The 237,131-nt window shown below is 49.2% G+C and overlaps 2 protein-coding genes across 4 annotated transcripts in view; both read left to right on the top strand.

The window, feature by feature from the left end:
• LOC115096239 overlaps positions 1–14,413 on the top strand; it is a 55,730-nt gene extending 41,317 nt beyond the window's left edge. Inside the window, exons 9-11 of the mRNA XM_029610748.1 lie at positions 6,636–6,714; positions 11,991–12,100; positions 14,309–14,413. Of these exons, the coding sequence (XP_029466608.1) occupies positions 6,636–6,714; positions 11,991–12,100; positions 14,309–14,413 (294 nt within the window). The remainder of the gene's footprint in view (positions 1–6,635; positions 6,715–11,990; positions 12,101–14,308) is intronic.
• A 97,134-nt stretch (positions 14,414–111,547) lies between these two features.
• LOC115096026 lies at positions 111,548–235,896 on the top strand. Of its 3 annotated transcripts, XM_029610494.1 has the most exons (13): positions 111,548–111,624; positions 128,471–128,652; positions 131,089–131,204; positions 141,744–141,912; positions 165,950–166,030; positions 170,715–170,807; positions 213,195–213,302; positions 215,045–215,197; positions 217,529–217,654; positions 219,643–219,820; positions 226,492–226,593; positions 234,899–234,965; positions 235,599–235,896. In XM_029610494.1, exons 2-13 carry the CDS (start codon positions 128,572–128,574, stop codon positions 235,615–235,617), a joined length of 1,293 nt encoding a protein of 430 aa, XP_029466354.1. In that variant the 5' UTR covers positions 111,548–111,624; positions 128,471–128,571; the 3' UTR covers positions 235,618–235,896. The 3 variants fall into 3 exon arrangements, with proteins under 3 accessions (XP_029466354.1, XP_029466355.1, XP_029466356.1); XM_029610495.1 differs by lacking the exon at positions 219,643–219,820 and having other exon boundaries at positions 226,460–226,593; XM_029610496.1 differs by lacking the exons at positions 219,643–219,820; positions 226,492–226,593.
• Positions 235,897–237,131: the final 1,235 nt, after the last annotated feature.

Consider the following 237,131-nt stretch of genomic DNA (forward strand, 5'->3'; position numbering starts at 1 on the left):
AGGATGCATCGCCTCAGGTTATTGATAACGCCGGGGCAGGATGCGCCGCCTCAGGTTATTGATAACGCCGGGACAGGATGCATCGCCTCAGGTTATTGATAACGCCGAGGCAGGATGCGTCGCCTCAGGTTATTGATAACGCCGGGACAGGATGCGCCGCCTCAGGTTATTGATAACGCCGGGGCAGGATGCGTCGCCTCAGGTTATTGATAACGCCGGGACACGATGCATCGCCTCAGGTTATTGATAACGCCGGGACAGGATGTGCCGCCTCAGGTTATCGATAATGCCGGGGCACCTCAGGTTATTGATAACGCCGGGACACGATGCGTCGCCTCAGGTTATTGATAACGCCGGGACAGGATGTGCCGCCTCAGGGTATGGATAACGCCGGGGCAGGATGCGCTGCCTCAGGTTATTGATAACGCCGGGACACGATGCATCGCCTCTGGTTATTGATAATGCCGGGACAGGATGCGCCGCCTCAGGTTATTGATAACGCCGGGACACGATGCGTCACCTCAGGTTATTGATAACGCCCTGACAGGATGTGCCCCCTCAGGGTATGGATAACACCGGGGCAGGATGCGCCGCCTCAGGTTATTGATAACGCCGGGACACGATGCGTCGCCTCAGGTTATTGATAACGCCGGGACAGGATGCGTCGCCTCAGGTTATTGATAACGCCGGGACACGATGCGTCGCCTCAGGTTATTGATAACGCCGGGACAGGATGTGCCGCCTCAGGTTATTCATATCGCCGGGACACGATGCATCGCCTCAGGTTATTGATAACGCCGGGACAGGATGTGCCGCCTCAGGTTATTGATAACGCCGGGGCACCTCAGGTTATTGATAACGCCGGGACAGGATGCGCCGCCTCAGGTTATTGATAACGCCGGGGCACCTCAGGTTATTGATAACGCCGGGACAGGACGCCCCGCCTCAGGTTATTGATAACGCCGGGACAGGATGCGCCGCCTCAGGTTATTGATAACGCCGGGACAGGACGCCCCGCCTCAGGTTATTGATAACGCCAGGACAGGACGCCCCGCCTCAGGTTATTGATAACACCGGGACAGGACGCCCCGCCTCAGGTTATTGATAACGCCAGGACAGGACGCCCCGCCTCAGGTTATTGATAACGCCGGGACAGGACGCCCCGCCTCAGGTTATTGATAATGCCAGGACAGGACGCCCCGCCTCAGGTTATTGATAACGCCGGGACAGGACGCCCCGCCTCAGGTTATTGATAACGCCGGGACAGGACACCCCGCCTCAGGTTATTGATAAAGCCGGGACAGGATGCGCCGCCTCAGGTTATTGATAAAGCCGGGACAGGACGCCCCGCCTCAGGTTATTGATAACGCCGGGACAGGATGCGCCGCCTCAGGTTATTGATAACGCCGGGACAGGACGCCCCTCCTCAGGTTATTGATAACGCCAGGACAGGATGCCCCGCCTCAGGTTATTGATAACACCGGGACAGGACGCCCCGCCTCAGGTTATTGATAACGCCAGGACAGGACGCCCCGCCTCAGGTTATTGATAACGCCGGGACAGGACGCCCTGCCTCAGGTTATTGATAATGCCAGGACAGGACGCCCCGCCTCAGGTTATTGATAACGCCGGGACAGGATGCGCCGCCTCAGGTTATTGATAAAGCCGGGACAGGATGCGCCGCCTCAGGTTATTGATAACGCCGGGGCAGGATGCGCCGCCTCAGGTTATTGATAAAGCCGGGACAGGATGCGTCGCCTCAGGTTATTGATAACGCCGGGGCACCTCAGGTTATTGATAACGCCGGGGCAGGATGCGTCGCCTCAGGTTATTGATAACGCCGGGGCACCTCAGGTTATTGATAACGCCGGGGCAGGATGCGCCTCCTCAGGTTATCGATAACGCCGGGACAGGATGCGCCTCCTCAGGTTATTGATAACGCCGGGGCAGGATGCGTCGCCTCAGGTTATCGATAACGCCGGGACAGGATGCGCCGCCTCAGGTTATCGATAACGCCGGGGCAGGATGCGCCTCCTCAGGTTATCGATAACGCCGGGACAGGATGCGCCGCCTCAGGTTATCGATAACGCCGGGGCAGGATGCGCCGCCTCAGGTTATTGATAAAGCCGGGACAGGATGCGTCGCCTCAGGTTATTGATAACGCCGGGTCAGGATGCGCCACCTAAGGTTATTGATAACGCCGGGACAGGATGCGCCGCCTCAGGTTATTGATAACGCTGGGGCAGGATGTGTCGCCTCAGGTTATTGATAACGCCGGGGCACCTCAGGTTATTGATAACGCCGGGGCAGGATGCGTCGCCTCAGGTTATTGATAACGCCGGGGAACCTCAGGTTATTGATAACGCCGGGGCAGGATGCGCCTCCTCAGGTTATCGATAACGCCGGGGCAGGATGCGCCTCCTCAGGTTATCGATAACGCCGGGGCAGGATGCGTCGCCTCAGGTTATCGATAACGCCGGGGCAGGATGCGCCGCCTCAGGTTATCGATAACGCCGGGACAGGATGCGCCGCCTCAGGTTATCGATAACGCCGGGGCAGGATGCGCCTCCTCAGGTTATCGATAACGCCGGGACAGGATGCGCCGCCTCAGGTTATCGATAACGCCGGGGCAGGATGCGCCTCCTCAGGTTATCGATAACGCCGGGACAGGATGCGCCTCCTCAGGTTATCGATAACGCCGGGGCAGGATGCGTCGCCTCAGGTTATCGATAACGCCGGGGCAGGATGCGCCTCCTCAGGTTATCGATAACGCCGGGGCAGGATGCGTCGCCTCAGGTTATCGATAACGCCGGGGCAGGATGCGTCGCCTCAGGTTATCGATAACGCCGGGGCAGGATGCGCCGCCTCAGGTTATCGATAACGCCGGGGCAGGATGCGCCGCCTCAGGTTATTGATAACGCCGGGGCACCTCAGGTTATTGATAACAGCGGGACAGGATGCGCCGCCTCAGGTTATTGATAACGCCGGGGCAGGATGCGCCGCCTCAGGTTATTGATAACGCCGGGGCAGGATGCGCCGCCTCAGGTTATTGATAACGCCGGGACAGGATGCATCGCCTCAGGTTATTGATAACGCCGGGGCAGGATGCGCCGCCTCAGGTTATTGATAACGCCGGGACAGGATGCATCGCCTCAGGTTATTGATAACGCCGGGGCAGGATGCGTCGCCTCAGGTTATTGATAACGCCGGGACAGGATGCGCCGCCTCAGGTTATTGATAACGCCGGGGCAGGATGCGTCGCCTCAGGTTATTGATAACGCCGGGACACGATGCATCGCCTCAGGTTATTGATAACGCCGGGACAGGATGTGCCGCCTCAGGTTATCGATAATGCCGGGGCACCTCAGGTTATTGATAACGCCGGGACACGATGCGTCGCCTCAGGTTATTGATAACGCCGGGACAGGATGTGCCGCCTCAGGGTATGGATAACGCCGGGGCAGGATGCGCTGCCTCAGGTTATTGATAACGCCGGGACACGATGCATCGCCTCTGGTTATTGATAATGCCGGGACAGGATGCGCCGCCTCAGGTTATTGATAACGCCGGGACACGATGCGTCACCTCAGGTTATTGATAACGCCCTGACAGGATGTGCCCCCTCAGGGTATGGATAACACCGGGGCAGGATGCGCCGCCTCAGGTTATTGATAACGCCGGGACACGATGCGTCGCCTCAGGTTATTGATAACGCCGGGACAGGATGCGTCGCCTCAGGTTATTGATAACGCCGGGACACGATGCGTCGCCTCAGGTTATTGATAACGCCGGGACAGGATGTGCCGCCTCAGGTTATTCATATCGCCGGGACACGATGCATCGCCTCAGGTTATTGATAACGCCGGGACAGGATGTGCCGCCTCAGGTTATTGATAACGCCGGGGCACCTCAGGTTATTGATAACGCCGGGACAGGATGCGCCGCCTCAGGTTATTGATAACGCCGGGGCACCTCAGGTTATTGATAACGCCGGGACAGGACGCCCCGCCTCAGGTTATTGATAACGCCGGGACAGGATGCGCCGCCTCAGGTTATTGATAACGCCGGGACAGGACGCCCCGCCTCAGGTTATTGATAACGCCAGGACAGGATGCCCCGCCTCAGGTTATTGATAACACCGGGACAGGACGCCCCGCCTCAGGTTATTGATAACGCCAGGACAGGACGCCCCGCCTCAGGTTATTGATAACGCCGGGACAGGACGCCCCGCCTCAGGTTATTGATAATGCCAGGACAGGACGCCCCGCCTCAGGTTATTGATAACGCCGGGACAGGACGCCCCGCCTCAGGTTATTGATAACGCCGGGACAGGACACCCCGCCTCAGGTTATTGATAAAGCCGGGACAGGATGCGCCGCCTCAGGTTATTGATAAAGCCGGGACAGGACGCCCCGCCTCAGGTTATTGATAACGCCGGGACAGGATGCGCCGCCCCAGGTTATTGATAACGCCGGGACAGGACGCCCCTCCTCAGGTTATTGATAACGCCAGGACAGGATGCCCCGCCTCAGGTTATTGATAACACCGGGACAGGACGCCCCGCCTCAGGTTATTGATAACGCCAGGACAGGACGCCCCGCCTCAGGTTATTGATAACGCCGGGACAGGACGCCCCGCCTCAGGTTATTGATAACGCCAGGACAGGACGCCCCGCCTCAGGTTATTGATAACGCCGGGACAGGACGCCCCGCCTCAGGTTATTGATAACGCCGGGACAGGACGCCCCGCCTCAGGTTATTGATAAAGCCGGGACAGGATGCGCCGCCTCAGGTTATTGATAAAGCTGGGACAGGACGCCCCGCCTCAGGTTATTGATAACGCCGGGACAGGACGCCCCGCCTCAGGTTATTGATAACACCGGGACAGGACGCCCCGCCTCAGGTTATTGATAAAGCCGGGACAGGATGCGCCGCCTCAGGTTATTGATAACGCCGGGACAGGTTTCCCGCCTCAGGTTATTGATAACGCCGGGTCAGGATGCGCCGCCTCAGGTTATCGGTAACGCCGGGACTGGATGTGCCGCCTCAGGTTATTGATAACAGCGGGACAGGATGTGCCGCTTCACCCTTTGCGGTTCCCAGTTTGCCTGGGTGCAGCAAGTGATGGGCTGAGGAGGAGTCGGCTGTTCGTACCCGCGACTGGAGAGGCTTCGGAGAGATGGCGCTTACCTTATTGAGGAGGCAGGTTTAACAGCAGTGGATGCGGTGAAATCTCTGGGCGTCAGCCTATGCTCATATTAGCCTAGTTAGGCTGTTCAGGCCACTATTGAGTTTTCAAGCTTTAAAGTCCGTGGTCTATGCTTTGGCAATAGCCGTAATTGATGGGTACAGCGCTATCTACTGGAGCTTAGTTGGGGCCATCACCGGTCGTCTACAAGAGATGCAGAGTATGGGAGCTGGAGTAACCGTGGGCCGTTGAACACTGACCCTGGCGGATCCGCAGCTCGTGAAGCTGCAGGGGCTTTTACCTGTCTAACTGCGACGCAGGTTTAAGATTCTGGCGTCAGCATGTAAGCTTTTCAGAGGGCCTTGACCCCCCACGCCCCGCACATGAGTTAATCGATGGCGGGTGGGCTAGGCCATGATATCAGCGTCAGCTTCCTTCGGTGAAGGCGCTCGGCACAGGGCCTGAGGAACAATTTTACCACTGCAAGTGAGTGCGCGTTAGAGAGAAAGGAAGAACTTGGCGAATGGTCTCAGAGGAGGGTGGGACAGGGCCTGTTTTCCATTCTGAATGTTTCATGCCCGCTGCAGTCACTGTAAAGTACAACAGGCGGGCCTCAGGGGAACCTCGCTATCGGGTCTATACATTCATATTTATTTTTGTTATTTGGATGATTTTGTGGTTTTAGGTTTGTCCGTCGCTTTGGACGATTCTTTTGGAACCTGGAAGGTGATTAGTACAAGTTATTAAATAAAATCAATAAAAAGTAACCCTGCAAGTTTGCACTTGCAAAGTGAAAATGCCCTGGGGAGTGGCGTGGGGGAGGGGGTTCTTTTGAAAATCCAGGCCAGTGGCGCATGGCAGGGGCTTGGTATCCTGCTTCCAAGCAGCTGCAGATGTGCATCTGGACAGAACATCTGGGGGCTTTCACAATGCAAGCCCCGCATGTACTGTCCGTCCCTGACCTAATCCCACGGTTAAAGGTACCCGCGCTGTGAACCTGTACTGACTCTGTGCGTGTGGGAGGGGAGGGGCCGTTCTCAGGGATCCCGTGAAGCACTCTTTTACCTGCCGGAATGACCTTTCACTCCAGCAGCGTGAGACCTATCCAGAGATGACGTGGTTCCCGTCTTCGGACGTGGCCAGGAGCGCTCACGTCCAGCATCGTCTTTGGACACGTCTTATGCTGATCCAGAGAAAGGTATCCGAGCGTGCAGTGGACGGATGGAGGCAGCTCCTGGACCCCCCTCTGCACGGCACCACAGAGCCCAGCTGATAACCCATCAGCTCTGACTGGTACCGGGCCGGGCTGCCACGTCTGCCCATCCTTTCCTCTTCTGAAGGGGCCATGAAGAGCTAGGACCGCTCTCCAGAAAGGACGCAGAATAAGAAAGGCGATCGAGGTTCTTTTCCGCAAGCTTTTGTAAAACGGCTGTTCAATTTCCTTTCAGGCCCACGTCGTTTCATCCCTGGAGGTTACAGAGCACCTTTATCAACAGCTCCTGCAAGTTCAGAACCAGGCCATGGACGGTAAGGGACTCGCAGTTCTGTCCAGATTTTCTTTTCTTCTCTTCTGGATATTGCTGCAGACCTTTGTGCTATGCCCGCTGCTCCCTGCAGTAGTCAGAGCGCTGGGCTAGGAGCCAGGGGCTTTATCAGTTGGAATGCAGCAGCCATCTTGGGCTCCAGTTGTGTGAATGAATGCAAGAAGTGCTGGTCCTGCCCAGATGCTCGTGCGATGCCTCGGTATCGTTACCTGGAGAGGATGTTAGTGGCTCAGTGGGAGCAAGACTGAACCAGTTGCTCGGCCATCAGGAGGAACTTAGGAGAGAGTTGGTACCAATGACCTGCTCAACCATGGTCTTCCAGGGCCATTAGAGGTCCCAAGATGCGTGTCTGAAGAGTAAAGAGGTCAACCCTTGTGACATGGCTGACACTCCAATTGCAAACTAATGAAGGCCCTCGCTAGTGGAATACATTTCCCTAACGGGTTTTGTGGTAGAGATTGTATCGCACATGCTTTAGTGTACACTGCAGCCCCTCAGTGACCCTGCTACATCAGCCAAGGAAACAGCTACCCAACTCACACCTAGAGGCAAAAACCTCATTGTAATCAATTGTGTTATGTAGAAATAAGATGAGAACTTTTCATTGGACTAACGATACATTTGCTACTTGATTTGGGGATTTCTATTCCTTTCATTGTTGGTTCAGTAAGAAATGAGATTAGACGGATAGATTGTGAATATGGAAGAGACTTATAGAAGTAAATTATAGGTTGGGATTGCACCAGCAGCAGAAGCAGCGTTTCCCGAGCCAGCGCTGGAATGCCCCCTAGTCAGTCAGGTTTTTGGGATGTCCATGAGGTAGATCGGCCAGTGCTGCCTCCTTCGCTTCAGGTCTCTCTCGTGCTTAATTCACTGCAGTTATCCTGAAAACCTGGCGGGCTAGGAGATGCTCCAGGACTGGCGAGAGAAACGATGCTTTACAGCAATCCCTGCAGGCCTGCACAGACCTGTAAGTGCCGAGAGCACCGGTCCAATATATTTATGCACACGATGTCACCTTAGACATCCAATCAGATTGCCTTACAGTCTGAGTCAACAAGCTTAAAATGTGGCCTCATTTGCAGGCCGATACAGTAAAAGTCGCGGGAGAGCGGGCGAGCGCCCACTCTCCCGGCACGCGCACAGGCCACCCTCCTGTGCGCGCGATTCAGTATTTAAATTAGGGCCCACGGTAAAAAGAGGCGCTAGGGACACTAGCGCGTCCCTAGCGCCTCTTTTTGGACAGGAGCGGCGGCTGTCAGCGGCAGGGCCGCCATCAGGGCAGTATTCTTGGGCCTGCAGTATGGGGCCCCAGGATCTACTGCCACATATGGGGGCCCGCAGCCGCCAGGCGGCAGGTGCGCTTGGGGGATGTATTAGTTCATGGCAAAGAGGCCCACTGAGGCTCTCTCCGACAGTCTGTCGCCCAGGGGCCTACTGAAACCTGGAGCCGGCCCTGGGTGCGGGCCCCAGAGAAGGGAGAGAATCAATGCTATGCGTGTCTTTTAGACACGCATAGCATTGATTTACAGAGCACCGCAGACAGAGACTCGTCCACTGAATGCTTGTGGCCCAGACATTTTGGCTGTATGGGGCCTCAAAATTCCTGATGGCGGCCCTGGTCAGCGGGTTTGACAGCCGATGCTCAATTTTGCCGTCATTGGTTCTCGAGCCTGCTGACAGCCACAGGTACGGAAAACGGACACCGGCAAAATTGAGCGTCCGGTTTTCAACCCGCGAGCCGCGGGCCAATTTAAAATTTTTTTTTTTTAATTATTTTTAACTTTAGGGACCTCCGACTTAATATCGCCATGATATTAAGTCGGAGGGTGCACAGAAAAGCAGTTTTTACTGCTTTTCTGTGCACTTTCCCGGTGCCGAGAGAAATTAACGCCTACCTTTGGGTAGGCGCTAATTTCTGAAAGTAAAATGTGCGGCTTGGCTGCACATTTTACTTACTGAATCGCGCGGGAATACCTAATAGGGCCATCAACATGCATTTGTATGTTGCGAGCGCTATTAATTTCTGGGGGGTTGGACACGTGTTTTTGACGCGCTATTACCCCTTACTGTATAACGGGTAAAGCTAGTGCGTCGAAAATGCGCATCCAAACGCGGGTTAACAGTGCGCTCCACCGGAGTGCACTGTACTGTATCAGCCTGTTGGAGGGGTGCAGCCAGGCTCCCCCTTGGATTTTCACTGATAAACTGAGACCCCATGATGCTCCCTTGGTAGAGTCCCCGAGCAGCGGAAAACTATAGGTTTGACACCCCCCCCCCCCCGTGCATGGAGAGATGGAGAGTTCCCAGCTCCTCCTGGACTCTACCGAGAGATGCTCATCCCTTCTCAGTACCAGAGCCGGTTGTAAGCTCTCACGCCCTGCCCGTGTTAAGATAAACCTCTAGAGAAGCAGTGGGTGACATTCCTGAGGAGGAGACGCGGCACACTTACAGCCAGGTTCCTCTGGCAATCACTTCACAGGGAAGAGGAGTGACTTGCCTGGGGTCATACAGCAACTCCGTGGCAGAGCCAGGATTAGAACTGCAGTACACAGAGATACCATGATTTGTCCAAGGTCACACACAAAGTCAGTGTCAGAGCTGGGATTAAAACTAAGGTACAAGGAGACAACATGGCACAGAGCGATAAAGTGACTCACCCAGGGTCACGCAGAGAGTCAGTGACAGAGCTGGGATTAGAACTGAGGCACAGGGAGATAAAGTGACTCACCCAGGGTCACACAGAGAGGCAGTGACAGAGCTGGGATTAGAACTGAGGCACAGGGAGATAAAGTGACTCACCCAGGGTCACACAGAGAGGCAGTGACAGAGCTGGGATTAGAGCTCAGACACAGGGAGATAAAGTGACTCACCCAGGGTCACACAGAGAGTCAGTGACAGAGCCGGTATTAGAGCTGAGGCACAGGGAGATAAAGTGACTCACCCAGGGTCACACAGAGAGACAGTGACAGAGCCGGGATTAGAGCTCAGACACAGGGAGATAAACTGACTCACTCAGGGTCACACAGAGAGGCAGTGACAGAGCTGGGATTAGAGCTGAGGCACAGGGAGATAAAGTGACTCACCCAGGGTCACACAGAGAGTCAGTGACAGAGCTGAGATTAGAGCTGAGGCACAGGGGGATAAAGTGACTCACCCTGGATCACACAGAGAGACAGTGACAGAGCCGGGATTAGAGCTCAGACACAGGGAGATAAAGTGACTCACCCAGGGTCACACAGAGAGTCAGTGACAGAGCCAGGATTAGAGCTGAGGCACAGGGAGATAAAGTGACTCACTCAGGGTCACACAGAGAGGCAGTGACAGAGCTGGGATTAGAGCTGAGGCACAGGGAGATAAAGTGACTTACCCAGGGTCACACAGAGAGTCAGTGACAGAGCTGGGATTAGAGTTGAGGCACAGGGGGATAAAGTGACTCACCCTGGATCACACAGAGAGACAGTGACAGAGCCAGGATTAGAGCTCAGACACAGGGAGATAAAGTGACTCCCCCAGGGTCACACAGAGAGTCAGTGACAGAGCCGGATTAGAGCTGAGGCACAGGGAGATAAAGTGACTCACTCAGGATCACACAGAGAGACAGTGACAGAGCTGGGATTAGAGCTGAGGCACAGAGAGATAAAATGACTCGCCCAGGGTCATGCAGAGAGTCAGTGATAGAGCTGGGATTAGAACTGAGGTACAAGGAGACAACATGGCACAGAGCGATAAAGTGACTCACCCAGGGTCACACAGAGAGTCAGTGAGAGAGCCGGGATTAGAGCTCAGATACAGGGAGATAAAGTGACTCACCCAGGGTCACACAGAGAGACAGTGACAGTGCTGGGATTAGAGCTGAGGCACAGGGAGATAAAGTGACTCACCCAGGGTCACACAGAGAGACAGTGACAGAGCTGGGATTAGAACTGAGGCACAGGGAGATAAAGTGATTCACTCAGGATCACACAGAGAGACAGTGACAGAGCTGGGATTAGAGCTGAGGCACAGGGAGATAAAGTGACTCACCCAGGTTCACACAGAGAGTCAGTGACAGAGCTGGGATTAGAGCTGAGGCACAGGGAGATAATGTGACTCACCCTGGATTACACAGAGAGGCAGTGACAGAGCCGGGATTAGAGCTCAGATACAGGGAGATAAAGTGACTCACCTTGGATCACACAGAGAGGCAGTGACAGAGCCGGGATTAGAGCTCAGATACAGGGAGATAAAGTGATTCACTCAGGATCACACAGAGAGTCAGGGACAGAGCTGGGATTAGAGCTGAGGCACAGGGAGATAAAGTGACTCACCCTGGATTACACAGAGAGGCAGTGACAGAGCTGGGATTAGAGCTGAGGCACAGGGAGATAAAGTGACTCACCCAGGGGTCACACACAGAGTCAGGACAGAGCTGGGATTAGAACTCAAGCACAGGGAGATAAAGTGACTCACCCTGGATTACACAGAGAAGCAGTGACAGAGCCGGGATTAGAGCTCAGATACAGGGAGATAAAGTGACTCACCCAGGGTCACACAGAGTCAGTGACAGAGCTGGGATTAGAGCTCAGATACAGGGAGATAAAGTGACTCACTCAGGATCACACAGAGAGTCAGGGACAGAGCTGGGATTAGAGCTGAGGCACAGGGAGATAAAGTGACTCACCCTGGATTACACAGAGAGGCAGTGACAGAGCCGGGATTAGAGCTCAGATACAGGGAGATAAAGTGACTCGCCCAGGGGTCACCCAGAGTCTGTGATAGCGTAGTTGCTTGAATTCAGAACTGCCGGGAGCTGCCTTGCCTTTTGCATGCAGGTCAGCGCTCTCATCAGCAGCGTAAACACCCGTCCTTCAGAGTGTGAAGTCTGCCAGCACCGGCGGAATCAGCTCTCAGTGCTAAGGAGCTGATAACACAATTTATGGAGTGCAAACAGTAACAATTCAGTGAGAGGGGAGCCTGAGGAAAGTGATCTGGGCTTTGAGTGGCAGTGGCTGCTGGGGGAGGCCTGCAGCTGGCCAGCAGGAGCCGGGCAGTGGCGAGAGCCCTGCTGAATAGGAAAGGATCATTACTGTCACGAAAGAAAAGTGCTGCTGCGCACGAGCCCAATTAAGGCGGCCTCTCTAGCAACGTATTAATTAGTTAATCAGTGTAATGATGGTGTTGGTGCAGGTCCTTGTTAAGCCCATTAGAGATGTAACAGCGCCGCAGACAGGGAAACCCTGTGCTGGAACTACCCGGAGCTCTCTCTTGTCCTGATAGACTTTGACACCTGCGTGGAAGGCCACGCGAGGTCTCAGCTGTCCGCGCGCAGCCCGGGAGACGCGCAGTCCGGGGAGGAGAAGCTCGAGCTGCACGCCTTGGAGAAGCAGGTACGACATTTCACGCCAGGGCCCCCCTCCCCCCCCCATCCTGAGACTCAAGGGCTGGGTTAGGCTGATGTAAGGGGGGGGGGGGGCTGGAGGCTGAGAAGGTCGCGCAGACGATAGAGAGAGAGGGAGCCGGAGTGGCTGAAGGCGGTAAAGGCTCTGCAGAAGGAAGCAACGCATCCAATATTCACTCTAATTTTTAAAGGGCTTCGAGCACAAAGTTTCTTTTTGTGCAGCTTTTTATGAGCTGCGTTGAAATGTGTGTGCTGTGAGGCAGCAGAATGCAGATAAAGCCGGGATTTCTTGCGCGTGCTGTGTTTTGCAGTGAGTGCAGGGTTCATGACCTCTGTGTGCGCGCACCCACCTGCACAGCTTAGAGGGATGAATGCACTGCATACGATAAAGGTGGTGGAGGCACTTGAGGCTTTGGGATAGGATAGAGGCAGGAGAGACGATGGAAATGTGAGGCAGTAAGGAGATTGTGGAGGCAGAGAAAAAGATGGTGGAACATGGTGAGCACGGTGGAGACGGCACAGATAGTGGAGACGGATTTATTTGTTTATTTATGTAAATAATTTCTATTCCGCTGATCCACAAATCTCAATGGATTATATGATAACCCACATAGTAGACATACAGTGTTGCAAGGCTTACGCAAACAAAAAAACTTGAGAATGTAAAATAAACTAAATAAACAAAGCAAACATCATATATCAAAATCAAGCCAAGACAACAAAAGCACCAAGAACTTCAAGTCTATGGCCTCAAGACGTTTTAGGGGAGGTTTCATGAGGGGAGCTAGGAATATATGATAGTCCCAAGGTATTGAAGTTATTGACCAGAAGCTAAGAATTTTGATACTAAAGAGTGGAAAAAGATTGAAGCTCCAGAATGCATGTGCAGAAAATCTCAGGCATTCTCAGACTTTTGCTGAGCTCTGAGATGATGGTGGCAGTCGAAGCAGCATGAGATAGTAGCGACAGAGGAGATGATGGAGGGATTCGAAGCAGCATGAGACAGTAGCGACAGAGGAGATGATGGAGGGATTCGAAGCAGCATGAGACAGCGACGCAGGAGATGATGGAGGCAGTCGAAGCAGCATCAGATAGTAGCGGCAGAGGAGATGATGGAGGCAGTCGAAGCAACATAAGTTAGTAACGGCAGAGGAGATGATGGAGGCAGTCGAAGCAGCATCAGATAGCGGCAGAGGAGATGATGGAGGCAGTCGAAGCAGCATCAGATAGTAGCGGCAGAGGAGATGATGCAGGCAGTCGAAGCAGCATCAGATAGTAGCGGCAGAGGAGATGATGCAGGCAGTCGAAGCAGCATCAGATAGTAGCGGCAGAGGAGATGATGCAGGCAGTCGAAGCAGCATCAGATAGTAGCGGCAGAGGAGATGATGCAGGCAGTCGAAGCAGCATCAGATAGTAGTGACACAGGAGATGATGGAGACAGTCGAAGCAGCATGAGATAGCAGCGACAGAGCAGATGATGGAGGTGGTTGATGATCTGGATTACTGGCACACAATTCTAGTCACATTGTCATGGCGTTCGTGATTCCCTCCAGGAAGTCAGTTTTCAGCACTATGAATAAACAACACAGAGGGGCGTCGGTTTTCATTACTGCAGCCGGCCGGTTATGAAAACCGACGCTGAGCATTTTTTTTCCTTTTTTTTTTTAACTTTAAAAAAAGTACAGAAAAGCAGTTTTTTCTGTACTTTTTTTCAGTGCGTTCAGCTATTAATGCCTGCTCCAGGCAAGCGTTAATACCTTAGCGATAAATGTGCGTCTGAGACACACATTTATTTTTTTTGCATTTGGAGTGAATGAGTAATAGCCTCATTTACATGCATTTGCATGAGATGAGCGCTATCTCATTCACTCCATGTCGGACGCGCGTTAAATAGGCGCTAATCCCCCTATTGCATTAGGGGGTGGATTAGCGCCTATTTAAGCCATGTCCGACAGTGGGTTATACAGTGCTCTCGGCTGAGTGCATCTTATTGCATCGGCCCCAGAGACAGTAAGGCTCTCCAGAGTGGACTTCCAGCCTATCCCATCCTTCATTCTAACGACAGTAATTATGGCACAACAGTTCAATATCCTTTAGGCCTGAATTGCTTGGTATTAACATCTTTACGGAAGGGTAAATTAAGAGCCAAGGTGTTTCTTTTTTTTAATTGCTCTGGCAGTTTCCTCCTGCTCCTTAGGGCTTCCAGATCAATCAGAATCGCTTCCCAACAGGCTACGGCATCGTCGCCATTCATTTGCAGCTTCCCGGGGTGGGGGAGGGGTGGGTGGTCCCCATGCTATAGCCCCTCCCATCCGGCCCCAGCTGTCGCCGTGACAGTTCTTGACCAGGGACCGTGGACCGCGGCTCCTTCTGGAAGCCCAGAACTGAGAACAGCACTTATCCAGCTGTGCGATGCCCCTGAACACCTGGTTACGGTTAGCGGGTGCCGCTTAGCCGGTCAGGGGCTGGGATTAGGCGGATGAGGGAGGAGTTGACTTGGGCCGGATAAAATAACCGGCTAACTTGATATTCAGAGTTAGCCGGCTGATTTACACGGCCAGCTCTGGTCAGGACAAAAAAAAACCTGTCCCGACCAGAGTTATGTATGACCGGGTGTACTGATCGGCGCGGCTGCGCCCCTGAACGTGCAGCGCTAGTTACCCCGCTAAGTATAACGGGCTAACTCGCAGGGCCACACGGCGGCTGAATGCGGACCTCTAAGCACCTCTGCTGTGCGACAGCCAAGACTCGCTCCCGGCATCCCCCCACCCTGCCAGTCGGCCTGAAGAGCAAAAGCTGGGCCTTCTGCATGGCAGAGTTAAGCAAATCATGAACCTTTAAGGTGCATATTAAAGAAGTCCGCTTGCCCGGAGCCGCAGCCGAGCCTGGCATTTGGTGCACGTTTTGGCGTTAAGTTCCTCCGAGGTGAGCCTGGTAAAGGGAAGGATGCCCAGCACGGCCCACTGTGACCCTGTGGGGGGACGACAACTCGCCGCTTCCTCTGAAAATCCGGGACAGATGTTGTCGACCCTGACTGTGGCGTGAAATCCCGGACCTTGTTTATCTCAGTACGTGGGCCTGTCAGCACTCATCCAGCTGATGCTTCTCTCGCTCAGAGCCCGGCTCTGCTTCTCTTTAGAGGAGGTTATTAAACCTAATACTTTTTATGAAAAGCAGACCTGCAGGGAAGATTGCTTCTTTTGTCTACTTCTTTTCATCTTGTGACATTTCCAGGACTGAAAGCCAGTTGTGTTCCTTAAAATGAAAAGGGGATGAATGAATGAATGTTTCCAGCGAGTGCTAGAACCAGGCTCCAGGAAAAGACGTTGGCGTGACCGGTTCTTTCCACAGTGAGACAGTTATTGGCAGCAGATAAAGACAAAAGTGGTTCACCCAGCCTGCCTAGCGAGTTGCTTAGGGTAGAAGCCTCCGCTAACTTTACATGAAACATGCCTTCATTTCCATCCTCTGCTTGGCCAACGCCTTCTTGAGCTCCATTTACCGTTCTTGCCTTTACCACCTCTTCCGGTAGGGCCTTTCATGCATCCACCACCCTTTCCGTGAATAAATAGCTCCTGGTATGGTTCCTGAGCCTTCCACGTCGGAGTTTCATGTCCTGACCTTTACAGCTTCCTTTCCATCAGAAGAGGTTTGATTTTTGCACATCATTAATTCCTTTCGGGTATTTGAAAGTCTTGTATCGTATCTCCTATGTCTCACCTCTTCTCCGGGAAATACACTTTTAGGTCCTCCACTCTCCTCTCATAAGTCTTTCGATGCAGACCCCACACCATTTTGGTTGCCTTTCTCTGGACCGCTTCCATCCTGTTCTTCTCCTTTTTGAGATATGAACACAGCATTCCAAGGGAGGCCCTGTACATGGGCATTATCACCTTTTTCCTGCTGGCTATGTCTCTCTCTATGAAACCCAGCATCCCTCTGGTCTTAGCCACTACCTCGTCACATTGCTTTACTGCCTTCAGATTGCCAGACACTATCACCCCTTGTTTTCTCTCATGATCACTGCACATCTTTCATCCCCCATTGGGTACAGTTACTTTGGATTGCCATACCCCAAATGCATCACTCTGCACTTTGGTATTTTCTCACAGGACAAGCAGGATGGTAGTCCTCACATATGGGTGACATCACAGGATGGAGCCCAATCACGGAACAATTTTGTCAAAGTTTCTAGAACTTTGACTGGCACCCTACTGGGCATGCCCAGGATGGCACTAACCCCTTCAGTCTTCTTTTTTCCACGCAGCAGTAGCCACACGGTTAAGGAGCTCTTGGATATTCCTGACAGGAATTTTTCCTCACAGAATTACTTCAAACTTTCATACCCCACAGGGGTCCCCCTCTTGAATTTTTACTTCCGTGGTACTCCGGTAAGTTTTTTTACCCAGTTCCGGTCGATTCTCGTTGAGTTTGGCCCTCATGGCCTACTGGCCGTCGACCGCACCGCGGCTCAATTTTTTTCAAAGGCCATGGCGTCGGGGTTCCGTCGGTGCCCTGACTGCACTTGCACCATGTCCATCACAGACCCGCATAAAGTCTGTGTAATGTGCCTAGGGTGTGAGCATGATGTCCTGACTTGCACCAAATGTGCCTTAATGACACCAAAAGGTCGCAAAGCCAGAATGGAGAAAATGGGACTTCTCTTTCGGTCTCAAACTCCGATGCCATCCATAGCTTCGATGTCGTCCGAACCGGCACCATCCACATCATGCCAGCATAGGGCACCAGCCGGTGACCGTCCAGCGTCAATGACTTCCCGGCCATAAACTACCTCTGTTCCCCCTCAGGACCGAGGGGATCGATGAGAGAAACATTGACATCAGCACCGAAACCCTCGGACCATCGATGAAGGCAAACCATCGACCTCGCCATCGTCCGAACTGCCATCTAAGAAGCCCCGTCCAGAAAAGGCATCGAACCTTTCTGAGACCGGGTCACCGAGGCAACCCTCACCCGGAAGGGTAATGGGAGCCGCGACTCCGCCTTTAACGGTGGTCCCTCCGGCTATGCCTCTGCCTCCTTCTCCCCTTCCAGAGCCAGGCTGCTCGCTCCAGGTCTCCGTGAACAGCTGGACCGGATGATTCAGAAGGCCAACGACAAAGCGATGCACAGATTCCAGGTTCCTCCGATGCCGAACCTGGTGCTGAGTGTGGAACCGATCACTGACCCTATTCCAGCAGCGCTGGCACCGCTGCTTTCGAGAATGGAAGCGCTTATAGCCACTTTTCCACCAAGGGATCTGGGGTCACCAATGGATCCGGCGCCCTCTCCTCTTCCACTGTCATTGGGAGGAGAAACACCGTTCCATCTGCCTCCATCAGGAGTCCTGCCAATGCCTAAACCATCGACGTCTTTGATGCCATTACTACCATCGGTGCCGCCGACTCGTCCATCAATGCCCTCGATGCCGATATCGGTGCCCCCGGTAACTCCCTCCATGCCTTCGGAGCCTAGACCGGAAGCTTCGGGAATACCTTCGTCCCGTCCCTCTCAGGTTCCTAGAGGGACTTGAGCTGATCCTTATGACACCTGGACTGACGATTCCTCACCAGACACTGATGATTTACCATCATCACCCTCTCCTACTGAAAGCAGGAAGCATTCTCCTCCGGAGGACTTGTCCTTCATCAATTTTGTGAAGGAAATGTTGGAGTTGGTTCCTTTCCAACTACAGATAGAGCAAGATGATAGACATCAGATGATGGAGCTGTTACAATTTCTGGATGCTCCCAAAGAAATCACCTCCATCCCTATCCATCAAGTTCTTTTGGATCTTCTGAAAAAAAATTGGGAACACCCTGGGTCGGTAGCACCAGTCAACAGGAAAGCAGACACCACATATTTGGTCCAGTCAGCTCCAGGGTTCCAAAAACCTCAATTGAATCACCAGTCCGTAGTTGTTGAATCTGCCCAAAAGAGGGCACGTTGTTCAAAGCCCCATTCTTCCTTTCCTCCAGGCAAGGAGCAGAACTTCCTGGATGCCATTGGTCGGAGTGTCTTCCAGGAATCATTGCTTATCTCTCGGATCACATCTTACCAACTTTATATGACCCAGTACAACAGGGTCCTCTTCAAGCAAATACAAGAATTTGCAGAGTCCCTGCCTCAGCAATTCCAGGAATAGCTACAAACCCTGGTTCACAAAGGTTTTGAAGCGGGGAAACATGAAATAAGGTCCTCTTATGACATCTTCGACACCGCTTTCAGGGTTTCGGCAGCTGCTATTTCTGCAAGAAGATGGGCCTGGCTTAAGTCTTCGGACTTACGTCCTGAAGTCCAGGACAGATTATCCGATCTGCCTTGCATTGGAGACAAATCTGTTTGGGGAACAGATCCAACAAACAGTGGCGCAGCTCAAAGATCATCATGAGACTCTTCGCCAACTCTCTCTGATGCCTTCTGAATACCCGGCCAAGCAACCATTCAGGAAGGACTCCAAAAAGTCGTTCTATCGTCAAAAGAAGTCCTATCCACCATCGTCTAGAGGTCGCTCCACAAAGCCTTTCCAAAAGGCCCAGACTCGTCAACATCCTAAACAAAAACCGCAAGCATCTCCTCAGCCGGGCCCTGCTTCCGGTTTTTGACTCCTGAATAGAGAGCAGCAGCCAGCTTCCACTGCCGCATGTACCAGTGGGCGGTCGATTGTGCCACTTTAACAACATGTGGCACACAATCACCTCAGACCAGTGGGTCCTTGCCATAATTTCTCAAGGTTATCACTTGAACTTTCTCTCCATCCCACCAGATTCCCCACCTCGGCTGAAGTGGGGAACATCAGACCATTCACTACTGGACCAGGAAGTCTCTCTCCTCCTTCGATCCAGAGCAATCGAACCAGTGCCCTACTCCCAAAAAGTCAGGCGGCGTTCGTCCAATTCTGGACCTACGTACCCTGAAGAAGTACCTCCAACGAGAAAAGTTCAAAATGGTAACCTTGGGTTCCCTCGTTCCTCTTCTGCAAAGAGGGGACTGGCTCTGCTCTCTAGACCTCCAGGACGCTTACACGCACATAGCCATCACTCTGTCTCATCGCAGATTTCTGAGATTCCTGGTAGGCCCAAAGCACTATCAGTACCGAGTGCTCCCGTTTGGCCTAGCATCTGCTCCACGAGTCTTCACCAAGTGTCTCGTAGTGATAGCAGCCTTCCTAAGGACCCAAGGTGTTCACGTCTCGACGATTGGTTAATCAGGGTTCCCACTCAGCAAGCGGCTCGGTCGTCCCTACGTCTTACCTTACACACTCTGATCTCTCTAAGATTTCTCGTCAATTACACAAAATCTTGCTTAGTCCCATCTCAAACTTTGTCATTCATAGGGGCAGACTTGGACACCTTCAAAGCAAAGGCATTTCTGCCTAGACAGCGAGCTCTCATTCTCACGTCTCTTGCACACCAGCTACAGTCTCAAGAATGCTCAACTGCACGCCATTTCCTCATCCTGCTGGGGCACATGGCGTCCTCGGTGCATGTTACCCCGATGGCCCGCTTGGCCATGAGAGTCATGCAGTGGACTCTACGGTCACAATGGACTCAATCCGTTCAACCACTGTCAACCATTGTCCACATCACCGACCCACTTCGTCAGTCTCTGGCTTGGTGGAAAAATCAGACTAATCTCCTCCAAGGCCTACCTTTCCAGACTCGAAATCCTCAAATAACCCTTACCACCGATGCTTCCAACCTCGGCTGGGGAGCACATGTTGCCAATTTGCAAACTCAAGGGACTTGGTCTCCAGAGGAAGCCAAACACCAAATAAATTTCCTGGAGCTAAGAGCAATCAGATATGCTCTCAGGGTGTTTCAGGATCGCCTTTCCAACCAGGTCATCCTGATCCAGAGGACAACCAGGTGGCCATGTGGTACATCAACAAACAGGGAGGGACGGGCTCCTACCTCCTATGTCAAGAAGCTGCACAGATATGGGCGGAAGCCCTCTCCCACTAGATGTACCTCAGGGCCACCTACTTGCCGGGAGTGAACAATGTGTTAGCGGACAAGCTGAGTCGCACCTTTCAGCCGCACAAGTGGTCCCTCAACCCCACAGTAGCGGAGTCAATATTCCAACGTTGAGGTTACCCTCACATAGACCTCAAAACCGCAAAGTAGAGAACTTTTGCTCTCTCACTCGCAGCCAACACTCACTACCAAGAGATGCATTCTCCCTTTCATGGGCAACCGGTCTCCTATATGCATTCCCTCCACTTCCACTTCTCTCCAAGACTCTCGTGTAGTTACGTCAGGACAAGGGAACCATGATCCTGGTAGCCGCTCACTGGCCACGCCAAGTGTGGTGTCCGATTCTTCAGGACCTCTCCATTCACAGGCACATTCCCCTGGGGAAGGACCCGCTTCTAATCACTCAGAACGACGGGTGCCTATGTCACCCCAATCTTCAGGCCTTGTCCCTGACTGCCTGGATGTTGAAAGGTTGATTCTTCAGCCACTCAACCTTTCGGAGCCAGTTTCCCGTGTCCTGATTGCTTCACGGAAGCCTTCCATGAGAAAATCTTATTTTTACAAATGGAACAGGTTTAAGTCATGGTGTTCCTCACTATCACTTGATCCTTTTACCTGTTCCACCACGAAGTTTCTAGACTATCTCTGGCACTTATCAGGGTCAGGTCCAAAAACTTCTTCTATCAGAATGCATGTCAGTGCGGTGGCCGCCTTCCATAAAGGTATTGGGGATGTTCCTATATCAGTACAACCCCTTGTAACACGTTTTTTGAAGGGCTTGCTTCACTGCGCCCTCCGGCCCCTTCTTGGGACCTTAATCTGGTTTTGGGTCGGCTCATAAAGCCACCATTCAAGCCTCTCCAATCCTGTGATCTTTGATATCTCACATGGAAAGTGATTTTTCTTTTGGCAATCACTTCCACCCGCAGAGTTAGTGAATTACAGGCCCTAGTTACCTATCTGCCTTACACTAAACTTCTGCAGGACCTGGCAGTACTCCACACTCACCCTTAAGTTCTTGCCTAAGGTAGTATCAGACTTTCATCTCAATCAATCCATTATACTACCTACCTTCTTTCCCATGCCCCATTCCAATCCAGGAGAGCAGGCTCTGCATACCCTTGACTGTAAACGGGCTCTAGCATTCTACCTTGACCGTACAGCCGCCCACAGGGAAAGCACTCAACTGTTTGTTTCCTTTGCTTCCATCAGATTGGGTAAACCTGTGGGTAAGCAGACTCTCTCCTCCTGGTTGGCGGACTGCATCTCCTTTTGCTATCAGCAAGCAGGCATTCCACTTCAAGACCGTGTTAAAGCACACTCTATGAGGACCATGGCGACTTCAGAAGCGCACCTATGCTCGGTGCCGCTTCCTGACATTTGCAGGGCTGCTACCTGGAGTTCTTTCCATACCTTTACCGCCCATTATTGTTTGGACAAGGCTGGAAGACAAGATTCCATCTTCGGCCAATCTGTCTTGCGCAACCTTTTTCCAACATGACGTACCAACACCCGCCTGCCCGTTAGGGTTCAGGATGCCCTCTCCCAAATTCCACCCCAGTTGTTGTGCCTGTTGCACGCCTTTGGGTACATTTGGTGCACACTCGGACATCCTCAGCTCGGTTCTCACCCATATGTGAGGATTACCATCCTGCTTGTCCTGTGAGACAGCAAATGTTGCTTACCTGTAACAGGGGTTATCACAGGACAGCAGGATGTTAGTCCTCACGAAACCCGCCCGCCGCCCCGCGGTGTTGGGTTCGTTACGTTTTTCTTATTTTATTTTTCGGCACTGCCTGTAGCTTTTAAACAAGACTGAAGGGGGACCCCTGCTGGCTGCAGGGTTAGTGCCATGCTGGGCATGCCCAGTAGGGGCCAGTCAAGTTCTGGAAACTTTGACAGAAGTTTTCCGTGATTGGGCTCCATCCTGTGATGTCACCCATATGTGAGGACTAACATCCTGCTGTCCTGTGAGATCACCTGTTACAGGTAAGCAACATTTGCTTTATCCCAGCTGCCAAACCTTCAAGCACTTCTCGAGCTTTTTTAGATTGCTTCTCGTTTTCTCTACTCCTTCAGGTGTGTCCATTCTGTTGCAGATCTTCATGTCATTGACTTTAACTTTTAATCTCTTGGCGGTATTGCTCACAAACATATTGAACAGAACCGGTCACAGGACTGAACAGAGTCCTTGATGATGCAGTGCCTCCAAGAAGGATTCTCTTGAACAGACACTGCGTGCACTACCTTCTGTGTATGCAGATATTTCTCATGCATATTCATTAGGAACTTCCTGAAAATCCGACTGGCTGGGGAGGGCCTGAAGGACTAGTTTGACCATCTCTGGTCTAAGGGAAAGAGTCCAGGTTGATGGGTTCTCTCCAGGGAAGGTTCCATGGTGACATGGTGCTTGCTATCTATTTTATTAAATGAAGACAGCTGAGTTCAAGGATTTTTTGCAGCTAAAATTGTATAACAGTTTTCCCACGCTGCTGTGCATTCACTCTCCAAAAGGTAGCAGTGAGTAAGGTGCATTGCCTGATGGATAACCTTGATATATATATTCCAGAAAGGACTTGGTCATGGCTCAAATACAGGGTTGATTTGAATACTTTACTATTTAAATCCTTTTTCCAAAAACCACAGAAACCTGTAATATGATGTCAGATAAAGTACCTAAAGCTCTTCCAGTCTGCCCAGTTTCATTCCTGCTACAATGCCACAGATTCCAGATAACTTCTGGCTTTCATCTCACTTCTTCACAACTAGTTGCACTGGAGAAGGTACAGAGAAGGGCGACCAAAATGATAAAGGGGATGGAACAGCTCCCCTATGAGGAAAGACTAAAGAGGTTAGGGCTGTTCAGCTTGGAGAAGAGATGACTGAGGGGGGATATGATAGAGGTGTTTAAGATCATGAGATGTCTAGAACGGGTAGATGTGAATTGGTTATTTACTCTTTCGGATAATAGAAGGACTAGGGGGCACTCCATGAAGTTAGCAAGCAGCACATTTAAAACTAATCGGAGAAAATTCTTTTTCACTCAACGCACAATTAAACTCTGGAATTTGTTGCCAGAGGATGTAGTTAGTGTAGCTGGGTTCAAAAAAGGTTTGGATAAGTTCTTGGAGGAGAAGTCCATTAATGGCTATTAATCAAGTTTCCTTAGGGAATAGCCACTGCTATTAATTGCATCAGTAGCATGGGATCTTCTTAGTGTTTGGGTACTTGTCAGGTTCTTGTGGCCTGGATTGGCCACTGTTGGAAACAGGATGCTGGGCTTGATGGACCCTTGGTCTGACCCAGTATGGCATGTTCTTATGTTGTTAGGGATCCTCTGTGCTCATCCCAGGCTTTCCGGAATTCTGTTACTGTTTTTATCTCTACCACCTGCACTGGGAGGTTATTCCATGAATCCACTTCCCCTTCCATGAAGAAATATTTTCTGATTTTCCTCCTGAGTCCGCCTTCCTGGAGCTTCATACTGGGACCTCTTGTATTAGTGCATTCTTTCTTCTGAAAAATGTTGCTACTTGTGCCTTATTTATACCTTTGCAGTAACGTTTGTAACGTTTCTAAGGTATCCTCCCTGTCTCTCCTCTCCTCTAGCACATACATATTTAAGACCTTAAGTCCCATCTCCAGCATGGCTATCCTTAGGGAGGCACAATCTGCAGAAAACACAATATCCTATGTGAGATGCTAGCGAAGAGCCATGCAGAGGCATTATCACCTCCTTTTTCTACCGGCTTTTCTCTCGCTATGCACCCTAACACATCCCTCTGGCTCTGGCTTGCGGCTCCTGCCTTACCATTCTGTTCATCTACCTTGAGATCATCAGATCTGATGACACTGAAGTCCCTGCTGGGATCTCACTCATTATCAAACAATGCCTCCTTGAATATCTGCAGCCCAAGTGCACGACTCTGCAATGTTTTGCCTTGCATCTTGATCGCCAAGCACTCAGCCAAGCTCCTCACGCCTCCTCAGGTCAGTTCACATTCTGTCTACTTCCTCTGCGGGTGCCCTCTCTGTAGCAGATCTTAGTATCACCTGCCAAAAGGTAAAACTTTTCTTACCCACCCCTCAGCATGTTGTTATATTAAATGAGAGCATCCATACGACAAAACCTAAACAATATACAAACAAAGCAAAAATGCTACAAAAAATATGTATTACAATAATTATACAATGGTGCTCACAGCATTTATATGATATACATTATCATCGCAATACATAAACCTTACATTTCATCATATATACAATATATAATGTACTAAACGTGATGAGATTTACAACACACCAAATACCATTTGTAACACCTCTATTTCATAAAATCCCACATCAAATCACTCATACCACTTAGAAAACACACATACACCATACACGCATATCAATAAAAATATAAAACAAACACTACACTAAAGGTAGTTTGCACACTGAAGATATGTTCACACAAGAACCCCTTCACGCTAAAGGAACTCCAACAAGGGACCTTCCTCAGGGAGAGATATCAACTACAAAAAGAAATACACACTATCATTACCACACCATTCACTAAACATAGCTTGTCATAACTCACTATCATGAAATTACCTCTAGAATTTCAAACCATATCTTACTGTTCAAATGCCACGGTAAGTCAAACATTCATTGTGGATCCTACATACTCTTAATGGTATTTCTAAGAAAACACGACCTCCAACTCACATCTAAAAATTAAAATAATTAAGAAATCAAAAAACTAATAAGCAATAACAATAAAATGTCTATACAAAAATAAAGAGACAATGTCTCAAGATTGAGAAAGTGTAAGAATATCAATTAAGAACAACTACACGGAATATTTTTGGAGTGGGGATTATACAAAAATATGGAGCATATTCTGGACCTACTGCCACAGGAAGTAAGATAGGCACAAAATTCTTGCCAAATGCCAACTGAATTAAATAAGAGGAGTTCTTAACCAAATATAAATGTCAATACCGCGTAACGGCCTGCCCTATATGCAGCACCTTGCACTTGTCCACATTAAATTTCATCTGCCATTTAGATGCCCAATCTTCCAGTCTTGCAAGGTCCTCCTGTAATGTATCACAATCCGCTTGTGATTTAACTTCTCTGAATAATTTTGTATCATCTGCCAATTTGATAACTTCACTCGTCGTATTCCTTTCCAGATCATTTATAAATATATTGAAAAACACCGGTCCAAGTACAGATCCCTGAGGCACTCCACTGTTTACCCTTTTCCACTGAGAAAATTGCCTATTTAATCCTACTTTTCCTGTCTTTTAGCCAGTTTCCAATCCACGAAAGGACATCACCACCTATCCCATGACTTTTTACTTTTCCTAGAAGCCTCTCATGAGGAACTTTGTCAAACGCCTTCTGAAAATCCAAATACACTACATCTACCGGTTCACCTTTATCCACATGTTTATTAACCCCTTCAAAAAATGAAGTAGATGTTAGGCAAGACTTCCCTTGGGTAAATCCATGTTGACTGTGTCCCATTAAATCATGTCTTTCTATATGCTCTACGATTTTGATCTTTGGAACACTTTCCACTATTTTTCCCGGCACTGAAGTTAATCTCACTGGTCTATAGTTACCTGGATCGCCCCTGGAACCTTTTTTAAATATTGGGGTTACATTAGCTAGGTACAAGGGATGATTTTAATGATGGGTTACATCATAGGCAGAACAGGGTAGGGCTTTCAGCTTGTGGAAGAGATGACTGACAATAAATATGATAGAGCTTTTTAAAATTACATGTGGTGTGGAAGAAATTAATAAGGAGCAATTATTTACCTTTTCAAATCATACGACGGCCTAGGGGATAAACTAACTGGTGACAGATTTTAAAACCAATGTAAGAAAGTGTTTGTTTTTTTTCAGTCACGCACAAGCCATGGAATGAGTTGTTGGAGGACCTCATCACGGCCGATAGTAGTTGTAGCGGAGTTTAAGAAAGGTTTAGGCCCATAAATAATGTTTGGCCAGGCAGACGTGGGGGTTTCTAGCACTTACTTCTGGAACCTTCCTATTTGTTCTGCCTTGTGCTTGGAAGTGGCCTGGACTGGCCAGGGTCAGAGAAAGGCTGCGTGGCACGAAGACAGTGCCGGCCTGACCCAGGATGCCTTGTAATTTCCAACCACCTCGTGAGGAGGAACTCAGCCCCGCTGTTAGACCCCTCAGCAGCAAAGATCCTCCTCAAACCTCTCCGAGTTCCTGCATCGCATCTCGCCCCGTAGCTTTGCCCAGGTGCAGTTCTGCGAGCTCCGACCCTGAAGTACAGCACCAGCGGGGGCAGGAGCGAGGGAGCGGAGGAAGACCTGCAGGCAGGTTAGGGTGCAGGGTCACGGGGCGGGGGAAGGGATTCTTATTAGGGCCTCCCGGGTTTGGTTTAGTGCATGCTAAGAAAATGTGTGAAATAAAATTAAACCCTTCCCTGAAGCAAATGTCGTGCCCCTGTCTCCAGGCGACCCCTTCAGGAGATTGGAGCGGGAAGAGCCCCCAGCCCCCCAGCCGCACACACTTCTACATTTCTTATAGATCCTGAGGTCTGGGGGGCTCCTGCAGCTTCTCCAGTGAAGGAGCAGGGGAGAGATGCGCAGTGTCTCGGTGCATCCATGGAAAGACATGGGGGCGATGCGGGGCAGCTCGAACCCGGCAATTCCTGCGCACCGGGGCCTTGTGTGGGGCCCCGAGGCAGAGGAGGGAAGTGGAGAGCAGAGGAAAGAAAGAAGACGACGAGAGCGTTTGCCTCCCCTGGAGGTAGTGAAGGGGAAGGGAGCGGGGGGGGGGGGGGGGGGGCGGGGCTGGATGATAGTTATTTATTTCGGGAGGCTTGCATAACTGCCTCGCCGGTCCCAGAGGCTCAGAGCAAAGTCGCAGCATCCCACGAGTTGTGGTCATTGCTTGTGCACCCTCGGGTTGGAGGTTCCTGTGATGCCAGCACTCAGCCGAGTTCGGAGCTTTTACTGTCCTGTCTCGTCTTTTGCCCCCACTCCCCCCCCAGCTCAGAGCGAAGAAGGCCCGTTTTCCGCAGGTCGATGGCCGAGATCTCTGCGGAGGCTGGCACTCTTGCAGCAGAACCAACAAGATTCTGAAGCAGCAGCTGAGGCGTTGAGGGCAAGAGCCAAGGAGGGGTGAGTGCCAGTGGGGGTGGGTACAAGCTAATCCCTCTCCCGATCTGACTCAGACTGGGACTGGGAGGGCTGAAGTTCAGAAGATAATTGTGCAGGCCGAGAACAAATTTCAAAGCCACTTCTACAGCTGAAACCGCGCTTTATCTGTGGTGCCAGGGTCTTTGAAAATTGCCCCCTCTCATAAAGACGTGCGTCCAAGCTGGGCCCCCATATTTTTTTTGTAGCGCTCTCCCGGGCCCCCGATGCTATGTTCAAATGAGCTGGTGCGTTAAAAGGGACGCGTTAGGGCGAAGTTGTGCGACCCCCAGCGCGCAAATGCATCGGGCGCCCAGGCGAGGCGTCTGTGCGCTTACGGGCGCACAAAAAAGAATTAATGTAACGGATCAATCACAAAAAAACCCCCCTCCTTTTCTGGACGCAGAATAAACACGCACAATAGCAAGGGGGCGAAATCGGCCTGGAGCGCGTATATTCTGCGTCCAGAAAAGGAGGGGGTTTTTTTGTAATCGATCCATTTCATTATTTCTTCTTCGTTAACCACCAAAAGCAATAGATCTAGCGTTCTCCGTGGAGGAACCCCAGAGAACAGGATTTGGGATTTTTTTTCATAAGCCCCGTGACTCGCGGAACGATTTAACGCCAGCTCCGGAGCCGACGTTACATTTTCAGCATTAAAAAGTGCGCATTGGGTGCCCGGGGGATTTTACTGCATTGGGGGCAGTAGCTAATAGCCCCGTCTAGGTGGGGAATTACGTGTGATGAGCGCTATCAGCCTCGCGGTGATTTGGGTGCGCGCTTTGCACGTGCCGATTCCCCTTATTGCGTATCCAGCCACTCGTTAACCTTCACGCTAGGCTGGGTGCACTTTATTGAATCGGCCCCTCTGTGTGCGCTTCAGCTGATGAGCGTGGTGGGGAAAGGAGCTGTTTCCAGGGCTTTATTTCACGTGCATAACCTTACCCGGGAAAAAATATCCCACACAAAAAGCAGCTGCAAAGATGCCAGGCACTTTGTTGTTTTTTTTTTAAATGAATATGTTCTTTATTGACCATTTGTACACTGTAATAAACATATTACAGTCACCATGGTAAATAACAATGGTCAAAAACGTGTTTATAAATGTTTGTAACACCCCCTCTTCATGTTCATAGTGGCCTTTCCATTGAATACAAGAAAATACAATAACCATAATATATTTATTTATTTATTTATGTATTTATTACTTTTCTATACCGAAGTTCAAATAACAGAGTTAATTATCACTCCGGTTTACATTGCAACCATAAAAAAAACAGTGACAAAGTTGTCTTACATAGAATATACAGTTAAATGACTAAATGCATAAATAAAAGGTGTATGTATAGACTTAGCTTTTGGGTACTTGCCAGGTTCTTATGGCCTGGATTGGCCTCTGTTGGAGACAGGATGCTGGACTTCATGGACCCTTGGTCTGACCCAGTATGGCAGGTTCTTATGTTCTTAATGCTTTTTCATTTTCTGCTGCTGCTCTGTGAGAAAATTAGAAAGTTGCTAAACACCCCCTGTCATGCCGTTGGTATAGAATCTACCATTAACTCCCTCCATTACGTATCTGAATTCTGTAAGCGTGTCCTCGTGTATCTCCATACAGAGTGAAAAGCATCTGGTACTGGGTACAGAGCCTCTGGATCGCAGTAGGGATTGTGGGAGGTAAATGTTGTTTCCAAGCCTTTGCAAGTTTCCCTCCTTGCTGCTATAAAGATTTGGGAGCAAACTTTTTGGGAATGAATGTCAAGGCCTGGGATTGGAATATTTAACAGAGCGTATCTGGGATTCATATTTCCAACACCATCTATTAACTTGGCTAGCCACATATAAATCTGTTTCCAAAAAGGAGTCACCTTCGGACAGTGCCACCAGATATGTATAAAATCACAATTCCTCCAGCACATATTCGAGGGCATTGGAAACATGATATGGAGTTTAACTGGGGTGAGATCAGTGGCGTAGCCAGAATTGAGTTTTTGGGTGGGGTCAAAGTTAACAGGGGTGGGCTGTAGGCATGCAGGTCTGAGACCTACATGTTGTATTCTTATTGATAAATAATGCCATATACTGCACCCTAGAATGGCTTTCTAAGTAATTTGCAACAGCCATTATGCATTATGCGTGAAACTTTAAAAAATGTTACCTCAATTATTTCAAGCACTTACCAGCATTAAAAATTTCTTATTAATCAGAAATTATTTTATATTTATTGCAGTTTATAAATGCACAAGTATAGAAAACAATCATGTAATAAAACAAAAATTAATGTATTTTTTCATGAACCGTCTTTGCAGAAAACCAGAAATCTTCATAAATATATTAAAATATAATTAATCATCAGAACATGTGCAGCGCAGAGCTAGGGCAATTCACATTACCACTAACATGAAAAAAAAAATTTCAAATTCTGGTGTCACCTCAGCAAAAAATAACCCTCCACTGCTATTTTGTGAAGTAACACAAACTCCTGCAAAGAAAGAGGCATCTAGAACCTTTCCATACCATACAGTCACAGCACTGACCCTCAGGACTCAAATAACAGCAACCTTATGGAAAAGCAGCAATGCAAATATTGCACCAGGCCCTAGAACATTAATACATCACCTACTGGGGTAACAGAACAAGCTGGACTGCTACTACAGAGAAACTACACGCTAGCAGAAATACTGCACTTCAGTTACACACACAGGCAAAACTGAGACTGGCCCTTACCTAATATAGAAATAAGAGACTACAAATTAGAAACAGAAACATGCAGATAAAACCAAAATAGAAAGCCTGAGAAACTAAAGTTTCTGAACAGTGGAATACTGAACAAAAAGTATAAGACACACACATTCCCAAAGATGGCATATTCCAATGGCTAAAATCTCAAAATATTTTCTTTTTTTACCTTTGTTGTCTGATCTTTGTATTTTTCTAATCAGTTGGTCCTGGTCTCTTTTTCCTATTTTTTCCCTTGTCGCTCATTTCCTAATTCCTTTTCAGTGTCTTTCTTCTACTACTGTCTTCTTCCTTTCCACACACATACACGCTTTCTCTCACAGACTCCCTCACACACTCAAGCTCTCGCTCTCATATGCTCTCCCCCCCTCACACACACAAGCTCACATTCTCTGCAGACACACATACAAGCTCTCACTTTCTCACCCCTCCCCATGCTTACATTCTTTTGCACACACACGCACATTCCAAGGCACCCATTCTCACACCCACCACATACAAGCTCTCACTTTCTCACCCCTCCCCATGCTTACATTCTTTTGCACACACACGCACATCCAGGCACCCATTCTCACCCACACACTCAAACCCAGACTCCCATTCTCACCCACAAATCAATGCTTGTATTCTCATCCACATACACACATTCAAACTCCCATTCTCACCTACACACACACACACACACACATTCAAGCTTCCATTCTCACCCCCCCACACACACACACATTCAAGCACCCATTCTCACCCACACACACAAACCCAGACTCCCATTCCTATCCACACTCCCATTCTCACCCGCACATACACATATTCAAGCTCCCACTATCACCCACTCACAAACCCAGATTCCCATTCTCACACACACATACACACATTTAAGGTCCCATTCTCACCCACAAACCGATGCTCCTTTTCTCACCCACATACACATATTCAAGTTCCCCTTCACACCCACACATACACATATTCAAGTTCCCATTCTCACCCACACATACACACATTCAAGCTCCCATTCTCACCCATATATACACATATTCAAGCTCCCATTCTCACCCTCACACTCAAACCCAGACTCCCATTCTCATCCACACATACACATATTCAAGCTCCCATTCTCACCCATATATACACACACTCAAGCTCCCATTCTCACCCATATATACACACATTCAAGCTCCCATTCTCACCCACACACTCAAACCCAGACTTTCATTCTCATCCACACATACACATATTCAAGCTTCCATTCTCATCCACACATACACATATTCAAGCTTCCATTCTCATCCACACATACACACATTCAAGCTTCCATTCTCACCCACACATACACACACTCAAGCTCCCATTCTCACCCAAATGTACACACATTCAAGCTCCCATTCTCACCCACACACTCAAACCCAGACTCCCATTCTCATCCACAAACCATTGCTCCTATTCTCACCCACATATTCAAATTCCCATTCACACCCACACATACACATATTCAAGTTCCCATTCACAAACCCAGACTTCCATTCTCACCCACATTCACATTCTCACCCACATATTCAAGCTCCCATTCTCATCCACTCACAAATCCAGACTCCCATTCTCACCCACACATACACACATTTAAGGTCCCATTCTCACCAACACATACACATATTCAAGCTCCCACTCTCACTCACACACACAAACCCAGGCTCCCATTCTCACCCACACATACACATTCAAGCCCATACACAGCTTCTGTTTCCTCCCCCTCCTATATTGGAAGTGACACCTTGCATCTTATCCGAATGTTCACAATAATTTTCAAGCATGGATTTAGATAGAGATTTCGCTTTAATCAAGGACAGTAAGAAGTGTTTAACCTGGGCGTATGCTAAGACGTTCCCCGAATCTAGAGCGTATGTATCTGACAAAACTGCTCAGTTATTATACAGTTGTCTTTTAATAGTTGCCCTACCTGAATAAGACCGTGAGCTGTCCAATCTTTAAAGTGGGAAGGTCCCATACCCCTGGGGAAACTTGTGTTATGAAATCATTGAGAAAGGTGGAAGTAGTTAAAGGGTCCCCCTAATTCAGCTTTCCATTGCGTCCATACTAAGTATTGCCTAATGCCGGTGATATGCACGCCAGCGGCCTTATTGTGTGTCTGGGCTGCCAAAGGATCGCTTGCAGCGGCATTGTCCCTACCTGCCGGGCACTTTTTCTTAGGCAATTTTCAAAGGGAGAAGTTTTGCCTTTGAAAACTGTGGCAAACTGCGCAGGCAGAAATCCGCAGATTTCGCGCCTCTGTGGGCGGTTTGAGAATTGCCCTGCAGTGGAAAGTGCGAGGAAGCTTTGCTCGGCGCGAAACGAGCGTTCCCAACCGCTTACCCTGGAGACCTGGAAGCATCTGAGGATCTCAAGGTAGAGAAACGGTGTGAGCCGGCGGTGGCCGGAGCCAGAGAGACGCTGGGATGCGTAGGAGGAAAGGGGAAGGTGCAGGCCACACCTGGAGTATCCTGGGTGCCGGACCTCCGAAAGGCGCCTGTCCCCAGAGGAGAGGAGAGAGATGGGGCCTGAGGAACAGCGAAGAAGCTCTAAGGGGGACAGATGTGGGAATAACGGCAGAAAAATGCTTCTTCACATGAAGGGCGGCGCATGCATGGAACAGCGTCCGGGGAGGTCATGGAGAGGATCCTTATCTGTGAAAAGGTGAGGATGTCAGCTGTGGCACCCGCCCTCATGTTTCTGCGTAAGGCTGTCGTCTGTAGGGCTTTAAAGAGGCAGCGTCAAACGCGATGCCACTCACCCCTGCTGGAATGTCCCGGAGGAATCAGCCATGGGGGATCCTTAGATCATTCACGCTCAGATTGAACGGCTGTCGTGTCCTCTATTTTCTACTGATCTCGTCCGCTGGTGCGGAATGTAAGAAAGAAAAAAGGGGTGGAATAAGAACAATAAACAGGCAGACCAGCTTTTAAACAGGAAAAGGCGAGTATTTGTTATACGGTGTGTGTGTTCTTGTGAAATGTAAACGCTGCACAGCCTGAATGGTTCCTGATCACTGGGCGATGGACAATTGGGCAGTCACCTTTACATGCGCCCGAGGCAGCCTTTCTTCTGCTTATTATACGGCGCACTAAACCAGGACCCTCACATCCGTCCAAGGCAGCCTTTCTTCATCTTAATATACGGCGCACTAAACCAGGACCTTCACGTCCGCCCAAGGCAGCCTTTCTTCTGCTTATTACACGGCACACTAAACCAGGACCCTCACGTCCGTCCACAGCAGCCTTTCTTCTGCTTATTATACGGCGCACTAAACCAGGACCCTCACATCCATCCACGGCAATCTTTCTTCTGCTTATTACACGGCGCACTAAACCAGGACCCTCACATCCATCCACGGCAGCCTTTCTTCTGCTTATTACACGGCGAACTAAACCAGGACCCTCACATCCGTCCAAGGCAATCTTTCTTCTGCTTATTACACGGTGCACTAAACCAGGAACCTCACATCCATCCACGGCAGCCTTTCTTCTGCTTATTACACGGCGAACTAAACCAGGACCCTCACATCCGTCCAAGGCAGCCTTTCTTCTGCTTATCACACGGCGCACTAAACCAGGACCCTCACATCCGTCCAAGGCAGCCTTTCTTCTGCTTATCACACGGCACACTAAACCAGGACCCTCACATCCATCCATGGCAGCCTTTCTTCTGCTTATTACACGGCGCACTAAACCAGGACCTCACATCCGTCCAAGGCAGCCTTTCTTCTGCTTATCACACGGCGCACTAAACCAGGACCCTCACATCCATCCACAGCAGCCTTTCTTCTGCTTATTACACGGCGCACTAAGCCAGGACCCTCACATCCGTCCAAGGCAATCTTTCTTCTGCTTATTACATGGCGCACTAAACCAGGACCCTCGCATGCGCCCAAGGCAGCCTTTCTTCTGCTTATTGCACGGCGCACTAAACCAGGACCCTCACATCCATCCACGGCAGCCTTTCTTCTGCTTAATATAAGGCACATTAAACCAGGACCCTTCCATCCGCCCAAGGCAGCCATTTTTCTGCTTATTACACAGCACATTAAACCAGGACTCTGAGGATTCAGTACCCAGTACAAACAGCAATATGAGGAAATTATCAAATAGAGAGCAAGGCTTCCATTTACTGCCAGCCATGACCATGTTTTCCAGGGGAGTAGACCACAAACTCATTTCACTTAGGTCACACAACATCTTTCAGATGATAAGGACTTTCAGCACCATTAACTCAACCTGTCTTTTATACCCGTGATAGAGGTAATCCATGGACTCATCCAGTCCTAGAGGTGACAGGCTCTGTATCCCTGCACCCATCCCCTGATCCCTCCAATCCTAGAGGTGACAGGCTCTGTATCCCTGCGCCCATCCCCTGATCCCTCCAGTCCTAGAGGTGACAGGCTCTCTATCCCTGCTCCCATCCCCTGATCCCTCCAGTCCTAGAGGTGACAGGATCTGTATCCCTGCTCCCATCCCCTGATCCCTCCAGTCCTAGAGGTGATAGGCTCCGTATCCCTACGCCCATCCCCTGATCCCTCCAGGCCTAGAGGTGACAGGCTCTGTATCCCTGCTCCCATTCCCTGATCCCTCCAGTCCTAGAGGTGACAGGCTCTGTATCCCTGCACCCATCCCCTGATCCCTCCAGTCCTAGAGATGACAGGCTCTGTATCCCTGCACCCATCCCCTGATCCCTCAAGTCCTAGAGGTGACAGGCTCTGTATCCCTGCTCCCATCCCCTGATCCCTCCAGTCCTAGAGGTGACAGGCTCTGTATCCCTGCGCCCATCCCCTGATCCCTCCAGTCCTAGAGGTGACAGGCTCTGTATCCCTGCTCCCATTCCCTGATCCCTCCAGTCCTAGAGGTGACAGGCTCTGTATCCCTGCACCCGTCCCCTGATCCCTCCAGTCCTACAGGTGACAGGCTCTGTATCCCTGCTCCCATCCCCTGATCCCTCCAGTCCTACAGGTGACATCCTCTGTATCCCTGCTCCCATCCCCTGATCCCTCCAGTCCTACAGGTGACAGGCTCTGTATCCCTGCTCCCATCCCCTGATCCCTCCAGTCCTAGAGGTGACAGGCTCTGTATCCCTGCTCCCATCCCCTGATCCCTCCAGTCCTAGAGGTGACAGGCTCTGTATCCCTGCTCCCATCCCCTGATCCCTCCAGTCCTAGAGGTGACAGGCTCTGTATCCCTGCTCCCATCCCCTGATCCCTCCAGTCCTAGAGGTGACAGGCTCTGTATCCCTGCACCCATCCCCTGATCCCTCCAGTCCTAGAGGTGACAGGCTCTGTATCCCTGCTCCCATCCCCTGATCCCACCAGTACTAGAGGTGACAGGCTCTGTATCCCTGTGCCCATCCCCTGATCCCTCCAGTACTAGAGGTGACAGGCTCTGTATCCCTGCGCCCATCCCCTGATCCCTCCAGTCCTAGAGGTGACAGGCTCTGTATCCCTGCTCCCATCCCCTGATCCCTCCAGTATTAGAGGTGACAGGCTCTGTATCCCTTCACCCATCCCCTGATCCCTCCAGTCCTAGAGGTGACAGGCTCTGTATCCCTGCTCCCATCCCCTGATCCCTCCAGTCCTAGAGGTGACAGGCTCTGTATCCCTGCTCCCATCCCCTGAGCCCTCCAGTCCTAGAGGTGACAGGCTCTGTATCCCTGCACCCATCCCCTGATCCCTCCAGTCCTAGAGGTGACAGGCTCTGTATCCCTGCACCCATCCCCTGATCCCTCCAGTCCTAGAGGTGACAGGCTCTGTATCCCTGCTCCCATCCCCTGATCCCTCCAGTCCTAGAGGTGACAGGCTCTGTATCCCTGCGCCCATCCCCTGATCCCTCCAGTCCTAGAGGTGACAGGCTCTGTATCCCTGCTCCCATCCCCTGATCCCTCCAGTACTAGAGGTGACAGGCTCTGTATCCCTGTGCCCACCCCCTGATCCCTCCAGTCCTAGAGGTGACAGGCTCTGTATCCCTGCGCCCACCCCCTGATCCCTCCAGTCCTAGAGGTGACAGGCTCTGTATCCCTGTGCCCACCCCCTGATCCCTCCAGTCCTAGAGGTGACAGGCTCTGTATCCCTGTGCCCCCCCCCCTGATCCCTCCAGTCCTAGAGGTGACAGGCTCTGTATCCCTGCTCCCATCCCCTGATCCCTCCAGCCCTAGAGGTGACAGGCTCTGTATCCCTGCGCCCATCCCCTGATCCCTCCAGTCCTAGAGGTGACAGGCTCTGTATCCCTGCTCCCATCCCCTGATCTCTCCAGTCCTAGAGGTGACAGGCTCTGTATCCCTGCGCCCATCCCCTGATCCCTCCAGTCCTAGAGGTGACAGGCTCTGTATCCCTGCTCCCATCCCCTGAGCCCTCCAGTCCTAGAGGTGACAGGCTCTGTATCCCTGCTCCCATCCCCTGATCCCTCCAGTCCTAGAGGTGACAGGCTCTGTATCCCTGCTCCCATCCCCTGATCCCTCCAGTCCTAGAGGTGACAGGCTCTGTATCCCGGGGCCCGTCCCCTGATCCCTCCAATTCTAGAGGTGACAGCCTCTGTATCCCTGCTCCCATCCCCTGATCTCTCCAGTCCTAGAGGTGACAGGCTCTGTATCCCTGCGCCCATCCCCTGATCCCTCCAGTCCTAGAGGTGACAGGCTCTGTATCCCTGTCCCCATCCCCTGATCCCTCCAGTCCTAGAGGTGACAGGCTCTGTATCCCTGCTCCCATCCCCTGATCCCTCCAGTCCTAGTGGTGACAGGCTCTGTATCCTTGCGCCAATTCCCTGATCCCTCCAGTCCTAGAGGTGACAGGCTCTGTATCCCTGCTCCCATCCCCTGAGCCCTCCAGTTCTAGAGGTGACAGGCTCTGTATCCCTGCTCCCATCCCCTGATCCCTCCAGTCCTAGAGGTGACAGGCTCTGTATCCCTGCTCCCATCCCCTGATCCCTCCAGTCCTAGAGGTGACAGGCTCTGTATCCCGGGGCCCGTCCCCTGATCCCTCCAATTCTAGAGGTGACAGGCTCTGTATCCCGGGGCCCGTCCCCTGATCCCTCCAATTCTAGAGGTGATAGCCTCTGTATCCCCGCTCCCATCCCCTGATCCCTCCAGTCCTAGAGGTGACAGGCTCTGTATCCCTGCACCCATCTCCTGATCCCTCCAGTCCTAGAGGTGACAGGCTCTGTATCCCTGCACCCATCCCATGATCCCTCCAATCCTAGAGGTGACAGGCTCTGTATCCCTGCTCCCATCCCCTGATCCCTCCAGTCCTAGAGGTGACAGGCTCTGTATCCCTGCACCCATCCCCTGATCCCTCCAGTCCTAGAGGTGACAGGCTCTGTATCCCTGCACCCATCCCATGATCCCTCCAGTCCTAGAGGTGACAGGCTCTGTATCCCTGCGCCCATCCCCTGATCCCTCCAGTGCTAGAGGTGACAGGCTCTGTATCCCTGCTCCCATCCCCTGATCCCTCCAGTCCTAGAGGTGACAGGCTCTGTATCCCTGTACCCATCCCCTGATCCCTCCAGTCCTAGAGGTGACAGGCTCTGTATCCCTGCTCCCATCCCCTGATCCCTCCAGTCCTAGAGGTGACAGGCTCTGTATCCCTGCTCCCATCCCCTGATCCCTCCAGTCCTAGAGGTGACAGGCTCTGTATCCCTGCTCCCATCCCCTGATCCCTCCAGTCCTAGAGGTGACAGGCTCTGTATCTCTGCTCCCATCCCCTGATCCCTCCAGTCCTAGAGGTGACAGGCTCTGTATCACTGCTCCCATCCCCTGATCCCTCCAGTCCTAGAGGTGACAGGCTCTGTATCCCTGTGCCCATCCCCTGATCCCTGCAGTACTAGAGGTGACAGGCTCTGTATCCCTGCGCCCATCCCCTGATCCCTCCAGTCCTAGAGGTGACAGGCTCTGTATCCCTGCTCCCATCCCCTGATCCCTCCAGTATTAGAGGTGACAGGCTCTGTATCCCTTCACCCATCCCCTGATCCCTCCAGTCCGAGGTGACAGGGTCTGTATCCCTGCTCCCATCCCCTGATCCCTCCAGTCCTAGAGGTGACAGGCTCTGTATCCCTGCGCCCATCCCCTGATCCCTCCAGTCCTAGAGGTGACAGGCTCTGTATCCCTGCTCCCATCCCCTGATCCCTCCAGTACTAGAGGTGACAGGCTCTGTATCCCTGCGCCCACCCCCTGATCCCTCCAGTCCTAGAGGTGACAGGCTCTGTATCCCTGCTCCCATCCCCTGATCCCTCCAGTACTAGAGGTGACAGGCTCTGTATCCCTGTGCCCACCCCCTGATCCCTCCAGTCCTAGAGGTGACAGGCTCTGTATCCCTGTGCCCACCCCCTGATCCCTCCAGTCCTAGAGGTGACAGGCTCTGTATCCCTGCGCCCACCCCCTGATCCCTCCAGTCCTAGAGGTGACAGGCTCTGTATCCCTGCGCCCATCCCCTGATCCCTCCAGTCCTAGAGGTGACAGGCTCTGTATCCCTGCTCCCGTCCCCTGATCCCTCCAGTCCTAGAGGTGACAGGCTCTGTATCCCGGGGCCCGTCCCCTGATCCCTCCAATTCTAGAGGTGACAGCCTCTGTATCCCTGCTCCCATCCCCTGATCCCTCCAGTCCTAGAGGTGACAGGCTCTGTATCCCTGCTCCCGTCCCCTGATCCCTCCAGTCCTAGAGGTGACAGGCTCTGTATCCCGGGGCCCCGTCCCCTGATCCCTCCAATTCTAGAGGTGACAGCCTCTGTATCCCTGCTCCCATCCCCTGATCCCTCCAGTCCTAGAGGTGACAGGCTCTGTATCCCTGCTCCCATCCCCTGATCCCTCCAGTCCTAGAGGTGACAGGCTCTGTATCCCTGCTCCCGTCCCCTGATCCCTCCAGTCCTAGAGGTGACAGGCTCTGTATCCCGGGGCCCGTCCCCTGATCCCTCCAATTCTAGAGGTGACAGCCTCTGTATCCCTGCTCCCATCCCCTGATCCCTCCAGTCCTAGAGGTGACAGGCTCTGTATCCCTGCTCCCATCCCCTGATCCCTCCAGTCCTAGAGGTGACAGGCTCTGTATCCCTGCTCCCGTCCCCTGATCCCTCCAGTCCTAGAGGTGACAGCCTCTGTATCCCGGGGCCCGTCTTCTGATCCCTCCAATTCTAGAGGTGACAGCCTCTGTATCCCTGCTCCCATCCCCTGATCCCTCCAGTCCTAGAGGTGACAGGCTCTGTATCCCTGCGCCCGTCCCATGATCCCTCCAGTCCTAGAGGTGACAGGCTCTGTATCCCTGCTCCCATCCCCTGATCCCTCCAGTCCTAGAGGTGACAGGCTCTGTATCCCTGCACCCGTCCCCTGATCCCTCCAGTCCTAGAGGTGACAGGCTCTGTATCCCTGCACCCGTCCCCTGAGCCCTCCAGTCCTAGAGGTGACAGGCTCTGTATCCCTGCTCCCATCCCCTGATCCCTCCAGTCCTAGAGGTGACAGGCTCTGTATCCCTGCGCCCACCCCCTGATCCCTCCAGTCCTAGAGGTGACAGGCTCTGTATCCCTGCGCCCATCCCCTGATCCCTCCAGTCCTAGAGGTGACAGGCTCTGTATCCCTGCGCCCATCCACTGATCCCTCCAGTCCTAGAGGTGACAGGCTCTGTATCCCTGCTCCCATCCCCTGATCTCTCCAGTCCTAGAGGTGACAGGCTCTGTATCCCTGCGCCCATCCCCTGATCCCTCCAGTCCTAGAGGTGACAGGCTCTGTATCCCTGCTCCCGTCCCCTGATCCCTCCAGTCCTAGAGGTGACAGGCTCTGTATCCCGGGGCCCGTCCCCTGATCCCTCCAATTCTAGAGGTGACAGCCTCTGTATCCCTGCTCCCATCCCCTGATCCCTCCAGTCCTAGAGGTGACAGGCTCTGTATCCCTGCACCCGTCCCCTGAGCCCTCCAGTCCTAGAGGTGACAGGCTCTGTATCCCTGCACCCGTCCCCTGAGCCCTCCAGTCCTAGAGGTGACAGGCTCTGTATCCCTGCTCCCATCCCCTGATCCCTCCAGTCCTAGAGGTGACAGGATCTGTATCCCTGCTCCCATCCCCTGATCCCTCCAGTCCTAGAGGTGACAGGCTCTGTATCCCTGCACCCATCCCATGATCCCTCCAGTCCTAGAGGTGACAGGCTCTGTATCCCTGCTCCCATCCCCTGATCCCTCCAGTCCTAGAGGTGACAGGCTCCGTATCCCTGTGCCCATCTTGAGCCCTCCAGTCCATTTCTCTGTCTGCTTGTGAGAAGTCTATTTCATAGTTCGTCCTGTTACAAGGACGTGAGAAAAATTATTGCAGGAAAACTGCCACGCTACATTCAGCCGAAGCAATACAGTGTGCTCAGCCGAGAGCACTGTTTAACCCGCTGTCGGACGCGGGTTAAATAGGCGCTAATCCACCCCCTAATGCAATAATGCAGGTCTGGCTGTCTGATTTCATTACTGGCAGACAGGCAGGTTATGAAAACCGAGGCCGAGTTTACCGGCGTCTCTCTGCGTAACCGGCAGCTGCTGCGCGTCGCGTTAGCAAGGAGGCGCTTAGGTCGCGCAAGTGACCCTAGCGCCTCCTTCTTAGTGCCACCCTCTAATTTACATATTGCAGGGCGACCCCCCCCTTGAGGGCACCATGCGTGCGTTAAGAAAGCGGGCGCTGAAAAGTCAGCGCCCGCTTTCTGCAAAGATTATTGCATCGGCCCCCTAGGGAGGAGCCCCCCTGCAATACTTTGCCGCTGCCATGCTAAAATGTCGCTGCAATAATCAAGAAAATGAAACCTTCCACTCATCCTCTGGACCAAATACCGACCAAACTACTTCTCACCATCCCTAACACCATTGCTAAACCGCTGGCAGACATCATAAATTGCTCCCTCAATCAAGGATCGGTCCCGGACTCCTTAAAAATTGCTTCACTTAAACCCTTACTTAAAAAACCCAACCTGGACCCAGCCGACCCTGCAAACTTCCGCCCCATTGCAAACCTACCTTTTATAGCCAAGCTAATGGAAAAGCTTGTCAACATCCGACTCACAGACTACCTTGACTCCCACAATATTCTCTACCCCTCTCAATTCGGATTCAGGAAACGCCTAAACACAGAATCCCTCCTTCTTTCTCTAACGGACAACATCCTGATGGGCCTTGACAAGGGACAATCTTACCTGCTAGCCCTTCTCGACATCTCTGCCGCGTTCGACACGGTAAACCACAATATCCTCATTAACCGCTTAATGGAAATAGGCATATCCGGCTCTGCACTGCTCTGGTTCACATCCTTTCTGAACAACAGACACTACAAAGTCAAAATAAATGACAAAGAATCTCACTCCATTCCATCAAACCAAGGCGTACCTCAGGGTTCGTCTCTTTCCCCTACCCTGTTCAATATATATCTACTCCCTTTATGCCAGCTACTCAATAGTCTCAATCTCACCCACTTTATATACGCGGACGATGTACAAATCATAATCCCCATTTCAGACCCCATCTCTACTCTAAATTTCTGGAACAACTGCTTACACGCCATCAACCTTCTGCTCTCGAGTCTCAATCTGGTCCTAAATACTTCCAAAACGGAACTACTGGTTATCTCCCCTTGTGACAACAACCCCCTCGCAAATAATGCTAGCATCCCATTAGCAAACCAGGTTAGAGATCTTGGGGCCACCCTTGACTCTAGAATGAATTTCAAAAAATTCATTAACGCCACAACCAAAGAATGCTTCTTCAAGCTACAGGTCCTGAAGCAATTTAGACCGCTCTTACACTTCAAGGATTTCCGTTCGGTGCTTCAAGCCATACTGTTTTCAAAGATAGACTATTGTAATGCTCTATTACTTGGTCTGCCTGCTTCGTCCACCAAACCTCTTCAGATGCTGCAAAACGCAGCGGCTAGGATCCTTACAAACACTCGTCGCAAGGACCATATCACACCAATACTAAAAATTCTACACTGGCTGCCCATCCAATATAGAATACTTTTCAAGGCTCTCACCATCATCCACAAATCCGTCTACCAGCAATCCACTCTCCAACTCACCTTCCCACTCGAATTACATACTTCCGCAAGACCGATCAGAACTGCCTACAAAGGTTCGCTCAAGGCCCCCCCCAACAAATCATCGGTCCACAACACTATTCACAAGCGAGCTCTTTCAACAGCAGGTCCACTACATTGGAATTCACTTCCACAAGACTTACGCCAAGAACAATGCCATTCAACTTTCAGAAAGAAATTGAAAACCTGGCTTTTCGCAGAAGCCTACCGCTGAAGGTTCTCCTCAACCATCACTGACTCTCACTCCCCCACCCCTCCCCTATCCCTTCCCCCCACCCAACCTCACCCTTTCCTTCTCCCTCTGGACATACCAGGCTAATAACTGCCTAGGACAAACCTATGTTTTGTATCTTACAGTTTTTGTTGATTTATATATTTATCTCTCTCTAATTGTTTCTTAGTTTAAACTCTGCACTGTCTTCCATTGCCCAGGTTCTATGCTCCCTGTTTAATGTAACTTTACTTTCTACCTTGATGTTAATTGGTTTCCCCTCAGTTACATTGTAAACCGGTACGATAAGACCTAGTCTTGAGCATCGGTATAGGAAAAGAAATTAAATAAATAAATAAATGGTAAATGGGGCAACGAAGGGCAAAATGATTTGCCTGGAGTGAGAAGGAGCACTGATAGGAGAAGGGGGGATTTGAACTCGGGTCCTCAGCCCGCTGCTGTAAGGTTAGGCCTCTGCTCCGCGTCACTGCTCTCTTTCCAGCTCTCTGGTGCAAGGAACAACGTCGCACGCGATCTGCTGCGGCGCAAGGCGAGGATGGGCCATTCCCCGAGCAAGGCCCGCAGAACAGATTTCACATCAGCGGGCCGGGCTGGGGGAGGGGAGGGGTGGGAATCCCCCCTAGGGTTCTCAGAATTGGTAGGGGGGGGAGGTGGTGTTTGTCCTGTGTGGTCCTTTTTTCAGTGGAGATGCTGGGAACGAGGGAAAGCAGTGGGTGGGGTCGTCGAGAATGTTATTAATAAGATTTGTTGGCCCTCAGGGCTGGGAATCCCTGCCTGTATACATAGCACTCTCCCTGCCCTCTCTCCCCTTCACTCACACCTACTCCCCTTTCACAAAGCCCTTCCTCTCCCCTCCCTCCCTCCACCCACCCTTAATTTTATCTCCCCCTCTGCTCTTTCCTCCCCTCACTCTCACCAGTACCCTCGCCTCCCACTTTCTTTACTCTCCCTCTCCCCATCTGCCACCGGTGGGGCAGCTGACACATTGGGCACGGGTTCTGGTCCTCCCCACCAGCGGCTGGTGCAGGACGGGTGGTTGCCCTATCGCTGGTTGGGGCCACCGGCCTTCCTCTTTCTGGCAGGCTTTGGGAATCCCGGTCCAGGGCACGGGCCGTAGTTAGGGGACCCTCGATCTGCAGAAAGCAAATCTCATGAACCTTGGTCCTTGCTGTGGAGCAGAGAACTTCCCGGTCGTCCCTGCCTGTGGTGTCGCCGTGAACAGATCTGCCCCTCTAAGCCGGCCTGGGCTTGGTGCATCTCAGCGGATTGCGTAAGAGTTTCGGGGTGGGGGTCGTTTTTGTTGGTTGTCTGACATCGTTTTGCATAGGTGCACTCGGTCAGAAAGTCCCCCAAAGTCTGCAGCATTCATCCTTCAGTGCCCGCCACCCTCTTCTCCGCGCCCAGGACTCGTACAGTTGGATCCTCTCCGGCCTTCCCTGCTCCCCTCTGCGTCCGCTCCAGCATCTACAGCCAGCGCACTCACCTGTCCAGGTACCCTCCTCACCCGCCCTGCCTACTCCCTCCCCATTACGTTTCACCCGCAGTTCATGTCTCTCCCCCCTCACCATGCTACGTTACGTCTCCCAAACTGGCCCCCGCAGGGAGGAATAAATTGTTCCCTGACCTGCAGAACTCCCCCTCCTCGCTAATCTCCCGGGCCGGGCCGGGTCCGGGCCTGTCCCTGGCAGTGCAGGCCTCCGCTCTCCCTGCCCCCGTCACCGCCTGCCTCGTGCCTTAGTCCGCCCTGATGGGATTGAGGCCCGCGCTGCTCTGCCGGCCCCTTCCGTGCTAACGCTCGGCCCCCTCCTGCCGCTCTGCCCTCGGGGTGCCCCTGAAATACTTTTGCACGTGTCCGGTGTTATGGGCCCGGTGCCTGGAACTGGGGCCGAGAACCGCCGATCCAGCCCCATCCACGTGCAGGCGGCTTCCCCTGCACCCTAAACCAGAAGGTTTGCTTATCCTGCTCTCAAAATCCTCCGTGGCCGGCGGTCCCCGCCTGCCCGCCTATAGCTAATCCGTCCCAGAGCTTAACTCCCCGTCTGCTTAAAGCCTTTCAAGAAAGAAATAAATACAGGAGGACGTGGTGCTGCTGCTTTTTTTTTTCCTGCAGAAATCTTGCAAGCAGGCCCCGGTCGCTTGCATCCCCCCCTTTTTGCGCAGTAACTATCTCGGGGTCACGGCGGGGTCGGCCCCACCTCTTGTTGTTCCACGGCCACCGGTGGAGGGGGCAGGCCGGGTCCTGCCGGGAGCTGCGCTATTTATAAAATAAATATAGACGTGGAGAAAGAAGCCGTAATGTCTGTTATCCTCAAATGATAGGCTGGGGGGGGGGCCTCCTGCAGCTGGGGATGTGTTCAGCACGGGGGCCCCTTGTGTGCCGAAATTGCACCTTTACCGGGTGGAAAGGCAGCCCCCGTCCCCCAGCGGAGGACCCGCGTGCGAGGCGCTCCCCGGCTCAGCCCCCGGGCAAGTAGTGGCTTGCGTTTTCAGCTGCTGCTCGCCGAGAGCCGCGCTAATTGGGATCACTTATATTCAAAACATTTCTAAATGTGATTTAAATGGCAGGGATGTAATGGCAGGGGAGGGGAGCAGGAGGGAAGGGAATTCCGGTTTTTTTTTTTTAGAGAGAGAGAGAAAAATAAGGCAATTACTGGGAGTGAAGGGCAGGGAGAGGACTCCCGCTGTCACAGAGAAATCAAACCTCTCAGCAATTAGTGGGGATCGTAGGGAGCCCCGGACCTCTTCAGCGTTCGGCAGTGAATAAGGGGTTAAGCAATTACAGGAGCCGATAAGGGTATGGGGGGGGGGGGAGGTTAACAAGCCTGGCCCCCCTCCCCCCCCTTATTTCTCTTCTCTAACTTACAGCTCGATCCAGTATCGTCCGCTCGAGGATTGCCCGTCTGTAACGTGCTCGTAGCGCACAATTCGGGCGCGCAAGGCAATTCGGCGATACAGTCTCCAGTTTCACGCGTCCGTATCGCTTCTGAAAACAGACGCATAACCCTTTCCGCACCCGGCATGTAAATGAACGAAAAAGCTGTATAATGAAGGAATTAGCTATTCCCCTGCGATACTGTAACGGGCGCTGATATTATCTCCTCCATAACCCGCTGTTCTGCCGCGGCCTTAACCTGCTAGTTTACCGCCTCCCCCTAGTAGGAGTTAGTGTAGTGTAGGGTAAAAACATTGCTTACCCGCCCTGGTCCCGTCCGGTCTCCTGCAGCCCCGTCCGGACCGGACGGGGCTGCAGGAGACCGGACGGGACCAGGGCAAAAAAAAACAAACGAAAAAGTAGCAAGGCTCGGGCCTGCTATGGTAAGTGTAAAAAGTGTAAAAAACAAAAAACCTGTGTGTTATATAAAAAAATAAAACAATTTTAAATACCTGTCGGAGGGCCGTGGGTCCCGGTGGGCGGCGGGCAGCCATCAGCGGCATCCGGTAGTCCCTTCTCCCTTCCTCCCTCCCTCCCCTGCCTGGATGAGCGCCAAAATCGCACGGGCGGGTCGGCAGCGGGGGGGGGGGGCGGCAGCGGGGGGCGGCGGCGGGATCCGGGAGCGGCGGGGAGGCGGCAGCGGGGCCCGGGGGGGCAGCGGCAGCGGGGTCCGGGGGTGGCAGCGAGATCCGGGGAGCCAGCAGCGGCAGCATGTTCGATCGAGCAGGCAGGTAGGTGGCAAAGTAAAGATGGCCGCCTGCACGGGAAAATCGAGCAATTGGCCGCTGAAGACGTGACGTCACACCCCGTGACGTCAAACGTCGTGACGTCACGTCTTCAGCGGCCAATTGCACGATTTTCCCGTGCAGGCGGCCATCTTTACTTTGCCACCTACCTGCCTGCTCGATCGAACATGCTGCCGCTGCTGGCTCCCCGGATCTCGCTGCCACCCCCCCGGACCCCGCTGCCGCTGCCCCCCCGGACCCCGCTGCCGCCTACCCGCCGCTCCCGGATCCTGCTGCCGCCCCCCCCCCCGGACCCCGCTGCTGCCTACCCGCCACTCCCGGATCCTGCTGCCGCCCCCCCGCTGCCGCCCCCCCCGCTGCCGACCCGCCCGTGCGATTTTGGCGCTCATCCAGGCAGGGGAGGGAGGGAGGAAGGGAGAAGGGACTACCGGATGCCGCTGATGGCTGCCCGCCGCCCACCGGCCGCCTGGACCCACGGCCCTCCGACAGGTATTTAAAATTGTTTTTTTTTTTTTTATATAACACACAGGTTTTTTGTTTTTTACACTTTTTAAACTTTTTTACACTTCCTGGTGCCTGTCATTTCAAATGTCATTTGAAATGACAGGCACCAGCGCACCCAGGTTACTGTATAGGCGCTGTTACAGCGCCTATACAGTAAAATGGGTTGCGCGGGCATAACCCTTCCCTAACGCTTCACAGCCGCGGCATGCATTTGCATGCGATTAGAGGAGAGTATCGGGGAGTTAGTGAAGAGAACTGTGCGTGCGGGGAGGAAGGGTGCGCCTGACACTACCTCACTGTTTTTACCGCGGCCTTACTGGATCGAGCCGTTAGTGCGGATCAGGCGTGGGGAGTCCGAGTCTAGGGGGGGGGGGGTGCGTTTTTAATTCAGGAGATTGGACCGGAAAGCGGGCCGGGGCGCAGCGACAACCACGGAGTTCAGGAGGCCCTGGGACGGAGACCCGAGCACCAAGGAGGCCGGCGGGGACATTAAGGGTCCGCGGGTACCGCAGCGGGAAGGGAAGACGGGGGGGGGGGGGGGGGGCCTGGACGTCCTGTCCTGGCTGCAGCCCTGCACCCGGGCCAACTTTGGAAATGCGGACATTAGCAGAGCAGGGTGCAGCGAGGGATCAAAGGAGGAAAAAGCAGGATCAGAAAAGGGGAGAGAGAAAAGAGAGGCACGCAGAATGGAGAGAGGGAAGAGGGGAAATAGAGAGGGAGAGGAGGGGGGTACCTCAGACTGCCCAGGCAGACTGTAACATTAATGTCCGTATAATAACCTCATAATCTTGCATTGGACAGCATGAAAATCCACATTTCTTAATGCAAATAACATTAAAACTTAGCTAAAAATGACCATAAAGAAGGTAATGTAAATAACTCATTCTGCATAACGTTACAATACGTAAAAAGTAAATAAATCAATGACATGCATCCTGATGACAAACAGGAGAGCTACTTCATAGGATAATGTTACAATGTGTAAATAAATCAAACATGCATCCTGATGACAAACAGGAGGGCTACATCATAGGGATAATGTTACAACGTGTAAATAAATCAAACATGCATCCTGATGACAAACAGGAGGGCTACATCATACACACCTAACAGCATCAGCAGACTCAGATACTGAAAAAAGCTTTGAATTGTGAAAGTGAACAGCCAGAATTAGTCTCTATCCTTAAACCTGGACAAGCATTCGAGTAGAAGGAATGAGTGAGACTCCACCAGGACACAAGGGGAAAGAAGCAACAATATAAAATATAAAAAAAAACTTCACAAGGAATATAAAATATAAAAAAAAACTTCACAAGGAATCAGAGCAGCAAATAAGGAAAAGCAATTGACAAAAAGTGCAAATACAGCAGGAAATCGAAAGAGTTACTTCAGAAACCACAAGTAGATGAAGACCTGACACAGGAATGGCTAAGGAGAGATGAATTTAAACCTATAGAGGAGACACTGATAATTGCAGCACAGGACAGTGGACCAGAGCCATAGCCTGCCTATAGCCAATATGGGCACGGACATAGCGCCACTATCAAAAAAGCGCCACGCGCCAACGAGAGCTGCGGAAAGAAGCTCTCTTTGAAACAATGCAAGTAAGGATTGTGGCGCTGTGGTAGCTTGAGCAGTAGGTGCCTTGATAACAGCCAACGGAAACAAGAAGCAGACTCTGGCTGTTCCTTAAGCGCAGTTTATTTACAGTGAAAACGAACTAAAAAACAATTATGGCCGCAGACCTTCACTTCAGGAGTCACAATAAACAGAACAGCTCACCTTACTGCAGGCATTGCACAGTCCTTTAAACATAGCAGGTCCCTGCATGGGGTTGGTAGCGGGGGGGGGGGGGGGGTGCCTCTCTAATCCATCTGCTTCTTGCCAGTTTATGTTAAGCTGAAGGGATCCTCCCTGGGCCCAGAATCCCTTGCAGGGCTGATCTCTTGTGGCCAGTTCCTCAAGGAGTTTCCGGTACAGTCCCTCACAGGTGCCCATAGGCAAAGAAGCAGGGGGTGGGAGATTTTACCCCCAGAAATCAGACAGCAGCAACAGCAGCAGGAGTCCCAGTTTTTTGGGCACCTTCTGAATTTGGCACCCTAGACACACACACGTGTGGCTTTACTGCAGGAACGGAGGCGCTAAGGAGTCCCGGTGCTGGTTATCAGGTTAGGGGAGACTGTCCCCGGTGCAGTTTTACAAGGAAACAGGAACACTGGACATGAAATAAAAGAAGCGTCTGCAGCAGGTGAGGTGCGCACACTACACTTCCAACAGAGCATGAGGGGAGAGGGCTGCAGGAATGGGCGCGTCTTCCAAGAGTTATAAGAGAAGTCCTGGCAGCTCCGCTGGTGACCTTTTCAGTGCTTCCTTAGAGTCTGCAGTAGGCCCGGAGGACTGGAGACGGGCGGATGTGGTTCCTGTACATAAAAGTGGAAGTAAGGAGGAGCCTGGGAACTACAGGCCGGTCAGTCTGACCTCTGTGGTGAGGAAACTAATGGAAACAGAGGAGAGAGCAGCTTCTGGAATCCAGTGGATTGCAAGATCTGAGGCAGCAGAGGAAATCTTGTAGGATGAATCTGATCAACTTCTTTGACGGGGTGAGCAGAGAGTTGGCTGGAGGAGCGCGCTAGATGTGGATTTTGGTAAGGCCTTGACACGGTTCCGCAGAGGATTTCATGCATGAACTGAGCGCCCTTGTGCAACCCTTAGAGTGACTGACTGGGGTCAGAAACTGGCTGAGTGGAAGCGACGAAGGATAGTGAGCAACCATGCAGAAGGGATGGAAGGTAAGGTTTGTCTATTTGCGAACGACACTAAGATCTGCAACATTGTGGACACGCCGGAAGGAGTGGAGAGAATGAGAGGGGATTTACAAAACCTGGAAGAGCGGTTGAAGATTTGGCAGCTGGGATTCAATGCCAAGAAGTGCAGAGTCCTGCATCTGGGGTGCAGTAATCCAAAAGAGCTGTATGTGATGGGGGGTGAAAGACTGATGTGCACGGAGCAAGAGAGGGGTCTTGGGGTGAAAGTGCCTGAGGATCTGAAGATGGCGAAACAATGTGACAAGGCGATAGCAAAAGCCAGAAGGATGCTGGGCTGCATAGAGAGAGGAATATCGAGTAAGAGAAAGGAGGGGATAATCCCCTTGTACAGGACCTTGGTGAGGCCTCACCTGCAGTACTGCGCTCAGTTCTGGAGCCCGTATCTCAAAGAAGAGCGATCAAAATGGTTTGGGGTCAGCACCGGGAGGCTCCTGAGGAGAGGCTGGAGGATCATTAGTCATTAGGGAGAAAGCGCAGGACTGCTCCTAAGGCCAAGTCCAAAAGCAAAGCAGGTTCAAGCAGCAGCACCGTCTGAATTATCAGGAAGGCTGCTCGCCCTGTAAAAATGTTGCTGGCAGGAATTTTGTTATGGTTTTGACAGTTGCTACCTTGACATAAGGCATGGGGGTGACCTGCCCTGGAGCGGCAGTCGCTGCCATAAGAAGCTTGCTGGATAGACTGGATGGAGCGCTGGCTCTTTTTCGGCTCTCATTACCGCTCTGAGGAAAGAGACAGTACTCATGGTGAGCTGCAGGGATCGGGCCTTGCACCCGTTCTTTTCGGCATTTTTGTAAGTGATATTGTGAAAAAGGTTGTTGGGAAAGATTTCTCTTTTTATGGATGATACCAAAATCTGCAACAGGATAGACAGCCAAGCAGGTGTGAAAAACATGAGGAGGGATCCAGCAAAGTTTGAGAAATGGTCTAGAGTCTGGCAGCTAGGATCTAATGCTAACAAAATGCAGAATCGTGTATTTGGGTTGCAAAAACCCAAGGTAGTGGGTAAAGTATAGGAGGTGAAATTCTTCTAAGCATGAAAGAAGAGCAGGATCTGGGGGCGATTGTACCTGATGATCTCACGGTGGCCAAACAGGTGGATAAAGTGACGGTAAAAGCCAGAAAGCTGCTTGGCTGCACAGGGAGAGGAAAGGTCAGCAGAATAGGGAGGTGATGTTGCCCCTGTATAGGTCCCTGGTGAGACCTCACATGGATACTGAGTACAGTTCTGGAGACCCCACCTTCATAGGATAGAAACAGGATGAAGTCGCTCCAGAGGGAGGCTACTAAAATGGACAGTGGTCTTCCTTCTATAGCATAGGGGGAGAGACTTAAAGATCTAAACATGTACACCCTAGAGGAAAGGGGAGATAGGGGAGATATGAGAGAGACTTTCAAATATCTCAAAGGTTTCCATGCACAGGAGGCAGATGTCTCCACAGAAAGGAGGCTCCAGAATGAGGGGTCATGGGATGAGGTGGAAAGGGGCAGACTCAGGAAACATGTCTTTACAGAGAGGGTAGTAGATGCATGGAAGGGCCTCCCAGTGGAGGAGATAGCGACGAGGACAGGGATCTCAGAGGGAGTGTTGGGGATTGTAAAAGTTGAATAGTTGGTGTGGACGGTATGATGAGATAGGCCTTAATGGTCTTTTTCTTCTGTCATTGTTTCCATGTCTCCATGTCTCTCCATGTACCCTCCTATCCCCCCAAATGAATTTAGCAGGTCCCTGGAGGTGCACATGGGAATTCTGTCACCCCCCCTCCGTGTGGTAGAGCTGAGCGTGCGCCCGGCACTGCGACTTCGCTGACAGAGCGCCGGAGAGCAGCGGGCAGATGGCGTTTTCCGGGGTGTGGCGCTAGCTCCCACTCCTTTTAGTCTTCCCGTGGTGGGATCCGGGCACCAGGAGGCCGCGGATCTTTGTGCCTGCATGGGCAAATCCTGCAAAGGAGGGCTCTGAATGCAGCGACCGGCCTCCTCCCTTCCCAGGGGGGCTGTGAGCGCCGCCTCCGCAGCATCCCAGGAGGAGGGTTTTATTTCACAGTTTCTTCGGCTGCTGCAGTCCTGTCCTGCTCCCACCCAGGGCACGGCCCTCGAGAGCAGAAAGCCTAATACTGACAAACCTGCCGCCCTCTGGGGACTTGAGAACGGGAGAGGGAACAGGACAAATGATTTATTTCATGAAAATAAATCCTACAGGGGGTGAGATAACCAAACGGACAGGACTGGGAATTTGAGTCATTAATTTGTCTGCAGAGCCGATAAGCCCAGGCAGACGCAGACGCACACACCCGGGCACATACACACAGCACACACCAGCAGCAGTGTTTAGTTTATTTACTTACATAATTGCCTTTCTAACAAATAAAAATCAAAGTCATGCACAAAGCAAAGCAGTTTAAAGAACTTCAAACAAAGATAAAACATTAACTAAGTAAACATGGTTAATAAAATAAAGTTAAAAAAAATAAATAAACACAAGCATGGCCCAGTGTATGACCCCCCTCCCGTTTGGTCTGTAAGGTTGAAAGGTAAGTTTGGTCCTCAGGCCCAGGCATTTCTTGGCCACTGTCTGTGGTAATTGCAGAGAGCCTCCTCCGACTGAGACCAGGACCCCCTTTCTGTCCAGCTGGGGGATGGCCCAAGCTGATAAGGACTTTCACTTGCCATACGGGCCAGATGTGAGCTGCTGATCTTCTCTCTGATCCTGCCGAATGCTTGCTGAAGGAACAAGCTGCGGCTATCTTAAGGGGGTAAAAAGCTCCTCCATTGACGCACTGCCTATCTGATCATCACTTTTATCCTCAAAAAAATCTTTTCCAGCGGAAGGAATGGTCTGGATTGCAGAACCAGGGTACGAGCCTCCGGGGGAGGAGCAGTATCCAAACATATTTCTTCAGAGAAAGGATGGTGGATAATGGGATGGGCTCCTGCGGGAGATGATGGAGTCGAAACTGGTGACGGAGAAAGCACAGAGGAAGCAGAGAAGATCCCTAGTGGCAAAGAGCAAAGTAAATGAAGCACTGAGGTAGTTCCCACTCTAAACAGCAGTGAGAGCTCTTCCGTGACTCATTGCTAAAACAACGTTAGACTTCCAAGAAGGCTGGGACGACCTGCATGGGGGATCGTGCTTAAAACCCAAGCGTCAGTGAGCACGGGGAGGCTGGAATATATATCTTTTCCATAACGGCATCGCCGGCCTTGGGGGGCTGTGATGGTTTTTACAAAACTTGATAAGGGGGCCAGGATGTTGGATTAAATATTGGTCCCTGTAAGAATCAAAGTTGAGGGCCTGCTAGGGAAGGCAGCGGGGGCCACCAGAGCAACGGATTTTGTGCATGCTCAGGACACGTACGGAGAGAAGCGTTAGGCCTTGAAAAGAGCCGAGAGCTCAGCTAAAAGACAGGAGGGGAATTTATGTGTCCGTCTGCCTGAAGGGAATGAATCTTCACTGCGCAGACTGGATGGGCCATTTTGGTCTTTATCATGTTCCTGTGAGTATTTTCTGACGGAGCAGAGGGTGAAACGTTTTCACTGCACCCAGTGACCGGGGAGCTCCTGGTCTGTGCTCCCAAAGCCCCCCCAGGCTGAGGGGTCCCTCTTATTTTGCCTGGTGCCTGAGTTGTGGGGGCAGGGGTGGCATCAGTCGTGGTCTCCAGCCGTCCCACGGGTAGTTTCATGGATATTCTTCCACCTTTCTTACGTTTGGAGAATTCTATATTCGGACACACCGTGTTGCAAGGGTTTGCATCGGGGAAGAAGCTTGAGCTATTTTACTTAGGGGGAATCCTGGTTCGGATTTCCCAGAGAAGGGTAAAGCCGTGACCAGCCCGGGGTTTCCCCAGCTTCCTTGGCCTCATTCCTTCTCTTCTACTTCTTTGGAAAAGTCACGAGACCCCTCCAGGGTGGGACCTGTTCTATGACGCTGGGGCTGACCCGGGGCATTCCCGAGATCTCTTTTCACTTTGATCTCCCATCATGGTGTGGAAGTTGTTTTGTAATTTTGTTTCATTTAAAATATTTATATTCTGCCCGTAATAATAAAATCATTCTAGGCAGATTGTAGAATAAGCATACACACTGAAAACATGATAAAACGAAGTATACATCATAACTAAAACACAACACACACACACAAAAGCAATTAAAAAACAACAACAACAAAATAGACAATAGAAGCCAATACCATCACTTAGATCTAGTCATTTAAATCTGAGAAGGCTTCCTGGAAATGAAAAGCTTTTAATTTTTATGAAATGATTTAAAATCAGTCATAGATTGAAGCTTGTCAGGTAGCCCGTTCCATAAAACAGGCCCAGTGATAGAGAAGGCACGATTTCCTATCTCTTGCAAGTGGGCTGAGCACACGCGGAGCTTCTAAATAATTGTTGTTTGTGGAACGTGGCTGTCAAGAAGAAACACACTTTCAGGTGAGACGGTGCATCTTCTCTAATGGACCTTAAAAGCAGCAAAAGCACTTTACATTTTATCTATTGCACAACAGGGAGCAGGGACGGTTTAATAATGAAGCAGGATGAGGTGGCCGCCTCAGGTGGCAAGATTTTGAGGTGGCAAAATTGCCCCCTGAAACCTTCCTGCCACAGCGGCCTCACCTTCATTCAGGCAAACAACTCTGCTGGCAGGAAAACCTGCCGTGCTGGCGGCATGGAGCCATGACATGCTGGTGGGGTTTCCTCCCCGCCAGCAAAAGGACGATCCAACGGCTGAAGAAGAGTCACTGAGGTGCCACCAGTGTTTTCCCTGCAGCCAGTGGCAGAAGAGGCCTTGTTGTGCAGCCAGATACTGTGTGTGAAAGAGACTGTGTGTGAAAGAGACTTGCCCTGTGAGAGTGAGAGCCTGTGTGTGAGAGAGGCTTTGTGAGTGTGTATGAGAGGGTGGATAAATGAGAGGGTGGATGTGTGTGTATGAGAGGGTGTGTGGATACAGTGGGGGGGTATTGTGTGTCTCTATATGAAAGGGTGGGTGTGTTTTTGAGAAGGAGGGTGGGTGTGTTTGTATGATAGGATGTATGGGGTGAATGTGTGTGTATGTGTATATCTGAGAGGGTGTATGTGTATATATGAGAGTGTGTGTGTGTATATATATATATGAGGGGGTGTGTGTGTATGTGTATATATGAGAGGGGGTGTGTGTGTGTATATATAAGAGGGGGTGTGTATGTATGAGAGGGTGGATGGGGGTGTATATGTATGGGTGAGTAAGCGTGTATGTCAATGGGTGGTTGGAGGTGTGTGTGTGTGTATGGGAGGGTGAGGGTGTGTATGTGAACATATGAGAGGATGAGAGTGTGTGTGTATATATGAGGGGTGTGTGTGTATATGAGTGTGTGTGTATATATGAGGGGTGTGTGTATGTGTATATATGAGAGAGTGTGTGTATATATGAGGGGTGTGTATGTGTATATATGAGAGAATGTGTGTATATATGAGGGGGTGTGTGTATGAGTCTATATGAGGGTGTGTCTGTGTATGTGTCTATATGAGAGGGTGTCTGTGTGTGTGTATGTGTGTATATGAGGGGGGTGTCTATGTGTGTATATATGAGGGTGTATGTGTATATGAGAGGGTGTCTCTGTGAGTGGGGGTGTGTGTGTGTATATGAGAGGGTGTGTATGTGTGTGTATATATAAGAGGGGGTGTGTATGTATGAGAGGGTGGGTGGGGGTGTTTATGTATGGGTGAGTAAGCGTGTATGTCAATGGGTGGTTGGAGGTGTGTGTGTGTATGGGAGGGTGAGGGTGTGTATGTGAACATATGAGAGGGTGTCTGTGTATGTGTATATATGAGAGTGTGTGTGTATATATGAGGGGTGTGTGTGTATATGAGAGTGTGTGCGTATATATGAGGGGTGTGTGTATGTGTATATATGAGAGAGTGTGTATATATGAGGGGTGTGTATGTGTATATATGAAAGAATGTGTGTGTATATATGAGGGTGTGTCTGTGTATGTGTCTATATGAGAGGGTATGTGTGTGTATATATGAGAGGGTGTCTGTGTGTGTGTATGTGTGTATATGAGAGGGTGTATGTGTATATGAGAGGGTGTCTGTGTGAGTGGGGGTGTGTGTGTGTATATGAGAGGGTGTGTATGTGTGTGTATATGAGAGAGTGTGTATGTGTGTGTATATATAAGAGGGGGTGTGTATGTATATGAGGGTGGGTGGGGGGTGTATATGTATGGGTGAGTAAGCGTGTATGTCAATGGGTGGGTGTCTGTGTGTGTGTGTATGGGTGGGTGAGGGTGTGTATGTGAACATATGAGAGGGTGTCTGTGTGTGTGTGTATGTGAAAATATGAGAGGGTGTGTCTGTGTGTGTGTGTATAAATGAAGGGTGTGGGTTTTTATGGGTGTGTCTATTTGTGTGTCTATGAGTGAGAGTGCCTGCACACACGTGTGTGCATGTATATATATGTGTGAGAGAGGTTAAAGTCTGTGCACCTCCTCCAATCTACGACAGTCTCAGGAGGACTGAAAATCTAAAATTCCCAGGTATGGCGAGTGGGAGATTTTTTTTTTATCCTTGTTAGTTTTAATTATTGGATGTGATGTATCTGCTGTTTTGAAATATTTTATTAGTGTTTGGCAATATTTTAAACATTTTTATGTTTTTAATTGGCTGAATTTATCAGCAGATTTGACATTCTTTTTATTGTATGTTTCATGTTTTAGATTTCTTGATTGTGTTTGCATTGCTGACAGAGTTTGGCTTCTTGTGAGTCCCAGCTCAGTTTTTGTCTGCACGTTTCAATTTATATTTTATGGTCTCTTTATTCTGGATTTGGTGAGAGTCTCTCTGTGTTCTGCTTGTGTGACCGAGGCTTTATATTCTGCTAGCAGGTAGTTTCTGTGCAGGGATTTACAACAACCTGGCTTTCATCTGTTTTCCTAAGAGGAGGTGTATTGGTGTTTAGGGCCTGATGTAATATTTGCACTGTGGCTTTTTCATAGGTTGGGGGCTGGCAGTTATGATCTGGAAAGCTTCCTATATTGGAATTGTAGTTCAGTTTATTCCTGGCTTTCTGTGGGCCAAGTCCACCCCCAGTGCACTTAACCATAGGCCTAGCATCATATGGGATCCAGTAAACCGCCTTGATTACCATGAGAAAGGTCGTTTATTAAGTCTATTAAACTATTATTAGTGAAAGTGTGTTTTGTGCAGTGTAGGCCTAGCATCATATGGGATCCAGTAAACCGCCTTGATTACTATGAGAAAGGTCGTTTATTAAGTCTATTAAACTATTATTAGTGAAAGTGTGTTTTGTGCAGTGTAGGCCTATATAATATATATGGGATCCAGTAAATACCTTGATTACTATGAGAAAGGTCGTTTATTAAGTCTATTAAACTATTATTAGTGAAAGTGTGCTTTGTGCAGGGTAGGCCTATATAATATATATGGGATCCAGTAAACCGCCTTGATTACTATGAGAAAGGTCGTTTATTAAGTCTATTAAACTATTATTAGTGACAGTGTGTTTTGTGCAGTATATGCCTATATAATATATATGGGATCCAGTAAACCGCCTTGATTACTATGAGAAAGGTCGTTTATTAAGTCTATTAAACTATTATTAGTGACAGTGTGTTTTGTGCAGTATATGCCTATATAATATATATGGGATCCAGTAAACCGCTTTGATTACTATGAGAAAGGTCGTTTATTAAGTCTATTAAACTATTATTAGTGACAGTGTGTTTTGTGCAGTATATGCCTATATAATATATATGGGATCCAGTAAACCGCCTTGATTACTATGAGAAAGGTCGTTTATTAAGTCTATTAAACTATTATTAGTGACAGTGTGTTTTGTGCAGTATATGCCTATATAATGTATATGGGATCCAGTAAACCGCCTTGATTACTATGAGAAAGGTCGTTTATTAAGTCTATTAAACTATTATTAGTGACAGTGTGTTTTGTGCAGTATATGCCTATATAATATATATGGGATCCAGTAAACCGCCTTGATTACTATGAGAAAGGTCGTTTATTAAGTCTATTAAACTATTATTAGTGAAAGTGTGTTTTGTGCAGTGTAGGCCTATATAATATATATGGGATCCAGTAAACCGCCTTGATTACTATGAGAAAGGTCGTTTATTAAGTCTATTAAACTATTATTAGTGAAAGTGTGTTTTGTGCAGTGTAGGCCTATATAATATATATGGGATCCAGTAAATACCTTGATTACTAGGAGAAAGGTCGTTTATTAAGTCTATTAAACTATTATTAGTGACAGTGTGTTTTGTGCAGTATATGCCTATATAATATATATGGGATCCAGTAAACCGCCTTGATTACTATGAGAAAGGTCGTTTATTAAGTCTATTAAACTATTATTAGTGACAGTGTGTTTTGTGCAGTATATGCCTATATAATATATATGGGATCCAGTAAACCGCCTTGATTACTATGAGAAAGGTCGTTTATTAAGTCTATTAAACTATTATTAGTGAAAGTGTGTTTTGTGCAGTGTAGGCCTATATAATATATATGGGATCCAGTAAACCGCCTTGATTACTATGAGAAAGGTCGTTTATTAAGTCTATTAAACTATTATTAGTGAAAGTGTGTTTTGTGCAGCGTAGGCCTATATAATATATATGGGATCCAGTAAACCGCCTTGATTACTATGAGAAAGGTCGTTTATTAAGTCTATTAAACTATTATTAGTGAAAGTGTGTTTTGTGCAGTGTAGCCCTATATAATATATATGGGATCCAGTAAACCTCCTTGATTACTATGAGAAAGGTCGTTTATTAAGTCTATTAAACTATTATTAGTGAAAGTGTGTTTTGTGCAGTGTAGGCCTATATAATATATATAGGATCCAGTAAACCTCCTTGATTACTATGAGAAAGGTCGTTTATTAAGTCTATTAAACTATTATTAGTGACAGTGTGTTTTGTGCAGCATAGGCCTATATAATATATATGGGATCCAGTAAACTGCCTTGATTACTAGGAGAAAGGTCGTTTATTAAGTCTATTAAACTATTATTAGTGACAGTGTGTTTTGTGCAGTGTAGGCCTATATAATATATATGGGATCCAGTAAACCGCCTTGATTACTATGAGAAATGTTGTTTATTAAGTCTATTAAACTATTATTAGTGAAAGTGTGTTTTGTGCAGTGTAGGCCTATATAATATATATGGGATCCAGTAAACCGCCTTGATTACTATGAGAAAGGTCGTTTATTAAGTCTATTAAACTATTATTAGTGACAGTGTGTTTTGTGCAGTGTAGGCCTATATAATATATATGGGATCCAGTAAACCGCCTTGATTACTATGAGAAAGGTCGTTTATTCAGTCTATTAAACTATTATTAGTGACAGTGTGTTTTGTGCAGGGTAGGCCTATATAATATATATGGGATCCAGTAAACCGCCTTGATTACTATGAGAAATGTTGTTTATTAAGTCTATTAAACTATTATTAGTGAAAGTGTGTTTTGTGCAGTGTAGGCCTATATAATATATATGGGATCCAGTAAACCGCCTTGATTACTATGAGAAAGGTCGTTTATTAAGTCTATTAAACTATTATTAGTGACAGTGTGTTTTGTGCAGCGTAGGCCTATATAATATATATGGGATCCAGTAAACCGCCTTGATTACTATGAGAAAGGTCGTTTATTAAGTCTATTAAACTATTATTAGTGACAGTGTGTTTTGTGCAGTGTAGGCCTATATAATATATATGGGATCCAGTAAACCGCCTTGATTACTATGAGAAAGGTCGTTTATTCAGTCTATTAAACTATTATTAGTGACAGTGTGTTTTGTGCAGGGTAGGCCTATATAATATATATGGGATCCAGTAAACCGCCTTGATTACTATGAGAAAGGTCGTTTATTAAGTCTATTAAACTATTATTAGTGACAGTGTGTTTTGTGCAGCGTAGGCCTATATAATATATATGGGATCCAGTAAACTGCCTTGATTACTATGAGAAAGGTCGTTTATTAAGTCTATTAAACTATTATTAGTGACAGTGTGTTTTGTGCAGCGTAGGCCTATATAATATATATGGGATCCAGTAAACTGCCTTGATTACTATGAGAAAGGTCGTTTATTAAGTCTATTAAACTATTATTAGTGACAGTGTGTTTTGTGCAGCGTAGGCCTATATAATATATATGGGATCCAGTAAACCGCCTTGATTACTATGAGAAAGGTCGTTTATTAAGTCTATTAAACTATTATTAGTGAAAGTGTGTTTTGTGCAGTGTAGGCCTATATAATATATATGGGATCCAGTAAACCGCCTTGATTACTATGAGAAAGGTCGTTTATTAAGTCTATTAAACTATTATTAGTGACAGTGTGTTTTGTGCAGTGTAGGCCTATATAATATATATGGGATCCAGTAAATACCTTGATTACTATGAGAAAGCTCGTTTATTAAGTCTATTAAACTATTATTAGTGACAGTGTGTTTTGTGCAGCGTAGGCCTATATAATATATATGGGATCCAGTAAACTGCCTTGATTACTATGAGAAAGGTCGTTTATTAAGTCTATTAAACTATTATTAGTGACAGTGTGTTTTGTGCAGTGTAGGCCTATATAATATATATGGGATCCAGTAAACCGCCTTGATTACTATGAGAAAGGTCGTTTATTAAGTCTATTAAACTATTATTAGTGAAAGTGTGTTTTGTGCAGTGTAGGCCTATATAATATATATGGGATCCAGTAAACCGCTTTGATTACTATGAGAAAGGTCGTTTATTAAGTCTATTAAACTATTATTAGTGACAGTGTGTTTTGTGCAGCGTAGGCCTATATAATATATATGGGATCCAGTAAACTGCCTTGATTACTATGAGAAAGGTCGTTTATTAAGTCTATTAAACTATTATTAGTGAAAGTGTGTTTTGTGCAGTGTAGGCCTATATAATATATATGGGATCCAGTAAACCGCCTTGATTACTATGAGAAAGGTCGTTTATTAAGTCTATTAAACTATTATTAGTGACAGTGTGTTTTGTGCAGTGTAGGCCTATATAATATATATGGGATCCAGTAAATACCTTGATTACTATGAGAAAGGTCGTTTATTAAGTCTATTAAACTATTATTAGTGACAGTGTGTTTTGTGCAGTGTAGGCCTATATAATATATATGGGATCCAGTAAACCGCCTTGATTACTATGAGAAAGGTCGTTTATTAAGTCTATTAAACTATTATTAGTGACAGTGTGTTTTGTGCAGTGTAGGCCTATATAATATATATGGGATCCAGTAAACCGCCTTGATTACTATGAGAAAGGTCGTTTATTAAGTCTATTAAACTATTATTAGTGACAGTGTGTTTTGTGCAGTGTAGGCCTATATAATATATATGGGATCCAGTAAATACCTTGATTACTATGAGAAAGGTCGTTTATTAAGTCTATTAAACTATTATTAGTGAAAGTGTGTTTTGTGCAGTGTAGGCCTATATAATATATATGGGATCCAGTAAATACCTTGATTACTATGAGAAAGGTCGTTTATTAAGTCTATTAAACTATTATTAGTGACAGTGTGTTTTGTGCAGTGTAGGCCTATATAATATATATGGGATCCAGTAAATACCTTGATTACTATGAGAAAGGTCGTTTATTAAGTCTATTAAACTATTATTAGTGACAGTGTGTTTTGTGCAGTGTAGGCCTATATAATATATATGGGATCCAGTAAACCGCCTTGATTACTATGAGAAAGGTCGTTTATTAAGTCTATTAAACTATTATTAGTGACAGTGTGTTTTGTGCAGTGTAGGCCTATATAATATATATGGGATCCAGTAAATACCTTGATTACCATGAGAAATGTTGTTTATTAAGTCTATTAAACTATTATTAGTGAAAGTGTGTTTTGTGCAGTGTAGGCCTATATAATATATATGGGATCCAGTAAATACCTTGATTACCATGAGAAATGTTGTTTATTAAGTCTATTAAACTATTATTAGTGACAGTGTGTTTTGTGCAGTGTAGGCCTATATAATATATATGGGATCCAGTAAATACCTTGATTACCATGAGAAATGTTGTTTATTAAGTCTATTAAACTATTATTAGTGAAAGTGTGTTTTGTTGCAGTGTAGGCCTATATAATATATATGGGATCCAGTAAATACCTTGATTACCATGAGAAATGTTGTTTATTAAGTCTATTAAACTATTATTAGTGACAGTGTGTTTTGTGCAGTGTAGGCCTATATAATATATATGGGATCCAGTAAATACCTTGATTACTATGAGAAAGGTCGTTTATTAAGTCTATTAAACTATTATTAGTGACAGTGTGTTTTGTGCAGTGTAGGCCTATATAATATATATGGGATCCAGTAAATACCTTGATTACTATGAGAAAGGTCGTTTATTAAGTCTATTAAACTATTATTAGTGAAAGTGTGCTTTGTGCAGGGTAGGCCTATATAATATATATGGGATCCAGTAAATACCTTGATTACTAGGAGAAAGGTCGTTTATTAAGTCTATTAAACTATTATTAGTGACAGTGTGTTTTGTGCAGTGTAGGCCTATATAATATATATGGGATCCAGTAAACCGCCTTGATTACTATGAGAAAGGTCGTTTATTAAGTCTATTAAACTATTATTAGTGACAGTGTGTTTTGTGCAGTATATGCCTATATAATATATATGGGATCCAGTAAACCGCCTTGATTACTATGAGAAAGGTCGTTTATTAAGTCTATTAAACTATTATTAGTGACAGTGTGTTTTGTGCAGTGTAGGCCTATATAATATATATGGGATCCAGTAAACTGCCTTGATTACTATGAGAAAGGTCGTTTATTAAGTCTATTAAACTATTATTAGTGACAGTGTGTTTTGTGCAGTGTAGGCCTATATAATATATATGTTGTTATGGGAAGTTAATACATTTTAAAATGGAAAAGAATGCATAAGTTTTAAATATGTGGGGAGGGGAGGGAAGGGGGAATGAGAGGCTGTAAGGTCTGTCTGGGGCATCTAATACCCCTGATTCAGCCCTAAGAGAGGGTGTGTCTCACACACAGACCCCCACCATTCACTGACCTCTCTCACCCCCAGGGGGCAGATCCTGGGGAAGGGGGGCAGGCAGGCAACAGGGAATGGAGGAGTCCTGGTTCTAGACCCAGGAGGTGAGGCAGCCAAAGGCTGCCCCGCCCCCATTAAACATTTCTCTGGCGCCCCCTAGTGCGGGTGGCGAAGACTGAGAACAAGAAAACCTCAGGCCCAATGACTGAGTGGTCAGAGCAGTGACCTGCAAACAAGGGAGGCCCGGGTTCAAATCCTACCTCCAACTCCTTGTGACCTTGGGCTTAACCCTCCCTTGCCTTCCTCCTACCCTGGCCCTCAGTAATTTCACCTGCACCGGGCCATGGGGGGACGCCATTTCATCCCTCGCCCCAGGCAGCAGATTGCCTTGATCCGCCCCTGACAGGGAGTCCGTGAAGATGATGCAGTAAAGGAGCCGCATGCTCTCATGAAGAAGCACCTAAGACGCAGCTGAGTTCTGCAAAAGATGTAATGCTTTTGTTGCATGAGTCGCTCTCAGACGGCTTCGCCCGACATGCCTCACCTCTATTTCAGCCTTCTGCACCAGCCTAGGGAGAATGGCGTCCGTAGCGTCTCCTTGCCGCACCCTCCGGCTTTCCCGGAGCGGCTTTGGCGCGGCGTCCCGCCATGTTGACCTGAGGCCTCCTAAGGCGCGAGCGCGCGCACGCCTCACGTCTTGTAGCAGTGTTGGCGCGAACCTCGGGGACGTCCCCCAGCGAGTGACGTCACTGCTTCCGACTGCAAAAGGTTGCCCATTCGCTGACTCTCGCCGAGTTAGCAACGGATTGGATTCGTTCCGGTCTGAAGCTGCTCTGCTGCTTCTGCTGGAAGCAATCTTACCCTCCGGGGTTCTACTAACCTGGGTACCCGCTCCTCAGGGGCCCTTTGCTTACTTCCAGGTACTCGCTCCTCGAGGGCCTGTGTGTCTATCCTGGTGCCTGCTACATAAGAACATAAGAACATAAGAAAATGCCATACTGGGTCAGACCAAGGGTCCATCAAGCCCAGCATCCTGTTTCCAACAGTGGCCAATCCAGGCCATAAGAACCTGGCAAGTACCCAAAAACTAAGTCTATTCCATGTAACCATTGCTAATGGCAGTGGCTATTCTCTAAGTGAACCTAATAGCAGGTAATGGACTTCTCCTCCAAGAACTTATCCAATCCTTTTTTAAACACAGCTATACTACCTGCACGAACCACATTCTCTGGCAACAAATTCCAGAGTTTAATTGTGCGTTGAGTAAAAAAGAACTTTCTCCGATTAGTTTTAAATGTGCCCCATGCTAACTTCATGGAGTGTCCCCTAGTCCTTCTACTATCTGAAAGAGTAAATAACCGATTCACATTTACCCGTTCTAGACCTCTCATGATTTTAAACACCTCTATCATATCCCCCCTCAGTCGTCTCTTCTCCAAGCTGAAAAGTCCTAATCTCTTTAGTCTTTCCTCATAGGGGAGTTGTTCCATTCCCCTTATCATTTTGGTAGCCCTTCTCTGTACCTTCTCCATCGCAATTATATCTTTTTTGAGATGCGGCGACCAGAATTGTACACAGTATTCAAGGTGCGGTCTCACCATGGAGCGATACAGAGGCATTATGACATTTTCCGTTTTATTCATCATTCCTTTTCTAATAATTCCCAACATTCTGTTTGCTTTTTTGACTGCCGCAGCACACTGAACCGACGATTTCAATGTGTTATCCACTATGACACCTAGATCTCTTTCTTGGGTTGTAGCACCTAATATGGAACCCAACATCGTGTAATTATAGCATGGGTTATTTTTCCCTATATGCATCACCTTGCACTTTTCCACATTAAATTTCATCTGCCATTTGGATGCCCAATTTTCCAGTCTCACAAGGTCTTCCTGCAATTTATCACAATCTGCTTGTGATTTAACTACTCTGCACAATTTTGTGTCATCTGCAAATTTGATTATCTCACTCGTCGTATTTCTTTCCAGATCATTTATAAATATATTGAACAGTAAGGGTCCCAATACAGATCCCTGAGGCACTCCACTGTCCACTCCCTTCCACTGAGAAAATTGCCCATTTAATCCTACTCTCTGTTTCCTGTCTTTTAGCCAGTTTGCAATCCACGAAAGGACATCGCCACCTATCCCATGACTTTTTACTTTTCCTAGAAGCCTCTCATGAGGAACTTTGTCAAACGCCTTCTGAAAATCCAAGTATACTATATCTACCGGTTCACCTTTATCCACATGTTTATTAACTCCTTCAAAAAAGTGAAGCAGATTTGTGAGGCAAGACTTGCCCTGGGTAAAGCCATGCTGACTTTGTTCCATTAAACCATGTCTTTCTATATGTTCTGTGATTTTGATGTTTAGAACACTTTCCACTATTTTTCCTGGCACTGAAGTCAGGCTAACCGGTCTGTAGTTTCCCGGATCGCCCCTGGAGCCCTTTTTAAATATTGGGGTTACATTTGCTATCCTCCAGTCTTCAGGTACAATGGATGGTTTTAATGATAAGTTACAAATTTTTACTAATAGGTCTGAAATTTCATTTTTTAGTTCCTTCAGAACTCTGGGGTGTATACCATCCGGTCCAGGTGATTTACTACTCTTCAGTTTGTCAATCAGGCCTACCACATCTTCTAGGTTCACCGTGATTTGATTCAGTCCATCTGAATCATTACCCATGAAAACCTTCTCCATTACGGGTACCTCCCCAACATCCTCTTCAGTAAACACCGAAGCAAAGAAATCATTTAATCTTTCCGCGATGGCCTTATCTTCTCTAAGTGCCCCTTTAACCCCTCGATCATCTAAAGGTCCAACTGACTCCCTCACAGGCTTTCTGCTTCGGATATATTTAAAAAAGTTTTTACTGTGAGTTTTTGCCTCTACAGCCAACTTCTTTTCAAATTCTCTCTTAGCCTGTCTTATCAATGTCTTACATTTAACTTGCCAATGTTTATGCTTTATCCTATTTTCTTCTGTTGGATCCTTCTTCCAATTTTTGAATGAAGATCTTTTGGCTAAAATAGCTTCTTTCACCTCCCCTTTTAACCATGCCGGTAATCGTTTTGCCTTCTTTCCACCTTTCTTAATGTGTGGAATACATCTGGACTGTGCTTCTAGAATGGTATTTTTTAACAATGACCACGCCTCTTGGACATTTTTTACTTTTGTAGCTGCTCCTTTCAGTTTTTTTCTAACAATTTTTCTCATTTTATCAAAGTTTCCCTTTTGAAAGTTTAGCACGAGAGCTTTGGATTTGCACACTGTTCCTTTTCCAGTCATTAAATCAAATCTGATCATATTATGATCACTATTGCCAAGCGGCCCCACCACCGTTACCTCTCTCACCAAGTCCTGTGCTCCACTGAGAATTAGATCTAAAATTGCTCCCTCTCTCGTCGGTTCCTGAACCATTTGCTCCATAAAGCTATCATTTATTCCATCCAGGAACGTTATCTCTCTAGCGTGACCCGATGATACATTTACCCAGTCTATATTGGGGTAATTGAAGTCTCCCATTATTACTGCACTACCAATTTGGTTGGCTTCCCTAATTTCTCTTAGCATTTCACTGTCCATCTCACCATCTTGACCAGGTGGACGGTAGTATACCCCTATCACTGATACCTATTCTTCTACCTGCTGGAACATCACTTATCAGCTACAGAGAGTGAGTACTACTTCTCCCAGTCTGTTCAGCTACAGCTCCTCGCTGTCCATCTGCATCGGGTCCTACACCACCAGTGTGGAACGTGATCCTCTGCCAAGGATCATAGACTGTTGCTACCTATCCTCTCTCTATTGCTTATTGGGAATTATATCTACTCAGCTACAAGGGAGTGTGTAATAACATCTGCCAGTCTGTCTCTCCTACAGCGCCTCACTGGATACCTGCATCGGGGCCTTATACCACCATTGTGGGACGGGTCTCCTCCAGCGAGGATCACAGACTGTTGCTATCTAATCCACTCTCTACTGCCACCTCTGGTGAACCATACAAGCTGCATAATAAAGATATATTCTCAGTGTTTGTCCATCTGAGTCTAGCCCGGTGCTACAGTTCCCTACGGGGCTCCTCCCCGTGGGAGACACCATCACTGTTGCCCCTAAGAATCCACCAAACATCTCGATATCATAAGAGCTTTTCAGTGAGTCTTACAGACAATTGCAATAATCCACGGTGGTCAAGATAAATGCTTGGACAGGCGTGTGCAAATTGGACAAGTAACGAATATATTTCAGATGACATAAGTTTGAAAGTGGCTGAAGACAAAACAGACCTAACTTGAGACTTAAAAGTGAGTCAGACTGGAGCCCTAGATTGCAAACACGACCTACAAAAACAATTGATCTTCCATTAATTGAGAGAGATGGCAGATCCCCTGGTCGCAGAGTCCTCTAAATCTGTAAGATTTCAGTTTTACAAAAATGTAATATTACATTGTTGCACCGCATTCAGTTCACAGCAGATAAGCATCGGGAAATCAGATCAGTTGCCAATTGTACATTGTCAGCAACTGGAAGGAACAGCTGGATTTGTCGCATAAATTTTGAAAACAAAAACAATTTTGAAAACAAAAACAATAACTGAAGAACAACAGATAAAGGTGGCAAATGAATACTGAAAAGCGTTGATTAACATGATAAGCCATTGATAGCAGGAATTAATCCCAAAACGGTTCATAAATTGCTCTACCTGCTGACACCTACCACTGTGAAAATTTCATCAGAAAACTTCTCTGTTTAGGTCGCTTTTATGTTAAATCTGTTATTATTTATCAATAAACAATAAGAAAACATCAGGGTGCATTTGTTTCTTATGCATCCCACCAATTTCAGGTCACCTTTAAAAAATCAGAAGATTATCAATTAGGAGTTACCAAGCAAAGAAGTATCATGTGACCATACATCTCCAGTCATGTTAGAAATGTCCTAGATATTCATAAGAACATAAGACATTACCATACTGAGTCAGACCAAGGGTCCATCAAACCCAGCATCCTGTTTCCAACAGAGGCCAATCCAGGCCATAAGAACCTGGCAATTACCCAAACACTAAGAAGAGACCATGCTACTGATGCAATTAATAGCAGTGGCTATTCTCTAAGTAAACTTGATTAATAGCCATTAATGGACTTCTCCTCCAAGAACTTATCCAAACCTTTTTTGAACCCAGCTACACTAACTGCACTAACCACCTCCTCTGGCAACAAATTCCAGAGCTTTATTGTGCGTTGAGTGAAAAAGAATTTTCTCCGATTAGTCTTAAATGTGCTACTTGCTAACTTCATGGAATGCCCTCTAGTCCTTCTATTATTCGAAAGTGTAAATAACCGAGTCACATCTACTCGTGCAAGACCTCTCATGATCTTAAACACCTCTATCATATCCCCCCTCAGCCGTCTCTTCTCCAAGCTGAACAGCCCTAACCTCTTCAGCCTTTCCTCATAGGGGAGCTGTTCCATCCCCTTTATCATTTTGGTTGCCCTTCTCTATACCTTCTCCATCGCAATTATATCTTTTTTGAGATGTGGCAACCAGAATTGTACACAGTATTCAAGGTGCGGTCTCACCATGGAGCGATACAGAGGCATTATGACATTTTCCGTTTTATTAACCATTCCCTTTCTAATAATTCCTAACATTCTGTTTGCTTTTTTGACTGCCACAGCACACTGAGCCGACGATTTCAATGTGTTATCCACCTTGACACCTAGATCTCTTTCTTGGGTTGTAGCACCTAATATGGAACCTAATATTGTGTAACTACAGCAAGGGTTATTTTTCCCTACAAGCAACACCTTGCACTTGTCCACATTAAATTTCATCTGCCATTTAGATGCCCAATCTTCCAGTCTGAAATGTCCTCCTGCATTTCATCACAATCTGCTTGTGATTTAACTTCCCTGCATAATTTTGTGTCAGAAAGATTTAGCAACAGTCAACACTGGTTCGGGAGCAACCACATGGAGCATCATCATTTCCTGTCACAATGAGAGCAGATTCCTTAAACACAGGGTACAACTTCATTTTCCATTACATGAAAGGAGAAAGGGGTCATCACGTACAGCTGAAGGAAGGAAAGCTGTGAGGAAATCCTGAGAGGTGGGTGGGGGGGGGGGGGGTGGTCACCTGGAACAGACTTCCAGCAGAGGTTCGAGGAGCCCCATTTGGGGTAAAGACCAAGGGAGGGAGAGGAGCACAGATCATTGCATAAGAGCTGTGACAGCACGGGCACCAATGGGGAGCCTGGCTGGGACGGCCCATCCCTTCCATTACTAAGGGGGAAAATGCTCTAACCTGAGGTTTCTGCATCTCTAGAGGCAGATGTTCTCCTATGGAGAGAAGCAAAAGCTTCCCCAAGAGTTTGCTGCGGCTCCGTCTGTGGACGGTTTTCGGGACGGTCACCGTGCGTCCTCGTCTTTGTCTCTCTCTGTGTGTGATGAGGCGATGCCCGAGCTGCTCGCTCTGGGGCAGAGTCCGTGGCTATTTTTTCACCGGTGGACTTGGGACCGTCTCTTCGGAGCCGTGAGTGCAAAGTACCAGGCCCGGACTTTTCTCACCAGGTTGGGTGGGCGGAGGTAGAAGAGTCGGGCCTGCTCTCTCTCTCTCTTGAGCGCGGCTCGGCCTTAGCAGCGACGTTGGACCTGCCGCCTCAAAGCCTGGCGGCATGGGACCGGTGGCCCGGCCTGTGAAATCTCCTTTCTCCTTCACAGGCCCAGTGCGTGCGGAACGTGGAAGCAAGGACCCCCCCCCCCCCCGAAATGGCCACCGCTGCCAGTGCCCATTCAGCTAGGGACAAACCGTGTAGGTGAAATGAAACCCAAACAGGAAGGTAGGGGGTTTCTGGGCCCGTCCCTGGTGCCGGAGGATCTTTGCTCCTGCTTGGGCAGCAGGGGATATAGTAAGGCGGCAGATGATGACAGGTGAAGGCCCAACCCTTCCAGCCGGGATTCGCCAGGCTTCCTGATTCTCCCTGAAGCGATTTTCCCAGGAGCCTCGGCAGATTATGGGACACAGCGCAGGTGGGAGAAAAGGAGCCGGGCCCCTGCGCGCTTTGCCTGAGGAAGGGAGGAGAAACAATAATAAAATTAACTATTCAAATTGAAAGCAGATGTCCAAAATTAAAAGCCATAAATTTCCCGGGGGGATGACCCTTGACGTGAGCTGTAGCAAGCGGAGGACGTGACGGGCGAGCAGGAGCGGATCCTGAGGGGGGGTGACGTCAGGGAGCAGCCGGGGTCACCGCTCGCCTCTGCGCGCTTTCCTCTCAGGCTTGTCTTCTTGTCTCAGACACTTTGCGTGCGCATAATAATCTCTATCGGGGCACATTCCAGAGCCAATGACTCGGGTCAAAACCGAAATACTCAGATAAATTCTCCTAGCTGAAACCTGCCTCCCTCTGCCCCGGTATAAGCACGGGTGGGCTTCCAAATCCCTGGTGCTTGTAGCCGGGATAACGAGAGGCATTCCCGGGCGAGGGGAGCCAGGGCTTGCCTTGGAGGAATGTAACAGCGTGTACAGGCGGAAATTTCAAAAGGACGAGAGCTGCTTTGTTCACCACAAGCCAAGTGTGTGGGCATTTTTAGTGTGCAAACATTTCGTTGACTAATTTACAAAGAGAGGGATCAAGGGATGGGTACAGGGATACAGAGCCTGTCACCTCTAGGACTGGAGGGCTCAGGGGATGGGAGCAGGGATACAGAGCCTGTCACCTCTAGGACTGGAGGGATCAGGGGATGGGAGCAGGGATACAGAGCCTGTCACCTCTAGGACTGGAGGGAGCAGGGGATGGGTGCAGGGATACAGAGCCTGTCACCTCTAGGACTGGAGGGATCAGGGGATGGACACAGGGATACAGAGCCTGTCACCTCTAGGACTGGAGGGATCAGGGGATGGGAGCAGGGATACAGAGCCTGTCACCTCTAGGACTGGAGGGATCAGGGGATGGACACAGGGATACAGAGCCTGTCACCTCTAGGACTGGAGGGCTCAGGGGATAGGTACAGGGATACAGAGGCTGTCACCTCTAGCACTGGAGGGATCAGGGGATGGGAGCAGGGATACAGAGCCTGTCACCTCTAGGACTGGAGGGATCAGGGGATGGGAGCAGGGATACAGAGCCTGTCACCTCTAGGACTGGAGGATCAGGGGATGGGTGAAGGGATACAGAGCCTGTCACCTCTAGGACTGGGGATCAGGGGATGGGTGAAGGGATACAGAGCCTGTCACCTCTAGCACTGGAGGGATCAGGGGTTGGGAGCAGGGATACAGAGCCTGTCACCTCTAGGACTGGAGGGATCAGGGGATGGGAGCAGGGATACAGAGCCTGTCATCTCTAGGACTGGAGGGATCAGGGGATGGGAGCAGGGATACAGAGCCTGTCACCTCTAGGGCTGGAGGGATCAGGGGATGGGTGCAGGGATACAGAGCCTGTCACCTCTAGGACTGGAGGGATCAGGGGATGGGAGCAGGGATACAGAGCCTGTCACCTCTAGGACTGGAGGGATCAGGGGATGGGAGCAGGGATACAGAGCCTGTCACCTCTAGGACTGGAGGACTCAGGGTAAGAGGTAGACAACTGCAGTCCTCAGGTGCCAGAAGCAGGTTTGGTTTTCAGGATATGCACATTGAATACGGTTGAGGTATATTATGTCTGTTCCTCTATTTTCGTTGTGGATGTCCTGTTGGTGGATGATGAGGAAGAGGTTGTGTGTGTGTGTGTGAAGTTTGCACCGCTGTAGGTACACAGGAGATTTAATTTCCAAACACTGTCAGGCTGCCCTCATTTCAATTCCTTGAAATAAAGATAGTTTTACATGTCAAGCTCATCTGCTTTCCTTTCTCACTGGGCACCAGTGCCCTGATGGGATCTTATTAATCACTGAAAGGCTGCACTTTATGATTGGTAATTGATAGATCGCCTCACTCTGCTCTTGATTCTCCTACCAAGGCTCCTAGAGGTGCCAGGATGGTGCCCCATTCGGAGGTTCAGGAACCGAGACCGAATTGTTTCATCTTCCCACTTTCCAAGGTTTGCATTCGTGGAATTTATCAGGGCAGGGATCTCACCGGATCCAGCTCCCTCCCCAGCAGTGTGCAGAGATCCCAGAGCCTCCGGTGCCGCCCCGGTCACTGTAAGCTTTGCACCGCCTCGGGGTCACCCAGAGGTCTCCTAAAATGACTCGGTGCTTCCTTCGTAACTTAACCCCTTGACCCGGGGGGGGGGGGGCAGGGAAGTAATGGGGCACCTGAGGCCTGGGATTTTCATCGCATCTTTTCCCTTCCGTTACTCTGGGCTTGAACGAGGAGAAGAGCAGGTGATGCTGGACTCGGGATTGCTGGAATACGTTTTGTGTGTTTGCTGCTCTGTCCAGTCAGAATGGGAGCGTGCTAAGGGGGGTGCAGGGGGCTGGGGGCTGCCTTTTGATGCATTGCGCTCGGGCCTTGATTCTCCGAAAGGCTTTTATCCACCTTCTGTCTCTGGGGGGGGGGGGGAAGCTTAGTAACTCATCTGGCCATGCACGAGCATGGTAAAGATTACCGCAGAATTATCCTTCTCCACGTTCAGATCAAATATTACCTCCGAAACGTTTGTTCTTCGCGTCTGGAATTCCATATGAAAAGATATCGAGGTAAACCCACCCCCCTGCCAAGCAGCAGGACGACGTGAGTACAGCACATGAGCCTTAATAAATACAAATTGTATTAATTTATCCTTAAAAGCCGACCCTTCACCCGTAACTAAGTGGGAGATGCTGGCGCTTGCGTCTGTCCCCGGATCCTTTGAAGCTGCCCATGATGAATAGATTCTGCGAGATTATGGACTTAAAAGTTTTGCTTTTAAAACCTTCAGAGCAAAAAAAAAAAAAAATGGCAAACATGACTCTTTCAGCGTTAATAAATCAAGCGTGGACGAACACATGTTAGAGCCGTGATCCCTCGCTCATCCTCTGCTAGCAGCTGAAAGACGGGATTTAGGCCCATGAGCGGCCCGGCTCCTGAGGCATGGGGAAGAGACGTGTCAGGACCCAAATCTCGCCAATGATGTGCAGGGCTGCCCGCAGGGAGCCGTGGAGGTCTTCATCTGCTTTGCAATTTCTTTTTTTTTTTTGCTTTGGATGCTCCCTTCTCGTGCACGGAGAGGAATCCCTCATGCAATGTTAGCCTCACACAAACTCCGAATGCCACGGTGACCTTCAGCTGCCCCCCATCAGCTCTCGGTTGCTCCGGAGGCTTGCAGCTGCCCGGCACTTGGGGGCTTGGATACCCGACCCAGTAACGCAGTGGTGACAGCAGGGAAAGGACCATTGGGTGGGCTGTAGAAATCGGGGCTCGGCAGGAGCTCTCTTTTCTGTGCCAGTGTTGGCCGAGACCACGCGTTACTTGCCCAAGTGTTTTGAGAGTCGCTGCATTCTTCTGCAGAAGAGCCGGACGACTCGGTCCGTTAGAGAAAAGGAGCAAGTGTTCAACAGGCAATCTTCTGAGGGCCATGGCAAACCAAAAGATTATGAGCGCTCAGAAACTGCTGTGAACCGCTTTGGGTGAATTTTCCATTCAAAAAAGGCAGTTTATCAATCCAGTGAATCCAAGTATTATTGGGCAAGGCTAAAATAAAAGGAGTCGACTCTCACGTGTGCTGTTTTCAACCTTCCTTTTATCAAGCAAAGGCAAATGTTCCCCCCCCCCCCCCCCAAAAATAGCAACTTATTTTTTTATTTATTTACTTAAATTTTTATACCGATGTTGGTATTCACCTTCACACCGGTTTACAATGTTTTTGTAACTAAAAATCATAAAAGTACAATAAAAATATTTAAACCAATCAAACAAGTAAATGTAAGTAAAAAGTACTCTTAAAATTATATAAATGAATCAAATCATAAAATAAATGTTAGAAATTAGAAGAATAAATAATCACATTAAAGCATACCCATTAACATAAAAATAGTTAAAAGAAAGCATCAAAATATAAAAAAAAAATATGAGAATTACTGCCTGACTTCTAACTGGAATGCTTGTGCAGAAAGCCACGTTCTTAGTGCTTTAAAACGCAACCATTGTAACGGCCCTGTCGGGGATGAGGTCAGGGTTTGGAAAACAGGAAACATATTCAGCAGGACTAGTGAATGGATTGCCTGAGTGAAAGGTCTGCCTTGCCAGCTGAAATGCCAGTGCCGTTCCTTAATGGGCAGCAGAGCCGGCATTCAGTACATAAGAACATAAGAACCTGCCATACTGGGTCAGACCAAGGGTCCATCAAGCCCAGCATCCTGTTTCCAACAGAGGCCAATCCAGGCCATAAGAACCTGGCAAGTACCCAAAAACTAAGTCTATTCCATGTTACCGTTGCTAATGGCAGTGGCTATTTTCTAAGCGAACTTAATAGCAGGTAATGGACTTCTCCTCCAAGAAATTATCCAATCCTTTTTTAAACACAGCTACACTAACTGCACGAACCACATCCTCTGGCAACAAATTCCAGAGTTTAATTGTGCGTTGAGTAAAAAAGAACTTTCTCCGATTAGTTTTAAATGTGCCACATGCTAACTTCATGGAGTGCCCCCTAGTCTTTCTATTATCCGAAAGAGTAAAGAACCAATTCACATCTACCCGTTCTAGACCTCTCATGATCTTAAACACCTCTATCATATCCCCCCTCAGTCGTCTCTTCTCCAAGCTGAACAGCCCTAACCTCTTTAGTCTTTCCTCATAGGGGAGCTGTTCCATCCCCTTTATCATTTTGGTTGCCCTTCTCTGTACCTTCCCCATCGCAATTATATCTTTTTTGAGATGTGGTGACCAGAATTGTACACAGTATTCCAGGTGTGGTCTCACAGAGGCATTATGACATTTTCCGTTTTATTAACCATTCCCTTTCTAATAATTCCCAACATTCTGTTTGCTTTTTTGATGGAGAGCATGGTTTGTAAGGATGGGAAGAGGTGCCAGCAGGGTTTCACACGCGCTGACCTTGCATGCCAGTAGGGGCTATTGCATTTGGGGAGGAATTTTGGATTCTCAGAAGGCATTTCCCACGTACGCTCCATGCACCTGATTTCAAATGTTGCGAACGTCAGAGGAATTGCTTTACGTGCCCGAAAGGGGATTCGTGAGGCTTCTGTACACTTTGCATTCTGCATGTGAGAGAGGGGCCAGCCCCCTTCACCCTATTCGCTGCTCCTTGGCTGCTGGTGGACCAATTTTCATGCACAGGACAGCGCATAAGACGTTCACCTGACCCTCTTGAATTTCTGTTTTCCACAATATTTTTTTTTGTTTTTGTTTCTGCAAACTGGGAGTAAATGAACAGAGTCGCACTGACCACTGGGAAATAGCAGCGATTTGCAGAAAATGCTTAGAAGCCACTGCCTAAAGGAGTCTCCTGCCTGTCACGTTTCCTGGGCTCTCTTCTTTTCTCTCTCCTGCCGTCTCTCTCTGTAACTCCTTCCCCCTTTCCCGTTCCTGCCTTTCTCTCTGCAAACTGCGTGCAACTGCCCTGAACTGGCTCGTTCCCTTTCAGGACCCAGTGAAGGGCCTGTACCTTCCAGCGTGGGAGGGTTGACCTGCCTGCTGTCGTTTCTCGACTCGCCCTCCCCCAGGTCTCCATTATAGAAACCTAAGACATGAGTAATTGCCCATTGCTGGTCTCCCTTTCATTGTGCACCCAGGGTGATTACCTGTACTCCCAGGGAGTCTGCAGGGCCTGTACTGCACGGTGCCCGGCTCTGAATCATTTCCGGCTGATTAGGGAATGACTGCACTTAGTGGCAGGATGCAGTTTTAACTCCACAGCGGTGCTGCAGCCATCAATTATGCGGAGTGAATTCCGAATTCCTGGAATGGCCTCCGCCGCGCCCAGATAAGGACGGAGGAAAGCCGCAGGGATGAATTCATGACCACTCAGGTGTGCTCTCGGCTCACCACCTCTCATAGGCTCACCACCGCCTCTGGGCCCCTGACAGGCTTAGTGGGACCACTATAGTCGGATGATGTCAGAGGAATTTCTTCAGCCACGCAGATCCACGCTCCCTGCTGGCTTCAGATCTCGCCAAGTACCAGCCTCGTGGCAGCTCTGCCACGAGGCTGGTACTCCCTTAATGCTTCCCTCAAATGAGCGTGAAATGCAATCCAGTTTCTGATATAAAAATGCAATTTGATTGAGTTTTGATTACTTTTCTGCCTTTCGTGACTGGGCACCCACTTCAAAACGGACTTCAATCAAGTCAGAGGCTGCTAGAAGCGGATTACAGCGGGGACCCTTCATAGGAAGAGAGGTTCATGACAGTAGATAGGTGCATGGGACGAGCTCAGAGGCTTCTTAGGACCTCCTCCCTATGCTCGCTTACGGGATCATTCATCAAAGTGCGCAATGCGTTACTGCGGGCAGGGGGAGTGGAGTGGAGACAGAGAGAGGGCACGTATAATTGTCATCTATTGATAGCACTATAGGAGGGTTGTCTATTACCTTGAAGTGAGGTTCTGGAGGTGGTGTAGGGTTTTGGTGCCACTTTTACATGCACAGTGAGACGTACGAACAGCACGGTAGGCATCAGTGAAGAATTGATGAGATTTGGAACGAGGAAAGGTCCACAAAAAGATGACATTTCTACAACGTACTCTCTCGCCCTAGCTTCGTGCACTCTAGAAATCTCATCTTTGTGTCCCTTTCCTCATTCCAAACCACATCAAGTCTTCACTGATGTGTGCCATGCTGCTCGTATCTCTGACTGTGCGTGTAAAACAGGCCCCCAAAAACCTAGTCCACCACCAAAACCTCACCTCGAGTTACTGGATGACTTTCTTATAGCGGTATAAATGAGAGCCTTATAAAGAACCTCACTTTCTCTCTTTCTCCCCCTCAACCGTGTGGTAACTCAACACATTTATAGCATTTTGATGAATCTAGGCCTTAATGCCGAGTGTGCACAGACGTCAGGGTTGCGACTCTGGGAAAGAAGGCTTGTTCAAAGCCCATTAGTTACAAAAGGACGAGAGAGAGCTGGGACTGGAAAAAGGAGCCACAGATTTCCACCTGTAAACCACATGCAAACGGCTTTCCTTTCAATACTGGTTTTACCAGCTGGACCTCATCCAAAGATTTGTAGGCCTCCGTGAACAGCCTGGTACATCTTATGCATTCAAACCCAGATCTAATCTCACAGCTTTGTGTGACTTGCTTTTAGCTGTGCACAGAAAAAAATTCAGAGACTTGTAGGAGTGCAAAGGAGAACTCACACCCATATTTACCTTAAACATAGCCAAATCAATACAAACCCTAATATCCTTCATCTGAAGGCACAGTTGTCTTGAAGTCTGGAAGAGCACGCAATGTGGTTCACTTGGATTTCAGCAAGGCTTTTGATACAGTCCTGCAGAGGAGGCTCAGGAATAAAATGGGAAGCCTGGCAGCGGGTCTCAAGGTGGTGGAATGGATTACAAATTGGCTGACTGACAGACTTTGGAGAACAGTAGTAACTGGAACCTACTCTGAGGAAAGAAGAGAGATAAGTGCAGTTCCTCAGGGACCAATTCTGTTCAATATCTTTTTGAGTGATATTGCAGAGGGATTAGAAGTTACCTCTTTGCAGATGATACTAAGATCTGCAAAAGAGTGAACACGCCTGAAAGAGTGGAGAGAATGAGAAGTGACTTAGAAAAACTGGAGAAGTGGTCAAAGGTTTGGCAGCTGGGATTCAATGCCAAGAAGTGCAGGGTCATGCATTTGGGTTACGGCAATCCGAAGGAGTTGTGCATGTTAGGGTGAAAGACTGATGGGCACGGACAGGGAGAGGAACCTTGGTGTGATAGTGTCTGCTGATCTGAAGATGGCAAAGAGGAATAACCAGTAAGAAAAAGGAGGTGATAATCCCCTTGTACAGGTCCGTGGTGAGGCCTCACCTCGAATACAGTGTTCAGGTATGGAGACCTCATCTCAAAAAGGATAAGGTCAGAATGGAAGCAGTCCAGAAAAAGGCGTCCAAAACTGTGTGGGGTCTGTATTGGAAAGCCATAGGAGAGGACACTAGAAGACCCTGGAGAAGAGAAGAGACATGGGAGATATGATACAGACCTTTAAATACTTAAAAGGAATTAATGATGCACAAAAATCTAATCTTTTCCAATGGAAAGGAAGCTGCAAAACCAGAAGTCACGATATGAAACTCCAAGGGAGAAGACTCTGGAACAATGTCAGTAAATATTTCTTATACGTGTAAACCCTTTATGTATTGAAAAATGAAAGCACAAAATACTTCAAATTATGGAATGGCCATCATATGATACTAAACACATCAAGGTCATTTTCGACCAACTTCTCGTGCACATACAGTTTATAATCATTGGTCATAAGAACATAAGAAATTGCCATGCTGGATCAGACAAAGGGTCTATCAAGACCAGCATCCTGTTTCCAACAGTGGCCAATCCAGACCATAAGAACCTGGCAATTACCCAAACACTAAGAAGATCCCATGCTACTGATGCAATTAATAGCAGTGGCTATTCCCTAAGTAAACTTGATTAATAGCCTTTTTTGAATCCAGCTACACTAACTGCACTAACCACATCCTCTGGCAACAAATTCCAGAGCTTTATTGTGTGTTGAGAAAAAGAAATCTCAGAGGATGTGGTTAGTGCAGTTAGTATAGCTGTGTTTAAAAAAGGATTGGATAAGTTCTTGGAGGAGAAGTCCATTACCTGCTATTAAGTTCACTTAGAGAATAGCCACTGCCATTAGCAATGGTAACATGGAATAGACTTAGTTTTTGGGTACTTGCCAGGTTCTTATGGCCTGGATTGGCCACTGTTGGAAACAGGATGCTGGGCTTGATGGACCCTTGGTCTGACCCAGTATGGCATTTTCTTATATTCTTATGCTCTTATAAAACAACTTGACATGAAGACGTCAGGCACGTCAGGCACGTCAGGACATCTGGACTTCAACTCCTAAGACACTCAGTCAAGAGCATCCAGGAGGTGTCGAGTGAACTGAAGGACAAGACATCTGGACTTCGGACCCCAGGTCACCCAGCCAAGAGCATTGAGGAGGCTTCGAGAGGCAGAACAACAGGATGACGGACTTCAGGAAGGACAGGACATCGGAAGATGAGGACTTCAGGAAGATCTGAAGGTGAAGACTTCAGGAGGGTCGGCGACGAAGACATCAGAAGACAAGGACATAGGATCCGGCGAGAGATCAAACATGGAACAAAGATGAGGCGAAGAATCAGGAACCACAAAGGAAATTCCCATGAAGAACAGAGTGCCTTGAAGAAGCAGAGCTGGACATCAGAAACTCCTGGACCAAAGAGGTGGCACAGAGGATCCAGGAACAGTCCGACTCCATGACTGTCTCCTTGCGAAGGCAACGAAGAACTGAACACAGAGCCCTTTTGTAGGGCTGAAGAGGAAACACCCAGGATGACATCACTAGGAGGAGCCAGGAAGACTGCCCACAGCTGGCCCTTTAAATCCAAAGGAGAGGTGCGACCCCGTGCCTAAGGAGGCAGGACCAGGGATAGCGGCAGCCATACTGCAGAGAGGAGAAGGAGTGGCATTAGGCCATGAAGCCAGGCCCGGCCTCAGAGGCGGCGGCTTCCTGCCGCAGGAAGAAAGGCTGGGGGCGGCTCCAGCCGCATGGAAGCAGTTTCGGTGGCCTCCTGGCTGCAAGGAGGGAAGCAGGACGATGGCAGCGGCTCCCAGGCCACTCCGGAATGAGGCTGAGGGGGCGGCTCCATGCCGCGCGGACCACAAGTTGTGCGGCGACCCGCCAAACAGGAGAGAGCACGTCAGCAGCCTCCGGGCCGCATGGAAGCATGGCAGCTCCACCCATTGTGCAGAGAAAGGACGTGGGCAGCCTAGCTGCAAGGCAAGATGGCGGCGGCCCGAGCCGCGGAAATCAAGCAGCGGCCTCCAGGCTGCAGGACAACCGCGTCGGGACAGCTGGGAGGTGTCGGGGAGCAGGCAAGCTGGAGGTGAGAGGCTGCTTGCAACTAGGCCCGCGAGCAGAATCGTAACAGTTAGGAAAGAAATGGATAATAATCAGGGCAGTTGTAGAAGGCAGTGGTGGCAGTAGGATTGAGCGGTCAGGTGGGAGATGGGGGTGGAGAGAAGGAAGTTAGTGTTGGTTTAGGCAGTGGGAATTTGTGAGTTCATCTACTCATGTGGCAGAAAACAAGAAAGAAGGAGTCTCAACTGGATGGACCAGTTGATCTTTACCTCCCATCACTTACTGTATTACTTATTTCCTTGGGTGTCCCTCGAGTTTAGAGTCAACAGCCTTAACCTTGACTATGCAAATGGAGATGCTGTTGTGGTCTTGCAGACTGTGCCACATGCTGTCCATCCATCAAGACGAGCCTGAATATGGTGTTCGATATCCCTCCCTCCTACATGCATGCCAACATTTGCATCTTCTGGAGGAAAAGTGTATAAAACAATATTAGCTAGGTAGTCTAGGGAAAGCCATTGCTACCCCTGGAGGTGAGTAACAGGAAATAGATCAACGCAACAAACAACAAAGGGACTACCTTACACCGTGGAAGATTTTATTAAGTGGGCACACTTAATAAAATCTTCCACGGTGTAAGGTAGTCCCTTTGTTGTTTGTTGCGTTGGCTACGTGGGACCGCCTTCCGATTTGTTTTATTGGACCTTCCCTTGCACAGGAAATAGATCTACTACTGGGTTCTGCCAGGCTCTTGCAACCCAGCTTGGCCAGTGTCGGAGACAGGCTGCTGGGCTCGATGGACCTTGGTCTGCCCCAAGATGGCATACGTTGTGTTCTTAAGATAAATTTGTCCTAACACCAGATTCACTAAGACTGTATTTCTCTTTTTCAGATCATTGCAATATCAGCTCGTGTAAAACGTGTGCATCAGGCACAGGGTGATTTTTTGCATCGGGGGTAATAGCTAATAGCCTCATCTACATACATTCACATGTGATGAGCGCTATTAGCTACGCACTGTTTTGGACGCGCTAATCCCCTTATCGCATTGGGTGTTAGCCTAGCGCTTCCAAACGCGTGTTCAAGAGCTCGCTAGCCTCTGCGCGAGGCTTAGCGCACGATATAGCACCTGCCTGTTTGTGTAGACGGGGAAAACCATTGATGAATCAAGCCCTCAATCTGTCTTTGAACTAGATCTGGAGTCAGGGAAATGTTAAGAGAAAGGAGGTGTGAAACCAGCCTATTTTGTGGTAGCACTTACAGCCCCTGTCTGGGCTGTAAGTGCTACCTCCTCAGCACTTCCAACTCCTAGAAGCCCAAAGAAATAAGAACCCCAGGATCCATTGCCGCACACCTAAATCCTTGTCCTCACGAGACGTCGGACATTGCTTGGATTTCTGTCTCGTCCCAGCTATAAGGCGCGTTCCAAACCTTATCCTTCTGGGTTTGACTTACTAACCAATGGGGATTGCCAGGAAACCTCTTCTTAAAAGCAGAAGTACATTGACATTAAGTTGATAGGTTTCACAGCTGATTGAGATTGAAATATCAAAATGTTTTTCTGAGATCCCTTTCCCCTCCTCATTGCATTCTGTATCTTTTTAGGGCTTGGTAAATAAAAGCAGAGAGCCAGGGCCTTTCACAAAAGGAATAATACTGGAAGTTCTTCCAAACAGTGAGAAAATGGAATTGATTTATAAAGCATTTGTAGACTCTTCTTGGACAGAGAAAGAGACTTTGTGTAACCTATCATCTGAGTTTACGGTGTCAGAGGATTGATGCCTTTCTAACTGATCATTTAGGAGAAATATTTCAATGTTTACAGGCACTGGCTTGGCATTTCTTTAACGGTTTACTTTTGTGGCACGGTTCGAGTTTGTTCGTCTTCGTGCACGTCGGACGAATGCTAAGGCGGATCTGTTCTTCGTTCTGAATGCCGCGGGCATGGGGGGGCGAAACTTAACAGTGTCCCGGGACCTCATTGTATTTCGATGTGATTTATACCAATAAAAAGAGCTGAATGAAAGTTTCCTGCTTCGCCTGGCATTCGGTTTCCCGGTGGCTTACGCACCTTGCATCCGGGAGAGCAGGTTCTGGTTGAGGCAGTCAGCTCTCGGCATCTGAACAGGCTGAAATGTGTTTCATGGAATAGACATGGACTTACACTGTGACATGTGGTGCAATACAGCTTTGGGTGTGTTTGGGGTTTTTTTTAGCTTCATTACCTGTAAAATTGTCACTGGTGCGGCAAATCTCTGGCTCTGTATCTGGTGTGAAAATGAAGTGTGACTTTCTTCTTTTCTTTCCGTCCGTATGTACTCTGCAAAAACTCTGAGAAATATGGGATATTTATAAGCAAAACCTGTGCTTTTTCTCTGGACTATAAACATCGAGGTGTTTAATCAATTCTGAGAACCATTTATTGCTAAACCCCTCCTGAGAACCAGGCAAAAGTTATATTTTATTAACTATAGCATTACTGTACAGGCTCCTGCTTAATGCCTTGCCATCTGGTTCTTAACAGGGAGTCATTCTCTATGGCCTCTCTCCTTACGCCATCCCATCCGGCTCTCAGGAGGGCAACTGGGTATACACAGCCTCTTTCCTCACTCTCTCCTATCTGGCTCTCGACAGGGAGTCATCATGGAAAGCCTCACCCTTTCCCATTTTCCATGTTTTCAAGCAGCTCCCATGCGTGACATCATCCAGCTCTCATCAGGGAGGCGTCGTGCACAGACGCTCTGCTTACTACTTCCAGCGGAGCTCTCATCAAGGTGCCATTGTATGTGGCTTTTCCCCTTACACCATCCTTCTGTTTCTTATCAAGACATCACCCCTCTCCTCTTCTAGTGGTCAAAGGCATGGACTAGGATATTAGCATAGCATATAATGAATCCTCTCTATCATCTGGAAGCCTGGATAGCAATAGACTAGGATAGCATCCTCTAGTGGCTGGAGGCCTGAACTGCTCTGTGCTGCTAATACTAAGGGGTCAGTATTCAAAGCCCTTTAAACAAATAACTCATGATTTATACGGGTAAATGGAAACTTTTTGGGCACAATATTCGAAGCCATTTAGCTAGATAAAACACAAATTTAAATAATGGGCATGTATCTAGCTGTATTTAAGAACATAAGAACATAAGAAATTGCCATGCTGGGTCAGACCAAGGGTCCATCAAGCCCACCATCCTGTTTCCAACAGATGCCAAACCAGGCCACAAGAATCTGGCAATTACCCAAACACTAAGAAGATCCCATGCTACTGATGCAATTAATAGCAGTGGCTATTCCCTAAGTAAACTTGATTAATAGCAGTTAATGGACTTTTCCTCCAAGAACTTATCCAAACCTTTTTTGAACTCAGCTACACTAACTGCACTAACCACATCCTCTGGCAACAAATTCCAGAGCTTTATTGTGACTGAGTGAAAAAGAATTTTTTACGATTATTATAAATGTGCTACTTACTAACTTAATGGAATGCCCCCTAGTCCTTCTATTATTCGAAAATGTAAATAACCGATTCACATCTCATTCAAGACCTCTCATGATCTTAAAGACCTCTATTATATCCCCCCTCAGCCATCTCTTCTCCAAGCTGAAAAGTCCTAACCTCTTCAGCCTTTCCTCATAGGGGAGCTGTTCCATCCCCTTTATCATTTTGGTTGCCCTTCTCTGTACCTTCTCCATTGCAACTATATCTTTTTTGAGATGTGGCGATCAGAATTGCACACAGTATTCAAGGTGCGGTCTCACCATGGAGCGATACAGAGGCATTATGACATTTTCCGTTATATTAACCATTCCCTTCCTAATAATTCCTAACATTCTGTTTGCTTTTTTGACTGCTGCAGCACACTGAGCTGATGATTTTAAAGTATTATCCACTATGACGCCTAGATCTTTTTCCTGGGTGGTAGCTCCTAATATGGAACCTAACATTGTGTAACTACAGCAAGGGTTATTTTTCCCTATATGCAACACCTTGCACTTGTCCACATTAAATTTCATCTGCCATTTGGATTCCCAATCTTCCCATCTTGCAAGGTCCTCCTGTAATGTATCACAGTCTGCTTGTTATTTAACTACTCTGAATAAGTTTGTATCATCCGCAAATTTGATAACCTCACTCGTCGTATTCCTTTCCAGATCATTTATAAATATATTGGAAAGCACCGGTCCAAGTACAGATCCCTGAGGCCCTCCACTGTTTACCCTTTTCCACTGAGAAAATTGCCCATTTAATCCTACTCTCTGTTTCCTGTCTTTTAACCAGTTTGTAATCCACGAAAGGACATCGCCTCCTATCCCATGACTTTTTACTTTTCCTAGAAGCCTCTCATGAGGAACTTTGTCAAACGCCTTCTGAAAATCCAAATACACTACATCTACCGGTTCACCTTTATCCACATGTTTATTAACCCCTTAAAAAAATGAAGCAGATTTGTGAGGCAAGACTTCCCTTGGGTAAATCCATGTTGACTGTGTCCCATTTTAGCCAGGTAAGTCATTATCCGGCTGAAATCTGGCCAGATAAAAAAGACATGCTCCAGAGTTGTTCCAAGATGGGTCCTAAGTTAGGCGACTTTCAGCTGAATCCGGCTAAGCGTGTGGCCGGATAACTTGCCCCTTAACCAGATGTATTCAAATGATAGTCCTTTAAGTGGCAGTGTTTTCACAAAAAAATAAAATAAAAGAGTGTAAAGTGTGGGCTTGCAGCAGTACAAGTGGTCAGGATCAGAGTAGAAAAGTGTGATCCAGGCAGAAGGGCCTTCATATCTAGAAGTACTGGGAGCGTAGGTCGGGTAAGGTTTGGGTGGCCTGTCGAGGGGAGGGAGAGGAGGAGCACGTGAGGACATTTTCAGAGGAATTTGAAGGGTCAGGGGTCGGGAGGCGGCCGACCTGTGGAGCCTACCACATCTATTTAATAATAATTTGGGGAGGTTTAGGAAACTGGGGAGGGTGGGTTCTTGGCTCAGCCGGGCTCTATATTAAATATTTGAAGGGCGAGGGTGCAATCAGACCACAGGCCTGTGCACTATTTTTTTTTTTTACCTTTGGAAAATATCTGGTTAAGTGGCAAGTTATCCGGCCACACAAGGCCAGAAAATTTACCTGGCTAAAGTTAGCCCAGATAACTTTAATCGTGGATATTCAGCAGGACGCTTATCCTGGGACCGGTAATCTGGATCACTTTAGCTGGATAACTTGTCCCCCCAGCCGGCTTTATTGAATGAATACTGCCCCCAGCCTGCTCACAAATTCTAAGGGCAGAGGTCCCTGGTGAGGAGGGTGCAGATTCATTCCCGTTGTGGGCAGTGGTTTTCGTCGGCCACACTGACCATGGCACTGCAAACCTTTTGTGCTAGATTGGTGTGCGCTCAGGAGATGATGTGGAAACGGGATCGCGGTAAGCCAGTCAGAAGACGCTTGTCCAGCACCGCGCCTTCCCACTGCCTGGGCCCCTCGCCTCAGAAGATCCCCTGCCCCAGTGTACCAGTACACACCGCTCACTCGATGGAATGAACACAGCTCTAACATTAGTCTGAAACTGTTTCGCATTAGCCTGAACAGAAGATATGACACATGACTTGTGCGCCGCCTCGTTTCGCAGTTACAGTATAGATAATCACTGGGCAGGACGACTTAAATGGAAACATCAGTTTAAAAGGGGCCTTGTGCGCTACAAAAGACCTTTGTTCTTCCTCTGATTTATCTGCTGAGCTGGCTTTGTTTAATGTGTAGAGAGGTGTAGTGGGTCTGGGAGTGACGCTTCCTGGCTCTGCCGTCCTTTATCCTGTCACGGTATAACCATTACACTGTACTCAAGGAAGAACTCTTCCACCGTCGATATCCGGTTTCACACCCTGTTCTGTTCACACTGAAAAACCTCTCCAGGACTCAATGTGGATTTTAGTGTCCTGTAATGATAACAACTACTATCGAAAACTATTCCAAAACTCCACTCAGGCACATGCACGCCACATTACTTACTCCTGAAATGATTGCCCAACAGCGAAACTACGTTCCTGGGTGGGATTAATTATTCCAGAATTCATGTGCAGCTCGTTCTCCACTCTTCTCCTAGTATGAACGAGAGCAGCAGTTAATCTGGAGCGAAAGAGAACATGAAGTTAAAAAGCAGTCCAGTAGCACTTATCTTTTAAAAAGGGAGACTTACAAAGAAAGGAGGAAGGAGCGGTTGCCAAGGATCAAAGGTTTCCACGAGGTGTGGTGATTGTTTAAAAGTATCATCTTCGAAGCCCAGATAAAATGTATTCCACACATTAAAAATGGTCCAAGGAAGGCCAAACGACTGCCAGCATGGCTTAATGGTGAGGTAAGAGGAGGCTATGAAACAAACAAAGGCATCTTTCAAAATGTGGAGGATAGACCCAAATGAGGACAACAGAGGAAGAACATAAGCGCTGGCAAGTCAGGTGCAGAACATTTATAAGGCAGGCTGAGAGAATTTGAAAAGAAACTTGCCATAGAGGCAAAAACTAATAATACATTTTTTTTAAGTGCATTAAAAACAAGAAGCCTTCAAGGAAGTCACCTGGACCACTCGATGGCCAAGGGGGAAAAAGGGGAAAAAAAACAAAATGAATTCTTTGCTTTGCTCTTTCCTGAGGAGGACGTTGTGGAGATGCCCACACCGGTAATGATCTTTGAAGGAGACGATTCGGAGAAACTAAAACGAATTACCATCCAAAATGGAGGATGTAGTACAGCAACTTGACAAATGAAAGGTTAACAAATCACCAGGCTTAGTTGATATTCACCCCAGAGGTCTCTAAAAACCCAAATGTGAAACCGTAGACTCGATAGCAGCAATCGGTAACCTATCGTAAAAATCAGCCGTTCTGCATGAGGACTGGAGGGTGGCTCACGTGACGGCAGCTTTCAAACAGGACTCCAAAGTTTGATGTGAGAGACTGCAGACCAGTGAGACTGACTGAGGTGCTGGAGCTGACAGCAGGAGAATTACTGCTCAGATGGACGGACATGGGGAAGAGCCAGCAAGGGGTAGCCCTGCCTTATCAATCTATTACAGTTAAAGAAACGCAGATAAGGGTGAACTGGTGCATGCAGGATATTTGGATTTTCATAAAGGCATTTGATAAAGTCCCTCAGGAGAGATTTCTTGGGAAAAATGAAAAGTCACAAGATAGGAGTATCCTTCTGGGTTGGCCACTGATTAAAAGACAGGAAACGGAGAATTGGACTAAATGGTGAATAATTCAGTGCCCCGGGGAGCTTTACTGGGACCTGTGCTCTTTAACATTTACATAGATAGTCTGGAAAAGGGAGCACTGAGTGAGGAGGTCAGATCTGAGGATGGTACGAAATTATTTCAAACTTGTTAAAATACCGAGAGGAACCTTGCCAGACCAGGGGAGCAGGCCATCTAACTGGCAGATTAAATTTAAAGTGAAGCACGTAAGGGAAGAATAATCCCAACTCCAGGAGTCCCCACCCCGGAGGAGGATCTTTGAGTGGCTGTGGACAGCACATTGAAATCCTCGGCCCAGTCTATACCAGCAGTCAGAAAAAGGCAGACAGAGGGTTAGGAACGGAGAGCAAAACGGGGAATCTCACTTTGCCACTGACTCATTCCACGCTGCGTCTGCAGCCCAGTATTGCGTGCGCCGTCTCCTGAAAGGTAAAGTGGAACTGCAGAAGGTGCAGAGAAGAGTGAGCAAGCAGATAAAGGAGATGCAAGGGCTCCCCCTGTGAGGAAAGGCTAAACAGGTTTGAAATCCAGAGTGAGGTGGAAGAGGGAGACAATGGATATTTACCCTCCCAGATGGAACTAAGATTAGGAAACACTGCATCAAAATAAAAGTGGCAGGTTTAAAGCAAACCGGAGAAAGCAGCTTTTCACTCAGCGCAGAATCAAGCTCGGTAATTCCTTGCTGGAGGATGAGGTGAAAGCATCTAATGCAGAGGGGGTTTAAAAGAGATTTGGACAAGGTCTTAGAGGGAAAATCCATAAAGAACTATTAAGCCCGGCAGACCTGGGAAAGGCACCGCTTACGCCTCGGAGTGAGCACCAAGGAATCGATTCTGTTCCTTCGGATCTGCCTGGACCGGCCACTGTCGGAGGCAGGACGCTGGGCTCAGCGCTACTAAGACCTGACCCAATATGGATCATCATACGTTCTCTCCCACATTACAGGAGAATTCAGCAGGAAACATCCGCAGGTCTGCACCGTGCCAAAGTTGTGTTTTTTGTTTTGTTTTTCACATAGTACTATTTCAGATATATTCTTCACCCTCTGTGCCTCTTAGGGTGGCCACTCAGCTGTAGATCATGTAGGAGCGGCAGTTACCACCCTTAACAGAAACATGGGGGTAACCTGCACGGAGCGGCAGTTACTACCCTTAACAGAAACATGAGGGTAACCTGCACGGAGCGGCAGTTACTACCCTTAACAGAAACATGGGGGTAACCTGCACGGAGCAGCAGTTACTACCCTTAACAGAAACATGGGGGTAACCTGCATGGAGCGGCAGTTACTACCCTTAACAGAAACATGGGGGTAACCTGCACGGAGCGGCACTTACCACCTTTAACAGAAACATGGGGGTAACCTGCACGGAGCGGCACTTACCACCCTTAACAGAAACATGGGGATAACCTGCACGGAGCAGCAGTTACTACCCTTAACAGAAACATGGGGGTAACCTGCTCAGAGCGGCACTTACCACCCTTAACAGAAACATGGGGGTAACCTGCAAGGAGCAGCAGTTACTACCCTTAATAGAAACAGGGGGTAACCTGCACAGAGCGGCAGTTACTACCCTTAACAGAAACATGGGGGTAACCTGCACAGAGCGGCAGTTACTAACCTTAACAGAAACATGGGGGTAACCTGCACAGAGCGGCAGTTACTACCCTTAACAGAAACATGGGGGTAACCTGCAAGGAGCAGCAGTTACTACCCTTAATAGAAACATGGGGATAACCTGCACAGAGCGGCAGTTACTACCCTTAACAGAAACATGGGGGTAACCTGCACAGAGCGGCAGTTACTAACCTTAACAGAAACATGGGGGTAACCTGCACGGAGTGGCAGTTACTACCCTTAACAGAAACATGAGGGTAACCTGCACGGAGCGGCAGTTACTACCCTTAACAGAAACATGGGGGTAACCTGCACGGAGCGGCAGTTACTACCCTTAACAGAAACATGGGGGTAACCTGCACGGAGCGGCACTTATCACCCTTAACAGAAACATGGGGATAACCTGCACGGAGCAGCAGTTACTACCCTTAACAGAAACATGGGGGTAACCTGCACGGAGCGGCAGTTACTACCCTTAACAGAAACATGGGGATAACCTGCACGGAGCAGCAGTTACTACCCTTAACAGAAACATGGGGGTAACCTGCTCAGAGCGGCACTTACCACCCTTAACAGAAACATGGGGGTAACCTGCAAGGAGCAGCAGTTACTACCCTTAATAGAAACAGGGGGTAACCTGCACAGAGCGGCAGTTACTACCCTTAACAGAAACATGGGGGTAACCTGCACAGAGCGGCAGTTACTAACCTTAACAGAAACATGAGGGTAACCTGCACGGAGCGGCAGTTACCGCCCTTAACAGAAACATGGGGGTAACCTGCACGGAGCGGCAGTTACTACCCTTAACAGAAACATGGGGCTAACCTGCACGGAGCGGCAGTTACCGCCCTTAACAGAAACATGGGGGTAACCTGCACGGAGCGGCAGTTACTACCCTTAACAGAAACATGGGGGTGACTTGCACGGAGCGGCAGTTACTACCCTTAACAGAAACATGGGGGTAACCTGCACGGAGCGGCAGTTACTACCCTTAACAGAAACATGAGGGTAACCTGCACGGAGCGGCAGTTACTACCCTTAACAGAAACATGGGGGTGACCTGCACGGAGCGGCAGTTACCGCCCTTAACAGAAACATGGGGGTAACCTGCACGGAGCGGCAGTTACTACCCTTAACAGAAACATGGGGGTGACCTGCACGGAGCGGCAGTTACTACCCTTAACAGAAACATGGGGGTGACCTGCACGGAGCGGCAGTTACTACCCTTAACAGAAACATGGGGGTAGCCTGCATGGCACGGCATTTGTCACCATAAGTAACTTGCTGGGCAGACTGGATGGCCCATTTGGTCTTTTTCTGCCATCAATACTATGTTACTATGAGAAACAGGTGATCCCCATCCTGGATTTTTAAATTGCAGTGACAAAGCACTGTAGGAATTTCTCAGTGTCCAAACGTTTGTACCGGAATTGGGAAACGAGAAATAAATCTGTGTCTTTGAGCTTGGGCCCTGGGGATTGTACTCTACCCTTGCATCTCATGTGATGGGCACAGGGGGCCTCACAAGACAGCGGGGAAATGAGGATGGGGCTCACGCGTGTGGACAGTAAACACCAGTTCAAGCCCAGGAGCGGTCAGTCCTGGTCAGCTCATAGGTGCAGGGCGTGGAGGAAGCTGCTGGAGGGGAAGCAGTGGACCGGTCTGAAGGCCGGGCCCCTTTATTCTCAGATGGAGAACGCGATTTGCCTGGAGCGCGAGACGTTGCCAGCCTGGGTCAGAGCGATGGTCAGTCCTGCCTGGCGTCCCGCCGGCATGCACGGTGCCCCCATCACCGGGTGGCAAAGGTCACGGCGGGGCTGCTCTGCCTTCCAGCCGTGGGAGAACGGCAGCTGAGGCACGAAAGGCTTCGTTTGGGAGGGCCCGCGTCGGAGACCTTGACGCGTGTCGGCGCCCGCTTCAGCTTGCACCGCGCGCAGCCTCTGCCCTGTGTCCCTTTCCGATGCGGTTAAAGGGGGCTGCTTTCCCCTCCCAGTAACCCCCGTCCCCTCTTTCTGTGAGAGGGGATGCACTCGGCCAGCCAAGGCAGATTTTTCTTGCAGGCGAACGAGTCCAAGGGGGAATCTGCTGCCGCGCGGGTCACGACGCCCTTTATTGGCCCAAGAAAGCAATCATCCAAAGGTGATGTTTTCTACATGAGCCTCGCAGAGCAGACAAGGCCCCCCCCCCTAGCCGGCAGGTCCCCCCCCCCCTCGGAGGACGGCGCTCCGCGCAGCCCGAGCTCTCACTGTTTACCTTTAATTCTCCGCTCTGCTGTTCCATTTTGCAGGAGAGGAAGGGGGCTCTGGCAGCACGATCCCCCCCCCCGTGCAGCGGTATTCCCTTGGAAAGGGACGCATTGAAGCCGAAAAGCCCAATATTGACTCTGTGGCTGGGGTTTGCTGGCGAGCGCCTTCTGCTGACCCCCCCTCCCGCGGAGCGGTGTTTGCACGCCGGGACCGTGATGGAGTGTGAGGCAGACCTCAGTGCAGGTCACCTCTCAAAGCAGCGCAGGGAGAGATAATAAGAAAAGGAACACTAGAGAGATAAAGGATACAGGCCGGGGGTCAGGGAGGGCGCAGGGAGGGAGCCGGGCTGCTCGTTCTCGTCATCGCGCGCGCGCGCGATTGTAACTCCAGTTCAGCGGCAGCGTCTCCGTAATATCAGTTGCAGCGACGGCAACGTATCGGGGGGGCAAGATGCAGCCTCCTGCGTGGGGTGCCCGTTTTCCCAGCGCGCACGCGTGCCTCGTTCCTGAGCTGCTGCGCCAAAAAAGGATGCGCCGGGGATAAATCGTGCGTCCCTAGCGCGTCCGTGGCATCGGGCGCCCAGGAGACGTGGCTGCGTGGGGGGTTAGGAAAATGGACACCCGATGCGAGCGTCCGTTTTAACCGGCGGCAGCTAATTTACTGGCGCGATATACACGGCTTGCGGCGTTTACATTATGTGCCCAGAAAAATGTTTTTTTTCCCTCAAGACTTTTAGTTTTTCATGTTTACTCTGCTTCCTCCTTGATGCAGGGCAAGACGTAACGCCAGCTCCGAGCCAGGCATTACATTTTACGGGTTGAAAGACGCGCATCCGGCGCACAGCGGTTTTTTGCATGGGAGGGTAACGGCTGATAGCCTCATCTACATGGCATTTACATGTGATGAGAGCCATTAGCTACACCTTTCTTTGGACGCGCGTTTTAGGCGTGCTGATCCCCCTTCTTGCATTGGGGGTTAGTCTAGCGCGTCTGAAACGTGCGCCCAAACGCTCGCTGACTTGTGCGCTAACCTGGTGGCACTGCATCGCGTCGGCCCGAATGTAACTGCGATGTAACTAACATCAGTTGTAAGTGTGATGCGTGCGCAAAGTCTGTTGTAACTGCGGCGTATCTGTAAGCTCCGTTTTAGTTTTCACCTGCTCATTGTATTAAGAGATTATTTTGTCATATCTCTCTCTCTCTCTGAGCGCTTTTGTGGGGCGGAGAGTCATTGCACATTTTAAAATAAATGCAACGTAGCTGCGGTGTCAATTGTAGCTGCCGCGCGTCTGTGACATCTATTGTAACTGCAGCTTATTGCAACTACAGCTTATTGCAACTGCAGCTTATTGCAACTACAGCTTATTGCAACTGCAGCTTATTGTAACTGCAGCTTATTGCAACTGCAGCTTATTGTAACTGCAGCTTATTGTAACTGCAGTGAATGTGTAAGGTCTGTTGTAAGTGTGCACAGCATCTGGAACGTTATCTGCACTGCTCCCCAAACATTAACCTGCCGGCCTCGGAGTCTCCACTTTCCTGCTCCTTAGGTTTTTACCCTTTTCTTAAAGCCACTCCCCATTTATTGCATTCTTTTTTTCCTCCTGCAGTTTAATTACCCAGACAGGATCAAGCTTTCCATCCCAGGGCTGGCTGCGTGCTCTGAGGGGTTTGGGGTGTGCGAGTTAGCTCGGTGTGTACCTGCCCAGGCTGCCCGTTGCCGCCCTCCCCTTTCTGAGGGCGCGTTCGTGCTGGAGCTGGCTCACCTGGCAGCGCTTCGTTTTAAGAGGACGGGAAGATGACCGATGCCACTCCGGCTCCGCCTTTTCCTCGACATCTGCTCCAGTCCTGGATTTCCCTCCCCCCCCTCCCCTTGCGTCTGTGAACTCGGAAGAGCAGGCGCTGGAGGTAAAGCCAGGACTGGATCGGCCTGCCCGGCTAGGACTGGAGCCAGCTGCCAGGGTGGATGGGCACCGGGTGAAGAGCAGGCCCTGTGCCCGGGGGGAACATCCTTCCGTGGCACCGGGGCGTGGCGGTGCAGGGCTGAATATTTCGGTCTTTGCACGGTGGGACCTCGCCACGCAATGCGAGCCACACGGCAATGAATTTAATTCTCCCATTGCCGGCAGAGGTGGATTGCAGGTAGAGCTTTGTTCAAATCAGTCAAAGATAACAGGCAGGGGGGGCCTTTTTATTTTTAATTAATTTTTTTTTTTTTTTTTTACTAATGTCCCCAATTCCTGTCCAGCTCTCCAGCACTCGTCCTAATTCTTGCAGTAAATAATTGTTCAAAGCCAGAAGACAGATCTCTGTAATTGCGCCGGGCTCTCTGAATTAATGACAAGCCTAATTCGTCTCCTCTAGTGCCTGGCGTGCACCGCTTCCTGTGTTTTGGGAACAGATGTGGCCTTGTGGGGATCTGTAATAGCTTCCTCCATTTCCCCCCACGCACACAGAGAAAGGCACAAAGCGTTCGGCGAGGCTCAGCCTGTGCGTTTGGAGAGAACGGACATTGGTTCCCCATGAGTCAGATTCCCCCACCGGCTTGGATTCTGGTGCTGGTCTTTTCCTGGGCGGCAGATTTTGGAGGCATTCGCCCAGCGATCTGGAGTTTCAGAGCCAGAGTGTGGCCTTCCCAGGGCTTTAACTTTGCTCATTAGGGAGAGGGGGGTGGGGAGGGGAAGTTAGTTATTTCAAGATGTAGGAACTGTGGCCACCTGCGCGTCTCACTAGCCAAGCGGCCAGTGAAAGTGCAGAGGCTCTTCCTCCGGGGTGTGGGACTTCTCTGTTACCTTTGACCTCCACCTGCTCGGCTCGTGGGAAAATCACCACTGTGTCTGTAAAAAACCTGCCCTCTGGGAGGAATTCCTCTCAATGCTTTCCAGAGGAAATTAGGGATGGGAAAACGGGAACAGATTATATGTGCTCCTCATCTGACCTGCGCTGGGTTTGCTGGAGTGGGACTGGGACGAGTCGCCTTTCTGGCTGGACATATCTGAGCCATTTGCTAATTTAATCAGATCCCAATTATCACCCTATTCGGATCTTTGTGGCCTGGTTTGGGGGTGAATATCCACCAACTGAAGCTTATTTTGGAATTGAAACACTTGCAATAAATCGGGCTCAGCCCTAACAGATCTGGGTTTCTTGAAAAAAAATGTGTTGCATTCAAACTGGGTCCAGGGACGGTGCTTCCATTAGGCAAACTAGGTGCTCGCCTGGAGCGTCAAGATTTTGGGGGCAGCAAAATCCTGCCAGTGTGAAATCTAGAGGAGTCCTGTACCACAGCCAGTACGGAGCCACTGCTGCCAGTGGGTTAAGTTGGGGAGGTGAGTGAATGACACCAAATCTGCTTGCACCGGCCCTGACACTCCTGGATTGGAGCCGAGTGTCCCAGGAAATTCAAGCAGCTGCAAACAGGTTGAAAATGGGGTGAGGACGCATGTGACCTTGGTACGACATCGGGTTAGCTTAATGGTGGTTCATGCCTTGCTGAATCAGATTGGGTTTGGCTGTCGGAAAGAAGAGTTAGGAGCTCTGGGTGCAGTCCCACCCTTTCAGATTCCTCGACATGTGAGACATCTTTGTGCATTTCCCAGAAATCTTTCTGTAGCACCAGGCCCTTTCCTCCCTCTTTTCTTCCCCTCACAGGCCACGGCCTTGGTAACCAATCACGTGCTGTCTTAAAGAGGCTCCTCCCCCGAGGAGCACTCCGTGGGTGCATGGGGAACATGGTGGTGCCTGAAGGGGAACTGCCTTTTTACGTGGATACACAGACACAGTGCTGGGATTAGAATCCTTGAGTCCTTCCTGACCCTTGTGCTTCCTGACCCTAGAAAAGAAAGCCTCGCCCTCATGATTGTAAAAGGAACGCGGATGACTTTTCTTGAATTGATTCTTAAGGGCAGTGTTCATCGTTGTAAGTTATAAGAAAGTGCCTGAGGGGGGTTGGGGGTCTAGAACGGTTCCTCTGATGCTGTCATCGTGTTTTGTTCCTCAGCTTAAGTATGCCGCGAGGCCTCCCGTGGACACGAACCCTGCACCGCAGCATGCGACAAGCTGGGAAATGGAGAATACTCAGGGCCCATGGGCCCAGACTTGCCTGGCGCGTGCTGTACGAATCAGAACGTTTCCCAATATCGATGAGTTGTCGGCAGCACGAGTCATTTTGACAATTACAGCACTGTAATGCAATACTGTAGTTTTGGCCGTCCGTGAGGAAAGCCAGCAAAGGTCGCCGCAATGAGAGATATCGCCTTAAAAGAACCTTTTACCAGATTGTTTAGTTTCTGCTAATATAATCTGACATCTAAACAAAGCCGGAGAGGATCTTTCTCTGAACCTTCGATAGCGTGATTCACTGTCAGATGTTTGTTTTGCCTATCTGGCACTCATTAATTAATGCTTTTTAATATAGCTTGGATTTACTGATTTAGAGAAAAAGAGAATTTTACTCATTGAAGTTGCTGGAACATCCAGGTGGCTTGAATTTCAGCAGCGGGGATGGTTTAATGCAGCACAAATCTTTGCCAGCAGATGTGTGGAGTCCTGGCCTGCAGTGACTGTTTGTGTCTCCATGATAATTAAATTATTTCAATAAAGAGAACCAATCAGGGGCGATTAGCAGGCTCGGGATTAATCTGAAAGACTGCTTTATTAACCCTTTCAGCAGCGGAAGGAAAATGGGAGGCCGGAAGAAAGAGAATAGGAATGAATTTTGTGCAGATCTAATTTAGGATCAGCTGACTTCTACCATTGAGAAACGGCCACGTTGCCTTCCAGAAAGGGTGGCAGGAACTTTGTCTCATTCGTCTCCCGCCAGTGAGGTGTGTTTGATGTCACAGAACCCTTTTAGGTCGCAGCAGCTGACGACATCACAAAGGCAATATGGCTAGTTCAGCCAAATCACAGTAGCCCGAAGCAGCGCTATAATGATATGATGGAACATCCCTGTGTACGACAAAGCAGCGCTATAATGATATGATGGAACATCCCTGTGTATGACGAAGCAGCGCTATAATGATATGATGGAACATCCCTGTGTCCGACGAAGCAGCGCTATAACAGTATGATGGAACATCCCTGTGTCCGATGAAGCAGCGCTATAACAGTATGATGGAACATCCCTGTGTACGACGAAGCAGCGCTATAATGATATGATGGAACATTGCTGTGTATGACGAAGCAGCGCTATAACAGTATGATGGAACATCCCTGTGTACGACGAAGCAGCGCTATAATGATATGATGGAACATCCCTGTGTCCGATGAAGCAGCGCTATAACAGTATGATGGAACATCCCTGTGTCCGATGAAGCAGCGCTATAACAGTATGATGGAACATCCCTGTGTACGACGAAGCAGCGCTATAATGATATGATGGAACATCCCTGTGTATGACGAAGCAGCGCTATAATGATATGATGGAACATTGCTGTGTATGACGAAGCAGCGCTATAATGATATGATGGAACATCCCTGTGTATGACGAAGCAGCGCTATAATGATATGATGGAACATTGCTGTGTATGACGAAGCAGCGCTATAACAGTATGATGGAACATCCCTGTGTACGACGAAGCAGCGCTATAATGATATGATGGAACATCCCTGTGTCCGATGAAGCAGCGTTATAACAGTATGATGGAACATCCCTGTGTCCGATGAAGCAGCGCTATAACAGTATGATGGAACATCCCTGTGTACGACGAAGCAGCGCTATAATGATATGATGGAACATTGCTGTGTATGACGAAGCAGCGCTATAACAGTATGATGGAACATCCCTGTGTACGACGAAGCAGCGCTATAATGATATGATGGAACATCCCTGTGTCCGATGAAGCAGCGCTATAACAGTATGATGGAACATCCCTGTGTCCGATGAAGCAGCGCTATAACAGTATGATGGAACATCCCTGTGTACGACGAAGCAGCGCTATAATGATATGATGGAACATTGCTGTGTATGACGAAGCAGCGCTATAACAGTATGATGGAACATCCCTGTGTACGACGAAGCAGCGCTATAATGATATGATGGAACATCCCTGTGTACGACGAAGCAGCGCTATAATGATATGATGGAACATCCCTGTGTACGACGAAGCAGCGCTATAACGATATGATGGAACATCTCTTTGTGCAAGATGCCCTTCTTGGAAGGCAGGTACAGATGGTTCCATGTCTGTGCTCATTATTTTCAGATTTGGAAGACCAAAAATTTTATGCATTTGTATTTGGCAATCTTTTGATGGCTCTGGAAGTATTTGAGCAGATACAACGCTGCCTCAGGTTTCACCGGGCAGTCACTAGGAAGCTGGAGACAGGATGTTGGGCTCGATGGACCATTGGTATGACACATTTTATGTTCTTATTCCCAGAGCTAGCTCATCCTTCTGTATCTGGGTAGGGGCTGGGGATGCTGTGGAGATACTGACCACAACCCCGCCCCCCCTCCTCAGAAGGGGAGAATGGAGTGTCAGCAATGACACCTCTAGATTGCTTGAATCATGGGTCCAGAGGAAAAGGGATTGTCACTGCAGTGGCTGCACTACGGAAAAGGGCACAAAGATGGGGAATGCCCTGGGTGGCTTTGGATGAATGTTGCTGACATTTTGACCCCAGTAGAGACTGGTTTTAATTGAACTGGGCCAGAAGGAGCAGGAGGAAAGTGCCAGCTCTTTAATGAATAAGATGTTATGTGAGAGGGTGAAGGTGGCAGCAGCAAAAGCAGACTCTGAGTTTATCACTACTTTGCCCAGGTTTTAACTGTAAATAGTGGTCTGTAAGGATTATATTAAATTATGCGCCTCTCTAGTGCTTGGTACCCTTCAGTAGTGCCGTTTTTGGTATTTTTTTCTGTTGTTGCTCAGCAGAGATTGTTACTCTAGCCCCTGAGGGGCACCCTGGATCTCTTTGTGACACCATTTCCGGTTGCATCTCCACTAGTGGCGATTCCACCCGTGGCTGTTGAGATGCCTGAGGCAGAGGTTTCTGCTTTGCTGGAGAAAACACCCACTGCAAATCATTTGTGGATGTTCAGAAGAAACTCTTGCACTTTCGACCGGCTGGGGGGGCCCTATCTGTGGGCTTCCTTGAGTTCATTGCCATTGACCCCAAAGAAAACAGAAGTGAGTGGCTCTGGGGAGGTCATCATATGCCGTCCAATGGAAGAGCCGATACCAATGACTCGTGATCTGGTGCTGATGCCACCTTGGAGGAGACGACCTGTCTCTTAGAGAGGAAGATGGATCATCTTTATTGGGAGAGTTTTGGAAAATTTAACAATATCACAGCATCATGATCATGACAAAGGAGATTCCCTTCATGAAGTTGTAATGGCTGTTTAACTGATTGTAAATCACGTGGGGAAGGAAATAGCATGGACACAGAAGATCAGTAGAAAGGTTTACTTTATAAAATCCTACTGAAGTACAAACGTTCTGGCAAAAACATATCAAGATGGAGTAAATTACACAAAGCAATACATATAGCATATGTGCTTATAAGAAAGTAATAGAGCAAAAACAAAACTATTGCTAGCAACATGCTTATGTACAGAACAGCAAAAAGAGAGAGATAAGTTAATATAATACATTACAAAATAAATCATAAGCTCATGTTCCTTATTTTGCCCCCTATAGATAAGTAGCACAACCCGTAGTGTTGTCCCTGCAAGGAGCAGGCAAAAAGTTCAATGAATTCTCCTCGGAGGTGTGAAGGTAAGCTGTGCAGGAGAACAGATCTGCATGTAGCATCTTTTGTCTGTTCTGAATAATTGGGGCTGGAATGAGAATTTATACTGTGCAGGACACACACATACGCAGTGCATATTTCTTTGTCTCAAGCAATACTAGGCTATAAATCAGAGTTCAGTGTTTTACTTTCCAGTGGGGGGCTATTCTATCCCTACACGTACCATCTAGATGTCTTCTGGGCCACTCTCCCTAATCATAATACAGAAGTTTGGTTTGCAACTCTGAAATTGTAAGCTGCAATATCATCCCAGCTACAAAATGTGAATTCTTCTGTTAAAACTTTGGAGAAATTGTTTTCTGATCAAGGAAAAGTCATTTCCGCTCATGCTGATAAGATTCAGGACATGGAAGGTCAAATTGCTTCATTTTCAGCAATTAAGAGTATGTGGTGAAAGCTGTTAGTGTAGCTTCATTTTAAAAAGTTCCCAGAGTTAACGTCATAAACCCATATTAAGGTGGAGTTGCAGAAATCCACTTCTTATCCCTAGGATAAGCAGCTTGGAATCTCTCTACCCCTTGGGATCTTTCCAGGTACTTGTGATCTGGATTGACCACTGTTGGAAACAGGATACTGGCCTTGATGGACCTTTGGTCTGACCCAGCATGGCAATTTCTTATGTTCTTAACAGTGCATATAAACGTTCCTAATAAACACTCAATTCAAATAAAAATAAAACAAAAATCATACCCACAGATCTCACTCGTCATTCCTACTCAATAATAGCCACATCAGGTGTTAAAAGACTGAGATATAAACCAGGTTTTCAGCTTTCTTCTAAACTTTTTAAAGGCTATTTCCTCCCTTAGCTCAAGGGGAAGATCATTCCAGAATACTGGAGCACTGCCTATAAATGATCTTTTCAGCAATCTTAATTGTCAGAAACATTTTACTGAAGGTATTTGTAGCAAAAATGTCCCCTTTGATCGTAAGGATCTGTTTGACTCATGCCATTTCAATCATTTCTTCAAATTTATAGAACCAGTGCAAAGCCTAGAATGCTAAAATCAAACATTTAAATTTGCAAAGAATGGAGTTGGAGTAGAAGTGGACCAGCCAAAGTTTTGCTAGAGCAGCCTGTAACCATGCATGCATGCAGTAGTATTCTTATTGTGTGGAGTTTACATATTCACTTTCCAGGCACAACTAAATATAGCATATTACAGTAATCTATGCAAGATAAAATGAATGCAAATGTCACTGCCTTCATTGCCTGAGGACAGACGTAGGGGCAAAACCGCCGTACTATTTTCAATTTTCCATATGTTTGATGTAAGACTCTGGCTACTTGTTTTTCCATGGACAAATTCTCATCTATAATCACTCCCAAAGATCTCACCTTTCTTTTTTTTTTTTTAGAAAGCAATTCAGATCCTCCCAGCACTGGATCTTTTAGTAACTGATCAGGGCCCACTCTTCATAGTTCCGTTTTTGGACATTTTAAAAACCTGCTGTTCTTTCTTAGGGTTTACAAACACTGCTTGCAAGCATGGAGATCAATTTCAGAGTTGCAAACCAAACTTCTGCGTTATGATTAGGGAGAGTGGACCGGAAGATATCTAGATGGTACGTGTAGGGATAGAATAGCCCCCCCACTGGAAGTCAGAGATCATGCTGGAGGGTGCATTTGGTTTAGAACCAGGCAGGAAGTGAGTTTTAAAATTATTTCTAAAAAAACACGGCCCTGCTTTTCCTCACTCATAAGATAAGAATTTAACTGGCCCTTACTTGCAACAGGAATAAAAGAAGGGGATAGCCGAGAGTCCTTCAGAAAGTCTTTATTGGTTGCCCGACTCTAGGCCTGAGTTTCGCCCAACAGAGGGCTGCTTCAGGGGCTACATAAAAAATAATAAATAACAATAAATAATTAAAAATATAATCAGTTAATTATAAAAACAAAACTATGGTGTAAATAATTAAAATTAAAATTAATTAAAAAATTAATATTAATTAAGAAAGAACAGACGCAAAAGTACATCTACTAAAACATTCAGGTTGCGTAATCATAAAAAATTCAGTGTGCATAATTTTTTATGATTACGCAACCTGAATGTTTTAGTAGATGTACTTTTGCGTCTGTTCTTTCTTAATTAATATTAATTTTAATTATCTACACCATAGTTTTGTTTTTATAATTAACTGATTATATTTTTAATTATTTATTGTTATTTATTATTTTTTATGTAGCCCTGAAGCAGCCCTCTGTTGGGCGAAACTCAGGCCTAGAGTCGGGTAACCAATAAAGACTTTCTGAAGGACTCTCGGCTATCCCCTTCTTTTATTCCTCACGGCTTTGTTAGACCGTCTTCCTCTTTGCTTTTTGGGCCCTTACTAGCAACAACCAGAGGAGGAGACGAAAGTTCTTCGAGCTAAGACAGGACGCTTTGAAGTTGGGGACTGTGCTTATTCTGTGCTTTATTGAAATTGAAGGGCTCACAAGTGTACCTGTATAGCACAGCTGACTTCTTTAGTTGAAAGTAAGCGTGAGAAAGTGAATGTTTTGTCGAGTACATACGGCGGAGCCAGTCTGTCTGAGACTTCAGAGCCCACTGAAGGCCCTGCATTTACTTGTCCACTGGCTGAGGTTGCCATGTCACCCTCGGTCAACGAAACAGGCTGATCCAGTCCTGGTCTTTCCGTACGGCGTGCAGGGATTTGTAGTTCTGGTTTCCCCATTGATTTCCCTGAGAAAAGCAGAGCAATAAATCCATGCATGCCATGGGGAAAAGCCAGGACTGGATGAGTCCGATTATTTGACCTGGGGTGAGTTGGCGACGCTACTCCTGGCCACCCTATTAGTACAGGTCTCTGGATCCTTTCCTTTAATAATTGATTTGGCTTCTTTGCTTTCTCTTAGCCCTCCTCGCCAATTTGTGCCTTACATAAGACCAAGGGTAAATTGTGTTTTCCCCTTTGGCTTTCGTTAGTGCCTAATGGCTCCTGTTCCTCTTTTGCTTCGTTGGATCAGATGTAATCTCTTGGATATGTTTGAAAATCGATGTGATTTAGATTCTGTCCTTCAGGCACGGCAGGTTTTGGAAGCTCCAGCTGTACCAGGCATTGTGGCAGGTGCCTGTGTGTCTTACTCAGCCTGTAAGCTCCACGGAGCAGGGACTGTCAAGTGTACAGTGCTGAATCCATTCAGTAGCACTAGGGAAACTTTTAAGCAGCAGTAGGTGTGAGTAGTTTGGGCTGCAGGGTTCCCGCTGACCCTCTTCCTGCCCGTTGTAGGCAAAATGAGTCTCCCAGCCAATGATAATGTTTGAAAGGACGGCTGTGCGTGCCTGAATTTATCAAAGGTGCCTCTCCCATTCTCTGCTGATGGGGGTCAGAATAACTTGAGTAAATCAGGGTCTGAAGGTATGGTTAGAAATGTGTGCGTTCCCTCCAGCCCCTCTCCTGTGCTTTCAGCTTCCTCCCGGGGCAGCTGCTTGGAGGAGCACAGGGACCACGGTGCTTGCTGCGGTTAAACCTAGCTGTGTGAGCTGGACAAGGAAAGCAGAGCACCGTGACCTTTGCTTTGGACTTTTATTCAAATTCAGCCATCATCAGCGGGCCAGTTTCCAGCTGGAGTTCAAATCCCATCTGACCACGCTGCTGACACGGAGTGAGGCCTGAACAATCCCTCCTGTGTTCCCTGGCCCCCTCCCCGCGCCCTGGTCTTGCCCGGGGGGGGGGGCAAGGCAAGTGTCAGCAGCTGCATCCGTAGCCCGGCTCCTGCCAGGGCTCGCGCTCCTGCAGGTGCGCTTGCCTGTGCCGGCGGCTCCCACGCTGTTTTTGCTCATTTCTCCAGATTGCCTCTCTCTCTCTGCTGGGGCTCCCGGCGGTGTCTGCGTAGCCAACGGGCTCCTTCCCCGGCTGTAGGCAGAAGCGGGAGCAGGCCGGACGGTGGCCGCGTAAGAAAATTCCTCTTTGGGACAGTTTTTGTATTTGCGTCATTCCGAGCTCTGCCGACCGAATCGAGGGCCCCTTTTCACTTTTCACAACTGTGTGAGCCGGCGATTTCACTAAAGCTTGCCCCTTGGCGTGATGTCAGCCTAGCGAGGTGGGTCAGTGAGCTGTACCACTCCCCGGCGGCAGGCGTGCTACGTGGGTATAAAAGCTCCTGCACCGGCCTTCCAATAGGGGCCAGGGTAGCAGGTTGTCTCCCCCTTCCAGGGGGACACTCGGTGAGTCCGTCCATCCGCAGGGATAGGACCAGAGGGGAAGACATTGGGAATTTCAGGAAGGGAAGTTCCTGGGGTGCAGAGTGAGCTGGAGAGAAGAGAAATCGGCGTTGGAAGAGTCCTGTAAGGCCTGCTGGATGGGCGCACTGGGACGTTTCGGAGAGAGTCAGCCCGCCTGGGAAGTCATTCAGCCGGAGGGGCTCTACCACTGGAACAGAAATGAGAAGAAAGATTCTACCACAGGGTATTGGGAAGAAGAGTTACCTGCCTGAAGAGCTGACCTGCTTGAGAAGTACTGAGAAGGAGAAAGAGACTGGACTTCCTATTGCTGGAATGAACTACCTGCTGGGGCGCTGGTTTGAATTTTGCTTTCCTGCCACCATTTCTTTTTTTTCGGCAAAGACTTATAGGGTTGAACAACAGCTTTGGCGAGGACTGAACTGCTGTGCGGAAGGACCCCCCAAAGGGTGAAGAAAACCCTAAGGGCAGTAATCCCGGGAGGTCACGGGGGGGGCCTTGCATGGTCCGTCGCCCTCCCCGCGTGCTCCCGTGCCCAAGAGCTGAGACAGGGGCTGTGCAGGCTGAGGCCGTTTAGTCTGCACCGTGGATCAGGGGGGGTCATGCACGGAGGCCGAAAATAAAGCAAAACAACCCCAACACGCACCGTAAACCTTCCCACGCAAAGCCACGTTCACTGACACAACGAAAAGGTCTTTTCAGACAAAAGGGTGACACAAACGTATTGCGCCTCACAGTGTGCGTGGCACGAGGACGTTACTGCCTTTTATATAGGATGGCAGGATTATAAGGGTCATTGCTGTTATGGATGGGGTCAGTCAAGCCGAAGGCCACTTGCGGGCACTCAGAGTCCTCAGCCGGAGCAGCAGCCTGGGCACCGAGGACTTCTTTTACTGCAGACGTAATTTGTGAAAGCTTCAAGGCCCTCGGGGACTTTGTCATCCTGCCAGTGCAGTTCCAACCAGAGATGGCACTGCTCGGGGGAGGGGGGGGGGCCCGGCCCCACCACCACCTGCTCCTCTATTCCACAGGCGGCCCCTCAGATCATTTGCAGAGGGCCGACGTGGGACTGAGATCAGCCTGAATCCAACACTCTCTCTCGGGTGGACGGTCAGAGCTGGCAGATTTCCCTCCCCGGGATGGATGGATGTGCTGGGGGGCTTGCCGAAGGCCAGGCTCTCCCGGCCGGATATCGAGTGAGGGCAGGGATCATTCATCCCTGATTGCGTGCAGCAAACTTTCAAGAGGATGCCATCAGCTCCCTCCTCCCAGTTCTTCTCAGTGTTTCTCCTCTACCTCCTTAGCAAACACCGGAGGCAGATGATCTTTGGTCTGATTTTTTTTTCCTCTCCAGAAAGTCCCTTCTCTTCTTTCGACGACTCTTCTGCCGCCTCTGCCCTCAGCACCGAGAACCAACCCCATGTGCTAGGATTACTTTTACGTAGCTTTGCAGAAAGGGGGCTGCGCAGAATCCGTTTTCCTAGAGTTGGTGCAGTGTTTGCACGCTGTTTAGTGCGGAGCCGGAAATCACGTGCAGACAGTAGAGCGTGCGTGTTGGTAGTGAGTGCATGCTATGGATGTTAGTGCGGAGCCGGAAATCACGTGCAGACAGTAGAGCGTGCGTGTTGGTAGTGAGTGCATGCTATGGATGTTAGTGCGGAGCCGGAAATCACGTGCAGACAGTAGAGCGTGCGTGTTGGTAGTGAGTGCATGCTATGGATGTTAGTGCGGAGCCGGAAATCACGTGCAGACAGTAGAGCGTGCGTTTTGGTAGTGAGTGCATGCTATGGATGTTAGTGCGGAGCCGGAAATCACGTGCAGACAGTAGAGCGTGCGTGTTGGTAGTGAGTGCATGCTATGGATGTTAGTGCGGAGCCGGAAATCACGTGCAGACAGTAGAGCGTGCGTGTTGGTAGTGAGTGCATGCTATGGATGTTAGTGCGGAGCCGGAAATCACGTGCAGACAGTAGAGCGTGCGTGTTGGTAGTGAGTGCATGCTATGCACAGTAACATTCTCAGGGCAGGTTATATGCATGCGCCCTATCATTTGACGTATTCTCTTCCTTCCTGGCCTGGCTTTTTCCTCGGTGCCGTTTTTCCCCCCCATTCTCTTCCTGCTCTCCTTCTGCGGGTTGCTGAGACCTCGAGGCACTCTGGACACTTCTGCCCCTTGGAGTTAAATGTTTGTGCATGTTTGACAGAGATATAGTGCGGAGATCCAGTAGTTATATTGGATTCTTTGCGAACCGTGAGACCTTCTATTTATTTATTTAAAAAAAAAAAAATCATGTATATATCGCCCAACAGAATACACCTTCCTAAGAAATTTACAACATAAAATCCAAACAGTTTACAAATACACATTCAATAAATAAATAAAATTAAAATATTAAAAAAAAAATAAAAATCAAATCAGCTAAATACATTCTTTCATCAAACAAGTTTTTAAAGTTTTCCTAAATCTGAGCCAATCAATCTCTTCCCTCACGTAGGATGGTAACTCATTCCAGAGCTGAGGAATCATTCCTGAAGAAGATCTTGCTTTCAGGAGGAGATGCTTAAACATTTTAACCTCCCAATTCAATGGATTTTGTAGCTGTGCTGGACCTGCTCCTTGTAAGACTTTAAAAGCCAGGACCACGTTTATAGATTTGCATCTGTCACTCGCTGGAAGCCAGCTCTAGTAGCAATGGCTTAGAGGGAGTTCTCCTATAGGAGCTGCTGTAGTCTGAATTATTTTGTAATTTACCAGAAATGTTTACAGGCACACCCAAAAATAAAGCATTACAATAATCAAGCAAAACAAACTCTTCTCAATAGCACAGTATCCAGGAAAGGTGTCATAGATAACAATTCCTTACCAAGCCTAAAACATGTTTCTCTAAACCTAAAGAGGAGTCAAGGTGGATCCCAAGAGATCTCATTTATTCTTTAGCAAAAATCATCTCCCCCATCAACTTCAAGGGAAATCACATCTACTAACACCCAAATACAGAATCTCCCTTTGCTTAACACTCAGGACCAACCTACTCTCATTTACCCAATCCTTCAACACTTCCAAACAGGATCCCGATGGCTTATAGGTTTCCTCCCCGTTTGAACCTAGAGGGACAAGAATCTGAATATCATCTGCATACAGATATTGCCAAAAATCAGCCTCCCGCATAATCTCACCAACTCTGCTCATAAAAATATTGACTAGAATTGGGGAGATAGATGAGCCTTGTGGTACTTATCCAAAATTGACTTTCTTAGATGCCATAGGCTCCTTCTTCAGCCACTCCATACTACCCAGAGCAGGGCCCGGGTGAGTTTAACCCCAGAGTAACTCGGAGTACATCTGGAAATTGTGCCAGCATGTAGAGGGTCCAGAGTATGTATCTTAGCATAATTCTGAGTGGCCCTATTTGGTCACAATCTGCGCAGTTAGAGGGTCACGTGCGTGCAAGTTTAGAACTAGCAGAGCTTCAAAGTGGCCTTTTACTGCTATTGCCCCTCGACTCTGCAATGATTTACCTCAGCCAATTAGGAATGAATGCAATTATTTATGGTTCCGAAAATTGGTTAAGTCACATCTGTCTCCTAAAATTGTGCAGTAATATCAAAAGTACCTGAATGTAATCCACTTGGAAGTGCTGAAAATAAAAAAGTGTGAAAGGCGTAATATAAAAAATCTAAATAAATAAAAATAAGCCAGGGATTGTGGGGTAGGTGGTGGGTGGGGTGGGGTGTTTGTAGCAAGCTAGTTGTTGTGTGTTTTTATTATGTTATTGTTTTTATTTTTGTTATGTATTGTATTGATTTTATTTGTTTTTATGTATGTTAGCTACTGTAAACCGCTTTTATTGCTTAACAGGTTATGTCCTATATATGTTTTACAAATAAATAAATTAGGCAGTAAAGGGGCAATAATCAGCAAACTCTACAGGTACTTCTTACCTCCCCCGCCTGTATGGACTTCTGCTTTGCTTATTGCCCCCAGAAAATGTGTCCGCAAAGGTAGTGCCTGCTTCCTCTGCAGAAACAGCAGGCAAGGCTTTGAATAATCAGATCTCTGCACATTGCTCCTCTCTCCAACCCTGGGAACGCCTCAAGGGAGCTCGGAGACAGGGTTTGTCTCATGGCCTTTGTCATTGGCAGCTCAAGGCGAGTTATATTTGGGCAATGTAGGTGGTTCTCTCTCCCCTGAGGACGTGCAGTCTCAGGGCCCGACGCAAAAGGAGCACAGTAAAACTCTGCGCTGAAATTCAGTGCACAATAAGTATTTTTTACCTTTATATTTATTACATTTATTGATATTCAAAGCAAAACAATCTCTGTATACATAAACTAATTGGAAAACATCACAAAAAATAAAAATAATGAATCCAACATGTACAGCATAATAAACAGCAAATTTCCATACCTAGGCAATCAAATTTTAAGCGTGGAGGCATGGAAAAATAAGGAATCTTTTTTTTTAAAGTTGTAACTTTTTTATTGGTATCAAATAGTATCATACATGTCAGAATGCAAACAGTCACAATACCGTTACTCACAGCGAAAAGTAAATTAACTGAACATCATGACCAAAAGAACCTGGAAATACCAATTTTTCCAATCATCCATTTCCATCCCCCCCTCTCGCACATAGTCATCATGTGAAAGATCATACAGATAATAATAAAGAATATAAGTCCTATTGATAATAGAAGAATAATACAGACAATTTGAAAAGTATAGAGAATCAGATCCATCTGTAACAGTCCCAAGTCTAAAAAAAAAAAAAAAAAAAAAAAAAAAAATAAGGAATCTTTAAGGAAACTGCATCGCATGAATTCTGCTATTTACAAACTGTCCCTTTAATGACCCAAACTGGGAGCTGGGGAAGATGTTAATCTTTAACGATCCAAAAATGACTGCAGTTCAGGAGCAAAAAAAAAAAATATAGCATCGTTGTTAAATTGAATTACACACTTACAAGGCTCTCTTAACATGAGGGTAGCGCCTAATGAAACAGAAAACCTTTCCTCCTCTCCTGATTTATCTTAGACAGATCTGGAAAAATCCTAACAAGCTGGCCTTAAAAGGGAGAATTTAAATTCCTGAAATATGATCTCATTACTTTACTGAGATCGCCTTTCGGTCCAGAATTTTTCCAGATAATGCGTCAAGTCGAGCGACACAGAAGTAGGCTGAGGAGTCTGATTCTGCGTTAACACTGAAACGAATGGCAACTGGCAAGGAAGATAACTTATTAAGCAAGGGAGCAGAATCTGACTCAAAGTGGACTACATCAAGAAAACCTTTCCTTAGAGTCATGAAGGGCAGCTCTCCGATAACTTTCGGGAAATTAAGCGTATGGAGGTTCAGGTGCCTGGATTGATTTTCTTGTCTCCTGGAAAGAAGGTGCCGCTCCTTAAGATCTTTGATGCACATCTTTTTCCATCACCTGAATCTCATTGGCGTGCTCCTGCGGCTGGCCCCCATGTTGCAGAACCGAGGGCTCCAAAACTAGCAATGCCATTATTAATGGATTTCCCGGAAACCCATCAAGTGCTTCCCCTACTGAGCCGCCAGCTTCACAGGCAACATGAAGGCCTCGGCGCCATAGGCCAAGCATCGAGGGGGGGGACCAGGTCCGGGAGCCACCACAGCGGCGTTCTCATCCAGGAACTAGAACGGAGGTGACAGTCCCTGGCCAGATCCTCCGGGGGGGGGGTCGCCTGACATCGGCAATGAAAAACGCCACGGAGATTCCTGAACCCGCAGCAGCCCCCTCCGCCACGGACGCGCCGCTGACATCATCTGCCGGCGCTGCAGACGGCCAAGCCCGAGGAGTCGTGTCTGTCCGCCAGCGGGAGTCGCTGATCTCGGGGACTGAGGGAGGGGGGGGAGGGGGGATCCTCCCTGGCGAAAGGGGCGGTCCCTCCCTACCAATCTTTTTCCCCCCAAAACCGCAGACCGGATGGGGCATGGAAGAAGAAGCCTGCTGCTGTCCGGAGGGAGGCGTGTGGAGGGAAAACTCAAACCTTGTGCTGAGAGGGCAGTTTCTCTAGGAAGCAGGTAACCATGCAAAGCAATGCACAGCCGCTGTTCCCTACCCACGCCCGTGCCCTCACCCAGCTCCCCAGTGCACACTACTGTAACCCACGCCGTGATAAAACATTTGGACTCCTGATGCACTCAGCAAATGGTGTGCCAACGCATCAGGAGTCCAAAAGCGTTTTGCATGGGCTGAGCACACATTTTAATTTGGATGGGGTGATTTATGCCGGCAAAAGCATCGTAAACCATGTTTCATGTGCAGAAAAATCATTTATGGGCCCAAAAGTGGCATTCGGCCTTGTGTTTAGCTGGTCTTACCCGTGTAAGCTTTGCTTTCTCCTTGCTGACTTTCGCTCTGTATTTTCGGTAGTTTAATGTCTGTAGACGTTGCTTTGCCGCTCCTGTGGAACTGCATCTATTTTCTGCTTGCATTGCTTAGTGATCCGCTGGTACCGCGCTCAGGACGCGGCACTGGATCTGGATCTGGAGTGCCCTTTCCTCGTCACACGATTTGGTTTGGGCCAGAGGCTCAGCTCCCAAAAGCCGGCCCAGCGCCGCATTAAGTGAATGCAATAAAAAGGCGCCGCCTTCTGTTTTGCTGTTTATTTGACCTTCGCTTTCCCTGCTTTTGAACTCCTCTTCTGGGACTTGTAAATCCTCTTTGTCTGGACAGTCAAGAGTTAACACTGGCTCTGTGGGATTCACTTTCTTCCATTTCTTCTAGGGGGGGTCATGGCCTTTGCATCTTTCAACTTCCTCGCTTTCCCTTTGGCGAGATGTCCCTGATGGGGGCCGCCCGGCACCTGCTTTGGGGGTACTTTGAGAAATTGGCTCTTCCTGCAAGTGACCGTGACCTGGCAACCCTGCCTGGCTGACTGCGAGCTTGTGGAAGCAGCCCGGCTGCTTGTGCGGTCAGCGCGGCGCTTTCTGTGCGCGGTCCCGGGCAGGACGGTCACCGGTCCGAAGGGCGACGGCAGCGGGGGTGCAGGGCGGCGGATCACCCACGCAGGAGACGCCCTGGATGCGGAGCAGCCTGCCCCTTTTGTGCCAGCCGTGATGTCATACGGTGGGACGTGCGGTGTTGTGACATCACCGGTTGCGCTTTGGATGGTGTCCCCCCCCCCCCCCCCCGCTGCGGTGAGAAGCGCGTTGCCCGGTCAGCCGAGATGCACCGAGGCACGGGTCTTGCTTTTTCTCTGCGCTGCTCGTGTCTAAGGGGCCGGCGGCAGCGCTGGCTGTAATGCTGAGGGCCCCCCTGCACTTCTGCACCTCAAAGGCGGGAGGATGATTTGGAGGCAGCGCCCATAACCTCTGGGAAGGCGGCAGGTCCCAGGCGTCGGGTATCAACGGCGACCTCCGGCCACGCTGCCGGTCCCAGTGGGACTCGCGGTTTGCCGCTCACGGTCTAATGGCTGTGGCGACCACGATTGGGCTGTTGAAGGGGGTGGGGGATAAACAGAATATTTTTAAAAAGCAGAATAAAAAACGATATTAAAAAAAAAAAACCTGAACGCATTTTTCTAAATCTTAACATTTTCACAGCCGTTTGTCCAAAAAAGCAAATATTGCATGCGGCTGAAAAACTATCAGAATGCAAGTCTGACCTGAGATCCCGACCTGAGATCCCGTACACAAGGTGCATCCGATCTCCGACAAGCAGTAACTCTGGGGAGCCTCAGAAAGAGGGGGACGGGTGGGGGGAGGTGGGAAAAAGGCCCGGGGGGTCTCATGGACTGGATTTAGTTACTTGCCTTTGCAAACCCGTTGCTGAAGATAAGCTACAGTCCCCTGCCACAGAGAGCTTACAGTCTAAAGGCCCTGATAGACTGAGGCTTTTCTCCCATTCTGTGGGGAAAGTTCTCAGAAAACCCGGCCCTAAATGGATTCCCGATGCCATGGAAGGTGAAGCCATCATCAGGAGCTGAACCCTTAGCCCTCCCCCTGCTCTAACCACTCGGCTCCTTCCCCACTCCACTGTTACGCGCCGACTCTGAGAAAACAGGCGCTCTCCTGACGCACACCCGGCCACCTCTCCTGGGCGCGCGATATCCAGTATTTAAACGAGGGGTCGCGCTGAAAGGAGGCGCTAGGGACGATTACTCGGAGCGTAAAACGTGCGGATTGGCAGTACGTGGTTTTCTTCAGTATCCCGGGTGCATAACTGATATCCTAATCAACATGCGTTTGCATATGATGAGCGCTATTAGTTTCGGGGTGGGGGGGGGGGGAGGGGGGTAGGACGTGCGTTTTTGACGGCCTAATTCCTTACTGTGGGTAAAATGGTGCCTGTACGGTATCGGCCTGTTAGTTTGCAGACCAGCAGGAAATGAGCTGGATTAGCCCAAGGGCCAGCAGAAAAGAGGCTGGACGGGTCTGGCAGCAGTAAAGAGGCTGGACGGGACCGGCAGCAGTAAAGAGGCTGGACGGCTCTGGCAGCAGTAAAGAGGCTGGACGGGTCTGGCATCAGTAAAGAGGCTGGACGGGTCTGGCAGCACTAAAGAGGCTGGACGGGTCTGGCATCAGTAAAGAGGCTGGACGGGTCTGGCAGCAGTAAAGAGGCTGGACGGGTCCGGCATCAGTAAAGAGGCTGGACGGGTCCAGCAGCAGTAAAGAGGCTGGACGGGTCCGGCATCAGTAAAGAGGCTGGACGGGTCCGGCAGCAGTAAAGAGGCTGGACGGGTCTGGCAGCACTAAAGAGGCTGGACGGGTCTGGCAGCACAAGTGAAAGGGCTGGGGTTGGCTGAGATAGATCAGGGGACCCACAGTAAGTGAGCTGGAGGGGGGGGGGGGCTCTGGAGAGCTCACCAGGGGGGGGGGGGGAGGGAGAGGTCTGTGTAGCTGTTGGGAAAGATATATTTCTGAACATTTCATACCCTGGTTAGCTGCAGAATTTGAGCAATGTAATTATACCCAAGAGGCGCCAAGAAGCAGAGGCTGCAGCTCTTTCTCTGGTACCTGCTGGCTTTCAGATGGAAAGCTGGAAGTTGGAGGTTATGATAGAAATCTTTCCGGGGGTGCCCGAAGGCTGCGGAAGGGAATGACGAGGCCTCAAGATGAATGGCGAGGAGTAAGGAGAGATTATGCGGGGGCTACTTCTAACGTATTAATTTGGGTCATTCCCTTTCACCGCCATCTTCTCTGCTTGTGGTTTTCTCTTGTAGGAGCTTCAGTCTGTATCGGATCCCGCACCGGTTTCAGGGCCGGGAGTCACGTCTGGAAGCGTAGAAGGTAAAATTATACTTTATTTTTTTCTCCTTGCGTTGGCTTTGATTTTGCAGCTCGGTGCAGATCTCTCCCGTCTTCCAGGCTCTCCGGCGGACTAGCAGCTGTTACTGCCCAATCCTCATCCCTTGGGCCGTTGGCATTCAGAGTACGACCTTCAGGACCCAGTTCCGAGGGCACCTGAAGGCCAGGCCTCTGCTTACGTATCAGAGCGGGAGAGGTGCGCGTGCAGATGCAAGGGCAGTCAGCAGGCTTCTGGTATCAACGGAAGTCACCGGAAGGGCTTCATGCCAAGGGGGTGAGGAGGAGAAGGTACCTCAGGCTACAGCCGTAGAGGTCATCAGATTAGGACCTCTTGGCCTACCCATTTGCCCCTGTTTGTGCTGTCACTACAGACTGCTTGATCTCTGTGGGAAAAGTGGCTTAATGGGAAGCAATGGAACCAGGGCTCAAACACTGCGTGCACTCACTGCGTGCACTCACTGCGTGCACTCACTGCGTGCACTCACTGCGCCGTCGGGCAAGTTACTCTCTCGCTCAATCCCTCAGCTACCAGATTACACCTTAAACTCTTTTGGGCTGGGACCAGATATAATGTCGGAAAGGCGATCCAGAAATGCAAATTATTTAATCGTATTTTCTCCTGCCTAGAGATGTGGAAATGTATTAAAAATACCAATCCAAGAGTTGAGCAGTGGCTGAACGGCAAAGCTGCACGCTGCCATGTGAAGGGGCCTGGGTCTGATTCCTGGCAGCAGCCCTGAGGGCTAAGGGGAGGGTCCAATCACTGCACCAGAGCAACACCCAGAGGCTAAATTCAGGGGCCCGTGAAAACAGATTCCCGAAGGAACCTTGGCGTACGGCCATCGGCCCAGGGCCATCCCCGCAGTGGCGGGGGAGACTGGAGAGGGGAAAACCCCTGCTTCCGACTGAGCAGGAGGAAAATGGGATGTGCGCGTGATAATATAATAATCAGTTCCTGGCAGCTGAGGGAAGACCTGACCGTGTCCACCTATCACTTAAGTGCACGGAAGGTAGGAGGCAGAAAACAATCGCAGAGAACAGAAAGGGTCTTCCCGTGTGATTGATTAAGAAAGAAAAGCCAAGGGCCAGCTCCAGAAGTGCTGGGGCCCCGGAAAGGGATTTCCTTCCAGCTGACGGTTAAAACAGTGACGGCGGTGCGGGCCCTGCTACGTCATCACCCTCCACCATATCCCTTTCTGCCTCTTACGCTTCACCCTGTGAGCCAGGCAGGACTTCACCACAGCGGATAGGAGTGCAGGCATTCACCTCTGTCACCCTCCCAGGGGGGGGGTCATCACCTGCGGGTGCGAAGCATTTACCCTCACATCCCCCGGTCACGTATTACTCGCGCCTAGGGATGAGCAGGGAAATCTGTTTGTTTTGGTTCTTTTTTTTCATTTTCAGATCATTTTGTATTTTTGTTTCATGGGATTTTTTTTGCTTTTCACTTTTATTCATTTCAGAAAATTGCACGTCTTATTTTCTAAAAGAAATGATCCCAGAAATTTGGGGGATTTTGGGGAGGATTGCGTAATAATTTTGGTGCAAAATGAAACGAATTGAAAAATGCCAGATTCGATTCGGATTGCAGTTCGTTTTAAAATGAATGCATTTCCCTGCTAGGACCCCAAATACAGGTCACATTCTTTATCTCCCTCATTAACTGCGCCGTAATGTGGGAGAAAGTCTGAAGGAGAAGTGCCGTGTCCTCCGACATTACCTCGAAGTGTCGCTTTGCACCCTGAGCCACAGTGTTGTCATCATTTCCTGCCGGACCCTGGCATGGCCTGCAGTGGTGACCTTCGCCCCTTGCGGATCCCCCTTGGGATGTCTCGGGTATCAGCGGCGCCTGCTGGGAGGAGCTTTCCGCATCTCTTCCCTGGGTCCTTCCCAGTGCTCCAGCAAGCCGGCCGGCACGTGCCCCCCCTTCATGGCCATAACTCGAGGGCTGTGACCTGGCCGTCCGGCCCTGGACCGCCGGCAGCTGAGAACCTGCTCCGTGGGGAACGGCGCTTTTCCTATCATCCAGAAACGGTTAACAGTAAGCGACTCCACCGCCCATTGCGTTCAAAAGCCCAGGCCTTCTCGTCTTTTCTGTGGTGCTTTTGGCTCCTTTCAGATTCTTCCTGGGACTGTGTCTGTTTACAAAAAAAGAAAAGCGTCCGCAGGAGCTTTAACGTCGCTGTGGCCCTGGATGGAGTCGGGAAGCAGGGCATTCATCCACTCCCCCCTTATTGTAGCGGCTTGTCGGGAGCCTCCTCAGCTCGTGGCCGCAGGTGGAAGGGATAGGAAGCTGGTGACGTGCCACGGTGCCGCGCCGCTTTTCGTCCACAGCGCTTTTGCTGGCGCCGTCTCCGACGTACAAAGTGGCATTCGTGTAATGCGTGGCTCTCGGTGACCCCGTCTGCCAAGGTTAGCAGCCAGGGGGGCTGCCCTGGCTCGTGTGCTCCTGACGAAGGCAGCCCGGGTCAACGCGCCGGCAGGACCTCCTTAAGCTGCCGGTGCCGGCGGTTTGTGGCCCCGGTCCCGCGCGTTTCTGTGTCGCAGGATTAGGCGAGGGTGGAGACCTTGAAGCAAAGCACCACCATGTTGACAGAAAACGTTCCTCTTCCCCTGCTGTGTACGTAGCGCTACCTGTAGTGCTCCCCTGCTGGGAATAGTTTAGCCGCCTCTCTTGACAACGTCTTTTTAGCGGTGCGGTAGCTGCTGAGCTGTTCTTTAATTAACTTTGTGATAACTGACATGTAAATTGGCAAAGAATTGCTTGTTTGAGATGTTTAATTTGCCCCGGGCTACGTTGGCTGTGTTACACGGTCCTCGCCGCTGTGGAATTAATGCGATGGTCGGTGAGCTCTTGGTTAACTAAAAGCAGTTCTGCAGAAAATAATTATATAAACTGCAGTAAAAAAAAAACAAAAACAAAACAAAGTCCTATTCAATGGCAGTTTTAATGCAGAGAAATTAAACTGAAGGCTTTGGCAGCTAAAATATCAAAAGCTGAGCTCTGGCAATTCCCGGTAAGTCAGTGCTGGAGACCTGGCTGCTGCCCCCTGCTCTCCACATCCCGTGCATGAGAGGTGAGCTCCTCTCCTGAGGAGGAGGAGGAGGAGGAGGAGATGTAAATGCATTGCAATGCAGCCCTCACTGCTAGCCAGTTTGATGCTAATAAAACGATGCGGCTTGCCTGAGTAATCTTCCTGGGTTAAGCCACAAACTCAGCAGCTGTAGCTAACGTTCCCTGGGAGGACCCGAACGCTAACGCGCATCCCAGTTACGTCCTGAGCAGCCCAAACAAAGCCCCCACCCGAAGAATTAAGCAGAGTCTGGTGAACCCCCCCTCCCCCGGGCCACCTCTAAAGACGGCCCCAACGTACCAGAAACTGTAAAAACAAATTTCTAATCACTCTATGAAGGCTCCTCCTCTTTTCCAACCCTGCCCCTTTGAAAAAAAAAAACTGCCCGCCCCATGCCTCAGAATTACCCCCCCTCCTCAGGCCATACATCCGCACTTTGCAATCCCTGGTAAGCTGTTGGGGTCCAGAGCACCCCCTAAGCTCCGGGGTCTGAGGAAAATGGTGCCGGACGACCACTTTCAACTCAAGTCCCTGTAGAGGAAATTCCACGGCCCGGTGAAAGATCCCCTTCGATTGTAAGCTCTTTGGGGCATGCATTCATTGTCCCCGAACACTCTCTCCTGACCTCATTACAAGGGACTCCCCTGACCTCACTGTGACTCTCTGACCTTAGTATGACCCAGGTCTCCTCTGTACCCAGAATGACTCTCTCCTGACCTCATCATTACAAGGGACTCCTCTGACCTCACTGTAACTCTCTGACCTTAGTATGACCTAGGTCTCCTCTGTACTCAGAATGACTCTCTCCTGACCTCATCATTACAAGGGACTCCTCTCACCTCACTGTGACTCTCTGACCTTAGTATGACCCAGGTCTCCTCTGTACTCAGAATGACTCTCTCCTGACCTCATCATTACAAGGGGGAGGTCTCTCCTGACCTCATCATTACAAGGGGGAGGTGTGGCTCTTTATATCAGAAACAACATCCAAGCATCTGAGCTGCAAGGAAGTTGGGGCAAGGAAGAAGCAATATGGGTCGACCTAAAAAAAGATGACGGAGCATCCATTTATATTGGAGTGGTTTACAGGCCTCCAAACCAAAAGGAAGAGCTGGACAGATATCTGGTTGAAGACATCCATAAGATAGGTAAGAAGGGAGAAGTGGTGATCGTGGGTGACTTTAATATGCCAGATGTAGACTGGAAAATCCCATCTGCAGAAACTAAAAATAGTAGAGCAATAGTGGATGCCATGCAAGTATCTTTGTTCAAACAAATGGTGTTGGAACCCACGAGAGAAGGAACTATACTCGACTTAGTGCTCACTAATGGAGATAATGTCTCCGATGTCCAGGTGGGCACCCACCTCAGCACCAGTGATCATCAAACGGTATGGTTTAATATCACTAAAAGAATAGGGAAAAGAACCACAAAGACCCGAGTTTTACAGTTCAAAAACACGGACTTTGAGGAAATGGGTAAGTACCTGGAGGAAGAACTAAAAGGATGGGAGAACGAGAGAGATGTGGAGCAGCAGTGGACCAATCTAAAACGAGCAATCACCAAGGCAACTGCTCTATATGTTAGAAATGTAAAGAAAAGCAAAAGGAAACTGAAACCTATCTGGTTCTCAAAGGAGGTGGCTGACAAAATTAAAGCTAAAAGAACAGCATTCAAGAAATATAAAAGATCCCAAAGGGAGGAACACAAAGAAGAATATTTGATTCAACTGAGGGAGACAAAGAAATTAATCAAGTTGGCAAAAAGTCAAGCGGAAGAGAGGATTGCCAAGGAGATAAAAAATGGTGACAAAACATTTTTCAGATACATCAGCGAAAAGAGAAAGGTCCAAAGTGGTATAGTGAAATTGAAAGGTGATAATGATCAATGTGTGGAGAGAGACGAAGAAATGGCAGAAATATTAAATGAATACTTCAGCTCTGTGTTCACTAAAGAAGACCCTGGAGAAGGACCATCTCTACACAACAAGAAACTGGAAGGAAATGGAATAGATGAAAATCCTTTTACAGTAGAAAATGTGTGGGAAGAGCTAAAGAACCTTAAAGTGGACAAAGCCATGGGGCCTGATGGGATTCATCCAAGGATATTGAGGGAGCTCAGAGATGTTCTGGCGGGTCCGCTGTGTGACCTGTTCAATAGATCCCTAGAAACGGGAGTGGTGCCGAGAGACTGGAGAAGAGCGGTGGTGGTCCCGCTTCACAAGAGTGGGAACAGGGAGGAGGCTGGCAACTACAGGCCGGTTAGCCTCACTTCGGTGGTGGGAAAAGTAATGGAGTCACTGCTGAAAGAGAGAATAGTGAACTATCTACAGTCTGGAGAATTGATGGACCAGAGGCAACATGGATTCACCAGGGGAAGATCCTGTCAAACAAATCTGATTGACTTTTTTGACTGGGTAACCAAGGAATTGGATCGAGGAAGAGCACTCGATATCATATACTTGGATTTCAGCAAAGCTTTTGATACGGTTCCGCACAGGAGACTGGTCAATAAAACGAGAAGCTTGGGAGTGAGTGCCGAGGTGGTGACCTGGATTGCAAATTGGTTGACGGACAGAAGACAATGTGTGATGGTAAATGGAACCTTCTCTGAAGAGAGAGCGGTTTTAAGTGGTGTACCGCAAGGATCGGTATTGGGACCGGTCCTGTTCAATATCTTTGTGAGCGACATTGCGGACGGGATAGAAGGTAAGGTTTGTCTTTTTGCGGATGACACTAAGATCTGCAACAGAGTGGACACGCCGGAAGGAGTGGAGAGAATGAGACGGGATCTAAGGAAACTGGAAGAGTGGTCGAAGATATGGCAGCTGAGATTCAATGCCAAGAAGTGCAAAGTCATGCATATGGGGAGTGGAAATCCGAATGAACTGTATTCAATGGGGGGGGAAAGGCTGATGTGCACGGAGCAGGAGAGGGACCTTGGGGTGATAGTGTCTAATGATATGAAGTCTGCGAAACAATGCGACAAGGCGATAGCAAAAGCCAGAAGAATGCTGGGCTGCATAGAGAGAGGAATATCAAGTAAGAAAAGGGAAGTGATTATTCCCTTGTACAGGTCCTTGGTGAGGCCTCACCTGGAGTACTGTGTTCAGTTCTGGAGACCGTATCTACAAAAAGACAAAGACAAGATGGAAGCGGTACAGAGAAGGGCGACCAGGAAGGTGGAGGATCTTCATCGGATGACGTACGAGGAGAGATTGAAGAATCTAAATATGTACACCCTGGAGGAAAGGAGGAGCAGAGGAGATATGATACAGACTTTCAGATACTTGAAAGGTTTTAATGATCCAAAGGCAACGACAAACCTTTACCATAAGAAAAAAATCAGCAGAACCAGGGGTCACGATTTGAAGCTCCAGGGAGGAAGATTCAGAACCAATGTCAGGAAGTATTTCTTCACGGAGAGGGTGGTGGATGCCTGGAATGCCCTTCCGGAGGAAGTGGTGAAGACCAGAACTGTGAAGGACTTCAAAGGTGCGTGGGATAAACACTGTGGATCCATAAAGTCAAGAGGCCGCCAATGAAGAGTGGGTGACTCTCCAGAATGATGGCTACTGCCTGGACACAATACCCTTATTCAATAAACATACACATGGTTACTGTGACTCCAACATCACTCTAAGCTTCAACAGCAAGAGGAAATGTGGAAAAAAGGATTTGCACTCACAAAGCTGGGAGTAGCTGGCTTGTTACGGCGGTTACTACCCCAAACCAAATGTGCCTGATACTTCACTTTCGATGCACATCCAGCATAGCTCTCTGCTCCAACGGCAGGGGAGAAGAAAAACTGATACTTCACGCATACCCAGCATAGCTTCAACGGCAGGGGAGAAGAAAAAAGGATTCACACTCACAAAGCGGGGAGTAGCTGGCTTGTTACGGCGGTTACTACCCCAAACCAAATGTGCCTGATACTTCACTTTAGATGCATATCCAGCATAGCTCTCTGCTTCAACGGCAGGGGAGAAGAAAAACAACCAATAAGGGCTGTATAACATAGTCTGGGTTAAAACAAATAAGCATGGGTGTAGCTTGCTTATTGCGGCGGTTACTTTAGTACCCCTACTACCCCCTAACTAATCAAGCTTGATATTTCACTTGGATGCAGCTCCATCACTGCTCTCTACATTAATGGTGGGGGAGGAAGGGAAATAGAACCAAGAGCTAAAAGAAACAGATAAGTATGAGAGAAAAAATGTGTGAAGCTTGCTGGGCAGATTGGATGGGCCGTTTGGTCTTCTTCTGCCGTCATTTCTATGTTTCTATGTTTCTATGACTCCTCTGACCTCACTGTAACTCTCTGACCTTAGTATGACCTAGGTCTCCTCTGTACCCAGAATGACTCTCTCCTGACCTCATCATTACAAGGGACTCCTCTCACCTCACTGTGACTCTCTGACCTTAGTATGACCTAGGTCTCCTCTGTACCCAGAATGACTCTCTCCTGACCTCATCATTACAAGGGACTCCTCTCACCTCACTGTGACTCTCTGACCTTAGTATGACCCAGGTCTCCTCTGTACTCAGAATGACTCTCTCCTGACCTCATCATTACAAGGGACTCCTCTCACCTCACTGTGACTCTCTGACCTTAGTATGACCCAGGTCTCCTCTGTACTCAGAATGACTCTCTCCTGACCTCATCATTACAAGGGACTCCTCTCACCTCACTGTGACTCTCTGACCTTAGTATGACCCAGGTCTCCTCTGTACTCAGAATGACTCTCTCCTGACCTCATCATTACAAGGGACTCCTCTCACCTCACTGTGACTCTCTGACCTTAGTATGACCCAGGTCTCCTCTGTACCCAGAATGACTCTCTCCTGACCTCATCATTACAAGGGCCTCCTCTCACCTCACTGTGACTCTCTGACCTTAGTATGACCCAGGTCTCCTCTGTACTCAGAATGACTCTCTCCTGACCTCATCATTACAAGGGACTCCTCTCACCTCACTGTGACTCTCTGACCTTAGTATGACCTAGGTCTCCTCTGTACCCAGAATGACTCTCTCCTGACCTCATCATTACAAGGGACTCCTCTCACCTCACTGTGACTCTCTGACCTTAGTATGACCCAGGTCTCCTCTGTACCCAGAATGACTCTCTCCTGACCTCATCATTACAAGGGACTCCTCTCACCTCACTGTGACTCTCTGACCTTAGTATGACCCAGGTCTCCTCTGTACCCAGAATGACTCTCTCCTGACCTCATCATAACAAGGGACTCCTCTCACCTCACTGTGACTCTCTGACCTTAGTATGACCCAGGTCTCCTCTGTACTCAGAATGACTCTCTCCTGACCTTATCATTACAAGGGACTCCTCTCACCTCACTGTGACTCTCTGACCTTAGTATGACCCAGGTCTCCTCTGTACCCAGAATGACTCTCTCCTGACCTCATCATCACAAGGGACTCCTCTGACCTCACTGTGACTCTCTGACCTTAGTATGACCCAGGTCTCCTCTGTACCCAGAATGATTCTCTCCTGACCTCATCATTACAAGGGACTCCTCTGACCTCACTGTGACTCTCTGACCTTAGTATGACCCAGGTCTCCTCTGTACTCAGAATGACTCTCTCCTGACCTCATCATTACAAGGGACTCCTCTGACCTCACTGTGACTCTCTGACCTTAGTATGACCCAGGTCTCCTCTGTACCCAGAATGACTCTCTCCTGACCTCAATACAAGGGACTCCTCTGACCTCACTGTGACTCTCTGACCTTAGTATGACCTCTGACCTCACTGTGACTCTCTGACCTTTTTTCCGTATACAGTAAAAAACCCTCACTATACTACACAACCTCCTCTACAAATCCAACCCCTGGCTCAAGGACTCACCGCACTTCCGCATAACCAATCGTCCTACCAGATCCTCCCACACAGGTATCCTACATACTCCCTCCCTCAAAATTGCTCATCTCACCTCCACGAGAGAAAGGGCCTTTACCATAGCAGGCCCTTCACTCTGGAACACTCTCCCCACCTTTCTCCGCCTTGAACCCTGCCTGGCCACCTTCAAAAAAGGCATAAAAACGTGGCTTTTCAGAAAGGCCTATCCGGAAACCAATCAAACCTAGTCACTCCTACCCTAGTTCCTCTCTTACAGCCCCCAGCCTTAATCCCTCACACCCTGCCAGCCCTTCTAAGGCACCTCCTTATCGCCTTTCCTTTGCCCGCCCTCGTTCTGCTATTTTACAAAATTGCTCATTGTATCCGATGTAATTAATCTATTGCTAGTTGTAACTGCTGTAAATAGTCCCTTCTGTAAATAAGTTCCTCCTATTTCTTATTTTTGACGGTTGTTCCTTACTCTCTTTCACGCTACCTATCTTTCTCTCTCTTCTCCTGTCTCCCTTACCCCCCTCCTTTTTTCTGGCCTGCTCCCATCCCCTGCCCCCTGTTCATTGTAATTTCCTCCTTTAATTGAGTTACTTGTAAACCGGCGTGATGTGCCATACGAACGTCGGTATATTAAAAGTTGTTAAATAAATAAATAAATAAATAAATAAATAAATGACCCAGGTCTCCTCTGTACCCAGAATGACTCTCTCCTGACCTCATCATTACAAGGGACTCCTCTGACCTCACTGTGACTCTCTGACCTTAGTATGACCCAGGTCTCCTCTGTACTCAGAATGACTCTCTCCTGACCTCATCATTACAAGGGACTCCTCTGACCTCACTGTGACTCTCTGACCTTAGTATGACCCAGGTCTCCTCTGTACCCAGAATGACTCTCTCCTGACCTCATCATCACAAGGGACTCCTCTGACCTCACTGTGACTCTCTGACCTTAGTATGACCCAGGTTTCCTCTGTACTCAGAATGACTCTCTCCTGACCTCATCATTACAAGGGACTCCTCTGACCTCACTGTGACTCTCTGACCTTAGTATGACCCAGGTCTCCTCTGTACTCAGAATGACTCTCTCCTGACCTCATTACAAGGGACTCCTCTGACCTCACTGTGACTCTCTGACCTTAGTATGACCCAGGTCTCCTCTGTACTCAGAATGACTCTCTCCTGACCTCATTACAAGGGACTCCTCTGACCTCACTGTGACTCTCTGACCTTAGTATGACCCAGGTCTCCTCTGTACCCAGAATGACTCTCTCCTGACCTCATCATCACAAGGGACTCCTCTGACCTCACTGTGACTCTCTGACCTTAGTATGACCCAGGTCTCCTCTGTACTCAGAATGACTCTCTCCTGACCTCATCATAACAAGGGACTCCTCTGACCTCACTGTGACTCTCTGACCTTAGTATGACCCAGGTCTCCTCTGTACCCAGAATGACTCTCTCCTGACCTCATCATCACAAGGGACTCCTCTGACCTCACTGTGACTCTCTGACCTTAGTATGACCCAGGTCTCCTCTGTACTCAGAATGACTCTCTCCTGACCTCATCATTACAAGGGACTCCTCTGACCTCACTGTGACTCTCTGACCTTAGTATGACCCAGGTCTCCTCTGTACCCAGAATGACTCTCTCCTTACCTCATCATCACAAGGGACTCCTCTGACCTCACTGTGACTCTCTGACCTTAGTATGACCCAGGTCTCCTCTGTACTCAGAATGACTCTCTCCTGACCTCATCATTACAAGGGACTCCTCTGACCTCACTGTGACTCTCTGACCTTAGTATGACCCAGGTCTCCTCTGTACTCAGAATGACTCTCTCCTGACCTCATTACAAGGGACTCCTCTGACCTCACTGTGACTCTCTGACCTTAGTATGACCCAGGTCTCCTCTGTACTCAGAATGACTCTCTCCTGACCTCATCATAACAAGGGACTCCTCTGACCTCACTGTGACTCTCTGACCTTAGTATGACCCAGGTCTCCTCTGTACTCAGAATGACTCTCTCCTGACCTCATCATAACAAGGGACTCCTCTGACCTCACTGTGACTCTCTGACCTTAGTATGACCCAGGTCTCCTCTGTACCCAGAATGACTCTCTCCTGACCTCATCATCACAAGGGACTCCTCTGACCTCACTGTGACTCTCTGACCTTAGTATGACCCAGGTCTCCTCTGTACTCAGAATGACTCTCTCCTGACCTCATCATAACAAGGGACTCCTCTGACCTCACTGTGACTCTCTGACCTTAGTATGACCCAGGTCTCCTCTATACCCAGAATGACTCTCTCCTGACCTCATCATTACAAGGGACTCCTCTGACCTCACTGTGACTCTCTGACCTTAGTATGACCCAGGTCTCCTTTGTACTCAGAATGACTCTCTCCTGACCTCATCATAACAAGGGACTCCTCTGACCTCACTGTGACTCTCTGACCTTAGTATGACCTAGGTCTCCTCTGTACTCAGAATGATTCTCTCCTGACCTCATCATTACAAAGGACTCCTCTGACCTCACTGTGACTCTCTGACCTTAGTATGACCCAGGTCTCCTCTGTACCCAGAATGACTCTCTCCTGACCTCATCATAACAAGGGACTCCTCTCACCTCACTGTGACTCTCTGACCTTAGTATGACCCAGGTCTCCTCTGTACCCAGAATGACTATCTCCTGACCTCATCATAACAAGGGACTCCTCTCACCTCACTGTGACTCTCTGACCTTAGTATGACCCAGGTCTCCTCTGTACCCAGAATGACTCTCTCCTGACCTCATCATAACAAGGGACTCCTCTGACCTCACTGTGACTCTCTGACCTTAGTATGACCCAGGTCTCCTCTGTACTCAGAATGACTCTCTCCTGACCTCATCATTACAAGGGACTCCTCTGACCTCACTGTGACTGTCTGACCTTAGTATGACCCAGGTCTCCTCTGTACTCAGAATGACTCTCTCCTGACCTCATCATTACAAGGGACTCCTCTGATCTCACTGTGACTCTCTGACCTTTGTATGATCCAGGACTCCTCTGTACCCAGAATGACTCTCTCCTGACTCAGAATGACTCTCTCCTGACCTCCTCATAACAAGGGACTCTTCTGACCTCACTGTGACTCTGACCTTAGTATGACCTAGGTCTCCTCTGTTCCCAGAATGACTCTCTCCTGACATATTCATAACAAGGGACTCCTCTGACCTCACTGTGACTCTCTGACCTTAGTATGACCCAGGTCTCCTCTGTACCCAGAGTGACTCTCCCCTGACCTCTGGGTGACTCTCCCAAGATCTCACCATGACATGGCTTTCTTCTGTACTCAGCATGAATGGATCTTTCTTAGCTTAGCATGACCCACGTCTGCTCTGACCTCAATGAGACTCATCTTTGACCTCAGCATGATCTGGATATCCTCTAACCTTAGAATGACTCTGAAATCTTAGCATGACCCAAGTCTCATCTGACCTCAGTGACATTCTTCTCTAACTTCATGATATGGGTCTTCTCAGACCACAGCATGAGCTTCATAACCTCTGACCTTAGTTTGACTCTCTGACCTTAGGATGACCCAAGTCTACTCTGTTCTCAGAGTGATTCTCCCCTGACCTCCTTTGACCTCAGCATGATCCGGGTTTCCGCTATTCAACATGACAGTGGTGTCCTCTGATCTCAGTGCGATTCTGCCCTGACTCAGGGTGATGAGTGTCCTGTGACCTTAGTGTGACCCAGGGTTTCCCTGATCACAGCGTGATTTTCCCCTGACCCTAGGGTGACACAGATCTCTTCTGATCTCAGTGATGCAGGTCTCCTCCCAACTCATTGTGACATGAGCCTCCCGAATTCAGCGTGACTCCCTCGTTACCTCAGTGTGACCTGGGCCTCTTCTGACTGCTGTTTCCTGTAACCCTAACTTATTATCCATCATCGTATGTCCTGAAGAGCTCTCTGACCCCACTGTCCATCTGCAGACCAGAACTGTCAGCTTTGGTATTGAGGTTCTCTTACCCACCTTCCTGTTTCCCTCTGTTGGATTATACTTGGTTCTCCTTTCAATTTTGTCAATATGAGAAGGGTTCAGTGGGGTTTGAATATTTCCTGTGCTACTGATTCTTTGAGTAGGTCACTGTATCTCCCTGTGCCTCAGTTCTAATCCCAGCTCTGTCCCTGATACTGTGTGACCCTAATGGTTACTTGTCTCCCTAAACTTCAATTCTAATCCCAGCTCAATCCCTTATACTGTGTGAACCTACACAGGTTACTGTGTCTCCCTGTGCCTCAGATCTAATCCCAGCACTGTCCCTGATACTGCATGATTCTGGGCAAGTCACTGTATCTCCCTATGCCTCAGTTCTAATCCCAGCACTGTCCCTGATACTGCATGATTCTGGACGAGTCACTGTATCTCCCTGTGCCTCAGTTCTAATCCCAGCACTGTCCCTGATACTGCATGATTCTGGACGAGTCACTGTATCTCCCTGTGCCTCAGTTCTATTCCCAGCACTGTCCCTGATACTGCATGATTCTGGACGAGTCACTGTATCTCCCTGTGCCTCAGTTCTAATCCCAGCACTGTCCCTGATACTGCATGATTCTGGACGAGTCACTGTATCTCCCTGTGCCTCAGTTCTAATCCCAGCACTGTCCCTGATACTGCATGATTCTGGACGAGTCACTGTATCTCCCTGTGCCTCAGTTCTAATCCCAGCACTGTCCCTGATACTGCATGATTCTGGACGAGTCACTGTATCTCCCTGTGCCTCAGTTCTAATCCCAGCTCTGTCCCTGATACTGCATGATTCTGGACGAGTCACTGTATCTCCCTGTGCCTCAGTTCTATTCCCAGCACTGTCCCTGATACTGCATGATTCTGGACGAGTCACTGTATCTCCCTGTGCCTCAGTTCTAATCCCAGCTCTGCCCCTGACTCTCTGTGTGACCCTGTGCAAGTCACTATATCTCTCTGTAACTCGATTCTAATCCTGGTTTTGTCCTTAACCATCCAAATGAGTTTGTTTTTCATATTCCATGCCAGCAATAATAATTATACTAGGAATGCCCCTCACTATTAAGCTAGGGTGTGCAGAGGACAATGCCCTTCCTGCTACTTGAATTACGTCAGAGAGAGCCTCCTTCTGGAGCTCGCAGGGAATATCGTATAGCACAGGCAACATAGCAAGGCGGGCCTAGAAGTTTCTTACATTTCTACAAAATAATAACAAAGCATCATTTGTGCAGAAAACAGGTCATAGAGAAAACTGTCAATAAAAGGAAAAGCAAGGTAAAGAAAGTGAACAAATGCCATCTACAGCTCTGTGGGGATTGCAGGAAGCTGAACTCCGTGCACATCTGACGTCCTCAGTCAGGCCGCTGGTGCCTGACACCATGGAAAGTATTTCTGCATGGCTCTGCCACGAGTCCCACAGAACAGTCACTCGCTGCTGGCACTGCTGGTAGTGTCCGCATGTCCTGGTCAGAGTGAGAATGGCCCACGGGGTCACCACTTCCTCACTGTCTGTGATTCTCTCAGGGTGGCGATGCCACGAGTCCCACAGAAGAGTCACTCGCTGCTGGCACTGCTGGTAGTGTCCGCTGTCCTGGCCTTCAGCTCTTCATCAGTCAGAATGAGAATGGCCCACGGGGTCACCACTTCCTCACTGTCTGTGATTCTCTCAGGGTGGCGATGCCACGAGTCCCACAGAAGAGTCACTCGCTGCTGGCACTGCTGGTAGTGTCCGCCTGTCCTGGTCAGAGTGAGAATGGCCCACGGGGGTCACCACTTCCTCACTGTCTGTGATTCTCTCAGGGTGGCGATGCCACGAGTCCCACAGAACAGTCACTCGCTGCTGGCACTGCTGGCACTGCTGGTAGTGTCCGCCTGTCCTGGTCAGAGTGAGAATGGCCCACGGGGGTCACCACTTCCTCACTGTCTGTGATTCTCTCAGGGTGGCGATGCCACGACGTGATGGTGTTTGCGCACTTTGCAGGGGGACGAGCCGGGTCTCTCCGACATGCCCAGCGCCCTGCGGAGAGATGCGAGACCGTTTCCGGTTCTGTCTTGCACCATCTGCAGGCGCCTGCCTTCCCACTCTTTTCCTCGCTCCTCAGCTGCAAATATCAATCTCTCAGCTCTGGCTTTAGGTTCCCCTCTCTTTAACCTCTGCGTGACCGTACCTAGGCCTCACTGTGCTGGCTGCAGTAATTAGAGATTTGCAGAGGAGGAGCAGGGACCCTGCGAACCTTCTTAATTACTGCAGCCAGCACAGTGAGGCCTAAGGGCATTCACCCTCAGCTCAGGACACTCAGGGAGCAGCGGCAACTGGTGAATATTTATCGTGCCAGCTAGGCTGAAATGCCACTCTGACCTGGAAGGAAGTGTTGGAAATGTGTGTGTGTGGGGGAGAGAGACTGCGTCCCTGGGCACAGAATGGGGAAGAGTGTGAGAGAGGGAGATATGGCCATTGGATGCATATCCTCACTGAATTTAAAAAATGCAAACTCTTCTTAATAGAGGCTGCTTGCTATAATTATACTTTTTACTTGCTTTACTCCTTCATATTATTTTCATCTTGAGCTTATATCTTGTTTTATTTTGAATATTTTATGAGCCATTGTTTTATTATGTTTAGCTTCTCATAATGTTAGTTTTTTTTTTTTTATTTCTGTATTTTTATGTTTACATACTGATTTGTGATTTTTTTTTTTTTACTGTGCTGTATTTTGCAATTCCACTCAAATTACTCATATTTTAGTTTTATTTTACTGTTCTGTATCATTTAACCTCTTGTTATTAATTGTACATCACTTTGATTTACTGTTGTAAGAAATGATGATTAATTGAGTAAATAGTCCGTTTTTAAAATGTAAAGCCTGTCAGAGAGTTGCCACAATTGAACATTCTTCATAGAGCATAGAGAGGAGAGTGCCAGTGAGGGACTGAGAGGGGACTGGAACTCGGCTCCTGCTCGGGAGGGAAAGAGAGAGAGAGAGACTCAGTGACACTGGCATTTTCCATTCTGTGAATAATTTCGCCCAAGCATTATCCAGAGGATGTCATGAGAAATATTGTGTGTAACAGGTGAAATCTGACGCACTATTCCCCGCCATGGCCTGCGGAACACAAGGAGCAGGCTTTACCTCTCCGTGCCTGCACTGTCCTTCTGGAGTAGGGGTCCGGGTTGGGCTGTTTCAGATGAAAAATCTCATGGAAAAAGAAACCATGGCAGGGAAACTGTGGTGGTCAGGGCTCCGATCACGGGCCCCCGTCCCACCTGCACGCTGGAGCTAGTCAGCTCTTTGGGACAGGAACTTCCTTAAGCCATTTCTCCCCCCCACCCCCCGCACCTATTTGTGTTCGTTCTGTGCAGTGCTGTGTACGCTGTTGGCAGAGCCGGGACGGTTCCGGTTTGCTCTATAAGAGGAAAAGAAACAGGCGATATCGGATATTCCCGCCACCCTTCTGCTTCGCTTTTCCCCCCAACAGGAGGGGAACAGCAAACATAAACCTTATTCATTCCGTTTCCGTAACAGAGAGAGATCGGGCCGCGTTTGCCCGGGGCTTTCCACGCTGACAGGGGACTTAAGGACGTAAACCGGCTCCCACGAAAAGCTAAATGCAGGCTGGAAGGTGGAAGGTAACGGAGAGAAAAGAAAGACTCGGGCTGTTCACCTGCACAGCCCGCGTCTTAGAATATTGCACATTGTAGAGGAGGTTAGGGACCGCCGGTGGGGATCAGACGCCATCTAGTGGCCATTGCAGGAAGTGAACAAGCCCGGAAACGTGAGTGACAATCACTCGGCACACTTTGCAGGGCATCTGTAACCTGCTTCTCTCCTCCTGATGATCCTCTTTCTTTTTTTTCTTGAAGGGTCCAACTTGAAGAATGCCTGGGAGGAAGACGAGCTCGTCGACGACTTTTTCTTCGATGCCTTCCACCCGGACGAAACGGCAGGGAACTGCTACGCTGCCATGCTGTACATCTCCAGGGACGAGGGGAGGATCTACGAGGAGGTCGCGGGGGCAGCCCCGTGCCAGAGCTGCGGAGAGAAGGTGAAAGGGGACAAGCCCTGCTTCTTGCAGCTAAACCAAGGCAGAGGCCCGGGAGGGACGCGTTTGGGCTCTCACCGGATTTATCATCGGCAACCGATGATAGTTTTGACCTCCTAGTGAAATATCACGGGCAGACCGGCCGAGGGTACGAGATTTTCCCCCGTTAAACGTGCAGATCACGAAGCAAAGAGAGAGGGATCTCATGCAGGATGGGCTGAGCCGGCGCCGGTAGCTCCTGCCGTGCCCGGAAAGCCCCGGGGCTCGCCTGCTCCATCTCCCAACACTTGGTTTACGCGGTGTCGGTGCTTTCGCTGCCCCAAACCAGTGAGACTGTTCACTTTCTCTGTGGAGTCCCCCACGTCCTTCCCAAAGGAGGTGCAGCCGACAGCCGGGGCCCTGCGTCCTCAGCGTCTCCTCCCGGAGACGCTGGGATTCCCAGAATGGAAAGTCAGGCTGTGCAAGACAAGGGTCCTTTGTCTGCTCCATCATCTCACAACCAACCTTGGAGGCGATTGAGGCCGGTCTTGCTCCGAAGCTTTTTCACTACTTTTACTTTCTTTAAAAAAAGAAGATGATTTTCTTCTCTCATAGTTTGTGTTAAATTACGTTTTCCAAGACGGCGGCAGCAAAGAGAGAATTATAACCGTCCCGTGGTCGGTCCCAGTAAGGAAGCCAGCTTTGTGACGCAGCCAAAAGCGGTCGGTAGGAGTCAATAAGGAAACTGTGCCAAGAGCAAAGATTTTAAATCAGCAGCAGACTGCAGGGAGGGCTGGCACAGTATCCCGTGCCGAAGGTTAGAGGAGCTCTGCGCTTCTTTAACGTGGGACGTCGGGCACATCCCTGCGCCCCCTTCCTGTCCCAAAGCACGATCCACGCAAGCACTGCCGGCTGCCTGACTGAGCCGCCATCCAGCAATCCGCCTGGGCACTTCACCAGGCTTCCAGGCTGCCCCAGCCACCACCACGCACGTCCTGCGAGGCAGCAGCTAGGAGGGGAGGGGGGGCGTCCTCTGCCCTGCCACAGCACGGGCTCACCCCCACCCAGGAGGATAAGGACACCGAGCCCCGGCTCTGCGGCGACAAAACAGCGGGCAATAGCATTAATGCAACAAAACTGGTGCCCTGCGAAGGCAGGGGGCTCAGCCGACGAGGTCCAAGGCACTAAAATGCCCCTTAATCACATCCACTCCCACCACCACCACATCCCACCCCGGGTGCTCTGCCTCCTGCTGGCGTTGCCGGTGCTTGCGCCCCGAGGAAGGGGCAGGGGCGGCGCGGAGAACCCGCTGGCTCGTTAAGGGGGTGGCCCCCATGCATTTTCCTCACGTAGGCAAGGACTGGTCCTCTTTACAAGGCGACGATGCTACTCCCAGGACTCCGCAAGTCTCCTTTGTACGGAGAATTGAAGACTGGTTTATGCCTTTTCCTCACTGCATGAATTTAGAAAGTTTGAGGTTAGCGTTATGTTCAGACCAGCGGCCGCATGCTGACATCTTACCTTGAACGGGAGGACGGAGGGTGGAAAATTCACTGATTTTTAGCATCCTCAGGCCTCCGATCTATAAACTTTGACATCAGACCTAATAGGGTTCAAATCAAGAGCCCATTACACGAGCTCGGAATGGATCGGACTGGAAGATCCTCATGATAAAAGCTCTGTTTGCACAGATGCAGCTTTTGGCCATTTCCTTGCCCCCTATTCACCCTAAGGCAGGGTCTCCCAAACTTTCTTGGAGGAGAAGTCCATTAACGGGTATTAATCAAGGTTACTTAGGGAATAGCCACTGCTATTAATTGCATCAGTAGCATGGGATCTTCTTAGTGTTTGGGTAATTGCCAGGTTCTTGTGGCCTGGTTTGGCCTCTGTTGGAAACAGGATGCTGGGCTTGATGGACCCTTGGTCTGATGTTCTGGGCCAGGAGTTCCTCCTTCATCGGCAGAGCTACCCCAGACCTGTCCTGTTGACCTCACGGCCAGACGGGTATTCAGCCGACGCTCCACAAATCTACAGGAGATCAGTTTGCGTGCATTAGGGACCCAGTATATATGCAAACTGATCTCCTGCGTATTCATGACGGGGATCCTGAACATGCAAACTGGCCCTGGGGGTCACCAGGACAGCTTCAGGAAAGCCCAGCAGCGGTGCAGAGAGCCCTGGACGGTGATGATCCAGTGCCTCCATCCCTTTCCTGCCTCTCTGCGTCCCCGGCTTGTGTTTCCGCAGCGCTGGCTCGCTCGCTTGCAGCCGCTCGCTCAGCCCTGCGGCTCGGCGAGGCCTCCAGGCAAGTTCCGACACGCTGGGTCCTGATTTCCCGGGAGGGGGCGAGCCGCACGCAGAGCGAAGCAGCTCCGAGGGGGCGAGCAGGGGCCTGGCTGGGATTCCATGGGCTCGGCGTTTGCTGATTTCTCCTTCTTTTCTCTCCTATTTCTCGTGCAGACGGTGATCTGCCCCCATCAGGCGAGGCGCGACCTTGTGATCCCGCTCCCGAAGGACTGCACCCACCTGAAAGTGAGCAGACCCTGGACTCACATCGCCGCCATGGAAGCCAAGCTGTAGGTACCCCCCCCCCCCCCCCCCCAGCTGCTAATGAACACCGGGGCAGAAAATGAATGAAGCGGGCTTACAAAAACATCGAGACCTCCAGCCGGCGGCGCGTGGCAAACGTGCCGGAGCCAGGGCGCTGCGAGCTTGTTAACTCGCTCGTCGGTTACAGAGGAAGCTCTCCCGTCTGCCCCTTCCTGCACGCTGCAGGGCCGCAGGCTGGGCGGGGGCCGGAGGGGGTAAGAAGGATCTTGCAGGGCAGCTGGGTGAATGCTGTTGATCGGTGACTGAGCTGCCACCACCGTGCCCGGGGCCTGCGCTGGCTTCCTGGCTCAGGGGAGGCCACACTCACAGCCCGGGCCGAGGAGGGAGTCGGTCGTTGTGCAACGGCGACCCCTGGTGGCTGGAGGGAGCTGCGGTTTCTGGCCCTGGCCGAATAGGCTGTTGCTGCAGTAGCTGGGGGCAGTTGTGGTGGGGGGAGGGGAGGGGGGGTTATAAAACAGGGGTATTTGCAAATTGAGGTTCATGGTACCTTAGTCCAGGGCTGCTCAAACCAATCCTCAACCTCAGCACCCCCCCCCCCCCCCCCCCCCGGCCCAGTCCCGTTTTCAGGATTTCCCTACTGAATATCCATGAGAACTATTTGCATACCCGGCAGGTAGTGCATGCAAATACATTTCATGAATATTCATTAGAAATATTCTAATGGATCCAAGGACAGGTTTGAGCGCTCGCACCGTAGTCCAAACGAGGCTGAATGCACTGAAAGCCCAAAAAAAAAAAAAAGTTAATGCCTGAAGCCAATGGTGTCTCTTATTATATAAGAGAGTCACCGTGCCAGCGTTTGGCCACTGAGATAGGGGTGACTTAGGCAAGCAGCTCTGATAGCGCAACATGTGCGTGGTGGCGCTCGTCATGCGGCGCTCCTGGGGGCCCCTGCGTCTCCTCTTCCAGATCCTGAAATTGTAAAAGGAAATAGCAGGGGACAGCGGGTAAGCGAAAGCCCTGCCCAGGAGCAGGTCCATGCTGACCGGGGCAGAACTGAAGGCTGGTCCAGGGCAGGCTCCGGGCGACGCAGACACACGGGCCCCGGGTCCTGACCTCCAGGGGCCGGCGGTGGGATCGCAGTGGGCTGTGACTCCCACCTCGCTGAGCAGCTTTGATCGCCATCTCCGTCTTTAAATCCGAGGTCACTGCCCGGAGATTACTTAGGCTAAGCTCAAACTAGGGCGAAACCCAAAATCTGCCGGGGTAGCTAAGAGGGGGCGAGCGAGTCTGAGCGCTGAGGTGGCCTCCTGCTCCCTGGGCACAGAGAGGATGTGTAATCTGCTTGCCCCCTGACCCCTACCTCTCCGGGGCAGCAGGAGATGCGCTTTAATGGACTCCAATAGACCCCACTCGGGGATGCTGTTTACCCTCCGCAGCTCAGCTCCCGCTGCCGGAGTGAGATCCGTGCTAAGTCGCCCTTCTGCCCTCTCGGCTTCCGCCAGGGTTTTGCCACCTCACCCAGGCCAACAGTGCTCAGCTGATCCCGGCCTGGCTTTGCCCCACAGCACCCGGCGGGGGTGGGGGCAGATCTACAAGCCCATGCTTGTAGATCTGCCCCCACCCCCGTGGGTGCTAACCTTATTCAGTATTCTTTTGCATTCTTTTGGATCTTTCCGCTGCATTTGATACGGTAAAACACTCTACTCTAATAGACCAACTAGCCAACATAGGGATCAAAGGCACAGCCCTTAGATGGTTCCATTCCTTCTTAAGCAACAGATACTACAAAGTAAGGATAAACAACAAAGAATCGCACCCAATCCTGACAGAGCAAGGAGTCCCACAAGGATCATCACTTTCACCCACCCTCTTCAATATCTACCTCCTCCCTCTCTGCCATCTACTCTCAAACCTTAAGCTTACCCATTACCTCTATGCAGACGACATACAAATCCTCCTTTCGATCACAGAATCCCTTCAAAAAACCATCACGTACTGGAACGAATGCCTACAGCCCATCAAAAACCTACTCTCAAGCCTTAACTTAGTATTAAATGCTAATAAAACCGAAATGCTCATTGTCTCCTAGGATCCACGCACAATCTCTTCCAGCCTTTCTCTACCTAACACAAACAACTCATTCTCATCTGACGTCAGAGACCTTGGAGCATGGCTTGATAATCATCTAAACCTAAAAAAGTTCATAAACAATACCACAAAGGACTGCTTTTACAAACTGCAAGTCCTTAAAAAACTTAAACCCCTCCTTCACTTCTCCGACTTCAGGCTAGTACTGCAATCCATCATTCTTTCCAAGCTCGACTACTGCAACTCCCTGCTACTAGGTATTCCCGCCAACACTATCAAGCCATTACAGATGGTTCAGAATTCAGCGGCTAGAATTCTAACTAGCACTAACAAAAAAGACCATATCACCCCAATCCTTCGGAGCTTACATTGGCTCCCCATTAAACAAAGGATACTCTATAAGGTACTCACTATCATCCACAAAGTGACAAACAATCTAGCCCCCATCACATTAAGCTCTCAACTCCAACCGCACACTTCCTCCAGACCAATCAGAAGCGCATACAGAGGAACACTGCATGCTCCGCAAATAAAATCATCATTGAGCAAACGTGCGCTATCTTCAGCAGGCCCACACCAGTGGAACACGCTTCCCCCAGATCTTAGACTAGAACCCAGTCACCAAGAATTCAAAAAAAGACTGAAAACTTTTCTCTTCCAACAAGCTTTCCCTGACTCTTAATCTTACTGTGACTGACAGACTTCCATCCCTTAACTATGGACACTGTATAAAGTACTACTTTTAAGAATCTGCAACTGGACAATTATCTGTGAGCTCAAAAATTCACTTAAAAAAAAAAAAATTCACTTTATTTCATATATATATTAGGCATTGCCTATATTTATATTTATTGCTACGTTAAATAGTTATACTTCTTATATAAAATATTATATTTCTTTATTTATTTCCAGTTAAACTATTATCACTTTATTTAGTATTATGTTAAATTGTCAACCAGTTATACTGTTCCATATGTTATACGGTTCCATGTAAAGCTCCGCTATCTGTTGAGCAGTTCTTCGTTTTATGTAAACCGGAGTGATTTGTAGTCCCTACTAGAACTTCGGTATATAAAACTTAAAAATAAATAAATAAAAATAAATGCGTGCCGTGCGGCTGAGCCTGGCCCCGACGGCCTGGAGCCAGTCCAGCGGGATCCTGCCCGTACCACCAGCCTTCCTGCTCAATCCGCGCCCAAGGACCGCCCCCTGCCTCCCTCCCCAGCACCCACAAGTCCTGCCTGGGACTGGAACTCGGCTTTTCCAGACGCCAGCATCCGGCACCGCCTCGCAAGCCATCCAGCTGGGCTTCTGGTGCCTCCGACGCCCCAGCTCCCTGTGCCCAAGTCCTAATCCCAGCTCCGCGCGGGCTCTCGGCGGGGACGATGCAATAAGCCGCGCTGAGCCTGCTGAAAGGTTGCACTCACGTTTTATCATGGGGTTTTTCAGTGCTAACCTTATTCAGTATGTAGCATGGGTTTTAGCGCTGAACCCCCGGCTTAGTGTGGATGCAAGCAGATCCCCTGTAACAGAAGGCTTTATCTGTTCCCCAGCCGTGCAGGGAGGGGCGTTGGAGAGCAGAAGGAGTGAAGCTGGAAATGTAACCCCAGGGTCAGAGCAGCAGTGACACTCAGCTCCCATTTCTGGTGGCCCTGTTATATTATTGCTGTGCCCTGTGTGCTAGTGTCCAGCTGCTTCTGTCAGACTGGACACAGCCGTAGAATAAGTTTACTCCACCTGGGACCCAGGGGTTTAATTTCCAGTGTAAGCTCTCGAGGCGGGCACCTACAGCGGATCAGGACCCCGGCACTGCACATCCTGACCCTGGCGCACCCCAGGGAGCTTACACTCTGTTCAGGTAGCTGTGAGTGCCCACCCCAGGGAGCTTACACTCTGTTCAGGTAACTGTGAGTGCACACCCCAGCGAGCTTACACTCTGTTCAGGTAGCTGTGAATGCCCACCCCAGGGAGCTTACACTCTGCTCAGGTAGCCGTGAGTGCCCACCCCAGGGAGCTTACACTCTGCTCAGGTAGCCGTGAGTGCCCGCCCCAGGGAGCTTACACTCTGTTCAGGTAGCTGTGAGTGCCCACCCCAGGGAGCTTACACTCTGCTCAGGTAGCCGTGAGTGCCCGCCCCAGGGAGCTTACACTCTGTTCAGGTAGCTGTAGGTGCCCACCCCAGGGAGCTTACACTCTGCTCAGGTAGCCATGAGTGCCCGCCCCAGGGAGCTTACACTCTGTTCAGGTAGCTGTGAGTGCCCGCCCCAGGGAGCTTACACTCTGTTCAGGTAGCTGTAGGTGCCCGCCCCAGGGAGCTTACACTCTGTTCAGGTAGCTGTGAGTGCCCGCCCCAGGGAGCTTACACTCTGCTCAGGTAGCCGTGAGTGCCCGCCCCAGGGAGCTTACACTCTGTTCAGGTAGCTGTAGGTGCCCGCCCCAGGGAGCTTACACTCTGCTCAGGTAGCTGTGAGTGCCCGCCCCAGGGAGCTTACACTCTGTTCAGAGTGCCCACCCCAGGGAGCTTACACTCTGTTCAGGTAGCTGTAGGTGCCCGCCCCAGGGAGCTAACACTCTGTTCAGGTAGCTGTGAGTGCCCACTCCAGAGGGCAAATTCTTTTATCCAAGTCCATTTTGGCAATGAATTGCAAGTGAAATGAAAGGGTAAGCTCTCAGGGGTGGGCACCTACAGTTGAATGGTGCACAAGCTCTCTGGAAAAGCCAACCAGCCTGTAGGGATGCACAGCACCAGCTATAGGTGCCCGCCCTAGAGAGCTTACCCTTTCATTTCCCTTGGCAGGCCTTGCCCAAATGGCCTCGCATGTGAGATTCTGCCCACGTCGGGATGCCCGGTGCCAACCTTGCATTCAAGGCCATTTTTGTCAAACTCCTTCCAACTTCAAGCACTTGCCCCCTTACTTTGCTGCATTCGTGCAGATTTTTCAGGTCAACTCGCGTTTTAGCGCACTTTTCTCATTCAGCGCGCTCATTTAATGTTCTCCTGTTGGATTTGCATCCCGTTAGCTTACTGCATGTTGCAGGAACCCCCGTTTCAATCACGGCTTAAGTAAAACATGCACCAAAAACATCGGACTTCAGTTTCAGCGCGGGTTTTATTCCATCGACCCCAGGGTGAGTTCCAGGTTCCTTCCACCCCCGAGGTGGCTGCATGTTGGCATCTTTCTCAGCTGGGAGGGACTTTGGACCAGGAGCCTGAGCTGAGAAAAGTCCCCCGCCCTGAAGGGCAGATACGGGGGCTGAAATCTGGCAGGAGATCTGGAGAAGAAACGCACGCCCCCCGCTTCCAGAGAAAAGGGGCAGTTCTCCCGTCACGCCGCACACGCGTGAGCAGGTCTCCCTTACGATCGCAGGCTGTTCGGAGCTAAAGCCTGGCGCGGCAGTCCTGTCTCAATGAATAATTCCCGTAATCCCTGCGTCAGATGACTGCGCCCGTCCTGTTCCTGCGCAGCTCCTCGGTCCTCGGGCTCTGCTCTGAAAGCTCCCGCAATCCTTCCTAATGATGCAAACCACGGGCTCACTTGCCTTCCAGTGACCAGCTGGCCACCGGTCCCAGGGCAGTGCCCGACACCCCCCCCCTGCTACGACGAATTCCCTCCCTGGGACCCTGCCCCTGTGGTTGGCAGTCCACTTCATGCAGAGAAAGCCAAGGGCGTTGTGCCAGCAAGGCCAGTACCAGGGCATCCATGGGATCTAACACTACTTACCGTTTCGGTAGACTTGGGGCATAGATCAGACACTCGTGCACACAACAAAAAGAAAAAAAAAATAGTGAGTGACAGGGGCAGGCCCCCGCTCTAGACAAATGGAGCCTGGGGTGAAAATCAGAGGACGCTTCCCGCCCCCACCTGATCCCCATGCCCCTGACTCCTTGGCATGGAATAGCAGGGGTGGGGATGCATGCAAGCTTTCCTAACAAGTGAGAGGCAGGGAAGGTGTCCCCCTCCCCCCACCCACCCCTCTCCAGCAACTTCTCTCCTCTTACCCCCCCCCCATTCAAACAGCCTCTCTGCCTCTGAGGCCCCCCCATTCCCAGCATCTTCTCCCCTCTCTTCCTCAGCATCGGCCTCCTGCCTTGTCTTCCTTCCTCCCTCCCAGCACCCGCCTTGCTACCACCACCGAATTCGTTTTTAGTGGCAGAGCTGCTGCCACCATTTGTTTCAGTTTGTGCCAGCTCTGTTAACACCGCTCAGAACTCAGGAGGGCGCAGCTTTCTGCGCGCTGACCTGGCAATACAGGAAGTGCCCCTATTCCCAGCATCCTCCCCCCTCTCGTCCTCATCCCCAGCATCGGCCTCCTGCCTTGTCTTCCTTCCTCCCTCCCAGCACCCGCCTTGCTACCACCACAGAATTCGTTTTTAGTGGCAGAGCTGCTGCCACCATTCGTTTCAGTTTGTGCCAGCTCTGTTAACACCGCTCAGAACTCAGGAGGGCGCAGCGTTCTGCGCGCTGACCTGGCAATACAGGAGGTGCCCGTCCACACACCTTTTGAAGCTGCTCACGGGGCCAGCACTGGCAGGAAGGGACAGTGCCAGTAGTGGCGCCGGGTCTAGGTCCGCGGAGCCCGAAGCGTGGCAAGCGTGGCTGCTAAAGGAACTCTGCTCAGCTGCGTAGCGTTGGTGGTAGTGACCCAGCCGACCGCCCTGCTGGCCTCACACAAAGGCAGGCCCCGGATAGAGGGGCACCGGAAACCCGGGAATTCAGGTCTGGCACTTCCGCTAGGCAAACTAAATGGGTGCCTAGAAGAGCGCACCTTTGGGAAGTGTCAGAACCGGGCAAGGAGGCCAGGCCCAGCAGTGGAGCCCCAGCGGCTGAAGGGCACAGGAGCTGCCACGGACTCTGCCCATTAGTAGCCAAGTCTCTCTCAAGGGTAGCCTAGGGTGACTAATACCCTGCAGGGCAGGCCTTAACCCCAAATGTGCAGAAATCCTATGAAGGAACAAGAAGTGAGGTACAGGGTATAGTAAAAAAACAGCCCAAGGCTAAGGTATTTATTTATGCGTTTCAAATCATGTGCAGACACTTCATGGTGCAGTCAATCAAAGCGACGATCAGCAAAGCAGAACAAACTCATTCGCAGTATCCTTGGACCATTAAAGCATCTTCTATTTATCCTTGGATCATTTCCATCCTGTGCCGTATTTTGGAGGTGTCCCGTGTGAATGGCAACGTTTTTAAGGACAAGAAGGATCCCTTCTCCCTGGAGATAGCTAGGGCTGGGGATCTCTGACCTTCTCTCGGCCTGCGGGGAGGGCAAAATCTCTGACCTCTCTCTCTCTCTGGGTCTGCGGGGTGCAGGGAGGGCTCTGATCTCTGGGTCTGCGGGGAGCAGGGGTCTTTGATCTCTCTCTCTCTCTCTGCGGGGTGCAGGGAGGGCTCTGATCTCTCTCTCTCTGCGGGGTGCAGGGGGACTCTGATCTCGACCTCTGGGTCTGTGGGGTGCAGGGAGGGCTCTGATCTCGATCTCTGGGGTGCAGGGGGGCTGTGATCTCTCTCTCTTTCTGGGTCTGCGAAGTCCAGGGAGGGCTCTGATCTCTCTCTCTCTGCGGGGTGCAGGGAGGGCTCTGATCTCGATCTCTGGGTCTGCGGGGTGCAGGGAGGGCTCTGATCTCTCGATCTCTGGGTGTGCGGGCTGCAGGGGGCTCTGATCTCAATCTCTGAGTTTGCGGGGTGCAGGGGGGGGCTCGATCTCGATCTCTGGGTCTGCGGGGGCTCGAACTCTGGGTTTGCGGAGTGCAGGGGGCTCTGATCTCGATCTCTGGGTCTGCGGGGGCTCTGATTTCGATCTCTGGCTCTGCGGGGTGCAGGGGGCTCTGATCTCGATCTCTGGGTCTGCGGGGGCTCTGATTTCGATCTCTGGCTCTGCGGGGTGCAGGGGGCTCTGATCTCGATCTCTGGGTCTGCGGGGGCTCTGATTTCGATCTCTGGCTCTGCGGGGTGCAGGGGGGCTCCCTGGCATCCCTCAGCCGCACCGGGGGATGGGATCGCGGGGCGCAGGTGAGGCAGGAGAGCAGCGCTCTTGGTGCAGGTGCTGGCAGCAGCCGCCTGCAAGCTTCCGAGACCCCGGGACGGGGCGTCCCGGGAGAGGAGGAGTTAATTAAATTACCTTCTGGTTGGCAGCAATCTTCTCCCAGGCTTGGCAGGTAATCGCCGGCGAGCCCGGGCTTGCCCGCGCTGCGAGCCGCGTCTTGCAGAGCGGAAGATGAATTCTCCCGGCGGCGCTGCAGAGCCTCGGCGCCCGGGCCCGCCTCGAGTCCTCGCCGCCTGATTGGCTGGGCCGGACCAATGGCGAGGCGCGCTCCGGGCTGCGGGAGGCGGAGCCACGCGAGCCCTCCTCGCTGAGAGGGGACCGAGCCCGGGACTTTCACCGTTAGTTGCTGAGTTCCGGTGGGAGGAGCCCTGGCTATTGGACCCTCGGCACGGGTCGCGCTTTCGGCACCTAGGCCCATAAAACCAGCACTGTGGGCAGAGAGGGGGCCTCCCCCGCCCTTAGCGCCGCGAGGCTTCGATCCTTTGTTTCCCCCATTGTGACGTCAGCCGTCCTGCCATTCATGCCGCTGAAGCGTATTGTGACGTCACCAAGCACAATGAAAGCGGCCCTGACATAGCCTAGAGCCAGTTGTGAGGTCATCTGGCAGCCCCGTCACACGATGCAACTGATCTCACGACCTTAATGCTCATTAGGGGCTCCAGATAAGGTTCTCCGTTCTGCAAACTTTGACACTGCAGCCATTCTGCTGCTTCTCCTTTTCTTTTTTTTCTCCTTCAACAGATTGCCACTTTTTAAACGGTATTTGATTCCATTTCTTTTTCTTCCTTCCAGCGGTGGCTGGTGTTGAGGTGCAGTCCTATCACCAAAATACCTCTCCCTCTTGGAAGAGAGCAGCCTGCACTCTTGTCTCTGTCTTCGTTGTAGAAGCCACACTGAGGAGAGCTGCAGGAGTCATTTTGGGCACAGCTGCTGGGGGATGGAGAGGAGGGACAATCCCTTGGCACTTCATCCTATAGCAACCTCCCTGTCGCCAGCACCTCCGGTGTGACTAGTTCAGTCCTGTGTGTAAGCTGCAGCATAGGAGGAAGGGAACCATCTGGGAGCAGCAGGATCCAAGCTACTGCTGAGGTCCAGGAAAAAACAGGATAGAGCTGCCACTGCCACTGAGAGGTGCAATTAGCTGAGAGGTGCCACTGCAGAGGGGAGTGGGAGAGGGAGGAGATGGGGGCAGACCTCAGTCTATAGGGGCCACCACCGCCTCCAAGAACAATGCCAGAGAGCTCAGGCCCTGGGCCAGGAATGGTTATGGAACTTACATCCCAGTGCATTGTGGTTGCTGTAGTCGTGCACCTTTCCTTTCAAAAACTGTATAATTTACAGGAGGTGTCTCAGGGGGGGGAGAAGCAGACACTGGCTCATTTGGTAGCTCTGTGGTGTTTAGGTGCATATTGAATCCCCTCACCCCCATCTGAAAATCCTGTGCCCCTTCACTCACAGCAGGGAAGAAACAGCATTTTCAGCAGACCTGTCTTTAAAAAGCGCTTATATCTGCTTACACCAACTTACGGAGCCTGAAGAAGGGCGTTCGACATTTGAAGGCACCATGCCCTGAAACAGTCTGCCTGCCTCATTGTTCAAACAATAAAAGTGAAAGAAAAAAACACCACAGCCTTCCCCCGCCCCCTTTAAATCCAGGGGCTGCTAAGGCTGGGAATCCTGGATTTACCTTGCTCACTGCTGCCCCGTTTGCTACACTGAGACAATGCAGTCCAGGCTCCTGCAGAGCAGTCACCTCCAGGTCAGCCGACCCCTTGGGTGGAGTAAAAACCCAAAGCCAGTTAGGAAGTGCAGGTCATTTTGGCTTACAGCCTGGTCCTGATGATTACTGTTTAAGCATTTACTCGCTATGTAACATTAATCAAACACAGTGACTCCTTAATGCCGCCCGGAGAGCGTCCTGCATGACAGAGTAGCTAGGCCCAGCACCCTCGGGCGAGGGGAGAGGTTGGCGAGACTGATTCTGCACCTTGGCAGTGGGGTTATCTCCTCCCCCATCCCCTGCCATGTCAGCTCGCCTGCTTCAAGATTGGGCCTCACCCAAGTCAACCCAAAGCAGCCAATCCAGTCCTGCCTTTGTCCACATTGCCCGCATAGAATTCTGGTTCTCGGTTCCCTAAGAAAATGGGACAAAACCAGGAGCGGATCAGCCAGGTCGGGTTGGGTGGCAGCCCTGTTGGTTTGCTTTCTATGCCTTAAGAGAAAGCATGTTAATTCCTTATCAGGCTGCCCTCCAGCTTTCACATACGTGACAGCAGGAACAGGTGCCGTCCTCGAGTTACACACATGATATCAATTCACTTATTGTGACTGGCTCTCGCCCTCCTGCAGGACAGTCTCTGGGAATAGCCTTGTAAGTGACCTGCATCCGTGAGGTGCGTTCACATGCTGTGCTCTCTTTCACACTCCAGGATGAGAAGCAGGGATGGGCCCCTTCCCGCCCACGTCCCGAGAAGGGCCACAGGCACCGCACCTCCGGAGCCCGCCGACACAGGGGACCGCGGCACGCCTCCACGACTGGCCCCAGGAGCAGGTGGGAGCCCCCCCTGGCGGGCGGAGAGCAGCTGGCAGCTCACCCCGGTGAGTAAATCACTGTCACGTTGCGAGAAGGAGCGAACGGATATTGCAGTGATTGGGTTTAGCAGGCAGCAGATAATTACAGGGAGCAGCTGGGCTTTCAGACTGCAGAGGAGCTGCCCCGGGCACTCTTAGGGTTACAGATGGCTGGCCTAGAAGAGGCAGGCTGGAGCTTTCGTGACCCTGCCCGCCGGGGTCACTGGCAGTAGGTGACAGGGAATCGCCTGTACAGGGGCCCTGTCTGGCCGGAAGTGCAGCTGCTCTCGTGAGCTGCATGTGCAGGAATGACTCTGAGGCCTCCTTTCATGCCGACGTGGTCTTTACAGGTGGAGCTGGGTGATGTGCGATGAGGACCGTACGATGCTTTACTTCCCTCCCGGGGACTGGATGTTACTGAGAATGCACTGACCCTGCAGTCGCTTTCTAACTGCACAATTCGGCTCTTTCTGTCATGGTATTATTATTACCCTGCTAGAGGTGCAGAGCATACACACAAACACACACACACACACACACACACACACACAGCTCTGGATTGTAGATTTAATGGCTCGCCTTTCCAGATCTGAGCTCAAGGTGAATTACCGTCTGGTACAGCAGGTAGGCTCCAGCCCCAAAGGACTTGTACGTAAGGCAGGACACTTGCCCAGGACCCCCTCTCAAAAAAGATAAAGCAGAACAAGAAAAGGCTTAGAGAAGGGCGACCAAAATGATAAGGGGAATGGAACAGCTCCCCTATGAGGAAAGACTAAAGAGGTTAGGGCTGTTCAGCCTGGAGAAGAGATGGCTGAGGGGGGAAGTGATAGAGGTCTTAGAAATCATGAGTGGGGTGGATATATTTACCCTTTCTAATTAGTCCTAGGACTGGGGGACGCTCCCTGAAACTACCTGGGAGCAGACTGTATTTTTTTCTCCCAGTAGGCTGTGGAATGGGGACAAATCCCTGGAGTGTGAGTGCATAAAATGATTATTCTTCAGGTGGAGCCGGGGAGGGCCATCGCTAATTCCTGGGGGGGGAGCTGGGAGGAATCGGATTTAGTGTTTGGGAATCTCTCGGCGCTGCTTCAGGGACGCTCGGATGCTCAGTGCTCTGGCCCCAGCACGGCACAGGCTTACGTCCTCGCCTCCTGCCCTGTCCTTATTACAGAGGGCTCAGAAGGAAAGCTTGGTCCTTTCACAGACGGCACTGAGATCTGCGGCAGGGGGCAGACGCAGAGACGCGAGGAAGCTGGAGGAGCGGTCGAAGCTTTGGCAGCTAAGACTCGGTGTCAAAAAAGAAAAAATAGCAAATATGGTGAAACAGGGGCACGAGATCTGTTAGCGCTAGAAGGAAGTGCAAAAGTGGCGCCGTGAGACTCAGAGGTGAAGGGGAGGAATATGGGGAGCCTGATGAGGAAAAAGCAAAATCGCTTAACAAATCACAATAAAATTAAAAGGTCAGATGCAAGATGATAAATTCTTTGCACGGTTATTAAAATGCCATTTATTTCACGAGGCTTTCACATCTGTATGAATTTTATAGCTGTTTTAGTGTGTGTGTGTATGTGTGTGTGTGTGTGAGTCTGTGTGTGAGTCTGTGTGTGTGTGTGAGTCTGTGTGTGTGTGTGTGTGTGAATTGTAGACATTTTTATACTTTTATATCATGTTTATGATATTTATTATCAATGTGCACTAAACTACCCAGAAGAACAAGCTCTGAAAATGGACAGTTTATAAATGAATCTAAATAAATACAAGAAAAATCTTTCTGTTTAGGGTTCACTGTGGAAGGGCCTGGAGCAGGGCCACATAATGAGATTGGAAGTGAGGTAAACCTCAGTCGATTTTCAGAACAGTGGATGTGCGAGGAGCTAATTAAACTTAAAGTAGATAAAGCAAATGGGTCAGATGGGATGATCTGTAGGGGATGGGGGTGAGGGACTGATGAGCAGGGACTGAGAGAGAGACCTGATGGTCTGAAGGGAGTGAAGCAGCAGTGACAAGGTGGGTGCAGGGCTGCGGAGAGAGGGGCCTAACTAGTGGGAAGGAGGTGATAATGGCCCTGCACAGGTCACCGGTGAGGCCTCACCTGGAGTACTCTGATCACTCCTGGAGGCCACAACTCAAAAAGGATAGGGAGAGGGTAGAAACGATCCAGCGAAAAGCAATTATTTAGGCGTTTCATATATACCATCGTTCCAAAAGAAGATCACAAGGGTCTACAAAATCAGCATTCGTATTCTGGGTCAACGATCACATACTGTGTCAACATTCATATTCTAGGTCAACACCACAGCTAACAGATAATCTGGTTCATACTCTTACTTGCAAATACAAAATCTAATTCTCCTAACAATGCACTTCACATCATTCATTGCTTATTGCTCGCTCCACTAACATCATCTCTGGTTCTGACATAGAAGTTATCAGCCTGTTGGTATTTCACGTTAAATCGTAAGCATTTCTGAAGAGCCACGTTCTCAGTTCCCGCTTGAAACGTTTTCCTTCTGTTATCTGGCGTAACGACTCTGGGAGAGAGCTCCGCAGCTTGGGGCCGGCTGTGGGAAACGTTCGCTCTCTTATGTGCGTTAGGTGTGTGCTCTGAGTAGAAGGCACCATTAGAAGTCCTTTGTTTTGTGATCTGAGGGCTCTCTGTGGGGTGAGTGTTGAATTGTCGCTCCTAATAAGCAGGGGTTAATATTGTTGATGCTATTGAAAATTAGAGTTAATACTTTGTAATGAATGCTGGATTGTACAGGAAGCCAATGCAGAGCAATCAGCGAGGGGAGGAAGTGGTTACATTTCCCTGTCCCCAGTAAGCGTCTTAAGTGCTACCCCGGAGGTGAGAACTGAGAGTTAGCAGGGGCGTTGCCCAATCCGAAGGCCATACCTAGGTACTGGTAGTGCCCTTCCTCGGCATTAAAAGCTGCCTTCCATTCATCGCCTTCTCTTATGCGTCCCATGGAGGTCAAGCTTCGTGACCTGAGGAGCCTAAGGCTTCTCTAAGGTGGTCAAAGATTTCTGTGATAAGAGGTGGAAAGTACCGGTCCTTCTTGAGCCCTCTATAATCAATGCAGGGGTGGAGCAAACTGTCCTTTCTTCCCCCCGCCAAAGAAGAACCTGGCCCCGGCAGGAGAAGGAGACGGACGAACGAACCCTCTCTCTAGATTCTCTTTGATGCTCTTTGACACTGCCTCGGTTTCTGGAGTGGAAAGAGGGTAAACGCTATCCCTGGGGGTATTTCCCCTGGGAAGCAGATCAACGAGGCCGTCATTGGAGCAACGCAGGGGAAGCGTTTCCACAGGTTTACTGAAGACATCTGCATGGGTAGCGTATCGTGGTGGCAAACCGGGCAATCCCGAAGTTACAACTCAGGCAAGAGACAAGATAGGCTGGGCCTTGGGGAAGGCACGGGCAATTTGTAAGCTTCCTCAAACGATGCTGCACGAGCCAAGGTAGACTTAGAATAACTGCTTTGACAGCTTTGGGCAGAGCATATAGGCAAATCTGCTCGCTGTGGAACAGGTCCGCCTGCATCGAAAGTGATGCCGTGTCCACTGTCGTGCGTCCTGGCAAGGGATCCCCATCAACGGAAAATATATTGAGTGCAGTATCCAGCGGGATGATGGCGTGCCAGGGACTGGCACCCGGGTCCAGAAAGGCTCTATGTATCAGTCAGGATTTTCCCTATGGAAAGGCAAATTGGTACCAGGATTTGAGGAGAGGAACGTGGTCGACCTAGGATGTCCTCACCAACCAACCCTGGGGCCTGGAGTTTCCTGGCTTGATGGGACACAGAGTAGCGAAGTGCCCTTGGGCGGCACAATACAAGCACAGGTTGAGGCGTCTCTGTCTCTGCTTTTCCTCTGAAGATAACTTAAGGTGGTCCACTTGCATGGACTCCTCCTGCGAGTTTCCAGGATCCGGAGGCGGCACGGCAGCCACCGGGCGCTGAAAGCTGGGAGCCAGGCAAATGGGGCGTCAAGTCAAGCCCCTCTCCTGGAAACATAGATCCAAGTGGATTGCGAGGCTGATCAGCCCTTCCAATGTGGCAGGCAAATCTTGGCCGGCCAACTCGTCCTTGGTGCGTTTGGACAGCCTTTCCCTGAAAATGGCAGTCAAACTGTGCTCATCCCATTAAGAACATAAGAAAATGCCATACTGGGTCAGACCAAGGGTCCATCAAGCCCAGCATCCTGTTTCCAACAGAGGCCAATCCAGGCCATAAGAACCTGGCAATTACCCAAACACCAAGAAGATCCCCTGCTACTGATGCAATTAATGGCAGTGGCTATTCCCTAAGTAAACTTGATTAATAGCAGTTAATGGACTTTTCCTCCAAGAACTTATCCAATCCTTTTTTAAACCCAGCTACACTAACTGCACTAACCACATCCTCTGGCAACAAATTCCAGAGCTTTATTGGAGCTCCGATGCCAGCGTGCGCAAGTGGACTGCGTAGTTTTCTACTGACTGGGAGCCTCGCCATATCTGGAGCAATTCTGTTGCCATGGAAGATGTAGGGCCGGGCTCATCAAAGAGCATAAGGAACTCCCTCAAGAAGCTGCCCAGATTTCCTAGAAGCGGGTCGTCCGTCTCAGAGGAGGGAAGCCCAGGCTAGAGTGGGGCCCTCCAACAGAGACAGGATAGATGTGATCTTGACTCAGTCTGATGGGAAGAGAGGCGCTTGTTACTCAAACTGCACCCGCACTGGTTCAGGAAGCTGCTCTGCTTCTTGGGGTCACCATCATAGCTCAGACAGGGAGGCAGATGGAACGTGGGAGTAGCCGGAATGGATACTGTGGGAAGCAGAGCTTCTGGACAAATACCCAAACCCTGAAGAGGGCTCACCATTGTATTCAGCTGATCCTGCTGCTGCTTCAACTGAAGCTCTAACCCAGAGATGGCGGAGGCCGGGATGAGTCTGCTGAGCTCATGGCCTCGGCAAATTGTGATGAGCCTTGTGAGCATGAGCCCTTAGTGCTGTAGTGTATTTGGCGTAGCCTAGTAGATGAACCTACTAACTCCATGCTGACAGCTGGCGAATGCGCCCTGAAGTGGGACAGACGAGCTTCGTCCGTACCAGCCACCTTCCCCACAGGTTGAGCCCTTAGGTTCTGCTGGCTGGTAGGACTTAGATGGATCTCGATGGTGGTCAGGCAAGTGAGAGTCCAGGTACAAGCCGGGGTCAGGGCAGGTGGCAGTCAAGGAATTACCAGAGACAGGCCAGAGGTCAGGGCAGGCAGCAGACATGGCAAGGTTAGAGTGCAAAGGAAAGGTCAGGTACAGACGGCAAGCAAGAGGATAGTCAATGTCCGAGGCTAACGTCAATACCAGAAGATCAAAATGAGCGTGGAATCAAGGAGTGATAAGGCAGTATCAGGCAGAGAAGGGCAAGGCTGGAACGCACGTAACAGGAACGCTGGACCAACATGTACTGCAGCCGTTGGAAGACCCATTGCTGAGGCAAATAGCTGAAGTATGTGGCTGGGTTTAAATACCCAGCCTTGAGACGTCACCAGGGAGCGCTGGCACTGAGGATTCCCGCCGCAGGACCTCCTTATTGGGTGCGTTGCCATGCGCTCACGCTTAAGGGAAGACTCCGGTGGAGGAGCCACGGCAGGAGTGGGAGGCGTCCTGGTGAGGGCGGCTGGTCGCAGGTCTATCCCTTGGCTGGCCAATGTAAGAAGGGGTGGAGGATGACTGGAGGGCCCTCCTGGAGGAGGTGGTGACGGGATTCAACAGGATGTGGGATAAACAGAGGATCCCTAGAGGTGAGAGGCTAGAAGGGAAGCACTGGGGTAACTTGGTAACCTTTCTGCGTGGAGGTAACCTGCACGGAGCGACAGTTTCAGTCCTGAACACCTTGCTGGGCAGATTGGATGGATCATTGCCCTTTATCTACCATCATTTACTGCGTTTCTGGGTAACGTAATTGGAAAAGCAGAACCACTTATTTCAAATTCGTAAACATTTGAAAGCCTTTCTGTTTGCCAAAGCATTTAGAGAGGATTTGTAATCCCATCGTTAGTCTAGTTTACTAGAGAATTTTGTATCGTTAGTCTATTTTGTATCGTTAGTCTATTTTGTATCGTTAGTCTAATTTCCTAGAGAATTTAGATTGGTTTTTAACCTTTTATATTTTGTTATTTTTATTGACTGTATATTTTTATTTCTTTACTTTGTTTACTATAATTAGAATTATTGAATTTTTGTTGTTGCATTTATGCCGTTTTCTCTCAGATATCTTAAATTGTTCTATAAATGGATGACTTTGCTGTAAGCCGCTTTAATGATGTTGATTGAATAGTGATATATCATCTAATATGTAATGATAACGATGATAAGAATAACTAAAAGTCCCTGGGCGTGGTGGGGGTCACCCCTGGGAGCTCCTCAGCACGGTGCAGCTGTTGCATCTAATCACCGGCACGGTGACCTTCCCAAACCATCACCTTCTGTTAAAAGTTGCATCAAGGGATGAATGCAGCGTAAACCACGCCAGGCCCAAGAGGGGGGAGGGAAGGGATCGGGCTGCGGGTTTTTGACAGTGAATTTGAATGCATTCTTTTGAATGTATTTATTTTAGCTGTATAGCTTTTGGAGATATCCGGTTAAGTTGCACGTTATCCAACCACACAAGGCCGGGTAACTGTAGACCTGCCAAATTTCAGAGATATCTGGCCAAGTTAGCAAGATAATTAAACCCTTTCCAGGAACGCCTCTTTTTTATTCAGCTAAATTATAGCCGGATAATGACTTATCCGACTATAATTTAGCTGGATAAGTGGCTGAATGTGCCCAGTTTGCCATTTAGATGGATAACTTGTGAGCTTTTGAGTATTGACCTGCTAGTAATTGTTTGGCCTGAGAAGAGGGGATTCTTTGTGGCCTGGGAGTGTAAGAACAGTCCAGAGATGGTGTGGTAACGTGATCTCTTCTGATGAAGGGGAGCTGTGTGCGCTCTTCACAGCTCACCTACGACCCCGTCCTTATTCATTTCACGTTAATACATACAAAGAAAAAGAAACCAATGTACAATGCACGTGTCAGCCATTACGCCCGGGAGCAATGGGGCTCGGAGCTCGTGTACTGGCAGGGTATGAAGAGGAGGAAGGAAAGAGAGAGAGAGAATGAGAAACAGAATACCTGGGAGAGAAGCAGGAGGAGAACGTAGCTCACGTAGCCCAGTCTCGCCGCCCGCTCACAGGATGGACCCTTTGCAGAAAGAGGTCCCCATGCTCTCATGGAGCTTGAATTTACGGTTTACCTGCTCAGACCAAGCTGCTGTTGCCATGGCTTTCGGTATTGTGGTGGTTTTCCACAATCGAGGAGCGATACACTTTCTGTTTTGTAAAGCGATAGAGATACGTCTGCTGTTGTGTCTCTCCATGGTGTGCATGTCAGACAAGTCAGGCGATGTGGCGAGTGGGTTTGCAGGAACTGTGCGTTATTCACCCTGCTGCTTTCTTCTGTCATCTCCAGTGCCACCTGCAATCATCACTTCTTAGTTTTTGGGTACTTGCCAGGTTCTTATGGCCTGGATTGGCCACTGTTGGAAACAGGATGCTGGGCTTGATGGACCCTTGGTCTGACCCAGTATGGCCTGTTCTTATGTTCTTTTAGGATCGCTTTGGTTCTGGCTTTCCTTACTGGACTTCCTGGGCTTGGAGGGGTGGTTTCCCACTGCTCTTCCCAGGGTCACTCCTTTCATTTTGTTTCCCATTGGGCCTTAAGCTTATCTTGGACCCCTTGGGGCTGTCTTGTATCCAGCAAACCCACTCGCCACATCGCCTGACTTGTCTGACATGCACACCACGGAGAGACACAACAGCAGACGTATCTCTATCGCTTTACAAAACACAATGTGTATCGTTCTTCAATTGTGGAAAACCACCACAATACCGAAAGTCGTGGCAACAGCAGCTTGGTCTGAGCAGGTCAACCGTAAATGGAAGGATACATTCAAGCTCCATGACACCTGGCCTGCCGGAGGTTACCGCTCTCATGATGAATGAATCCTGAAGTGGATAAATATTTACCTTTAAATCGCAGCGCAGGACGGGCCCCTATGCTGTTGACAATTCCAGAACTGGGCATTTGATAACCGGAAAATAGCGATGAGCACTAACGGGCCCGTTCCCACCATCTCCGTTATGCCATGTCGTAGTCCTCAACGTTTTCTGATTGTGCCCGCGCGTTTCTGTCGTCATTCCTTCTTTCTCTGCTATAAAAGTAATTGCACCTCCAGGAACGGGCTGTGCCCCGCTGGGACCATAAAAGAATGTGATTGTTTCTTCAGGGCAGGAACCCTGGCTAAGCTGGACAAGGTTTCAGTTCTGCATTGGGAAGGGTCCCGAGTGCCAAGGGTGTTGTGCAGCTCTGTGTGTCCCTGGGTGAGGGGTACACAACAGTAGAGTTTCACTGTGGGCAATCTGTGCCAGAGCAAAGCACTCCACACTCCACGGCAGATACGCAAATGAGTCACTCCTCAGCCTCATACTTAAGCCATTCAGTGTTCAGTTCTTTCTCTCAATCTGTGCAGAAGTGTCCCTCCCCGGGACCCGGAGTATCCCCACTTTCCGGGGAGGAAAGGAGTGAAGGCCCTGGGTGGGAGAGGCACCCTCCGACCCTGGATAAAAGTTGGCTCATACGGTCTCGGCACAGAGAATGTACACGTTTCTCTCTCTCTCTCTCCCGAGGGGCGCAGACTGCGTCAGTGTGTCCTCAGGGAAAATTCTCAAAGTTAGATCTCTGTCCTTGTTTTTTTTTCCTGGAACCGCAGCTCCTGATGTTCCAGTCGGGTAGGAAGGGGCACTCAATCACTTCCTCCTGAGCCTCCAGTCTCTTCCCTGGTAAAACAAATTACCGCCAGAGGCTCCTGGCATAGGGTCACTCTGTCCTCCATCCTCGCTGAGGTCTTCCCTAACCCATGCAGCCCCCAAAACAGGGTTCCCAGATCTCTGAGTCCAGGTGATGCACAGGGTTTCACCAGGCCTTCTACCAAGAAAACTGTAAAAAAAAAGTCCAAAATATACCCAGAGGGATTAACCCAACCAGCTAGTGAGTAGACTGGGTGAGGAAACCCCTCCTGACCCTGGTCAGGTTCCGCAGGCCGGGTTAGCCCATCTCCCCTGCCTGGGCTTGAAAAAGTACAAATCAGATGAAGCTCCTCAACTACCTCCTAACTTCACCAAGCCCATAAGGGACCTGCCCCCAGACTCCCTCTATGGAGCTGCTTAAAGACCCTCAGGGGGACGGCCATTCCAGACCCCTCAAAGGGAGGGGCTGCATCTGAATGGGACCCTCCCCCTTACTGAGCTGCACTGCTCCAGCCTGAAAACAGGACTCACCCAGGGCTTACTGGTAGCGCAACCATGGATAGGTAGCGTCACATAGATAGGTAGATAGATACATCTAGATTGAAGAATACACAATTTCTTACGATGGGATTGGCATTTGCAGTAATTCTTTGTGGTACAGCTGTGTACTGGAGAAAGAAGGAGTAGCATTTTCTATCAGGAACGCTCTTACCAACAGGCTAACTGCGCTACTAAAAATTCGATTGGACTGAATCTCATCTGTCAGAATACCTCTTACCAAGCAATGGCTTATTACTCTCCAGCAATGTTGCAATCAGATGAGAGTAAATAAGAGTTCTACTCTTGCTTTGAGCGTGCTCTCGGTACCGGTCCATTCTCTGGCAACTTTAATGCAAGAGCAGGTTGTGATTTACAACTTATGGGCAACCTTAGGCAAATTTGGAAATGCAGATGGAGAATGTTTGCTCAACCTTTTACCAATACTTATTTCTATCAGGCAGAGAGAGTTTTTGTTTACATGGAAGCATCTTGAGGCTACGTCCTTGTAAGGCAAAATGATTTGTAGGATCTTCTTAATAAGTGAGCGTTGCGTGGGCCTGAGTGCCCCCCAGATCCCTTCCAGTTCTCCTCATCCAGACGCAAGACTTGATATCGGGAAGCTGGAATCGATGGATATTCAGGATTAGTGAGGAGCTGCAGTTACTCAAACCTTATGGTCTGAAGGTGCCTCTGGGAAGGGCCAATAAGTCATGGAAAGATTCTCCAGCAAAACCAGAAACTCTGAGCTGAGCATCTTTCAAATAATCCATTTCAGTCTGAGAGAGAAAATAGAAAGCAGTCATGCATGATGAAACAGATTCATGTGATGGACAGCTGGAGGGAGGATACAGCAAAAGAACGATGCTTTGGCGTCTACGAAAGACTCACAGGGTCTTTACAATGCTCTAAGGGACGTTGATTTTCTCTCGCACCAGTCCATTTGCACCTATCAAGAATGTTGAAGGTGAACGGCTCTTTTTTCACAGACAAATGTGCATATTGTTAAATCTGAACCAGACTGGGAGAGTACTCAGATTTGTTGGCAGTGAGGTCAAAGCACCGAAGTGAGTGGGAGGAACAAGTGATGTTCTTGCTTATTGACGCTGCCCAGTTGGATAACTTTGGATCAATATCCCTTGCGTAGGCGTGGTTGGGTTTTGCTATAAGGCTTGGGTTTTCCCAGGATGAATGCATGTAGGATTTCCCAAAGATACTCCTGGTCAACTCCATCAAGGCTTTTTTTTTTGGCCGTCATCATTCACAAATGTTTTTCACCTTCCACGATAAAATCAGCAGACACCTAATGTTTTACTTTGATCTTCCTTTCACAACGTCTGCTTTTGGGTCTCCGAGCAGCACAGGAGTGGTTTCTAAGTCCCGAGGCCACAATTCTGGAATGCGTCTGCATTTCTGCATTGATTCTTACGTTTACAATGCGCTCGTCTTGGCACAGCCGGGACTTTGTAAAAGGTTAACTTGTTTCGTTGAGAGAGAATGTGCTTAAAATTCATGGCATAAGACGTGTGGCTTTTTGAAATAAATGTCTGATAATTAGGCTGTGAAAATGCCAAGTTAATCCATTTAAAGGTGTAAAGAATTGCGTCTAATGAACATTAGACTTGGAAACTTCGAACTCTTTTGCTGCATGAAAAGCAGTTCAATGAGATTAGCTTCTCATAGTCAGTTTTGAAGAACAGTTGGACGTGCCCCTGATCGGGCGCTCGTGCAGTGCACAGGGGGTCTGCAGACGCGTCTCTTTAATGTGGAAGAGGACGCGCGAGGCCGAGAGTCACTATAATGCAGCTAATTAGAAATGAGAGGATCGCGCCTGCTAGATGATAAGATGCGGTGCTCTCCTTGAACTTGTAATTATAGCTCTGTCTTGTTAATCTCCCGGTCTGGGCTTTCACTTTTACAGCACTGAATATATTTCCCCCGCTTATTGAGTTTATAGCCTGACATGCAGACGCGGGGCCAGGAGACTCATTATTAGATTGTATCACATCTTGACCGTCGATAATGTAATGGAATTCCGCGTCCACATCTCACGGCTTAAGAGGAAATTACAGATGGGGTGATGAGGTTTAATAGACATGAGGAAGTTGGGGAAAGAAGTCAGATCTTGAGTAGCAGAGAAGGAAAGGTCAGCAGCAACCCACAATGGGTCACTGCATCAGTACAGTGACCCACAGGAGAGGGAGAGAGAGGGGCTAAGGGGGATGGGCTGAAGATGAGTGACCAGTGAAGGGGAGGGTTGGGACTGAAACCACGGGATTTCAATTCTGCTGATACGGACTCTCTGACTTTCTGTAAACCACTGTCTCTCTGTGCCCTGTTTCTAATTCCCTCGTAGCCAGTTGCTGGATTTCCCTGGGCCTCGGTTCCAGTCTCAGCCCTGCCCCGACTCTGTGTGTGTGACTTGTAGATTTTCTCTCCCTTTCTAAGGCTCCTTGTGTCTGTGCTGTCTCCCTCTGTGAGTTTTCGGACCTCTTTCATCCTACACATTTTGTCTTTTGAGTTTCCCAAGTCTGTTCTTTTCTTTGGAAACAACAGTTAGATATTGCAGGTAAATACTGCAGATAAGATGGATTGATATTACGGATACTATAAATAGTACTGTATGTTAATTGATAGGTAAATAGGTGGATAGAAACTCCATCTATGGCACATACATACAGTAGATGTATACTGTAGATAGAGATGCCAGCTGTGGTACATATATATATATATATATATATATATACACATTAGCTGGGTGGATTGATACACCAACTGTAGTTCATAAATGTAGTAGATACAGTTGTATACAAAAGCTCAGGAAACACTAGTTTAACTGTATGTTTCAATGAATACCAAAGTGAACAGAAGCTGAACAACTTCTGCATGGTACAAAGTTAAACACTAAACAAAACTATAGTAGTACACTATTTGCTGATTTTAACATATTGAAAATAATAAAGCAGCAAATATGGCATGTGCAAGAGTTTGGGAAATCTTCCAACTGAGTAATTACTACTTATTTCTAAAAGGTATTACTAAGGCCCTAAAAGTTGATTGACTCATTAGGCTTTCAATTAGTCAGGTGAAGACAATTTCATGGTTGAACAAATATACTGACCCTTCTAACCTCTCAGGTTGTGATTGTTGTTCTGTCTACTTTCAACAACCATGGGCTCCTCTAAGCAGCAACTGTTAAAGCATTTGAAAATGAAGATACAGAATTCACTCTTACAAAGCAGGGGAAGGCTATAAAAACATCTCTAAACACTTCCAGCTAGCAATTTCAGCTATCAGAAACATTGTTAAGAAATAGCAGTTATAGTATCTTATGTAGTTGTGGTCAAACAGATCAATTTTTATTTCATCAGTCCAAAGCACTTTATTCCAAAAAATGTTCAGACTTATCAAGGTTTTTGTTTCATATACTTTAGATGATAACTTTTGTGATGAGGTCATAAAAAGGCTTAAGAACGTAATAAATTGCCATACTGGGTCAGACCAAGGTTCCATAAAGCCCAGCATCCTGTTTCCAACAGTGGCCAATCCAGGCTACAAGTACCTGGCAAGTATGCAAACACTAAGTAGATCCCATGCAACTGATGCTAGTAATAGCAGTGGCTATTTTATGTCAGCTTGATTAATAGCAGGTAATGAACATCTCCTCAAAGAACTTATCCAAACCTTTTTTAAACCTAGCTATACTAACTGCACTAACCACATCCCCTAGCAAAAAAATTCCAGAATTTAATTGTGCATTGGGTGAAAAATAATTTTGTCCGATTAGTTTTAAATGTGCTACATGCTAACTTCATGGGTTGCCCCCTAGACTTTCTATTATCCGAAAGAGTAAATAACTGATTCACATTTACCCGTTCTAGACCTCTCATGATTTTAAACATCCCTATCATATCCCCCCTCAACCTTCTCTTTTCCAAGCTAACGCTCACATGCATCTCATTTTTGTGTAAGCAACTCTGAACTGTCAACATCCAGTGTCAACTAAACCTTTCATCAAGTCATTTGCAGAGATCTGAGGGTTCTGTGTTGTATATTTAGCCAGTTTTCAGGAAGTTCTATCAGATTTTTTTTGGTCTTCCAGTTCTTGTGTTGACTTCACCCATTTCATGTATCTTCCATTTCTTAATAATTTTTCTGCCAGTTGAAATTGCTAGCGGGAAGATTTAGAGACTTCTTTTATAGTCTTCCTCTGTTTAGTAAGAGTGAATTATCTTCATTTTCAAATGCTCAAACAGCTGCTGCTTAAAGGAGACCTTGATTGTTGAAAGTGGACAGAACAACCATTAGAACCTGAGAGGTTAGAAGGATCAGAGTATTTTTTTTTCACTTGACTAATGAAAGCCTAATGAGTCAATCAATATTTGGGCCTAAGCAACATCTTTTTAAAATAAGTAGTAATGACTCAACTGAAAGGGTGTCCCAACTTATTCACATGCTAATGAGTTTCTCTGGCTTAGAGACTTCCAAACTCCTTCCTGGATCCTAGGGAACTCAGCCATATTGTATAAATAAAACCAATTTAAAAATACAACCCAAAAAATGAGGAAGGAATGATGGATAAAACTTCCTTTACCCCATAAAGAGCAAAACAGACTTTTCTTCCAATCCCAATTCCAGGTCTCCTTCTATGAGGCCTAAGGTCCTTTCCCATAAGAAAACAAACAAAACAAAATAGAACAGAGACATCCACCCTTCAAAATGGTGTCACTAGCTTTTATATAATCAGGACTCTACCATTTAAGCCTCCCACATGGGGGAGCTACACCCAGCCAAATCTACTGCGATTCCCCCTGTAAATGTGGTATACTCCTCTTAGCAGAGACCCAGTAGGGCTCTACATTTCAAAATGTGGCAAAAAGGTCCACGGGATTTTAAAAAGAGGAACGTCAGAAAGAATGGCCTGCTACAGCTGAAATAGACTAGGAAAGAAATCAGAATGGCAAAAGCATCAAGATTGAAGTAATGAAGTAAAGCAAGATGATAAAACATTACTCAGGCTTGACAGAGAAAGACTGAAAGGGGACCAGGAGCTTTGGAAAAGGCAGATAATCTGTGCTGTATTCACGGAAGAGGTGCTTGGCGAAGGACCACGTCTGGTTGGTAAAGATACGTAGGAGATGCCACCACACCAGTTACGAAAGGCAGTGTTTGCATGGGGTTGGACAAGGCCACAGAGCCAGATGTGGTGCTTCCTGGGATGCCGAGGGAGCTCAGAGAGATTCTGGCAGGTCTGTGGAAGGACCTGTTCAGTAGATCCTTGGAAATGGGAGTGGAGCCTCAGGATTGGAGAACAAAATGGTACCAGAGAGGAGGTTTCCTCAGTGGTTGGAAAATGAACGGAGTCTCTGCCGAAGAAAAGGAGAGTGAACTCTCTACAGTCCAGTAAATTGCAGGATCAGCAGCACATCATGTCAAAGAAATTTGATTGATTTCTTTTCTTCTTTTTGATTGGATAACTAGAGAATTAGATTAAGGATGTGCACTGGATGCAGATTACATGGATTTTAGCAAGGCTTTTGACGCAGTCTACATGGGAGGCTCATTAATAAAGTGAGCAGCCTGATTGGAAATTGGTTGACTGGTAAGTGATAAATGGAATTCACTCAGGGGAGAGAAAGGTGAATTGTGGAGTGCCTCAGGGATCGGTCCTGGGACTGGTCCTGTCCAGTATCTCTGTGAGTGATATTGCAGAGGGATTGTAAGAAAGAGACTGAATTTTAGCTGCTGACACTAAGATCTGCAACAGAATGGACACCCCCGAGGGAGTAGAGCGAGCAAGAAGGGATCTAAGGAAGCTTGGTAATTAACATTCAGCGCCGGACAATGCAGAGTGTGCCGAAATCCAAGGGAACGCTCTGCCCCGGGGGATGGGAGTCTGAAGAGCACGGACTTGATGATCTGAATCTAGTGAAGAAGTATGACACGGCGGTGACCAGAGCCCGCGGGAGGCTGGAGAGCATGAAAGGAGGCCTAACCAGCGGGAAGGAAGGAGATGATCATAGTCCTCTCCAGGCCACTGGTGAGACCTCATCTGGAGCACTGTGCTCAGTATCTCAAAAAGGAGAGAGATAGGACAGAGAAAGGCAAGCAAACTGGGGCGGAGCCTACGCCAGAAGAGAGGAGAGATGGGTCATACGATGTTCAAATATCTGAAACGTATTAAAAATGCACCTTTTCCAGTGGAAGGGAAGCTGTAGAGCTAGGGATCATGACCTGGAACTGCAATGTCCGGAAATAGCTTTTCCCCGACATTAGAAGGGCTAGAAATGCCCTCCCGGAAGAGATGCTGAAGACTAAAAACGGCGACAGAATTCAAAAGGGTGCGGGGTGGAGACGGAGGAGCCCCTAGTGCAGGAGGATAAAAGTGAAGCCTTGGGGTAACGTGGTAACGTTTTTCTGCATGGGGGTTGCAGCCCTGAACACCCTGCTGGGCAGACTGGGGGCACCATTTGGGCTTTAGCTGCTGTCACTGACTCTGTTACTCTCTTATCGTTATTCTGCCTTTCAAAAACCCGAGAATGTTTCTGGAAAAGGAGGGGGGGTCTATGTTCAGTAAAGCCGGCGAGCAGGCGAATTACCCGGCACATCTCCCCCAGCCCGCCGCTGCTCTGCCCCCACTCTCTACCCACCTGGACCCGGAAACCCCTGCTGAAAGCGCCGGGAGCAGACAACAGGCTACCTCGCTCCCGGCAGGGGTTTTTGGGGAGCCGGCTAAATGGTTTTTGAATACCGAGCTTGGAAAGTTTATAGTGATCCCGTGCCCCAGTCTCAGCGTTGCGCTGTCAGACAGGGATTTCTGGCCTAGCCCGGGCCTTGCAGTCTTGCAGATCTCAGGCCAAAGCTGTGAAAGGACCCCCCCAGCCCAGAGATTTCTCCTAAACCGAAGCCCTACTGTACGGATGATCAGCAAATTCCCCAGTAGCCATCGTGCATTATACCAAATGTGCACGGAGAAAAGCGGGTAATGGCAGTGTGTGTGTGTGTGACTGCCGCTCTGCTCTGCTCTTGCATGTGCAGTGTGTGTGTGTGTGTGTGTGTGAGAGTGTGTGTGTGACTGCCGCTCTGCTCTTGCATGTGCAGTGTGTGTGTCTGTGTGTGTGTGTGTGTGTGTGTGACTGCCGCTCTGCTCTTGCATGTGCAGTGTGTGTGTCTGTGTGTGTGTGTGTGTGTGTGTGACTGCCGCTCTGCTCTGCTCTTGCATGTGTGTGTGTGTGACTGCCGCTCTGCTCTGCTCTTGCATGTGCAGTGTGTGTGTGTGTGTGTGACTGCCGCTCTGCTCTGCTCTTGCATGTGCAGTGTGTGTGTGACTGCCGCTCTGCTCTTGCATGTGTGTGTGTGTGACTGCCGCTCTGCTCTTGCATGTGCAGTGTGTGTGTGTGTGTGTGACTGCCGCTCTGCTCTTGCATGTGTGTGTGTGTGACTGCCGCTCTGCTCTGCTCGTGTGTGTGTGTCTGCTTGTGTGTGTGTGTGTGTGACGTACAGACCTTGGAGACTTAATTACAGGAATGCACCATAGGATATCGCATTAAAGCAGCCCATGGCAGCGAGGTAATTATCACTCGTGACTGCCGTCCTCCTGCCGCTGTCACTGTGCCTGCTGGCGCTGGGCTTGTCACTGTGGGAACAGGGTCGAGTGCGGCCGCGTGTCACGGCCTCTGCCCCTTCTTTCTGGCAGCGTTCGCTGGAAGAAGGAACGGGCTCGGGGAAAGGCGCAGCGGCTCGGGGAGTGCCGGCACCGGTCCAAGGCTTCAGCCGGACAGCTGAGCTGAGATGCTCTCTCTGTGGCTGGGGGAACAGGCGAGCACGGCTCTGGAGACCCCTAGGGGGACCGGGAATAGCTTTTCCGTTGATGGGGGCAGAGGAGCGCGAGCGGATTTTGGATGCCGGGCCCCTTGGCTGGCCGCTGCCTCCTCGCCAGGCCTCTCGGACGTGCCCCTCAGCAGCTCGCTGACGTGCCAGGCTGGGGCTTGAGGCAGCACCAGGAGAGGACCGCAGAGGTCCGAAACTCACCGGGCTCCCTATTTCAGAGAAAAGCAACTTCTAAATAAGAATTCCTTTCCCTTGCTGGTACGGTGATCGACCGGCTCCGGGTTTATTGATTTGCAGGGAGATGCGGTCCCGGTCGTGCCCCCACCGCGTGCAGACGTAACTTCTGATCTCCCAGGAGTGGGTCGGACTGCCCCGAGGATCTGGCGTCTGCATCCTCAGGGGTCCTGTCTAAACGTGACCCGTTCAAGCCCTCTCCGTGGGTGAGGAAACCTCATGTCCCCTGCAGAAACCGGAGCTTTGATACCTGCTCGCCCTCAGTGCGGGCAGAGTTTCCTGCGGGATTGCCCCAGGAGGCTCGTTTTGCCTGCATGGGGGAGAGAGGGCATTGCCGGGGGGGTAAGGACGACGCGCAAACTTTTGTAAAAATCTGAACTGCAGAGGCCTCAGCTGCAAATGTCTGCTGATCTTATAGGAGGGGGGGGGGGCTTCCTTTTTTTTTTTGCGTTACTTATTGGTGCAAACCCTTGCGGAGTCTGCGGCTAGCCGGGTCCCCGCGGGGTGCGGCCCGTGACCTCTGAAGGGCCACGGCGAGAGCCACCCACACCCGTCGGGAGAGCAGCAGGGAAAGGCCCCCCCGTTCTCGCCCGACGGCGCAGGAGAGCTTCCAAGATCCGGAACACAGGCTCAGATCCTTCCTAACCCCCCCGTGCCTGGCACATTTTTATTATTCATTCAGTTACTTGGCGTTTTAACCGGGCGCCGGCTGCTTACAGTGATGCGCATACAGGTCCCTTGGGTGCAGATCCATAATTCACAGCCACTGCCCTCGTGTGAGCCTCGGCTCTGCAAGCTGAGTGCAGAGATGTACGTGTGTGTGTATATGTAAATATATATATATAGTATAGGTGTGGGGCTGTGCTCGTGCCTCCATCAGCAAATCACATTTCTGCTGTGAAAATGCCAAGTGCAGAGTCCCTCCGAAGGGCTGGAGTCCGAGGTAAATAGGGAAAGTAACGGGAGGCGGTGAAATGAATCTGGGGAGGGCCTTGTGATCAGGATCCTGGGCTGGGAAAAGGCAGCCGCTGATCACCGTCACCCCCTTTAGCCGGCAGCTCTAATCCGAGCCCCTCTGACCAGGGAGGTGGGGGATCCAAGCCCCCCCAGCAGGGAGGGGGCCTTATCAACTCCCACTCCCCGGCAGGACCAGCCCGCCCGGCCCCCTTCCTCCTCTGCTCCTTGTTTTCCCAGGGCTTGTGAAGGGCTCCTCTGCTGGGAAAGGGACAGTCCAGTATCACTCGGGGGCAATTTGCAGTAATTACTGGAGGGCCTGGCGTTCCCCCTCCCAGCAGGCTCGGGCACTTGTGAAATGCTAATTTGTGGCTGAGCTGGGGGAAGGACTTTGCAGGAAATAGAATGAGATTTTCTCCCTGCTCCTTCCCAAAGGCAATGAAAAATGGTTTATCTCTGATATTTAAGAGACAGAGACAGGATGGAGGCGGTGCAGAGAAGGGCGACCAGGAAGGTGGAGGATCTTCATCGGATGACGTACGAGGAGAGATTGAAGAATCTAAATATGTACACCCTGGAGGAGAGGAGGAGCAGAGGTGATATGATACAGAATTTCAGATACTTGAAAGGTGTTAATGATCCAAAGACAACGACAAACCTTTTCCGTAGGAAAAATATCAGCAGAACCAGGGGTCACGAGCTGAGGCTCCAGGGAGGAAGATTCAGAACCAATGTCAGGAAGTATTTCTTCATGGAGAGGGTGGTGGATGCCTGGAATGCCCTTCCGGAGGATGTGGTGAAGACCAGAACTGTGAAGGACTTCAAAAGGGCGTGGGATAAACACTGTGGATCCATCAAGTCTAGAGGGTATGAATAAAGTGGAGGCAGCAAAACACTGCACGGAGCGGCAGTAGCCACAGAGGCATTCACGCAGCGGGATGCCAGTGGCCAGTGGTCGGTGTTCCACCTTCACGGAGCGGAAGGATGGAGGGCTGCCATCTCAAAAAAAAAAAGCAGAGGGGTGGGTAAGAGTAGGTAAAATTACCGGTGAGGACATAGGCTATAGGTATTGCCAATTATTAGGCTTGTTCAATATTTGTTGATTGTTAATGTGGCTCGCGAGAATGAGGGCTACTACCTGGAGATAATGCCCTTGTTCGATGTACATGCACACGGTTGGTGAGACTCCATCATTGCTCTAGGCTTCAACAGCAAGAGGAAATGTGGAAGAAAAAAAAAAAGGATTTGCATTCACAAAAAAGCGAGGTGTAGCTTGCTTGTTACAGCAGTTACTTCCCCAAAACCAAATAAGCCAATACTTTACTTTCAATACATATCCAGCATAGCTCTCTGCTTCAACGGCAGGGGAGAAAGTCTAACACTTCACTTTCAACGCTTAGCTCTCTGCTTCAATGGCAGGGGGAATGTGGAAAAGAGGATCTGTATATGGACAACAACCAACAAAGTCTGAATTACATAGTCTGAGTGGACAAAGGCATGGGTGTAGCTTGCTTATTGCTGCGGTTACTACCCCTAATTAAGGTAGATATTCACTTGGATGCGGTTCCGGCGCTGCTCTCTACATTGGTGGTGGGGTGGAGGGGAAATGGAACTAAGGGGTACTAAAAGCCAGGCGTAACAAGTATGAGAAAGAAAAAAAAGAGTGCATGGCTTGCTGGGCAGACTGGATGGGCCGTTTGGTCTTCTTCTGCCGTCATTTCTATGTTTCTAAGGGAAGGGGGAGGCGGGGGACGTCAGGAGTTTAGTGATGCACCCGGGCAAGGTCTGCACCCAGTGGTGAAACTGCGCAGAAAGCCCGGAGAGGGGGACCGGACAAGGAGACGGCCCACGAGGGGAGTCTGTTTTATGTGACCGCAACGTGAGGATTATTTTAGGGAGTGAGGAGCAGTAATGCAGTAACGGGCAGGACACGATGGCAGAGAAAGAGCCCGCCTGCCCTGTCCGCCCTGCAGGGATATCTCCCGGCTGCCGGAGGTAGCGTGTGACCGCCTGCAGAGCGTCGCCCCTGATCCTAGGCAGCTTTTGTCCTCACCTGCCCCGAACTGGAGGGTTCGGGATCCCCTAATTACTGCCCCCCCCTCCCCCTCTTCCCGTGTCTTATCTATTTATTTATTTATTTATAATTGGAAAATAAACACCAACAGAATCGTTTCTGAAGGAAAAGCTAAATTACGGAGAAGACGCGACGGTAGTAAGGGATGCATCAGTCCGCCTGCAACCTTTTAATTAGACCACGATAGGAAATGGTAAGGAGAAGGAAAAATCCGTAGAGGAAGAGAACTCCGAGAACGATGGCTAAACTGAACCCGTATTCTGCCCTCAAGGCGTGAGAAAGACGTTTCCTGCCTCCGTTCTCTCCCCTCGCTTCTTCCCCCGTCTCCCCACAAACCCCGTGACTAGCCCTGGAGCCACCGACGCTAGCCCGGCTGCGCTGACCCAGCCCGGGACTTCCTTCGCCTCGCCGCAGACGCGTCCCATCCAGGCCGCCCACGTTGTCTCCCTGCCCTGCCTCGCTAAGGATCTCCCGCCCGCTCCGTCTCCCCCCCCCTGCTGGGGGCTTCCTCGGCCCTTGCCCCTCGTTCCCTGCGCTGGTGAGAGGTCTCTGGGGGGGGGGGGAGGAGCTGGGGGGGTCTGGGCAGTGGGAAAGGAGCGGCAGACCCGCCGCAGGCCACGTTTTATTCGCTGAACTGACTTGGCCCACGTTTGGCGAGCTTTGGAGAGTTTCGCTTCCTTCGGGGGGGGGGGTCGACCTTTTCCTTCTGCTTATCTAAGCCGAAGAACCCGGCAACCCCAGTGCGGTAGGAGAGGAATGGGAGCAGACCAGGGGGGCCGTGCGGCCTGTATCACCCCTTCCGGCCTCTCTTCCCTCCCAAGCAATCCGGCTGCCTGCCTTTCTGTGCCTCTGCCCTTCTGGTCTGTCCCGGCTTAAGTCGAACCTTCCAGTAAAACCCCTGTCTTCCTGTTAGCTGGGTGGGTATTGCGCTGTTATCGGGCCCTGCCGTCGGCCGGTGCATCGTCGCGATATGCTCGCTTAGGCCGATGCAATATAGCGTGCTCGTTACGGACGCGCATCCAAAACCCCCTTCTGCAGCGAGGGGACTAGCGCGCCCGGAACGCGCGTCCTGACCGGCACGCGGCCGACAGCGCTCACCACGTGTAAATTCACGTTGAGAAGGCTACCGGCTGTTACCCCCTCCCCCGATGCAGAAAAATAAAAACGCGCGCCCAACGTGCACGCACGGCGTTTCTCTTCCGCTTTTCGGTTCCTCTGCGTCGCTGTTAAGTCAGAGAAACAGAACAAAAGGAGTAAGGGAAAAAAAATAAAAAAAAGTCACCAGCGGCACCCAGCGCTATCAGCTGGGTGCCGGTCAGGACGCGCGTTTCGGGCGCCCCATGGCGAGGAGGCGCGAGGGGCGCACAGTTTCCCCCCTGGCGCCTCCTTATTACAGCGGGCGCCCCGTTTTCCCCGCGCCGGTCCCGCGTGGGCCTGGCTGTGCACGACGTGGGCGCCGCAGTCTGACGGCTCTCACGGTCCCCGACCATCGTGTCCCGTGCGTTGGCTCTTTAGCACCGTCCTGTGGCTCCGGACAAGATATAATTCTCTTGGCCGCGGCCGGTGGTGGCAGCCGAATGGAAATCCTTAACGGCAGCAAATCCCAGCAGATCTGCGGGACGGAGAATTTGTCCGCTGTCCGACGAGACGCCCTTTCTAAGTTTTACAGGGCGCGCAAGACTGAGGTCGCTGTTGTGGCCTCATTGCACCTTAACTGACGGGGACGATACAGTACAGTGCGCTCCGACGGACGCGCGATTTCCACGCGCTAGCGTTAACCCTTATTCAGTAAGGGGCGGAAACGCGCGTCCAACCCCACAAACCTAATAGCGCCCGCAACATGCAAATGCATGATGATGGCCCTATTAGTTATTCCCGCGCGATACAGAAAGTAAAATGTGCAGCCAAGCCGCACTTTTTACTTTCAGAAATTAGCGCCGACCCAAAGGTCGGCGCTAATTTCTCCCGGCACCGGGAAAGTGCACAGAAAAGCAGTAAAAACTGCTTTTCTGTGCACCTCCGACTTAATATCATGGCGATATTAAGTCGGAGGTCCCGAAGGGTGTAAAAAGTTTCAAAAAGTAAAAAAAAAAAATTTGAATTCGGCCCACGGCTGTCGGGTCGAAAACCGGACGCTCAATTTTGCCGGCGTCCGGTTTCCGAACCCATGGCCGTCAGCGGGCTCGAGAACCAACGCCGGCAAAATTGAGCGTCGGCTGTCAAACCCTCCGACAGCCGCCGCTCCGGTCCAAAAGGAGGCGCTAGGGACGCGCTAGTGTCCCTAGCGCCTCCTTTTGCCTGTTTTTACCGCCGGCCTCATTCGAATAGAGAATCGCGTGCGCAGGAGAGTGGTCTGTGCACGCGCCGCGCTCTCCCGCGGACTTTACTGTATCGGCCCGTTAGAGCGAGGGGTGGGGGAGGGGGAGTTTGGGACAAGGAGAAGGGGAGGCGGTAGGGATTGGGATTCAGGACGGGGGATATGGGAGTGGGGGGAAGGTATCACCATGCGAAGCCCCCTCTCAGGTACGCAGTGCATTTATCAGCGGATATCTCAGGTCTGTAAGTTTTCCATGCATAATATGTGCTTATGTATTACTTCTATCACTTGGCAATGTCATGCGCTGGAAGCTCTGTGTACGGTTATTCCACCAATAAAATTGTCAATTCAAAAAAAAAAAAGCTTGCGGCCTAGACAGAGCACTGAGTGTGGGTGCAGGGGGCCTGAAGCTGAGGTCTGCAGGAAACGCCACCCCCCGTCTGGTGCTCAGAAACAATTTATTTGCATTCACATTCTGCCTTTCAGAGCAGATTACATTCAGGGGGCTGTAGGATTTCCCCCAGGGAAATGGAGTGCCTCGCCCCAGCTCACAGGGAGCAGCAGTGGGATTTGAACCCGCAGCTCTCACCAGCAGGCCAGCGCTGGCTCTTAAACCTGTGGCGGCTCCTTTCCAAGCACACGGGTAGTCACGCGTGCCGCCCCTTCCTGGCTGCAGCACGAGCCCCAGAGCGCGCTGACTGCCGGGCAGCACCCAGAGCGTGGATGGCCAGGCCCGGCGGCGTGCGGCCCACGATGCACACAGCTCCCCTCCAGGTTCTTCCTCCGAGCCCTTCTATCCCCAGGCCCAGTGAGACGGGGAGAGCGTGCACTCAGCCCTGCGGGTGGCTCACTATGAGCATTGGGAGCGGCGGCAGCAGCAGAGGAGCTCTGGCAGACACATGGGGCAACCAAAGTCACTGAGCTGGCTGCCTGCGCGACCTCCACGTCTTCCTCTCTCCTGCACCTGTGTATAGAGGGAGCTGGTGCACTGTGACGGCTTCATCTGTGCCTCTGCCCCCTCTCGCCCTCTGTTTTAAAATTTGCACGAGAGACTGGAGGAGCCTTCGGTGCTTCCCTAGCCCTTCGTTTGGCCTCTCCATGACCTCATGGAGGCTTTTCTTCCTGTGTGTGGGTCTTGGGCCGTAGGATGACCATTCACCACCCCTCAGCCCTTCTGCTGAGCTCCCCAGCGCCCTGTCCTGCTAGCAGGGATCATTTCCACCTGCCGAGACCTGTGCTCTCAGTGAAAATTAAGAGAGAGCAGTAATACTCCTTAATCTTTGTTTTATTTAGGGTCACGATTTCTCCAGACTTGAGGGCTGTTTCCAGACGCATTTGGTATCCCGACGAGAGGCGCTGAGAATCATTTCTCTGGTGAGCCCCCCCCGACTCAAATCATCTCCGTCCGATTTGCCTTCCCTTCCTAGAGCGAAATAAGCACCTTGCAGTTAACCTTTGCCCCCCCCCCAGTACAGACACGTGGCAGATATGCGAGCGTGGCCGAGACGTGGCAGACGGGTTTCTGCAACCTCAGGCGCGGGGATTTAGGGTTCGGTCGCCCTGAGGTTCGGCTTCCTGACCCTCAGCCAGTCTTCCGCTATTTTTTCACCACGCCCCCTTGAATTTTCTCTACCCCCATCCCGCGAGGGATTTTGGTATCGTCCTGCAGGCAGACGCTTCTCTCCCCCCCCCAGGTCCCCGTGCAGCGCCACTAACAAGGATGGAGAAAAAGCGCGCCCATGCGCCCATCCCTGCCTGCGTCACCTTCACCAGGACGCGCCCCGCCGGCCACCCGCTCCCCGGCCTCCTCCCCAGCTCCTCGTGTGCGAGACGGCTTCTCACCCTGGAGAGTCAAGAGAAGGGTGAAGAGGAATGAAAGCGGGAGCGGTTTAACATAAGAACATGCCGTACTGGGTCAGACCAAGGGTCCATCAAGCCCAGCATCCTGTTTCCAACAGTGGCCAATCCAGGCCATAAGAACCTGGCAAGTACCCAAAAACTAAGTCACTCGGCCCTTGGTTTCAGGGGGCAGCTGAGAGGGAGGAAGTGGATGCCAGCTGGCTCCACTTCTGTAGGGCAGGCCGATCCGGTCCTGCTTTTATCCCAATGCAAGCAGGGAGTCCTAGGCCGGCTTTCCTTACAGACGTCTGAACTCCAAGTCCATACAGGCAGCGGGGTAAAGGAAAAAAAACCCAAATAGAGCTAGCTCGCAAGCCTCGTCAGAGCCCAGGTGAATCAGGTTTACAAGGAACCCGAAATAATCAGAGGAGAGAGGCTGTGAGTGCAGAAGACGCCTGATTGTAGGAAAGTAAGACCTGAGCGCTGGCGAGGAGATCTTGCACCACTTCCACGCGGCTAATTACTGCAGGCGAGAAACTCAAATCACCAGGCGGAGGAGGAAGGATCCGCAGGAAAAAAAAAAAAAAGGCAGAAAAGGAGACGTTAGCAGGTAATGTGCAGAGAGCATCTCATCTGCATAATATTAACGAAGCCAAACAAAGCCCGCTGCGTCCTCAGCCCTGAGATTCTCTGGGAAATGCCGTGGGAGGAGGAGGAACAATTCCCGTTAAAGGGGGCTGCGAGATTGCCAAGGCTAATTAAAGGTTAATCCACTCGTCAGTTCATAAGCTGAAGCAGACGAGTGCCATAAACAAAAGTTGTCACTTAACCTTTAATTCATTAGCAGCGATACATATTTCCTACTAAAACTGGGTAAATATGTGTTTGTTTCCAAGCTAGAACACAGAAACCACTCCACTGACAGCTCCATCCCTGGGGAAATCAGTTACAAAGGTGCCACAGCACCATCCACGGACCCCTGCACACTGCCATCCACAGAGCCTCATCCACTGACAGCTCCATCCCTGGGAAATCAGTTACAAAGGTGCCACAGCGTCATCCACGGATGCCTGCACACTGCCATCCACAGAGCCTCATCCACTGACAGCTCCATCCCTGGGAAATCAGTTACAAAGGGGCCACAGCACCATCCACGAACCCCTGCACACTGCCATCCACAGAGCCTCATCGACTGACAGCTCCATCCCTGGGGAAATCAGTTACAAAGGTGCCACAGCACCATCCACGGACCCCTGCACACTGCCATCCACAGAGCCTCATCCACTGACAGCTCCATCCCTGGGAAATCAGTTACAAAGGTGCCACAGCGTCATCCACGGATGCCTGCACACTGCCATCCAAAGAGCCTCATCCACTGACAGCTCCATCCCTGGGAAATCAGTTACAAAGGGGCCACAGCACCATCCACGGACCCCTGCACACTGCCATCCACAGAGCCTCATCCACTGACAGCTCCATCCCTGGGAAATCAGTTACAAAGGTGCCACAGCGCCATCCACGGACCCCTGCACACTGCCATCCACAGAGCCTCATCCACTGACAGCTCCATCCCTGGGAAATCAGTTACAAAGGTGCCACAGCACCATCCACGGACCCCTGCACACTGCCATCCACAGAGCCTCATCCACTGACAGCTCCATCCCTGGGAAATCAGTTACAAAGGGGCCACAGCACCATCCACGGACCCCTGCACACTGCCATCCACAGAGCCTCATCCACTGACAGCTCCATCCCTGGGAAATCAGTTACAAAGGTGCCACAGCACCATCCACGGACCCCTGCACACTGCCATCCACAGAGCCTCATCCACTGACAGCTCCATCCCTGGGGAAATCAGTTACAAAGGTGCCACAGCACCATCCACGGACCCTGCACACTGCCATCCACAGAGCCTCATCCACTGACAGCTCCATCCCTGGGAAATCAGTTACAAAGGTGCCACAGCGTCATCCACGGATGCCTGCACACTGCCATCCACAGAGCCTCATCCACTGACAGCTCCATCCCTGGGAAATCAGTTACAAAGGGGCCACAGCACCATCCACGGACCCCTGCACACTGCCATCCACAGAGCCTCATCCACTGACAGCTCCATCCCTGGGAAATCAGTTACAAAGGTGCCACAGCGCCATCCACGGACCCCTGCACACTGCCATCCACAGAGCCTCATCCACTGACAGCTCCATCCCTGGGAAATCAGTTACAAAGGTGCCACAGCACCATCCACGGACCCCTGCACACTGCCATCCACAGAGCCTCATCCACTGACAGCTCCATCCCTGGGAAATCAGTTACAAAGGGGCCACAGCACCATCCACGGACCCCTGCACACTGCCATCCACAGAGCCTCATCCACTGACAGCTCCATCCCTGGGAAATCAGTTACAAAGGGGCCACAGCGCCATCCACGGACCCCTGCACACTGCCATCCACAGAGCCTCATCCACTGTCATCTCCATCCCTGGGAAATCAGTTACAAAGGGGCCACAGCACCATCCACGGACCCCTGCACACTGCCATCCACAGAGCCTCATCCACTGACAGCTCCATCCCTGGGAAATCAGTTACAAAGGTGCCACAGCACCATCCACGGACCCCTGCACACTGCCATCCACAGAGCCTCATCCACTGACAGCTCCATCCCTGGGGAAATCAGTTACAAAGGTGCCACAGCACCATCCACGGACCCCAGCACACTGCCATCCACAGAGCCTCATCCACTGACAGCTCCATCCCTGGAAAATCAGTTACAAAGGTGCCACAGCACCATCCACGGACCCCTGCACACTGCCATCCACAGAGCCTCATCCACTGACAGCTCCATCCCTGGGGAAATCAGTTACAAAGGGGCCACAGCGCCATCCACGGACCCCTGCACACTGCCATCCACAGAGCCTCATCCACTGTCAGCTCCATCCCTGGGAAATCAGTTACAAAGGTGCCACAGCACCATCCACAGACCCCTGCACACTGCCATCCACAGAGCCTCATCCACTGACAGCTCCATCCCTGGGAAATCAGTTACAAAGGGGCCACAGCACCATCCACGGACCCCTGCACACTGCCATCCACAGAGCCTCATCCACTGACAGCTCCATCCCTGGGGAAATCAGTTACAAAGGGGCCACAGCACCATCCACGGACCCCTGCACACTGCCATCCACAGAGCCTCATCCACTGACAGCTCCATCCCTGGGAAATCAGTTACAAAGGTGCCACAGCACCATCCTGGGAGACCCCTGCACACTGCCATCCACAGAGCCTCATCCACTGACAGCTCCATCCCTGGGGAAATCAGTTACAAAGGGGCCACAGCACCATCCTGGGAGACCCCTCCACGGGTAGCACGATCCCCATGAGCATACTTCCCTGTGTCTGCTGATGACACACAACACTATTCTAATTTCTAGCGGGAGAGTGGTAGAGGCAGTCATCAGTCATTTCTAATCTCAGCGTATCTCCTTTTTTACATTGATTGAGGGGGGCATCGATGTCTCCGTGCTCCTTCCATCTCATTTGGATCCTGGGAATGTTTTTTATCCTATTTTGTATCCCCTCCAATCTCACTTTGCCCATTTATCACAGCCACAGTCCTGAGCTGGGGGCCACGCAGCAGGTCGGCTTCTGGAACTTGCTAGTCATGGGCGTTAAATCTGGCCCTCACGTGTCAGCTCCTCAGCCCGCACGGGTTGCGTAGCACCATCCACGGACCCCTGCACACGGCATTCGGGGGTCGTTGGGATGTCCTGCTCAGGGGAGGAAAAACATTGCATGTACATTTGATTTGCACACATAACCCCTCCCCCCCAGAACGCACAAACTCATTTCATGTGTAGACTTTGCATTTGCCAGTTTTCAGAGAAGCAGCCTTGGTAGTGCCTGAAAGGAGAGGACTGTTCTCAGCTTGTCATGTATGATATTTACGGAGGTCTGCACGTGAGCCCCGGGAGCACCGCGTGTGCCTCTGCTGGCGGAGGTGTGCACTTTTTACATTGATTGAGTCGCTTTCCCGCTTTCACTTCCCAGGTCTCTTGCTGAGCCCGGCTTCCCTGTTTCCAAGCGTTCCGGCTGCAGTCCCGCCGGGATGAGAGGCCTCCCGCAGCATCAGATTCTTCCTATTGCCTTGAACGCGCACGAGCGAAACCTGCTCCTTCGCCCCTGTCCCTAATACGCAGCCTCTTTTGTGTGTTTGTGGCAGGACCGCTGCTTGTCTTTTACCCAGCGGCTGCTGGCAACGTTGCTGTGGGAGGAGGAGCACGAGTTCGAGGCAAAGCCTGGCTTCTCTATACAGGTACGTCTACCCATCGACTTGTCCTGAAAACGGGGGTGGGGAAGGGGCCTTCAGCAGCCTCCCAAACACCACAGTGCCCAAGGATCCACCCAAACACCATTAACCATAACACCCATCTCCCTGGAGGGAGATGGGTGTTATGGTTAATGGTGTTTGGGTGGATCCTTGGGCACTGTGGCAGCCGAACACGCCCACGTCTGCTGCCTGAGGCGAGGGATGAAATGGCACCGCCCACCCCCATGGTCCAATGCAGGTGAAATCACAGAGGGCCAGGGCAGGGGGAAGGCAATGGAGGGTTAAGCCCAAGGTCACAAGGAGTGGCAGTAGGATTTGAACCCTGGCCTCCCTTGTTTGCAGGTCACTGCTCTGACCACTCGGTTATTGGGCCTGAGGTTTTCTTGTTCTCGGTCTTTGGCATCCGGAGCAATGTTTAATGGGGGCGGGGCAGCCTTTGGCTGCCTCACCTCCTGGGTCTAGAACCAGGACTCCTCCATTCCCTGTTGCCTGCCTGCCCCCCTTCCCCAGGATCTGCCCCCCGGGGGTGAGAGAGGTCGGTGAATGGTGGGGGTCTGTGTGTGAGACACACCCTCTCTTAGGGCTGATGCAGGGGTATTAGATGCCACAGACCAGTGATGGCAAACTCCAGGCCTCGAGTGCCACAAACAGGCCAGGTTTTCAGGAGATCCACAATGAATAATGCATGAGACAGATTTGCATACTATGGAGCTAGTGCATGCAAATCTCTCTCCTGCATTATTCATGGTGGATCTCCTGAAAACCTGGCCTGTTTGTGGCACTCGAGGCCTGGAGTTTGCCATCACTGGTCTAGACAAACATTACAGCCTCTCATTCCTCCTTCCCCACATAATTAAAACTTTTATGCATTATTTTCCATTTTAAAATGCATTAACTTCCCATAACAACATATACATTATATAGGCCTACACTGCACAAAACACACTGTCACTAATAATGGTTTAATAGACTTAATAAACGACCTTTCTCATAGTAATCAAGGCGGTTTACTGGATCCCATATACATTATATAGGCCTACACTGCACAAAACACACTTTCACTAATAACAGTTTAATAGACTTAATAAATGACCTTTCTCATAGTAATCAAGGCGGTTTACTGGATCCCATATATATTATATAGGCATATACTGCACAAAACACACTTTCACTAATAATGGTTTAATAGACTTAATAAACGACCTTTCTCCTAGTAATCAAGGTATTTACTGGATCCCATATATATTATATAGGCCTACACTGCACAAAACACACTGTCACTAATAATAGTTTAATAGACTTAATAAACGACCTTTCTCCTAGTAATCAAGGTATTTACTGGATCCCATATATATTATATAGGCCTACACTGCACAAAACACACTTTCACTAATAATAGTTTAATAGACTTAATAAACGACCTTTCTCATAGTAATCAAGGCGGTTTACTGGATCCCATATATATTATATAGGCTTACACTGCACAAAACACACTTTCACTAATAATAGTTTAATAGACTTAATAAACGACCTTTCTCACAGTAATCAAGGCGGTTTACTGGATCCCATATATATTATATAGGCCTACACTGCACAAAACACACTTTCCCTAATAATAGTTTAATAGACTTAATAAACGACCTTTCTCATAGTAATCAAGGCGGTTTACTGGATCCCATATATATTATATAGGCCTACGCTGCACAAAACACACTGTCACTAATAATAGTTTAATAGACTTAATAAACGACCTTTCTCATAGTAATCAAGGCAGTTTACTGGATCCCATATATATTATATAGGCCTACGCTGCACAAAACACACTGTCACTAATAATAGTTTAATAGACTTAATAAACGACCTTTCTCATAGTAATCAAGGCGGTTTACTGGATCCCATATATATTATATAGGCCTACACTGCACAACACACATTTTCACTAATAATAGTTTAATAGACTTAATAAACGACCTTTCTCATAGTAATCAAGGCGGTTTACTGGATCCCATATATATTATATAGGCCTACACTGCACAAAACACACTTTCACTAATAATAGTTTAATAGACTTAATAAACGACCTTTCTCATAGTAATCAAGGCGGTTTACTGGATCCCATATATATTATATAGGCCTACACTGCACAAAACACACTGTCACTAATAATAGTTTAATAGACTTAATAAACGACCTTTCTCATAGTAATCAAAGCGGTTTACTGGATCCCATATATATTATATAGGCCTACGCTGCACAAAACACACTTTCACTAATAATAGTTTAATAGACTTAATAAACGACCTTTCTCATAGTAATCAAGGCGGTTTACTGGATCCCATATATATTATATAGGCCTACGCTGCACAAAACACACTGTCACTAATAATAGTTTAATAGACTTAATAAACGACCTTTCTCATAGTAATCAAGGCAGTTTACTGGATCCCATATATATTATATAGGCCTACGCTGCACAAAACACACTTTCACTAATAATAGTTTAATAGACTTAATAAACGACCTTTCTCATAGTAATCAAGGCGGTTTACTGGATCCCATATATATTATATAGGCCTACACTGCACAAAACACACTTTCACTAATAATATTTTATTTTATTTATTTATTTATTGTTTTTGTTATACCGAGTTTCATGACAGGCATCACATCAACCCGGTTTACAATTAACAAAGTGTGAAAGGCATAACGTAGCGTAATAACAATATTCTCAATAAAAACCTTGAACTTTAAATACAGGGAATCAGAAAAGGATGTGAGAAAGTTACAAAAAACAGGGAAAATTAACTTGGAACTGGAAGAGGGGAGATAAAGGAACAGAGCAATATTTACATTGCAGCCAATTAATGTAGAAGAGTAACAAGATGAGTAAATAAGACTATGCGAATAAATGTGGCGGTATATCACAGTGAGATGGAACCTATGTATCTAGAAGGCTAAGTATGACAGAGAATATGAATAAATATAACACAGAATTTAGATCCAGTTTAATAGACTTAATAAACGACCTTTCTCATAGTAATCAAGGCGGTTTACTGGATCCCATATATATTATATAGGCCTACACTGCACAAAACACACTTTCCCTAATAATAGTTTAATAGACTTAATAAACGACCTTTCTCATAGTAATCAAGGCGGTTTACTGGATCCCATATATATTATATAGGCCTACACTGCACAACACACACTTTCACTAATAATAGTTTAATAGACTTAATAAACGACCTTTCTCATAGTAATCAAGGTATTTACTGGATCCCATATATATTATATAGGCCTACACTGCACAAAACACACTTTCACTAATAATAGTTTAATAGACTTAATAAATGACCTTTCTCATGGTAATCAAGGTATTTACTGGACCCATATATATTATATAGGCCTACACTGCACAAAACACACTTTCACTAATAATAGTTTAATAGACTTAATAAACGACCTTTCTCATAGTAATCAAGGCGGTTTACTGGATCCCATATATATTATATAGGTCAAAACATTTTTGTTTTATTTTTTTAAGAGTAGGAGAGAAGACGACGTGGTGCGTGAGCTTTGTGAGCGCACGGGTCTCTTCTTCGGAAGTGACTGCCAGGCTGAAGGAAAGTTGTAGGGGGGAAACTTCCCACCGTGAACGTAGCCAGGATCTGTCACGTGGAGATCGAATCAGCATCAACCGGAGGCAGTGTGGCAGGGGTGGAGGGATCAGAGAGGTTGTGAAGAGGGCGCTGGTGGGGACTGAGAGCAGAGGGTGTTGAGGACATCCCTGTGACGTCACGGAGGAGAAATCCCACCCCCATGTGGAGTAGGAAAGGGGTTAGGGCAGGTCTCCCTGCGTGTGCAGTGCCCTGCGGCACCAGCCTGCCGTGGCTCTTTCAATGGTGCCTTATGGGAATACCTGTGAACTTTTCATTTGGTTGACCCTGAGATTGTGGGGATAGGATTTGAACAGGAGAAGGGGTTGTATACAGACTTTCTCTTCTCATACACACACACACTCTCAAATCACTCACTCTCTCCTCTCATTTTCCCACACCTGCTTATTCCCTCTCTCACACTCACTCTAATACACTCACATGCTCACTCACTCTCACTCTCTCTCACACACTCACAAGCTCATTCTCCCGCTCTCTCATATTCATGCTCACTCGCTCTCACACACTCACAAGCTCATTCTCCCGCTCTCTCATATTCATGCTCACTCGCTCTCACACACTCACAAGCTCATTCTCCCGCTCTCTCATATTCATGCTCACTCGCTCTCACACACTCACAAGCTCATTCTCCCGCTCTCTCATATTCATGCTCTCTCACTCTCACACACGCTCACACACTCACAAGCTCATTCTCCCACTCTCTCATATTCATGCTCATTCACACTCATTTTCTCTTCCTTCTCCCCAGCAGCGGCAGCTTCTCCTGTCAGGCAGGCACGGTTTTGGCTGCACCGGCCAACGCTACTGCAGCACCTTAGGACAGGCCCGGGACGACAGCGCTTACTGCTTCTTCTGCTGCTGCGGCCCTAAACGAACACGGCAACTGCTCCGCTTCCTTCCTGCCCGCATGGGCCCAGCCAACATAACTTCCTTTTCTGGGGCCCATGCAGGCCCCTTCAGCTGCATCCTGGAGTTTTCCACTGTTTTTCCAGAGACTTGGCAATTTGTTTTAGAATTCCAGAGTCTCCAGGTCAAACCTAGAGAGTTCCCAGGTATAATTATAGGCTTGTAGCCACAAAGATGCCACCTGTGTGATGAAGTTTCATAAACAGTGGTTGATGATTTCATACAATATGACATCATGGGACCCTGGGTGATGCAGTGGCATGATGTAACACCAAGATGCTGGTCAGTGCTGTGGAAAGAGGCACAGAGTCACCATGGGGGGTGTCTGACCATCATGGAGACTGAGAATTTATGCAGAGCTGGTGGGGCTGTAAAATAACTTGGGCACGGATCCATCCTGTATCCTACTCTGATACGTTTCAGATTTAAGCCACATTGTTTGAGGTAGTGCCGCCGAACCTATGGCCTGGGAGCCCGACGTGGCCATAGGTTCAGGGTCAGCCTTAGAGATGGCGTAAGAGGACGATAATCCCAGAGGTTTAGTGGCTGCCGGCATCCCCACGCGAGGGCTTCCTTCTAAGACAGTGCCATGTCCAAGAAATGAACCAAAACAATAGCGCTCCACCCAGTGCCAGCCGGCATGAGAGCACACTGGGGTTATTTGTCAGTAGGAGCCTAAGTAGGCAGCTGCCCGCATGCCTAAAGCCTATCTCAGATTATCGGGCACTTGCTGTGCGAGCTGCGCTCTTCTGAAAATCCCATAGTCGGTGGAAGCACATCAAAGCGCTGCTGAATGGGCTGTGCAGTAATTTTGAGCCTGTCCCGAATATCGTGCCCACGACGTTATTGTGCATGTGAAGAGTAAATAACGCGCTCGTGTGAATTGAATACCTTTTTGTAAACATTTACGATTGGTCACAGGATGGCGGTCTATAAACGCCATAACTAAATAAATAGCACGAGCCTGCTAAGCTGGGCACGTTCACTTCCTTGCCACCTACTGCTGTTAAGCCTGTAAAAATAATCCTGACCCTCGGGGCTGGGCTTGTCAGTGCTGAGGGCAGGAGTAGGTGCGGATCTGGATCACACTTTGTGGTGACCGGGTTCAAGGAGGGATTTATTCTTAAACGGCAGGGCCAACAGAAACAGGCCGCAGGCCGTCCTCACCCTCCAGGTTCCAGCTCCGGCTCCGGCCGCGTCTGTGTGGCCGCCCGCGCCCCCGGGGCCGTCCAGCTGCAGCTGGGTCAGGGTGCGGGGCGTGAGAGCAGCCGAGCCTGGGAGGGAGTGAGCGAGGCAATGACTCTCAGCAGCCGTGCAAGGTCACTGAAGCGTCCCCATAAGGGCTGGGGGATAATTATTTAAACAGCCATTGTTCCTCAGCAATTACTGTGCAGCAGCAAATAGAAGTTGGTTGAATTTGTATCCCACAAAGCCTGAGCGCCGACAAGTCCAGTAATTATACCAATATAATGACAATAATTACAGTAACGAGGCCCAAGAGGGCGTCAATATCAGGCACGCTATTCCTGCCATTATAACCGAGCCGCTGCAGCAGGAGGGCAGGACCAGGTCACTCGGGAGTCAGCGTGCAAGAAAACACCTACGTCTAGGGCTGTTTGCAGCCACATTTAGGAACCTAAGTTTTCACCTGAAAATGCCCCTAAATTTGCAACTCGTTTGCCTGGATTTAAGCAGCCAAGTTAGGTGGCCGGCGCTGAAAATCAGGGTTAGACCCCTAACTCCCTCTCCCCCCAGCTCCCCCCCTGCAGCCATCCACTTTTTAAGCTGGTGCACAACCCTTTGCAGAAGGGCCGATTCAGGGTCCTAATTCTTGAAATTTGGCTCCTAAACCCTTGGAATATATTAAAGGGAAGGGAGCGGTAGAGAACTTGCTGCCAGGTGCGGTGGAAGATCTGCTCGATAAAGAGCGAGCGAAAAAATGCTAAAATCCTTATCCTGAGAGAGAGAGAGAGAGCTGTCGTGGCCGCTAGTAAAGTGGATGTAACAGAAGTGGCTCGAGGACTAAACGGAAGGCCCCATCGCCACAGAAAATAGCTGCTGGCAAGGAAAGGGCCACCCAAGGCTCCCTTACAGTGAAGAGGAGGCAGCGGGAATCCTTCAGGTTACCAACGACTTGCTTGATTAATGGAATTATTTTGTGGGCACTATTTCCATTCCGCGTGCACAGTTTGCAAATTCTGTGCACAAAACAGCAAGCGACATGAAACAGCAACAGAAACAAATTTCATTGGCATTTTTTCTTTCGTTTTGTTTTGAAACGAATGCAGGTCCCACCCTTCAGCCGCTGCATGCCACACCCTCTCCGAAGGCTCTTCCCTACCTGGGTGCCTGGTCCTACCCCACCCACGTGTCCCCTTCCTGGGGAAATGGTTTCCTCTGCCCTCCAGCAAGCCCGCTGACCGTGGAAGGCTAACCACGTTATTTTTGAGACGAGTGCAGCTCTGGGCACTCACCTGCTTCTGGGGTGGAAAGTTGTTCACCTCTTGTGTTTTCAAGCACTTCAGCTGCAGGGCCCAGCACCTCTGAGAGGCCCAGTGTGGCTTCTGGTGTCACGATGCCGCCAGGCCTTTCCTCTAGTCTACTCAGCCGATGAGGACAACGACCACCACCTACCGCCTTGCTCTAATGTCGCCGTATTCTGGCTGCCTTCTCACCGATGGTATTGATGGTTAATCCACTGGCTGGTCCCGGGCGGCGCCAGCTTTTCTCGCTGTAGGTTTCCTGGTGCTCCCCTTCCCGGCTGAATCGTTACAGAGAGAAGGTTGTAATTGTCTTTCTCCCCTTGGCTAATGACCAATGCAGAGGTTTAAGAATACAACTTATCATTCTGTTTCACTCTACGGCTCGTAGGTGTAGAGCTAACCATTGGCCAACAGATAGAACCAGGAATAGAAACTGCCAGCGTACTTTCTGTATGTAGAGGTGAATGGAGGACTAAGAAAGGAGATGCCACCATAATATCTGTATACGGATGTGACTATTGACCAACAGGAAGGATCGGAAAGAAATATTATCCCCGTATGGACCATAGACGGAAATGATTGTTGACTACTGGGTAAAGCCTGAATGTGCCAAACCCAGACACGTGAAGATTTTTTTGTATCCGTTTCTGGGGGGCTGATAGGGGTGAAGTGCCATGGGACGCGTGCGTGTCTCCTTGCAGTGACTGGTCCAGCCTAGCTACTGATCATTCAGACAGGCCTGTAAATTCTCCAAGGACCTGCTGGCCTGGGAGGTAGTGGCTTGCACACCGCGCTTCCTGGGTGCTGCTGAAACGTAATACGTATGTGGGAAGAAGGCATCAGCACTTGGAAACTGACTCCTGCTTTTCCCTCAGGCGGCAGGCACACAGCTACCAGTTTAGTAATTGGTATAATTTAGAGTCGGGTAGGGCCTTTCCCGTACACAGTGTCCCGGTGCGGTTTATAGCTCAGTGCTTCTGAAAGATTCCTGTGCTCTTATCTGGGATGGACGGCCGGGCAGCACATTCCTGGTATTCAGCCCGCATGACGGCATCTCGAGGGGGTGATCAATGTCTCCTGCCACACCTCTCCTCTGTTTCATCCGGTGGTTATCTTTCCCTCCGCATATCCGCCGGGAACACCTTCTCCTCGCTTACTGTGCAGTTAATCACATTGGTTCTCCGCATCCATACTCCGCTGCCTGATTTTCACCCTCCAGTTAGTCCTCAGGCACCCGCTGCCTCTTCCTAAAGCTAAGCTCTTACTGGTTCCAGTCCTTGCTGGCTCTTGGCTGGGGAGAAAAAAGGGTTCAGTCTCTGTATACCCTGCCCACTGAGTCTTACTGTTGTAACCCCTGGGCTGAGTTCTAGACCCCAAGGGCGTATGATGCCCACACTTCCTGCACTCCATAAACTCCAAGGCCTTGAGTGTTGTTATAAGAGTCTTCAACATTAACAGTAAAAAGCGTGCTGGACTCAGGGTGCACTTCCAACATAACTTTACAGTTAGTTGATTTTAAATTGAAGTCAATGACAATTTACAAGCCCTCTTTCAATATAGTTATCACAGTGGGTGACCCCTTGAGACTGAGGGGTGATTGACGCAGCCTAGCAGGTGAATCCACTAGGCCCACGTTGTCAGTACCTAAGAACATAAGTTCTTGCCACACTGGGTCAGATCAAGGGTCCATCAAGCCCAGTATCCTGTTTCCAACAGTGGCCAATCCAGGTCACAGGTACTTGGCAGGAACCCAAGGGGTAGAGAGATTCCAAGCTGCTTATCCCAGGGATAAGCATTGGATTCCTGCAACTCCACCTTAATAATGGTTAATGGATTTTTCCTCCAGGAACTTGTCCAAACCTTTTATAAATGCAGCTATAATGATAGCTTTCACCACATCCTCTGGTAATGAATTCCAGAGCTTAATTATGCATTGAGTAAAAAAATGTTTTCTCTTATTAGTTTTAAATTTATCACCTAATAACTTCATTGTGTGTCCCCTGGTCTTTGAACTCTTTGAAAGAAAAAACAACTGATTAACTTTTACTTGTTCCACTCTACTCGTGATTTTAAACACCTCTATCATATCCCCCCTCAGTCATCTCTTCTCCAAGCTGAACAGCCCTAACCTCTTTAGTCTTTCCTCATAGGGGAGCTGTTCCATCCCCTTTTTGGTTGCCCTCCTTTTTACCTTTTGTAATTCTGCTCTATCTTTTTTGAGATGTGGCGGTCCATATTCAGTAGGACGTTTAGTGGACAAGTTAGCCGGATAACTTGTTCTGTGTGATAAACGTCTCACTGAGTGTCCCCGATTAAAGTTTTCCGACTAACCATAGCCAAATAACTTTAAACATAACTGGATATTCTTCTGATCAGGTGTTCAGCCTCCCCCAACCCCCCACGGTCACCCCAATCCTTTTCCTACAAACCCCTCCCCCCCGATACCTTCATTAGTCTTATTTCTTCACTTGGATCGTGGTAGTGTCTTACCGCGATCTGAGCCGGGCGCTTCTAACATTGTTAATCTCTTATTCTCACTTACTGTCACTGTTATGTTCGTGGACCCTTGGGCTGTTTGGAACAGAAGATGGAGTATTGTGGAGGTCCATAGCGAATGTCCCAACCAGGAGGCAGTTCGGAAGCTCAGTGCTGGCTGACGCTCTGGTCTACGGTGAAGTCTTTTACGACCAAGGACGAGACCCTCACTGGACAGATGGACGGTGTTGGACCGAAGAGGAAGAAGATTCTTCGCCCTGGAGACCGGTACTCCCCCGGGAGGAGCCCTTAGGGACACGGCCGCTGGGACTTAGGCAACTTCCTGAGGATGCGGGTGGTCCGGATGCAGGCGCTTCCAGCAGGTCGTGGGAAATCCAGAAGTCAGTCCAGGAGTCGGAGTCCAAGGATGGTCCGCAGCCAGTCCAGGGGTCGGTATCCAGAGAGCAGTCCGCAGCCAGTCCAGGATCAGAGCCAGAAGAATGATCCAAAGCCAGTCCAGGGGTCAGAGCCAGAAGAACGATCCGAAGCCAGTCCAGGGGTCAGAGCCAGAAGAACGATCCGAAGCCAGTCCAGGGGTCAGAGCCAGAAGAACGATCCGAAGCCAGTCCAGAGGTCAGAGCCAGAAGAACGATCCGAAGCCAGTCCAGGGGTCAGAGCCAGAAGAATGATCTGAAGCCGGTCCAGGGGTCAGAGCCAGAAGAACGATCCGAAGCCAGTCCAGGGGTCAGAGCCAGAAGAATGATCTGAAGCCGGTCCAGGGGTCAGAGCCAGAAGAATGATCTGAAGCCGGTCCAGGGGTCAGAGCCAGAAGAACGATCCGAAGCCAGTCCAGGGGTCAGAGCCAGAAGAATGATCTGAAGCCGGTCCAGGGGTCAGAGCCAGAAGAACGATCCGAAGCCAGTCCAGGGGTCAGAGCCAGAAGAATGATCTGAAGCCGGTCCAGGGGTCTGAGCCAGAAGAATCAACAGCGGAGGGAAGGCAGAAGCAGGACGAAGACAACCAAGACCACAGCAGCACAAACCAACTCCAGGAACCTAGTTGCAAGGCACTGGAGTGAAGTAGATGCAGGGTACATATACCCTGAAGGCGTCTGACGTCATCCACAGGTGTAGCAGCTGAACAGATGATTTTCCCGCACTGGCCCCTTTAAGGAAGGCTCCTCCCCGCGCGAGCGTGTCAGGGGGCGGGGCCAGCCGCGCCGAGCCGTCGACGTCTCTCCCAAGGAGGGAGAGACGCGCTGAAGGGCCTGCAGGCCCGGGGAACCTCCGAAACGGCCCGGGCCGCCCCCGAGGTAGGTGGAGGGACCGGGGCACGGCCCGGGACCGCAACAGTCACTCACTTTTACATTCACTCATTGTTCTCGTTTTATTCACACCATCACTCTCTGTTATTCTCACTGATACAGTCACTCATTGTTCTCACTCTGCTGTTCTCATTCACTCTTACTGTCACTCAGTTACAATCACTCATTGTTCTCACTCACACCATCACTTTCACTTTCTGCTACTCCCACTCTTACTGTCTCTCACTGTTACAATCACTCATTATTCTCACTCACATCATCACTCTCACTCTCTGTTACTCTCACACTCACTCATTTTTCTCACTCACACCATCACCCTCACTTTCTGTTACTCCTATGGTTACTGTCACTCACTGTTACAGTCATTCATTGTTCTCACTGACACCATCACTCTCACTCTTTGTTACTGTCACTGTTACTGTCAGTTATTGTTCTCACTCTCTTTGTTATTCACTCACTGTTACCGTCACTCATTGTTCTCACTCTGCTACTCTCACTCTCTGTTACTCTCAGTGTTGTGCTCACTTATTGTTCTCACTCTTTGTTATTCACTCACTATCATGATCACTCATTGTTCTCTCTCTGCTGCTCTCACTCACTCAGTCTCTTGACTGCAGCCTGGGACTGCTGCTCAGATCCTCAAGGGCCATAGTTCTGTCTCTGTGATCTTGAACAAGTCACTGGATCCCACCCTCTCTGAGCCACTGAGCAGTGGACACGGACGATTCATTTTCATGACGAGAGATCTCTCACAGTGTCCTGTTCACGGATGCCATTTGATACACAACGTGGGCCCCACAGAACTGCAAGCTGCACTTTTGAAAATGCACAATGTGGGAACCACATTAAACCTTTAGAGATGATTTCATTCCTCTGGGCCTTAACTCTACCCCTTGCTGCGTGTTTTCATGCATGGGAGGGGAGGCAGCTTTCAGAAAGCACTTTTACATAGGTAAACACATTTTACTCATATAAGAACCTTTGACTATTGCCCCAGTACAAATACTGTCAAGTATTAACACATGTCCCAGACCCTAAACATTTGTGCATTCACTCCAGGCAAATAAACCCTAACAGCTTTTATCTAAGCTTTATCAGCTGTGAGGGGATCTAGGGGTTTCTTTGAAAACCCAAAAATGGTAGAAGCCACTAGGGATGTGAATCGTTTTCCATATCGTCTTAACGATAGAAATCGTGTGGCAGGGCAAGAAAATCGTGTTAGGCACGATTTTTTAGTTTAAAAATCGTTAAAAATCGTTTTTTCCGATTAGTGCGCACTAACTCGAGTTAGTGCGCACTAACGGAGAGTTAGTGCGCACTAACTGAAAATGATACAATTTGACACTTTTCAGGTCAGTTAAGGTCAGTTTAGGAATGAATATGTATTCCTATTGGCTGCCCTCTTATTTATTCATGTTACCAAGCTTCCCACTGACAGTATATGGGGGATGGGAAATGGAAACAGTTGGTAGCTTGACAAAACAAGTAATGTGATCAGTCAATGTGACTAGAACTTGTGCCCTAACCCTGATACCAGGGGTATTGTGATCTTCCTGCACACAGTGCCCTATTCCTGATACCGGGGGTGTTGGGATCTTCTTGCACACATCCCGGTATCAGGGATAGGGCACTGCATGCAGGAAGATCACAACACCCCTGGTATTAGGGATAGGGCACTGCGTGCAGGAAGATCACAACACTCCTGGTATTAATAGGGATAGGGCACTGCATGCAGGAAGATCACAACACCCCTGGTATCAGGGATAGGGCACTGTGTGCAGGAAGATCACCCCGGAGGAGTGAGGGTCAGGCAGCTCCCCCCTGTCTGTGAAGCCAGCCTCTCACTAGTAATGCAGGGAGGGAGCTGTCTCAGACTTCACCATCCTCCTCCCCCCCCCCCTCACCCACACACCATTCACTAGCTGGGACATGGGGGAAGTCAGGAGTGAGGGTCAGGCAGCTCCCCCCTGTCTGTGAAGCCAGCCTCTCACTAGTAATGCAGGGAGGGAGCTGTCTCAGACTTCACCATCCTCCTCCCCCCCCCCTCACCCACACACCATTCACTAGCTGGGACATGGGGGAAGTCAGGAGTGAGGGTCAGGCAGCTCCCCCCTGTCTGTGAAGCCAGCCTCTCACTAGTAATGCAGGGAGGGAGCTGTCTCAGATTTCACCATCCTCCCCCCCCCCCCTCACCCAGACACCATTCACGAGCTGGGACATGGGGGAAGTCAGGAGTGAGGGTCAGGCAGCTCCCCCCTGTCTGTGAAGCCAGCCTCTCACTAGTAATGCAGGGAGGGAGCTGTCTCAGACTTCACCATCCTCCTCCCCCCCCCCTCACCCACACACCATTCACTAGCTGGGACATGGGGAAGTCAGGAGTGAGGGTCCGGCAGCTCCCCCCTGTCTGTGAAGCCAGCCTCTCACTAGTAATGCAGGGAGGGAGCTGTCTCAGACTTCACCATCCTCCCCCCCCCCTCACCCACACACCATTCACTAGCTGGGACATGGGGGAAGTCAGGAGTGAGGGTCAGGCAGCTCCCCCCTGTCTGTGAAGCCAGCCTCTCACTAGTAATGCAGGGAGGGAGCTGTCTCAGACTTCACCATCCTCCCCCCCCCCCCCTCACCCACACACCATTCACTAGCTGGGACATGGGGGAAGTCAGGAGTGAGGGTCAGGCAGCTCCCCCCTGTCTGTGAAGCCAGCCTCTCACTAGTAATGCAGGGAGGGAGCTGTCTCAGACTTCACCATCCTCCCCCCCCCCCCTCACCCACACACCATTCACTAGCTGGGACATGGGGGAATTCAGGAGTGAGGGTCAGGCAGCTCCCCCCTGTCTGTGAAGCCAGCCTCTCACTAGTAATGCAGGGAGGGAGCTGTCTCAGACTTCACCATCCTCCCCCCCCCCCTCACCCACACACCATTCACTAGCTGGGACATGGGGGAAGTCAGGAGTGAGGGTCCGGCAGCTCCCCCCTGTCTGTGAAGCCAGCCTCTCACTAGTAATGCAGGGAGGGAGCTGTCTCAGACTTCACCATCTCCCCCCCCCCCCCTCACCCACACACCATTCACTAGCTGGGACATGGGGGAAGTCAGGAGTGAGGGTCAGGCAGCTCCCCCCTGTCTGTGAAGCCAGCCTCTCACTAGTAATGCAGGGAGGGAACTGTCTCAGACTTCACCATCCTCCCCCCCCCCCCTCACCCACACACCATTCACTAGCTGGGACATGGGGGAAGTCAGGAGTGAGGGTCAGGCAGCTCCCCCCTGTCTGTGAAGCCAGCCTCTCACTAGTAATGCAGGGAGGGAGCTGTCTCAGACTGGTATCAGGGTTAGGGCACTGTGTGCAGGAAGATCACAACACCCCTGGTGCCAGGGTTAGGGCACTGTGTGCAGGAAAATCACTTAAAATCTACACTTACCAACAATCAATTACATATATTTGAACTGTGTACAGTTCCAGCCAGGACCACCTTTCTAAAATGCACAGTGATTGGCAAATTCAACATGCACTAGCATTTCAGGTGCCTGCTAACAAAAATAATAAACAAACAAGTTCTAGTCACGTGAGTGCTGATCATTACATTACTTTTTTTGTCAAGCTTCCAACTGTTTCCATTTCACATCCCCCCAACCATTACCTCAGTGTTAGCCTTGGTAACATCAATAGATAAGAGCATAGCCAGCCAATAGGAATACATATTCATTCCTAAGTGACCTTTACTGACCTGGGAAGTGTGAACACTTTGTTTCATTTTCTGTTGGTGTTCGTTAGTTTCCAGTTCCATTTCCCATCCCCCCAACCATCACCTCAGTGGTAACCTTGGTAACATCAATAGATAAGAGGGCAGCCAGCCAATAGGAACACATATTCATTCCTAACTGACCTTCAGTGACCTGGAAAGTGTTTATTTGTATCATTTTCAGTTAGTGCGCACTAAATCGAGTTAGTGCGCACTAACTGGGAGTTAGTGCGCACTAACTCCCGTTAGTGCGCACTAACACGATTTAACGATTTTTAACGATAAATCGTTAGAATTTCTATTGTATCGTGTTCTATAACGATTTAAGACGATATTAACATTATCGGACGATAATTTTAATCGTTGAAAAACGATTCACATCCCTAGAAGCCACCCCCCCCAGACTCTCTTCTCACCTCAGTTAGACTTTGCAACAGGCTTGGAGAGACCTGATGTTTCAAAATGAAATCACAGAACAACAAAACCAAGGATTACGAAGGTAAGAGGCCTGTGAGGCTCGGGGTGTGCCCCCTCCCACTCTGCACGTTCAGCTCATGAACCTGCCTCGGGCTGTCTGTCTGTCTGGAGAGGGAATCGCACACACCCATCCTCCGTTCATGGCCTCAGCCCACCCTGGTCAGCCCTGACAGAATAATCCAGTTCCGGCTTTGATCCATTGCCTTATGTGGACTTCCTGCCTACTTGGAGAAATTGGTTCCACATTTGATCCTCGAGAGACCCAGGCAGGCCAGGTTTTCAGGATATCCACAGTGAGTATGCATGAGCTAGATTTGCACGCACAGCTAGCTCATGCATATTCATTGGGGATATCCTGAAAACCTGGCCCACCTGTGTCTCTCGAGGACCGGAGCTGGCCACCCCTGCTTTAGACCAATGAACAACTGTTCAGGCACTGGTGACGCAACCGAAGATTGAAAGTGAACAACGGTGCTGTTTTGGGGGGGTCTGTGGGTTAACCCCGCGAACTGCTGCCCTCACCTTCCTAGCCGGGCCCCCGGCCCACCTCGCAGCAGGATGCTGACGACCTCCTCTTGCCGCGCTCCTCCTTAGGCATGGGTGCAGCCAACGCTGCTGCATTTAAAGGGCCCACAGCAGGAAAAGCCCCTCTGTGCTTCCTGATGACCTCACGCAGCCAGGCCCCTCTCTCATTGCCTCAGCAATAGTTCTCACTACTCTTAAGTAGAGTATGCGGCTTCCAGTGACTGTTTCTTCAGTTCCAGTGTCATTGTTGCCCGCCCGTTCTTCTCCTCGCCTTCCCGCCCTGCCTATCAGACGGATAACTGGTTTGACCTCAGCTTGATCTAGGATATGCTTGACCGCAGCTTGCCACTGACCTTTGACTGCCTCCGGACATGCCTGCCCTATGCTGCTTCGACCTAGCTACCCTATGACGAACCTCTCCACCATCAGCAGAGGCCCCCACCTGTTGGCCCCGGCACCCAAAAGCTCAAGCCGAGGGGATTGAAGGCTGGTGTAGGTGAAGCTCCACAGGGCTCCTCCCTGTAGATTGTGCCAATCCTGCCTTGGCCCAAGGGTCCACAAACAGTACAAGTGCCGAGAGAAAACTGGGCCATGCCAATGCAGACGCTTCTCTTAGTCCCCTACCAATGCATTCTCTCCGCAGCTCCTCATTCCCTATCTTCTCTCTCCCCCCGCCCTTCCTCTCAAGCCCTGCTTATCGTCTGTCCCCTTCTCCTCCACCACTGATCTCCGACTCCAGGCTTTCCACCTTGCTGTGCCGTATGCCTGGATCAGACTTCCTGAGTTGGTGCGTCGTGCTGCCTTTTTAGCTGTATTCAAGTCCAATCTAAAAACTTACTTTTTGAAACTTCTTTTAAATCCAAAGTATACAGTATCTCTAGCATATACTCCTTACAGCTACTGTCTGTCATGTATATCTGCCTTGACTAGATGTAAGCTCCAGGGAGTAGGGCTCCCTCTTATGTGTGCCTGTAGCGCTGTAAAAATGATAAATATTTATAGTAGAACATAGTGAGAAATCTTGAAATAGCCAAGTACCCTTACCATGTGCACTTACGGCTGATGTCCAAGAGAAACTTCCCATGTCATCCACCAGACCAGCTGGCACCACAACATATAGTGCTTTGCTTGGATGCAGGCAAGCACCATTGCCCAGATCAGGGCCCTATAATCCAAGGGCATCTGCCCAGCCAAGCTGGGAGGAGCATTAGGATCAGCCAGCAGTGAGGTTTGAATTGGGGACTGCTTGGATGGGGGCACAGTGCCTTGCCCTCTGAACTATAGGGGGGTACTGATGAAAATTGGAATTCCTCAAGTGAAGAGACCCTGACAGCAGAGCTTGAGGTCACATTCTAGAGAGAGTCCAGATTGGCCTCAGGTTCTTCAAAAAGGATTTCTGGGAACAATGAAGTGAAGTGTCCCTAGCAACTTGAAGGCTGCTTGACATTTGGATTTGGAACTCATACCTGGCCAGTTTGGAATCTGATCCTGACTGAGTTACCTTACTGAACTAGAATGTCATGTCCTTGCATTTGGACCTACTCAATACAGAGGCTGGATAGATATCAGCTACCTGAATAAGCCCAGTTTGGAACCTGACAAGTTGGTAGACCAAGAGATTCCTTGCTTTGCCTTCTGGGACCCTCAGCCTGAGAGAAATTGACCACAAGATGCATTGGGTTAAAACCAGACTTGGATCAGCTTCTTGGGGTTGACTTCATTTGGGAGGTGGCACTAGTGGTCCTGCAGGTCCCTCCTTCTCCTGTCTCTGCCTCTGGCAAAGCTCTTTTGGTACCAGGGCCCCTGGAGGTCAGAGGCAATGGAGCATTTTTCCCAAGGGGAGAGAAACCCTTCCGCACATGTGGCACTTAGCACTGGCGACGTCTTTGCACTGAGCCACTCAACCCCTGGCTCCCGCACCATACCCGAGCATGCTCCCAGTTCTCTCTCTAAATTACATTCTGTTTTTTTTGTATTGCACAGGTATAAGAATTAACCAAAAATGTTATAATTGAGGAGCCTTTGAGACCACCTTCAGATGTCCTCTCATGAACTCCATCTTACCTTAGTCCAATAAACGGTTTCAGAGCCTGCAAAGATTCCAGCTCAATTCACCCATCACTTCTCACATGTCCGAATTTCTTTCTCCTGCACTTCCTGCAGATTTTCTTATAGACGATTTGAATGCCTAAACTCTAGGCCTAGCCCTCTGGTTTTTATTGGTGTACATTTCATCTCAAGATCCTCCTCCTGCTTACCAGTCAAGACTTAGTCAGAGTTCCCGGCTCCAGCCCCATCCGTCCTGCATCAGGGTCATGGGATCAGCCTGGCTTTCAGGATCTGTGAGGGGGGGGGGGTTGTGTCTTCCTCTCACATCCTTCTCGCAGTCTGCACTAGTGTGAATCCTATAACTACAGGGTGGTGGGGAGTGGGGGGATCAATACAGGGAAAAGGAGGAGGGCATTCGAATCACAGCAGCCCTGCGTCTTGTTTTGAAGGATCAGATTTGTTTGATTCACTGGAGAGAGTTCACTTTTTTGGCTTTCACACTAGATGAGAAAGGTTAGAATACATTAGAATAAGATGAAGGAAACCTAATCTGGATTTAGCAAGAAGGCGTTAAGGTGGGAGGAAGGACAACGAGAGTGGAGCGAATTCACCAGAGGAGACCCAGCCTGGTTAGCACCAGGGCCTTTTCCCGCCTTCCATCACCTCAAAATGGAGCTTGCAAAGCAGTCAACAGTGGCTGCTTATTGATGGCAATTACTCAGACCCTTCTTCCTTGCTGGCTCAGCTGAAGCAGAAAACTTCCCCCGCAAGAAGAGAAAAGGCCCCTCCGGAGCTGCGTTCCTTCACCTGCAAAGAAAGGGAGAGCTGGAGACTAAGAAGCTTAAATTGACCATTGTGCCAAAAGAAGTGAAAAGGAGCTGGCTGAGGGGCGCACGCTCTATAGAGTTTGGCAGCTGAGTACGGAGGGGGTTTGCCCAGAGCTCTTTGTACCTTTGTTGATAAACAACAGGGCTTTACAGTCTGATTTCCTCCTCCGTCACTAGAAGCCATAGATGGGAATAATTCTGGAAAAGATTCAGCAGCGATGGAGCTCCAGGCTGACTGGATAAAGTATAAACGTTGGCAAGTTAAACGTAAGACATTGATAAGACAGGCTAAGAGAGAATTTGAAAAGACGTTGGCCATAGAGGCAAAAACTCACAGTAAAAACTTTTTAAAATATCTGCGAAGCAGAAAGCCTGTGAGGGAGTCAGTTGGACCGTTAGATGATCGAGGGATTAAAGGGGCACTTAGAGAAGATAAGGCCATCGCGGAAAGATTAAATGATTTCTTTGCTTCAGTGTTTACTGAAGAGGATGTTGGGGAGGTACCTGTACTGGAGAAGGTTTTCATGGGTAATGATTCAGATGGACGGAACCAAATCACGGTGAACCTAGAAGATGTGGTAGGCCTGATTGACAAACTGAAGAGTAGTAAATCACCTGGACCGGATGGTATACACCCCAGGGTTCTGAAGGAACTAAAAAATGAAATTTCAGACCTATTAGTAAAAATTTGTAACTTATCATTAAAATCATCCATTGTACCTGAAGACTGGAGGATAGCAAATGTAACCCCAATATTTAAAAAGGGCTCCAGGGGCGATCCAGGTAACTACAGACCGGTTAGCCTGACTTCAGTGCCAGGAAAAATAGTGGAAAGTGTTATAAACATCAAAATCACAGAACATATAGAAAGACATGGTTTAAAGGAACTAAGTCAGCATGGCTTTACCCAAGGCAAGTCTTGCCTCACAAATCTGCTTCACTTTTTTGAAGTAGTTAATAAATACGTAGATAAAGGTGAACTGATAGATGTAGTGTATTTGGATTTTCAGAAGGCGTTTGACAAAGTTCCTCATGAGAGGCTTCTAGGTAAAGTAAAAAGTCATGGGATAGGTGGTGTTGTCCTTTCGTGGATTACAAACTGGCTAAAAGACAGGAAACAGAGAGTAGGATTAAATGGACAATTTTCTCAGTGGAAGGGTGTGGGCAGTGGAGTGCCTCAGGGATCTGTATTGGGACCCTTACTTTTCAATATATTTATAAATGATCTGGAGAGAAATACGACGAGTGAGATAATCAAATTTGCAGATGATACAAAATTGTTCAGAATAGTTAAATCACAAGCAGATTGTGATAAATTGCAGGAAGACCTTGTGAGACTGGAAAATTGGGCATCCAAATGGCAGATGAAATTTAATGTGGATAAGTGCAAGGTGATGCATATAGGGAAAAATAACCCATGCTATAATTACACAATGTTGGGTTCCATATTAGGTGCTACAACCCAAGAAAGAGATCTAGGCGTCATAGTGGATAACACATTGAAATCATCGGTTCAGTGTGCTGCGGCAGTCAAAAAAGCAAACAGAATGTTAGGAATTATTAGGAAGGGAATGGTGAATAAAACGGAAAATGTCATAATGCCTCTGTATCGCTCCATGGTGAGACTGCATCTTCAATACTGTATATAATTCTGGTCGACGCATCTCAAAAAAGATATAGTTGCAATGAAGAAGGTACAGAGAAGGGCGACCAAAATGATAAAGGGGATGGAACAGCTCCACTATGAGGAAGGGCTGAAGAGGTTAGGACTTTTCAGCGTGGAGAAGAGACGGCTGAGGGGGGATATGATAGAGGTGTTTAAAATCATGAGAGGTCTAGAACGGGTAGATGTGAATCGGTTATTTACTCTTTCGGATAATAGAAAGACTAGGGGGCACTCCATGAAGTTAGCATGTGGCACATTTAAAACTAATCAGAGAAAGTTCTTTTTTTACTCAACGCACAATTAAACTCTGGAATTTGTTGCCAGAGGATGTGGTTAGTGCAGTTAGTATAGCTGTGTTTAAAAAAGGATTGGATAAGTTTTTGGAGGAGAAGTCCATTACCTGCTATTAAGTTCACTTAGAGAATAGCCACTGCCATTAGCAACGGTAACATGGAATAGACTTAGTTTTTTGGGTACTTGCCAGGTTCTTATGGCCTGGATTGGCCACTGTTGGAAACAGGATGCTGGGCTTGATGGACCCTTGGTCTGACCCAGTATGGCATGTTCTTATGTTCTTATGAATATTAATCGTGAATCTCCTTGCTGGTTAACCCTGGAAAAAGAAAATATGTTACCTTTGCATTCTACTTTACCTTCAACTCTGAAGACTCCGATTCCATTTAAGGGTTAACACAATTCTTTGATCTACTGTTAGAACACATTGGAAATTGGACATTGCGTTAACGCATCAGTGGAGGGACTCATGCTTGATTCCACTGTGGCGCAACCCATTATTAAAGATGAATAATAAATGCATTCATTAGCTCGAATGGCAAACAATGGGCATCTGGTATCTGGGTCATATTATTGACAAGGGAACGTGTTCCAATTTTTTTTTTTTTTTTTTTATATAAACAATTTTTATTGCATTTTAGCATAAAACAAAGGAACAAGTAGTGTGTTGAATACAGGCATCCTTCAGCATCCAACAAGCCCCAACAATGACAAATGCAATCCCCCAAGGAAAATATGTATACCACATGGACCCCCCCCCCCCCCAGCCGCCCTCCCCCCGCCCAAGTCCAACTAGTCCATACTGTGACGTAAGGTAGCTCAACCATTAAGCAGCAAACTCCGCGCCCTATGAGATAAGGATTGGATGTAAGGGTCCCAAATCTGCAGAAATTGTTTTCGTCGCCTCGGGTCATGACGGGCAGTCATCCACTCCATCTGCATCAGCCGATGCCATTGATTCCTCCAAGTCCAGAAAGAGGGCGCCTGTGCCTCCTTCCATTGCAGTAGAATCACCTTCTTTCCCACAAAACAGGCTTTCATAAATAACAAGCGATGTCCAGCATCCCGGATACGCAATAAGGGAATGCATTCAAAGAGGGTCAAGAGGGGAGAAGCCGTCAGGGGAGTATCCAGCAACCTAGTCAAATAACAGACAATACGTTTCCAAAAGGATTGGATAACAGGGCAGCCCCAGAACAAATGAGATAATGTACCTCTGTCCCGAGCACATTTCACACACAGGTCAGACGAAATCAATGCAGAACGAAAAGCAGTCTGGGTAGACACATAAGCCCTCCACAGGAACTTAAATTGCATTTCTCTATAATAAGAAGCAAAGGAAATCCGGGCAATACGTTGAAAGCAAGTACCCAGCTGCCTGGCCGTAACCCCAAACTGACCCTCTGCGTTCCAACTCTCTGCCAATGCTGAGCAGGGCGCACGGTAGGTCAACGTGCGCAGCTGCTGGTGGTAGTGCGAAAGGGAGGGCGTGGAAGCCCGGTCCAAATGAAAATATGTCTTGAGCTTCCGGACCCCCTCCAGAGCCAAACTGTCCCCCGGAAGGGATTTAACATAGTGAGAGAGCTGCAAATATTCAAAAACAGATATACGTTGCAGATTATAATGGCTGGCCAATTGTGGGAGGGTAAACAACTGACCCAGATCATCAAAAATATGCCCTATTTGCATTATCCCCTGAGCCGCCCATCGCCGAAAAACGAGAGACGTGGACCCAGGGGTAAAGTCAGGATTGCCTTGGATAGGAAGAAAATGACGTGTTCCAATTTTATAGTGGAAATGTGGTTTATCCAGATCACAGAATTTTAAATGGCTATAACTTAAGGCCTATGTTTTACATAATGGTGCAGATCTTGTTCCAGAACGAGAAAGTCTTCATATTTGTAAGACAGCTTCAAATTTCTGTAAAAAGCTTAATTCAAATTACACTTTAACTGGAGTAGAGAAAGTTTGGGGTAAAGAGATCGGGAGTCTGTTGGGCCATTCCATTTGGGATAAATTTTGGGAAAAGTCAATAAGGATCTCCTCCTGGCAGCTTTGGCTCAGACTCCATTTTATTGCACATAGAACAGCATGGACACCTGTCAAATTGCCAAAAATAATCAAATATAGAAAAGATAACTGTTTGTTTTGTAACATATCTAGATACCTCAGCCTGTATGCTGTATGAATGTTCTAACATCAAACAGTTCTGGAGTTGACTGTGCTCTAGAATATAGTAAATATTGATCGTACAGGAAGAGTTAACCTTGGCCATTGTCATTTGGAGATCTCCTGTCTTCTGTCATCAGGTTCTTTTTTTCTAAATGCAAATTGATTGATCTCTTGTTAGTGGTAGCTCCTAACGTAATTCTTTCAAACTGGAAGACTAGTGGAAATACATAGAAACATAGAAACATAGAAATGACGGCAGAAGAAGACCAAATGGCCCATCCAGTCTGCCCAGCAAGCTTCACACACTTTTTTCTCTCATACTTATCTGTTTCTCTTAGCTCTTGGTTCTATTTCCTTTCCACCCCCACCATTAATGTAGAAAGCAGTGATGGAGCTGCATCCAAGTGAATATCTAGCTGATAAGTTAGGGGTAGTAGGGGTAGTAACCGCCGCAATAAGCAAGCTACACCCATGCTTATTTGTTCTACTCAGACTATGTTATACAGCCCTTATTGGTTGTTTATCTTCTCCCCTGCCGTTGAAGCAGGGAGCTATGCTGGATATGCTTGAGGTATCAGTTTATTCTTCTCCCATGCTGTTGAAGCAGAGAGCCATGCTGGATATGCATCGAAAGTGAAGTATCAGGCACATTTGGTTTGGGGTAGTAACCGCCGTAACAAGCCAGTTACTCCCCGCTTTGTGAGTGTGAACCCTTTTTTCTTCTCCCCTGCCGTTGAAGCAGGGAGCTATGCTGGATATGCGTGAAGTATCAGTTTTTTCTTCTCCCCTGCCGTTGAAGCAGAGAACTATGCTGTATATGCATAGAAATAGAAGTAACAGGCTTATTTGGTTTGGGGTAGTAACCGCCGTAACAAGCCAGCTACTCCTCCCTTTGTGAGTGCAGATCCTTTATTCCACATTTCCTCTTGCTGTTGAAGCTAGAACGATGTTGGAGTCACAGTAAGCATGTGTATGTTTATTGAATAAGGGTATTGTCTCCAGGCAGTAGCCATCATTCTGGTGAGTCACCCACTCTTCATTGGCGGCCTCTTGACTTTATGGATCCACAGTGTTTATCCCACGCCCCTTTGAAGTCCTTCACAGTTCTGGTCTTCACCACATCCTCCGGAAGGGCATTCCAGGCATCCACCACCCTCTCCGTGAAGAAATACTTCCTAACATTGGTTCTGAATCTTCCTCCCTGGAGCTTCAAATCGTGACCCCTGGTTCTGCTGATTTTTTTCCTACGGAAAAGGTTTGTCGTTGTCTTTGGATCATTAAAACCTTTCAAGTATCTGAAAGTCTGTATCATATCGCCTCTGCTCCTCCTTTCCTCCAGGGTGTACATATTTAGATTCTTCAATCTCTCCTCGTACGTCATCCGATGAAGATCCTCCACCTTCCTGGTCGCCCTTCTCTGTACCGCTTCCATCTTGTCTTTGTCTTTTTGTAGATACGGTCTCCAGAACTGAGCACAGTACTCCAGGTGAGGCCTCACCAAGGACCTGTACAAGGGAATAATCACTTCCCTTTTCTTACTCGATATTCCTCTCTCTATGCAGCCCAGCATTCTTCTGGCTTTTGCTATAGCCTTGTCGCATTGTTTCGCAGACTTCATATCATTAGACACTATCACCCCAAGGTCCCTCTCCTGCTCCGTGCACATCAGCCTTCCCCCCCCCCATCGAATACAGTTCATTCGGGTTTCCACTCCCCATATGCATGACTTTGCACTTCTTGGCATTGAATCTCAGCTGCCATATCTTCGACCACTCTTCCAGTTTCCTTAGATCCCGTCTCATTCTCTCCACTCCTTCCGGCGTGTCCACTCTGTTGCAGATCTTAGTGTCATCCGCGAAAAGACAAACCTTGCCTTCTATCCAGTCCGCAATGTCGCTCACAAAGATATTGAACAGGACCGGTCCCAACACCGATCCTTGCGGTACACCACTTAAAACCGCTCTCTCTTCAGAGAAGGTTCCATTTACCATCACACATTGTCTTCTGTCCGTCAACCAATTTGCAATCCAGGTCACCACCTCGGCACTCACTCCCAAGCTTCTCGTTTTATTCACCAGTCTCCTGTGCGGAACCGTGTCAAAAGCTTTGCTGAAATCCAAGTATATGACATCGAGCGCTCTTCCTCGATCCAATTCCTTGGTTACCCAGTCAAAAAAGTCAATCAGATTTGTCTGACAGGATCTTCCCCTGGTGAATCCATGTTGCCTCTGGTCCATCAATTCTCCGGACTGTAGATAGTTCACTATTCTCTCTTTCAGCAGTGACTCCATTACTTTTCCCACCACCGAAGTGAGGCTGACCGGTCTGTAGTTGCCAGCCTCCTCCCTGTTCCCACTCTTGTGAAGCGGGACCACCACCGCTCTTCTCCAATCACTCGGCACCACTCCCGTTTCTAGGGATCTATTGAACAGGTCACACAGCGGAGCCGCCAGAACATCTCTGAGCTCCCTCAATATCCTTGGATGAATCCCATCAGGCCCCATGGCTTTGTCCACTTTCAGGTTCTTTAGCTCTTCCCACACATTTTCTACTGTAAAAGGATTTTCATCTATTCCACTTCCCACCAGTTTTTTGTTGTGTAGAGATGGTCCTTCTCCAGGGTCTTCTTTAGTGAACACAGAGCTGAAGTATTCGTTTAATATTTCTGCCATTTCTTCGTCTCCCTCTACACATTGATCATTACCACCTTTCAATTTCACTATACCACTTTGGATCTTTCTCTTTTCGCTGATGTATCTGAAAAATGTTTTGTCTCCATTTTTTATCTCCTTGGCAATCCTCTCTTCCGCTTGACTTTTTGCCAACTTGATTAATTTCTTTGTCTCCCTCAGTTGAATCAGATATTCTTCTTTGTGTTCCTCCCTTTGGGATCTTTTATATATCTTGAATGCTGTTCTTTTAGCTTTAATTTTGTCAGCCACCTCCTTTGAGAACCAGATAGGTTTCAATTTTCTTTTGCTTTTCTTTACATTTCTAACGTATAGAGCAGTTGCCTTGGTGATTGCTCCTTTTAGATTGGTCCACTGCTGATCCACATCTCTCTCGTTCTCCCATCCTTTAAGTTCTTCCTCCAGGTACTTCCCCATTTCCTCAAAGTCTGTGTTTTTGAACTGTAAAACTCGGGTCTTTGTGGTTCTTTTCCCTATTCTTTTAGTGATATTAAACCATACCGTTTGATGATCACTGCTGCTGAGGTGGGCACCCACCTGGACATCTGAGACATTATCTGCATTAGTGAGCACTAAGTCGAGTATAGCTCCTTCTCTGGTGGGTTCCAACACCATTTGTTTGAACAAAGATACTTGCATGGCATCCACTATCGCTCTACTATTTTTAGTTTCTGCAGATGGGATTTTCCAGTCTACATCTGGCATATTAAAGTCACCCACGATCACCACTTCTCCCTTCTTACCTATCTTATGGATGTCTTCAACCAGATCTCTGTCCAGCTCTTCCTTTTGGTTTGGAGGCCTGTAAACCACTCCAATAGAAATGGACACTCCGTCATCTTTTTTTAGGTCGAGCCATAGAGCTTCTTCCTTACCCCAACTTCCTTGTAGCTCAGATGCTTGGATGTTGTTTCTGACATAAAGAGCCACACCTCCCCCTTTTCTATCCTCTCTGTCCTTCCTTAACAAGTTATAGCCTGGTATTGTTGTATCCCAATCATGAGATTCTGTGAACCATGTCTCTGTGATAGCAACAATGTCCAATTCTGCCTCAGTCATTAGGGCCTGCAGATCTGGGATTTTATTTCCCAAACTATGAGCATTTGTGGTCATAGCCTTCCAGGTACTCTCTTTCAGGTTATTGCTTTTCCTGGACTCCTTATAAGATATTAGTTGAGATTTGCTATTCACTTCACTCTCTCTTTTTTTAGTTGTGCCACTGTTGACAGAGTTATCCATCTCAATTAGATTTTTTTTTTGGTTATGGATCTTGAAATACTGCATGCATTGTGTTTTTTCTCTCATTTCTGGTAACACTACAATGTTTTTCTGAAGAACTTCTTCAGTTTTTAATATAGAGATGGCTTGTTGTTCTTTTTGCATTTGGCACATTGTGTGTCTCCTCATCACAGGTCTAATTCTACCTGAGCCCACTGTATTCCTGGATTTTAAAGAACTTAATGACCTGTTTGAGTGGGGGGGTGTACCTGTTGGCTGCCCATCTGTCAAAAATGGGTGACTGTGGGGCCTACCTGAGCCTAATGAATCTCCTTTTCTTGACTCCTGGTTTTTTTGTGATATTGGGGAATTATGTTCTGAGTAATGCAATGTGGGTGTATTACTTTTAATTGAAGCTAATTGATCGTTAATCTCAGTCAGCTCCTTTTTCAAGGAAGAGAGTTGTGCACAAATTGGGCAAGCTCTAAGTGTCCAGATGCTTTCCCTCAGAATACAGGCTCCACAGCAGTTACATTGGATAGTCCTCATCATGGGAATTTGTGAATTGTATTTTCTTGACTTTTACCAATGCACTAATTTATCTCGCTGCCAATGGTACTTTAGGCAGTCTTTATTAGAAAACAAGCCCCAGGGATGGGTGGGTAGAGGGGCAGGGTGGGGGGGAGTCAAACAGTTAAGCCTGGGACAAGCTGGGTTAAGCAGGGCACCTCTGGACGGCTCCTTGCTTTTGGTCAATTGTTTTAAAAAACAGTCTTTATGCCCCAATTTTTGTTTGACCAACTTATTTATGCCAGCTAATTTCAAAACAGAGAGACTTAAACAGTTTACAAGCTGGAGAGCGATTTGGTATGGGGGGTGGGGGTTTTTTTTTGTTTTTTTTTTCTTTTTTCAACTTATGCAGCAGACAACAAAATTAACTTACTAGAGTAATATCTTACTATCAAGAACTGAAACACACACTATAATTAAAATTAAAACACACAGGAATTAAGAACAGAAGCTTTCTACACAAATTCTAAGCAACAGCAGATATACTTAGCTCAATGCAATATACACTGCCTCCAAGAGAACACACTCTAACGTGTGCCCAGGACCACAATGGCTCTCCTGCTCAAGGTCTGAGACACACCCAATTCAGTTAGATTACGTCACTTCAGGACTGCTCCTTGCTTTTGGCCAATTGTTTTAAAAAACAGTCTTTATGCCCCAATTTTTGTTTGACCAACTTATTTATGCCAGCTAATTTCAAAACAGAGAGACTTAAACAGTTTACAAGCTGGAGAGCGATTTGGTATGGGGGGTGGGGGGGGGTTTTTTGGTTTTTTTTTTCTTTTTTCAACTTTTCAAACGTTATGGGATTTAGTCTCTTTGATGCTCAAGTGAAACTCGAGGAATGGTCTAAGGTCTGGCAACTAAGATTTAATGCTAAAGGTGCTGAGTAATACATTTAGAGTGCAAAAGCTCAAAGGAAAGGTAGAGTAGTGGAGGTGAATCGAGGGGTGATTATATCTGATGATGCTAAGGTGGCCAAACAGGTGGGTAAAGGGACGATAAAAGCCAGAAAAATGCTTGGCTGTATAAGAGAGGAATGGTCAGCAGAATAGGGAGGTGATATTATCCCTGTATAGGTTCCTGCTGAGACCTCACGTGCAATACTGAGTACAGTTCTGGAGACTGCACCTTTACAAGGATAGAAACAGGATGGAGTCGCTCCAGAGGGGGCTACTAAAATGGTCAGTGGTCTTCTTTCTAAAGCATAGGGGGAGAGACTTAAAGATCTAAACATGTACACCCTAGAGGAAAGGGGAGATAGGGGAGATATGATAGAGACATTCACATATCTCAAAGGTTTCCATGCACAGGAGGGGAGCCTTTTATAATGAAAAGGAGGCTGTAGAATGAGGGGTCATGAGATGAGGTTGAAAGGGGGTAGATTCAGGAGTAATCTTAGGAAATATTTCTTTAAGGAGAGGGTGGTGGAGGCATCTAACGGCCTCCCACTGGAGGTGGTGGATACAAAAACAGTCTCTGAATTAAGAAAGCCTGGGGTAAACACAGGGGATCTCTATGGAAGTGATGCTAAATTATTTGGATGGATGGGCAGACTGGATGGACCATACGTTTGGTTTGGGTTTTCTTTGTCGTTATGTTTCTATGATGCAAATATGAAACAGTGGTTGCAGAAAGGTCAAATCAGCTTGGTGGATATAAAGAAATTTGGCTACCCTTAGATGTATTGAGAACATAAGAACCTGCCATACTGGGTCAGACCAAGGGTCCATCAAGCCCAGCCTCCTGTTTCCAACAGTGGCCAATCCAGGCCATAAGAACCTGGCAATTACCCAAAAACTGAATAGGCTGGACCAGTACAACAGTGAATCGTGCAGCTTATTTCTTGTGATGCATTAATAAAAAAAAGGGAAGTGACCAGAGAGCAGTGAAATACATATAAAGATGTCTTTTCCCCATCCCTTCCTGCCTCTACCCAGCCAAACAATTCCCGTTCCAGAAGAAGGGTTTTGTCGTCCTTCTCCCTCTTCCTATGGGAGGCATTGAAGAGCTTTGCCTCTCTGCCAGTTTGGGGATTCGAACCTTCTCCAGCAGGGCGGTGTTTGCTGCCTTTCATCCTTGGCTGTTGCCCCAGGAACAAGCCCTCCCCATTTGGGAGATTTTCCCCCAACAAGGTCCTTTGCATGGAGAGGAGAGGAGAAAGATCCCGCCCCGGTCTTTGAGGTCCGTACGTGAAAGAAGACCTCCAATTTCCAGATCAAAATATCAGAGGGGCAGGCGGGCGCAATCCTTTCCAGCGCTGACACATGGGAAAAAAACAAACCCATAATCCTTTCTCATTTTTTTAACTCTTGTTTTCAAAATTATTAAACATAATTCCAGTCAAGAATATTGACATTACAGAAATACGACAACCCAAGAAAAAGGCAAAAGAGAAAATAATACAAGCTCAGTTGTCTGATGAGACCACCATTGGGGACTGAAACTGATGGTTATTTACTCTTTTGGATAATAGAAAGACTAGGGGGCATTCCATGAAGTTAGCAAATAGCACATTTAAAACTAATCGGAGAAAGTTCTTTTTCACTCAACGCACAATTAAACTCTGGAATTTGTTGCCAAAGGATGTGATTGTTATGAATCGGCTCCTGAAGAAGGAGGAGTTAGCAAACTGTTATGATCTATTCCTCTTGAAGGGAGGAGTTAGCAATCTGTAATGAATCTGCTCCTGTGGAAGGAGGAGTTAGCAATCTGATATGCTCAGCTCCTGTAGAGGGAGTAATAAACAATCTGTTAGGGTTTAGACTGCGAAGTAGCAATCTGTTATGAATCTGTTGCTGAAGACTCCTGATGGAGAAGGAGTAGCAATCTGTTACCAGCGGAGTGCTTGGAGAGGGCACCCAGCTGTAGAGGAATGTAGATAGGTGGATCCTTGGGCCGATGGCAGATGACTGCACCCCCAGGAGGATTTCCTGAGAGGGACCACCGGCTAGGCTTGAGTATGGAGACAGACACAGATAATTCTTTTATTAGACAGGTTAGTAGAACCACCAGAGGTGGCAGTAGTGAGTTGATATGCCCGGCAGTGCTGAAGTCCCTCAGGAACTGGAACAGCGATCCCAGGGTTGCTGAGCTGTAGAGAAACTATAGATAGTGAGTAGACAGGGTATGCTGTGTTCATAGCCAGAACTGGATGACAAAACTCACATAAGGACTTTAGGAAGCTCAGGGTTAGGCCCTCGAGGAGCGAGTACCTGGTTCCAGGGAAAGCTCTGAGAGAGTGATGGTAACTCACAAATGTCTGTATCTGCGATAGCTTTCAGGCAGTAGAGAATCTTCAGAGTGTTCAGGAACATGGGCCCTCGAGGAGCGAGTACCGGTTCCTATCTGTAATCTGAAAATAAAGAAAAGAGAGCGAGGCCCCCGGGGAGCAGGTACCCCTGGTAAGTTCGAGGAGGCAGAGTAGCTTGGGAGTAAAGCCGAAGCAATCCCCCTTACTAACTCGATTCATTTAGCGAATACTGAGACCTTTTATATTGGAAGCGGATGACGTCATCTCAGGGGGATGCCCCCGAGGTTTGCGCCCTTGCTGGAACATCAATCGGAGCGCGTGCGCCCTACGTCATCAGGAACATGGCAGATCCATAGCATCGAGCCGGTCTGGGGATGCCGGAGGGAGACGACAAGAAGACGCCACGGCAGCAGACCGTCCATCCGACCTGGAGGGAGTCGCCACTGAGGCAAAGAGTGCGGAGTGACGGCGTCGAGCAGCGAAGGACGCAACAGTACCCCCCTTTAAAGGGTGATCTCCTCTTCGGGTACCAGGCTTACGTTTCAAAGGATGCGCGAAGTGAAACTGAGGAAGCATCTCTTTGTCCAAGATATTGGTCTGAGGCTACCAAGTGATCAAATCGGGGCCGAAGCCTTCCCAAATCAGAAGGTATTCAAAATCTTGCCTCTGTTACAAACATCCAGAATCTCTAGATCTAGATTTCTAAGTCATCTTCTGCATTGATGACAGTAGGTTCTTGAGATTTGGAAGAATCAGAGTGTAATTGATGATATCAGCAGCAATGGGTAGAGCTGCTGTGGACGTCACTAAGGAATTCAGTGGAAGTTGTGAAGTTGAAGAATGTCCAAAATCCACTTCCAAAGATGACTCTCCAGTAGAAGATGCTGGATGAGAGATGGTAGTATAGCAGCAATAGCTAACTGCTGTAGACATCACTGTGACTTCAACGGAAGTGGAGATGTTGGGATAGGTCCAACCCCACTTCTAAAGGTAACTCTTCAGTAATGTAACTGGATGCGGTGTTGACTTCAGCAGCAATAGCTTAGCTGCTATGGACGTCACAGAAACTTCAATAGAAATGGCAATGTTGGGGAACGTCCAAAACCCACTTCTGGATAACTCTTCCGTAGAAATGCTGGAAAAGAGATGATGGCAGCACCAGCAAATCAAACAGGCTGGTAGCTAGAGATATCTTCTTCGGATCTAATTGTGCTGTAGTGCTTCAGACACGACTTCCGAGTGAAACAATTGTAGCAGATCTCTCTAAGGTATAGTCCGTGAAGACGGTAAGATGTAGAGCACCTTCTAGCCATGGCGAACATAGCAACCGCTATGAATATCAGCAGCCAGGAATAGAACGGCTGTGGACGTCATTAAGATCCTCAAGAGAAGTGGCGATGTAAAGGAAAGTCCAAAGCTCACTTCAAGTTGTGATGCAATAATGGATCTTCTAATTTGACGAAGGGACTCCTCAGGTCTTCCACAAGACGTCTGAGAATAAGGTTGCCTCCTGCACCTGAGTCCACCAGGGCAGGGGTCTGAACCGTGGCTGGTTCAGAGGTCACAGAGACTGAACGAGAGACCGGAGGAGATAACGCAGTATGGCCCAAGAACAGTCCTCCCGTGGGACTTAGGCCCGGCCGTTTCCCAGATGAATGGGGCATGTAGAGACATCATGGCCAGGCTGACCACAGTACATGCTCAGGCCGCGTTTCTTCCAAAATCTTCTCTCCTTTGAGGTCAAGCGACCATGACCAAGTTGCATCGGTTCATCTTTATCAACAGCAGGAATTGCTGGACCAATCCGAAGTGCAGGAGTACTGGCCTGTTTCAACCCAGTTAACACCTTAGGCCGGAGTTCCTTCACCTTGTCTCGGAGCCGACAACCATCCGAGCAGCTAAGGCTTTCAATTCTTCCAGCGAGTCAGGTGTCTGGCGAGTGGCCAGCTCGTCTTTCAAGCGGGTATCCAGGCCTCTGCAGAGAGTCTTGAGACAACTGGGGTCCCAGCGAAGTTCCACTGCAAGAGTCTTGAATTCTATGGCAAATTCAGCCAATGATCTGTTGCCTTGCTTCAAGTCCACTAAAGCAAATCCGGCAACAGACATACCAGCAGGGTCATCAAAACCGGATTTAACAAGTCATTAAATCCTTCTATGTCCTGTAGAATAGGGTCCTTGCGTGCCTACAAGGTAGATGCCCACGACAAGGCTCTCCCATCCAAGTATGACAGGATGTAGCTGGTCTTAGAGAGGCCTGTGGGAAACAATGAAGGCTGTAAGGTGAAATGCATGCTGCACTGATTCAAAAACCCCCATGTCTTCTGGAGTTCTCCGGAGAAGCGAATAGGAGCAGCCAATGGAACAGCAGTCTTTATAGTTACCTCCTGTAACTGACCTTCTTGGGTAGAAGCTGTGCCTTGTATCTTCTGTGTGTGAAGCTGATGGAAAGCTGCAGTAAGTTTCTCCAAGCTTTCTTGCTGTTCTGAGATGCGTTGAGCCAGGCCCGGTATAGACTGCAAGCGGAGAGGTGTGCCGGGTCCATGGGGTTACTGACATCCCATACCTTAAGCTGGATTCTCAGGAGTACTGCTTCTCCAATTTAAAGCCGGATCCACTGGACTTAGCAATCTATTATGCTTCGACTCCTGAGGAAGGGGGAGTTAGCAATCTGATATGCTCAGCTCTTGTAGAGGGAGTAGTAAACAATCTGTTAGGGTTTAGACTGTGGAGTAGCAATCTGTTATGAATCTGTTGTTGAAGACTCCTGATGGAGAAGGAGTAGCAATCTGTTACCAGCGGAGTGCTTGGAGAGGACACTCAGCTGTAGAGGAATGTAGATAGGTGGATCCTTGGGCCGATGGCAGATGACTGCACCCCAGGAGGGGATCCTGAGAGGGACCACCGGCTAGGCTTGAGTATGGAGACAGACACAGATAATTCTTTTATTAGACAGATTAGTAGAACCACCAGAGGTGGCAGTAGTGAGCTGCTACACCTGGCAATGCTGAAGTCCCTCAGGAACTGGAACAGCGATCCCAGGGTTGAGCTGTAGAGAAACTTTAGATAGTGAGTAGACAAGTCTGTTGTGTTCATAGCCAGAACTAGATGACAAAACTCACATAAGGTCTTTAGAAGGCTCAGTAGCTGGAAAGGGTTAGGCCCTCGAGGAGCGAGTACCTGGTTCTAGGGAAAGCTCTGAGAGAGCGATGGTAACTCACAAATGTCTGTATCTGCGATAGCTTCCAGGCAGTAGAGAATCTTCAGAGTGTCCAGGGACATGGGCCCTCGAGGAGCGAGTACCTGGTTCTAGGGAAAGCTCTGAGAGAGCGATGGTAACTCACAAATGTCTGTATCTGCGATAGCTTCCAGGCAGTAGAGAATCTTCAGAGTGTTCAGGAACATGGGCCCTCGAGGAGCGAGTACCTGGTTCTAGGGAAAGCTCTGAGAGAGCGATGGTAACTCACAAATGTCTGTATCTGCGATAGCTTCCAGGCAGTAGAGAATCTTCAGAGTGTCCAGGGACATGGGCCCTCGAGGAGCGAGTACCTGGTTCTAGGGAAAGCTCTGAGAGAGCGATGGTAACTCACAAATGTCTGTATCTGCGATAGCTTCCAGGCAGTAGAGAATCTTCAGAGTGTTCAGGAACATGGGCCCTCGAGGAGCGAGTACCGGTTCCTATCTGCAATCTGAAATAAAGAAAAGAGAGCGAGGCCCCCGAGGAGCGGGTACCTCTGGTAAGTCCGAGGAGGCAGAGTAGCTTGGGAGTAAAGCCGAAGCAATCCCCCTTGCTAACTCGATTCGATTAGCGAATACTGAGACCTTTTATATTGGAAGCGGATGATGTCATCTCAGGGGGATGCCCCCGAGGTTCGCGCCCTTGCTGGTACATCAATCGGAGCGCGCGCGCCCTACGTCATCAGGAACATTTTATTTATTTATTTATTTAACAGTTTTATATATCGAAGTTCTGGTAACAAAGTTACTAATCAATTCGGTTTACATTACAACAATTAAATTGACAGTATATAGAATAATGTCTTACAGAGAACAGGGAAGATTGAACTTGGAAAAAATAAATAATAAAATAACTTAAGGAGAGCAATAAATAACTTCAAGGGAGCAAGGAGAGTACAATTTAAATACAATATAATTTGAGGCCAAGTGAATATATTTTCTTGAATTAAATATGTCGGGCCTGAGGTCGATTGTTAAGATGTACAGATTGGTTATTGGGATTGGGAGAATGCTTGGTTAAACAACCAAGTCTTGAGTCTCTTTTTAAAGGTGGGTGCCGATTCTTCAATTCTAAGGTCAGGAGGGAGTGAGTTCCAGAGTTTAGGGCCAGCGGTGGAAAGAGCTCTTTTACTTAGTGATGTTTTGAGCGGATGGGCCCTTGGCGTGCCTCTCTGGGCTAGCCTCGTCGGACGGGAGGTGGTGTGAAGCTGTAAAGGGATGGTGATGTCAATTGGAGAAGAGTTATTGATGACTTTGTGGATTATTGTTATGGTTTTATAGAGGATTCTCTGATTGATGGGGAGCCAGTGAAGGTTCTTTAAGATGGGCGTAATATGGTCCCTTTTGTTGGATTTGGTTAGAATCCTCGCAGTGGCATTTTGTAATAATTGTAGAGGTTTCAAAGTGTTTGCGGGCAGACCAAGAAGTAAAGAGTTACAGTAATCTATTTTCGAGAATATTATTGTTTGTAGAACATATCTGAAGTCTTGGAAATATAGGAGGGATCTTAGTCTCTTTAATACTTGGAGTTTAAAGAAGCAATCTTTTATAGTGTTATTGATGAAAGCTTTGTAGTTCAGCAGATTGTCCATGGTGACCCCAAGATTTCTGACCTGGGTGGAGAAGGCTGGAGGAGATAAGGAGTGTGTGTTAAGTGAGGAATAGTTGCCATCTGGAGTGATGAGCAGAAACTCTGTCATGGCGGATCCATAGCATCGAGCCGGTCCGGGGATGCCGGAGGGAGACGGCAAGAAGACGCCGCGGCAGCTGACCATCCATCAGGCCTGGAGGGAGTTGCCATGGAGGTAAAGAGGGCGGAGTGAGGGCGTCGAGCAGCGACGGACGCAACAGTGGTCAGTGCAGTTAGTGTAGCTGTGTTTAAAAAAAGGTTTGGATAAGTTCTTGGAGGAGAAGTCCATTACCTGCTATTAATCAAGTTTACTTAGGGAATAGCCACTGCTATTAATTGCATCAGTAGCATGGGATCTTCTTAGTGTTTGGGTACTTGCCAGGTTCTTGTGGCCTGGATTGGCCACTGTTGGACACAGGATGCTGGGCTCGTTGGACCCTTGGTCTGACCCAGTCTCTCTCCGGCACCCCAGCACTCTCAGCCTTTCTCTGAGTGCAGCAGATTCTTTTCCCTCGGCTGCTCTCACTCACTCACCCTCTCCATTCCCACACTCGAGCTGCTCTCCTGAGGCGAGGCTTGAGATCACCTCCCTTCCCGCCCCTCTCACTCATACCCCCTCCCCTTTCCCTTTCTTCCACTCTCACTCCCTCTCCTCCTTTTTTTCCCTCCCTCCTCTCTCAGTCACATCCCCTATCCCTTTCCTTCCTTTTTTTTCTCTATTCCCTCCACCCTCCTTTTACTCACACCCCTACTCTTCCCCTTTTCTCCCCTTCTCACACCTCCTATCATTTCTCTTTTCTCCACTCCCCTCTCTTCTTCCCACCCCCTCACTCACACCCCACCATTCCCCCTTCCCTCCACTCTCACACCATGTTTCTATCTCCTTTTCTTCCTGCCTCCTTACTCCTCTCCTTTCCATTTTCTTCCAATCCTGCCCTCTCACTCACACCCACTACCCTTCCCCTTTGTTCTCTCCCCTCTCCCTTCATCTCCTCCCCTCTCCCTCACCCCATCCTTCTTCTTTCCTTCTCCTCCCATTTCCCTTTTCTTCCCTCCCCTCACTTATACCACCTAACCCTTCTTTCCTTCCCTCTACTCCCCCTCCCTCTTTACTTCTCTTACCCTCTCACTCACATGCTCTTCCCTTTTTTTCTCCCTGCCCTCTTATTCATACCGCTATACCCTTCTCCTTCCCTTCCCTCTCGCTCCTCTCCTTCCTCTTTTTTCCTCCCTCCTCTCTCCCAGCTTCCCATCACCGGTGAGGGGTGGGAACCCCCTGGCATCTCTGAACTGGGGCGCCATGCGGGTTGTCTTCCTGCAGGTGGGGGTAGGGAACCTTCTGCCACCCCCGTGACATTTACCTCCTGCGGCCGTTGCCTCCCCCTGCCTAACGATAGAGCAGCCCCTGCAGTCTCTCTTGCACCCTGGCGCATAGCAGAACGTCCCACGCTTTCTCCTTGCGCTCTGATAAATGTCACTTTCTTTTTGTTGTTTTTGTTGTTTTTCAGGCGCCGTGCATCCGAATGCACTCCCAGAGGAAATTGCACGCTGCTGCTTTCTTGAGAACATTGTGTGTTCTGCAAAGTATGAGTTAGTTTTGGTTCCCACAGGGACCCATTTTACTGCAGCCTGCTGAAAAAAACCTACAGCTGCTGAGTCACAGCCGGAGGACACAGCCGCTCACGTCCCTGCAAAAGTACAAACAGAAACTTTTTTTCTTTCTGATATTTTAGGAGTTTAACCCAATTACATTTCTTTTTTTTTTAATTTTTTTTTTATGCATTTTAACAAACTACAAGTATCCACTTGTTAAAGAAATCTCTTACATACAGAAGGAAAATATTTATAAAAACTAAGTTATCCGCCAGTGCACAACATATTTCTGTATTGTAAGCAAATAGAAGAAATATAGGGGAGAGCAGATTATAAGAGCGACAAACTTTCAATTAGTAATATTAAATTCACAAGTTTATCTGGCGATCTGAACAAGCCCTTCACTAATTTAACATACACTCCAAACAGCAGGATTATATGGGATTTGGGCGAGTATCCAGAAAGGATCCAAGTTGTATAGGAACAAAAAACCACACATCTCTGATCCTGAAAGAAAACACAACATTTGCAGGGAAATTGCAACTTAAAGGTAGCCCCTTTTCGTACAACTTCCTCTTTCCTATTAAGAAACTCTTTCCTTCTTAATTGGGTCTGCTTAACTGAATCTTGATAGCAACGTACTTTTTGTCCAAAAAAAGGAACTCGGCTGTTTCTGAAATATTGTTTAAAGATATTGTTCTTATCCATAAGAAACGCGAATGTTACTAATAATGGTCTACGCTGCGAAACTATAATTTCCTGTGACGATTCCAATAATGTTGACAGGTCTGGTAAAGCTTGATCTTCTATATCGTTTGGATTGTCCTCAGTTGCATATAAATAGTACGCCTTGGTTCTTACTGGTTTAATTTCTTCCGGGACTTTCAAGACTTGCGATACATACAGCTTGAATAAATCCAGTGGGGCAATGTTTCTTAAGACAGGAGAATTAAGAAATCTTAAATTGTGCGCCCCAAGATTATTCTCAATCTTTTCTAACCTCCTGTTTACCATGTCGTCATTTGGAAGTATGGACGATTGTATTTTTTCCATTTCAACAACACAAGTCTCTAGCTTTTCAGTTTTATTATTTTGCATCGCTATTTCTGTTGCATTATGCTGAACTTGTTGTTTAATTTCCATTACTTCTTTTGTTAATCCCAAAATGGCCTTTTCTAAAGACTGAAGAGCATCCCAGATTGAGGAAAGAGTTATTTCAGGTGCTTTCACCAGCAAATGTCCTTTCTTAGATGCCTCCTGGTCTGCCCCGTTTCCCACTCCTGCTGCTGGACCGACGCCCTCTCTAGGGCTCGAGGATTCCAGCCTTGCTGCCATTTCCAACCCTTCTCCCCCATCTCCTAGGGAGTGGTCTACCTTGGCTTCTGGCTCCTGCTTGGTAAGTCCTTGCGATGTTATACCTCGTTCAACTGCTTCCACCTCCCTCCGGATTCCCTCCGTTGGGCTTGCAGTTCCTCTCCTGCTTCCGTCCTCGTCTCGGCCCGGGGGCACCGGTCTCATTGGTGATCCGGGGCTCAATGATGTCTCGGTTGGGGAGGCAAGCTCTCGCTCGCCAGCGACCCGTTCTCCCGAGCATAAGTGGAGGCACCACTGCGAAAAAGCTCCCGATCCTGGGCTGCGTCGTCTCCGCCGGTGTGGAGGCAGTCTCGCCACACCGGACCCGGGCTTTGCGCTTGGTGTGCGGCATCAGAAACGGTTACTATTAGAAAAAGAAATTCGGAGCTCCTCGCAGCACAACCGTTCAGGTCGCCATCTTGGAAAGCTCCCACAACCCAATTACATTTCTGTAGGTGAGACAGGGGGTCCCGGGAGCATTCAGTCCCCGGCCCCAGTCTCTTTACAGCACCGGAATCGGGCCTCAGACCAGCTCCTGTTTTAGTACGAAAGGGTCCAGGGGGAATGGGACAGAGAAGGGAGAGGCTCTGCCGATATAAAGGCCAGCAGCTGGCAGAAAACTGGCCCTTAACATTGGCCGGTTTAAAGGGTTTGCCAGCCACCCACCTCCCTGAAAGAGAAGTGGCCAGGCTGGCTGAACAGTGGCCGGTTGGCTACCCCAGTGGCCAGTTAGCTTCATTTAAACATTCCTAAGCTCGTACCTCCCAGCTCCGGCCCCATTCTTATCAGAATGGGCTGATTTTCGGAGCTGCCCGGTGTCACGGGGGCATAGCCTCATGGAGCCACTCGTGCATCGCACCCGGGTCCCTTTCCACCAAGTCTCTGCTGTAGTAAATCACCAGCAAAGGAAAAATAAAATTACAAACTGAAAACGAAGGACCCTAAACATACTGGACAGCGGCTTAACCCCTCGACTTTCAAATCCCATCCTCAGGAACCGCCAGGGGGTCCCTGTGAAGGGTAACCAACATATGCATATGGCTCCTGCATGTTTTCTTTTCTGAATTGTATTTCTATATATTATCTCCATCACTAGGGATGATTGATTATAATCTGGGAAGCGATTCATAAATAAGTTCTCTGCACCCCACCGGCAGAAAGAAAAGAGGACTCCGAGGGAAAGAAGAGAAGGGGCTAAGAGAGGAAGGAGATGAGGTGAGGCAAAGGAAGGGAGTGTGAGGGGAGGAGTGAGTGTGTGAGAGGAGAAGAGGGATTAAGTGAGAAAGAAGGGAAGGGGTGAGTGAGAGGAGAGGGGAGTGAGAAGAGGGACCTGAGGGAGTGAGTGGGGAGGGGGAGGAGAGGGGTGAGTGAAAGGAGATGGAAGGGAAGGGGCTAAGAGAGGAAGGAGATGAGGTGAGGCAAAGGAAGGGAGTGTGAGGGGAGGAGTGAGTGTGTGAGAGGGGAAGAGGGATTAAGAGAGAAAGAAGGGAAAGGGTGAGAGTGAGATGGAAGGGGTGTGTGGAGGAATGGGGAGGGGGGGAGTGAAAAGAGGGACCTGAGGGGGTGAGTGGGGAGGGAGAGGAGAGGGAGGAGAGGGCTGAGTGAGAGGAGATGGAAGGGAAGGGGTGAGTGAGTGGGATGAGTTGGGAGGGGAGGGTGGAGTAAGGAGAAGGGGTGAGTGGGAGGGAAGGGGGCATGTATTACAGGAGAGTGGAAGGGAGAGAAGGCAAGGGGCTGAGTGAAAAAAGAGGGAAGGTAAGGAGAGGGTCTGAGTGAGAGGAAACGAAAGGGGAGTGAGAAAGGGTGGGAAATAGAGAGGGAGCAAAAATGTGTGAGTGGGAGAGAGGGCAGGACCACCTATGGTGCAGCAATTTTGGGGATGGCACAGCAGTGGCAGGACTGTGACAATTGTACCTCTGTCCTTCTTGCCCATATTGGCCTGGAAGAGGACCTGGCCAGGTGGGAAGGAGGAGGAGCAGTGCCAGAGTGTGTGGCCAGCAGAAAGAAGCAAGAACAGAAGAGAAGGTAGAGGCTGCTGCCACTTGTGCGTCCCAGAGGGGAGGAAGAGAGAATGTGTACGTGTGTGAGTGAGAATGAACATGTGTGTCAGAGAGTGTGTGGCCAGCAGAAAGGAGCAAGGACAGAAGAGAAGGTAGAGGCTGCTGCCACTTGTGCGTCCCAGAGGGGAGGAAGAGTGAATGTGGACGTGTGTGAGTGAGAGTGAACATGTGTGTCAGAGAGTGTGTGGCCAGCAGAAAGGAGCAAGGACAGAAGAGAAGGTAGGGGCTGCTGCCACTTGTGCGTCCCAGAGGGGAGGAAGAGGGAATGTGGACGTGTGTGAGTGAGAGTGAACATGTGCGTCAGAGAGAGAAGGTAGAGGCTGTGGCCACTTGTGCGTCACAGAGAGGAGGAAGAGTGAATGTGGACGTGTGTGAGTGAGAGTGAACATGTGCGTCAGAGAGAGAAGGTAGAGGCTGTGGCCACTTGTGTGTCCCAGAGGGAAGCAAGAGAGAATGTGGACGTGTGAGTGAGAGTGAACATGTGTGTCAGAGAGTGTGTGGCCAGCAGAAAGGAGCAAGAACAGAAGAGAAGGTAGAGGCTGCTGCCACTTGTGCGTCCCAGAGGGGAGGAAGAGGGAATGTGGGCGTGTGTGAGTGAGAATGAACATGTGTGTCAGAGAGTGTGTGGCCAGCAGAAAGGAGCAAGAACAGAAGAGAAGGTAGAGGCTGCTGCCACTTGTGCGTTCCAGAGGGGAGGAAGAGTGAATGTGGACGTGTGTGAGTGAGAGTGAACATGTGTGTCAGAGAGAGAAGGTAGAGGCTGTGGCCCCTTGTGCGTCACAGAGAGGAGGAAGAGTGAATGTGGACGTGTGAGTGAGAGTGAACATGTGTGTCAGAGAGTGTGTGTGCAGCCTCCTCGCCACCACTTATCCATGACAGTCCTGAGGTGACTGGAAATCAAAATCTCCCAGGTATGGAGTACGAGGAATTTTCTAATTCTTATTAGTTTTAATTGTTGGGTAGTATTTGATGGGTCTGCTGTTTTGAAATATTTTATTGGTTCTTGAGAATTTTTTAAACATTTTTATGAGTTTAATTATTGAATGATCTATTTGTCAGCTGTTGTAAAATATTTTTATTGGTATGGTTTTACTGTTATGATTGATGTGTTATGTTTCTTGATTTTATTATTGGTGTATGAGTCAGGGCGAGGTTTCTGTTTTTCCTGAATTTGGCTTGTTCCAGTTTTCGTCTGCATGCTTCTATGTACACTTTATAGTTTCTTTTTTCTGCATTCGGCGAGAGTCCGTCTGTGTTCTGCGTGTGTGACCGAGGCTTTAGGTATTCTGCTAGTCTGTAGTTTCTGTGCAGGGATTTACAGTAGCCTGGCTTCTTCTGTTTTCCTAATAAGAGGTGTATTGATTTTTACGGCTTGGTATAATATTCGTGGTGTTCTCTTTGCATAAGTGGATTTTTGGTATTGATTGTAATTGTAATTCGGTTTGCTCATAGCTTTACAATAGGCTTAATACTGTATCTGTTCCAAGTATCTTTTATGCAGGGTTTTCTAGTTGGCACCACAACAGTGCATGTAAAAAGAATATACATACAGTTGTGATATGTTTCCCTGCGAAGATTATACGTTGAATGTCTTTTTCCTGTCGAATCTGTTATTATAAATGCATAATTTGTATTTGTACACGGCGAGGGCTGCGGTGCAAGGCTGTAAGGTTTTCCTAGGGAGCCCAATACCCTTGCACTGTCCTGGGGAGAGTCTGCCACACACAAAGACCCCGCCATTCACCCATCTCCCAGGGGGAAAATGCTGGGGAAAGCACGAGCTGCAGGTCATAGGGTTCCTGGGACCGTTGGAAGACTGAGGGGTCAAAGGATGAGGCTGTGGCGGAAAGACTGAATGAATTCTTTGCTTCGGTGTTTCCTGAAGAGGATGCTGGGGAGGTACCAGATATCAGGGATGCAGCCTTCCTCCCCTTCCCGAGGTAAAATGTGCGTTTGGCCTGTGCTGAATGCATGTTTTGCACTCAATGCGCTATTTTTAAAACTCCCGGTGCCTTTCCATGGAATTAGCTTACGGCATCGGGAGTTAAAACGAATTAGAAATGTGCACTGACGTCCATCACCCAGTTCCGTAATGCCCCGAGTCCCGCGAGGCTGGCCAGCTGACCTCCTCACGCTATCTCTTGTACCCTCCTTACAGGCGATCCTATCTGCTCTCTTCAACACGCATTACACATCTCAGGAGATCGGCTCTCTGGCGCTGCAGGATTTCCTGGCTGCTCTGCAAAAATACGCCCCTGTGAACAAGGTGAGTGCAAAGCAGAGGGTGTGCAGGCCGAAAAAACACTCGGTCCCTTTGTGTTTTTGTGCCTTTCATGTTTTCTTTTTAGTGTCTGCTGTTCACGTCCCCGGGGGGGAAAGCTAAACAGACCTAACATGCCCCTCGCACGTGTTTGTCGTGTAGCGAGCATGTTCCCGTAATCCATACGGCTCGTCCTGCACGCGTGCTCCGGTTATGTGCACAGACTCTGCAGGACTGCGGGCTGTGAACACCCAATGATCATCGCAGAAAGCAGAGACGCCAGCTCATCTGCCAGGGGCACCCCCCCCCCCCCCCGGTGTCCTCTTAACCATCTCAGTTCGGGTTCTGGCTCAGAACTTGGCACAGGTTCCCTGTAACTGCGCCTCTTCTGGACGTGCGCAGTCTGGAGTAACGGTGCCTTTTTCTCACGATCGCAGACATTGCCGATGCAAATGCCCTTGGTTGGATGCGTCCACAACCCCTTATGCTAGAAGGAGATTATCGCATCCAAAACGCCCGTCCAACCCCCCCGCGAAGGTAATAGCGCTCCTGACATGCAAAAGCGTGTCGATCAGGCTATTAGCTGTTCTCCCCCAATTCAAAAAAAAGTGCACATTTTAACCTGCCCGGAGGAGGTGTTAATTCTCGAGGAGCCCAAAACAATAACAGAAAAGCAGGAAATACTGCTTTTCTGTTCCTTTTTTCAGTTCCTGTGATGTTAAGTCGGAGGAACCGGAATAATAGAATATTTTTAAAAATTAGGGTGCCAGCAGTCAGGGTAGGAAAACGGCAGCCACCTCTCCCTGGGCGCCCGCTGCTGAGGAGGCGCTAGGGGCGTGAGGTTTCTCCCAGTGCCTCCTTTTAACCGCGGCATTCGGGAGAGGTGGATCAGCGCACATTAAGGGAGCCGGCGCTCGCGTTTAACGCGCAGTGATATTGCATCGGCCCGAGTGAGTGAGCACACGAGAGGAAATCGCCGTAAATGCAGGAAACTCGGCGCGTTAAAAGCAACGGGGTCCATATTCAAAAGCGTTTTGCCGGCTAACTCAGGGGCATAACTGGGAGGAGCTGACTTAACCGGCTAAGTCTAGTCGAGCCAGATGCCGTCCCAAAGTTACCAGCTATATTCAATAGCGCGGCTGCATTTACACCTCCAAAGTTAGCTGGATAGGTTTAACGGGTTAACTTTGCTACCTGGACTGTGTTTGAATATGGACCCAATGTCAACTGCAGCGTCACAGTCTGACCAGTAGGCCACATGTACTAAAAGGGGAAAAGCCCTTTCACTATAATCAGACCCAGAGAGAGCAGAAGCCATGCCAGGCCCAGACAGGGTCAAGCCCTGGTTCGTGTAAACACAAGTAGCCTCAGGATTTTCCTCATTTTTCTGCCTGCGGCGGGGGGAAGGAACTCTCAGTAAATCTGACCCCTGGACCCTTCTTCAAAGCCAACAAATAGCAGTAGCTGGGCCCATTGCAGCCATGGCTGCCCTGGTTTTGCTGGTGTCTGGAAAGGGTGCGCACAGCCAGGGTAAGAGTGTAAGTGGCCCGGCTCTGCGGCACTCCCTGTGCTCCACTTCGAATGCAGAGCCCACACTGTGTCCCGTGGACCTCTGTGCAATTGCGCCTTGCTAGGCCTTACCAGGATTCTTCCTGGGCCTGGCTTGCCAGCTGACCGCAGTCTCTCTCGGTGGTGGCCTGTGTTTTGGTTCTCCAGTGACCAGCTCTCTTCTTTGGCTCTGCTTGCAGGTGATCGCTCTCCTGGGCCACGTGCTCTGTGGGACTCTGGACCCCTCCGTGCTACGTTATGCTCTGCTCATCGCTGACCTGCTGACCTCTGTCTCGCTGGTGGCTGTTGGCGATTTCAGAGTCTTTGCTTCTCAGGTGTACCCCTTCCTGCAGGTCTGTGTGTGTCTTATTTATTTATTTATTTATTTATTTAGGCATTTTTGTATACCGACCTTCCTCACAAGATATCAAGTCGGTTTACAATACAAAATATACATTGCACAAGCAACTCTAATAAAATTACAATAAATGAAATCTCATAATATAAAATCATAATAACAATATAAAATTAATCAAATAAAACAAACCTTAACAATAAAACCATACTAAACTATTACTAAACATATCATTCCTTTTAAGATCTAAAAATTTTTCAATTTGCTAGTTAAGGATGCCTCTTTATCTAATGTGCGGCCCATATAGCATGCTGGGTGAAACCGCCTTGCAGACGTGCAAACACGAAAATGTGAACTTGGTGGCCTGGTTTTGCATGTGGCCCTGGGAATGCTGTGTTCGTATCCCAGGAAGGGAGGGAGCCCTTGTCATCACTCAGCACCCGTCCTTTGTGCTGGGTACGAGAGCATCTCAGACTAGGCCCTCAGCCACTGCAAGGACCAGGCTAGATGAGGGGTGGGAAGGGGGATTTGCAATATGGAGAAAGCGCCAGGTGATTGCAAATGAAGGCTCGGTCAGGCCCAGCTCTGACTGAGCTGGAAGCTCAAGGGAGCAGGAGGAAACTGCCAGTCCAAACCAGACATATTATACTCTGGTCCTAATGTGTAGAAGTCTCACTTTGTTTCATATAGTGCAGGAATACGAATCAGTTTTAACGCAGCATACGCAGAAGACAGAGATTTCAATTCATTTTTATTGACTTACTCAGTCCTTCACACACCAAGTATGGCAGAGGATGTAGAATCCAAACTGGAGGGATTTATTTCTTTGCAGGATTATTGGGTATTGCTATATTATAGTTTGTGAGGTGCATTGAGGTGGATGGAGCCCCTGCATGCCAGGAGTTGTTGGGTACATTGAGTTGGATGGAGCTCTGCAAGCTCTAATTTATTGGGTGCATTGAGTTGGATGGAGCCTCTGCATGCCCTGATTTGTTGGATGCATTGAGTTGGATGGAGTGTCTGCATGCCCTGATATGTTGGGTGCATTGAGTTGGATGGAGCGTCTGCATGCCCTGATTTGTTGGGTGCATTGAGTTGGATGGAGCCCCTGCATGCCTGGAGTTGTTGGGTGCATTGAGTTGGATGGAGCCTCTGCTTGCCCTGATTTGTTGGGTGCATTTAGTTGGATGGAGCCCCTGCATGCCTGGAGTTGTTGGGTTCATTGAGTTAGATGGATTTTCCGCATACCCTGATATGTTGGATGCATTGAATTGGATGGAGCCTCTGCATGCCCTGATTTGTTGGGTGCATTGAGTTGGATGGAGTCTATGCATGCCCTGATATGTTGGATGCATTGAGTTGGATGGAGTGTCTGCATGCCCTGATATGTTGGATGCATTGAGTTGGATGGAGCCTCTGCATGCCCTGATTTGTTGGGTGCATTGAGTTGGATGGAGCCCCTGCATGCCTGGAGTTGTTGGGTGCATTGAGTTGGATGGAGTCTCTGCATGACCTGATAGGGTGGGTGCATTGAGTTGGATGGAGCCCCTGCATCTCTGGATTTGTTGGGTGCATTGAGTTGGATAGAGCCCCTGCATGCCTGGAGTTGTTGGGTGCATTGAGTTGGATGGAGCCTCTTCATGCTCTGATTTGTTGGGTGCATTGAGTTGGATGAAGCCCCTGCATGCCTGGAGTTGTTGGGTGCATTGAGTTGGATAGAGCCCCTGCATGCCTGGAGTTGTTGGGTGCATTGAGTTGGATGGAGCCTCTGCATGCTCTGATTTGTTGGGTGCATTGAGTTGGATGGAGCCCCTGCATGCCTGGAGTTGTTGGATGCATTGAGTTGGATGGAGCCCCTGAATGCCTGGAGTTGTTGGGTACATTGAGTTGGATGGAGCCTCTGCATGCTCTGATTTGTTGGGTGCATTGAGTTGGATAGAGCCCCTGCATGCCTGGAGTTGTTGGGTGCATTGAGTTGGATGGAGCCTCTGCATGCTCTGATTTGTTGGGTGCATTGAGTTGGATGGAGCCCCTGCATGCCTGGAGTTGTTGGATGCATTGAGTTGGATGGAGCCCCTGCATGCCTGGAGTTGTTGGGTACATTGAGTTGGATGGAGCCTCTGCATGCTCTGATTTGTTGGGTGCATTGAGTTGGATGGAGCCCCTGCATGCCTTGCATTCCCTGCTCTGGAAGAAGCTGCCCTTGCGGTTTTTACAGGAGGATCATTTAACAATGCTCTGAAGAACAGGAACCTTTTTTTTCCCTCACTCAAGTTTTTAACACTGAAAGGCATAGAATGTAGCAAATCTTTTTATGGTTACTTTAAAGGAGGATGATCTGCAGAACCTAGCACTGGAGTTTTCTGCCTTCAGCGAGAACCGAATGTCTGGCCAGCTGCTCTTGGAGTACATTCTGAAGCTGATCCTGCAGGACTCAGAGCCCCTGTTTCGCGAGGTTTGCTTAAACAGTGTGATCAATTGCATTCAGCAGAAAGGAGTCTCTCCCGTGGGCCTGGCTCTGCCTCAGTGCATGCAGGGACTTAGGGAGCTCAGAACTACAGCTCCCTGCATGCAGAGGGGCAAAACCAGGTCTGGCTCAGCCTTGTCCTTCAGGACTTGGAGCCATCTGGGTGCCCCCTCCTCCATCACTGCCTCCTGTTCCGTGAAGAAATATTCCTTCCCCGCCTTCCGCCTGGAGCTTCATACTGTGAACTAGAGCAGGGGGAACCTGAACTCCGTCCTTCAGGATTTCCACAATGAAATGCGTTAGGTAAATTTGCATGATTTATACCTTTGAAGTAGTTTTCCTGCTTTCACCTTTGCCACATGTAAAGCTGATTCCACATTTCAGGAACCGCAGTCCTGGCTCTAACCTCCCCCCTCCCCTCCTCCATTCCATGCCCAGCCCTCCCTCCCCTTCCCCCACCCTGCTCCTGGTTCTTCTATCCCTTCCACCTCCCCATCCCGGCTCAGTTCCAGGTCCTTGCCCTTCTCCCACAGGAGGGCTGTCACCTGGCCCCCATGTCATACGGAGCAGGCCAGTCTACTCCTTCCTTTACCCCAGTGCATGCAGGGACTTGTAGTTCTGATTGTCTCTTTGATTTAATCTAAGAAGATCAGAACTACAACTCCCTGCCTGCAATGGGGTAACCAGGACTGGATTAACATGTTTCCTATGCCACAGGGGAGGGGGAATGGATACAGAAGATTTGGAGAGCGAGGGAAGGGTCAGGCGATGCATCGTGTGGAGGCTGTAGGGTGGTTGGTGGAAGTGGCTGGAGATCTGTGAGGTAGGCCCCCTCCTCAAGCTTCTTCATTCACTGCAGCCCCCCCCTGTAGGTCACCACAGATCCTTTCCATCCACAGAGCAGGCTGATCGGGGGCCTGGCCGTGCCCTTTGCCTGCACAGAGCTGCAATTCTGATTCCCCTAACAGAAGTACTTTTCCATGCATGCAACGGGGCGCAGTCGGGACTGGATCCGCCTGGATGAGGTGCCCGTCCCAGTTCTTGCACTGCTTCCACCTGCGTTCACAGAGCCAGGGCTGCCCTGCTTGACCTCCGAGACTGACTCTCGGGCCGATACAGTACCGTTTACCCTCTATTGGACGCGCGTTTTCGATGCGCTAGCGTTACCCCTTATTCAGTAAGGGGCCGAAACGCGCGTCCAACCCCCCAAACCTAATAGCGCCCGCAACATGCAAATGCATGTTGCGGGCGCTATTAAGTATTCCCGCACGATTCAGAAAACAAAATGTGCAGCCAAGCCACACATTTTACTTTCAGAAATTAGCGCCGACCCAAAAGTGGGCGCTAATTTCTTCGGGCACCGGGAAAGTGCACAGAAAAGCAGTAAAAACTGCTTTTCTGTGCACCCTCCGACTTAATATCATGGCGATATTAAGTCGGAGGTCCCGAAAGTTTCCAAAAGTAAAAAATAAATAAATAAATAAATTGGAAGTCGGCCGGCGGCTGTCGGGTCGAAAACCGGACGCTCAATTTTGCCGGCGTCCGGTTTCCGAGCCCGTGGCTGTCAGCGGGGTCGAGAACAGACGCCGGCAAAATTGAGCGTCGGCTGTCAACCCCGCTGACAGCCGCCGCTCCGGGCCAAAAGGAGGCGCTAGGGACGCGCTAGTGTCCCTAGCGCCTCCTTTTGCCTGTTTTTACCGCCGGGCCTAATTTGAATAGTGAATCGCGCGCACAGGAGAGCGGCCTGTGCGCGCGCCGGGACTTTACTGTATCGGCCCCGTCTGTTAGGCACTCCTTAGCTTCCTGCCTGCTGACATCGGCTCCGGGAAGAGCACATTCGTGTGATTTTAGCCAGGTCAGGAGGTCAAACAGGAGCCTGACCTGAGCATTTCCAAGGTGTCAGTGTCATCCTCTGTCAGTGCATGCCCTGTGCGAGAGTGTCACTCTTCCCTCTTGTCTCGTGTGTCCTCCTGTAGTGTGAAGACAGACTGATTGCGCACGCTAAGGCTAAGCCGGGCTACCTGTCTGCCGAGGAGCTGTTGGCCGCTGCGGAGGACCTGGCCCCGCTGGCCAGCATGAGCTTTTGCAAGCTGCTGTTTCGGCAGTCCGCCGCCTCCCTGGGGACTGACTCCCTCCCCGTGACACATGCAGCTCGTATCCTAGGACTGAGCTCCCACGCTGCGTCTGCTCGTAGATCTCTTTGCTTTTATGTAACTTCAGTGAATGTAGTTTGTAACTGAGAAAGGCCAGCGAGGGGTCTGAGGGTTTGGAGTGATGGGTCAGTGAGATCTTTCTGTATTGGCATTTGCATGGCGCTGCACTACAAACTGCATGCGGCTGCAGTGACTCCTTGCCCCGAAGAGCTTTTAATCTGAACGCGAGACAACGTGCCCGACCCCTTCCTCAGATAGCAGTTGTATTTTACAAGCTCTTTGGGGGCAATGTGGTTTCTCCCTTCTTTCTAGCTCTCCTTTTCCCTGGCTCTGCCTCTCTCTCTCTGTCAGGTTCGGGAAGCTTTATTGGCAGGACAGTGTGTGCCAGACCCAGCTCACACTCAGTACCGGGGCCCTCTCCCAAAACTCTGACATCGGCTCGCTGCTGGGGAGAAGGATAAACCTCCAAGGCCACAGCTGTGCTGTGTTTTCGATCTTGTGCAGGATTATTACAAACATTGTGCTCTTTTGATGGCGAGCTTCTGATACCCCCTGAGAGCGCACAAAAGATGCCAAGTGTGGATATGAAAACCCATGCGTCTCCTCCAAAGGATATTTCTGACCAATATCCTCAAATAGGCAGACAGGCCTACAGCCCCCCTGCCTGCTCTAATCCCCCATCCAAAAGGATGCACCAGCCTCCCACTCCCCAGGGGGAAACGACCTATTAAATAGGAAGGGCGTACGATCCCAAAACTGCTTTCCCCCTACTCGTCTTCTCATCAGCTGACCAAGCTACAAGCTCCATGGAGGGAACCCAACTCTGTGCACCTTTCACGCCCTTAACTGAGAGGCGGCAAAAGAACGAGCAAGACATTATGGATAATAAAGGTCCTCCGCTGCCATCCTTGGGGGCCTCCTCCTCCAGGCAAAGTGGAGAAGCTTCCTTCCTTAACATCCCTTCGGGTATAGAAATCAAGAGCGTTTGAGAAAAATGAAATCTAGATAATACATTCAGCATAAGAACATAAGAAATTGCCATGCTGGGTCAGACCAAGGGTCCATCAAGCCCAGCATCCTGTTTCCAACAGAGGCCAAAAACCAGGCCAAAAGAACCTGGCAATTACCCAAACACTAAGAAGATCCCATGCTACTGATGCAATTAATAGCAGTGGCTATTCCCTAAGTAAACTTGATTAATAGCAGTTAATGGACTTCTCCTCCAAGAACTTATCCAAACCTTTTTAAACCCAGCTACACTAACTGCACTAACCACATCCTCTGGCAACAAATTCTAGAGTTTAATTGTGCGTTGAGTGAAAAAGAATTTTCTCCGATTAGTTTTAAATGTGCTGCTTGCTAACTTCATGGAGTGCCCCTAGTCCTTCTATTATCCGAAGAGTAAATACCGATTCACATTTACCCGTTCTAGACCTCTCATGATCTTAAACACCTCTATCAGATCCCCCCTCAGCCGTCTCTTCTCCAAGCTGAACAGCCCTAACCTCTTCAGCCTTTCCTCATAGGGGAGCTGTTCCATCCCCTTTATCATTTTGGTTGCCCTTCTCTGTACCTTCTCCATTGCAACTATATCTTTTTTGAGATGTGGCGACCAGAATTGTACACAGTATTCAAGGTGTGGTCTCACCATGGAGCGATACAGAGGCATTATGACATTTTCCGTTCTATTAACCATTCCCTTCCTAATAATTCCCAACATTCTGTTTGCTTTTTTGACTGCTGCAGCACACTGAGCCGACGATTTCACACAGTGACACCCAGATCCTTTCCCTAGGTGGTGGCTCCTAATATGAAACGTGCCTTTTCTGCATTACTCCATTTTTCAGTGCTGATTTCTACTTCACTCATATTTTTAACCTAGTTTCCCATTTAGTGCTTTCATATTTTTATTTGCTCGCAGGCCATTTGCATGCCGTTAGCTTATTGTATCCTGCGTTAATGTGTTTTTTTAAATGTAGGAGGAAAAAAAAATCCCTGCTAAAAAATAGCCTTGCATGGTTTTATCACCTGGAACACAGCCCCTCACCAAACAGAGAATAAATGAGCAGACATGAGAAACTCAGCCCCAAACTGAATTCTGTGCTTTGCTCTTCCCTGCCCCTCCCCTCCTGTTCCCTGCAGCTGCATGGGAGGGGAGGGGCTGGAGTAAGAAGGAGAGGGCCTGAGATTGGGATCATCAGGCCAGCGCCGCCCTGAGTCCCCCTTCTGTGCTGGGCTGGGTGCAGTGCTCCCTTCTGCCTATAGGAAAAAGTGGTCCAGCCCTCAGAGCTCCCCGTGCAAGGGATCCCCACCCCCGCATACAGATGATCCCCCAAATGTATGCACGTCCCCAATATACAGGCTGATACAGTACAGTGTGCTCCGGCGGAGCGCGCTGTTAATCCGTGTTTGGACGCGCGTTTTCGACGCGCTAGCTTTACCCCTTATTCAGTAAGGGGTAACAGCGCGTCCAAAACGCACGTCCAACCCCCCCGAGACTAATAGCGCCCGCAACATGCACATGCACGTTGATGGCCCTATTAGTTATTCCCGCGCGATACAGAAAGTAAAACGTGCAGCCAAGCCGCACGTTTTACTTTCAGAAATTAGCGCCTACCCAAAGGTAGGCGCTAATTTCTGCCGGCACCAGGAAAGTGCACAGAAAAGCAGTAAAAACTGCTTTTCTGTGCACCCTCCAACTTAATATCATGGCGATATTAAGTCGGAGGTCCCAAAAGTTACCAAAAGTAAAAAAAAAAAAAAAAAAATTGAAGTTGGCCCACGGCTCGTGGATTGAAAACCGGACGCTCAATTTTGCCGGCGTCCGGTTTCCGAGCCCGTGGCTGTCAGCGGGCTCGAGAACCGACGCCAGCAAAATTGAGGGTCGGCTGTCAAACCCACTGACAGCCGCCGCTCCTGTCCAAAAAGAGGCGCTAGGGAAGCGCTGGTGTCCCTAGCGCCTCTTTTTCCGCGGGCCCTAATTTAAATAATTTAGTTAACTGAATCGCGCGCACAGGACACTGGTCTGGGCGCTCGCCCGCTGTCCCATGAACTTTACTGTATCGGCCCGATAGTAACCAGAATACCTGCACAGAAGCCCCATTCACAGCCCCCTCCCCCCCCCAGCACACACTCACACTCACACTCACACGTTGCCAACTCAGCCCAGATCAACAGAGCAAGCTGATGCAGGTTTGGTTTTGCCACATTGGAGTCATGGATTCGTAATTCAGAGTATTTAAGAGAAATCAACGGGACAATCAGAATTAGAACTCCATGCGCCCAAATGCACACAATGGGGCAACCCCTCCCCCATGCCCCGATGGTCAGCAGTGCTCCCCTTAGTTTGCATGACCCTCCCCGCCCGGTGGAGAATTAGACGTCGGCAACTTTCCTCCTAGATTCCCTGGCCCAGTTCTCCCCTCCTGGAGAAAGGAGAAATCAGTGCAGGCCGCTGTGCTCTTGCTCGCTAGGGAGACGATGGTGGGGAGACCTGCTGGCTCTCCTCCTTGATGGGGGAGGGGGGAGGTCCTCATAGCCTGCGCTCCTGTCCTCTTATAGGGGCTGGCTGGGGGTTGGAGAGCAGACAGCCAGTATAGGTTTGTGGGCCTGCTCGCTCTCTCTCTCTCTCTCCTGCCCGCGCTCCTCTCTTCCTGCCGCTCCTGGCCTGGATCAGCCTGCCCTGCTCTTGCGCTCCTCTCTGGCTCCTCCTCCTCCTGGATTGGCCTTGGGGCCTCCTGGCTTCCTTCTCGCCTGCCTGGCAGCGGCGCGTGGCGAGATCAAGCTGCCTGCAGTTCCTGCGGGGCCCAGCCCACCCTCAATGCCGGATGGCTCCTCAGGCCGCACTCCTGGGGGGGCGTGGCTGCAGCAGGATCCAACTTCTGCAGGCAGAGTCGGCCCACGCTCCTTTTCCAGGCCCCGCCTCCCGCCAAAAGGCAGCAGGGCCACCACAGAGCCTGGAAGAGGAGCGTGGCCTGACTGCGTCCCCTCCCTGCACCCCTTCAGTAGCCGATTCTGATGTGCACCACTGCCTCCACCACTGCCAGCAGGCTTGGAGAGGGCCCAGATTTAAAATAAGCTGTGCTCGGCCAGGGGAGAGGGGAATGGGTTTCCCCCGGCCATTCCGGCTGGCGCTTGACAGAAAATCGTCACGTACGTCGGCTAGTTTCCCGTTCTGCCGGCCACTGGCCTCCCTTTAAGAAAACCAGCCGGGGAGCAGTAAGTGAGGTGATCATATTTATAGACGACACAAAAATATTCAAAGAGGCCAAAACACAGGCAGACTGTGAGGAATTGCAGAAGGATCTTGCAAGACTAGGAAACTGGGCATCTAAGTAGCAGATGAACATAATGCACATAGGGAAAAATAATCCTAACTACAGATACACAATGCTATTTGCAATTTCCCTTAAATAAGTCTTGAATATATTTTAGTATTATGTCCTATCTTCACCGCTATACATTTCCTATGCACAGATAGCTTAACTCGGTCCTTACCCCTAGACAGAAGAGGCCGCTTCTTCAACTCCAAATTTCACTAACATGTGAAACAATTAACTGAGTTTTACTCTGCATAAACTGAAGATTGCAGTGACCAGTGTAGTCTGGGCCACAGAAATAAGGACAGGTAAAATGAGAATAATTATGCAGGGCTGGCCAGCAGGTTAGCTGCTGATTCATATAGTCCTGACCAGTACTGACCAGAGATGAGAGAGAGCCAGGGGGTAGGAAAACTCCAGGGCACCCTTGCTTCAGTCAGAGTTAACCCTTTAGAGCCAGTGGACAGAATATAATAGAAGTTGTGAACGTGCAAGCTGAGCGCCAGTGGGCACAACAGCAAACACATACTATGCAACATAAAAGCAAAAATACTATGCAACAGAAAAGTATGCACATAGCATCAGAGACAGAAACAGAAAAGCTGCAGTTGAAGAAGAAGACTGTGAAAGCAGGACAGCGGTGAATAAACAGGAAAGCACTTGTGGAAACAGGACAGTCTGATCAGTTTCCAAGGTTTTTTCTGACCTATTGTTAGATCTTTTCTTGAAACAAATTTTTATCACTAAATATTTTACTTATGAAATGTTCTCTTATTTTTTGAAGATTGAGGCGTACTTTTTTTTGTGTTTAATGTTTGTTATTGTAACCTTTTCTTCGGGTGACCCCCCGGAATACTAAGGCACGCAAAAGTCCCCGGGGGCCACTTTTATACCCAGACCTCTACTTCTCTGTTCCTCTCCCTCGCACCGTACGACTCTCCAGCGGCCTCGGGGTCCGTTCCGGTGGAGAGGAGGATACACGTCTGGGGAACACTCTGCTCGTGGGGTGGGAGACCCACTTTCAGTCTCGGCACATACCCTCTCTCTCTCTCTCTGCTGGCGTTCTCTCTCCATGGGCTCAAAGGGCTTATACCGAGTACTGGAAGAACAGGCAGGACAGCTCGAAGGGTGATCCACTAAGACGTAGTGTAACAAAAGTAACCGCCAAGCCCATTGAAAAAATAAAGATCAGGAATCTTCACGCAAACTCCGCAATACTTGTTATGAACTTGAAGTTCTCTGAGCAGGTATCCCTACCACAGCTCGAGCCCTGGAGAGCCACGAATAGCTCCGGCTTTCAGGACATCCTCGCTGACTTATGCATGGCACAGATTTGCATGTGAGGGAGGCAGTGCATGCAGATCTCCCCTCATGCATATTCATTGTGCATGTCCTGAAAACACGGCCTGTTTGTGCCTCTCCAGGACCGGTGCCTGCTCCTGGGGGAAGGGACTTAGGGCTCGTGGCGAAAAGGCCAAGTCTGAGTCCGTCTAACGGTCCTCAAAACTCTGCGCCTTGAATGGCAAAGGCCCCGCTCGTCCAAAAGCAGAGGAAAGCTGCTCCTTCTCTCAAATAGATGCAGAAGCCACCCCCCCTCTTCAGCTGGGCAATGGGGCAGGCACAGCCCCCAGACTCCCTCTCCCTCAGGCAGGGAGGGTTCCCTCCTGAATCTGGGATCAGGTCCAAAAAAATCCAGAAAAACCTCCTCTTCACCCAAATCAGTCTGTCCAGAAGCTCCTTCCCTTTCTTCTCCAGGCTGGAGGGGCCTAGCCAGGGTCCTCCACCGAAAGCCTTTCACTGTACAACTCCAAGAAGCCACGCACTGCCCATGCTGAGGCCCCCTGTACATAGGACAGAGCTGACCAGGCCCAGGCTATGCAAGGATGATCTGAAAGTTGGTTAAAAAGGGACAAGCTCACTGGTAAGGGATCAGACTATCCCTCACATTATACAATTGTTTGAGAAATGTAAAAAATGATTTGGTTCCTTTAGATGTTGGATTAGTGCCTCTTTCAACATTTATTTGTGACAGTGAATTATTTTTTGGCTGCACTGTAAAAAAAAAAAAACCCCAAAAAAACATGCCCCGAGCAGAAAAACTGCTGTACAGACAGAAATGCCACCAGTCAGTCCTATGCAGCGCCTCCTAGTGGCCAAGCACTGAAACTCAGAAGGCCGTTCATTGCTGTTTCCACCTCTGGCCGCTAGATTGGGCTCGTTACAACCGCAGAAAAATGCTACTGGGTTTTTAATTTTCTTTCAAATGAACTCTGTTTTCCTGCTTTGCATCCTCACCTGTTCTGTAACCTAAAATGTCACAGGAGTGTATTTTCCTTAAAACACGATGTGCAAGAGCTGGTCGCGTTTCTGCTGGAACAGCAGCTGGGGGATGTGCAGAAGGAACACCTTCACCTGAGCCTGGGAGGGGAAGAGCCTGCACAGACCCAGAGCAAAGGTAAGGGGCAGAGCTGAAAAGCCCGTGTGCAAGCCCCGGTGGCGGATCCTCCAGCCTCCCGTCCAGGCCCTGCGGAGCTTTTGTGACAATCCCAGGACCAGAGCCCAGGGCGGGATCACACTCTGCCTGGCGTTCCTGCATAAACCAGTGATCTCTCGTGACCTGGGGAATACATAATCATTCAACTCTGTGGTTTAAAACTGCCCTGAATCCCCAGATAACCCCCAGGGAAACAAAAAGAGCCCAGGGTGAATGGAATAGCAGAAGCCTGTACATGGGGCAGGCAAAGTGCGCAGACGGTATATCGAGGGACTGAGTTTGCAATCCTAAGGTTCACAAATCATTAACAAAACTTGGGAACACGCGGGGCAACGAGGCACCAGGAGCGTCCTCATCCGCAGTTCATGAAAGTGTCCCAAGATTCATCTCCTTTTCACCTACGCAGCGCAGATCCAGATGTCGCTTCTAGTGCACGCTGAGAGTCCCCTTTCAGGGCAGAGGTAGGCTCTGAAGAGGAATTTTCACCTGAGCTGTCTTCAGACCCCTCTCCTCCACGGAGAGTAGGGCTTCATCTGAAGACCGCTCTTTCTCTGATGGCCGTGGCCATTCCAATTGCATGGCAGGTTGAGGAAGAGTCAAGGAGCTCCTGTTCAGCCTCCTGAAGTACCTGTGTGCCCCAGAAGCGTTGGCGGCAGTGGTTTGCTCTTGGCAACCATTTGGCTTCCATGACAAGCGAAGCTCTAAGCCTCACACTGCTACAGTCCAAAGCAAGGGTGGCTTTTTGACTGAATCCAAAGATTATGCTCGGCGTGCAGTCCTTATTCCAGAAGGCCTCCCTGTCATTGGGAGGTTGAAATTTTACGCAAAACATTCATGTTCCTCTACTTTTTGAAAGGCTACGTGTCCAAAAATGTTCTTTTGTGCAGTTTTTATGTGCAAGTTCAAATTTGTGTGCTACAAGCTAGTACAATGAAAATAAGATTGGAATTTCTTGTGCGCACTATGTTTTTCACGTGAGTGGGGTTCATGGCCTGTGAGGTACACACAGCTTAGAGGGAACAGTGTCATTGAACCATTGTAACATCTGACAAGTCCTTCAGATCATTTCAGAGGGCTACAGATTATCCCTCCAAATCACTCATCCAAGAAAGTACTGACTCTTGACAAACAAACCCCAGGACCTGCTCAAGTTAGAAATCTCGTCCCTCTTGAAGGCCAAACTGTTTGAGCTTGTCCCACCACAGGAGAGAGGGTAGGAATTTTGCTCCAGGTACTTCTGGTTCTCAAGAAAACTGGGGGATACCATTTCATCCTCAAGTTTAGGACCTTGAAAAAGTATCCTGTGACAGAAAAGTTTGATGGTTACCCTGGAAACCTTAACACCGTACCAAAAAGAAATTGGCTGTCTGGATTTGAAGGAAGTGTACGGAGATATTTCCAAGTCGCATGAGGTATCTCAGATTTTGTTTTAGGGAAGCACCACCTTCAGTTTGGCAAACCACTTTTGTTTTAGTATCAACTCCATCCATATTCACAAAATGTTTTGCTGTCATCGCATTTTTATGCAAATTGGGGATTTATGTGTTTCCCTATATGGATTTACGTGTTTATACGTATAATTGGCTGATCTAAGGCACTCTCAGGCACAGGTAGATGAATCCTTGTAAAAAAACGCCCAGTACTGGAGTTATTAGAGTTCATTGTCAACTATCCCAAGTCCAAACTGAGCCTGACTCATCAATTGGAGTTCATAGGGGTTTTGCTAGACAGGACTCAAGCCATGGCTTTTCTCTCCACTATCAGAATCTCACACTTAGGGGCAGATTTTCAAAGGGATATGCACGTACCCCCCAAAAACCTGTCCCAAGCTCCCCTTACACGCGCCGAGCCTATGTTGCATAGGCTGCCGGCGTGCGCAAAGCCCCGGGACGCGAGTAAGTCCCGGGGCTTTTCGGGGGGGGGGGGCATGTCACGGTCGGTGTGTCATTGGGGTCGTTCTGGGGGCAGGGCTGCGGGCATGGTTCCGGCCTGGGGGTATGACCGCGGCCTCCAGACCAGCCCCCAGACTGGAACATGGTGCGCCGGCAGCCAGCCCGAAGCGCGCAAGTTACGCCTGCCTCAGGCAGGCATAACGTTTGGAATAAAGGTAGGGGTGGAATTAGGGCTGGGGGGTGGGTTAGGTAGGGGAAGGGATGGAAAGGTGGGGGGAGGAGGAAGGAAAGTTCCCTCCGAGGCCGCTCAGATTTCAGAGCGGCCTCGGAGAGAACGGAGGCAGGCTGCTCGGCGCACACAGGCTGCCAATGTTGCGTAGCCTTGCGCGCGCCAACCCCGGATTTTAAAAGCTACGCGCGGCTACGGTCGAGTGAACCGGTCGCGTGAACAAAAGTACGCGCGGGAGTACTTTTTTTAGTGTGTGCAGTAGAGGAAGTAAGGCAAGGTCAGCAAACATGTTACAATGGCTCAGAATGCACACACATTATGATAAGAACATAAGAAATTGCCATGCTGGGTCAGACCAAGGGTCCATCAAGCCCAGCATCCTGTTTCCAACAGAGGCCAAACCAGCCCACAAGAACCTGGCAATTACCCAAACACTAAGAAGAACCCATGCTACTGATGCAATTAATAGCAGTGGCTATTCCCTAAGTAACCTTGATTAATAGCAGTTAATGAACTTCTCCTCCAAGAACTTATCCAAACCTTTTTTGAACCCAGCTACACTAACTGCACTAACCACATCCTCTGGCAACAAATTCCAGAGATTTATTGTGCATTGAATGAAAAAGAATTTTCTCCGATTAGTCTTAAATGTGCTACTTGCTAACTTCATGGAATGCCCCCTAGTCCTTCTATTATCCAAAAGTGTAAATAACTGATTCACATCTACTCGTTCAAGTACTTTCATGATCTTAAAGACCTTTATCATATCCCCCCTCAATAAATACATTATCAAGTAATCAGAAGTGTGATGTGCACAATCTCACAACACATTTAACGACACTTTCATGAATGTTAAAAACCACTTTCATACATATCAACATTTATTATAATGTTGTAAGCATATTGCTTTGCGATATATATCCCATACAATAACCATCACTTAAGAACCCACTCAACAGAATAGTCATAAGACTCCCTCCCACATTTAAAAAGACAAACATTTGTATAAACCCATGTCTCCAAAATCACCCCAACCCTATCAAATTCAATCACTTCTAATGAGATCAAAAACTTCTCAGTCCAGACCACAAATGAATCCCGGATCCAAAGAATGTCTAGTGGTTTCCAAACCAAGAGTCAGCCCAAACGTCTTTGAGGTGAAATATTCAAAAGCCCATACTCCAGTGGGCCATGGAAAGAATATGGATGTGGTCTGAAGCAAATGTTAATGATATTAAATCCAAACTTCAAATCAAAAAAATGTTGAGGAGAGTCAAGCGAAATCAATTATGGAAACACAAAACTTCCAACTGGGAAAACACTGAGGAGAACCTGCGTTTCCTGCCTGACATATTTCACCCTCCATGGGCTTCTTCAGGGGCTCCATTTTGCTGCTTCACATCCAATTTGGTAAAACCATAAAGTGATGACCGTTTAAACATTTGCAATCTCTTCTGTTTCATTCAAACCACATGATCATCTTTATATGAGGCTGTCATGGCTGGGAATGGGGTTGGCTTGGGAAACAGGCAGACTTTGGCTTTTTCACACACACAAAGCTTTATTAACAGAATAAAAACAGTACAAAGGCTGCGTACCTCAGCAGTCCTTAAATGCAGCTTCAAAAGTTGACTGTCTGTATGCTGGCTTCCTGCTTGCTCCCTGGGGCCTCTCTAACCCTTCTTGGTCCTGACTCCTTATACTGTGGTGCGGGACTAGTTTTTAAGGAGGATCGGGCCAGATAGCTGTGGCCAGTACCTTAAGGTGTTCTGAGGGAGTTTCCCAGACACTCCCTTACATACCCTCCCCTCAGCTCAGCCTTACCAGAGTGAGCACCTGCCTGTACTAGAGTCACCTTTCTAGACAGGCATTGATGTTTTCCTTTACTGCTCTATGTCATGTCTTGTAGCTGAAGGGTTGTAGGGCTAGGAACCACGTCATCACCCTCGCATTGGACTCCTTGTTCCTATTCATCCATAGGAGCAGTTGATGATCTGTCATGAGCGTGAGCTGCCATCCTAGCTGGTAGTATTGAAAGACCTCTAAGGCCCACTTAACTATCAAGGCCTCCTTCTCCACTGTTGAATAACTCTTCTCCCACGGCATCAGCTTCTGGCTATTCTACGCCATGGGTGTTCTTGGCCATCCTTCTCTTGGACTAAGATTACCCCCAAGCCTACCTCTGAGGCATCGGTTTGCATAAGAACATAAGAAATTGCCATGCTGGGTCAGACCAAGTGTCCATCAAGCCCAGCATCCTGTTTACAACAGAGGCCAAACCAGGCCACAAGAACCTGGCAATTACCCAAACACTAAGAATATCCCATGCTACTGATGCAATTAATAGCAGTGGCTATTCCCTAAGTAAACTTGATTAATAGCTGTTAATGGACTTCTCCTCCAAGAACTTATCCAAACCTTTTTGAACCCAGCTACACTACACCGTGAAAGGTTCAATGAAGTCCAGACTTATCAGGACTAGGTTCAGAGATAATGCCCCTTTCAGAACCTGGAAGCCTCTGCTTTGGCGGACTATTGGACCGTCTCTGGGGTTTTCTTCAGCAACAGTTCTGTGAGAGCTTCCGCCTTCTCTGAATAATTGGGTATGAATCTTCTATAATACCCTGAGAGGCCTAGAAAAGCTCTCACTTTCACTTTTGTTTGTGGGACTAGCACCCAGGTGATTGCTTCGACCTTCCAGGTCTACGGGTAGACCTTCCTCTTCCCAAGAGTATAGCCAAGATACTGGACTTCTTGCTCTTCCAGCAAACACCTCTTGGGGTTGGCTGTCAGTCCTGCTTTCCTCAGACTTGTTAGTACAGCCTGGAGTTGACTTAGATGTGTCCTCCACTCTGGTCTGTACACCATGATATCATCCAAGTAGGCAGCTGCATAACCTTGATGCAGCTGCCTACTTGGATGATGGGTGGTCAACCAAGCGCTGAAACATTGCAGTCCAAAAGGGAGGCCGGTGGACTGGAAGAGTCCATCTTGGGTAAAGAATACAATCTTCTTTTTTGCTGCTGGTGTGAAAGGCACCTGCAAGTATCCTTTCATGAAGTCAAAGCTGAAAATGAACTGGGCCAAACCCAGACATTCAATCATCTTGTGCACTCGGGCATCGGGTGTTTATCAAACTTTGAGACCTTGTTGACATTTTTAAAGTCAATACAAAAGCTGATGTTACTATCTGGCTTTGACACCAGTATGATGGGAGAGGATCAATAACTGTTAAGAGTCCTCTATAAATTCAAGCCTAAGCATTTCCTTTACTTTGGCCTTGATGACCCAGCGCCTGGCCTTGGGATTCTGATACGGCCGCTTCCCCTTGACAACTCCCAGAAATGATGTCATGCTGCACAGGATTGGTTCGACCCAGTAAGTTGGAGAAGACCATCCTTGTTTCGCTTCATTAGCTGCTTTAATTCAGCTTCCTGGGCGGTGGAGAGTTCCTCTCCAAAAGGAACCTGGATTTGAGCCCCGTCAGGGAGAAACTCTGGCCAAAGTCTTCCTCCTGTACCAGTCCGCTGACTGCGGCAACCATTTCTTTAGAAGATTTACGTGGTAGATATGAGTTTTCTTTTGTTTATGTGACTGGGCTATTTTGTAGTCAACTGGGCCTCTCTAAGACTTTGTTTGGGCCTTGCCAGCGGGATAATAACTTGTTTTCCGAAGATGGGAAGAGGACCAGGACACGGTGTCCGAGCTGGAACATACACTGAACCATGGAGCAATTGTACATCTGGGTTTGGGTAGCCTGAGCCTTCTGCAGGCATAGGCGGGCAGCTTCCCCAGTCTTTTTCAGTTGTTCCTGCACCTGGATAACATAGTTGACTAGGTTCTACTTGGGGTTCAGCTTCTCTTCCCAAATCTTGCGAGCTGTGTCCAAGATTCCTCTCAGTCTCCTCCCTTAAAGTAGCTAAAAAAGGGGAAAATCTCATCAGGAACTGGGATACTTCATGGACTGTGAACAGCACATAGGATAGCAGCAAGTCCCAATTCTTGCTGTCTTCGTCCACAAATGTTTTCAAACTTTGTTTGAGCATTTTATTAATGCACTCAACAAGGCCATCAATCTGCAGATGATACACCGAGATACTCAAGTGTTTTTACCTCAAACAAGGTGCAGAGTTGTTTCATTACCTTGAAAACAAACGGGGTCCCCTCATCAGTCAAGATTTCCTTGGGCAGTCCAAGATGGGAAAGAACATCCATTAGAGCGGTTGCCACCATCTGGGTCTTTATATTCAGAGGCGGTACTGCCTCTGGATATCTCGTAGCATAGTCAGGGATAGAGTACACCTCAGTGCAACTGGCACTTTTCATCAGTATGTGGACGGGAGACGGATTTCTGTGTAACTCTTAGTTACAATAGTCCCATGGCGCTTGCTTCATTTGAAGTTTCCCATCATGGAACCTCAGTGTGCCTGTAACACAGCTGATGGAAATCCCTTTCAGCCTCTGAAGTCCTGTGAACTCAGGCATCTGACCTGGAAGATTGCATTTTGGTGGTGGTGGTTTTTTTCAGCATGCAGTGTGGGAGGGCTTCAAGTCCTAGAAACTAGGGGTGTGCATGGTTTTTTTGTTTCCATTTTATCAAATTCATTGGCAGGTGGGTTTTTGTTTTGTTTTATTTTGATTTGGGATCCTGCCCCTCAACCCATGGAATCTGCTACATATTTTAAAACACCAAATCATCTGATTTAAAAAAAGAGCTGCCCCCACACCCCCAGGCTTTCTCCTACCCATCTGGACCCCACTGAAACGCCATAAGAGCCCCCCACTAATATACCCACACTCTCCGGTAATGCCCTAAGACCCCCCACTAATATACCCACACTCTCCGGTAATGCCCTAAGACCCCCCACTATTATACCCACACTCTCCGGCCACCGCCATTTTGAAATAAGGAACAAGTGGGGAAGAAGTAACGAGTTCTCTCTCTCTGCGGACCATAGACACTACGGGTGAGCTGGGAGGGGGGTCTAGGGGAAGGGCTTTTTAAAAATCTGCTGGTTTGGAATTTTTAAAGCGGGAGCACTTATCGTCAGCTAGGGAGGCAAAACACAAATGTAATTTCATTTGGTTTTTTTTTTTCTTTTGTTTCATTCTTAAAATGAAATGAAACAGGGAACATTGTTGGCATTTCCTGTTTCATTGGAGAGAAATGCAGCTTCCTAGCAGTAACGTAGCCACCTCGTGCTAAGTTTCATCACGGCAGGTGGTGCTAAGCCTGAGGTCGGGATGGACTTCCACGTCAGTCGGTCAGTCGTCCTTCCATTCTCTTACCAAGGCCACATGCCAGCACCTTCTGCCCGGGCAGACGAAAGCCCCGTGGCAGTGCACCCAGCTCGGATTTCCTGCACCCTGATTGCATCGCAGACTGGGTACGTTGTGGCCCGTCTGAGCTCGACTGATGTAGAGCAGCTGCATCGTGGAGCTCAGCCCACATTTTCACATCGCCTTCTGCTTTGGAGACTCACTCCTGACACGGAAGCTCCCAAGACCGTCCATTCTCCCGGGGCCATTTCAGGGCGAGCCTTATGATGATTTAGGGTTCTCTTCCTGTTAAGAAAAAGGTCAGTTTTAAGCCATTAAATGTTCCACACTGCTGGCAGAATTGGTGTTTTCCCCTTTTATGCTCAGCTAGGGAGCCCTCTACATACGTCTCGGTCTCTTCCAAGAGAGCAAAGTTTCTTACCTGTAAGAGAAATTCTCTGAAGACGCAGAAATCCTTCCAAGCTTGTTAGTTTAATTTCAGAACTCAGGCTCTCTGCCTCCCTTGCCAAGGGAGGTCCCAAGAATGAGCTAGAAAGCTGGGCAAGTTAGCGCCATCAGGATGAAATCACCTGTACGAGTTTCCGTCGAGCACCTTTCTTCTCTGCCAGCGTGCTCTGGCTGGCACTGAGATACTGGAGCGATGGGCCTTCATGCAGAAGTCAGCCCTGACTTCCTATACAGGAACAGAAGGCAAAGTGCATTGACTCCCAAGTGCTGGAAAGCAGCACCTAAGAAAGAGTATCTGGGTGTCTAGTGCTGAACCTCCGACCAATCAAAGGATCTGAGTCTTCAGAGAAGGGTTAGTGAAACATTTCTAGTGGGCAAGTCATGCTGTGCGTTATTCACTGTCCAATTTGTACCACAGGCACTGGAACAGAAGCAGAACTCAAGACCCTGTCGAAAGCCAGGCTTCAGGCCAAGTACTTAAGACGGTAAGTTCACTGCGTGCCCGGTGCATGGCTATTCCCATGCCTCTCAGACCTAGATTCTGTGCACTAAAACATTAAAAGAAAACAGAGCCACGCCAGGAGCCCTCTCTCTCTCTCTCTCCTGTCACCACCTCTCTGTGTATCCAAGCCCCATGCACAAGATCGCAGGGTGAACCGAGACAGATTAAAGGTGCCTTGGGTCCTAGAGGGTACCCCAGCCATGCGCCCCCCCCCCCCCCCACATACTTCTATTGCCCCTACTGATAACATGACCTTGTCCGGGGATCCCAGGCCACTGCTCCATCCCCCTCCCCCAGAACATCAGTGAGAGCAAAGGCTCGGCCTGGGCTTCCATGAGGCATCTGTCGCTTGGTCTTTGTACAGCGACCACAGGATTGCGCTGCCGGCCTGGAGACCCAACCTTTTACCTGCGTCCCCCTGAGCGAATCAGAATGTTAAAGGCAAATTATGCTCCCCAATAGGCTGAAAAGAAGAGAAATGGCCTCTTTTCTTAAAATGATAATAACTTCCGCCAACCGAAGCCTCTGAGTGCAGTAACCACAGCTTAAGCAATTACCTGCTCGGACACTCGCACGTTTTATTAACCTGCTCTGAATGGGCTGGGGGTGGGGTTAGGGATTCCTTTTCATTTTAGGGTACCGTGAAGGAGAACACTGCCTCCGCCCCAGCGTGAAAGCAGAAGAGACCTGAAGACGAGCCTGCGCTGCTGCTCAAGCCTAAAGGGAAGAGCCGAGAAGAGTGGAGGCCACGTCAAGCTTCCCGTCCTCGCCTACCAACGCATTCTCTCCGCAGCTTGACGTCTGTCCCCTTCTCCTCCACCGCTAACGCCCGACTCCAGCCTTTCCACCCTGCCTGCTCCTCCACTGGCCCTACTCAAATCCAGCCTAAAAACTCACTTTTAAATCTTGACCACTTCTCTCCAAATACTTGCAAAGACCCTTGTTGTCATGTATGCTCGTCTTGGCTAGATTGTGAGCTGCGTGGAGCAGACACTGACTTTTATATGTATTAGGAATGTGCAAGCCAAAGAATTGCGTTTTGCTTCATTTTTTCGTTTTGCGAGTTTTTTGTTTTTCCATTTGTTTAATGTTTATTTCAGTTTTATTTGTTTCCCAAACCATAATAAACATAAAATAGAAATTTAAAAACCTCCAAGCAAATACAAAAAAACCCAAAATGCACCTTTCCGAGGCTCTCCAACCCCTTTCCTTCCCCCCCTAAGAAAGCTGCAGGGCCCAGGCCTATCCAACTGGGCTGATCCGAGCTGAAAGGAGGCCTTCCCAGGCCCTTCCACCCTCCCCCCCCCCCCCATGCCCAGCAAAGAAAGCTGCAGGGCCTGGGCTGACCTGAGCTGAGGCGAGATTAATCAGGGCTGCCAGAGCTGGGGACCTTCCCGGTCCCCACTTAGCCCTTCTGTGGGGGTCCCCAAGATGGAAAGGGCAGGAGCGATACCCTCTCCCTCCTTTATAAAACGGCACTGAGAGACCCCAAAGCCAGCACCAAAATGATGTTGCTTTGACGCTGGTCTCTGGGCCATTAATGTATTAAAAAAAAATGTCCTTTCAGTTCAAATGTGCCATTCATTTAAATCAAATGCACATCTCTCTAATAGGAATCTGTACAGCGCTTCATAGGTCTAGAACTGCTTTGAAAACGTATAAGCAGGAGGAGCAGTCGCTGTTCTGAACGCTCCTGGTTGTGTGCACAAGTTGCAGGCTGCAGCAGCCTCTACAGTCAGAAGTCAGAACCACAGCTGAGGAGGCTGCCAGAGCTCCTGGTGGCTGCTGCGGATGGTCGTTCCGAGATGTCATTCAGAGAGGAGTTGGGTTCCCAGGACTGCACTGACCTGGCTTTGAAGATCTGGACGCTCAAATTACATAACCACAAACCAGTTGTATTGCCAGAATGCAAGTGATACATCCCACTTGATTTTAGCAGGAATAGAGCACCAGGTTGGTGATTGTATCAGGTTGAAGGCATGTGAAGGAGGGGATACTGTTTGAACTTGGAAGTTTAGGAACCGCATGCTGACTAAAGGAAAGACTTTTTCTTTTGTTGATTTGGAACCAGCTGGCTGGCTTTCTGTTTCTCGTATTGTTTTGGACCAGCAGATGGGATGGGGGAAGGTGACATCTTGTGATAGGTCCA

The sequence above is a fragment of the Rhinatrema bivittatum genome, chromosome 7 (genome assembly GCF_901001135.1).
Source record: "Rhinatrema bivittatum chromosome 7, aRhiBiv1.1, whole genome shotgun sequence".
NCBI classification, from domain to species: Eukaryota; Metazoa; Chordata; class Amphibia; order Gymnophiona; family Rhinatrematidae; genus Rhinatrema; species Rhinatrema bivittatum.

What these genes read in the sequence shown, in the direction of transcription:
- LOC115096026 (XM_029610494.1), top strand. Translation starts at nt 128,572, where the DNA reads ATGCTGTACATCTCCAGGGACGAGGGGAGGATCTACGAGGAGGTCGCG. An exon ending in AATACGCCCCTGTGAACAAG is followed by an intron (nt 213,303 to 215,044) that starts GTGAGTGCAAAG and finishes CTCTGCTTGCAG; the next exon opens with GTGATCGCTCTCCTGGGCCA. An exon ending in AGGTGTACCCCTTCCTGCAG is followed by an intron (nt 215,198 to 217,528) that starts GTCTGTGTGTGT and finishes GTTACTTTAAAG; the next exon opens with GAGGATGATCTGCAGAACCT.